General features: G+C 46.8%; 13 protein-coding genes, 1 long non-coding RNA gene and 2 other non-coding genes across 38 annotated transcripts; 9 read left to right on the top strand and 7 right to left on the bottom strand.

The window, feature by feature from the left end:
• Positions 1 to 2,284: 2,284 nt before the first annotated feature.
• PSMB11 (proteasome subunit beta 11) lies at positions 2,285 to 3,144 on the bottom strand. The gene has a single exon (XM_019429251.2). It carries the CDS (start codon positions 3,142 to 3,144, stop codon positions 2,287 to 2,289), a length of 858 nt encoding a protein of 285 aa, XP_019284796.1. The 3' UTR covers positions 2,285 to 2,286.
• Positions 3,145 to 8,848: 5,704 nt separating this feature from the next.
• On the top strand, positions 8,849 to 15,617 carry PSMB5 (proteasome 20S subunit beta 5). The gene is made up of 3 exons (XM_019429439.2): positions 8,849 to 9,073; positions 9,796 to 10,102; positions 15,112 to 15,617. The coding sequence occupies exons 1-3, from the start codon at positions 8,876 to 8,878 to the stop codon at positions 15,396 to 15,398; spliced, it is 792 nt and encodes a 263-aa protein (XP_019284984.1). The 5' UTR covers positions 8,849 to 8,875; the 3' UTR covers positions 15,399 to 15,617.
• Positions 15,618 to 29,477: 13,860 nt separating this feature from the next.
• On the top strand, positions 29,478 to 50,949 carry CUNH14orf93 (chromosome unknown C14orf93 homolog). 3 transcript variants are annotated; one of them, XM_019429448.2, is made up of 8 exons: positions 29,478 to 29,601; positions 41,022 to 41,169; positions 41,308 to 42,068; positions 44,256 to 44,576; positions 47,965 to 48,026; positions 48,252 to 48,355; positions 49,538 to 49,650; positions 49,902 to 50,949. In XM_019429448.2, exons 3-8 carry the CDS (start codon positions 41,469 to 41,471, stop codon positions 50,319 to 50,321), a joined length of 1,620 nt encoding a protein of 539 aa, XP_019284993.1. In that variant the 5' UTR covers positions 29,478 to 29,601; positions 41,022 to 41,169; positions 41,308 to 41,468; the 3' UTR covers positions 50,322 to 50,949. The 3 variants fall into 3 exon arrangements, with proteins under 3 accessions (XP_019284993.1, XP_019284992.1, XP_019284995.1); XM_019429447.2 differs by having other exon boundaries at positions 41,022 to 42,068; XM_019429450.2 differs by lacking the exon at positions 44,256 to 44,576 and having other exon boundaries at positions 41,022 to 42,068.
• A 1,661-nt stretch (positions 50,950 to 52,610) lies between these two features.
• AJUBA (ajuba LIM protein) lies at positions 52,611 to 64,215 on the top strand. Its single transcript, XM_053889263.1, has 8 exons — positions 52,611 to 55,463; positions 58,264 to 58,365; positions 60,054 to 60,121; positions 60,254 to 60,316; positions 61,066 to 61,196; positions 61,280 to 61,331; positions 62,089 to 62,157; positions 62,661 to 64,215. Exons 1-8 carry the CDS (start codon positions 54,428 to 54,430, stop codon positions 62,784 to 62,786), a joined length of 1,647 nt encoding a protein of 548 aa, XP_053745238.1. The 5' UTR covers positions 52,611 to 54,427; the 3' UTR covers positions 62,787 to 64,215.
• A 9,751-nt stretch (positions 64,216 to 73,966) lies between these two features.
• Positions 73,967 to 93,195, top strand: HAUS4 (HAUS augmin like complex subunit 4). 6 transcript variants are annotated; one of them, XM_019429462.2, is made up of 11 exons: positions 73,967 to 74,182; positions 75,655 to 75,785; positions 76,129 to 76,213; positions 78,339 to 78,481; positions 78,571 to 78,702; positions 79,166 to 79,300; positions 80,268 to 80,364; positions 80,981 to 81,126; positions 81,491 to 81,621; positions 81,966 to 82,034; positions 92,633 to 93,195. In XM_019429462.2, the coding sequence occupies exons 3-11, from the start codon at positions 76,159 to 76,161 to the stop codon at positions 92,637 to 92,639; spliced, it is 915 nt and encodes a 304-aa protein (XP_019285007.2). In that variant the 5' UTR covers positions 73,967 to 74,182; positions 75,655 to 75,785; positions 76,129 to 76,158; the 3' UTR covers positions 92,640 to 93,195. The 6 variants fall into 6 exon arrangements, with proteins under 6 accessions (XP_019285007.2, XP_019285005.2, XP_019285004.2 ...); XM_019429457.2 differs by lacking the exon at positions 92,633 to 93,195 and adding an exon at positions 83,252 to 83,725 and having other exon boundaries at positions 73,968 to 74,174; XM_019429456.2 differs by lacking the exon at positions 92,633 to 93,195 and adding an exon at positions 83,252 to 83,725 and having other exon boundaries at positions 73,968 to 74,182.
• Positions 93,196 to 96,785: 3,590 nt separating this feature from the next.
• On the bottom strand, positions 96,786 to 96,858 carry TRNAR-ACG (transfer RNA arginine (anticodon ACG)). Its single transcript has one exon. It is a non-coding gene; the product is annotated as a tRNA-Arg (tRNA).
• Positions 96,859 to 97,181: 323 nt separating this feature from the next.
• On the top strand, positions 97,182 to 106,364 carry PRMT5 (protein arginine methyltransferase 5). 2 transcript variants are annotated; one of them, XM_019429441.2, is made up of 17 exons: positions 97,182 to 97,323; positions 97,993 to 98,111; positions 98,418 to 98,503; positions 98,676 to 98,810; positions 99,388 to 99,500; positions 99,646 to 99,695; positions 101,635 to 101,798; positions 102,283 to 102,444; positions 102,618 to 102,695; positions 102,788 to 102,846; positions 102,930 to 103,052; positions 103,139 to 103,314; positions 103,871 to 103,980; positions 104,220 to 104,313; positions 104,491 to 104,607; positions 104,816 to 104,880; positions 105,810 to 106,364. In XM_019429441.2, exons 1-17 carry the CDS (start codon positions 97,214 to 97,216, stop codon positions 105,960 to 105,962), a joined length of 1,914 nt encoding a protein of 637 aa, XP_019284986.1. In that variant the 5' UTR covers positions 97,182 to 97,213; the 3' UTR covers positions 105,963 to 106,364. The 2 variants fall into 2 exon arrangements, with proteins under 2 accessions (XP_019284986.1, XP_053745235.1); XM_053889260.1 differs by lacking the exon at positions 97,993 to 98,111 and having other exon boundaries at positions 97,209 to 97,323.
• A 1,247-nt stretch (positions 106,365 to 107,611) lies between these two features.
• RBM23 (RNA binding motif protein 23) lies at positions 107,612 to 119,795 on the top strand. Of its 5 annotated transcripts, none has more exons than XM_053889261.1 (14): positions 107,612 to 107,817; positions 112,840 to 112,915; positions 113,496 to 113,611; positions 114,092 to 114,139; positions 114,272 to 114,445; positions 114,699 to 114,752; positions 114,905 to 115,022; positions 115,117 to 115,269; positions 115,355 to 115,492; positions 116,353 to 116,418; positions 117,944 to 118,103; positions 118,231 to 118,350; positions 118,446 to 118,530; positions 118,627 to 119,795. In XM_053889261.1, exons 2-14 carry the CDS (start codon positions 112,850 to 112,852, stop codon positions 118,628 to 118,630), a joined length of 1,302 nt encoding a protein of 433 aa, XP_053745236.1. In that variant the 5' UTR covers positions 107,612 to 107,817; positions 112,840 to 112,849; the 3' UTR covers positions 118,631 to 119,795. The 5 variants fall into 5 exon arrangements, with proteins under 5 accessions (XP_053745236.1, XP_019285000.1, XP_019284999.1 ...); XM_019429452.2 differs by having other exon boundaries at positions 107,615 to 107,817; positions 117,944 to 118,139; XM_019429454.2 differs by lacking the exon at positions 114,092 to 114,139 and having other exon boundaries at positions 107,614 to 107,817; positions 117,944 to 118,139.
• A 9,701-nt stretch (positions 119,796 to 129,496) lies between these two features.
• REM2 (RRAD and GEM like GTPase 2) lies at positions 129,497 to 137,606 on the bottom strand. Its single transcript, XM_019429463.2, has 5 exons — positions 133,743 to 137,606; positions 132,164 to 132,505; positions 131,849 to 131,922; positions 130,915 to 131,122; positions 129,497 to 130,556 (listed from the first exon to the last, which is right to left on the bottom strand). Exons 1-5 carry the CDS (start codon positions 133,843 to 133,845, stop codon positions 130,261 to 130,263), a joined length of 1,023 nt encoding a protein of 340 aa, XP_019285008.1. The 5' UTR covers positions 133,846 to 137,606; the 3' UTR covers positions 129,497 to 130,260.
• A 552-nt stretch (positions 137,607 to 138,158) lies between these two features.
• Positions 138,159 to 143,647, bottom strand: LRP10 (LDL receptor related protein 10). Its single transcript, XM_019429465.2, has 7 exons — positions 143,019 to 143,647; positions 142,579 to 142,623; positions 141,926 to 142,058; positions 141,002 to 141,192; positions 139,868 to 140,885; positions 139,405 to 139,534; positions 138,159 to 139,275 (listed from the first exon to the last, which is right to left on the bottom strand). Exons 1-7 carry the CDS (start codon positions 143,050 to 143,052, stop codon positions 138,688 to 138,690), a joined length of 2,139 nt encoding a protein of 712 aa, XP_019285010.1. The 5' UTR covers positions 143,053 to 143,647; the 3' UTR covers positions 138,159 to 138,687.
• Positions 143,648 to 148,655: 5,008 nt separating this feature from the next.
• LOC128773168 (U6 spliceosomal RNA) lies at positions 148,656 to 148,761 on the top strand. The gene has a single exon (XR_008417449.1). It is a non-coding gene; the product is annotated as a U6 spliceosomal RNA (small nuclear RNA).
• Positions 148,762 to 156,069: 7,308 nt separating this feature from the next.
• On the bottom strand, positions 156,070 to 166,733 carry MMP14 (matrix metallopeptidase 14). Its single transcript, XM_019429466.2, has 10 exons — positions 166,345 to 166,733; positions 162,196 to 162,344; positions 161,694 to 161,816; positions 161,006 to 161,313; positions 160,348 to 160,509; positions 159,720 to 159,880; positions 159,404 to 159,542; positions 159,121 to 159,271; positions 158,529 to 158,644; positions 156,070 to 158,152 (listed from the first exon to the last, which is right to left on the bottom strand). The coding sequence occupies exons 1-10, from the start codon at positions 166,447 to 166,449 to the stop codon at positions 157,818 to 157,820; spliced, it is 1,749 nt and encodes a 582-aa protein (XP_019285011.1). The 5' UTR covers positions 166,450 to 166,733; the 3' UTR covers positions 156,070 to 157,817.
• LOC128772989 (uncharacterized) lies at positions 161,312 to 178,802 on the top strand. The gene is made up of 3 exons (XR_008417141.1): positions 161,312 to 161,601; positions 176,716 to 176,886; positions 178,526 to 178,802. It is a non-coding gene; the product is annotated as an uncharacterized LOC128772989 (long non-coding RNA).
• On the bottom strand, positions 168,231 to 171,685 carry MRPL52 (mitochondrial ribosomal protein L52). 8 transcript variants are annotated; one of them, XM_019429472.2, is made up of 5 exons: positions 171,305 to 171,405; positions 171,140 to 171,200; positions 170,994 to 171,061; positions 169,153 to 169,217; positions 168,231 to 168,786 (listed from the first exon to the last, which is right to left on the bottom strand). In XM_019429472.2, exons 1-5 carry the CDS (start codon positions 171,330 to 171,332, stop codon positions 168,637 to 168,639), a joined length of 372 nt encoding a protein of 123 aa, XP_019285017.1. In that variant the 5' UTR covers positions 171,333 to 171,405; the 3' UTR covers positions 168,231 to 168,636. The 8 variants fall into 8 exon arrangements, with proteins under 8 accessions (XP_019285017.1, XP_019285019.1, XP_019285020.1 ...); XM_019429474.2 differs by having other exon boundaries at positions 171,140 to 171,197; positions 171,305 to 171,364; XM_019429475.2 differs by having other exon boundaries at positions 171,320 to 171,347.
• Positions 178,803 to 179,486: 684 nt separating the features above from the next.
• Positions 179,487 to 212,894, top strand: SLC7A7 (solute carrier family 7 member 7). Of its 4 annotated transcripts, none has more exons than XM_053889257.1 (10): positions 179,487 to 180,246; positions 184,555 to 185,098; positions 206,925 to 207,050; positions 208,254 to 208,398; positions 209,762 to 209,885; positions 210,448 to 210,551; positions 210,859 to 210,955; positions 211,485 to 211,634; positions 211,818 to 212,001; positions 212,362 to 212,894. In XM_053889257.1, exons 2-10 carry the CDS (start codon positions 184,600 to 184,602, stop codon positions 212,466 to 212,468), a joined length of 1,536 nt encoding a protein of 511 aa, XP_053745232.1. In that variant the 5' UTR covers positions 179,487 to 180,246; positions 184,555 to 184,599; the 3' UTR covers positions 212,469 to 212,894. The 4 variants fall into 4 exon arrangements, with proteins under 4 accessions (XP_053745232.1, XP_019285013.2, XP_019285015.2 ...); XM_019429468.2 differs by lacking the exon at positions 179,487 to 180,246 and adding an exon at positions 183,082 to 183,472; XM_019429470.2 differs by lacking the exon at positions 179,487 to 180,246 and adding an exon at positions 183,083 to 183,481.
• Positions 212,895 to 213,262: 368 nt separating this feature from the next.
• OXA1L (OXA1L mitochondrial inner membrane protein) lies at positions 213,263 to 235,267 on the bottom strand. The gene is made up of 10 exons (XM_019429471.1): positions 235,155 to 235,267; positions 234,562 to 234,723; positions 233,634 to 233,847; positions 215,120 to 215,263; positions 214,782 to 214,867; positions 214,442 to 214,606; positions 214,168 to 214,272; positions 213,893 to 214,055; positions 213,727 to 213,807; positions 213,263 to 213,644 (listed from the first exon to the last, which is right to left on the bottom strand). Exons 1-10 carry the CDS (start codon positions 235,215 to 235,217, stop codon positions 213,517 to 213,519), a joined length of 1,311 nt encoding a protein of 436 aa, XP_019285016.1. The 5' UTR covers positions 235,218 to 235,267; the 3' UTR covers positions 213,263 to 213,516.
• Positions 235,268 to 246,127: the final 10,860 nt, after the last annotated feature.

Below are 246,127 nucleotides of genomic sequence, written 5' to 3'. Positions count from 1 at the left end.
ACACTTAGAAGAAAAAACAGGGCACAGGGAAGCAGGCCTGTCAGCAAGACCTCTGGGTGCATCTCTGGTCTCAAATATCTCATCATCTCGAAGGATAGAACTTATCAAAGGGAGTGAAGAGGGGCAGGACCGTGGAAGGAAAGAAGGGAGAGAAGGGGCAAAGTGATGGGAGAAGGAGACACCAGAAGAAGGGGCTCCCCTCCTATTCTACCCTCTCTAGCTGGGTTCAGTCCTTCCCCAGTTTATGCAGAGGGGAGGGGCACAGAGCATCCCAGGGGAGTGAGACTCAGGCAGTTTTTGAGCCTTGGCTGGGCTCGGGCGCCCCCCCCCCCCCGAGCTGCTAGCCACCCACACAGACATATACACTTTTTCTCATTCCTAGGGCTTTAGGATAGGGCTGTGAAGATGCAGAGGTGGTGAACTAGTGGGGTGAGCTCTGCCCCCACTTCCTCTCTGCTTTGGACCATTTTTCCAAAATAAATGGCAAGGCCTGGCTTTCTCTCTGAGGAGGGCCCACTCTCCCTATCCACGTGTCAGTGTTTCTCTTCCAGTCTGTTTCCTGGCTCCGGACACAGGACAGCACATGCATCACCTACCACACGCAGGTGCACACACTTCTACTGGGTCACTCACTCACACCAGGACACATGTCCACATAAATCTCTGTACTTGGAGATGCACCCTCTTAGGCCCGAGTCAATCAAATGCTTGAATCAAAGGTCCCCACCACCTTTTCCTCCCTCTGCCTCCACTGCTTTCCTTCCTGAGACTCTCTGGCCTTTCCTCCCTCCTCCTCCCTACTCATGCCCTGAAGGCCAGAGCCTGGAGGTCTCCTCCCTCTGGGCAGCTCCAGCCGGGAGGAATTCTTAGCAGGAAGTGCAGGGTTGGGGCTTGGGGCTTGGAGCTCAGGGCTGGGCTGGAGGCTGAGAGGAGAGGCATCCAGGGGGACTAAATGGAGGCTGTTAATCTTGAGACTGGACGCTCTGTGGGAGTGGGATGAGAGAGAAAGAGGGTTCAGCAACCTTCCCTCCAGGCAGTCCCATCTCTTGGTTGACTGTGCTTCCCACCCCCCCCCTTCAACTTTGCTTGGGGAGGGGCAGGGCAGGGACAGCATCCTTCCTGGACTGGCAGCCTGCACCCGCCAAGTCAGGGCTTAACAGGGGAGCTGGGGGAGGGGCAGGAAGGGCAGGAGGAGGTGTGCTAACCCAACGTTTCCCACTGGCACAGCCACCTTGCTCTTTTCTTCATTCCCCAGAGAGAGTGACAGGAAGGAGAGGCTGGAAAGAAGGCAGAGGGAAGAAAGAAGAAAGAGGAAAGAGGAGAGAAGTCTGGCAGCAACAGAGACAGGCCAAAAGACCAGAGCAAACGGTGGCCAAGGCTCTAGGCCCCGGTATGTCATGGGGGTGGCTGGCCTCCAGGCCCTCAGGCTCCTCTGGGTTCATTCACCCCAGGCAGGGGCTTGGCCCAGCTGCTCTCTCCCTTTCTCTTAATTCCCGGAGGGCTGCAGGGCCTTGGACAGAGAGAGAAGACAAGAAAGAGGACCTGGGAGGACATGCTGTGCCGAATCGGCTCTGGAGCAGAAGGCCTGGATCCAAGCCTCCTCTCTGCCACTTACTGTGTGACCCCAGCAAGTCACATAACCTTTTGAACCTGTTTCCTCTTCTGTAAGGTGAGGATAATTATTACCTCCGAGTTATCATGAGAAGGGCATTCAATAAGGAGCAGCAACTGTAGTCATTAGAGTCCCGTGCAGCGGGGAGGGGGCAAAGGGGAAGCAGCTGGGAGAAACCCTCCTCACCACCGCAGGCTCCACTTTGCCCTGCCCCACCCCTAGCCTGGGTGCTCTGGGTGACTCTCCCCACCTTATTCCTCTTCCAGCCACCCCCCTCACAAGGTGACAGTGATAAACTCTGAAACCGAGATGAGCACAGGAACGGGAAGAAAAGAGAGCAGGGATCTGGTGGGGAAAAGCAGCAAAGAGGGTGGTGAGAAAGAGGGTTTAGCCCCCAGCCCCATGTCTGGCGTGCAGCAGGCACATGACAGGAGTATTTGCTGAGAGGAGAACTTGGTGGTGGGAAGGACGCCGGACCAATCCATCCGGCATCCATAGGAACATGCTGGACAGAGCCATCAATAGCACTGGGAGGCAGAAAGGGATGGAGACTTGGAACAAATGGAGCTGGCAACCCGTACAGGAGGGAGCCAGATGCTGTGAGGCTGCTCCCCTGGTGGCCCATCCCCCCCCCCACTCCCTGGGCTGAGGCCCCCTCCAAGTCCTGCCGCTTCTCACAGCATCTCAGTCTCTGCGGGCATCCTAGAGTCTCTGTGCGGGCTGGCGGGCTCCGGATGGTCCCGGCTGGCCTCCTCCTCCTTTTCCTTGTCTGGATCCGGAAGCTTCTGCAGTTCCGAGTACAGCACACAGGCATCGTTGCGTGACACATACTCCCATCCACTCTCCCGCACGTGGAAAAGGTCTACAGAACCCCCGGAGTAGGCATCGCGGTGGGTGGCGTGGGCCACGGCACAGCGAGCCAGGGCATAGGCTTCCTGGGGGGTCATGTCATAGCGGTAGCCGCGGTCTAGCACACCATAGGCATAGGGAGATCCAGAACCCACGGAGAAGATGTTCCCTTGCAGGCGAGTGCCGTCACTGTAGACATAGAAGAGTGCAGGGCCAGAGCGGTCCCAGCCACACAGGGCCGTGGCCACACACAGATCCAGGCCCCGGTAGCAGGACATCATGGTCGACAAGAGCTTGGCGGCACCGGCCACGCTGGGCAGCTGACCCTCCCTCAGTGCCCGAAGCCGCAGCTCCCGTCGCAGCACGCGGTACCATACGGCACAGTCGGCCGAGGTGCCGGAGGTGGTGCCCAGGAGGTGCTGGTGCACAGGGATGATCTTGCGTGAGGTTGGACACTCCACATAGTTGCCGCAGGAGGAACGTGTGTCAGCAGCAGCGATGACTCCATGCCGGAAGAGGAAGGCCAAGGTGGTGGTGCCATGGGCCAGCCTGGGGCCGTGGATCTGCAAGAAGGTTTGAGGATCGCAGCCTGGGGGCACAGCCCAGGCACCAGGCTGAGGCAGGTGAGGTGATGGTCCCTGGGTGTTGGGGGCCTGCCACTTGCACACATCCTGCAGGGCCATCCTTGGGGCTGAGTGATGGTTGGAAGGAACAAGGCAGGGATTTGTGGGCTGGAGTCAAGTGGGGAAAGAGACGCTAAAGAGAAGCTGGGCTGTGGCCAGAACTGGCGAGGGAGGCATGTGATCTGTGGCTTCGCTTCTCCCTAACCCCAACTCAGGCTTTGGGACTGGCTGAGAAACAGCCTCCTCCTTCTCAGAGGATTGCTAAGGGGAGACAGGATGAGGCCGGTGAAGTCTCCACTGTTGGGAAGACGCTGCTCGTGACACATCCGAGCGTCACCCAAGGAGTCCCCTGTCCATCATCCTCCAAGCACTTGGAGCAGAGTGGGGTCTGGGGTAACCTCAAAGGAAGGGAGGCAAGAGTGTAAGGAGCACATCCGGGTCCCTCTTATTTTTCCTGTGGGGCGCATATGGCTTGAAGAGACAGATAAATCTCTGTCTCTGTCTGGAAAGAGCTCCCAGCCTAGGAGGAGGTAAAGGCAAGTGGATCTCTGATGGAATCAGAATAGAATGCTGTGAGGGGAACCTGGCTGGCTCCGTTGGTAGAGCATGTGACTCTTGATGTCAGGGTTGTGAGCCCCATGTTTGATATAGAGCTTACTTAAAAAAAAAAAGTATAGAGTGCTGTGGGCCCACCAAGGCAGGAGTCTTTGATGTTGAGTTCTCTCTTTAGGGGTTTGGGCCCAGGGAACTGTAAAGCTCAGCTCACACCTTCACTTTCCAGTCAAGTGGAGAAAAAGAAATGGACCTAGACCAAGAGAAGTTGTTTTTTTTTTAGTTTTTTTTTTATTTATTTTGAGAGAGAGAGAGAGAGAGAGTGCATGCAAGCATGCGAGTGGGGGAGGGGCAGAGGGAAGGAGACAAAATCCCTAGCAGGTTCTGAGCCATCACCACAGAACCCAGCTCAAATTCAGAAACTGTGAGATCATAACCTGAGCTGAGATCAAGAGTTGGCCTCTTAACCCACTGAGTCACCCAGGCACCTCCAGAAAGTCTTATGTGAGGAGGAGGGGAGCTCAAATACCTTCCACAAAGGCAAGGTATGGAGGGGCCAGGGTGAAGGGAACCTAGAATGTGGAGCTCTCGTTCAACTCTGCTTTGGAGATGAATATGAACTTCCATCTGCATAAAGACAGAGAGAAGGTTCCTGACAGTTCTCTGGCAGTCTAGCTTCTCTGATTATGTAAAAGTTCTGAGGATGTAGCTGAAAGCATCTAATGGCCTTCCCTCTCCCCGCCCCCTTCTGCCCAATAGTTAACAATAGCAAGAGAGATATTTGTAGTTCCAAGGCAAGAGAAACAACTGACCTTGTCCCCATAACGCTGAGTCTAAGTCTTAGACCAACCAGGGGTGGTCAAGGGGTGGGGTTAGTAGACCCTGACAGCTGGCCCTTCAGAAAGACAAAGTAGATTGGGACAGAGCGGCAAGCTGCAACTTCTTCCAGCACCATCTGGACTATATTTTACCAAACACTGCAGCTCAAAGGGGTGCTGTGGAAATGGGTTTAGTCAAAGAAACAGACACACACACAAGAGAAAGATCCCAGGCCCTCCAGATACCATGATGACAGGGCCGTGGAGTCGCTATAATGGCAAGTGCAAACATGTCATGGGAAGACCAGAGAAACCAGGATGTCACAGTAAAGTCCAACCAGTCTTTCTCCCTTCTTTCTCCCTCTCTTACTAGACAGATAAGAATGTCTCCTGTTTTGTTTTGTTTTAATTTTTTTAAATGTTTATTTTTGAGACAGAGACAGTGTGAGCTGCGGAGGGGCAGAGAGAGAGGGAGACACAGAATCCGAAGCAGGCTCCAGGTTCCAGGCTCTGAGCTGTCAGCACAGAGCTCAACACGGGGCTCGAACCCACAAACCACGAGATCATGACCTGAGCCAAAACCAAGAGTCAGACGCTTAACTGACTGAGCCACCCAGGTTCCCCAGAATGTCTACTGCTTTTAAAGACTAAGCCTTAGATGTTTCATATATGAATGGATTCTCACCTCCCTAGGTCAAGCCATTCTCAAGTCAGATCTGGACAGTTGAATGGCCTTCTAATTGGCCATCCTCCAGTCTCCCCTCTAATCTTATCCTCCACACTGACATGTTTTCCTAAGGTATCACTCAAATCTTGTGTCTTCGCTACTAAGAAACCTTGAAGGGCTACAAGATCAAACCCAAACCACCTTCTCCTCCCCAGGCTGGCATTTAAGACCCACTATGGTGCAACCCTGATCCATCCACCACAACCTCTTTTCATGCTATTCCTAACACACCTCACACTCCCCCTTTATCTACCTTTTTCGTCTATTTTTTTAATGTTTGTTTATTTATTTTGAGAGAGAGGGGAGGAAGGGAGAGAATGTAAGTGGGAGAGGGGCAGAAAGAGAGGGAGAGAGAGAATCCAAAGCAGGCTCTGTGCTGTCAGCGCAGAGCCCAACGTGGGGCTCGATCTCATGAATTGTGAGATCATGACCTGAGTCGAAATCAAGAGTCGGATGCCTAAGCAACTGAGCCATCCAAGCGCCCCTTTACTATTTACTTTTAAGGAATCTCTACACCCAATGTGGGGTTCAAACTTATAGCCTCGAGATCAAGATTTGAACGCTATATCGAATGAGCCAGTCAGGTGCCCCTCCCCTCTATCTCTATGAATCCTATCCTTAAAAGCCTGGCTTAAGTATCATCTACTCTGAAAATCCTTCTGGTCTGAGAAAGGAGAGGCTGTTGGTTTGAGGAACAATGGGACCCAAGCGGTGTTTAGGGAAACGAATCCACACCTCCTTAGCAAAGCCTTCTTGGTCTCCCAACCTCAACCCAAACTGTATTAATCTCCTCTCTCACCTCTGAACCACAATAGTTATCATTTTTCCCCCAAGTCCACTCTATTGAGATAAAATTGACATATGACATTGTGTAAGTGTAAGGAGTACAGTGTAATGATTTGATACATGTATATATTGCAAAATGTTTACCACAATAAAGTTAGTTAACACATCCTTCACTTCACATAATTAACCATTTTTGTGGTGGCGGGAAGAACATTTAAAATCTACTCTCTTAAGGTTGCCTGGGTGGCTCAGTCAGTTAAGCATCTGACCTCGGCTCAGGTCATGATCTCATGGTTTGTTCCAGCCCCGCGTTGGGCTCTGTGCTGACAGCTCGGAGCCTGGAGCCTGTTTTGGATTCTGTGTCCCCCCTTCTCTCTGCACCTACCCCATTCACACTCTGTCTCTCTCTCTCTCAAAAAAATAATAATAATAAATAAAAATTAAAAAAATCTACTCTCTTAGCAACTTATAAGTATATAATGCAGTGCAGCATCGTTAACTATAGTCACAATGCTGTACATTTGATTCCCAGAACTTAATCTTCTCATAACTGGAAGTGTGTACCCTTTGACCAACATCTCCCCATTTCCCCTACCACACAACCCCCCATAACCACCAATCTATTCTCTGTTTCTATGAGTTTGGCTTTGTTAAATTCATCATATAAGTGAGATCATACAGTGTTTGTCTTTCTTTGTGTGACATATATCTATATATAGATACAGATAGATATAGAGACAGATGATATACATATATCTGTGTCTGTCTATCTATCCATCTATCTATTGAACCAATATAAGGTAAGTTGGAAACAGATTACAGAAGGCCTTGAATGCCATGCTGAGCTGTTGAATTTTACAGAACATATTTAAGCAGGCAAGTGATAAGATTAAGAGAATGAGGCGCCTGGGTGGCTTAGTTGGTTAAGGGTCTGACTCTTGATTTTGGCTCATGATCTCATGGTTTGTGAGTTGGAGCCGCACATGAGGCTCTGCAGTGTGTCAGTGCGGAGCCTGCTTGGAGGTCTGTCTCCCTCTCTCTCTGCCCCTACCCTGTGTGCCCTCTCTCTCAAAATAAATAAATAAACTAAAAAAAAATTAGGAAAAAAAAAGATTAAGAGAACATTTTAGGAAAATCAATCTGGTACTGTGCAAAATGAATTAGAGAGTACAGTTTGGGCCCCGAAAATCAGGTGGGAGACTATTTCAGTAATCAGAGGCGAGGAAATAAGGTGATATCAGTTGCAATGAAAAAGGACATGAGAAGCATCGTAGAGGAAAAATCAACAGGATTTGACAACTTACTGAATGTGGAGGAAAGGAAGAGGAGTTGTCAGAGATGAGCCGGGGCTTCAAGCCTCTGTGACTGGAAGAACATTGTTGTCATGCTCTCATGTATTCATTTGGCAAGCATTACCTAAGCAGACAGTGGGCGCTGAGATGAATAGTGCAGAAATACCTGTCTTTAGAAACTCACAATCAATTAGGAGATAAATGTACACTTAACAGCCAGGTAAAATGCAAAAGTGTCTTCAGAGATGAACAAATGCTATTAGTGGCAGTGTGAAGGAACCACAGGGAAAAGTCAGAAAGAGGACTAGTTGCATTGCAGGGGGGACCGCAAAATAATACCTGATCTATAAACAGAGGCACTCCGCATTTTCAACACCATCCAAGTGTGAGATGCAGATAAAGATCTTCTGCTTCATTACATTCTGATGGTTGGGCTTGGAAAGGGTTGCCAAATTTCAGCATTAAAAATACAACATATGCAGAGTCTACTGGGGAAGAGGAGGGGCTGAGTTGGGCATCAGAGGAAAGTGGAATTTAGATATTTGATGGATGTTGCTGGTGGAATCCAACAAGAAAGGCCAGACACTGACTTCATAGAACCATAAAGCAGGAGGCAACATTTCATACCTTTGCCCACTTCCTTGTTTGTTATGGGTCCCAAAAGGGTTGAAAAATGGAGGTGGGTGGAGAGAAGGAGAGACAATGATAAATACCACATTCCTGTATTAATAAAGAGCTCGTCTTAGCAAGCTTAAGTTAGAGAATCTCTTGGAACATCTTTATAGAGCGTCAACCCTCCTCCAGGCTCTGAAATGGTAAATGACTATTGACTCAGTTATTCGCAGCTGAATTGAGAATCTAGTTTGTGGATTAACTGAGTCCTGTACTTTTCCTTCTTTATTTTTCATCTTTGGCGATACATTACTTATTAGCATTTCCACCACAGGGTGGGAATAAAGAGAATATTAAATCTTAAAAATTGGTTACAGAATGTGGGTAGTGTGGTGATTAATGTTACCAGACAACAAGAGGTATAGCACTTTTATTTTGTTGCGATTTTTACCACAAAGTACTGTGGTTTAACTAACTTCACAAGAAAATGGCCTCAGAGTAGATCATTATTTTACCTAGTATTAGAGGGTGCCCTTAAACAAAATGGCAACGTCAGTCGAATTAATAGGATGCTAAAGCCGCAAAGATGTAAAGTATCGCTCAGACACCCGGCAGGACGGGGACGACTTAGCGTTAAGGGTTCGGAAAGGATTTTCAACTAGTCACGCCCGTCTCAAAGATGGCCGGCCTCACTTCCCTCACGCAACATGGACAATTTCCTATGAATTGTAGGGTAACTCAATCCAGTACTGCTTGCATGACTAAAGTCAAGATGACAACAGTGTCCCTTTAAATTTAGAATAAATTAATCCATTTATTTTTTACCCTTCCGTTAATATAGTCCCTCGTGTCTGGATCTTGTTTTGGGAGGCGTGGTTGCCAGGAGTTAAAATGGTTCCTCCCTGGGATAGCTTTAATAGGAAGTGAAGCTGTGACGGCGAAGCGTTGCCCTACTGCTCTCTGGTAGGCGTTCTCGCCGGGAGTTCCTTGTGCCCTTACTAGACATGGCGCTGGCTAGCGTGTTGGAGAGGCCGCTACCGGTGAACGGGCTCGGGTTTTTCGGACTCGGGGGTCGTGCGGATCTGCTGGATCTGGGTCCAGGGAGTCCCAGCGATGGGCTGAGCCTGGCCGCACCCCACCGGGGTGTCCCAGAGGAGCCGAGAATCGAAATGCTTCATGGAACCACCACCCTGGCCTTCAAGGTGGGGACCCAGCCGCCGCGCCGGGCTTAGTCCCGTGCGCCCGCGCCCTTCCTAGCCTCTCAGCTGGACCGGAGCCCGCGGGGGCCGCGACCACGAAGCCTAGTGGGAGCCTCGGGCCTGTCGTCCCGGTCCCGATGGTTTCGCTGTCTCATTGCCCCGGGAGACCTTGATTCTCGCGCCGCAGAATCGTGTGGCCCGGGTTAAGTGGAAGAAGAAACCAAGGCTGCTTGGGTTGATTCCTAGGCAACCCCAGGTGTCCAGGAAAGGGGAGGCCGCAGCAGCAATGAACACTGACAGGGGGTGGGATATTGTAACCATTAACCAAAGGTTTTGGAAATTGGGTCCCCGCTATGCGAGGGTAACCGAAAAGCTGCGTCTTTTGAGAGGGAAGGTTGGTGGGAGGGAGCACTGTAGTGGGAGCCAGACAATTGGGATTCCTGATCCACCTTTGCAATAACTAGCTCTAGGATCTTGGGCAAGTCATTCGATCTCATTGAACCTGTTTCCTGATCTATAAAATGAAATTGGAAGTTAATACTGGTTATACCTATGTCGAGGGATTGATGGGAAGTTTAGTTGATAGTAATATGTAGAAAGCATATTGTGAAGTGTTAAACGATAGAGAAAAAGATGTTCTGCGTTTCCATTGATGCAAAAAGAAATGTCAAGATGTTTCTGTGGTCTGATGTGGCCTGCTTTGTGTTTTCCTCTGATCTTAACAGTTTCAACATGGAGTCATTGTTGCAGCGGACTCTCGCGCCACAGCGGGTGCCTATATAGCCTCCCAGACAGTAAAGAAGGTGATAGAGATCAATCCCTACCTGCTGGGCACCATGGCTGGGGGCGCAGCGGATTGCAGCTTCTGGGAGCGCCTATTGGCTCGTCAATGTCGAATCTATGAGCTTCGAAACAAGGAACGCATCTCTGTAGCAGCTGCCTCCAAGCTGCTTGCCAACATGGTGTATCAGTATAAAGGCATGGGGCTGTCCATGGGCACCATGATCTGTGGCTGGGATAAGAGAGGCCCTGGTGAGTTAAGCTGCAACCACATGATTCTTGGGCTGACACTACAGAGAGGAGGGGTTGGATGAACAGGGGAATGAAAGGGCTTTGTGTCAGTGCTGAGGATGTGTTTATTAGGTTTTGGCCCTTCTCTATGTTCAAGGAAGGCACTACAGTGTAGGAGAGGGCATGGAGCTTAGACTAGCTGTGTCATTGACTACCTATGTAACCTTACACAGGTCGCTTCTTTTCCCAGTTAGTTTCATCATCTGTTGCGTTGGTTAAATGAAGTAATACACGTAAAGCATGTAGTGTTTGGCACATAATGTTTTTCCTTCTATTCTCTCTCCCGTAAAATAATAAGATGTACAGGGGCACCTGCGTGGCTCAATGGGCTGAGCGTCTGACTCTTGGTTTCGGGTTAGGTCATGATCTCACAGTTCAAGGGATCAAGCCCTGCTTCGGGCCCTGCCCTGATGGCGTGGATCCTGCTTGGGATTCTCTCTCTGCCCCTCCCCTGCTCTCGCACTCTTTCTCTCTCTCTCAAAATAAATAAACTTCAAAATAATAATAATGATAATACCTACGAAGAGTGTATTTGAGAGTGAAATTGGATAATAGACATTAAAAACCAGTCCGTGCTTTCTAATAAAAATATGATGTGAGCCCCATATGTCATTTAAAATTGTCTAGGGGTGCCTAGGTGACTCAGTCAGTTAAGCATCCGACTTCACCTCAGGTCATGATCTCACAGTCCGTGAGTTCGAGCCCCATGTTGGGCTCTGTGTTGACAGCTCAGAGCCTGTAGCCTGCTTCAGATTCTGTGTCTCCCTCTGTCTGAACCTCCCCCGTTCATGCTCTGTCTCTCTCTGTCTCAAAAATAAACATTAAAAAAAATTTTTTTTTTTTTTTTTAATAAAATTGTCTAATGGAGGGGCACCTGGCTGGCTTAGTCAACAGAGAATGCAGTTCCTGTTCTCAGGGTCATGAGTTCAAGCCCTATGTTGGGTTTAGAGCTTACTTAAAAAATAATAATAATAACTTGGTGCCTGGGTGGCTCAGTCGGTTAAGCGTCCGGCTTCGGCTCAGGTCATGATCTCACTATTTGTGAGTTCCAACACTGCATCAGGCTCTGTGCTGACAGCTCGGAGCCTGGACCCTGCTTTAGATTCTATGCCTCCCTCTCTCTCTCTGCCCCTCCCTTGCTCATGCTCTGTCTCTGTCTCTCTCTCTCTCTCTTTCTCTCTCTTTCTCTCTCTCTCAAAAATAAATAAACATTAAAAAATTTTTTTAAATAATAATTAAAATTTTTAAAGATTGTCTAATGGATGTATTTAAAAAGCAAAAAGAGGGGCGCCTGGGTGGCGCAGTCGGTTAAGCGTCCGACTTCAGCCAGGTCACGATCTCACGGTCCGTGAGTTCGAGCCCCGCATCAGGCTCTGGGCTGATGGCTCGGAGCCTGGAGCCTGTTTCCGATTCTGTGTCTCCCTCTCTCTCTGCCCCTCCCCCGTTCATGCTCTGTCTCTCTCTGTCCCAAAAATAAATAAAAAACGTTGAAAAAAAAAAAAAAGCAAAAAGATTGGAAAATTAATTTTAACTATTTAATACAAATACCTAAAATAGTAACATTTTGGCATGTGCGTTAGCCCCCTTTCAAGTGTTCAATAGCCATATGTTGCTGATGACCGCTGTGTTGGACAGTGAAATTCTACTATGCAAGTAGCTACTGTAAACTTAGTTATTTCTCTTCCCTTTTTCCCTTTAGAGAGTCTTTGACCTAGAAGGGGCTTTTGGGACTCACCCTCTCTTGGTTGATATAATACCCTAGGATCCTAGGTCCTGTTCTGTCATCTCTGAAAATAAATTCCTTAGCCTTTTTTCTCTTTCTAGTATATAGAGACCTTGCCAGGAAGTTTAATCTTGTATCTAATGTCTCTTCCTTTTCAATCAGTTGTTTGTTTGTTTGTTTGTTTTTAAGTTTTATGTATTTGAGTAATCTCTGCACCCAACATGGGGTTTAAACCCATGACCTCAAGATCAGGAGTTACATGCTCCTCTGACTGAGCCAGCGAGGAACCCAGTTTTTTAACCAGATTTGAATGTCTGTTTCTTTAGTCAAGCTGGAATACAGCTAGTCACTTTCTGTGTCATTTTCCCCCTCAATGCTTGAACATAGTTTATTCTTTCCTCTTCTTGTTTTTGCTTCATTCGTTTGCCTGCTTACTGAGTGCCTAGTTTTCCTTTATCGAACTGTAGGATACCCAGGACTTTAAGTTTATTTATTTATTGCGGGGGAGGGACAGAGAGGGAGGGGGGGAAGAGAATCCCAAGCAGACTCTGCACTGTCAGCACAGAGCCCAGTGTGGGGCTCGGACTCACGAACCCGTGAGATCATAACCTGAGCCAAAATCAAGAGTCAATTGCTTAACCGACTGAGCCATGCAAGTGCCTCATGCATCCAACTCTTGATCTCAGCTCAGGTCTTGATCTCAGGGTCATGAGTTTAAGCCCTGCATTGGGCTCCACACAAGGCATGGAGCCTACCTTAAAAAAAAAAAAAAGCCTTCCTGACAACCTGTCCCATTCAGGATGAGTCAGGCCCTTTCTCCAAGAAGCAGAGACTGAGAGGGGCACCTGGGTGGCTCAGTCGGTTCAGCATCTGACTCTTGGTTTCAGCTCACGTCATGATCTCAGGGTTTCAAGAGTTTGAGCCCCGCGTCGGGCTCTATGCCGACAGTGCAGAGCCTACTTGGGATTCTCTCTCCTTCTCTTCTGCCCCTCCCCCACTTGCACTATCTCTGTCTCTCTCAAACTTAAAAAAAAATTTTTTTTTTTCAAAAAAGATTGAGAAAGGATCACAGATTACTTAGTACAAGGCTAAATGAGATGAGTACTGTTTTTAAAAGAACCGATATGATGCTGAGGGAATTTTGAGAAGGAGGGGATTACTTCTGATGGGAGGAACTTGGAAAGACTTCATGGATAGGTGGCATGTGTCCAAGATGTACAAATCAGAGAGGGGAAGGCTAGTGAACAAAGGAAGGGAGGAAACAAGCATGCGATTTTGGGGGAGTAACTGAAAGCCCACTTTAATTGCAACTAAGGTTGTATGAAGAGGAGTTAGGGATCCATAAAGCCAGAGAGGTAATCTGGAACCAGCTAGTGAGCCAGCTAGGCAAGGCGGTGGCTGTGGGACCCGGAAGGGGCTAGTTGGGGGTAGACATTGGAATCCTTCGAACCCGAAAGCTGAGATGAGTTGTGGTTCTCTACTGGCTTGCTTTAGAATCACCTGAAGAACTCAAAACACAAGCTCCATACTTACTCCCCACCCCAGACCAATTGAAAAAGAATACCTGGGGTAGGTCCTGGGCATCTTTTTAAAAAGCTTCCTTAGAGGATTCTGATACATAGTGAGAGATGGGAACCACTGAAGTAGGAAAAAGATTAACGATGCCATTGGCAATGCGGGCTGGTGCAGCACATGAGAGATGAGTTTGGTTGGTAATGGAGGGCCACTGAAAGTATTTGAAGATTGGAAGTTTGAATCTGAACTTGATGAGAAGGGCATTCTGTTGGAAAGGTCCAGCAGGCATTTGGGATTGATAAAAATTTTATTAAAATCTTTGTCTAGGGGCGCCTGGATGGCGCAGTCGGTTAAGCGTCCGACTTCAGCCAGGTCACGATCTCGCGGTCCGTGAGTTCGAGCCCCGCGTCAGGCTCTGGGCTGATGGCTCGGAGCCTGGAGCCTGTTTCCGATTCTGTGTCTCCCTCTCTCTCTGCCCCTCCCCCGTTCATGCTCTGTCTCTCTCTGTCCCAAAAATAAATAAAAAAAAAAAAAAACGTTGAAAAAAAAAAAATTAAAAAAAAAAAAAATCTTTGTCTAAATTTTCATATATACTAAAAATCAGCTAACTTCTTCATAAAGGGCCAAATAGTAAATAACTTAGGATTGCAGGCCATCTGGTCTTTGTCTCAACTGCTTAACTCTCCTGTTTTAGCACAAAAGTAGTCATAGACCCTATGTACACAAATGGGTATGGCAGTGTTGCAGTAAACCTTTGTTTACGAAAACAGGCAGCACTGTCCAATAGAAATAAAATGTGAGTAATACATGTGTATTTTTAAATTTTGTAATAGCTACATCCTAAAAATTAAAAATGGAAATTAATTTGGGGCCATTGGGTGGCTCAGTCAGTTAAGTGTCCGACTTTGGCTCAGGTCATGATTTTGTGGTTTGTGAGTTCGAGCCCCGCGTCGAGCCCTGTGCTGACAGCTGGAACCTGCTTCAGATTCTGTGTCTCCCTCTCCCTCTGCCCCTCCCCTGCTCATGCTCTGTCTCTCAATAATGAATAAACATTAAAAAAAATTAATGGAAATTAATTTTAATAATATATTTTATTTCGTGGATCCAGATGGATCCAAAGTGTTATCATGTCAGCATGTGGTACCAGCTTCATTTCAAATGCTCAGTAGTCACATGTCTAGTGGCTCCCATACTGGACAGTGCAGGTCTTTGCAATATGATTCAAAACTCCAGGCTTTCTCCTACTGTATGATGTATGTCTTGTCCTTCAGATAGTCTGAAGTTTGAGGGCTAGAGTCGTGTTAAACATCTCCCACAGTGCCTGAAGTTCTGTGTTTGAAACCTAAGTCATTTGGATTATACTTTTTGCTTATACAGCAAGGACAAGAAAGGAGTTACTGTAATGTGAGGTTAGATGAGATGGTATATTGTAGGATCCTGGAGTCTTTATTTATTTTGAGAGCGAGAATCCTAAACAGGCTCCGTGCTGTCAGTGCTGAGCCTGACGTGAGTTCACACCCATGAACCATGAGATCATGACCTGAGCCAAGAGTCAGATGCTTAACTGACTGAGCCATCAAGGCACCCCAAAGTGCTATTTTCTTACATATATCTGTTGGTCTCCCCTGGGTTTCAAAAGAGCTAAAGAACTGTTCTTGGAAAATGAATTAGATGTCAGAAGGGGGGTCATTTTTTTTTCTTTTTGTCCTGCTAACCTCACCTCTCTTTCCAGGCCTCTACTATGTGGACAGTGAAGGAAACCGGATCTCAGGGGCCACCTTCTCTGTAGGTTCTGGCTCTGTGTATGCTTATGGGGTCATGGATCGGGGTTACTCCTATGACCTAGAGGTGGAACAGGCCTATGACCTGGCCCGTCGAGCCATCTACCAAGCCACCTATAGAGATGCCTACTCAGGAGGTGCAGTCAACCTCTACCATGTCCGAGAGGATGGCTGGATCCGAGTCTCCAGTGACAATGTAGCTGATCTACATGACAAATATAGTGGATCTACCCCCTGAAAGAGGGCAGATGTGGCTGCTTGCATTTCTTGGGGTGACTATTGTTGGTAATGTGGATACAGCTCCCCATCCTATAGTGGAGTGGTCCTCAATTGTATTGATAATTTTTTTAAGCTCTGGTGCCGTTGACCTCTCTATGTTACCAGTTGTTAATGACCTGCTGCTGCAGAGGTGATCGTTTTACTTTCTTGGATGTTAACATTACACTACTTGACCACAGTCTGTGTTGTGTCTTTTGTCCACACTGTCCCTCCTCCAAGCACTTTACAGCCAAATAAGCCAGGACAGTGGGAGGGCACTGACTGTAATTACAGGAAACAGTGGTGTGAAGACATTGTCTAGTGAATACATTAGCATCCCCACTCATGAAGCTAATAACAAAGGAGAAGGAGAGAGAGGCAAGGGAGGAGGGAGAGACTTCCCGATTCTGTTTGCAAAGAGATGAAAAGTTGATGAGGTGGAAAGATGCACAGGGCTGTATGAGCCAGAGCTGCGGAGGAAAAAGCTTTCACTTTGTGGTGGGGGAGGGGAGGCTAGTGCTACATGCAGAGCAGAAAGGTGAAGAGGGTGAATCTTGCATCTTGAACCAATTGGGAAGGGAAGTTTTGGACCCTGGGAAAAGAGGACACAGAGGTGAGTGTGAAAGCGGTAGTGACCCCAAGGTTGGTGATCCTTGTCCTTTTGGCGCTCCAGTGTGTGTAGGTGTGGGGGACAGAGCGGTTGGTGGTGGGCTTAGAGCCTTCTGGACAGGAAGCAGCACAAAATTGTCATTGGGACATGTGGGTGGAGAAGAGGCCCTTCTGAGAGCAGAAAAATGGCTGATTTATCACACCCAGCACTGAGGGGCTTCCCAAGCTATGGTGGCAGCAGATGGCAAGGCCTTCTGTTAAAGAGAAGACATAAGCATAGGGGAGATAGAGGAGGTTGATGGGAAAAACCTTTAAAAGATGGGAGAGGAGGGTATAAAACAATACTGCTTTGTTTTTATAGTTAGCAGGAAGGGGAAAGTGGTTGGTGAGGGTGACAGCCCAGCGTCCCATTTTGAGGCAGAGGGGTTTGAGCAATAGAGGGGGTAAGTCCTCTTCTGCCTGGACTGCAGATACCTTCCCTTCTTGTACCTTCCCTTCCCCCTCAGCCTCATGCAGTCGCATATTGATTGATGAGGGCTGTCGGCCAGGAACTGATCGAGGCTTGTTAATTGCATTTGTCAAATGCAGGGAAATTGGGAATTAGTGAGATTGGAGAAGGGAGTTTGGAAAACAAATGACTGGTGCCTAAGGAGATTCATTTTGCTGAAAAGTGCCTTGGGAGCCCCTGGAGTCAGGGAGCTGCTAGTGGGGACCTGGGCCTACTCAGCATTAGGAGCCATTAGAAGGGGCGGGAGCCATGCTGCAGCTCCCTTCTCTGAGGCCATCAGCCCATGGTCAGCTGAATGAGAGACACAGGTACACTCATCGACCTCTCAGGACACTGGTTTGGAGATCTTTGTTCAAAATTAGAACCTTAGGGGTTCCTGGCTGGCTTAGTGGGTAGAGCATGCAACTCTTGATCTTGGGGTCATGAGTTTGAGCCCCACATTAGGTGTAGAGCTTACTTAAAAAAATAAAAATTAAAACCTAAAAACAAACAAAAACAACCTCTTAGGAGAAATTCTAACACCTGAAAGAAATCAACTCAGGTTGAGATAGAGTTGAGGGGTCCAGAGCCTTAACCACTGAGCTTCCTCCTCCATGGAGCCACTGTCCACAACACCACCTCCCTACCAACACACCCTTATAGACACATACTCCCCGGCACTTCTTGGAACCCCAAGGAACACAATTTGAAAATTGCCGCCCTGGGGAATAACCTTGAGAGGGTGGAAAGAGAGTTGAAGATTGGAATTTTTTTACATGAATGAGCATAGGCCTCCCTAGCCCGTGAAAGAAAATAGTCTGGAGAGAAGAGATGGTCTTGAAGCAATGCTACCCTTTCCCTGTTTCTGTCTCACACCTGGCTTTGGTAGTGGTCTAGCTGTTTAATGTAAGCACCTATTCTACACTGAATCTTTTTTTTTTTTCTAATATTTGTTTATCTTTAAGAGAGTGAAAGCGAGCCGGGAAGGGGCAGGGGGTGGGGTGGAGGATCGGAAGCAGACTCTGCGCTGACAGCAGAGAGCCTGAAGCAGGGCTCAAACCCATGAACCCGTGAGATCATGACCTGAGCCAAAGTTGGACGCTGAACCAGCTGAGTCAGCCAGGCGCCGGGCACTGACTGGATCCTTATGTTCAGGCAAGAAAATGCACAACCATCAGTCCCATGTTCTGTTCTGCAGATGCCCCTTTCGCTGCCTTCCTGGATCTTAGATAAAAGAAAGATTCGATTAATGGAAGAGATCGATTTTTGGTAGGTTTTCTGGAGAGAAAGTAGAGCAGAGGTAGAGGAAAATTGCAAGTGACTAGGCCCAGTCAGGCCCACCCTGTGCAATTGTGACTTCTTGCTGCCAAGTGCTGGTGGGGAGCTGGCTTTGCAGTGATGTTGTATGTCTCCGCTTGTGTGGGGATGATGGATGCCGCACAGCACTGGTGAGATTCTGTTGAGTGGAGTGGACCAGTTCAGGGACTCCCATCAGATTCATTTCCCAGTGCAGTCCTCTTGACAAAGGATGATGGAAAAGAAATTGCCTTAAATAGCTGGAAGATTAATTTCTCTCGGCAGTTCCCAGGCGTCCACGGGACAGGGCTCTTTAAGTGATGTCTGACAATTTCTTCTCCTTCCAGAGATAGCTCAGTGACACCAGAATCTGACTCCTCAGGGTAGGTAATGGGACTAATCTGATTAAATAGGGAGCAAGCACTCCTCGAGGCCCTGTGCTTTCTCTTGGTAGCAGGGAATGCCGTGGGATTGAAGGCAGACGAGCCCCATAGCATCTCCACACCAGGCGAGGGAGGGCTGTGGGGAGAGCAGAATGTTCAGGAGGGAAAGGGAAAAGGTAGGCAAGGACATGGGGGAGGGGGAGGAAGGGCACAATGAAAGGAAATCAGGGACAGGAGCATAATAGTTCTTGAGTGTTCCCTCTTTAGGCAAAACCAGAAGGTCAATGTCTCTTGATATCCTCCTCAGCTAGCAAATGAGAAAACTGTCAAAGCCATTTGGGGAGTGGAAGGTTACATCCTTTGAGGGAAAATAAAACAACGGATTTATTCTGGTCCATGGATTCTGTGTGGTCCGATGTGGGAGAGGAACAAGAGGTGGGAGGAAAAGGGAGTAAGGTAAAAAAGTGTGGAGGAACACTCTGGGGGCAGCATTTCCCTTGTGTCAGAACGAAAGGAAGAGGATGGGGTCAGTGAAGAATTTACATGAGCATATCTAATCCTGTGCGTACAGTTAGGGTTTTTCATGTTGGTATTTTTGTTTGTTTTCCTAGAAGAGCCCCTCCTGTCAGGGCTATAGCAGATGAGGTACTTTGAAACTGACCAGTGGCAGTGACCTCGGGACATGATTAAGTGCTTTCTGATTAAAATATGCATATATTGCAACCAAGCATCTCTGCTGTTTTTTTTGTTTGTTTCTTGTTTGTTTTCAAAATTCTAGTTTCCCTTCAGGAGGCCAGAATCATATTGGGAAAGCTTTAATTATAGCAGGCAAGAGGAGGGAGCACACACAGCATCAGAACTGCCCTGATCAGCAGCTGCTGCCACCTCCTGCCTGACCCTGGCCGCCCCTCCTTCCCCACCCCCTCCCTCCGGTCAACTGACTGTCCACATTCCTGCAGTGCTCCCCAGGCCTGGCCTCTGAGCCAAGTTCTTGCTTCCAGGGGCTATGCCCCACTGAAGCATTTCAATAAAAACCATTTCCAAAATGTCCTGTTCGCAGTTGTTAGTGGGTCAGGCAGAAGAAATTCTACCCACGTCAGCTTCTTGGGTTTATTTAACCCAACTCATTTCTCCCTGAAGCTTTTGCCTCTGAGTTAGGTGCCAAGCCTAACTTAATACTTAACCCTTTATAATCCAGATTCAGCTGTCATCAGCCATGAATATCTGACCTAGTTTATTTGAAGGGAAATTAGACACCATGGATTCCACCTCTTCTGATGCCTTCCTCTCTGGCCCTGACCCCATCCTCTCAGGCTGCCCCATCTCTCTATTCTCCCTCTGCTTGCTTTCATGCTTTCTCTCTGTTCTCTCACTTTGTAAGAATTCTCTTTTCTTTCCTCCACAGAATTAAAATAAAAACCAATCAATCAATAAACCAAGTGCTGCTATGGACTTTAATGTAACAAGAAAAGGTTATCACTAGCTTCGGGGTACCCAAAATGCTGGTACTGCAGAGGGAAACACAGATGGAATGAGAGAATGCGAGCTAGGGAAAACAAGAGACAAATGACAGAAATGGAAAAGCAAAGTCCTGGGCAGCAAGGGAGAGAGTGAGCAAAGTGGAGAGGGAGACGTGGACGTGGCAGGAGACAGTGATGGGCAGAGAGGCGCTGTGGAAGAGGGACAGGTGGGGGGTGGGAAGGAGACTCCGAAGGACAGTGATCAAGAGAGTGGGCAGAGAAACCAGGAGGAAGGAAGCGGCTAGAAGCTAATGCACAATGAAACATGTCCCCCTGGAGACAGATAATTTCTCCAGCCATACATAATGAACACGTGCCTCCCTGTGTGTTGCCCCTGTACTGTCACAGTCACTTACATTCCGCAAGAATCTCTCCATGCCTACCCTGCTTGTGCAAGTTTGGGAAAAAGCTTTGAGTGCTCAGAACCACCTCAGCCAGGCCAAAGACAGGAAAGTAGAAATCTGTCTCATAAGAGGAACAGGGTAAGTGAGGCAGGATCACAGATTCAATACCTTTTGCATTTTTACTTTTAGGTTTGTGAAGAGATCCCTTCTTCCTTTTGCTTCATACCCCCTGGCCACATACCTCACATATGCATAACTCATCCCTGTTTTTCTGTAATGCCCACAGGTCAGGGCCAAGGCTGGGAAGACTCCCAGGAAGGCCACAAACTCCCAGGATGACCAAAATAGCAGGTGGTTCCAGTGGGAAGGAAATAAGTAGCTCCAAGTAGGAATGTGTGCAGATCAGAAGGGACCAAGGTCAAGGGGATATTTTTGCAACTACTGCAGCCTTTTACCCAGCTTAGCCTCAATACATACCATTGTTGGCCCAGGGACATATATTCTAAGTTTCCCCATGCATACAGAGTTTCATAGAATACACAGGCTCTTCTTTCATGGTAGCTCTTCTCCAGGGTTGCTGTGCAATGTCACCTGATCAGAGGGAATCCACCAAGTACCAGGGTTCTGGGGGAGGGGTCATACCCTGTGTCTCTTGAATCTTGGGGCTGTACCCCCAGCTTAATCTCTAGAAAAGAAAGCAGTGGAGCATTTTAAACCAGAGCAACAGATTAAGCACAGTCTCATGGTACCTCCCAAAGAAGCAAAATGTGCAGAAAGGAAGCTCAGCCTTGAGTCAATAGAGCCTGAATGCGGTTCTTGGCTAGGGGTAGCAGTGTTCCCCTGTCTCATTTAAATAGTTTTAGGCAGGGCATCCGGGTGGCTCAGTTAGTTAAGCATCTTTGATTTCGGCTCAGGTCATGATCTCATGGTTCATGAGTTCAAGCCCGGCATTGGGCTCTGCACTGACAGTGCAGAGGCTGCTTGGGATCCCATCTCTTTCTCTCTCTGCCCCTCCTGCACACTCGCTCTCTCAAAATAAGTAAAGTAACTTAAATATTTTAAACCATCCGAGGCATGTGCCACTTTGAAGAACATCTCTGTAGGGTCTCTGGTTATTTTGTGATATGTCTGTCATCCTTTTCAGTCAAACACTTAACTATACTTACTCTTTGTCCCCTTGTGACTAGCATAGTGTAGGCTACTCAGTAGAGATTATATCATACATGTATCTTAATGAATAAATGAATGAATGAAGGACTTCTATGTGCCCTTATGCCAGTGATTCTTTCTTACCCTTCTCAGAACTGTGACTCCCTATAATTGTTGAATTTTAAGATGCTGTTTGCTGCTCTTAAGCATACTTTGAAGCATATGTTAATTTTTTTAATTGAGAAAAAATTACTTGCTTTGAGCATATTTTTAAAGTGTTATGCCATCCCCTACTTATAAATGAAGACAGCTAGGTGTAATAAAAAGGAAGGTTTTTTTTATTTTATTATTTTTTAAGATTTTATTTTATATTATTTTATTTTGTTACGATTTTATTTTATTTTTTAATTTATTTTGAGAGAGATAGAGTGTGACCAGGGGAGGGGCAGAGAGAGAGAAGGAGACAGAGAATCCCAAGCAGGCTCCTGGAGGCCAGCACACAGAGCTTGATGCAGGGCTCAAACCCACGAAACTGCGAGATCACAACCTGAGCTGAAATCAAGAGTCAACGCCCAACCGACTGAGCCACCAGGCGCCCCTAAGATTTTATTTTTAAGCAACCTCTGCACCCAGTGTGGGGCTCGAACCCACAGCCCCAAGATCAAGAGTTGCAAGCACCACCGACTGAGCCAGCCAGGAGCCTCTAAGATTTTATTTTTAAGTAATCCCTACACCCAACCTGGGGCTCAAACTCAAAACCCCAAGATCAAGAGTCGCATGTTCTACAGACTGAGCCAGCCAGATGCCCCATAAAAAGCAGTTTTAAGGAGCAGCCCTGCCATCCCACCTTGCCCAGATTCTGCAGTTCTGTAATCTTTCTCTCCAAATGATAGGATTAGTCTCACACACAATATGGTCAGGCCCTGAAGAATTGAGTTTCAAGGTAGCTCTGTAGAGTGTCTGTCTTATTGTGCTGTTTTGTTTTGTTTTCTGTTAGATCGATGGGTAGGGGCTTAGCCAATACTCAAGACTGGTCCCTGGATGTCAGGTGCGTGAGTGAGTTGCTCTTTACAAGGGAAGGACTAATCGATGGTGAAAATGAGGTTCATGCATCACCAACCCCCACACCTTAAAAACAAAAGCCATTTTTCACTGGGTTGTGGTTTTTTTTTTTTTTTTTTTTCCCCACAATCTAGAATTGTTGCCATTTGTTCTTCTTCTACCTGTTTAAAAACATTCTTTGTGGGGGTCTGGGTGGCCCAGTTGGTTAAGCATCCAGCTCTCGGTTTCAGCTCAGGTCATGATCTCCTGATTTTTGGGACTGAGCCCTGCATCCACCTCTGTGCTGACAGTGAGGGGCCTGCTTGGGATTCTCTCTCTCTCTCTCTCTGCTTCTCCCCTGTGTGCTCTCTCTCTCTCTATCAAAACAAATAAATTTTAATGACTTTTTAAAAAAGTTTATTTATTTATAGTATTTTTAAGTTTATTTATTTTGAGAGAGAGAGTGGGAGAGAGGTAGACAGAGAGGGAGAGAGAGAGAATCTCAAGTAGACTCCTCACTGTCAGCAGGAGCCCGATGCAGGGCTAGAATTCCTGAGCCGTGAGATCATGTCCTAAGCTGAATCTAAGAGTCAGACGTTTAATGGACTGAGCCACCTGGGCACGCCAATTTATTTATTTATTTTGAGAAAGAGACACAGGAGGGGCAGAGAGAGAAAGAGAGAGAGAGAGAGAGAGAGAGAGAGAGAGAATCCCAAGCAGGCTCAGCACCATCAGCGGAGAGCCCCATGCGGGGCTTAATTTCATGAACCATGAGATCATGACCTGAGCAGAAACCAAGTCAAATGCTTAACTGACTGAGCCACTCAGGTGCCCCTCAAAATAAATACATTTTTAAAAATTAAAACAAAAACACATTCTTTGACATTCTAGATTAACACACACTTTGGAATTTTCTGAAGCATTGTAACAGAGTCCTAAAATAAATCAGAGAATTCCAGAGTCCATGGGACTATTTCCTTTTCTCAAGTAAAGGCTGAGGGGCACCTGGGTGGCTCAGTCAGTTAATCAAGTAAAGGCTGAATCTAAATATCTAAAGCAAAAACATTATCTACTTTTTAAAAATTTTTTGAAATGTTTCAAGACCAGAAAAGTTGAAAGAATAGTACAACAAATACCCATATACCCTTCCTATAGGTCCGCTAATTGATATCAGATTTGATAACAAATTTGCCACATTTGTTTTATCTCTATGTATATATCTATTTGTTAGTATGTATTTGACTTAATCATTTGAAAGTAGGTTAAGGGATCATGACATTTTACCCCTAAATATGTCTCCTAAGAACTAAGGTATTCTCCTATAAAACCGTATTACCACACCAAGAAATGTAGCATTGATATAATTATATTATCTGATATCTAGTCCATATTCAAATTCCTCATTTGTCCAAATTATGTCCATAATGTTTTCTCTTTTCTTGATCCAGAAGTCAATCAAGGCTCACACATCACATTAAAAAAAATTTTAATGTTTATTTATTTCTGAGACAGAGAGAGACAGAGCATGAATGGGGGAGGGGCAGAGGGAGACACAGAATCAGAAGCAGGCTCCAGGCTCTGAGCTGTCAGCACAGAGCCTGACATGGGGCTCGAACTCATGGAGTGTGAGATCATGACCTGAGCCGAAGTCGGTCGCTCAACCAACTGAGCCACCCAGGCAGCCCAAGGCTCACATATCACATTTAATTGTCATATCTTTTTAGTTTAATTTTAAAAAGGCTCCCATATTTGTCTATGTGTCTTTTATGACATTTGTACTTTAAAAAAATTTTTTTAACATTTATTAATTTTTGAGAGAGAGAGCATGAGCAGCGGAGGGGCAGAGAGAGGAGACAGAATTGGAAGCAGGCTCCAGGCTCTGAGCTGTCAGCACAGAGCCCAATGCAGGGCTCAAACCCACAAACCATGAGATCATGACCTGAGCCAAAGTTGGACACTTAACCGACTGAGCCACCCAGGCGCCCCATGACATTTGTACTTTAAAGAGTCCAGGCCATCATTTGCCATGAGCAAACTGGATTTGTCTGATTGTTTCCTCCTGATTAGACTCGGGTTAAACATTGGTAGCAAGAATATTACCTAGGTGGTATTGTGTATTTTCCATTGTACTGCATATGGAGACACATGTCAGTTTGTTACGTTATTGGTGATGTGAAGTTTGTCTGCTAGATTTCTCCATTGTAAAGACATGTTTGCCCTTTGTAATTACTTAGTAAACTAATAATAGGTAGAGTGATTATTTGAGATCATGTGAATATCCTGTTCTCCTGCAGTCTTGCACCCAGTGGATTTAGCAACTACTGATTATCCTTCCTGAAATAATTTTTGCTTTGGTGGTTGGCAAACATTATTTTTTCGATTGCTGTCATTTCTTGCAAATACATTAGATAGCATTTATCTTTCTTCTTCTTCTCCTCTTCCTCATCCTCCTCGTTTTTCACATTTATCTGTATTTAATTTTCTTGGCACTTTAACTTTTTTTGGTGTTTATTTTTTTACTGGTCTTTAAGAAAGACTTCCCAGATGTTTACACAATTTCCTTTGCATTTAATAATCTGTCTGATTCAGAAATTTTTATCTTAAAATCTAATCTGCCTTCACTCCTGCTACAACATAAACTCTTTTGCTTACTATTCATTGAGTACTGTTCTCGGCTGCCTGTCTGTCTTCCTTTTTCTTTTCCTTTGCATTACCTTCCACCTTTCTATAACCTCTTTCATGTCTCCAAACTTCAACTCTCTCAGACAACTCACATTTCCCTCTCCAGTGCCTCTAAGGACACCCTCCCAGCTGGCTCTGGGATTTCCTTCCACTACTGTTCTAAAATGTTCTCGGGTATGTTAATGAATGACTGTCAGAATCAGCTCCCCAGCCTCACTCCAGGGCAAGTCAGATTTCACTGTATGTGGAGGCTCCCATGGGATCTCACTGAACAGAAACAGCTTAAAATAAAGAGATCTGCTTGAGTCAAAGCCAAATGAGCAGCTTTTCTTCAATCGACAAGTCATCTGTAAAGTTTAACATTTGAAATCTCAAATGCTTTAGAGTTTAAAATTGTGATTTTTTTAGGTGAAAAAGGTGCATTTTCTTTCTATTCTCATTACCTAATAGCACAAAAATGCTTTACTCAAACTTTCTACCAAAGATTCCTTTATAATCACAGAGGGGAAAAAGAAACTTAAAAAGAAATGGCTTTTCCAACTTAACTCTGACATTTGTAGAAATGGACTCATAATTTAAAATATATCCCAGGAGACATTGGTGGGTGGGTGAGGGGCAGGCATGAACATTCTGTTGATTCTCAGAGGGAAGACAGCTTATTTTTCATAGACTCCAAGTAAGAGACCAAAAGAGGTTAGCACAGCAAGGCTGAGAGCATGTTGTCAATTTAGTCAGAGACTAATGATTGGTCAAGAGCACAGGTTCTGAAGTCTGGAGGCCTGAATTCAAGTTCTGACTCCACCATTTAATGAGCTCAGTGACTTTGAGATTTACCTTCCCTCTCTGAGTCTGTTTTCTCATCAGTAAAAGAAACAGTAGGGGCATTGGGTGGCTCTGTGGGTTAAGTGTCTGACTCTTGATTTTGGCTTAGGTCACGATCTCATAGTTCATGAATTCGAGCCCTGCATCGGGCTCTTCGCTGACAGTGTGGAGGAGCCTGCTTGAGATTCTCTGTCTCCCTCTCTCTGCCACTCCTCCTCCCCTGCTCATGCTCTCTCTCTCAAAAATAAATAAACTTCAGGGGCGCCTGGGTGGCTCAGTCGGTTAGGAGGCCGACTTCGGCTCAGGTCACGATCTCGCGGTCCGTGAGTTCGAGCCCTGCGTCAGGCTCTGGGCTGATGGCTCAGAGCCTGGAGCCTGCTTCCAATTCTGTGTCTCCCTCTCTCTCTGCCCCTCCCCCGTTCATGCTCTGTCTCTCTCTGTCTCAAAAATAAATAAAACGTTAAAAAAAATTAAAAAAAAAATAAACTTCAAAAAAATAAATAAAATTACATTATGAAAAAAATAAAATAAATAAAAGACAGTATAATAGTACTTATGGATTGATTAAATGAAAGAGTACCTGGCCCAAGGAGACCCTCAATGGATGTCAAAATGTCAAATATATATATATATATATATATATATATATGGTTTTTTTTTGTTTTTTTTTTTGTTTTTTTTTTTTTAGAGAGCACAAGTTGGGGAGAGGGGCAGAGGGAGAGAGGGAGAGAATCTGAAGCAGAGCCCAACACAATGCTTGATCCCCCAACCCTAGAATCATGACCTGAGTTGAAATCAAGTCAGACCCTCAACCGACTGGCCACCCAGGCACCCCAATAAATTTCAATTATAATAATCGTTGTTAACAATTCTATTTTTCCTTCATCCTAACATTTTGAAAACGACCACCTGTATGTTTGAGGATATGAGATGTCGTAGTATATTCCTATCCAAAATTCATGTTTTCCTAGTGATTTCCTGGCTTGCTTGTATTATTAAAATTTTTTTAATGGAGGGGCGCCTGGGTGGCTCAGTCAGTTAGGTGTCTGACTTCAGCTCAGATCATGATCTTGCAGTTTGTGAGTTCGAGCCCCACGTCTCTCTCTGTGCTGACAGCTCAGAGCCTGGAGCCTGCTTCAGATTCTGTGTCTCCCTCTCCCTCTGCTCCACCCCTGCTTGCTCTCCATCTCTCAAAACTGAATAAACATTAAAAAAATTAAACAAAAAATGTTTAAAAAAATTTTAATGAAAAATGTGGGAAAATAAATAGAAAATCTATAACCCTCAAGAATATAAACACTGCCATCTCATTTTCAGATGAAAGGCAAAGCTGGGTTGCCACAGAAGCAAGGGTGCTGCCTGGATGAAAACGATGCTGGAGGCAACAGGCCTTTCTGCTGAGAACCAGATTCTACCAAGAACATCCTGGACTTTGAGAACCAACAATTGTATGGAGGAGGTTTGACTGACAGCCAGGAAATCACTGAAACAGGGTTGTACGGGGAGTGCGGGGGTGTAAATAGAACAGTTGGCTTGGGGGTTCAGGTCTGCCACCTGTTACCTATGAGACTTTGTAGTAAGCTCTGATACTTGATTTCTTGTAAAATGGGGATGCCAGTAACCTGCCAGTTTAATACTGACCCATAGTATTTAATTTCATTTATCATATTCAATTTTCCCCAGTTGTTTTCTAGTAATGTCCATTATAACTCATTTTTTTCTGATTCAGATCCAATTAAGGGTCATATTTTGCATTTAGTTGTTATGTCTCTATATTGTCCTTTAATTCAGAGCAGTCCTCCTACCTTTGTGTGTGGCTTCAAGACATTGATATTTTGGAAGCTTTCAGGCCATTTATTTTGTGGAATGTTGTGTATCTAATTTTTTCCAATTAGATAACAATGTTTTTAAAAGCTGCACTGTGGAGCTTGTGAGGCATACGGTTAGGAACTATGACTATGGAGCTAGATTTTCTGGGTTCAAATCCCAGGTCTATCTTTTATTATCTATTTAAACTTAGTCACATTATTATAGATGGTCCCTGACTTAGGATTTTTTTTTTTTTTTTTTTTTTTTTTTTTTTTTTTTTTTTACAATGGAGTGAAAGTGATACACACTTAGTAGAAACCATACTTGGAATTTTGAATTTTGCTCTTTCCGGGGCTAGTGATATGCAGTAGGATACTTTCTCATGATGCTGGGCAGAAGCAGTGAGCCGCAACTCGCAGGCAGCCACACCATCACAAGGATAAACCAATACATTTATAACCATTTGGTTTTTCACTTATGGTACGGCATTCAATAAATTACATGTGATAGTCAACTCCTTATTATAAAATAGGCTTGTGTTAGATGATTTTGCCCAAATGTAGGCTAATGTAAATGTTCTAGGCACTTTTAAAGTAGGCTAGACTAAGCTATGAGGTTCAGTAGGTTAGGTATATAAAATACACTTCCAACTTAACATTTTCAACTTAGGATAGGTTCATCAGGAGGTAACCCCACTGTAAGTTGAGATAGATCTGTGTACCTCTGTACTCGAATCTCTAATATAAAATGGGGATAATCATGGTACCTCTTCATTACTGTGGAGATTAAATACATGTAATATTCGTGAAGTTTTCAGAACAGTCCCTGCACAGTAAGTGCTCATGAACTGTTACTATAGAAGGCACATTCTTGTGGGAGTTTCAAAATTTGTAGAAAAAAAATCCACTCACTTAATTATAAATGATGTTTTTTCCAGTGCTTACTGTTGTCTACAATTATGCCAGCTGCTGAAGTAAGAATTAAAAAAAAAGGGGGGGGGGGGGGTCCTGAATGGAAAAATAAGTTTAAGACATGATCTGTGATCTCAAACAGCTTACTAGTGTGAAATCACTAAAATAGGTGAAACAATCAAGGTAGAGTTAAGTGCTGCTAACCTGAGAAAGCATGAAGTTCATTCTGATAGGAGAAGGAAGTGGTCTGTGTTGACTGAAATAGCTGAAGAAGAATGGATAAAAACTGACTAGTCAGAGAAAAGGAAACAGGCATTATTCCAGGCAGAGGAGAGCACTTGAGCAAAGGAATAATTCGGGTTAAAAAGGTGAGGGCAGTGGGAACTAAGAACAAACGAGCGTGGGACCGGATTATGTGTGGTCTAACCCTGAAGTACAAGCAACTAGGTCCTCATGCAGGAGGTAAAGGGGAGCCATTTTAGGTTGTTGAGAATATTATCTTAGCCGGGTAGAGAAAAACTGGAGACTCAGGCTGAGCAAAAGCATCGCCGAAAGTCCAAGACTATTTGTCTTTCACCTGAGGGATGTCACATACTTGCTTGAAATGTTCGTTCACGTAAAGGTGGGAGTGTCAAGCAACAGCCACGACCCAGAGACATTCTACCTGGAAGTCACGAGCTCAGGCCCACGCACCAAGTCCTTGATGCTTAATCCAAGTCTAGAATTTCACTGAATAGCTAACCAAGTTTAGCAATGTCCGAAGGAGCTCGCTCACTGGACTGTTACTCATATTGATGCCGAGGGCCTCGTTTCGCTGAGAAAGGACGGTGGGAAAGGGTGAGGAGGGTGAGAAAGTGAAAGGAAAGGGACAGAGGCGGGGAAAGGGATAGATACCAGCCAACCGCTAGGGTCCAGATGGCAGGGGGTCTGGGTCGGGGGTCGGGCTGCCCTCAGGGGCCCCCTGGGGACCCGGCCTGGGGCGCGGCGCGTGTGCTCGCGGGCGGGGCGCCCCGCCGCCGGCGGCGACCAATCCGGGAGGGCGTCCGGGGAGGGGCGGAGCTTACCGGCTCGGGCGCCGCGAGTCCTCCTTTTTGCACACACACGAATACAAAGAGCCATACGACCTTCGGGTATCCTTTTTCCATTTTTTTTCCTCCTTAATCTTGTGTGTGTTTTCAAAATTTTTAAAACTAGAGATCTGTGGCAGTGCTGGGGTGAGGAAACTGTTGCTAAGGGGAATTTGCGCTTTCCCCCATTTCTTTTTCTGTCTCTCTTCCTCTTTCTTTTTCCTGGTCAAGGTTTTAAATATACCAAGAAGTTGAGAAGCAGGATGGCCGTGTACAACTGTTAACAGCCAAATTTGTAGAGATTTTTTTTCTTTTTGTTATAAAAGAAAACTGGTAAATTTTTATGGTCGAGGGATTTAAAAAAAATTAGACGCTTGGGAAGTATAGATTTCTTTCTTCTTCTTCGTCTTCTTCTTCTTTTTAGGCGGGCTGAAGGGATAATGTAAATTTCTGCCACGGGCAACGTCAAGGGCAACGTCGAAAGAAGCGGAGATTTGAGACTCCCTCACAAAGCTGTTTGCGTGCGTTTTACACACCCTCCCCCAGAATCAAAACCAAGTGGCTTGAATGTGGCAATTGTCCAAGGCCAATAGGTTAAAAATGTTTGGATATTATAATTGAGACACTCATTTCCCTGGGGAGGTGGGCAAAGCCCTTCTTACAAATGTGTCTTACATTTTCATGAAGACAGTGTGTGTGTGTGTGTGTGTGTGTGTGTGTGTGTGTGTGTGTGTGAGCAAATGATATCATAAAGATTTATCTTGGGGTTTTGTGCTTTGTGTATATGTACAGTATGTGTATATGTGCCATATCAGATTTTGTTTTCAAAAAAAGATTACCTTTGGTTTTATGTGTGCAAAGTAACCCTTAGGATGTGATTTTTTTTCTGTTGTGTTCCCAAAAGTGATTAAAACAGGATTTCGTGTGCAAATTAGAGTTTAGAAGAAATCCTGTTCTTAGCATACTTAGGCACTTTCATTTTATGTGCATTTACTGTATTTTTCTACTACTCTTCTAAAGTATCAGTGAATAATTAAATAATTGCCAGGGAGTATATAGTCCATGTGGCAAACGAGCATAGGCAATTTATTGAATCTGTGGTTCAAAGCCTTCTTTAGTGATTGTTTTGCCTAAGTGGTTTTGCTTTTTATTGTCTCACGTTCATAAATGTACAGCTGTGTATATTTTGGCCTTTATGTGTGGTTTCGTTGGTGTGTTCTGAAGGGAAGGTCTCTCTTGGCTTTTTGACAAAATTGGTCGTTTATAGGTTGGGATTTGTTTGAAAAGCTCCACAGCTGGCAAAGTGTCAGGAAAATAATCCAGTCAAGTCCAATTCTCAAAAACTGTTCATGATGGTTGTGATGGGGGAGGGGCCAGAGGAGGCAAAGGCAAATAATACAAAGGAGGGATAAGAAATGCATTTTGGTTATCATGTTGCATTTTTGGAATGGGAAGCCTTCTCCCCGTGTGGAAGAGTCACAGAGAAAAGGATAAGAATGAGGACAAAACAAGCTGAGCGGGACCTCCTGTTATATGAGCCATATTCTCCCTTCATTCTGTTACAGAACCAGTGTCTTCTATTAGGAGTCATACGGAAAATATATTAAAAACTGCATTCGCAGATTGGAGTGAAAGCATAGGAAGTATATGGGGTGATGAGGGAGAAACTGGAATGTCACCAGTGAAGTAGCAACCAGGATATAAAAGGATCTACTGTAGAGTTCAAATTTCATTACAACAGAGCCTCTGTATGGTGATGATAACACAGTTCTATTCCTCAGCTAACGTCCTACTCAGTGTCAAGTAGCATTTGGGACGCCTCAACAACAGCTTTAAAATTATTTGTACAAGTCTTGAAATTCATAATGAAAGTCGCCCTCTGTGGGCTCTCTAGGTTACTTACCTGTACTGGGTGTATTTTTATTAACTAACAATGCAAGTCAGATCAGTACTTAATAAATACTACCTCAAATACGGATCATTCCACAAGTTGAGACCTGCATGCATATCTCTGAGATCTAGTCAGATTACGGTGATTTTGTGATGGCCGAGGTGCTGGGAATTTTAATGGAACTTTGCTCTTTCTAATTCTTTTTCACATCACTGCAGGGCATCACTTTTTAACTTCTCGTGAGAGAGCTCTTGTAGAGCAGTACACTTGCTAAGCCATTTGATTTTTATTAGGAACCTAGGCTCATGTCCAAGGTCCCTGCGTTGAGTCCCACGAATATATCATTGGCTTGGCCTTCCTACCAAAGCACAGCTGAACTCAGTTGCCTTTGGGGTTCGTAGAGATGAAAACTTTGAAGGGGAACTGCCCCCTTGCTAGTGGGACCTGAAAGGTCTGTAACCAAGGCCGACAGGAATTAAAAGCTTTCCACCACCAAATGTATGAGACCTTTCTGTGGCCACTGCATTTATAATCGTGTACACGCAGCCTTGTAAGCAGCAGAGGACAGAACCAAGTAAACAAAACAAAACAAGCTAAAGATGGCGCCTAACGGCCCTGAAACAGCCTAGCAGTCGTGTCCCGCCCTGAAGAGGCCCCGCCCCTCCCTGGCTCGTTGAGTGATTGTGGAATGCAACCAGTAACGTCCCTGGCCCTGCTCCCCTCGTCGTTCAATCGCCAATCACCGGGAGCCAGAGGACAGGCGGGGCGGTGCCTCGCCGCGTGCGCGCGCTGGCCGGGTACACGGGCCGGCGCCGCGGTCTCTCTCCCGAGCCCGCGAGCTCTTGTAGTTGTAGCTGAGTCAGCTGGCCGCGGTGGCGCGCGGCACACGCGGTGGAACACCCGTGATGGAACACCTGTAGGGCTGCCAGAGCAGGACCGCCGCAGGAACTTCCGGGCTGTTCCCAGACAGAGTCCTCAGAGCTTTTGTAGCCACGTAGTGTACCCACGGTGAGGCGGAGAGATCCCAGCGCCTTGGGCCACTCGGTTATTTGCCGCTACACCCCATTCCCCGGAACCCCTTGGGCATTCTCTGAGGTTGGGCTCAGTGGCGAGTCGCCATGACCCCTGCGGCCTCGAGGGCTGTGCTGGAGCTCTGTTCCTCCTGCGTCGCTGCCGGTCGTCCTGCTTGTAGCTGAACCACGCTCCCTTCGGAAATGGTTCTTCTGTCCCTGGTGCCCACCTTGTCATCTCTGACTAATATTTAATCAACTAACATTTATCGAGGGCTCGCAGGGCACATGATATAGCTTTAGGAGCTGGTGGTTCATTTTTCACTTGATCCAGCAATGCAGGACTTGCCCTTTATGTCAGGCACATTTCTCTGAAAATCTTAAACCAGGATTTTAATCTTACCAAGTTGCATTTTAACAAATGTAAATGAAAAAGACCGATACACTAGGCTAAAAACTCTTGTACCACTATACAAGTGTACATGAAAATTTCAGGCGAATGGAATCCTTTTCTTAGGATCTCATTCTCCCTCTAGGTCTACATCTCTTGTTTTTTTTAATCCCTGAAAATGAGGTTTTAGATAGTCTGCAGATCATGAGATGGGTCAGTCTTTCAAAACATAGGAAAATAATATTTTATGGTATTTGTTTCTCTGCTCTTGTGTGATAAAAGAGCTCTTTTTTGATAGAAATAAGTTCTGAGGGACGCCTAGGTGGCTCAGTCAGTTGTAAGTGTCAGACTTTGGCTCAGGTCATGACCTCATGGTTCCTGTGTTCCAGTCCCCCCCACCCCCCCTCCATCTGGCTGGCTGCTGTCAGCACAGAGCCTGCTTCAGATCCTCTCTCCCCCTCTCTCTATGCCCCTCTCCCACTCTCACTCTCTCTCAAAAATAAGTAAACATTAAAAGAAAAGAAAGAAATAGGTTCTGAGAGTACCTTCCAACAGGTGAGCCATATTGCACCTCCAAGTGGAGGAGCAGGGCTGACCAGCACAGCAGGAGCTTTAAGTGGCCGTTTTCCTTTTTTTATTTCTTAAGATGAAAATTATGGTATGCATTGCTGTGCTTTCCATAATCACATTTAAGGAGTTCCGTTGCTAGCGTGACCCTGAATGAGTCAAGGGCCCATTATAAAGACATATATCATTAGAGTGATACCATATCATAGACATCTATTAAAAGTGAGGAAACTTTTATTTTTCATAGTTTGGAGGCGAACTCAGTCATGCAGAAAATTCAAGCTCAGAATGGGTTGAAAGCAAGCAAGGGAGCTGCCAAGAGTATGATATATTTAGTTCTAACAAAAATACATGTGACTTGGGAGGAAAGGGGTAGTTAAGATTATGGACAGTCTCACCCTGAGACAGCCTCAGACAGTCTCATCTGTCTGAAGAAGATGACTTTTCTTTCTTTTTTATCTAAATATTTATGAAGAAAATATCAGAATTATTGAAAAATGCACTTTCTGGGCTCCTTTCACATGTATTAAAATTAGACAAATACGGAATGAACCTCAAACATATATTTTATGCAAACTTAAGTTTGACAACTGTTGTTACTTTGTGTTGGCAACTTATCAAAAGATTATAGATCTTTTTCTTTCTTTCTTTTTTAACTTTTATCTTTTTAAAGTAAGTTCTGTACCCACTGTGGGGGCCCAGACCTACAACCCCTAAATCAAGAGTTGCGTGCTCTCTGGACTGGGCCAGTCAGGTTCCCTTAAAAATCTTTTTCTCAACACTCAGTTCTAAAAGTTGATAGCATTTTGTAAAAGGTCTGTATGTTTTTCTGTGGTGGTCAACCTTAGTTTATTCCTTTTTTTCCTCTCTTGAACAAAAATATGAATTCTTGGCTTTAAGATAAATTAGCAATCTGAGGTGTGCCTGGGTGGCTCAGTTGGTTAAGGGTCTGACTTTTGATTTCAGCTCAGGTCATGGTCTCATGGTTCCTGAGATCAAACCCCTAGTCCAGCTCCTTGCTGACAGCGAACAGCCTCTTTGGAATTCTCTCTCTGCCCATTCCTGCCATGCACGTGTGCTCTCTTTCACTCAAAATAAATAAACATTGCAAAAATGATAAAGTAAATTAGCAATCTGAAATTGCAAAAGTTGACAGTATTAACATGTTTAATAATGATGGTACAGACACTGCCCAGATAATTTACTACAGTTAACCATTGCTTTGCCAAGCACTTCATGGATTGCTTCATGGGTTATTGAATTAAGCAGTTATACATTTTGAGAAATATAATAAAGATATCAGAATAAATTTTTTGTTCCTTAATAGTGTTGGCAGAGTTAAATGGGCTCTAGAACCATAAGCCAGTGTTGGAAAAAAGCAAGAATAATTAATTATGTTAGTCTGGGAGTGTTAGAAAAGGATTTAACAGGTTGTAACAACAGATAATATAGCACTGTTTATAATAAAGTTCTGTTATCAATTTGAATTATTCATGCCAAGAAAAATTTGCCTCTAAGTAAAAAAGAGAGTCTCAGTAGTGTATCTTTGTCTTCCTCTCTCCACCTCAACGAATCTTTGCTCTGTATCTGTTTTTTCTTCTCTGCAGTCTCAGGCAACAGTTACCCTTCCTTCTTTCTTACATTGGGAAGAGCCTTCCCAAAAGAAAATTTAATTATTTTCTAATAGCTTCATCCTTTACTTTTTTATGGGCTTTTACTTTCTTTTAAGTCTTTTTTTTTTTTTTTTTTTTTTAAGTAGGTTCCACACCCAACCTAGGACTTGAAATCACGACCCCTGAGATCAAGTCACATACTCCATTGACTGAGCCAGCCAGGAACCACAACCACCCTTTTTTAAAATTTTTCTTTCTTTTTCTTTCTTTTATTTTTTAAGTTTGTCTTTATTTTGAGAGAGAGAGAGAAAAGGAGAGAGAAAGAACAAGCTGGGGAGGGGCAGGGAGAGAGAGAGAGAGAGAGAGAGAGAGAGAAGGAAAGAATCCCAAGCAGGCCCCGGGCTGTCAGCACAAACCCCAATGCAGGATTCAAAGACACAAACTGTGAGATCATGACCTGAGCCAAAATCAAGAGTCTTTGTTTTGATGCAGTCCCAATGGTTTATTTTTGCTTTTGTTTCCGCTGCCTCAGGAGACATGTCTAGAAAAATGTTGCTATGGCTAATGTCAGAAAAATCACTGGCCTTTTTCTTTCTGCTTTGTAAATATACCAAAGCTCTAGGGCCCCTTCTGACTTCCTATTTCCTTCCTTCCTTTCATAACTAAATTCTAGAAGACTTGATTTCATGTCTTGCTTCCATTTTCTCTCCATCATTCCTCTTTAATCTATTGCATAGTTTTACTTTCATTACAGGATTTACCTTTCTGGTCATCACCAGTGACCATCACAGACAAATAAAATATATCTCCCTAATTTTCATCTTTTTTAGCCATTCTGCTGCACCTGTCACAGTGGATTAGATCCACTTTCTTGACATTCTTTCTACTTTGGCTTTCATAACACTCTTTTTCTCCCACCTCACTGACCATACTTCTCTTTTAATGAAGCCTCTTCCACAAATTGGCTTGAAGCGCTGTCCTTGGCCTTTGCATTTCACACTTTATCTTTACTTCTTGGAGAGTGCGTTCACTTTCTCAGGTTTAGCTACTTCCCTCCTGCAAAGATTCTAAATCTGCATCCCAGCTCTGACCTTCCTCTTGTTGTTTTGTTTTGTTTTGTTTTGTTTTGTTTTGTTTTGTTTTGTTTTCCAGCCCTAGTCAGTTGCTATCAGGACATACATTTAAAGATGTTGCTGGGGCGCCTGGGTGGCTCAGTCGGTTGAGCGTCCAACTTCAGCTCAGGTCACGATCTCGTGGCTTGTGGGTTTGAGCCCCACATCGGGCTCTGTGCTGGTAGCTCGGAGCCTGGAACCTGCTTCTGATTCTGTCTTCCTATCTCTGCTCCTCCCCTGTCCATGCTCTGTCTCTTCCTCTCTCTCAAAAATAAATAAATATTAAAAAAATAAATAAAGATGTTGCTATCAGTTTGAAATTTAACTTGTTAAGTAAACACTCATCTGGGGTGCCTGGCTGGCTCAGTTGGTAGATTATGTGACTCTTGACTCATGAGTTCCAGCCCCAAGTTGGGTGTAGAGCTCCCTAAAAAACAATCAATCAATCAATCAATAAAAATACACGTCTTCTTTAACATGATGGTGCCTCCTCTCAGCGTCCTCATTTCTATCATCTGTCAATGTACCATCTTCTGACTCTCAGATTGATAATCTTGAAGTTGTCTAGTAAAGAAATATTATCAGATCTTCCTCCAGGATGTTGAACCTTCATATCCACAATCCTCATTCTCACCTTACTTCAGGATTAAACAGTCTCCTAATCTCTAACTCTTCCACTTTAGGTGTCTAAGACAGGGGTCAGCAAACTACAGCCCATACATAGGACATTTCTGGCCTACCATCTGTTTTTGTATGGCCCATGAGCTAAGAATGGCTTTTACATTTTTTAATTAAATATAATATTTTATGACATTTATTGTCCATAAATAAAGTTTTATTGGAACATAGTTGTGCTCATTGTTTATGTATTTCCTGTGGCTGCTTTGCGCTACAGTGGCAGAGTTGAGTAGTTGTGATAGCAACCACATGACTTGCAAAGCCAATATTACTTACTGTCTGGTCCTTTACAGAAAAAGTTTTGCTGACCCCTACTCTAAGAATTCCCTTAACTTGGTTTTCAAAATCCTAGATCAGTGTTCTGTACCTTTCTATATAAGCCTCTTTACTCTGACCTCACACATGTACCCTGTTAATTCCTGTAATGTTTGTTTTTTCTCTCATCTCTCATATCGTCTTACCACCTCCCTGTTCATTCTATACATTGCCCTGTTGGAGGTTTTTCCTCTGTAAGACCCCTTCCTCATGATTTCATTCTGTTCATCTTTCCATTATTTTGAACTAACTAATTAAGAATTTTTGTCTGCACCATATTTTTAGGCACTTGTATGTATTTTGTTTTGTCCTTTGAACATTTCATTCTCACATATGCTGTAATCTCCTTGCATGTAAGGACTTTGTCTTCCCTTCATTTGAGTACTTAGAGGAGGGCAATCCATTTTGGTGACTCATCCTTCAGCATGGCCTTGCATACTGAGAGTTTTTAGAAACAACTTTTTTTTTTTCTAACGTGTTCTTTTTCTCTAATGGGGATATATGTAACTAACGAATTAATGTTTGTTTTGCTTTTAATCCAACTTATCCAACATTTAAGTTGTTATCTGGTTAGTAAATATTATAATGTGAAAGATTCTTTTATTACCTGATGACCCTCATTTCTTTCCTTGTCCTTTTTTTTTAAAAGTTTTATTTATTTATTTTGAGAAAGAGAGAGAGAGAGCACAAGTAGGGGAGGGGCAGGGAGAGAAGGAGGCGCCATCAGCACAGAGCCCAACATGAGCTCGAACTCATGAACCATGAGATCATGACCTGAGCTGAAATCAAGATTTGGATGTTTAACTGACTGAGCCACCCAGATACCCCTCTTTCCTTATCCTTTACATTTCACTGTCTTTGAGCTTAAGTGGCTAGGGGAGCCACGGAAATGAAGTCAGCAGGAATGTCCATAGAAACTAAAAAAGAGGTACAATAAAACCTTGGTTTGTGAGCATAATTCATTCTGGAAACATGCTTATAATCCAAAGCACTTCTATATCAAAGGGAATTTCAAGAACCACTGGCTCAGCTGTGATTATGTGACTTTTAGTGTCACATATTACTCGTATTGCAAGACATCGCTCCTTTATCAAGTTAAAATTTATTAGAAATGTTTGCTCATCTTGAAGAACACTCACAGAACAAGTTACTCACAATACAAGGTTTTACTGTATTTGAATACCCATTGTGCTGCACTGCACTGTACCAGGTTTATATAGACAGGCTAATTTAAAAAAATACCTATTTGTTGCTCTGAATGTGACATTCTAAAGCGGACATAGTTAGGTAATACACAAAGTAGAAAAGCAGAAATAAATTGAGGAACAAAATTATAGAGAGGGTAGAATCATGATTTTTTTATGTCAACACAAATATGAAAATAATATTTATCATTCAAAGCTGGCAGAATTGAATATTACCCTTAGTCTAAAGCCAGCTCATGAGAGTAAGTAAATTGCAAATACTCTGTTTCCTTAATTACCTTTCTAATGTACATAATAGAAGGTTTAGTATGTTTACATGCATCTTTGTAGACTTGAATTTATTGTTTCTTAGAAATTTGTTATTAAATTTAGGGGGGGAAATGTAGGGGAAAAATCATCCAAGTTCCATTCCAAGCCACAGCATTTTTTTTTTTTTTTTTTTTTTTTTTTTTTTTGAGATTGGAAAATCAGGATGGGGGTCCAGGATGGGAACACAAAATATTTCAGGAACAATCATAATATCATTCAGCTGCTATTTGTGGAGCAGTGGCCATATGCCAGCACTCTGTAGGTGCCTTACATACATTATGTATAGTCATCACAAAAACTCTCAAAGTAGGCAGAGATGAGAACACTGGGGCTCAAAAAAGGGAATAATTTGCCCAATTTCACACAGCTGCTAAGTAGTGCAGCAGGATGAGAACCCCATATATATATATTTTTTACTTCCAGTTCTGTGCTGTTTGGGGAAGAAGACCAGTCGAGGTGGAGGGAAGGGCTCAAGGCAGGCACAACAGTGTCAGGGGTAAAGGCCTCTTGCAAGAAAGAGTAAGTGTTCTGGGTAAGAATGTGGTTGTTGTCAATTTGGTACCAGAAGGGGTACCTACCCAGTATCCCAACCTGATGCATCTTAGTTTCTGGTTTCACAAATGCTGAACCCAACTGGCCACTATCTGTATGTTATCCTCTACATAACTGTCTTTTTCTCACAACAGCCACGTTTCACATTAAACTCCTTGCATAATGTTGGTTAAAGACCCTGCGAGAACAGTGAAGTCCCTTATTTAAGAAGAGAAAGAATACATAAATGACACATCCATAAGTTGACATAAGAATTGCTTAGTGCTTTCCTCTAACCTTTAGTTTTAGATTTAGCTGTGCCTTCCAGTGACTCTAATGACAGAGAAGCTGCAAATGGATTTGAGTTCAGTTCTTACAAAAAGTGAATACCTGGCATGGAAACCGTTTTTTCGATATATAAGGTGGAAAGAGCAAATTAAAGACTATTCTTTAATAACCAAATGTAATTAAAATGCATTGTGAGATTTACGTTTTAGTACCTCAGAGGCACTGATATTACCTGTTTCTGAAATGAGATTGCTGATGCAGAAAAAAGCCCCCAAATCTCAATATATAGAAAATTTTCTTAACCACCTCTTTTTTTAATTGTGATGTTATGATATAATTTAAAGGGTAAGATGGAAATGTATCTCTTGTGCAAATTATAAACATACTCAAGACTTTGTCACTTAGGGAGCTTCAGGAAGAAGGATTCTTTTTTCTATAATCAAGTATTTAGAAAAGACAATTTGAAGTTCCTTGGAGTGTTCTCGGTGGTACAATCCAACCCTCCCACACTTTTTCTTCTTTTTCTTCTCGAATGGTTTAGTTGCTTAACTAGGGTGATTCAAAAGTAAGGCAGTTTGGTTTATCATTGGTTTTCTGGTTTCTTTTTCTTTTTTTTTTTTTTTTATCGTTTTATTTATTTTTGAGACAGAGAGAGACAGAGCATGAACAGGGGAGGGGCAGAGAGAGAGGGAGACACAGAATCGGAAGCAGGCTCCAGGCTCTGAGCCGTCAGCCCAGAGCCTGACGCTGGGCTCGAACTCACAGACCACGAGATCATGACCTGAGCTGAAGTCGAATGCCTAACCGACTGAGCCACCCAGGTGCCCCTCTGGTTTCTTCTTTAATGGGGCTGGTCATGTGGGCAAAGTGGCTTAGCTATGTAGACGTGCCTATTGAGCTTTGTGCCTGTTGAGCTTTGCCACTCCCTCAAGGAGCTTGAGAAGTGGAAGTGAGGGGCCCAGGAGGTGATTTCTCTGGGCTACCAGCTGTAGGATTCAGAACAGCTGGACTTCTTTTCAGGGGCTGGAGACCCAGATGCACAAGCGTGAGAGCAAGGGGGCTGTGCAGCCCCAGGTCACCACAGCTTGATTCTCTGATCCAGCTTTTCCCTTCCTTTCCCTGCCCCATCCCCAAAGCATCAGGGATATAATAGTGTGGGTTTGGTGACATGTTGAGGGCTGCAGTGATCGGCATATTCCTTATTTAGGAGTCTTACTCTGAATGCATCTGTAAGAAAATTATAGAGAGGGTAGAATCATGATTCTTTATGTCAACAAAAAGTGGTCTCAGTTAAAAAAAAAATAAATGCTAGATTGAAAGTAGCAATAACTGGATTCTGCTGTCTCCCTATGACCTTGAAAAGATATATCACTTCTCTACATGTCTCTTCTGTGGACCTGGGGTAATATGTGTTTCCTAGAGCTGCTGTGTGAATGAGATAACCTGCAAGGAGTGTTCTGAACTCCTTCAGGAATGATGTCAAGGAGACAAAATGCAATGACTGTTATTAGGGCAAAGATAGTGAGGAGAAGACAGATCTGCATTTTCTTCCTTAATCTTCTAATCTTTCCAGAATCTTGTGGGTCCTTTTGAGTCCCTGCTCTGTTCCTTAGGTCGGAGTGGTGGCGGGTTCCATGCTTGGGTGCAGGAAGAATGCCTTCTACTCCGTGAAACTCTGTTCATCAGGAAGGCCTGTGTAGGCACCACGCTTTTGGACACGGGTGAGTGGGACACCCAGCGAGTTGTGCTAGGAGAGCACAGGATCTGCAGGTAGAAGAAGGCATCTCTCCTCCCCAGGCCGAGAACAGGTAGCCATGGACTGTGTGCTCCCTCACGGCTTGCCTGCTCCTCCTTCACAGAATCCACCGCCTGGTGCCCAGGCTCCTCTGGTCACCCTCCATGACAAAGGAAAGTGAATGCAAAGAGGCCAGAGCTTCCTACCGACTGGAGTCCAGTGACTGGGGACGCCTTTTGGAGCAGTCCAGCAGTGTGACTGAAGTTGTTCCCGCTGCGGTCAACCATGTCCTTCAGTGCCACCATTCTCTTCTCCCCTCCTGGTGGCAGTGAGGCCAGATGTTGCTGCTGTGCCTGTAAGAGCGAGACTAGTGGGGGCAGCACAAGCTCTCAGGGCGGGAACCCTCCTCCCAGCACCCCTATCACAGTGACCGGACATGGCCTGGCGGTTCAGAGTTCAGAGCAGCTCCTTCATATTATCTACCAGCGCGTGGAGAAGGCAGTGGGCCTGGCTGAGGCTGCTCTGGGGCTCGCCAGGGCCAACAACGAATTACTAAAATGTCTCCAGGAGGAGGTGGGTGAGCTGAGGCAGGGGAAAGCCTCTGCCCCTGAGGAAGATGGGGACGGCAGGGCCCAGGGCTCCCCATCTGAGGAGGCTGGACCTCTCAAAGAGAGCCCCGGGGAAGCCTGCAAGGCCGCATCTGCCGCAGAGGAGGAGTGTGACAGCGTGGGCAGCGGCATGCAGGTGGTGATTGAGGAGCTGTGGCAGGTGGGAGCTGCGTCGGCTGTGGGTCCCGGGCCTTTGGGCTTCCCTGCAGGCCAGAGAGACACGCGGCTCCCCGGATGCACCCTGGCTGCCAGCGAGGCGGCCTCGATGCTCAATCCCGTGAGTATGGCCTCAGAGCAGGACGCCAGTGTCGTGTGGTAGCTCCTGACTGCTTCTCCTGGCCTTTCTCTCCTCCTTCCCCCTCCCTCTAGTTTCTTTCCAGCCGTAAGCCTTTCTTTTGGTTTTACTTGTGCTAAAACAGGACAGCACCAAGTCTCCTTAGCCAGCAGGGATAGTCGGCACTCATCTGTGTTCTTCTGAACCTCATCCTCTTCGGCAGGTCATTGCTGGTGTGCGTGGTGATGGCCGTGCCCTTCCCTTCCTCTCAGGAGCTCTGTGTGCCACCTTCTCCTCCACAGCTGGCTCAGCTGCTCCAGGGGCTCTGCCTCTCCTGGCAAGAAGGCCTGCCGTGCACAGACGGCTCATTCATATTTTATCATGGGCCCTCTGCTTGCCAAGAGGAATTCAGTACAGAGAGAGATGGGAATGTGGAGGGGAGAGATGCAGAGGTGGAGAGGAAGGGAGAGCTGGAGAGGAGAGGGACAGAGGGGCACAGAGAGGGAGGAGAGGGAAGGAAGGAGAGACGGAGAGGACAAAGGACACAAGACAGGTGTAGGGAGGGAAGGAGGCAGGTGGAAATGAAGGGTTGAGGAAGGAGAAAAAGTGAACCGAGCGGAGAGGAAAGGTGTATCTAAATGGAAAGAGAATATATGCGTGCCACAGAATGTGAGGAAAGGTGGGAGGGAGGCAGAGGGGAGGGAGTAACAGGAGGACAAAAAGCGGACAGACAGTCGTCGAGAGCTCCTCGGAAGAGAATGGCATGTAGGGAGAACAAGGGGAGCAAGCGCACCTATTTCGTGCGCAGGAAAAGACACAGAAGCACCTTGTGCTATTTCAGTTTCTTTACTGCTCAGGGCCATCTGAGCAGGCAAACCCTGGCTGAGTAGAGTAAAAACTGCGGAGCGTGGCACACGGAAGTATGAAAAGGAGATGGAGCAACTACAGAGATCATAGAGATGGGAAAGTAACAGATGTGTCACCACTTGAGAGACAGTGGGAGGTCTGGCAACCCTCCTCCCCCATGCTCCCGCCCTGCCCTCTCTTTCCTCCTCCAGCACGTGACAAGGCCCTGACACCCAGGAAAGAGAAAAGGATCAGAGCACACAGGGGAGATGGGAGGGAGGGAACTCCCAGCCCATCTGCTGGATCTGAGAAATGAATGTAGAAGCCCCATGTCCCCCTCCAGTGTCACGCTACAGCTGGTCACTGCTCCCTGAAGGCTTAGCCATGCGGGCGGGTGGTGGTCACTGCCTCATGCCTCCCTCTGCCCAGCCAGAACTCAAGGGGGGTTTGGGGCTGCAGGGAGGTGGGAGGAGGCAGGAGGCACCAGGTATCAGGCCAGGCGATGCCCTGAGCTGTGGTTCTGTCAGGCAGGGAAGGCTTCCAAGCCGACAGGACGGAATTAGATTTCACAGCGCAGAAAGCAGCTCACAGGTCTATAAATCTCAGCCTCCTCCCCCGCTTCTTTCTGTGTTTCTCCCCCCCCCCCCCACTTTCACTGTTTTGTTTTCTTGGCTGCAGAAATCCCCCCTCCTTTCTTCCCTCAGTCGTCTTCCTCCCTCCTTCCTTTCCCTGCCCTGTGTGTCCTTGAGTGAGGGCACAGGCAGCAAGTAGATGTCAGGACAGCGACGGTTGGATGCGGCCAGGGCAGGATCAAGTGAGGGCACAGACAGGTGGTGCAAAGGGAATGGGGTGGGAGGTGGGGGACAGTTGGTGCCAGCCTCTCTAGAAATTTCTGACTTTATAGCTCCCGTCTTTGCTCCCATTTTCTATTTCTCCCTTTTGTTGTTACCATTTTATTTTCTTGTTTCTTTTCTTGCTCCGTGTTCCTTTCTTGTCATCACTTCCTCCCCCAGTGCCTTTTAGACAAAATACTTGCCTGGCTACGGTTCTTATACCCAAGAGCAAATCATAGAGGATTCCTCACAAATAGAGTGTCAGAAACAAGCCTTGTCCTTGTAATCAGTCCTATGGTAACGATTCAACATGAGAGGCCCTGGGTACCCCAGAAATATTTGCCAACACCCCCATAGGAGTACCAGAGAAACAAGCTATTGGCCATTAAAGACTGTCCTGGATTCCCCCTGCTTTCCACTCTCTGTTCATTATCCTTGGCCAAAGAATGATGGGTGACCGGGTTCCCCTAAGCCTGGATGGCTAATAGGCTATTCTTTTTTATGTTCTTAGCTGGTGGATGATTATGTGGCCTCTGAGGGTGCAGTACAGCGGGTGCTGGTCCCTGCTTATGCCAAGCAACTCTCACCAGCCACACAACTGGCTATCCAGCGGGCAACCTCAGAGACAGGGCCAGAAAATGGAACCAAGCTGCCACCGCCCCGCCCTGAGGACATGCTCAGTGCTGCAGCTGCGCTGGACGGTGCCTTGGAAGAGTCAGGCCCTGGGGGAACAGGGGAGCTGAGACACTCTCTAGGGTTTACTGCTTCCCCATGCAGGACCAGAGGGAGTGGGCAGAAGAACTCCAGGCGCAAGCGGGATCTGGTACTCTCCGTGAGTGAGCTCAATTCTATAAATTTTTCTTCAGTCTGGAGAGATAAGAATGAAGTGTGGGTTGATTTTAAACTTCCCATATTGATTGAGTGGTGTCCTGTATCATACTGGAGAGGGAGGGGCAAGAAGGAGACAGACTGGTCCATAGCCCTAGGGACAGGCAGTCCCCCTGCTAATCATGGAATTTTTTTAAGGCTTTGCCAAATAGATTGAAATCTTCTGTTTAAAGAGAAGGGAATTATATCACACCTCCTCCCAATGATCTAATAATCCTGGTGGGAAGATCTTTACGGGATTGAGCAGACCAACCACTGAATGGTAGCACTAGAAACAGCCTGCCATTTACCAGTGTTCAGGGTAAGCAGCAAGGGACCCATTGGCAGAAAGGCCAAGGTATCCTGAGGTGGTCCCAAACCCCAAGGATGCAGAGGACCACTAGACACTCAGCTCAGTTATGAAGGTTTGGACAGTCTAGTGATCCAAGGGGATCTTGGCAGGGAAGGTACCGGGTTGAACCAGTTTTGCCTGAAACTTGGAGTGGCTTGGAGCCTTAGGAACATCACTAAGCATCCTACAGTGCACAGGGCAGTCCCCGAAAATTATTCGACCTAAAATGTCCATAGTGCCAAGGTTGAGAAACCCTGTTCTAAGGTAACCATTGTCCTGTGGATCAACTCTGTGCCCCAGAACATCTTTCTGATAACCACGGGGGTGTTCCTTAGCTAGATCGTGTTCATATGGACTATAAGCCATTTCCTTTCTCTGGCTTATGGCTGATAGAGTAACTGGAGAGTTCTGATTAGGAGGGGAGCTCATCATTCACACCCATCCGAAGAAATCTCACAGCATAGCCCCTTTCCTCCTGTCACAGTCTTAGTAAAGGTTGAAGACAGCCGGTTACGCGCACACCTTCTTCATCTGCATTACTTCTTTCTTCTTTTTCCCTTTCCTAAGGGCTCCTGACTCTTACTCTCCCTTTCACTTGATTTGTTTTTACACCGAGGGATTCTTTTCATCCCTGGGAAGGAAGACACCGTTCATAATCCGAATCAACTGGTTTCTAACCTTTGTTTTATTTTATTATCTTTTTTTCCAGACTTCATTTAAAATTTTGGTTATGTTCAGGGATATCTCACTTATCACGAATAGGGTTTAGTTTTTCTGTCATGAATCTCTTGCTTCCAGTGATAGAAATGGAGGCATATATACCTAGAAATGCATTTCAAGCATAGTGTTTAAATCATGAATAAATGTATGATGATTACAATTTGCATAAAATTAGGGTTTCTGACCACTTCCATTCCTCTCCAGCCTACTGCCTCCAGCGAGAGGTCGGTGTGGAGGGCTGGCTCCCACCTGCCCTTTGGAGAGCCTGGTGAAACTGAGGACCTTGGAGGAGGAGAGTACGCTCACTCCCCATGCTCTCTGTTACAGTACTTGAAAAGGCCCTGGAGGACCGGTCAGGGAATTTTGCTGCCCATCACAGAGGAAGGTTTAAAATGTGGTTTAGAGGGAGAGGGCTAGCCGCAGGCCTTCAGTCTTCCAGCCTTTGGCTCTGGGAAGGAATCAAGGAGGCATCTCTCCAATCCACTCAGGCTGCTGTGGGTCACTGCTAGGGATCCAAAAGGACCAAACCGGAACCACTGACTTCTTGGAATGCTGCAAATCCCAGCTACCCATTGGGGAATATATTTATTTTTAGCTCACTCAGGAGGTAGGTGAGCCAGCTGCCTTTACAGTCTTAACACTTATTATTGTCTCAGAGTATTTTCCCTTTCCACTTCAAGCCTGGTTTGATTTTTATCAGCTGATCTCTTCCAAGCCACTTGAATTGGAAGCTGTGCAACTCCCCTTTTTTCCTTTTTTTGCAACACTTTCAAATTTTTTTGAAGCATTTGCCCACCTCTTGTGATTCCTTAAGTTGGGACTTCTAAGAGGTAAAATATGTAAAATATGAGAAGCTAGTTTAATTACAGGCCTTTTTTATAGAGTAGAGACCCTAACCATAAAAAGTTGCCTGCACTTTCCTAAATTGATATGGTCAGTCAGTCATAGAAGCAGAAGGGTAAATGGGGATTTCTTAATTGAAACTGAAGTCTTGAGATCAGTATATGGGTCCATCGGTTTGGGACTGGGAATTTCCACTGACTGAGGGAGCTTGAGATAAAAAATATAATCAGAAACAGCAAAACTAAATTTAATAGGAAGAAATGTAAAATTCTGCATCAAAGTTAAAAAAGCAAAGCAGTTGTAGAATGGCAGAGATAGGAATCCATGTGAAAAGTAGACTTGAGTTGACAGCTCACAGGGAATGAACCCTGTGACATTGGGAATAGGGGTGGGGTTGCTAAGAAAGGTAACACCATCTTGGGTTTCATTCCTAGAAATGTAGAGTTCCATTCAGGGAAGTAATGCTCCCTTTGGCCAGGTCCCAGCTGATGGATTAGATTCAGTTCCCAGTGCCATGTTGTCCAAGGGACACTGGCAAGCCAGAGAGCCTGACGGTTTGGGAACTGTCATGAGGAATGGCTGAAGGACTTCTAAATATGAAGGATATTTAGACTGAATAGGAGAAGATTTGGGGAGTACATGAGACCTGTCTTCAAATATGTTAGGTGCCGTTATAGGCAAAACTGGTCAGATTTTGGAGTCTAAGGCAAAACTTTTTAACAATTAGAGATGTTCAACAGTAAAATAAGCTGGCCCAAAAAACTAGTGAGAACCCATTATTAAAGGTGTGTAAGCAAAGCTGAAAGCCTGTTCGATGATGTGAAAGGGAGGTTGGGTGATAGAGTCTCCAAGGTCCTTTGCGTTTCACATTTCTGTTATTTTAGGTTTGTGTTTTTCAGACCATGGTGTGTATACCCCTGGGACTTGTGGTAATGTGCAAAAGGATATATACACCTAGGGCATTTTCCTGGGTCATCAATTGTACTAAAAGATTGGAAGCCATTTTTAGATTAAAAAAAATACAGATATATTGTAAAGAAAACTTTAAAATTTGCAAGAATAGGGGGCCTCAAGAAATGTCCACTTGCAGTAGTCTTGGTGTATATTTGCTCTCTCCTGGCTATTTGTAAGGAGTATGTTTGTGAAAATGTCTGAGACCTTTTGCTCTACTGATCATATTCCCCAGGAACAGAAAAGTAAGACCAGGGATGATCCTAGAGCCTCCATACAAATTAAATGAAAAGGACCAAAAAAGGGGGGACATTAGAAGTACTGACTTGGATAGGCTCTCTGGCTAAGAAAGAGTATCATCAGAAATGGTGCCCAGACTATGGGAAGGATTCGGGCAGAGAACCCCATAGAGACAATGCCTAGGGAACAGAGGAGGGTTCCATCATATACACTCTCAGCTTGAATCTGTGTTTGTTTTTTCGCCTAGAAATTGGTCCACAATGTGCATAACCACATCACCAACGACAAGAGATTCAATGGGTCTGAAAGGTACGATCCCCTTGAGGGAAAACAATCATAAGGTACTCTGCCAAGGAGAGGGAACTAGAGGGCTGTTCCAGTATAACGATGAGGCTAAGGCTTTGCTCTCACCATTGCCCCTTACATCCTTCCCTTGGCCGTGAGGGCATTTACCACACAGTTGATTCATGCCAGGAATCTCTGTTTTTCTGGCTTTCAAAATGCTGACTGCCTTGTTCATGATCTTTGTGGCAGCATCAAGTCCTCTTGGAATATTTCAGTAGTGAAGTTCCTTCTGGAAAAGCTCAAGCAGGAGCTGGTGACCAGTCCCCACAATTACACTGATAAGGAGCTGAAAGGTGAGAAAAAACTGAATTAACTCCCATCTCATCCTTTTTCTACTCACTGTTCTCGTTCAGAGTAGAGGCATAATGGAGATGATTTGGGTGGTTTTCAGAAGAGTGGACTTAAAATAAAATTTTTGGGCTATTCTCACATCTTCTTCACAGAATTGTTTCTAATTGCTTTTTTATTCCCCTGCCCCGCTTGAACTGAAAATGGGAAAAGGAAAGGGCTGACACCAGCGTGCATGATGTTTCTGCAGGGCCTGAATCTAGGGTGTTATGAAAAGGAAGTCAGGGGGCGCCTGGGTGGCTCAGTCGGTTAGGCAGCCGACTTTGGCTCAGGTCATGATCTCGCGGTCCATGAGTTCGAGCCCCGCGTCGGGCTCTGTGCTGACAGCTCAGAGTCTGGAGCCTGTTTCAGATTCTGTGTCTCCCTCTCTTTGACCCTCCCCCATTCATGCTCTGTCTCTCTCTGTCTCAAAAATAAATAAACGTTAAAAAAAAAAAAATTAAAAAAAAAAAAAAGAAAAGGAAGTCAGAATCCAGGCCTGCCCTTTCTGTTTTTTTAAGTTTATTTATTTAGTTTAAGATGTGCACGTTCACTCAAGTGAGGGAGAGGCAGAGAGAGAGAGGGAGAGAGAGAATCCCAAGCAGGCTCCACACGTCAGTGCAGAGCCCAACAAAGGACTTGAACTCACCGACAGAACCTTGAGATCATGACCTGAGCTGAGATCAAGAGTCTGACGCTCAACCGACTAAGCCACCCAGGCACCCCAGGCCTGCCCTTTTGTCCTTAAATATTATGTCCTGGGTTTTCTACTTTCCTTGCTCTTCTGTTATTTGCTTGTAGCTAACCCTGAAGCATTTAGAAAGCTGCTGTTGAAAAAGCACTTGAATCTACTACCAGCAGAGTAGAATGGGAGTGGGTTTAATTGAGCCAAGGGCCAGGGAGGGAGTTACAGAAGCTTGGACTTGTGTTCCCAGGGGGAGATATGGGTGGAGTCAGTGCTGGACATGGAGGTGAGCAGAGAGAGCTAAACCAAAGAGGAGTAAATAGCTGCTGATGGGTCTGTGAGAAAGCCCACCATCTAGAGGGACCCTCACCTTCCCAGCCAACAGTGTTAGGGCAGAAAAAAGGGCTGAGGACCTGGTCCAGAGGACCTTGCTCTCTGCCCCCTCCCTTCTCCCTCCTCCCAGGAGCCTGTGTAGCCTACTTCCTTACTAAGAGGCGTGAGTACCGCAATTCCCTGAACCCCTTTAAAGGCCTGAAGGAAAAAGAGGAGAAGAAGCTTCGAAGTCGCAGATACCGGGTAGGTTTCTAGGCCTTCCTTTCAAGATGCTAAATGCTAAACCCTACTAAGCTGCAGTGGGAAGGGCCAGAGGACCTGGCATCTGAGAATAGGGTTGAGAGCCAGGAATGTTAGCAGGTAGAGGAGGAGGGAGGGGGGCTAGGTTCTCTCAGGCACAGATTTTACACAGCTTTCCTACCCGAACCCCTCTCCCCAAATCTAATCCTTAGTCTCTCTCTCTTCCTAATCTCTATCCTGGGCTCCTACCTTAGCTTTTTGCCAACCGATCCAGCATCATGAGGCATTTTGGACCTGAGGACCAACGCCTATGGAAGGATGTGACAGAAGAGCTGATGTCAGATGAAGAGGACAGTCTTAATGAGCCAGGTGTCTGGGTGGCCCGGCCTCCCCGTTTCCGGGCCCAGCGCCTCACGGAACTCTGCTACCACCTGGATGCCAACTCTAAGCATGGCACGAAAGCCAACCGTGTGTATGGACCTCCCTCAGACCGATTACCTTCTGCTGAGGCCCAGCTCCTTCCACCAGAACTTTATAATCCTAATTTCCAAGAAGAGGAAGATGAGGGAGGTGATGAGAATGGACCTGTCTCCCCATCTTTTGACCAACCCCACAAAACCTGTTGTCCTGACTTGAACTCCTTCATTGAAATCAAAGTGGAAAAGGATGAATGAAATCTATAACCAAGAATAACTCTGGCTTCTGCCACTCCCCATGTCCCAGAAATGGATGGCCACGGGGCTTCCCAGAATAACAAGATGTCCTCTGCAGCCTGAGAAAGCAAATCTGTCTCTCTTCTTAACACAGTCCCCAATGGAAGTGGAAGCCAGCAGCTGTGCTGGGATAAAGACTTATCTAGAAGGGGGAAAACTGCCCCCACTGTGAATGGCAAGCCAGAAAATGCTTATTTCTAAGCATAAATAGTGCCTCGGGGAGCCTGAGCTGAAAAAAAGGAGAAGGATGGGTCTAAGAAACATGAGGCCTTCTTGACATCTGCCCCAGTCTCTGAGTTGGTTTTTTTTCTGGTTTCACTCAAAGCTCTGGGGAAGCAGCCCTGGTTGTACCTTCTTCCCCATGACTGCTGGTCTGGCTCTGCAGTGGAAGCCGCACAGAACCAGTCCAGGATAATACTGCCACCTGGTGGGCAGTCTCAGCTATGGGCTTGATGCTTCTGAGCAGAACACGGCTGTGTCTCTATTTGGGAATTGGGATACAGATATAATAGCTATTGTTTATTGAATTATGTAAGGCAGATTTTATTATTCCCATCTTACACATGAAGAAATTAAAGCTTAAAGAGTTCCCATGTGTCACTAGCAGCTGCTCACCCACTGTGTGACCAAGCAGTATATGAGGCTTTGTAGCTATTAGTCCTGTCAACCAAACTGTATTTTGAGGAAGGGGTGTGTGTGTGTGTGTGTGTGTGTGTGTGTGCGCATGTGTGTGTGTGTGCGCGCGCACGCGCACACCCACACGTGCACCCACACACACCCACACCCAAACTTTGTGCATTACGAATGGATTGTGAAGTAAAAATGGCTTTCTGTTCAGTCAGTATGTAACAAATACTGATTGCTTACTAGGTGTCAGGTACTGTGTTGGGTGCTGTGGTTACACTGTGGATCAGGTTAGATGCCGATTAGGTTTTATTATCTAATCAGGAAGCCAGGTAGTTAAGTAGACAGTGAAATGAACTGTGATAAGGGTGGTGATGGGGGAGCAGAAGGTGTAGCGGCAGCAGACAGCAGGGTTGGCTCACCTACTCTGGTGGTGGGGAAACGCTTCTCAGAGAGTGGTGTTTAAAGTAATACCTGAAAGATGGGGAGGAGTTGGTGCAGAGGAAAGCTGGAGAGACCCAGAGACCTTGTCAAGTATCTTGAAGAGTATAGACTTTAGTTCAAAGGCCATGAGAAATCCTTCAAAGGTGGTAAGCAGGGAAATGAGATGGTCAGTTCTGTGTTTGATAAGAATCACTTGCCCTGGGGATAAGATGGATTGCAGGGAGAAAGCCTTGCGGGGCGGGGGCAGGGGGGGATGTCCTGCAGTGGTTCAAGAGAGAAGAGATGGTGGCTAGACAGAAAGTGATGGTGAGGGGATTTGAAAGAGATTTAGGAAGCCGAACTGAAAGGACTTGGTGATTGACAGGGCTTGGACTTAAGGCTGAGGGAGGAGGACATAAGGTTGACGTTCAGGTTTCTGGCGTAAGCATCTAAGTGGTTAATGGCGCCATTTACTTGGGATGCTGGAGGGGCCAATTTCAGGAGGCAGAGAAGGTGAAGTCAGTTGAGGGTGTTGTATGCCTTTGAGACAACCACGTGGAGATGATAGTAGTCAGCTGAGTTTTTAAGTCTAAGATAGTCTGGGCTAAGGGGCACCTGGCTGACTTAATCAGTGGAGCATGGGATTCTTGATCTCAGAGTCATGAGTTCGAGCACCATGTTGGGCGTAGAGCTTACCTTAAAAAAAAAATGTCTGGGCTACAGATACGGATTTAGGAGCCATCTGTGTACATAGTTCATAATTAAAGTCTTGAGAAGGGAGAACAGGGCTGGTGGAGCTCCTGGCTCCAAAAGAGTGATTACCCTGAGGTCATGAGCACTACCGGAGTATGCCCTCAGTGCATCCCTCTCCCCCTTCACTTGTCTCTGTTTCCTGTTATCCCCTGAAAATACAGGTGCTTGATCCCAACTGTGCCCACTGCTGCCACCACAAAAGGCTCCTCAACTTTTCATAAGAGATTCAGTCTCCCATCCTCACTATAAACGGGGAAAGCTTCCAAATATGAGAGGCTCTGTGGATATTCTGGTTGTAAGTAATAGGAAGGAAGAATCCAGGTTTTCCTTCTCCATATGGAGACAGGAAAGGAGGAAGAGCCTTATGGTTAATTCTGAAGATGTTGCTCACAGCAGGTTCTGGATGCAACCTGATAGCTCCCCTCTGTTACTAACGCTTTCAGTGTTCCCTGCTTCTGGTCTGATAGTGAACTCTCCTCTGGATCAGAGAAGAGCTGTAGGCCTGATAGGGAAACAGAGAGGCTGATTCTCCCGAGAGATGAGGTCAGGGAGACAATGCAGCTAGGACAAAGAAGCCAAATAGTTTGTGCCAAATTAATTTCCCCAAAGATATTAACCTCCTTTGCTTCACCATTCCCTAAGGCTACACTAAGATTATGAAAGGTGTTCAAAATGTTGAAATGAAAATAATATGCATGATTTGTTTGCATATAATTTTCATACTCATCTACTATCTAAATACAAAAGAATCATTTTCCTTCTCCATTCTACCTCCTCCACCCCTTGCGCCTGATGTGCTAGTCAGGGCAAAATCAGTTGACTGGTATTTAATTAGGTATGTTCAGTTTCAGCCCCCCCTCCCTTTCCTTCTTTCCTTGTTCTTGATCCTTCCAGTGTGGCCCATATTAGAAGCCTCTTTCCCTTTTCCACCCTGATCATTTTCACTTGCTAGCTCGTCTAAAGGACATTTCTCTTCTTCTTCCTAAGTTAATACTTACTCTTTATCACCAATCTCCTGTGGGCCAACCAAGGGGGAGGCATTCGCTAGCCCTAAAACCAGTCCTTCTATCCCCACAGTCACCTGAAATAGTTGCTAAAAATCTCATTTCCCAACACCAGGGGGTGTCTCTATTCCTGTATCTGTCCCACCCTGAAGGTAGAGATTAGTCCCAACCCTTTTCCCCACTCCTTTTACGTAGCCCCTAAAGCTCCTTCTCTCCCTACCGTCGCAGAGCTTTGGGTTCAGAAAGTGGTGTCTTTTTATTGCAGATTATCGTAGGTCTCTCATTCTGTCCGGACATGCATAGATTTTTCTTTTTCTTAGTCTGTTCATCTTTCGGTCTCCGTACCACCCACGATCCCCTTTGCTCCGGTTCGCCCTTTCTTTCGCTACCTGTCTTCCACCTCTCTACATGGGTTTCATCGCCCTTCTGGGTTCTTCACATACGCGTCTCTGAGCCTCTTTGTGTATCCACCTTTCTTTCTCCCTGTCCCCCTCTTTATGGAACTCTCCCTGTCTCACTACTTCTGTGCCAGTCTCTCTCCGTCTCTCCCACAGTCCCCACAGTAGGAACAAAGTCACGATGTTTGCGCAGAACATGCCTCGCGTCGCCCCGTTCGGGACCGTCACATTCCACCGTGCCCCTCCGCGCATTCCAACTGCAAACAAAGAGTTCCCCTCCCCCTCCTCCACTTTTCCCCGTCCCAATTCCTGAGAGATGTAGCGGCGCTGCCCAAACTGCCCCACGGCCGCCTCTCGCCTCCAGTCGGCAGGTCTCCACCTCCGGGCCAGTTACCACCAGCACCACCCTCCCCCCTCCAGCGCACCAGAGATCCCTGCGCAGACACCCCCGTTCCTCCTGCACACAGCGCTCCGCCCCTCCCGGAAAGTAGATCCGGCCAGGCAGACAAAAGTTTGGGAGAGAAGTTCGGTCTGTGCTGAGTGTGAGAGTGAGGGGGGCGGGGGCCGAGGAGAGTGGGGCGGCAGGGCGAGTGGACGCGTGAACAGACAGACCTGCGGACGGGACAGCTGCGGCCGTAGGCCCTTCTAGCCCCGCTTAAGCCCTGATGCGCGGGGGGAAGCAGCCCCTCTCGCTGGGGGATGCTGCGGGATTCCCGGTGCCGGGCATCCGGGCCGCCCGTTAAACCCGTGTGCCTACCCCGTGCCCCCGGGGAACCGGAGTCCGGCCGCTGGGAAAGAGAAGCGGCCGCAGAGACGCTGCAGGGTGCCGGGCGGGGAGGGGGCTGGAGGCCCCAGGCCCGAGGGCATGGAGCGGTTAGGGGAGAAAGCCAGTCGCCTGCTGGAGAAGTTAAGACTCTCGGACTCCGGCAGCGCCAAGTTCGGCCGCAGAAAGGGTGAATCTAGCCGGTCTGGATCTGATGGGACCCCCGGGGCGGGCAAGGGGCGTCTGAGTGGGTTGGGGGGACCTAGGAAATCAGGGCCCCGTGGAGCTACTGGGGGACCTGGGGATGAGCCGTTGGAGCCAGCCCGGGAGCAGGGCCCCCTGGACGCTGAGCGGAACCCGCGCGGCTCCTTTGAGGCGCAGCGCTACGAAGGCTCCTTTCCTGGGGGGCCGCCTCCCACCCGGGCCTTGCCTCTACCTCAGTCATTGCCCCCCGACTTTCGGCTGGAGACCACGGCCCCAGCTCTAAGCCCCCGCTCCAGTTTCGCCAGTAGCTCAGCCAGCGATGCCAGCAAGCCGTCCAGTCCCCGGGGCAGCCTGCTGTTGGACGGGGCGGGGGCCGGTGGAGCCGGAGGTAGCCGACCCTGCAGCAATCGTACCAGCGGCATCAGCATGGGCTACGACCAGCGCCACGGCAGCCCCCTGCCCGCCGGGCCATGCCTGTTTGGCCCACCCCTGGCTGGGGCTCCGGCGGGCTATTCCCCTGGAGGGGTGCCGTCCGCCTACCCGGAGCTCCACGCTGCCCTGGACCGACTGTGCGCTCACCGGCCGTCGGGATTCGGCTGCCAGGAAAGCCGCCACTCGTATCCCCCGGCCCTAGGCAGCCCCGGGGCTCTAGCCGGAGCCGGAGTGGGAGCGGCAGGGCCGTTGGAGAGACGCGGGGCGCAACCCGGACGACACTCGGTGACCGGATACGGGGACTGCGCCGCGGGCGCCCGATACCAGGATGAGCTAACAGCATTGCTGCGCCTGACGGTGGGCACGGGTGGGCGAGAAGCTGGCACCCGCGGGGAACCCTCGGGGATTGAGCCGTCGGGTCTCGAGGAGCCGCCGGGTCCGTTCGTTCCAGAGGCCTCCCGGGCCCGGATGCGGGAACCAGAGGCCAGAGAAGACTACTTCGGTGAGTGAGACAAGTGGTTAGGGATGGGACGGGACCCGTCACAGCATTCGGTTCCCCACTGCCCCGACGGCCCCAGTTGCCGGCGCCGGGAAGTCGGAGGCGGAGACGCGGAGCTAGAAGAGGCAAGAGGGACTTCCCCTTTCCACCAGGTCTCAAATGGACCAGGGGCTCCTTATTCATGCTACATTCACCCCCCTGATTATGATCTCGTGAGTTCCAGTTCTTCAAGCTTTAGAGCCTCGGTTTTTCGCTGTAGGAGGCCTCGTGGGGAGGGGACCAAGTGGGGAGTGAGAGCATCCCCCATCTTGCTCCCCCCTAGGCGGCGGTGCCCCTGCAGGCTTCCGCGCGCCGCGCCCCCACCCCGGCCCAAGCTCCGCCCGCAGGAATTCGGGGAATGCGCGGGTGGGGGGCGGGGCGGGCGGGCCGCGTGCGTGCCGGCTCCTGCCCGGGCGCTCCAGGTGCCCGCGGGCGGGGCCGGCCGCGCGGCACGGCGCGGCGCTGGGCAGAGGGTGGAGTGCGGTGGGGGGCGGGGGTGCTGCTTGCTAACACGCGCGCAGCCGTGGCCGCGGTCGGGCAAATGGAACCCGGAGAGAGTGTGAGGCGTTCCGGGACGGAAAAGCGGGGACCCTGCTACTGGCTCGTCCCAGTCCTGCTGGCTTGCCTGCGTGCGTGGGCATTTAAGCGGAGATCTGGTGGTGTCCGCTTCTATTTTCCCTATCTTCCGGAAGTCAGGGCAAAAGCCATGACCACCCGTACACCAGCATCCCTAGCTGGTTAACGACCCTGTGTTAACTGCCAGAAATAACCTGGCCTTCAGTTTGGGGCACAACCTCCTCAGAATTCAGGCTGGAAGTAGCACGTTCTTTCCTGCTGCTGTTAAGGAAACCTGGTCGCTGTTTCTCTCCCCCACGCGGTCACCTTTAAGAAGCTTTAATTGATTATAAGTCACAGCTACCGGGGGATATTGGGGTCTTAAAGGATCTTTTTAGCTAAGACCCACAACCACCACTTCGCTGCAGGAAGAAATGCTGATATGGTAGGAAGAGCAGAAATGGAGGGCTGTGGGCCTTTTCTCACCTTTCTCACCATCCATGTTCCTGCGCTGGACCCCATGCTCTAGATCTCTAGATCTCTATGGTTAGAAAGAAATGCGGCCGGGGAGAGGAACCCAGCCAAGGAGGGAAGGTTGAGGAGGAGGTTGAGGTAGCAGGGCTGCAGTCTGGAAGGGCCCTGCCTGGTTCAACCCTCAGTGTTCCCATCCTGAGAGAGGAAAGCTGTAGAGTAGACAATGGTTTGGTCAACGGAGACAAAGCGACAGGATCCTTTTAGCAGTTTCCTTTGGGGGCCTGTGAGAAGTGGCTGTTGAGTGGAAAGAAGTCTCTTTGGCTAAGCCATCAGAGTTAAAAGGAAGAAAGGAGCTTGGACAGAGTGCAATAAAATGGCAGGAAGAACCTAAGTGTGGATATACTGGGTTGGAGGAGGTGAGGCGGACATGCCTGAGCAGTTTGTGCCAGTCTTCCCATAATGTTCAAGGCTTCCCAAAGAAATGGTTCTGACGGGCCCCCCTGGCATGGCAATCTTGGAGCAGATGTTCACTCTTATGGGCATTTCGACCCTAGAGGTAGGGGCCTCTTCTTCCTGAGAGTCAGGTTGCCTCCTCTGACAGAATCCCCAGCCTGACTGTACCCTCCTACTCTGGCCCCTAGTTAGGGGCCCTCTTCCTTGGCTACAGCCTTGCCCAGCTGCCAGAGGGTGGGAGCAGGACAGGCCTGGGCCCATCAATCGCTGCAGCTGCTGCACGGGCTCCCAAGCCCCTGGGCAAAGACTGGGATGGGCCCCAACAGGCAAGGAGTATGGCAGTGTGCCGAGAGGGAGAGGTGGGGCGGGGTGAGGCGGGCCCGTTGGGATCTGCTCCCCAAAGACAGGCCCTAGCCCTCACTCATGGGCCTGGAATTGGGGAGTGGAGGGAGGGAAGAACACACCCAAGAAAGGTGGGTGCCAGAGCCAGGTGTATGTGTTTTAGGGGGAGGGGTGTCAGAGAAGAGCAGTTTAGCTCTATTCCTCCCAAGATCGATGTCTGGGAGACATTAGGGATTCTGTCACCCTTCCCCCACCTTCCTATGCAACTTCCAGTCCCTGGAACACACCCTACATTCTTAGCAGCCACCTCCCCACAGGAGTCATGCTCACATGGTCCCCTCTGCACAGGGCCCTCTGCTGAGCCATATCCTTCTTTTCATCCTTGAAAGCCTGGAGGTGTGGAGCAGTAAGAAGTCATTCTGTAGCTGAATAGCAGCTCATTTTACAGATGGGGAAACTGAGGTCCCAGAGAGGCTTTCTGGACCTGGCCTACTTTCTCTAGGAGTCCACTGCTGAGACATTATGGACTGGCATATCTGACTCCTTGTCCCACACAGTGCAACAGGGGTCATATCCTAGCCTATTAGTCTTTTCTTCCTGACAGAACGTAAGCATTTATTTGAAGGCCAAGGACCATATCTTTGACCTTTTCCAATCTTCCACAGTTTTGGACATGATGTTTTTCGTAGGCACAAACTAGATGCTCAGAAAATATCTGTTGATTAATCACGTAAACAAGAATGGGTCTGCTCAGCCAAGACCTTTTTGCATCCCATTTCTCGTTATCCTCTCTTCCCAGGAGGGAGCCCATCAAAGGGAGGCTGAGACCACTGGTCCTCTGGCACAATTAGGAAAGAATAGTGAGGAAAGATCCCGAATCTCTCTGGTTTTGAGCTGAGGGCATAGGGTGTGATGCTAACAACCTCTTCTCTCCCCTCAGGCACCTGTATCAAGTGCAACAAAGGCATCTATGGGCAGAGCAACGCCTGCCAGGCCCTGGACAGCCTCTACCACACCCAGTGCTTTGTCTGCTGCTCCTGTGGTGAGTGTGTCCCCTAGGCCTTCCCGCAGGGGCTGGGGCCTCAAGCACTCCCCACATGCATCCACACTCACAAGTGCCTAGGGAAAGCAGAGCTTTTGCCTCTTCACTTGCTCACACAGCAGCTGTCAGGTGCCCACCATATGTCTGGGTGTCCATTGCTGCCCCGCCTTTCCTTCTCTGTGCTTTACCTGACTCTCTAGTCCCCATATTGGGTCTGCTTTCTGGAGTGAGTCCTCCCTTCCTCCATTCAGCCTCTTTCCTCCCCTGTGTTCCTCCCTCTTTCTTCTGCCTCCTTGCTTGCCCAGCCTGGACTCCAGCCCGGCCTCAGCCTCTCCTTGGTGGGGTTTGGTCCTGGGCAGTCTGAGTTGCCTGGGGCGACAGTGAAAGACTGGAATGTGGGAAGGGTGGGGGTGGGCTGGGGAAGTTGGGAGCCATGGGGGGCGGAGAGAGGGGTTTTCTCTTGGCTGGTCAGAGTTCAGCCACCTCGCTGGAGTGCAGGCCACAGGGCCATGCCAAGCTGATGACATCACGCTCCAGGAATGCCCGCTGCTGCTGCTGCTGTTAGCTCAGGAGGCCCGCCTGGGAGGGGGGGGTGCTCCCAGTGGCCTTAACTCCCCGGCCCTTCCCTCACCTCCCTCATTACCCCTCCCCACTGCTTGCCCACTCTTGATTCCTTTGCTAAACCTTTAATCTCCTATCTCTGCCTGTCTGACTCCAGCACTCAGCTTTTCTCTCCTTCCACCCCAATCCTCACCCCCCCCCACCTCTGCCTGGTTCTCTTAGGTTCATCTATCTGTCTGTCCTGTTTGTAGGGCCTTTCCTGGGTATGTCTCTTTCCTTCTTTCTACCCCTGCTGTGTCTCATGAGTTTCTAAGTCAGCTTTTCTAAACCACTGGACAGAGGTGGAAGTGGAGATTGTGATCAAAAGAGGGCAGAGGAAGTGGCCAACTTGCCCATTCTCCATCCTAGGTCTCACTCCTACCCCCTCTCTGACAAGTTAGACACCCTGGAGCAGTTCCTAAGTATTGATCACATGTTTTGTCTGCTCACAGAAGATCCTGGATTCCCTGGGTTCCTCTAAGCTTGGGGTAGCAGTTCAGTACAGCGGGAAAGGGAACTGACTTTGCTCCCAAGCAAAGCACTTTGTCCCCAGCAGTAACGCCAGTATGTCCTGACCTGCCGAGCCTGTCCCTGGAAAAAGACAGACAGGGCTGGGAGAGCAAGATGGCTGTCCACAAAGAGGCCTCTAGGTTGAAAAGTCTCAGAGGGCGAGGCCTGTGACAGTGTGACCACCTCTGTGGGCATCGTCCAGCACCTTGTTCAGAGTTCCTTTACCTTGTGCCCCAGCCTGTGGTTGGCTTTGCTTTCCCTGGTGGCTCCACGTGCACTGGTGGGGAATGTACTTGTTTAGGGAGGCCAGGAAACTAGAAAACTGTTGAGGAGGCAGGAAGTGGAGAAGCAGTGAGCAGAGGAGAGGGGAAGCTGGCAGGAATGAGACCAAAGCAAATTGGAATTGCATCAGATGGGACTTTTGTGTAGGGAGGGAGGACAAACAGCAGTTAGGAGCATAGGCACTAAAGTCCAGACTTAAACACATAATGTGACATTGGAGAGGAGTGACCCTGGGGCAGGGAAACCCTGTACCTGGACCCCGGGATGGCCTCCAGTCCTTTGTCTTCTGCTTCCAGGGCGAACTTTGCGCTGCAAAGCTTTCTATAGCGTCAATGGCTCCGTGTACTGTGAGGAAGATTATCTGGTGAGTGAGGGGTCCCCTGGGCCTGGACTTGGCTCCCACAGTGGATTCCCTTCTTGGTGGTCCATTGGGGTTCCAACCATCAGGTCATTCTCTACTTGTAACACCCTCCCTTGGTCTTTTCTTTCTCTGTAGTTTTCAGGGTTTCAGGAGGCAGCTGAGAAGTGCTGTGTCTGTGGTCACTTGATTTTGGAGAAGGTAAGCAAAGTGTCTTCATCTGAGACTCTCTATGAGCCTGAGGGGCCGAGGGGTAGAGCCAGGGGATAGGTGGTACTGAGAAAGGTGGAGGGAGGAACCGTATCACCACATGAATCACTTTCATCTCATTCTTCCCCAGAGCAACTGTTTACAGTGGTGTCCCTCTGCCTGTGGGGTCAAGTCTGGACCCCTAATCCTGCCACCCCAGGCTTCTATAACCTAGTCTTTACCTAATTCTGCAGGCACAGCCAGGCCCTCCACCTGAGCAAGGGGTGTGGGATGCTGGGTCTTAATGTCCTTCCTGCTACTGACTGGGATCAGTTAGAACTGAGTTGTTCTTTTTTAATTTAGGAAGGAGGGATAGGATTAGATCAGAGGTCCTCAACTCTAGCAGCCTAGCAGATCACCTGGGAAGAAGTAAAGAAAATACCAGTGCCTGGGTCTTCATCAGAGACTGAGATGGATACTTTTGGGATAGGACCCAGGCATTGATGGGTATTTTAAGCTCCCTGGGTGATCCTAATATGTAGCCCCGGATGAGAACCACTGGCCTGGATGCTAAGAACTTGTTCAAGGTTTCTGCCTCTGTTTTAAGAGTCCTGGCTTCCCTCAGATTACGTAGCATTGTTCTGGGAGGATAGCAGGGGGTTGGATGGGGTTGGGGGGCAGCAGGAAGGGCCATGGGTAGCTGGGTAACGGGAGAGCCAAGATCGGAGGGAGACTGATTTTCCTCCCACTCCATGAGCCAGATCCTACAGGCCATGGGAAAGTCCTATCACCCAGGCTGCTTCAGATGCATCGTTTGCAACAAGTGCCTGGATGGCATCCCCTTCACAGTGGACTTCTCCAACCAGGTGTACTGCGTCACTGACTACCACAAGTGAGTCTACCCCCTTGGGGTATGGTGTGGAACTGGGCTCAGGGATTCTCCAACCTTAATTCATCTCTGTCTCTCTTTTTCAGAAATTATGCTCCTAAGTGTGCGGCCTGCGGCCAACCCATCCTCCCCTCAGAGGTCAGTATGTTTGGGTTCTCCTGCGGGGCAGCCAGTGCCGCTGCCCCTGGGAAGGGGATGGGACATAGGGCCTGGCTTCCCGCGGGAGGCGGTGGCGCTGAGGAATGTACTCTGCGAAGATTCCCGTGTGACTCTGCTCTCAGGGTCACCACCCTGACCCTAACATCCGGGCCTGGACATGTCTGACAGCCTCACTGGGCCCAGGCTTCATCTGGTCTCTCCCAGTCCAGAGGAGGAGACTTTCTTCGAGGTCAGGGTCACCAGATTCCAGAGGTAGGGGCTGGAAAAAAGGTGGGAAGAATCCTTAGGGCTGGTAGGAAGATGTCAGCAATGATTTATGCTGTGTGTGCGAAGCATTTGCCTGGGGAGAGAAGCCAAAAGCCAATGAGATATCAGATCCTGTTGGATCTCCTTGTCCCCAGCTTAGTTTACTTTACTTATGCTGCCTGCCCCCTTTCCCTCCCTCTGCTTCCCTCAAAGCTGGGAGAAGTAGGTAAGGCCAGAGCTGCTGGACAGAGGGAAGACAATGAGAGGACATGCCTCCTGGAGGCAACCCTAAGAAAGGGTGGGGGGAAAGTTCTGGTAGGATCTGCAAAAACCATCTCAAAGCCGCAGATGATTGCAGAGAGCTCTGTCTGGAGGCCTTTGTATGATCTTCCCATTGGTGTGGGAGGGGCCCATAGTAGGGAAGGTAAAGTTGGGGTTGTCATGCTGTGCTCATCCCAAGCTTTTCCCATGGGGGTCTGCATCATTTCAGGGCTGTGAGGACATTGTGAGGGTGATATCCATGGACCGGGATTATCACTTTGAGTGCTACCACTGTGAGGTGAGTGTTGGGAGCCAGGGCTTCTGGAGGAGAATGGGAATGGGGCTGGGGGGTGAGGCATGTCCCTAAACTGCCTGCAGGAGAGGTCTAAGGCATGGAAACCAGGAAGGTGCTCTGGCCTATCTCCAGTGTGTGTGTGTGTGTGTGTGTGTGTGTGTGTGTGTGTGTGTGTCTGTCTCTCTCTGTCTCTCTCTCTCATCCTCCAGCCACCCTCTCTGGTCTTGGTTGTTTAGTCCTTTCTGAATCTGGCTTCCCCAGAGGCAAGACTAAACTAGGGACTCCTGGTAACTGCTGGAAATGGGAGTCTGACTCATTATTTCTGCTGTAGCAGCGACACCTGCTGTCCCGCTGAGGTATTTTCTCAGGTTTCTTCTCTGGGAGTCTATCCCTTCCAACCCCACCTCCTTTCTTCCAGTCATTAGGAGTCTGGTGTGGAGCAAGGCAGACTCCCAAGATGTCTGAGGTGCCTAGGCTGAGGTAAACTAGATGTCCTTCTTCCCTAGGACTGCCGGATGCAGCTGAGTGATGAGGAAGGCTGCTGCTGCTTCCCTCTGGATGGGCACTTGCTCTGCCACGGCTGTCACATGCAGCGGCTTAATGCCCGACAGCCCCCTGCCAACTATATCTGAACTGCAGTCGCTACTGCTGCCTTCGCCACCATTGACAAATTCCTCTGGCCAGAGGGCCCCTCTGAGGCCAGCCGAGGCAAGGAACGCACTCCCAGGCCGGGAAGAAGAGCCCTCTGGGGAAGGCCCCAAGGGCCAGAGACCCAAAGATATGACATTCCAAATGGATTGTGGAGAAGGAACCTTCCAATTGCCATGGTGGGGTGACTGGCTTTCTTTCCATGTGTGTAGCCTGTGCTGTAGCGTGTACTCAGGCACACACTGCAGGCGAGTTCCAGTACTTTCTAAAGGTCTGATTCTGGTCTGTATCTCCAGTCTATGATTATGCATAAGTCAAGTGATGTTCCAGCTTTGGATTATAGGAAGAGAGGACATCATGAGCACTCCTCACTCTTTTGTACCCCTCATGTGGGTCAAGTATGGGGTCAGCAGGTTCTTACCACAGTGTCTTTGTATCTGGATGAAGAGATGGACACTAGACCTTATTAATGAGTTTTTTTCTTGGCCACTTTCTCCCTATAGACTAGGAGCACTGCTCACCCCTCTGCTGGGAAGGGGGACAGCTCTCAGTGGGCCTGTTGCCTGTATTGCCTATTTCTCAGGGACTCACGTGGGCCTGGGAAGGCTAGGTGGGTGCCCATACTTGGTTCCTCTTCTCCTCAGTTGGGGAAGTAATGAGTGGGTCCTTGGGGGTGGAGGTGCCAGGTGAGACATGTAAGAAGTGTCAGGCCAACCGCGCTCCGTGCACATGCCCAGGTATAGGTGCACTGAGACCTCCAGCCCAATGTAGACACACATAGGCACATTCATAGACACACTGTCTCACTCCCTTCTTCTCAGGTCACTCTTATCCAGTTCCCTCATAGTCACTCACCACTCCAGACCTGCCACCTCTCAGAGGAATCTAGGATTATAACCACTACAACTCCCAAACTCTGAGGTTCTGGGGAGCCAGAGGGGCAACACACTTTGATCTGGTTCTAGTCGTTTGGCTGAAATCGGTTTACCTAAGGTAGATTCCCTTAAAGCCAATTCGTGGGAGACTTGTATGCTTAAAGTTTACTTGTTTTGGGGGGGGCGGGGAGGGTGCAAAAAAGGTGGTTTTATTGAAAGCACGGGAATAGGACCCATGGGCAGAAAGAGCTGCCAAAGTTTACTTAATGACCAGTTTGCCAAAAGCTCAGTCCCTTTGGGGTATTTTTATAGCCATTTAGGTGTTTCGTTGTTATGTTTTGGGTGTTTTCAAGATTTACATCTATTCATCCAACAGTACTTCTGAATTATTGTCAACAACAAATTTATCAAATTTGCAGCACTTTGTAATGTTGAGATTGCTTCCTACCTTTATGGACATTTTCCTATGTTATCTACTTTTCAAACACTTTTCTAAAAAGTTTAAAGTTTCTAGCAATAAATATAATTGGTATGGACATTTTGTGTATCATTTTTTTGTGTTTCTTAATTCAATATTCCTTTACAAATTAGATGCCTTGGAAAATGTAATAGAGCTCAATATGATTTTGATGCTTTGGCCTAACTTCTACATTCCTGCTGTTAAAAATGCCAATATATTCTAAACAAATGAGCAGGCATGTGGCATGTTCAGTTGACTAACAATTAAAGGTTATGTGGACAACAACAATAAAAAGTGAAAGGGTAAATCTGCTAAATCCTTTTGAAATGCTGCAGATTTGATAAATATTTATTTTAGACTAATTGTCTGTAGGTGAATTGGTTTTCGGCAAATTAATCTGATAATCTTTAATCCTTAGTCTTCATTCCCTGTCACTTAGAGTTTCATACTAGAAATGGTTACTCCTAAGAACAGAAGTTCCGCGTTTAGGGGTTATTCTAAGGTGACCATGCCAGCCAAGCTGGGGTTGCAGAGGAGAGGCCTGTGCATGAGGGTGTGAGGGGGAGTAAGAGCTCACATTCATACCCCTGACTGCAGAGGGGATGCACTTTTTTTGGAGGGATAAATGTTCTGATAGGTTACTTGATCTACAGCTGGGATTGCTTCTTCTGAATTATTATTATTAAATAAGTGAATACAATGACGCTGACTGGGCAATTTTCTCACCAGGCTGCTCCAGGCCTGGGAAATCCAGACAAGCATGTATACCTTTACACCCATCCCTTCTTTGACTCTTGGAGGTCGTGTCCACTCTGACCTTTGGTTTCTTACTCTGATTTCAGCCTCCATCTTACTGGCTGATTCCTTTCTGGGTCTGTGCTCCTCTGTGCCAGCCCCAAGGCTCCCCAGGACTCTGTTCTTGCCACTGGGGCTACTCCCTTCCTCCATCCTGAGAAAAGACAAGTGCTAACAGCTGATGAGGACAGGCCCAGGGAAGGCAGGCTGTGGCAGAAGATCAGCCCCAGCCACCTCACGTTGTCACTGGCAGGCTCCCAAGTGTTCACTGCATTGCAAGACCCCTTCTTCCTGTTTCCCAGGAGACAGCTCTACCTGACCCATTCTATTTAATATTTACAGCTAATAGATTCGTGGGTGCTGCAAAGGACCCAGGAACAGGTAGACCTTGTTTGGCCAGCTTACTGCCTGGTTTTCATCAATAGCCACTAGGCCTGAGATGGGCAAGGGGGAAATGGGAGAGTCTTGGATCTTTTTGGTGTCTCTAGATGAGAGTCACAGTACGGGGGTCAGGCTTTCACAGCAGACTGGCTGTTTGCTCTGGTAAGCTCCGTTCACTACAGGCCTGAATGTGGTTTGGTTTATGAAGAATATGGCTGGTGGTGGTTCTCCCTCTGCCTCACTCCTTCAAGACCTGTTTCTCCCTTCCCCCTTTCCTAGGCCAGGGAATTGGTAAGATTCCATTTGCAATCAGGCCGGAGACTGTCCTCAGTTGAGGAAGTAGAGAAAGCTATTTCTAGGCACATAAAGCCAGCTGGATAAGGTCCTTGAGATTGTACATATAACAAGAGGGATAATGAGAGAGAAAGGAGACTGATAGGATTGAGACAAAAGGATTGGAAAAACCAGTGAGCAAAAGCATTTTGTTGCTTTAGAAGAATCCAGACCCGAGCCAGGTCATTTGGAGCCCTAATGTTAGAGGGTTCCACAACAAAGACAATCTCCGTCCTCTCCATTCTCCCTCACAGCAAAGGAGAACCTAAGACGGCCTCTGCCTTGCTGCCCGTTACTGGTGTAGAGACCTTGGAATATCCACACTTGGCCCTGGTTGTGAAGGACTGAGGTTTGACCTTGGAAACAAGAGCAAACTGTCACTGGGACATATGGATTAGAGCAGTCTAACGTGTTCGGAGAGTAGTTAGAGGCAGATTCTGTCCACCTATGCTTAGAAAGGCTAGCACTGCCCCTTGTGAAGGGAGCCAAGGAGCAATCCAAGCAGGGAGACACAGGTTACCAGGAACATCTGCTGAAAGGTGTAGGTTAGGCTTGTATCCTAGAGGGAGGGTTAGAGCCAAGCAGGGTGTGATTTTGGAACTCTGTGACCTCGTTTTACCAAATGAAGAAATAGAAATGGAGGGATAACGGCACTTACCTAAGGTCATGCAGCTGGAAAATGAGGTTCCAACTTTTGAAGACTAATAAAGAGTTTATTTCCCCTTTTCCCTCCCACCCGAACCTTCATCCCCATTGCAGGGACTCCCACAGCACAAGTAAACTGTAAATTAGATCAGCCCTTCATTATGATGGATAATTAGGGAAAGTTTTAGTGGGAAAGCCAGGGAATATAAGAGACAATAATGAAAACTTGTGGTTCTTACTAATGTTTTTGTTTTTTGGTTGGTTGGTTGGTTTTTTTGCTAACTTGAACTAGCAGTAGCCAAAGTATCTTTAAAAGCACATTAGAAGAAGCAAAAGAAATACACTGCAGGAGAGTCCCTGCCCTTGAGGAGGTCACAGTCTAGCCAGGGAGACAAATACACACATAAAATGCCTTGAGAAGATTACAAGCAACATGTCACCAAGTGCAAAGTAATTGAGTGTTACAAACAAAAGACCTAATGCTGCAGGGTACAGATGACCGGGGGGAGACTTTGTTGGACTTCGATTGTAGATCAGAATGTGGTGGCCCATAGACAAATCCTGTCCCCAAATGCATTCTTTGGCCACTGGGAGTGGGAGTTATTTTTTATATTATTTTGAACCTTCATTGAGGAGAGGAAAATGCCAGCTAGTAAATGTAGAAAGAATGATAGAATTGGAAAAACAGCATTTTGTGAACCCGAATAAAATAATTGATTCGGGCCAAAATATTAATTAGATTGAAAGCTATAAGTGGGCAACTGGACATTATATATATATATATATATATATATATATATATGATATAGTGCCAAGTAACCAAGCTTATGGTCTTGTCATCACTCATTTCCTGGAAATGGGTCTTAGTATCACCAGCCAGTTGACCGGTTCTGGTGTGAGGCAAATACATAACCCAGCCTAGTGTAGAGTCCAGCTGCTCCCCACCCACCAGAGAAGTAGGACATGTAGCTTGAGGTTTGCAGGGAGTTCTGTGAGAAAGTAAAGGATGCCAGGAGGAAGCAACCCCACAAACCTAGGAGGTGAGGTAATCTGCAGGGCAATGGGTCAGCGCTCTTGAGCAAGTCCACATGATTTTTTTTTTTTTAACTTCAAAACTGCTAGATTAGAGGGACTTAAGCTATCTCATAACAATACAACGCATGGTCCTGGATTCACTATTGGTTTAAGCAAATTGCTATAAAAGATATTTGGAGTCAACTGGGAAATTTTTTATATGGACAGGGGATTAGATGAGGTGAAAATTTACTGAGCCGGAAAGGTCAAAATCATTAACAAAAATGCCAGTCACAAAACCAGTACAGGGTATTCATATTTTGTTTTCAAAGTGTCTATATGTTTAAAAAAAAAAAAGATCTGAAAGGATATGCATGAAGGTGTTGACAGTGGTGATCTCTGAGTGGTGAGAGTATGTTTTTGTGTTGTTGGCCTATGTTTTCTATTTTTATACAGTGCACTTGTACTGCCTCTGTAGTAGTAAAAAGCTGTTATGAATAAAATAACTAGTTGCCAACTTTTATAATTAAGGAGATTTCACATAAAAATCCATAGATTGTATGTGAAGAGAGGGGTTTCTAAGGTTTTTCTGAATAATCAGAAGATCTGTCACCCCTGGCCTTCCAGTCTCACAAGGCAACAATTAGTTGGAACCGAGTGATAGCTGCTCCTTTATAGGGTATATTCTCTCCTTCATTTGTCACAGTTCTTACCACTCTGTGTGCTTCACACTGCTTACTGCCTGGCTCCTGTAGACCCTCTATTTGAGTCAGTAACCCTCTAGCTGGGTGATCCTGATGGGCTCCTCCCCATCCATAGACCCTCCCATTATTAATTGTTGAAGGTATCAACAAATTAGTTTTGAAATGCTGCCCGAGAAAAGCATCTGTTCCAGAATTACCTGTGCCTGGTTTGTTTGTTTGTTTGTGTTTGTTTTTGTTTTTTATAAGGCAACCCAGTCATGTGAAACCCAGATGTAATGATGTAATAATTAATCTACTTAGCTACCATGGTTGCATACTGTAAATTAGTTTAGCAAAATTTCTCTTTGGCAAATGGAATTTGGAAAGTATACTAAATTGCTAACTTCCTCAAGGTTTTGCTTTTTTTTTGCCATTACACCTTAATCTTAGGGGGCATTTCAAAATTTACAATGTATGGTCTTCCCAACCATGAAACTCCAAATGCCCTTTGGTTGGTCTGTTTCTCCCACTGTTCTGATACAGTTTTTAAAGGAGAAAATCTCTTTCGTATGCAACTCAGTGTAAGACAGTGTCATCATCAGTTTAAAATCCAGGGAAATACTTTTATCAGCCTGGCACATGTTTTCTCATTACAACAGCACACTCAATCCTTATAACAAGAACTGCACACGTTGTGCCTCATGTCTAGCTTTTCAAAATGATACTGGTCTTCTTCTGAATCAATTTCCTTTACTGTCTCATATTCCTTTGGTAAAAATTGTTTCAATCTGTCCCATTTTTGAGCCAAATTTCTCAGCTTTTCTTTGAGATCCAAAATGTCCTATCAGGCCTTATTTATATACTAGTTCACAATGGTGTCTCAGTAAGACCAGGCTCATTTCAGTTTGTATAACAAACGTTTCCATGAACAGACAGGCAACCCTTGAAGCCACAAGGGAGCTGGGTTTGAAATCCCCCTTGGAATGGTTAAGCAATTGAAAAATGGCACATTATGAACATTTGTTCCAAAATTGCCATTCGATGTCATAGGTTGATTACGTATTTTCTTTATCCACTTGTTTTCTCCTTAAATCATGTACTCACAATGGGCATGGAATTTCCTAGCTTAATCATCAATAGTTGTGTCTCTGAATACCTTCATTTTCCAGTGAACACCCTTGAAAATAATTTGAAAACCTCTTGACTGCCTGTAAATTTTATTCCTGAAACTGGTTTCTGGGTCCATAATACAAATATATTCTTGCTACTCATATTCAGATACTTTCAAAGTAGTATGGTTCATTTTTTTTTTAATTTTTCTAAACAATTGCTCAGTTAAGTGTAGTTCCACACTCCAATGGCGATTTTAATATCCTAGCTTTGAAATCTGATTATTGAAGCCCAAATTTTCCATGTGAAAACGTATTCTACTCAAAAGTTTCCATTGGTTTGATAAATAGAATGTGTACTAAATACTCTATCTTTGCAGTGCCATTTTGTTTCCTGGCTAGAGTGTGGGAGGCAGAGTTCTTACAATGTTCTCAGCAAATCTCCATTCTTCTCTGTAATTCTAAACAATGCAGCCAAGGAATGTCCAAGTCTGAAAGGTTAAGTAAACTTTTTCTCAGGCTCCCATTTACATTTAACATCAAGTTCAAAACATACACATTAATATTTTTTGAATACTAGATCAAGAGCAATGTCTCCAAGAAAGTAGAGCTAGATTGTGGGCAGGAGTTATGCCTAATTTATCTTTCTACACGCTCCCCCCCCCCCCCTCCCATTCCTTGCAAGAATCTAGCTCAGGAATACTTGAGCATGTTCTTGGCTTTATCATTAAAGAACATTTAAGAAGTGAGTGATTGTATTTTGCATATGGCATAGCAGAATGTGAGATGAACAACACTGATGAAGAGACAGGCCTATAAAGGTCAAGCGTTCCATGGAACAAACAAAACTATATAAGGAATTAACATTGTGGGGTGGTGAAAATTCATTCTTTCAACAAATAATCGCTCCATATGCCAAGCACTGAGATAGGTACCTTAGGATCATGGAGGAAGCACCTCCTTAAATACAAACCCAAACAAATGAAGGTTTTAAAGTGGATTTCATGCCACTTCTCAACAATAGACACAGACTAAAAAAATGGACTATTGATACTAGTACATTTATGAATTGCAAAATTATGCTGAGTGAAAGAAGCCAGACAAAAAGTACATCTTTATTTTATGCCATTTATATAAAATTCTAGAAAGTGCAAACTAATCTATAGTGACAGCAGATCAGTGGTTGGGAGGGGCCAGAAAGAATTACAAAGGGGCACAAGTAAACATTTAGAGGGTGATGCATATGTTCACTCTCTTGATTGATTATGGTGATAGCACATATGTATAGTTAAGGTTGAAACTTAATGAATTGTACATGTTAAATATTGTATGTCAAAATACCTAAATAAAACTTTTTTTAAAGTTTATTTATTTTTGAGAGAGAGAGAGCGCAAGTGGAGGAGGGACAGAGAGAGAGAAGGAGGCAGAGAATCCCAAGCAGGCTCTGCACTGTCATTGTGGAGCCTGACATGGGGCTCGAACCCACAAAACCCTGTGATCATGACCTGAGCTGAAACCAAGACTTGGATGGTTAACTGGCTGAGCCACCCAAGGCCCCATAAATAAAACTGTTTTTGTGTGTATTTTTGTTGTTGTTGTTTTTTATTTTTATTTTTGAGAGAGACAGAGAGAGACAGAGAGAAAAGAGCACACATGAGCAGGGATGAGGAGCAGAGGGAGAATCTCAAGCAGGCTCCACACTCAGGGAGGAGCCCAACGCAGGACTCAATCTCATGACCCTGGGATCATGACCTGAGCAGAAATCAAGAGTTGGATGCTCAATCGACTGAGCCACCTAGGAGCCCCTGTTTTTAGTTCTTATTCATTTATTTATTTATTTAGTAATCTCTGCACTCAACATGGGGCTCAAACTCACTCACAACCCTGAGATCGAGAGTCCCGTGCTCTTCTGACTGAGCCAGCTAGATGCCCCTGTGTGAGTGGTTTTTTGTTTGTTTGTTTTAATTTGGGAGTAAAAAAGGAGGGAGGGAGGGAGAGGGAGAGAGAAAGACAATGAATTCTAGGGACTCTCTTGCAAATCTTACTTGCTCAAGGACATCAGACAGTGTGCAATTGTAATATCTTTTTTCAGTACCTTGCTGCAGTTTTGATTGCCAAGATGGTCTATGGGCTAAATGTAGTCTTATGTAGAACTTGCCTATACAGTCCTTCACTTCAGCTGGGCCAGTGTCCTCTTGAACCCAGAAAGCAGCTTGGACTCCCTGTCTCTTCCTATGCTTGCTGGGATATTCCTCCATTCTAAATGATCTGAATTTTCTCTCCTTTTAGGCCCAGTTAAGATAAGATTGATTTCATAGTCCTTACTATCCATTCCTGCAGAAAGAGTTCTGTACCTTCTTTTAAGTTTCTCTAGTATTTATAACCTTTAAACATTTTTTTAAGTTTATTTATATTGAGAGAGTGTGTACTCACATGAGCAGAGAAGGAGGGAGAGAGAGAATCCCAAGCAGGCTCCATGCTATCAGCACAGAGTCCGACATGGGGCTCGATCTCACAAACTAAGATCATGACCTGAGCCGAAATCAAGAGTTGGACACTGAGCTGACTGAGCCACCCAGGCAACCCTAAGATTTTTTATTTTTAAGTAATCTCTACACCCAACTCAAACTTAGAACCCTGAGATCAAGAGTCACATACTCTACTGACTGAGCCAGCTAGGTGCCCCTCTAGTATTTATAATTTGCTTTTAGTATTTATTTGCTTCTAGTATTTATTATTTGCTTTTCGTGTGCATGTCTTATCTTCTCAACTAGATTATGAATTTCAGGGCAGGGACTGGGTCATATTTATCTATGGGTCTCTCTCAAGACACTTAATATGTGCTCAATAAGTGTCAATTTTAAAATACCTCACTTTGATAGTCTTTCCAAAGCACTTTTCAGCCATTATCTCATTTGATCATTACATCAACACTACGAGATTGGAGGAGCTAGAAATATGTTATTTCCTCCTTGTGACAAATAAGGAACCTGAAGCCCAAGGTCAGAGAGAGAGAGAGAGAGAGAGAGAGAGAGCTGGAACAGATAATTACATATGAAGGTTTGAGCCAATTCAAGGTTTCCCATGGCTCTCCCCCTCGTTCCCCTCTACGCTATCTGAAGACAGGCCTCTTCACCCTTCACCTTTGCATTCCCCAAGTCCTTTAGAGCTGTTTAGCCAAAGCTTTGTAGTACCAGATTATAAAACTTGACAAATACGAGACATGAAATTTCAGTAGATTTCTGATCAGCTCTGAGTCACCAAAGCATGCTTGCTATTTTGTTCCAAGTGTCGTTTGTTAGGGACATTATGCCTGATATTTAATGATGCTGCACCACAGAGCTGAGGAAGCATAAATGATTTTTAAAAGCCGTAGAAAATGACAGCACTTTAATATTAAGCACGAAAGGTGGCAGCTGACAAGATGACCAGGGATATAAAATTTCTGCACTGGATCACACTATTCCTCTATGTATTGCCAGTAGAACTCTCTGGTTGGTACTAAAGGAAAATATGAAACTCTCTACCACCCTGCACACCTAACCAAGATTCCTGCCCCACCATCCCAGACTACCAGCTTCTCTGATGCAAGAGATTTGAGAAACTTGGTGTAATTTACTTAGCATCAAATATTATTTTAGAAATAATTCACTTAATGATTACGTTCCAGTCAACTTTGAAAAGAGGGTGGGAGTGAGTGGTGTTTAAGACAGAGAGAGGTAGGGGAACCCCCTTGACAGAAGTAATGATCTTGGGTTAAAGTCTGTAGGCAGCCTCAGGTCAAGCCCAGTGAGAAAGTCAGTCGTCCCCTCCCTCCCATCCAGCCTCCTGCTGGGACCCCTCATTGGCTGAAAGTAGGGCATATGGAAACCCTGAAGTATTTACAGGCAGTCCTTACTGGTCTATATAGGTGTCAAAAAGCAGAATGTGTATCTGGGGGGCAAATGGAAGATATCTAGCTCATTGGTCTAGAGATGGGCCCGTGACCCAGTCTGGTCAATGAGACATATGGGAAAGTCTGCTGTGTACTTTGGGAAAGATTTTCTTCCCTGACTGTTGCAGGAAGAAGGCTCCTCCCCTTCCTGCCTGCTTGGGTTGCTGTTGAATTGGATGTACTTCTTGGATTTCTGCAGCTACCCTGTAACCATAAGGAAAATGCAAAAAAACATGACCAACAGAGTTACTAAGAAGCCTTGGGATCTCCAGCTCCAGACTTATTATTAAGCAAACTATACAAGTCCCTATAGTTTAAAAAAGAAGGAGAGAAGGTGAAAGGGAGGGGGGGGGGGGGAGAGGGAGAGAGCTAGCCTGAGAGAGCGAGGTGAATGAAGGATGAGAGATAATGAAGTTAGAGGAGACTGGGGGAGGAAATTAGATTGGAAGCTGACCCAGGGGGCAGCGCCAGAGTGAAGAGACTGGCAGGCTTAGTGTGGGCGGCAGGTGTAAGGTTCAGAGGGCCATTGGGTCCGATTTAGACTCTGTGAGCTGCGACCATGAACAAGTCACTTAACTTCTCGGCGCCTTAGTTTTCCCCTCTGTAAAATGGGTATGATAGTGCCTCTCTCGTAGGATGCCCTAAGAACTGACGTAAGAACTAAATGAGGAACCCGCAAGGCAAGTAAAGCCTATTGACATAGTTCTTGACTCATTGTAGGCCCTCGATAAATGTTAGCAATCATTACCATTTTCTCTACATTTGCCCTCAACAAAGGGGACGCCCTCAGAAAAAGGGGCAAAGAGGCCTTCCCATCCCGCACTCCAAAAGCCGAAAAGCCGGGCTCGCAGATGGTTGAGGAGTGAGGGCGCGCGCTCGACGAGGGGCGGGGCCTGCAGTTCCCGCTTCAGGCGGGGCACCGCCCCTCCTCCCTCCCACAGGGCCGCTGTGCACTATCGGCCTTTTCCCCCTCTCCCCCGAAGTTCCTGCTCAGTCCACCCGGGCCTAGCTTCCCCCAACCCCAGTGCAGGCCCGAGTGAGAGGTTCCGGAGCCCGGGTGCGGGCGGGATTCCGGCGTGGACGCTGCGGGCCATCCCGCCCCAGGCTGCTCCGCACTGCCTCGGGAGCTTCAGCTGCCCCATGGTGTGCAGGTTTGCCTCTGAGGGTCCGAGGGCGGCGCGGCGGGGAGGAGGAGTGCTGGGAGGGTCAGTCCGGCCAGCCCCCGGCCTCCGGCTCGGCCGCCCTCGCCCTTGGGAATCCTTGGCTGCCCAGACGGAAGGGAAGTAGGCGCCGGAGAGCCCTCTCCGCATTTTGATTCATCTCGGGCCCTGTAAGGGTCACATCTTGTGAAAATACCTGTAAAATCAATTTAACGTTCAGTGCAGCGTGTAAAGACAGCTCTAAGAATTTAAAAGACGCCTGAGTCAGAACATTTAAATGCTTGGGTCCCTGTAGCAGCGTTTTAACACGTCTGAGTGCAGAGGGTGGAGAATCGAGTCTGATTGTCGCCTTCGTTCACGCCCTGTAACATTTTAAAAGGGTAAAGAAAAGCACCCTAAGAAAATCCCAGTGGGCAGTTCCCCTAGGGAGGGAAGAACAGCTGACTTTTTTGAAATTTGGATTGGTCCTCATTTCCGTCTGCGAAATTTGCCTGCAGAACTTAGATCAACAGAATTGTTAAAACACTGAGTTTAACTAGTGGCTTTTGTTAACGAGTTGTGTTATTAGTTCTTGATGTCTCATCCAAGGCAGGATTTATTATCTCTTTTGCAGGCGAAGAAAGTTTGGCACCAAAAAGCGTTTCCCTTAACTTCACACAGCAGCGACGGCTAAGCTGCAAATGAAGTCCTAGCATCTGGACTCCTCATCTGTGTTCCTCTCTAGACCATGTTACAAAATAAATGAGTAGTAGGGGCGCCTGGGTGGCTCAGTCATTAAGCATCCAACTCTTGATCTTGGCTCAGGTCATGATCTCGTGGGTGGTGGGATGGAGCCACTGCCCCACCAAGGGCTCTGCGGTGACAGCATGGAGCCTGCTTGGGATTCCTTCTCTCCTCTCTCTGCCCTTCCCTGCTCTTGTTCCATCTCTCTCTCTCTCTCTCTCTCAAAATAAATAAGTAAACTTAATAATAAATGAGTAGTTACTTTGATGCTACTCATAAAACAAGGGAGTAAACCAAATGTTCTGTGAACATCAAATGTTAAATCCTAATAACCTTCAATGTCTTCTTTGGGAGGCTCAGCTGCCCTTTGGAGTTTAATACCTTACAGAGAGGACGGGGTGGAGCAAAAAAATGGAAGATAAGGTCAAGGGAAAAATTTTGTCTTGAGTCCAAACTGTGCCCACCTTTACTGCCCCTTTGTGTTGATGTCATCCTTTTCAGTGTACTCCATGTTCTGGCAAAACACCCCACAGCCCACAGCCCAGCCTTAGCTGTATTAACTACACCTTTGCATTGCTCTTTTGGCGCCGACCTCCCTGTCAGTCTTCTTGTCATGCTCTTTCCTCCAGGTGCTCTTTACTAACGCAGCTATGTGAAAACCAATGGTGGTTGTTCAATATGGAATGATTTGTCATTCCTGAAGGATGATTCTAAAGTTAATGATCAAAAATTACCAACAGATCTTAGATGAAAGGACAAGTTAAAGAAGTACAAGGAACTATTGTGGAATTTGAAAGTGGAGTTATTTGACTAGGGAAAAAAAGCAGACATTGACTCCCCACCCTCCCTTCCCCCAACTCACTCATCACTGGCAAGTAGCAACTCCGTTTTAACTTAGACATAATGGTGAGGGGAGGGGAGCATCGTCCTGTTCAGTGAATTGGAAAATTTTCTTTCCAAAGAAGGCTCCTTTTTAGAAGGCTTGGAACAAGTGGAAACATTTATGTGCTTAGAATGCAAATTGTTTTGCCACTTAGAAGTCTGTCTATAAAACTTGCAAGAGCTTGGGACCCATGATGTGCAATATAGTCCCTCCCTGTAAGAGGCATCCCTGAAGTTCCTCCCCAGCTCGTAGACAACAGAAACTTGAACCCATGGTAGTTTTCTCTGGAGCAGCAACCCAGTTTATTCACTTTGTGTTTTCTTTCACTCAGTTCCACAGATAAGAATTTCAAGAAAATCAGATGGCATCCGGGGATTTCTGCTCACCTGGAGAAGGAATGGAAATACTCCAACAAGGTAAGGGCTGCCATTTGAAGGAGGTTTGATGACTTCTCCAGAGAGATCTTATCCAGGTTCTTGCTTTCTATAATAAAAAGGATTTATAAAGTTCACCAGTATGGTTTCTCACATAGAAGCCTAAGTTTCTGGGGGAAACTAGAGAATAAATGAAGATTCTTAAATATTCTCTTATTGGAAAACATATTACACTGGCTCCTATCAAGTGTCTGCTCCTGCAGTGGACTAAAAACTCATGCTGCTCTGATGCTGTGTTAGCAGGCATAACCTGAATGTAAGGCTGGCCAAGAAACTCTGTGAAGGCTTCCTTCCTACCTGCATCTTGAATTTTCTCATATCTTGTACTTTAAAATCTCAGATGCTACCATATCGTCTCGTATCTTGAATTCTTTCCATATCACACCTTTTCTATATCTTGAATCCTTCAAGAACTTGAATCTTCTACATTTTGACCATTTCCATGTTGATCCTTCAGTGCCTGAGGGGAGAAAAAGGAGATTTCTTACTCTTCAAAAGGACTTTCTAAGGGTCCAAAGAATGAAAGTTTGATTGTTTGGTAAGTAGGAGTAAAACAGAAGACCCCAGCAGAAAATGTGTGAGAAAAGAGATAGAAAGGCCAATGGGGTGCCTGGGTGGTTCAGTCGGTTGAGCGTCTGACTTCAGCTCAGGCATGATCTTGTGGTCTGTGAGCCCGAGCCCCGCGTCGAGCTCTGTGCTGACCACTCAGAGCCTGGAGCCTGCTTTGGATTCTGTGTCTCCCTCTCTCTCTGCCCCTCTGCCACTTGTGCTCTGTCTCTTTCAAAAACTAAATAAACATAAATTTTTAATTTTTTTTAACGTTTATTTATTATTGAGAGATGGAGAGACACAGAGCATGGGGAGGGGTAGAGAGAGGGGGAGACACAGAATCTGAAGCAGGCTCTAGGCTCTGAGCTGTCAGCACAGAGCCCGACACGGGGCTCGAACTCACAAACTGCGAGATCATGACCGGAGCCGCAGTTGGTCGCTTAACCAACTGAACCACCCAGGAGCCCCAATAAATGTAAATTTTTAAAGAAAGCCCCTTGAACCTATGGAATAACCAGAGGATCCCAGTTTCCTGCACTTTTTCTCATACATGTGCTGCTCTGAATCCACGTGGGTTACTCAACTCTGTTTACAATAAGAATTCCATTAAGTTTTTCACTTATCCCTAAGAATATACCTTTTCTCAGTCTTGCTTATGTGACTAGAGATCACATCCAAAGGAACTTTACATGTTTTTTTTTCCCCTTCCTCAAGAATTCTAGTTATTCAGTGTGAATGAGGTATTTGGGGTACTGTGGTGATCCCTACTAAGAGGTCCCTTATTCCTGACTCTATTTGTGTAATATTTTCCAACTGTACTTCCATTTTCTAAGCTCTTAGTTTTATTATCTCATTATTATTTTTTTAAGTTTATTTGTTTTGAGAGAGAGAGAGAGAGAATGCACTCAGGGAAGGGGCAGAGAAAGAGGAGGAGAGAGAGAGAGAATCCCAAGCAGACTCCGCATAGTCAGCACAGAGCCCTATGCAGTATTCAAACTCACAAACTGTGAGATCATGACCTGAGCCAAAATCGGTCACTTAACTGACTGAGCCACCCAGGCACCCCAAATCTCTTAGTTTTATTAGAGACTCATTCCCTAATCTTTGATCAATATCTTTGTATATGTTATAAATACTTGTTACTTTGAGTGTTGCCTCTAGTTTATTTGTGGGGTTTTTTTGTTTGTTTTTTTTTTAAACATTTCATTAGGGGCGCCTGGGTTAAGTTAAGTGGCCAGCTTCGGCTCAGGTCATGATCACACGGCCTGTGAGTTCAAGCCCTGTATCGGGCGGGCTCTGCATTGACAGCTGGAGCCTGCTTTGGATTCTGTGTCTCCCTCTCTCTCTGCCCCACCCCTTGCATTCTGTCTCTCTCTCTCTCAAAAATAAATAAACATTAACCTTTTTTAAAATAAATAAAAATAAATAAACATTTCATTAGATTTAGAAAACTCCCCTACCAAAAACCTTTTTGAAAGTGTTAAGCTAAGAGTTATTCTCAATTATATATAATACCATCCTTGCTTTTTTTTTGTCTCTATGGGGACATCCCACGAAGTGTGCAGCAAACAGCTTCCTCCTTGTAACCTGAGTGAAAAGGACCTGTTACAAAACCCACACTTCAGCAAGCTGCTGCTGAGTCTCGCACAACACGTAGACGAGAGTGGCTTAAGCCTCACCCTGGCAAAGGAGCAGGCTCAGGTAAGAGCTCTTGGGGGAGGGATGATAGGAGGAAGGGAAAATCTTCCAAGACAGAGAAGTTCCTACCTGGGATTTTTTTGGTTTTCTAGGCATGGAAGGAAGTTCGACTGCATAAAACAACATGGTTGAGGTCTGAGATTTTACAGAGAGTCATTCAAGAGCTGCTTGTGGACTACTATGTGAAGACACAAGACACAAATTTAACTTCTGAGGACAAAAAGGTGAAGCAGGAGAGACACAGTAGGCATTGGTTACCACCTACAGGAATGACTAGGCCAACTATGGCTTCGCCTGATTGTATGATCTAGGGGAAATAGGAGCTTTGAGTAATGGTTATCAAAAAAGAACTGGACAGGGGACACCTGGCTGGCTTGGGGGGTAGAGCATGCCTCTCTTGATCTCAGGGTTGTGAGTTTGAGACCCATGTTGGGTGTAGAGATTACTTAAAAATAAAACCTTAACAAAAAAAAGGAAAGAAAGAAATGGACCGTAGTTATGGGGGAAGAGGTGGGTGTGTTGTTAGGGTTTTGAAAAGGAAGACTGACAGGAGAAAGCGCTGGCAGCTGAAGGGGATAACGTGTTTGAGGACTTTAAAAATGTGTGAAGAACTGGTATATGAGGATGGAGGAGGTGGAGTGGGAGAAATTTTATAGTAACCTCTTTTTGTTTTTTATTCTCTTTCAGTTTCACGAGACCCTTGAACAGCGGCTACTCGTGACTGAACTGACGGGGCTGTTAGGGCCCAGCCGGGAGAAGGAAATGCCTCCGCTGCTAGGGCTGGAGAAAGCCGACCTTCTGGAGCTCATGCCCCCCTCAGAGGTTGGGAGTGGGCAGATACGGGGACCAAAGAAGTGAAATGGTTTAATTTCTCCCATATACTTAAACGTGGTCTCGTTACACTTTATTGTTTTTTCAAAAATGATACGCGTTAATTTCATGGGGGGGGCCAAACTCTAATAAATAAGAGATAGATATGTTACACAGAAGAGAGTAAAAGCTGAAATACTACATCTAGAAATAAATACAGTGTTTTATATATAACTTGACATAAACGGTATTATAGCCTCCATGCTTGTATAGTGAATATAATCAGTTTTCACTGAATATATTTTGGACTTTTTTTCGAGTCAATAAATAAACGTAAATAAACCGATAGTTCCTAAAGCACTCCAAGCACAGTGCCAGGCACGTAGTTTGTGCTCAGTGTTCTTAGTATATCATCAATTTAAATCACTGGTAGGATTCCATTGTGTGGGGGCACCTGGCAGGCTCAGTTGGTAGAGCACATGACTCTTGATCTCCGGGTGGTGAATTTGAGCCCTAGGATGGGGGGGGTGGAGATTACACTAAAAAACCTAAAAAAAACCAAAAGGATTCCATTGTATGAATGTAGCACAGTTTGCTCAACGTTAGTGATCGATACGGTTGTTTCTACATTTTGCTGTTAGAAACCACACTGATAGGAACATGCTAGTTCATAGGTGTGTTTGCCTTTGTATGATTATTTCCCGGAGTATTAGTACTTGAGGTGGGATCAATGGGTCAAGAGGATATACACATTAAACATTGGTGCATATTGCCAGCTCCCCACTTTTTCATCAGCATGGGCTCTTAACCATCATTTTATCCTTTGCAAATTTGGTAGGCTAAAAGTGAATCTCCTTGATGTCTCTTGAGGCATTTTCTCTGGTTATCACTGAGATACTTATCATCCTGTGCTCATCGGCTGGATCTTCCTAGTTCTAACGGTCTATTTGCATTTCCTTTCTCATTCCTGCGGATGTAGGATTTTGTGTGGATGAGAGCTCGGCTCCTGCTGGAAGTAGAGGAGCAGCTCAAGAAGAAATGTTTCACCCTGCTGTGCTACCATGACCCCAATTCAGGTGAGTGCTGGCACTCTGTTCTGTCCACAGCTGACCTTCCAGTCTCTTGGTCTGCTCTTCCGAGAATAACTTGTTGAATTATAGATTTGCGACAGAAGCTAGGAAGCACTGGAGAGGCTTCTTTCCTTGCTGGTAGAATACAAGCAAGGAATTGTGTGAAAACCAAGTGGGAGTGTCCTCTTGCTACAGGGAAGGATGAATTCATTCTCAGGAGAATCGGAATGGAATAGGGAGGAAAGTTCAAGCTAATAGGTGTTCTCCTTATCTTATTTATTTGACTTAAGAATTAAGGGCCAAATCTGGAATTAAAGGTAAGAGCGAGGGGCACATGGCTGGCTCAGATGGAAGAGCATGTGACACTTGATCTCTAGGTTGTGAGGCCAAGCCCCACGTTGGGTGTAGAGATTACTTAAATAAATAAAATTTTAAAATAAAAAATAAAGGTAAGAGGAAAGAGAACTTAATTATGAGAAGTGGGCCATTTTAACAGGACGTCAGAAGAAAACCTGAAGAGAGAATTTGTAGAGCTAGATAAGGGATAAGGCACTGAAAAATGGCCTCAGAAGGGCAGTAGCAGTTAGGGTTTTCCTGTCTAGTCCTCTGTTTCTTTGCCCAGATTCAGACAGTGAAACCTTGAAGGCGGCAAAGGTGTGGAAACTGGCAGAGATCCTGGTGGGTGAGAAGCAGCAATGCCAGGATGCCAAGAGCCAGCAGCAGGAGCAGATGGTGCTGCTGGAGAAGAAGAGTGCCACCTACTCCCAGGTTTGTCAGGGCAGTGGGATAGCCACTCCCCCTTTTATCCTGGCCCCAGGGGCACTTTGGGGGAAGCCAAGAATTTTTTTTTTCTAATGTTTATTTATTTTTGAGAGAGAGACAAAGCGTGAGCAGGGGCGGGGCAGAGAGAGAAAAAGACAGAATCCAAAGCAGGCTCCAGGCTCCAAGCTGCCAGCACAGAGCCTGATGGTGGGGCTCGAACTCATGAACTGTGAGATCATGACCTGAGCCAACGTTGATGCTTAGCCGACTGAGCCACCCGGGTGCCCTGAGGAAGACAAGGATTTCTGATCTGCCTTCTTTACTACTGACTTTGATTTTGCCCTCTTCTTCCTGCCTCCTGGGGGCTCAGGTGCTTCTCCGCTGCCTAGCCTTGCTGCAGAGGCTTCTTCAAGAGCACCGGCTTAAGACTCAGTCTGAGCTGGACCGCATCAATGCTCAGTACCTAGAGATCAAGTGCAGTGCCATGATCCTTAAGCTGAGGTGAGCTTTGACCCCTGTGGGTCCAAGGAACTCTGTCTCACACACCACCCCCTTCAATCGTCACCCTCATCTGTCTTTCCTCTCCACCATGCCTAGCACCTTGTGGGTATTAGCCTTTGGATTACCCATAAGCATTCACCATTCCTGAGTCTTATTTTTAAAGCCTTCTGAAATAGGTGCTTTCCTGTGAGATGAGATACATTGCTCAGGAACTCAGAGTGACCTTGCTTGTCCTGTCACTGCTTAGCCCACACCTTGACCATAGGCAGGTACTCTCTGTTGTGTTCATAACTTTGCTGTTGTCAGGGATCATCAGGCTGATATTTCTTTCTTCCCTTTGTCAGGATGGAGGAGCTAAAGATCTTGTCTGACACTTACACTACTGAGAAAGTGGAAGTTCATCGTCTCATTAGGTAAGAACTCCCGGGGTTCCTGGGTGGCTCAGTCGGTTAAGCATCCGACTTCCGCTCAGGTCATGATCTCATGGTTCCTGAGTTCGAGCCCCACGTCGGGCTCTGTGCTGACAGCTCAGAGCCTGGAGCCTGCTTCGGATTCTGTCTCCCTCTCTGCCCTTCCCCTGCTGACACTCTGTCTCTCTCTCTCTCTCTCTCTCTCTCTCTCAAAAATAAAATAAACATTAAAAAAATTTTTGAAAAAAAAAAAGGTAAGAACTCGTGAGGACAGGGTGCAGTTACTCAGAGCTAGTCCTGTGTTCTCCACACCTATTCATTTTAACGTGGTCACATTCTTGTCTACTTTCTTTCTTTTTTTAAAAAATTTATTAATTTATATTCAAGTTAGTTAACATACAGTGTAGTATTGGTTTCAGGAGTAGAATCCACTGATTCATGACTTACATACAACACCCAGTGCTCATCCCAGTAAGTGCCCTCCTTAATGCCCATCCCCCATTTAGCCCATCCCCCCACCCACCTCCCCTCCAGCAACCCTCAGTTTGTTCTCTATATTTAAGAGTCTCTTATGGTTTGCCTCCCTTCTGTTTTTCTTATTTTTCCTTCTTTTCCCCTATGTTCATCTGTTTTGTTTCTTAAATTGCACATATGAGTGAAATCATATGACATTTGTCTTTCTCTGACTTATTTTGCTTAGCATAATACACTCTAATTCCATTCACTTTGTTGCAGATGGCAAGATTTCATTCTTTTTGATTGCTGAGTAATATTACACTGTATATAGGGGGCGCCTGGGTGGCTCAGTTGGTTGGGTGACCAACTTGAGCTTAGGTCGTCATCTCCATGGTCCATGGGCTCGAGCCCCATGTCAGGCTCTGTGCTGACAGCTCAGGGCCTGGAGCCTGCTTCAGATTCTGGGTCTCCCTCTCTCTCTTCTCCTACCCCCCTTGTGTTCTATCAAAAATAAATAAACATTAAAAATTTTTTAAAAAATTACACTATATATATATATACACACACCACATCTTCTTTATCCATTCATCTGTCGATGGACATTTGGGCTCTTTCCATACTTTGGCTATTGTTGATAGCGCTGCTGTAAACATTGGGGTGCATGTACCTGTTTCAATCAGCATTTTTTTATCTTTTGGATAATCTTGTCTACTTTCTGAGGAGCCAGATCCTTATATTGTATCTTCTGTTCCCCGGGTGTGTAGGGACCGTTTGGAGGGGGCCATCTGCCTACAAGAGCAGGACATGGAGAAGTCCCGACAGGTCCTGAGCACCTATGAGGTCCTTGGGGAGGAGTTTGACAGGCTGGTAAAAGAGTACACTCAACTCAAGCAGGCAACTGAGAACAAGCGCTGGGCCCTCCAAGAGTTTAACAAGGCCTGCCGCTGAGCGCTGGCTGGTGGGGGTCTGGAGGTGGACTTCTGCTCCGGTGCTGCCTCCCCCTCCTCCTGCCAAAAGGACCACCTCCACCTGAGGCCCACCTTCACTCCGGGAGTGTGGGGACACTTGCTTGAAGCCCTGCAATGGTTTAGGCACCGTCCTGGTTTTTCTTCCTTGTTTACAGTGACTGAGTCTCTTCTGGGAAATGTAACAGATTTATATAATTTTATGTGCAACTATTTGTCAGTGTCAGCCCTATAGGATATTTGATTACCTCCTGAATAAAGTGATGATGCTTCCTTTGGGCAAGGATGAAAAAAGAATATGAAAGGTGGGTAAGGAGGAGAACTGAGTGGATCCAGACAGACCGATGGATAATGCCTCTGCCAGCAGTGGGAGGCAGGAGTGCAGCCTGCCCACCTGGAGCCTTAGAGGCTTCATTCTTGGAGAGCAGACATGGATTACATCTGGCCTTGCTCTTGAAGAACTGTAATATCCAGAGGAGTGCTCGATGCCAAGGCGGGGTGGGGGGGGGAGGGGGAACTATTCCGTCACCAAAGCTCTCAGTGGGGCAGTCCTGATAAAGCAGCAGGGCACCCAGCTCTGTTACTGGAAGGGACACCAGCCCCTTGGATTCCTGGTTCCCTCTGGTGTGGTTTGAGCGTTACCTTTTCCTCTGAAAGCAGAGAGTGGGAAGAGATCACCCTGAGGGACCAAGTTTCACAGTCCACTTATTTTAGAGCAAGGCAGGGCCCTGATTGGCATCACAGTCGGGGACTGAGAACAGAAGCAGAAGACCTCCACCCTTATTTAGAAGAGCCTACCTAGCTTCTCAAACTTCTTTCAAGGGAGGCTGTCTTGAGGCATTCTGCTACAATGAATAACGATGGTCTTGGATTGCTTTATAGGAAAGACTAAGGTCTTTGACATAATTTTATTTTTTTTTAAGTTTATTTATTTTGAGAGAGAGAGTGTGAGTGGGGGAGGGCCAGACAGAGGGAGAGAAAATCCCAGAGAGCCAGAGAGAGAGAATCTACACTGTCAATGTAGAGCTGGGGCTGGAACCCACAAGCCCTGATATCATGACCTGAACCAAAATCAAGAGCTGGATGCTCAACTGACTGAGCCACCCAGGTGCCCTGACATAATTTTAACTTTTTTTTTTTTAGCTTTTTTCTGTAAATGGTACTTATTGCCATTTATCTATAAGGAAAATTAACAAATCACAAACCAATTAATGGAAAAAGTCAGAAATAATCAATATTGCTTAGTTCTATAGTGTTCTTTTCCCCAACATTTTTGGGGTAAAGTTTCAAACTTACAGAAAAATATAAAAGAATAATACAATAAGCACCAGTATAATCTCAACAACCTAGATTCAACAACTGCTGACATTTTGATTTCCTCTGTTTCTTTTCTCTCCTTCCTCCCTCTCTCTCTAAATAGATTGATAAATATTTGGTTATATGGACTTTTTTTTTCTAGAACCATTTTATAGTAAATTACAGATGTGATATTTCATTTCTTAAATACTTAAGCAGGTAACTCCTAAAAATAGGGGCACTCCTCTGTATAACTAATAAAATTATTATACCTAAAAGTTAGTAACTTTGTAATAACTCTTATCCAGGTCATATTAAAATTTCCCTAATATGTTTTCCTGGTCTAGGGTCCAATAAAGGCCCAGGCATTACATTTGGATATTAGGTTTCTTTAATCTCTCTCTCTCTCTCTCTCTCTTTTTTTTTTAATGTTTACTTATTTTTGAGAGCAAGAGACAGAGAGAGAGTGCAAGCAGGGGAGGGGCAGAGAGAGGGAGAAAGAGAATCCCAAGCAGGCTCCACACTTACTGCAGAGCCCGATGTGGGGCTCAACCTCATTAACCAACTGAACCACCCAGGCGCCCCTTTAATCTCTTTTAAAATAAACCATTTCTCCTACCTTTTTTTTTTTTTCTTTTTAAGTAGAAATTAATTTTTTGAAAAATCCTGGCTGGTTACTTTGTAGAATGTCCCGTTGTCTATTTCCTGCAGTAGTTAACTTGCACCTTGCCTGTTCTGTCCAATATAGTAGCCACTAGCCACATACAGGTATTTAAATTCAAATTTAAGTTAATTAGGATGACATAAAATTTCAGTAGGTTGGTGGTTACTGTATTGGACGGTACAAATATACAACATTTCTATCATTCTAGGAAGTTTTAGGGGCACCAGACTTGTTCAGTCAGTGGAACAGTCAGTGGGACTCTTGATCTTGGATTGTGAGTTCAAGACCCACGTTGGAAGGCAGCTATGCTCACCACTATGCTACCAACGCTAGACCCATGTTGGGAGTATAGATTACTTAATAAATGTTTAAATTTTTTTTTAATTTTTTAAATGTGGAGCTCGAACTCAAACTGAGATTGTGACCTGAACTGAAGTTAGACACCCAACTACTGAGCCACCCCAGTCCCAATAAATAAAAGTTTTTAAAAATATAAAGAAGCTATTGGGGTGCCGAGGTGGCTCAGTCGGTTAAGTGTTCGACTCTTGATTTCTGCCCAGGTCATGATCTCATGGTGTGAAATAGAGCCCTGTGTTGGGCTCTGCACTGATTGTGGAGCTGGCTTGGGATTTCCTTTCCCCTCTCTCTGCCCCTCCCCCACTCCCCATTTGTTCTCTCTCTCAAAATAAATAAACATTAACAAAAAATACAAATGCTGTTTAGAAAAAAGTTCTATTGGACAGTGCTATAAGCCTATATTTCCTGTAAACTGGAAGTAGGTCTACAGCCTTTTTTAGATTCAGGGTAAACATTTTTGCAAAGAATACTTAATAGATGACATAATGTACTTCACATTATATCACCCTGGAGCCATATCAGGTTAGAGTGTGTCACTATTAATTATCCTGGGTTGGGGATGCCTGGGTGGCTCAGTCGGTTAAGCATCCGACTTCGGCTCAGGTCATGATCTCACAAGTTCGAGAGTTTGAGCCCTGCCTGGGGCTCTGTGCTGACAGCTCAGAGCCTGGAGCCTGCTTCAGATTCTGTCTCCCTCTCTCTCTGCCCCTCACCCCCTCACATTCTGTCTCTTTCCCTCTCTCTCAAAAATAAACATTAAAAAAATTTTTTTTTTTAAAGATTTAAATTATGCTGAGTTGGATTGCTTGGTTAAGGTGGTAACTGCTGATGTCTCTAAAATATAGAAGTACATTTTCCCTTTGTAATTAGTAGCATCTGGAGATGACATCAAAAGTCTCAAAATAGTTTTTCCTGATATTTATTATGGCATTTAGCATTTCCTTAGTTAGGTACTCATCTTAAACCATACTAGGTTTTGGTATTTGAAATAATGATAAAAAAAAAAGGACTCTGTCTTAGTGTCTACAACTTATAGACAATAGTGGACACATAAAAACTGTCTAAGAATATGGGGCGGCTGGGTAGTTCAGTCAGTTAAGCATCCAACTTCAGCTCAGGTCATGATCTCCCAGTTTGTGGGCTTAAGCCCCGCATCAGGCTCTGTGCTGACAGCTCAGGGCCTGGAGCCTGCTTCAGATTCTGTGTCTCCCTCTCTCTCTGCCCCTCCCCCCCCCCGCTCAAAAATGAATAAACGTTAAAAAATGAATTTAAAAGACAGTCTAAGAATATAAAGTAACAGGAAGTGCAAATGAGTATGGTTGAAAAACCAAGAGAAGTGAATCAGGGATTATAAGGTAGAGCCTTAGTAGGGAAAACAGATTTGGTTCAGGATTTGTAGAGGTGAGTCTGGGATGGCATTGTGCAAAAAGTGACAAAGACAGAGAAAGGGGAAGCGACGGTAAGTGAAAGCACAGGGTGAGAAATGAGTAAATCGCACACCAAGGAAAGCTTTCATCTTAAATGACCAAAATTTGAAAAGAATATCCCCTGGCGTCAGTCAAGTTTCTGGAGAGCTGAGGTTTGAGAAGTGACTACCTGAGAAAACAAAATGGCTTCCAAGGCTGTGGTTCCCAGCCCTGGTTCCCTAAATGACAGGGAGCTGGACAGCTAGTTGTTCCTCGTGTTTCCCAAAACCTAAATAAAACTGAACATTTGCTAGCAACAGTGCTGCCCAACTATATAAAAAACATTGGCTTAAAAGCAAAACAAATGTGCTTCGTAAAAAAATTCAAGCAGAAATATATAAAAGTAAAAGGTTTAACATGTGCACATGCGTGTACATACACACACGGCCCATTATGCCAATTCACTACCCCAGAATAACTAGACTGATTTGGTGAATATAATGCCAGAGCAGAGCTTTTTCTAAACATTTGCAAATGTATGCACAGAAATATTAGCTCATATCGTTGGGAGTATGGCTGTATCATGATTTCACCATTCCCTTTATGATAGATATTCAGATTGTTCCCAGTTTGCCCTATTACACAATGCTTAATTGACTATCATTGCATTTGTTTCTTGCTCAAGTGCCTTTAAAGCATTTTTGGTATAGAAAATCAATATATTAATTCTAGTAATTTCATGAAAAAATAAACTAATTACTGAGCTTATGAATATAGTTTGGTAGAAAAAGTATCTCCAGACTGTTCCATGGAGGTGGGAGAAGGGACATAAAGGGTGTTCGGTGCTGCCCAAAGGGGACACTACAGCAGTTTGTCTTGGTCCTCATTCTTCGCAGTGAGTGGAGATAGCAGGTTCGCAGGATGAGCCGTTGGCTAGTGTGGACTAGGTGGGAAGAGGATTGGAGGAGGGCCAGCAGAGGGGGTGGGTGACAGTGAGAGCTGAAGGTTAACATCTTGGACTTCAGTTGCCCTCGCTGCCCCTCACGCATTTCAGAAAAGATTTACATTTACTGCCTTTCCTTCATTCTTTTGCAGGCATATCTTTCTTCACTTGTCTTTTACTACATCTGATCAAGAACTAAGTCTTGCTGATTCTTCCTCAATAATAAGAAACAAAGTATATCACCTCCAGAGCTCAGGATAGGATTGTTCTTTTTTTTTTCGTTTAATAATTATTTATTTTTGAGAGAGAGAGAGAATGAGAACGCACAAGTCGGGGGTGGGTAGACAGAAAGGGAGACACAGAATCCGAAGCAGGTTTCAGGCTCTCAACTGTCAGCACAGAGCTGAATGCAGGGCTTGAACTCACGGACCACAAGATCATGACCTGATCGGAAGTCGGATGCTTAATCGACTGAGCCACCCAGGCGCCCCTAGGATTGTTCTCCTTAAGGAAACTCTGGGGCTCTTGGACAAACTAAACCTGTTCCCTCAAGGTTCTCTATGAAGGGTGACTATCCAGGTCTCTGGGGCAGCCACCCTGCATTTTCCCTCAGCCACCACAAAGAGGAAATACAGTGCCCCCTTAGAGCCCAGTCTGATGATCCCCAAAGGAGAAAGGAATCCCTGACATCCACCCCCCTCTGTGGGGCCCCTCACCCTGTGAACAGTCCCTCCGCATTACCCATCTTGAAGGACCTGAGCTAGGTTTTGTTAAAGGAACTGGTAGGTCAGGGTGCCTGGGTGGCTCTGTCAGTTGAGCATCCGACTTCAGCTCAGGTTATGATCTCACAAGTTTGAGAGTTTGAGCCCTGCCTGGGGCTCTGTGCTGACAGCTCAGAGCCTGGAGCCTTGGATTCTGTGTCTCCCTGTCTCTGCCTATCTCCCACTTGTGCTCTGTCTCTCTCTCTCTCAAATAAATGTTAAAAAAAAATTATATGTTACTAAAAAAAGGAATTGATAGGTCTTTTCATATCTTAAGACAGTGAAAATGTAAGAGGCAAATGATAATGGACAAGATTAGCAATCTGTAGAAATAATTTACCAAAAAAAGTGGTATGTCGTCGATGGGGTATCTGGGTGACTCAGTTGGTTAAGCCTTAGACTCTTGATTTCGGGTCAGATCATGATCTCACGATTTGCGAGTTTGAACCCCTCATTGGGCTAAGTGCTGACAGCCTGCTTGGGATTCTCCCTCTGTCTGTCTCCCCCCCCCCCAAATAAATAAATAAACTTAAAAAAAAAAAAAAGTAAAAATGGTATGTATTTGAGTGGCTGAGGTCTAGCCTAAGTGGCTTTCCTAGTCTCAGAAAAATACAGTGAAATTTAGAGACACTTAAATGTACCAAGCCTGGCTGAAGAAAGAATGTATAATGAAAAGTAAACAATTAGCCCAGAGTTTAGAAAAGGGTTATCCAAAGAGCAAGGTCAGGGCTCTCCCAAGTAACAGAACCTATGATTATATGATTATATTATATTATTATGTATGTTATATTATTATATTTATTATATTAATTAGATAAAAAGATTTATTTTAAGGAATTGGCTCATGTGATTGTGGGGCTGGCAATTCTGAAATTTATAGTGCAGGCTGTAGGCAGGAGACTCTGGCAGAAGTGATGCTCCTGTCTTGAGGCAGAATTTCTTCTTCAGCGGGAAACCTCAGTTTTTGCTCTAAAGGCCTTAAACTGGGGTGCCTGGTTGGCTCAGTCAGTTGAGCATACAACTCTTGGTTTCAGCTCAGGTCATGATCCCAGGATTGTGGGATTGAGTCCCACATCAGGCTCTGTGCTGCACTTAGAGCCTGCTTGAGATTCTCTCTCTCTCTCTCTCTCTCTCTCTCTCTCTCTCTCTCTCTCTCTGTTAAAATAAATAAAATTTAAAGAAAATTCTTCCAGGAGCACCTGCGTTGCTCAGTTGGTTAAGTGTCCGACTTCAGCTTAGGTCATGATCTCACAGTTCATGAGTTTGAGCCCCACATTGGCCTCTCTGCCGTCATCACAGAGCCCACTTTGGATCTTCTGTCCCCCTTTCTCTCTGCCCTCCTCTACTCATTCTCTCTCAATAAATAAATAAACTTTAAAAATGTCTTCCATATAATATAAACACATTTATTACAGGAAATTTGGAAAATACCATTTTTTTTCCCACATATCAAAGTCATTCTGTGTATACAGTTTGTAATCTGTGTCACAGAATAGCATATCATTGAGTGGTCCTCCATGCTATTAAATTTTCTCTGGCAACATTGATTTTAATGGCTGCTTAAGATTTCATTGCATGGATGATTTATTTAACCATACCCCTATAGGATATCCAAGTTGTTGTTTTACATTCTTTGTAATCATAAAAAAAAATGCTACACTAAGCATTTCTCTTAATTAATCTTTGTCCTAGTTTGGAAAGATTGTCTAGGATAGTAGGATAGCTTTCTAGAAGGAAAATTATAGATGATATATCTTAAGGTTAAGATCGAAGGCTCTAGAGTCTGTTGACCTGAGTTTGTACCCCATCTAAACTCTTTCTTAGAGGGGCAGCTCACTTAATCTTTCTAAGACTGAAAAAATAATATTTCCTACCTCACAGCGTTCTTATAAATGTGGAATGCTTTTCATAGAACCTGACACAAAAGAAGGGCTCAGTAATTGTTAGCTGTTTTTATTATTACCAATAAAATCATTTTTAATCACAAACATGTACACACATACAAGTGGTCTGTTTCTGGACTATTGGTTTAGCTCTTTTATTCTCTCTATTCTTATACCAACTGCACGTTGTGTCTCTTTATTTATTTATATATTGCTTATTTCATAAAGGGGTTTAAGGTAAAGGGCTAAAACTATAGAATAAATTCTTTCTTCACTCTCCTCTTTTTTAAAATTTTCTTTGCTTTTCTTGTCTGATTTTTATACAGATGAACAGTGGAATCATTTTGTCAAGTAACAAAATATTCCATTAGAATTGTGATTGAATGTTGTAAAAGTGAGAAATTAATTTTGTAAGAATTGACATCTTTATGAGATTCATTTTTTGTAAGAACACGGCTGTCTCCTTTTTTTTCTCTTTCATTGTATCAGCAAAACTTTGTAGTTTTCTTCTTTTTTTAATGTTTATTTATTTATTTTGAGAGAGAGAGTGTGTGCAAGCAGGGGAGGGGCAGAGAGAGGAGAGAGAATTCCAAGCAGGCTCCACGCTGTCAGTGCAGAGCCTGACGTGGGGCTTGATCTCATGAACCTGAACTGAAATCAAGAGTTGGATGCTTAACCAACTGAGCCACTCAGGTGCCCCTATTGTTTTCTTTATATAAGTTCCTCACATTTTTCAGTAAGGTTACAACTAAGTATTTTATAGCAGTGTTATTGTTACCACTGTGAATGGGGAAAATACTAATCACGATTTTTTTAAAAATTTTTTTAACATTTATTTATTTTTGAGACAGAGAGAGAGCATGAACAGGGGAGGGTCAGAGAAAGAGGGAGACACAGAATCCAAAACAGGCTCCAGGCTCTGGGCTGTCAGCACAGAGCCCAACGTGGGGCTCAAACCCACGGACCACGAGATCATGACCTGAGCCAAAGTCGGACGCTTAACCGACTGAGCCACCCAGGTGCCCCCAATCACGATATTGAAGGCTTACTATGTGCAGGAAAGTGTGTTGCTATTTTAATTAATTTAAACTGAACGAATCATCAGGGTGCCTGGGTGGCTCAGTCAGTTGAGCACTGACTCTTGATTTCGGCTCAGGTCATGATCTCATGGTTCTTGAGTTGGAGCCCTGAGTCATTGGGCTTTGTCAGCACAGAGCCTTGCTTAGGATTTCTCTCTCCCTCTCTCTCTCTCTCTGCCCCTCCCCTGCTTGCTCTGTCTCAGAATAAATAAACATTTAAACTTAACTAATTCTCAATAGATAAAAATTGTTATTTACATTCCCATCTTATGGATGAGGAAACTGAGGCCAGAGATGTTTATGCTCACGTGGCTAGTAAATGGAAGAACAGAACTTTAATCTCTTTCCATCTGGCTCCATAGTCCTGTCTTTTTTTATATATATAAAGATTTTATTATTTTTTTTTAATTTTAATGCTTATTTAGTTTTGAGAGAGAGAGAGAGAAGAAACACAAGTGGGGGGGTGGGGTGCAGAGAGGGAAACACAGAATCAAAAGCAGGCTCCAGGCTCTCAGCTGTCAGCATAGAGCCTGACGCAGGGCTTCAACCCATGAACTGTGAGATCATGACCGCTAAAGTCAGATGCTTCACTAACTGAGCCACCTAGGTACTCCCAAAATTTTATTTTTAAGTAATCTCTGTAACCACGGTGGGTCTTGAACCCACAATCCCACAAAAGTCATATGCTCCACTGACTGAGCCAGCCAGGCACCTCTTCACAGTCCATAATCTTAACTATCATGTTTTTGGGATATTTTTATTAATTGTGTCTTCTAACTGGTTATTCTCAGCATTTAAAAGGCTACAGGAGGGAGGGAGACACGGAATCCAAAGCAGGCTCCAGTCTCTGAGCTGTCAGCACAAAGCCAGACGCCGGACTTGAACTCACAGACCGCAACCGCAAGATCATGACCTGAGCTGAAGTCAGACACTTAACCAACTGAGCCACCCAGGTGCCCCCTCCCCTTTTTTTCCAGTTCTCATCATTTTAAAATAGATTCTTATGGATTTTCTATGTATACAATTATATCATCTGCAAACAGTGATAAATTTGCTTCTCTCTTTCCAAAAGCTATAACCCCTTTTTCAAATTTCCAGCCTATTTTATTTGATTTTTCAGAATAATATTAAATAACACAGTGATGAAAGTAGACATTCTTTTTTTTACATAAACTGTTGACTTCATATATATAAATACATGTGTTTATATATGAAGAATATTAACACTATTAGGAGTGTTTACAGAAAATGGAATTTATTTGCCACGTTCTCTTTGGTGACTATTAAAAATGATCAAATTTTTTTTGTTTGGTTTATTTTGACCTTTTATATAAATAAATTTCCTAATGCCTAATCTTGTCTTAAATCCTGAGATTAAGCTCTAACTGGTTGTGGTATATAATTATTATATTAATATACTGTTGACCTTTATGTATTAATCTTAAATATTTTTTATTTTTACATTTATGTGCAGCATAAGTGAGATTTGTCTATAGGGTTTTTTTGAGGGGGTGCTATTTCTGACAGGTTTTGATATTAGGTATATTCTGGCTTCGTAAACAAATTGGGTAGTTTTCCATCTTTTTCTATGTTCCAGAACAGTTTCTACTTTCTATTCATTTTGACAGATAAACACTGTATAATAGAGATGACAAGGAAGAGAATGCAAATCGGCACAGATTATTTTGCCTCAGTAACTCCGCCACTTTTGTAGCTGCAGGACAGCCTTGATTGTACAGGCACAATTTGGAGCAGTAGGAGGGTCAAACGGTCCATTATTTTGGTGTTGAAGAGTGTAGCTGGCTGGGCAGGCACAGAGGTGAGTGAAGGGGTCCTGGGGAGGGAGGCAAGTGCTGAGGGAGGAGCTGAGCACCAGAGATGAAAGGAGCATTTACAATGGGCTGGAGGTGTTTAAACAAGGTCACAAAAACAGGATCAAGTAGAAGAACTGGGCCTGAAGGTGAGGAATGCCAGGCAGGGTTAGGGATGGTGTGGAAGGGGGGGCGGGGGGGGGGTGGGAGGTAAGGAGAGAATTATCTGGGAGAGGATACTGTTTCCTTTCCAGAGGAGTTTCCAGTGCTTTGCCTGTTGGTCACTGGCTCCTGTTGGGAGAAAATAATATTGTATCTGCCCCACTGTCCTACCATCTCCCTACCCTCATCTCAGCAAAGGCTTGGATCTGGAGGCCTTCTATCAGTGACTTACATGTTTCTGAGCACAAGAGTTCAGCATGGAGGGCAGGGCAGAGGGAGTCAGAACAGAAGACAGACTTTGCCAGCTCTGACTTTATGCTTAGGGCCAAGTCCTTGACAAAGTTCTCTGTTTCTTTTTCACTCCTTGCCTTCTGCTTCTCTCTGGTTCATATAGATAGACCCATAGTATTTGCTGTATTTTTTTTTTAAGTCACAGGTAAGTGCTGTAGGAAAGACTGGGAACAACATGGTATGGAATTATTGTGAGCTGTTCAGCATCATGCTTGCCTTAGAGCTGAGGCCATCTTGAATGAAAAACCAAAGACATTACAGAGAAATGAAATGCAGCCCATGTGAATTTATTTTAAGGCCAAACAAATTCCAAGCCCTTTTTACACATATTCTTTGGAAAATTATTTTAATGATGGCAAAACTGACATTACTGTTTTATAGATTTTCCTCTCTCTCTCTCTCTCTTACTCATGGATGGGTTAGTTAACAACCAACAGCCAAGAGCAGCCACCAGCTTGACATCAGGAGGAAGATGCCAGGAGCACAGATGGTCCACAACCCAGATAATTAGCTTCCAAAGAAGAAACCATATCTCATAAGTCTTCTCTGAATGTAGAGTTTGGTTGGGCACAGCTGGGGCAGAGAACAAGCAGGCATCCTGAAAACTCTTCTTTACTTCTTAAAATGTTGGTAGAGCACTCACCCACTTCCTGTGGACAACCACCTACTCATAAGACCTGCAGGGAAGAATTCCAAATAAATATTGTTGACACTCCACCCTAAAGGAGGGTCAGCGGAACTCTCTACTCCTTAAGTGTGGGATGCACATGGTAACTTCCTCCCAAAGAGCACAGGATGGGAGGGGGTGGGGAGAGTGTAATTTTACAGTGGAGGAACCTGATAAATACTACTCTTGCCAGGTGATAAAGGTCAACATCAACAGTCATAAATTATGTTGATAGTATGTACTATTGATATATTATGAAAATGATACTTCACCTCTGTGATCTTCCTCCCCAAACCCATAATCCCAGTCTAATCATGAGAAAACAATCAGACAAACTAAATTCCAACAGAGGGGCATCCTATAGTATGCCTGACCAGTACTTCTCAAAACTATCAAGGCCATCAAAAACAAGGAACAACTGAGAAACTTGTCACAGCCCAGAGGAGCCTAAGGAGACATGACAACTATATGTAACACAGTATTCTGGATTGGATCTTGTAACAGAAAGAGGACATTAGGTAAACACTAAGGAAATCTGATTAAACTATGGACTTTGATAATAATAATTTATCAATATTGGTCCCTGAATTATAATAAATATACCATACATGTGAAGATCTTAATAACAAAGAGAGCTCTGGGGAGGCACATGGGAACTCACTGTACTATCTGCTCAATCATTCTGTAAATCTAAAACTGTTTTAGCAAATAAAGTGCTAGGGGTGCCTGGGTGGCTCAGTCGGTTAAGGGTCCGAATCTTGATCTCTACCCAGGTCATGATCTCATGATTGGTGAGTCAGAGCCCCAAATGGGGCTCTGTATTGATGGTGTGGAGCCTGCTTGGGATTCTCTCTCCGCTCCCCCCCCCCCCCCCGCCCCTTCCCTGCTTGTGCTCTCTTTCTCAAAATAGATAAATAAACTTAAGCAAAGAAATAAAGTCTACTAGTAGTAGTTTGTAGTAGGTGTACTAGTAATGATGGGACAAAAGCACTTCCAACCACTTGAGGCTTTTTGTATGCCTTTTCTTAGTTGTTTGGCTTTTTGACTTTCGTCCTTCTGGAGCATTTATCATTGCACCCAGAGCTCTTTAGAGCTTATCCTATCCACACCCTTTCCATGTTTCCAAGGACTTTGTCCGCAACGGTCCAGAATGATCTCATTCAGTCTCGTGGCTTTCATCACTACCTCTCTTCTGGCATTTCCAAATCTTCTCTGGTTCAGATCAGATCACTCACTGTTCATCCAACTCTCTATTACACAGCGCCCCCTAGGCGCCCAATCAACTCAGCACTTCCAAACCCGAACTTTGATTCTCCCTAAACCCGCTTCTCTCCTTTCTTGTTTCACTCACAGAGGCCAGAACCCAGACTCCTCTTTCCTGGCGCCCTGCGAAGCAGTCCTTAAGTTCTGTCAACGCCTCCTTCTTCGGGCTTTTTGCACTGTGTTCTCTTTTCCATCCCTGCTCCCAGGCCCTCAACACCTCTGGGCTCCCCGCCTTCAGGTATTCCCTTTCTCCTCCCCGTGTCTTCCCTTGCTTCATTCCTCTGCTTCTTTCCATCCCTCTAACAAGAGTGTATATATTTTCCCAGGCCTCCTCCAGGCACTTCATGACTCCTCTTCGCTGTAATCCCTCACCACGAATGTGTGAGTGTGTGTGTTTACCTTTTGTGTTGAGATATAAAATCACAAGGAATTAGTGGCTGAGTTTCCACAATCTATTTGTAAATATACGAAGGCCCATACAAAGCCCATTTTAAGAGCACCAGCCATTAACTCAATTCTCTTGCTTAGATGGACCTAAGCAAGTAGTGACACAAGAGTCATTTCTGAATTAGGTAACGGAAAAAGCTGACATAAGATGGCTGCAGAACTCAGTCAAATTAAGACCTATAAAACGAAGGTGCTAAAAGATAAAAGAGGAAACTTTTAAGAGTGTAAGGAAAGGAAGAGAGATTTAAAATATTTTGCTTGAGGCCGTGTCGCATGCGATGCAATAAAGAGTCTCAGTCCCGCCGAGCCAGCCAGGAGTCGAACCTGGAATCTTCTGATCCGTAGTCAGACGCGTTATCCATTGCGCCACTGGCCCTGAGACAATTACACTCGCCTCAATGATGACACTTCAAGCTTATATTGCAGGGTTTCATGGGACGTGTAGTCCCTTGACGGAGTTCTATGAATGCACGAAGCATTCTGGGAGATAGAAATTCGTCGAGAACCAGACCCTGAGATTGGTGGATCTTCCGGAGCCACGCCGTAAACCACTGTGCAGCCCGCGGATTGGCGGGAGGAGCCACTCCCCACCCCTCCGCCTCTCGCTCTGAAGCCGTGGAAGACGCTCTGGTTGTTAGGGCGACTCATCCCGCCTTCCGGGGGCTTTTTTCTGGCTTTTTGATTGGCTGCTAATATCAAGGAATCCCGGCGTGGACAGCGCGAGGGAAAAGATGGCGGCGATGGCGGTCGGAGGTGCCGGTGGGAGCCGCGTGTCCAGCGGCAGGGACCTGAATTGCGTCCCCGAAATAGCTGACACTTTGGGGGCTGTGGCCAAGCAGGGGTGAGGGCCCAGACCTCTGCAAGCGGAATGCGGGCTCCGAACTCGGGGACGAAGGGGGGACAGACTAGTCATCCCCGAGAAGCAGGGGTGAGGGGGTCGGAGTAAGATTAGGGCGGGAGAAACCATTACTCCTTGCGGGTGGGTGGAGAGCCTTAGGCTCTGGGGCGTAAGGAAAAAAAAAAAAAAAAAACTTATTGGAGGTGTGTGGTCACTGAGCCCCAAAGTCGGGGGAGTTGTCAGGTAAACTCGAAAAGGGGACATACAGATCTCCAAGGCCCTGGAGAGCGGGATTACAGTCTGAGAGTAGGAGGGAGAGTTAGGGGGCTAGAGAGAGAAGAGGTAAATCTTAAGGGGGAAGGCATGGGCGATACTGGGGCAAATCTGGATGTGACGATCCTGGAAAACCGGTGACAGCAGAGTAGAAATCCACTTGGGGTGGATTTTTATCTTCTCTCCTTGTCTTTTCCATGCCTGTGTTTTGGGGAGAAATTGAGGCACAGTGCAGCGGAAGTGATCTGCCCCAAGGTGGGCTGAACTCAGCTGTCCCGTCGGGTGACTGATGGCAGCTGAGAGGGTTGTGCAGAATTGAGATAGCCTAATCCAGTTGCTTGGATTTCTGGGCACTGCTGCTCTCTTTACATGACGATTCTGGGTCTGTCGCGGTTGTAGGTTTGATTTCCTCTGCATGCCTGTCTTCCACCCGCGTTTCAAGAGGGAGTTCACTCAGGAACCTGCTAAGAATCGGCCGGGCCCCCAGACACGATCAGACCTACTGCTGTCAGGAAGGGGTAGGGACCATCCCATATGCCCCTTAATTATTAGAGGCAGTAACAACTTCTGCTTTAACAGTGCCCTCATTCTCCTCCTTTCCTGACTTGGATATATTGGTTAGTCCTGGGACACAGATAACTCTTGTTTTCTTGCTTACCTGCTAAAAGCTGTAGTCTATTCTGCATCAGGCTATCCCATATCTGTGATAGAAAGTCTTTTATCTCTCATCTCTACTCTTTATTCCCTGTTAAGAACTAGAAATTGAACAAGTAAAGTGCTGACCCTCATTTAGTCTTTGTCTTTCTTGGATGGGGGGAGTGCAGACTGGAATACGCTAATTGTGGGAAAGCTTTCTCCATGGATTCGTCCAGACTCAAAAGTGGAGAAGATCCGCAGGAACTCCGAGGCGGTAAGACTGTTTCACCAATCCAATGGATTTGTCTAGAGGTCAGGTTCATAACCACGCTGGGTGCAAAGAGCAGTTTTTTTTTTTCTCCCATAACTTAGTAAATCTAATACAATTCAATTAAAGCTAATTGGATTCCTAGCTCTTAACCTTTTCCTCTTGATCTCCATTCCAGGCCATGTTACAGGAGCTGAATTTTGGGGCATATTTGGGTCTTCCAGCTTTCCTGCTGCCCCTAAATCAGGAAGATAACACAAACTTGGCCAGGGTTTTGACCAACCACATCCACACTGGCCACCACTCCTCCATGGTATGGCTAAGGGCCTCCCTTTCTGCTGCATGTTATGATAGTCTGCTAGGTATTTTCTTGTTCCTAGCCATTGAGTAAAGAGTGCATTTGGGAGAACTGACATGTCAGTACTGCCTACCAGCATCTAAAAGTGGTAAGCAGACTGTTATAAAATATATAGAATGTATAGTTATTTCTAGAAACTTACAGTTGCAATAAAGGACAAGGCAGGTATTTACATAAGGATATACACAAGGTAAGTGTACATGTGCATATAACCACAAGTTGGGAAAAACATAAAAGGATTAACTTGTGAGCTGGATCAAGATTTTTCTTTTTTTGAAGTTTATTTTGAGAGAGCAAGCATGAGTGGGGAAGGGGCAGAGAGAGAGGGAGAGAGAATCTGAAGCAGGCTCTGTACTGTCAACACAGAGCCTGACACGGAGCTCAATCTCACAACTGTGAGCCGAAATCAAGAGTGGGATGCTTAACTGAGCCACCCAGGTGCCCTGTGGATCAAGATATTTTTAATTGAAGGAAGCTTTCTGGACCTAGTGAGTTCCAAAGAGTTCTAAATAGAGTACTTGTTCATGTGCAGTTCTGGATGCGGGTACCCTTGGTGGCCCCAGAGGACCTGAGAGATGATATAATTGAGAATGCACCAAGTACACACACAGAGGAGTACAGTGGAGAGGAGAAGACATGGATGTGGTATGTCTCCTTTTGCTGCTGTGCCAGGGCAAAGGGGAGGATAAGGGGAGGTACAGGGTGGAGCCTGTAGGGAGGTCTCCTCGAGCTGTGGTAATTGGTGAGCTATATATATTTGACTGTATTTTTCTGTATTTGACCCCGACAGGTGGCACAACTTCCGGACCTTGTGTGACTATAGCAAGAGGATTGCGGTGGGTAAGTCCACAAGGGTACTGGGATAGGTATCCCTTCTCTGACCTCCTGCAAGTAAGAATTAGGAGTTTTGGGGGCACCTGGGTGGCTCAGTTGGTTAAGCATCCGACTTCGGCTCAGGTCATGATCTCATAGTTTGTGAGACTGGGCTCTGCTGTCAGCACAGAGCTCACTTCAGATCCTCTGTCTCCCTCTGTCTCTGCTTTTCCCCTGCACACACTCTCCCTCTCTCTTATATATATCTCTCTCAAAACTAAATAAATATTAAAAAAAAAAAGAATTAGGAGTTTTTGGAGATGCCAAGTGAAATGTGTGCATTTTTGATAACTATGTACTTCTGGTGACTTTACAGCTTGAAATACTTTTTTATCAAGTTTTGTTAAAATGAAGATTTTTTTACTTTTTTTAATGTTTATTTATTTATTTGAGAGAGAGAGAGAGAGAGCAAGCAGGGGAGGGGCAGAGGGAGAGAGAGAATCCTAAGCAGGCTCCTCGCTGTTAGTACAGAGCCCAATGCAGGGCTCAGTCTCATGAACCATGAGATCATGACCTGATCTGAAATTAAGAGACGCTTAACTGACTGAGCCACACAGGCATCCCTGGTTTACTTTTTTTTTTTTTTTTTTCTTTTAAGCTATGTTGTTAGTACACAGAACACTTCATTGTTATTTAGGGGGAAGACAAATGTCACTAATTGAATATCTCTGAAGCTAGATTGATAAGGGGGAGAAAATACCTTTCCCTTCTAGTTCTGAGAAACTTCCTCTTTGGTTCCCAGGAGGAGATTCCTTGATGATGATACACATTAGCCACCTTGGCACAGACACCTTATGGTGTGGAAAAACTAAAATTCATTTTTTATGTCCTCTTCTCCTTCTCTGCCTTCAACATAGATTTGACTTCCTTAAACCCAGAGACCTGTTGGAACCTGACCCGAGTGTCAAAATGGTTCCCAGTATGTCAGGCAATCTGGACTTCGCAGGGTCACCATGGAGATGGCATCCCTCAAAAGAGTTCCTCTTTTAGCTTGTGGAGCATCAGATTGATAATTCTGCCATTTTCATTTCAAAGTCAGGGTTGGCTTGTGAAAAGTTGTTTAACAACATGCTAAATGTGAAATGTCAACCCTTACTCTAAACTTTTCCTTGTTCAGGCACTTGGGTGGCTCAGTCGGTTAAGCGTCTGGCTTCAACTTAGGTCATGACCTCACGGTTCATGGGTTTGGGACCTACTTTGGGCTCTGTGCTGACAGCTCAGAGCCTGGAGACCCCTTCGAGTTCTGTGTCTCCCTCTCTCTCTGCCCCTCCCCCCACTTGTGCTGTCTCTGTCTCTCAAAAATAAATATTAAAATTTCTTTAAACTTTTCCCTGTTCAGAGCATCAAATGAAGACTTCATTGGGTTTTATGAAATGGCTTTCTGACTTTGGTAGTCCATTAAAGAAAGGAGTTTGAAAGTTGCTGTATACTGTTAACATTGTCTGCCCATGTTCTGCCTGAAATACCATGATTGTTTATGAAAAGTATCTTTAATAAAGCTGGATACAGTTAAAAAAAAAAAAAAGAATCAGGAGTTTCAGGGGCGCCTGGGTGGCTCAGTCGGTTAAGCAGCCGACTTCGGCTCAGGTCATGATCTCGCAGTCTGTGAGTTCGAGCCCCGCGTCGGGCTCTGTGCTGACAGCTCAGAGCCTGGAGCCTGTTTCAGATTCTGTGTCTCCCTCTCTCTGACCCTCCCCTGTTCATGCTCTGTCTTTCCCTGTCTCAAATAAAAAAAAAAAAAAAATTAAAAAAAAAAAAAGGAGTTTCATGTATACTTGGCTGCTGGGCAGTTTTGCTACTTTACGTCTCAGTAGGCCTTGCTCTTAAGGAGTAAACAGATGTTGCACAAAAAATCAAGGAAAGCCTTCTTATATAGTAGTAGTTAACTTTCTTTTCCCTCGTGTAGCTCTTGAAATTGGGGCCGACCTCCCATCTAACCATGTCATTGATCGTTGGCTTGGGGAGCCCATCAAAGCAGCCATTCTCCCCACCAGCATTTTCCTGACCAATAAGAAGGGATTTCCTGTTCTTTCTAAGATGCATCAGAGGCTGATCTTCCGGCTCCTCAAGGTGGGTGGTAGAAGGTTTCCAAAGATACTCCAGCTAATCCTCTTGCCTTATTCACATGTGTGGTGCTTTTTTTTTTTTTTTTTTTTTTTTTCTGTGAGGCTGATTCTTTTCCTTTCTGGTTTCTGGGGAGCGATTTCATCAAAATTGGAGCTCTTGAGAACAAAGAGGCAAATGGGATTAGGAGCCCCAGAACATTTCAAAAGGAACCAAATCTCATGAGAACTTTGCAGAAGGTTTCATTTAAGATGTTACAGTGAGGATCGATGGGGCTGTTTGAGTCAGGATGATGCTTATATGGCATTAGAGGGCTTTATAAGTTTATTGAAGCTTCATGCTGTTGTGTTGATACTTGGAGATATCTGCTGAACTGGAAGACTGATCGTTTGGGCCTTATTTTACGCCAGGGTTCTTTGGCCATAAGCCATAACAATATCCTGGAATCTTGGTTCGAGGACTGTACCTGATGGTCTGACTTCTCTCACAGCTGGAAGTGCAGTTCATCATCACAGGCACCAACCACCACTCAGAGAAGGAGTTCTGTTCTTACCTCCAGTACCTGGAATACTTGAGCCAGAACCGTCCTCCACCCAATGCTTACGAACTCTTTGCCAAGGGCTATGAAGACTATCTGCAGTCCCCACTCCAGGTGGGTCTGGAGTATTCTGAGAGGAGGGAGGTGTGGGAGAAGAGTCTCTGACCATAGGTGCCCTAAAATCCTACCAGAGCTCAGGAAGCAGTGGGAAATTTTTTGGTATTCTGGTGTGTTGCCCTTGCCAGAAACTGGCTAACTTATTTTCCCTTTTTCCTCTCATTCGTCAGCCACTGATGGACAATCTGGAATCTCAGACATATGAAGTGTTTGAAAAGGACCCCATCAAATACTCTCAATATCAGCAGGTATAGTGTGGGTCTGGGTCAAGTACAGGGCCGGGATGTCCTGGGTGAAGATGGGATCATAGCCATGAGGTCTTTTCTCCTTCCTCCACCAGGCCATCTATAAATGTCTGTTAGATCGAGTGCCTGACGAAGAGAAGGATACCAATGTCCAGTGAGTGCTCTTGCCCACAATCCCAGAGATTTGCATACCTCTTCTCTATCTGCTAAGTCAGCTTGACCCTTCCTCTTTCTTAGGGTGCTAATGGTGTTGGGAGCAGGCCGGGGTCCCCTGGTAAATGCTTCTCTGAGGGCAGCCAAGCAGGCTGACCGGAGGATAAAGCTGTATGCTGTGGAGAAGAACCCAAATGCCGTGGTGACGTGAGTAGCAACCTCCTTGCTGGGAAGTTTGTCTCCAGTGCCAGTTTTTCTTACCAGTGTCCTCACTTGCAGTATCTTTATTTTAGGCTAGAGAACTGGCAATTTGAAGAATGGGGAAGCCAGGTGACCGTAGTCTCATCGGACATGCGGGAATGGGTGGCTCCAGAGAAAGCAGACATCATCGTCAGTGAGCTTTTGGGCTCCTTTGCTGACAATGAACTGTCACCTGAGTGCCTGGATGGAGCCCAACACTTCTTAAAAGGTGCCTCTAGGCTGGGGTGTGCTGAGTAAGGGGAATGGATTCTCAGCTTGGAAGGCTGTGGCAGTTTGGGGGGCGGGGGCGGGTTGAGTGAGGCAGCAGCAGCCTAGGAGGAGGTGACAAGGTTTAAAGGAACGTGGGTTGGACTTGGGTCAGTGCCCTAGCAAATGAAGTAACTTCTCTGAACCTCACTGTTCACATCTGTAAAATGAGAGCAGTGGACTAGAGCAGATCCTTCTTAAGTCTGAGGTCTGTGGATTCCCTGAGCTGATGTAATATGTACCTTGGGCTTAGCTTTCATCCAGATATCAAGGTTCTTTATGACCCTACAGAAGTTAAGAACCACTAGATTAGAATATCTTAGCTTCTTTCCAGTTTTAACCTGTGTCTCTGTAAGTTAACCTCAAAGTAGAATTTCTCATGAAAGGACCTAGACAAAACAGACCTAGACCGCTCCATGTTGTCACATGTGGTATGTTTTGATGTAGGAGGTTTAAACCTTCAGTTAGACGCACCATTTTCATCCCTTGGGAACTAATATGACCCTCCTACTCTCCAGATGATGGTGTGAGCATCCCTGGGGAGTATACCTCCTTTCTGGCTCCCATCTCCTCCTCCAAGCTGTATAATGAGGTCCGCGCCTGTCGGGAAAAGGACCGTGACCCTGAGGTAAAGAGCCACTGTCTTCTGGAGAGCTCTTTTCTCTTTAGTCATCTTCTTTTTCTACGTTAGCATCAACTGTTTTCTTGCACTAGAGAAGATGAAGCGATGGAGAAGCTGGGGATGTGGGAAAGCGAAAGTTGAAAATGTTACCCTTTTCTGTGTCCCTGAGGCTCAGGCTTCTTTTCCCGGGGAAGTAGGTGTGTCTTGCCTGTCTGCTCCAGCTCTTGCTTGGTCTCTCGGGACAGGCCCAGTTTGAGATGCCTTACGTGGTACGGCTGCACAACTTCCACCAGCTGTCGGCGCCCCAGCCCTGTTTTACCTTCAGCCATCCCAACAGAGGTGGGTTCCCGTATGACTCTCCTCTGACTGGATGGGTGAGAGCTTACCTTTCTGGTTTCTTCTCTTGCTATCCTAGGTCTGCTCTGTCTAGGCTTCCCATCCTGTTTTTTGCTCTTGCTTTACCAAGTTGTCTAGAGCTTTTGGCCCCTTGTCATCCACATAACTCTTCCCTGACAGATCCTATGATTGACAACAACCGCTATTGTACCTTGGAGTTTCCTGTGGAGGTGAACACAGTGCTACATGGCTTTGCAGGCTACTTTGAAACTGTGCTTTATCAGGACATCACCCTGAGTGAGTGTCTGGGGCAGTGGATGGCAGGGCATGAGTACGTTACCTGGGCAGTTTTGTTAATGTTTCATTTAGATGCACAGGGAGCCCAAGAATCAATGAATGGGGATCTTTGATTACTTGTTTCTCTGTTCACAGAAGACACGCCCCTCAACCCAGGCAAAAAGCAGAGTCACAGAGACCTCAATGTTTTCACTATTTTTTCAAACAGGTATCCGTCCAGAAACTCACTCTCCTGGGATGTTCTCATGGTTTCCCATCCTCTTCCCTATTAAGGTAGGAATCACCTTTAATACTCCATGGGTTAAGGAGTAACTTTTGCCATTGGTGTTCTGCCCTTTCCCTGCTCTCAGGAGGATGCTTGAGTATGACCCATGTTCTGCTGCTCCCACATGTTCTTGGATCCCTGTCGTAGATGTTGAGATGTCTGCGGTGCCCGTCTCCTTAGCTTCCCCACATCTCCTCAGGCTCCTCTTCTGTCTAGTCTCTACCTTGAGCAAGAGTCATCTTTTAAAAGCCCAGATCTTGTCATATCTCTGTCCTGCTTAATACCGTTCATTGACCTCCCACTGCCATCAGGGGAAAGGTTTAACCTTGTAAGACGTGGTGTGATCTAGTTTTAGCTTGTCTTTTCAGCTACTGTTCCCTTAGTTACATTGCATCAGCCCTATGGACCACCTTTTTTTTTTTTTTTTTTTAATTGAAGTATAATTAACAAAGCAGTGTTATATTAGTTTCAGGTGTGCAACATAATCAACAATTCTGTACATTACTCAATGCTCATCATGATTCTGTGGACCTTCTTTTGGTTTCTCTAATATCCTGTCTTCTTTCCTGCCTCAGGCTTTCACACCTCCTTTGCCTGGAAAGTTCTTTGTTCATCTCTTCACTCAGCTGACTTATATTCCAGGTCCCCTTAAACATTCCACTTGTCAGATAACTTTACTGCCTGAACTAGGTTCGCCTTGCCTCCTAGGTGCTCTTGTAGCCCAATGTTCTCTGCATGTTCATAGCACTCATCACACTTCTGATGATTTGTTTAGTGTCTGATTGTTCAGATAATTCATTCTGAAAGACTTCAAATAAACTTCATGAGGGTTGGAATGTCATGTTTTATCCTTTTCTCAGCACACTTAGCTCAGTAGTACATTGCCACATACAATTCATTAGCTCCACCCTGAACCTCCCTGTCTTTCTTCTTACAGCAGCCCATTACGGTACGCGAAGGCCAGACCATCTGTGTCCGTTTCTGGCGGTGCAGCAATTCCAAGAAGGTGTGGTATGAGTGGGCTGTGACAGCACCAGTCTGTTCTGCTATTCATAACCCCACAGGCCGCTCATACACCATCGGCCTCTAGCCCTGCCTACAAGTGTTGAGACCTTGGAAGCAGCTTCAAGTTCTGCTCCTGTAGCACAGAAAGTGCAGTACATCTGTGGGCTGTGATTCCCCTTGCCCATCAGAGTGGAGCATTTCAGTCTGCTTTCCTGCCTTACATCAAGGTGGGCAAAGGATGAGAATTAATTGCAGGGCTCGAGCCACCAATCTGTGAAGACTTCAGGCCAGGGTGGGAGGAATTAGTGCTGGATCTGAAGCTACTCCAACAGGCATTCGGCCTCAAGCGCTCCCTGGAATAGCCCTGAGAACATGTGGATTGAACAAATTTTCAGCCCTTTTCCCTGCCCATCTCTGTTCCTGTTTTGATGGTTTTGTGTGGGAGGAAATACAAATAAAGTGAAGTTATAGCCTTTTCCTGCTCCAACCCTGTTGCCCCCTGCCTCTGCTTTCCCACACTTTACTTAAACCTAGGCATATTCAGATCTGTGCCCTTATGCAAGATTCAAAGCGCCCTAAAACTTTGTTCCCTATTCAGGAAGCTTAATGGTCACTCTTGGACTCCTGGCCGTAGGCCTTTTCGGCCAGCTGCAAAGAGGTCTTGTACATTAGGTCCTGTGATTAGGCTTTTCTCTGGGGATGAAATTTTGCCACTATGGAGAAAGATGTAGTAGTGAGTGAAGCCAGCTTCCCTTCCACTTTTCTGAGCTGCTGCACCACCAGCTCCTTTGCTACCTCTTGGAAGGGAAGCTGGAAGCCATCCAGGCATCTCCAGCAGGAAGGCACCTATTTTGTTTGAATAAAATCACAAGGTGAGAGTTTGAAGTCCTGAGTCCAATTCTCCATTTTACAGAGGAGGAATCAAACTGATAGATACGAAGTTAGTATTCAAGACTGGAACACAGATCCTCTGACTCTGGCTCTCTTGATGTTATAACCAGCTATGTTTTTGGCAGCACGTATGGGGCAAGGGAAGTGTGGGGATTATGGAAGCCCTTGGAATGTGAGAATGGACCTTAGTTCCTTCTCTTTCTGGTTAGAGAGGGCTGAGTATTGCACCCACGGAGTCCCAGGAGAATCTTCCAAGTTTACTCTTGCAGTGGGAGGCGTGTGAGCTGTGGGACCAGGTAATGACGATATGGCAGAATGTGAAAGAAGACAAATCTGTTACAAGACTTGTGTTTCCCGGGGCCAAAGCACTAAGGGCAAGAGGAGATGGTTGGGAGGGTTGTGTAGACAGCCAGCTCAGAATGGGGATGTGGAGTTCGGCATCCCTCCTGACGTGTGCCGCAGTGTCCCCAAAGCTGTCACAGGTAAGTCCGACGCAACCCTCGGCAAATCAGAGTAGGGAGGGACTAGCAAAGAGGTCAATTGTACCTCTTTGCCAGCTCTGCCTGCCGGCGTTGGCCTGGAGCTCGGGAGCTGGGTAGGAAGTCATTCCCGCTGGTTGTTTGCCCACATTCTCCGCCTTCTTCAAGTCGCCTAACCAATGAGAGAGCTACGGGCGGGCCGCCGTAGGACGCTTCCACTTTCCCGTGTCTGGGAGAGGTTAGCCAATCAATGGGAACTTGATGGTTGCTAAGAAACATTTGAGTTTGGCTCCACCCATGCTTAGGGTTTTGGCCAATGAAAATTTAGACTTTGGACTGTTGCCGCGAAACCAGTGAGATTAGTTCCACCGCCTAAATGTTTCGGCGCCTGCGCAGATTGGGGAAAGTTCTGGAAGACAGCGGAGGTGCCGCCATTTTGCGGGAAGAGGAGAAGCTCCGACTGCAGTGCTGCTTTTACTGCTGAGACTCTGGAAAATAGCCCTGCTTCGCGCCCCCAACACACCCAAAGGAACGGAGGAAACCGGGGCCCCCTGCGGGGACCCGGAACTGGTGAGAAACCCCGAAACCTGGTCTCTCCGCGACGTCACCTATGCGTGACGTCGGCGCACGGCGCCTCCCCCTGACGTCACAGGCAGAAAATGGCGTCAAGCGCAGAGTCAGGCAAACTTTTAAAAACAAACAAAGAAAAATTGTTTACTTTGATTTGGAAGTGTTCGCTACCTAAATGTAGCCCGCTGGCATGGGTTTAGGGATCGGCACCCTCGTGGGTATATCTCTTAATGGTGAAGGTGCTGTCTTAAGGATCCCAGTGACTGATATCTTTCCAGGTCCCCCTCTGCCCTGACGTTTAGGGTCGTCCATACCGGGGCGGTCTGACAGAGCTCGCAGGTTCGGGTTTCAGCTCTTAGTGCTACCACTCCGAGAGAGGCTAGGGAACTGAGATTTCTTCCTCAGTCTTCAGTCTCTGGAAGACTCGTGTTCACTCTGTCGCCTCGGGGCTTTCCCTCTTTTTTTAACCACACATTCCGTGGCTGTTCCGGAGGATAGTGAGGCTTCATAAGAGGTTTTTAGCATGGGACACTGGCCCTCGCAGAGACCATGCCAGTCGGTTGCTTATAGTAAGGACCATTTTTTGAAGTGTAGCCTTGGCTTGTTACGCAGCATGTGGAATGTTTTTTATCTTACTGCTCCTGTTCTTAATTAAGCTGTCTTCAGTTTGGAGGTGTTTGTGTCCAGCTCTGTGACTGTGGACCCAGGAGGTGATCACCCTTTGGGACTCAGCATGTGGTGAATTTTGCCTGAACTGAGCTGACAGTGGTTTTTCACTCTCTTTTGTCCCTTAAGCAGTGGGGCCTAAGTTAAGTGCTTGTTTGGGTCTTGACTGTGCGTTGATAGAGCCCCGAGACTTGCATGATTGTGGGCCCGCCCTTAATGCAGTTTTTGGAGCTGGGATGGACTAAGGCTCTTACAGTGTCTTAATGGATGGGATTGAATGGACTTTGACCCATGATTTGGGACATGGGAAGAGTTTGAAAACTCCCAGTGTGAAAATGCATGGTGTTTGGGACTTTACTGCTTCTAGGATATCTGAAAAGATGCACCAAACCTAGTGAGATTTCATTTCAAAATGTGCTGGTGTTGTGTGTATCTTTGTTTAAAGGGATTCATTCATTTCTGAGTACCTGAGTGAAAACTTTACTTGATAGGTGGTGGTTCGTTTGTGGACTTAAGTGAAAGTTTTTGTGCGTTTAAGTAATTCCTACTCTGTACTAGCAGTCAACAGAGAGCAATCACTGAAATCCGAAGCATTTCATTTGGGGAGGAAAAAGATTGTAAAAATATAAAGAGGAGCTGTATGACACCTAGAGAACTTGTATAGACCTGGCAGCGAAAATGACTGGAAGAAACAGAACATCAAAACCTTTAAAGAACCATTTTTCCACAATAGGCCAAATAGTATGTATTAAAATTAGCCAGGTTCCTAATATTTTGAAGTATATGCTACCTCATACCTAGAAGACACATAATAAGGTGTGACTGAGGGGAGTAATTCTTTTGATAAACCTGTCAGAACAATCATTATTCAGATGAGTATGTATTTAAAACTAGACATCTTGGGGTGCCTGGCTGGCTCAGTCTGTAGAGTGTGACTCTTGAACTCAGGGTTGTAAGTTTGAGCACCATGTTAGACATAGGGATTACTTAAAAATGAAATCTTAGGGATATCTAGGTGGCTCAGTCAGTTAAGCATCTGACTTCGACTCAAGTCATGATCTCACAGCTTGTGAGTTGGAGCCCCACATCAGACTCTGTGCTAACAGCTCAGAGCCTGGAGCCTGCTTTAGATTCTGTGTCTCCTCTCTCTCTGCCCCTCCCTGGCTCATACTGTCTCTTTCTCTCTCTCAGAAATAAATATTAAAAAATTTTTAAAAACCCCCAAAATCATAAATAAATGAATAAATAAGTAAATAAAACTAGACATATCAGTATGCTGTGTACTCTTCTTTTTAAAATCTTTAAAGTTCTGGAAAACAGCATGGAGGTTCCTCAAAAAACTAAAAATAGAACTACCCAATGACCCAGCAATTGCACTACTAGGCATTTATCCACGGGATACAGGTGTGATCTTTTGAAGGGACACATGCACCCCCATGTTTATAGCACACTATCAACAGTAGCCAAAGTATGGAAAGAGCCCAAATGTCCATCGATGGATGAATGGGTAAAGAAAATGTGGTGTATATATATATATACAATGGAGTATTACTTGGCAATCAAAAAGAATGAAATCTTGCCATTTGCAACTACGTGGCTGGAACTGGAGGGTATTGTGCAGTGAAATTAGAGAAAGACAAAAATCATATGACTTCACTCATATGAGGACTTTAAGAGACAAAACAGATTAACATAAAGGAAGGGAAACAAAAATAATATAAAAACAGGTAGGGGGACAAAACAGAAGAGACTCAGAAGTATGGAGAACAAACTGAGGGTTACTGGAGGGGTTGTGGGAGGGGGGATGGGCTAAATGGGTAAGGGGCACTAAGGAATCTACTCCTGAAATCATTGTTGCACTAAATGCTCATTTGGATATAAATTTTAAAAAATAAAAAATAAAATTAGAAAAATCTTTAAAGTTAAGTTGTAAAGTACAGGAGAGAGAGGTAATTTGATCGACTTGATGAGACATTAGACTTAGAGTCAGGGGACCTTAATCAAGAGTCAGCTCTTCCATTTGAGCTTTGTGGCTCTGGGCAGTTCATAAAACCTCAGTTTTTTTCATTGTGCATTGGGTCTGACAGCTGCCTGTGACATACATTACCTTTGGTTGTTAAACAAACGTATGATGTTACTTATAATAAGCAGTTGAGTTCACCGGTTTTTAGACACAGCTATTTAATCTTGATTTGAATTCCATTTTAAGTCTTAAATTTGTCTCCAAGTAATTTTTTTCTTTTCTTAACTTTTTTTTAAGTTTATTTAAAAAATTTTTTTTAATGTTTATTTATTATTGAGAGACAGAGAGAAACAGGGCATAAGAAGGGAAGGGGCAGAGAGGGAGACACAGAATCCAAAACACGCTCCAGGCTCCGAGCTGTCAGCACAGAGCTAGTCGCAGGGCTCGAATTCATGAATCATGAGATTATGACCTAGGTTGAAGTCAGATGCTCACCCGACTGAGCCACCCAGGTGCCCCAAAGTTTATTTATTTTTGAGAGAGAGGGAGAGAGAGAGAATCCCAAGCAGACTCTGCACTCTTGGCACAGAGCCTGATGTGGGTCTTGAACTCACAAACCTCGAGATCATGACCTGAGTTGAAACCAAGAGTCATATGCTTAACAGACTGAGCCACCCAGGTGCCCATGGCTCCAAGTAATTTTTATTTTATTGTTTTGCTCTTTCCAAGAATCTTGTTTCTGAAACAAGCTTAGTTCAGTGCCTAGCAATATCAGGTGCTGTAAATGACAAATGGAACGATTAATTTTATTTTTGCATCACTTAGTTTATATTAGTATGTTTATACTCATTGTTAACTCATCAAAATAGGCTGTGGGCTTTGAGGGCAACAAGGACAGCATCATTGGATAATGCATTAGCTCCCTTAAAGAGGGCAAAGCTCTTGGGGATATGGAAAGTCTGGTTATGATTAGCTTCCTTGTACAGAAATTCTTCAGATTAGTTGGAGGGTTGTGTTTTTTTTTTTTTTTTTGTCAGATTTACTGAGATATAATCGATCTAAAATAAAACTGTACACATTAAAATGTACAATTTGATGTTTAAACACCCATGAAACCAACACCCCCAAAAGTTTCCTCTGCCCTTTTATAATTCTTTCTTCCTTTCCCCTGCCCACCTCGTCCATCCCTAGGCAACCACTCATCTGCTTTCTGCCAGTACAAGTTAGTTTGCATTTCCTAGAATTTTATATAAATGGAAGCATATGGTATATACTTTATCTGGTCTTATTTCTTTCACTCAGCATAATTATTTTGAAATTCATCCATGTTCTATATATTGATAATTCCAGACCAGTATTTTTTTTTTTTTTAATAATTTAGCCTACTGGGGCGCCTGGGTGGCGCAGTCGGTTAAGCGTCCGACTTCAGCCAGGTCACGATCTCGCGGTCCGTGAGTTCGAGCCCCGCGTCAGGCTCTGGACTGATGGCTCGGAGCCTGGAGCCTGTTTCCGATTCTGTGTCTCCCTCTCTCTCTGCCCCTCCCCCCTTCATGCTCTGTCTCTCTCTGTCCCAAAAATAAATTTAAAAAAACGTTGAAAAAAAAAAATTAAAAAAAAAAAAAATAATAATTTAGCCTACTGATTTTATTTGATATCTTCTGGTTTTTGTTTGTTTGTTTTTTAATTTGACAGGCCTGTGGTGGACAGTCTTGGGAAGGATGATTGCTAGGTGTGAAAGCTCGGGGGAGGCAGGAAGTCTTACCCTGCCTACCTAGACAGGCTTCAAAGTGGAATTGGTTAAGCCTGTCTTAATCATAATCTTTCTGAGTTACCTGAATTCTAGTTGCTGTTGTACGCAAGATGCTTACTGATGAGTTGCCTAATTATTGATATTTGAGTAGGGTATGTGGTGGAAAGAGCTTAAGGCAGATCTGCATTCTGGTGTTGTTTTGTCTTGTTCCTGATTTGTACTCTTTCACTTTTACCTTTTTATTGGAAACGTGTGTCTGTTTCTGTGATTGACGTGTAAACCAGTTATATATACAGAATTTTGGAACTGTAGAATGGAGGCCTAGCGTCTACTGTAAAATGAATAGTAATTTTGAATACTAACGCTTTGTTTTCACAGGACAGGGTCCGTATTGTAGTTTCTTCCTACCTATTCAGTTTCCTTCTCAACCCTTGAGCTTTTCTGAGCCACAGAGCTGAACTAGTTAAGGTTTATAATGTACAAAAATAAACCTAGAGTAAGCAACAGCCAGGAAGATCCCTTTGGAATTCAAGAAACAGAACTGTATATTCTGAAGTCTGTTTCTTGGAGAAGGAAGGGAATGTGGGGTGCCAGAAGGGGAGGAAAAATATGAGTTTCTCACATATCCATGTCTTCTCCTCAGATCTGCTACGATGGCGTCCGATGACTTTGATATAGTGATTGAAGCCATGCTGGAGGCTCCCTATAAAAAAGAAGAGGTAATACTCCCCACTTCACTCCTAGAATTGGGTTAGTAAGAAGCAGCAGTTCTAGGTCATCAGTTTCAGCATTTTGTGAATCCTTTTTTCCTGCTTGTTTATTATGTGTTGTGGCTATTCGTAAAAGTCATAGTCTTTTAGCGCACCCCGCTCTCCAGCTCTCATATTCAAAGACATGCTGGCAGAGAGGCTCCCAAAGCTGGGGGTGTGGGGGAGAGGTTTGGGCAGGGCATAATGTGCTAGGAATTAGTACTTTGCTCAAAGCTCTCAGTGACACACTAGAAAGTCAATGTATCTCAAACCTAAATAATTTCTCACTCTCCTGGGAAATAGATGTCAGTGGAACCAATGTTGGGTAGCTAAAGTTTTGACAAAATCTGTCACTCTGATCTCTTTTTGATTTTCTCTCTTCCTATTTTATTCCTTTTGTTAGGAGATCGGGTGCCCAGAAACTGACTAGATAATTGTGAGCTTTGATTTCATAATCAAATCTCTGTCCACTTTTGTTCTTTTGTTGCCCAGTGGAATGTGTGTGTTGCCACCTTGTGCCTTGTGACGTTTTTCCTGGCTAACCCTTTAGGATGATCAGCAAAGGAAAGAAGTTCAAAAAGATGGCCCCAGCAACACCAACGCCAGCAGCAACGGCAACAGTGGCAGTGGTACCAGTGGGAGCAGTGCCAGTGCGGAGGCAAGCAAGTGAGTGTGGTGTGGAGAAATGGGCTGGCAGCTGGGGGAAAGGAAGCAACCATGTCCATGAGAGAAACAGCCAGAACAGGGAGATGGTTGCTTAGAAGACTGCTGACTTTTAGTGATGGCTCCACTGGGTCCTGGGAATAACGGTGACTTGGTTTGATGTTCTTCTAGTCTTCACATTCCTGCCTAGATTTGTGGATTTGTTCTAGCATCAGTATATTTTAATTAAATAAAACAGCAAGAGGACCCCTGATTTGGAGACAGCAGCTTTGGCCTGGCTTTGGGGGGGAAACGGCCACTCCAGATGCCTGACAACATCCAGGGCTGTGTGCAAGCTCGTGTTGCGTGGTTACTGTGAACTCCTGCCACGTCATCTTGGGCACTTTGGTCTTTTACTGCCGTTCCACCCTGGCCTTTCTTTTGTTTCTTTTCCTTGGGGGGAGAGAATAAAACATTCTCAATAAGTTATCCCCTCTTTCCCAGGAAAAAGAGGAGTCGGAGCCCTAGTAAAAGCAGGGATAGAAAGCGCAGGTAAGTAATTGTGGGGACTTTTGGATTTTGAGGATTGCTATAAGTGGAAAGATACCAGGGAAAGCTCTCCATCAAAGGCCAGAAGAGGTTGGTTTGTCCTTCAACAAACTCAGTAGTGCCTTCCACCTATAGTCGCAGTCGAGATCGGGACCGGCACAGGCGGAGAAGCACTCGGAGCCGAAGTCGAGAGCGGCAGCGTCGCCACCGCAGCCGGAGCTGGGACCGTCGGCACAGTAGTGAGTCACGCAGTCGGGACCGGCGGCGTGAGGATCGTGTGCGTTACAGGAGCCCGCCACTTGCCACTGGGTAACGCCTCTCACCAATCTAATGGCCTTTGTGTTGTAGTCTGGGTAAAACCAGTGTGCTGTGCTTCCTGCCTGGGGATGCTTACAACCTGATGTGATGGGCAGGAGACCTTGTTATTGGAGGGGTGGTGTTGAGAATTCCCGTGAGGTGAAGTGCTGGAATCTGGTTTTCTCGTGTTAGAAGACTGAGCATTGGACTAGCGCGAATGACATTGAATGACACGATTTTCCGTTTGTTGTTCTCTGTTCCATAGGCGTAGGTATGCGCACAGTAAGAGTCCTCATTTCAGAGAGAAGAGTCCAGTCAGGTGAGTGGATAATGAGCTTTCCCAGGGATTGTGAGGTGTGAATAAAAAGCCGTTTGAGCTGGAATACAGGAACTTGTAGTGCTTGAGTGTAGCTAGAAAACAAGGACTGTGTATCGGAGCGGGTGTCTCAATAAATTGTACTTGTTCTTTAGGGAACCAATTGATAATCTGAGTCCCGAGGAGCGTGATGCCCGCACGGTTTTCTGTATGCAGTTAGCAGCCCGCATTCGGCCTCGAGACCTGGAGGACTTTTTCTCTGCTGTCGGCAAGGTAACCTTCCCTCCCTTAGTTTTCGTCCATGTGGCCTATTTTCTGTCCATCCTCCCTTATGCCCAACTCAGGATTTCCTTCTTGCCCCGGATAGGTTCGTGATGTCCGGATCATCTCAGATCGGAATTCCCGTCGTTCTAAGGGCATCGCCTACGTAGAATTCTGTGAGATCCAGTCTGTGCCACTGGCCATTGGGCTGACTGGGCAGCGGCTGCTTGGAGTGCCCATCATTGTCCAGGCCTCACAGGTGAGCAGGCTGAAAACCTGACACAAGAAGATGGGGTTGAAGGTGGGAGGTATGGGATGTGACCCGTCATTTCCTCCTTGACTAGGCTGAGAAAAACCGACTGGCAGCCATGGCCAACAACCTGCAGAAGGGCAGTGGTGGACCAATGCGCCTCTATGTGGGCTCCCTGCACTTCAATATCACTGAAGACATGCTCCGGGGCATCTTTGAGCCCTTTGGCAAAGTGAGTAGAAAGTGATGGAAACCTCTGAAGGGAATTGGAAAAAGTGGGGAGGGTGAGTGTACCTCTTTATTCTGACCACGATTAAGGCACTGCATCCATCGAATGGGCATGTAGGTCCACACTGGGAAAGTTAGGCTCCATCTTTGTCTTCATAGTGCTCAGTAAACAGGTCAGTCAGGCACCGTGAAATCAAATAATGGGGTGCAGATTAAGTAAGGTTGGTCAGGAGAGGTGGTTTGGAAAGAGATGGCATTTGTCTCTTCTTTAAAAATTTGGGGGCCCCTGTGTGGCTCAGTCGGTTAAGAGTCTGACTCTTGATCTCTGCTCAGATCATGAACTCACAGTTCATGAGATTGAGCCCTGTGTCGTTGGGCTCTGTGCTATCAGTGAGCCTGCTTGGGATTCTCTCCCCCTCTTTGTCTACCTTTTCCCCGCTTGAGTGTATGCATGCACTCTCTCTCAAAATAAATAAGCTTCAAAAAAAGAAAAGATTTAGGGGCGCCTGGGTGGCACAGTCGGTTGAGCGTCCGACTTCACCCAGGTCACGATCTCGCGGTCCGTGAGTTCGAGCCCCGCGTCGGGCTCTGGGCTGATGGCTCGGAGCCTGGAGCCTGTTTCCGATTCTGTGTCTCCCTCTCTCTCTGCCCCTCCCCCGTTCATGCTCTGTCTCTCTCTGTCCCAAAAATAAAAATAAAATAAAAATAAAAAAAAAAAAAAAACGTTGAAAAAAAAAAAGAAAAGATTTGGGAGAGTTGAAATTGATTGGCTGGAAGGTTAGAGGTAGTGTGAACAGTCAGGTAGGAAAGCTCAAAGGTGGGGGTTAGCCCAAAGATTGTTAATAATTTCCGCCTCTTCTACAGATTGATAATATTGTCCTGATGAAGGATTCAGATACAGGCCGTTCTAAGGGTTATGGTTTCATTACGGTAAGTTTCTGGTCTTGAAGTTTTGAATTTCAGCGTGGGTTTGTCCACTTGTCTGATTCTGCAGCTCAGCCTCCTCCTCCTCCTTTAGGAACTGTCTAAATGACTCATAAGCCCTGGTGCCTGAAGCTTGGACTAGCCTTCCTCCCCTTGAGATGAGTGCATTGCTTGAGATCTTGGCTTTGCTCCCACACTCTGTCAGTGGCCCTGGCATGGGGGTGTCCAGGAGTTCAACCAGCTTCCCTGGTGCTGCAACTTGCTTTTTGGGTAATAGTAATGATTTCAGGCAGCAGCTAAAAGGTTGGGGGCATGAGGGAGGTTAGATGTGGGCTTTTGTAGACATGCTTCATGGAATTGGTGTTTTCATGATAGTGGGAATAGAGATTTATATTTTTTTCTGGCACTATCCCATTTGAAGGAGTTTCTCCACTGAGAAATATCTTTATGTTTAAAGACAGCTATAGTGAGAATAGTGGGGCTGTGTCTTACCTTTTCCTGACATCTGTCACAAAATTACTTCCAGTTCCCATAACTGGTTCTTCCAGCCCTGTGTGACTCCAGGCTGAAGACTGGCTGCCAGCCACAGAGTCTCACAGAAGCTGATATTTCCTGGGTTTAGTCCAGGAAGCATACACCCCCCACAGTTGCCTGCAGGGCAGAGGAGAGTTAGGTTGTGTTCTGCACAGGTGAGGTATTGCTCACCTCAGAAGTATCCAGTAAAGGCAAGCCACCTACACCACCTGCCTAGGAATTGTCAGTACCAACGTGCCAGGCCCTAGGGCAGGTGCCACCAGAATAAACAAAGCCAGCTCTGGTATTCATGGTGGCAAGTACCTCTTCTAACACCTTGTGTGACTCAGTTGCAGAAAAATGTTGGTGAGGCCTTTTTGCCCTTGCGCTGCTGCCTTTTTGATCAACACCCATGACACTTAAATAGCAGACTGGAATCTTTTCTACACTAGGCAGCTCTGGTGACGCTGATGAAAGGGACTGGGGAGTGGAGCCCTCTGATCGACAGCACTGGTGTAGGCGTAGGGGTGGGGTGCAGTCTTGTTCTCCACGCCAGGGTGCGCTCCCCCCTGCGACTGAACTCTGGAGTTCCAGATTCCTTTTTCTTGAGTGAGAACTGAAACTGACTAGTCCAAAGGGCTGAGATAAAATAAAAGTCCAGGAGTTTGGGCCCCTTAGCCTGTCTTACTTCCATTTTATCTGGTCATTTGTGAAACAGTCTGTCAGGGTAGGCACTCTATGGGTAAAGATTTTTTTTTTTTTTTTTTTTTTTTTTGTATTGTTAGGTTTTTAGTGTAGCTGGAAGATTGAAGTGATTGCCATTTAGTCAGTTGGAAAAGGTCCTTTTTACCCCATTTTGGGAGGATGGGGACTTTAGGTCACATTCCCTGTGACAGAAAAGTTTGTGCCATGGTGAGCATGCAGTTTTCCTGGGATGGCGAGACTAGGGAATAGTAGTGGGGTTTTGAGAGCATGTCTGTGTCCGGGAAGTGACTGATACGGCCTGGGTTTCTTGTAGTTCTCAGACTCCGAGTGTGCTCGGCGAGCCCTGGAACAGCTGAATGGCTTTGAGCTTGCTGGTCGACCTATGAGAGTTGGTCATGTGACTGAGCGACTGGATGGTGGCACAGACATCACTTTTCCGGATGGGGACCAGGAGCTGGATCTGGGATCAGCAGGTGGACGTTTGCAGCTCATGGCCAAATTGGCAGAAGGTGGAGAGAGTTTCTCTGCAGAGTGAAGAACATGGGGTTGAATTTTAGATCGGAGGTTGGGACTTAACCCCACCTTTTCTTTCCCTTTTAGGCTCTGGAATGCAGCTGCCTACTACCACAGCTGCTGCTGCTGCTGCCGCCCAGGCTGCTGCTGCCTTGCAACTGAATGGGACAGTTCCCTTGGGGGCCCTGAACCCTGCGGCTCTGACTGGTAGACTTAAACTTGGGAAAGGGAGGAATTGGGTTGGGGCCTGGAAAGAAGGAATACTATGTGCTCACCAACTCATTGTGCCTCTCTTTTTGCAGCTCTGAGTCCAGCCCTGAACCTCGCCTCCCAAGCAATCGCCTCCCAGTGCTTCCAGCTTTCCAGCCTCTTTACCCCTCAGACCATGTGAGTCTCAGGGTCTGGTATTCATGGTGGCAAGTGCCATGTCTTTGGTTATTTTCTTTCCTTTGGTTTCCCATTTACCTCTTCTCCTTGCCATAGGTAAATCAGTGGCTCAGTACACTGCCTCCCTGTGCCTCTGGGTGCCACTCCCTTTTCCACGTCTACCCTTCCATGGCCCCTTCTCTCCATTTTGTGGACCAAGCTATCCTGAGGGCGTGGATGTTGACTCTGTGGGAATTGGGGCCACCTTTAGACTCCCAAGAAGAGCTCCTGCCCAGGGCCCCATCGGGAATGGACTCTGCTGAGCAAAGCCAGTAGTTGAAGAGGACAGAATCTGCACCTATATTGAACACCTGTTTTTCCGTGTGTGTCATCTCCTGGGATGACCTTCATTGCTCTCTCCGACCAACTCTTAGTGATTCCTCGATTCCTCCCCCGTTGGGAAGGCCGTAGGGCATTAACTGAGGGAACTAACCTCTCTCCTTTTCCTGTACTTTTACCCTACAATCTGTTGAGGAAAACCCTTGAAGACCTCTAGTCCAAGAGGACTTTGCAGTTTGGAAGGTGAACCTTGAAAGTGCTGGCTTGCTGCTGCACAGGCCCTGGAAGATGGCATGGACATGAACATTGTGAAGCCTTCCTTGGGTCTCAGCTTGAGGCCAGAACTGCTACTGTGGGCTCAGCCTCTTACTGAGAAGTATGGGAGTAATCTGTCCTGCCAGGCATTTTGGATGTCTTAGGGCATCCAGGAGTTGAGTGAAAGGTGGGGTACTTCTCTAGTAGGTTCCATCTTCCTCTGTATAGTTTTCCTTCCTCCCGGGTCTTTCCTGTGGCCCAGGGTGGGAGGATGGAGAGGAGGCTGCTATTCTCTACCACTTCCCATGTGCCTCTACCATGGGCTCAACCCCAGCTGTTAAAGCTGCTCCTGTCCCCTACCTGGGCACATGTGAGCCCTTCTCACTGGATTTTATATCCTTGTGTCGGTGTACATAAAATTGTGTGTGTGTCTGTGTGTGTGTATGTGTACACGTATACACATACACATACGTATAAACTTTGTATAAAAGGCAAGCTCCACTGTTGTGGCGGCTGCTGCCCATGTGTGTGTGGTCTCAGTCAGTTGGTGTATCTGTCTGATGTTAATAACTTTTCATGAGCCAAAACCGTGAATGGTTCTAGGATATAAAACATTTGTAATGCCTTTCTGTTTTTTCCCTTTGATTTTGTTTTATCTAACGTTCTTTAGAAATTAAAATGGACGAAAGGCACACACCTGGATGGAGTTCCCAGTCTGTATCTGCATTACACCTTTAGCCCCATTGTCTCCTCCGTTTGTCTTCATCTTAACTATTTCCAAACCTACCTTGCCCACTGGACACACTTCCCAAGGCTGTCTCTGCGTCTAAGGGACAGATCTTGTCTTTCCACCAGATGGCAGTGTGACAGTAGCACATTCTGCTCCTCAAGTGGCTAGAGGTGTTCGAGATCTTGAGCAGCTTAAGTACCAGGGAAGCCTAAGCTCACCAGTTTTACCATTAGCCTCTGTGCCCGCTTTTGGCCCTCTTTGTAATGGAAATCCCAGTCTGGTATCCAAAGGGGCTTGGGGGTCTTATATCAGGGCTCCCCAGGCCTTAAATCTGCTATTCCTTGGTCAGTCCCCTCAAGTCTTGTTTTCCATATATGGCTCTGCTTGAGATAACACAGGCTAGGACCAGTGAATTCCAGAAAGCTGAGTATCCCAGGAATCGCCCTGAGGAAGGGGATGCACATCTCTTTTCTCTGCCGGCTTTGTAAGATCTGTGACAAGGGGCCTGCCAGAACCTGGCTCACCAGTTAGGGACCAGCCTAGAGAAGAAGGTCTGAGGTTCAGGGGCAGAGCTCTGTGGGACTCCCCCATTCTCTTCTGGTCCCTATGGCAACAGAATGTTAAGACTGTATTGTCATGCTAAAAATATGGATAATTGCTGTTAGGTTTTAATTTGTCAGCTCTTAGACTTCTAACCAGAGTGAACAGTTTTTGGTGATATTAGCTTCTGGGGTTGCTTTTCACACAGAAGTATTAAGTACTTGGTGCCTGCTTGTGGTATAAAAGGCCACTGGGACCCAGGACTAGGTCTTGATTCCTCCTATCCCAAGTACTGACCAGGCCCGACCCTGCTTACCTGCTGAGATCAGCCAAGATGGGGTGTGTTCACGGTGGTATGGCTGTATAGGCTGGTGCAGCCTCATTTGCTGCTACGGTTGCCTTTGCCACCACCTCCACCCTTTCCTGTTCTAATTTGCTCTCTTGGCCCGGGGGATAGGACAGAGGATACATTGTTTTTAGGTAGCAGCTGGCTGTGGCCCAGTCCCCCTGTAGTTATTGATTTGGCTGCTAATGCATCCTGAAAAGTACAGTGTGGACCATTTTTGTTAGTCATCCTGAGGCAATGGACTGGGCCGTCTCATGGCAGTTTTGAACTCTTCCAAACCATAAATACCCACAGGCTTTGCCTCCCTGCCCTCCTCAGATGGGTGTCTATCTTTGCTTGGTTTCCTTATATTCCCATCCTTGCCTCCTTTGGTCTTCCTGCACTTCGGTTCCTGTCACCCTTCTTAGTTCCTCATACAGCCTCTTGTTGGGAGAGAGAGCGTGGTGGAAGTGAGGAAACATCTAAGACAGTTACTCTAGTCTTAATCCATATAAGGTGACAGCATCTAGTGGGTGACAGCTGGAGTCACTGCATGTGACTCAGTGCCTTCTTGTTACTCATGCCTGCATTGGAGGTGGTTGGAGTAGAGAGGAGGGGGCAGCAAACAGCCTCTGTGCCCAGCCTAAGGTAAAAGAAACCTTCAACCTCTCTTGTCTGGGCATGGCACCTGGGGCGAAGGTAGAGGAGAGACTGACCCGGATCCTCTACTAGCATAGAATTTCCCAACTGTCCTCAGTTCTAAACAGATGTTCACCTGATATTTGGCTTCTAGCCCATGCTTCTGCCTTTTCTAAGGCAGTGGTGTTTTCCTCCCTGTTCTCTAAACTTCTTTGTTCTTAAAATTGAGTTTCTGCCTACTTCCTTCTTAGGTTCCAACAACCCCTGATGTGAGCTACCAGAGGAAGCAGGTGTTTACCCTTTGAACCTTTAGTCCTGGTGCTTATGCAGAAGGAAAATAAGTTTACACCTTGAAGGGAGATGGTCAGCCGCAGCCTCTCCTTTCTCTGTTAAGGAAGGGGTCTGGTGAGAATCCGGAAGTAATATTTAGACAGGGAGAAAAGGCTGTCCTGGCTTCGGAAAGTAGGAGGGGGTATAATGATGACTGTTAACATCGGTGCAGGGTGGTCCCGTCGTTGTGGGTTAGGCATTGTTCTAATCACTTCGTATGTATAGAGTTGCTTCAACCTCACAGTGACCTCTGAGGCAGACTCTTATCATCTTTGTGAACAAGGAAGAGGCTACCCAAAGTGTAAGTAACCTGCCCTGCGATTACACAAGTGAGTTTGGGATTCCAATCCAGGCAGTCTAGCTTCACATTCCTGGATCCTAATCTCAGCCTGCCTCTTGTGGAAGCCAAGGCCTTGGAGTCACTTTTCCTGTCTCTGTACCCAGAGTTCTCAGTATGTCCTGAACTTTTCCTCTTCCACGTCTGCTCATCTTGTTCTCTTTTTGCTCCTCTCCTGCTGGTTAAAATCCTGTCCATTAAGACTCTGAAGCTTTGCTAGTTGGTTTCCCTTTTCAGTATTCTTTGTCCCATTAGAAGTCTCATTCTGTCTTTATTTACAGTTCTCGACTACAGTTCTCTACAGTAACCTCTACTAGTAGATGGTGATAGCCCAGTGAGACAAGGCATCAACATGTCTTTTTCACTATTGCTTTCCTTCACACATATTAGATGTCTTGAATTAATTTCCCCTCTGTTCAAGTCAGAGCTAAGCTTTCCAATGTCCATCCTGGCCTCCTCCTCCATTCATTCCTCACCCTCCAAGAGAGAAAGCAGCTTTACTCTTTTTGGTGTTACCATGGTAGCCTGTGATGCTTTGTCAAAAATGCTGCTTCCCATCCAACAGAGACGGATGTTTCCATGGCAACCAGGTGAAGTCAATAGTCATGAGCTGGATCCAGGAAAGAAATTCTGGTCTCAGAACTGTGTCTGAACCTTCTGGCTTCAAACATTCCTTCTCTTCTCTCCCAACTCTTACATTTATATCCAGAACTGATGTGCTCAGTGTGCTCTTGGTTGAGAGAGCTCTGAGAGGTGAAGCAGACCAACCAGTTTAGATCATACAGGAAGGTGGAGGCAAGGAAAGAGCTGATCATAGCTCACTTTTAAAAGTTGGATGAGTTCTGTTAGCTTTCCCAGATGATCTCCTCTCAAGAGCCCTTAAGGAGTTGGCTGCAGTTACTGGAGAGCCATTAAGCAGTTATTTTTTAGGGCAATGGTAGATGGATGAGGGCCCTGAAGACTGGAAAGGAGCCAGTCAATGCTAGATTGCAGAAAGGAGAAGCAATGACCTTGGAAATCAGAGACTTGTCAAACTCTAGCCAATGTCCCAGAAAGGAAGGGAGCTTCAGTCAGCTTTCAGGCATCATGAAGCCTACTTGTTTAGAATGGGTGGTGCTGAAAATTAGCCTTTTCTGAACTGGGTTGGGCCCAACCAAGTCAGGAGACCTCCACCCTGTAGCAGAATGGTCACCCTCTGGGGCAATACCACATGGTTCAGATAGCTCTTCTGTCACAAACCAGCTGAATAAACTTGGATGTTCATCACTTCTCTAACCTCGACTCTCCTTCTGTAAAAGGGAAATGATGACAATAGTACCTGTCTCAGGGACATTGTGAGGATGCAATGAAATGATTGTGCTGAGGGCTTAGAACTTGATAGCTTGTCATTACTACTTGTCATAGCTACTGCCATCACTATCCCCATTCCTCTGGATGCCTACACACTTGACTCTCTACCTGACCTCATCTTCCAACCTCAAAGAATGCTTAATATATGCAGGGAGAGAAGTGAAGGTGAGGCAATGGTGAAAGTAAGTCTCAATTGTTCCTGGACTAAAGTCCCAAGCTCCCTAGGTCCTGGGTCACAAGCAGCTTAGTTTTCAGAAAAACCAGTCCCACTGGCTCAATCTCTTTTTATGCCTGAAACTATAAATCAGAGCGAGATGGCTTTGAAAAATCAATGTGATTCTCTCCCTCCCCACCCCCTCAGGTACCTTCAGGGTACCTAGTGCCCTTTGCTTTGTCTGGCCGGGGAAAATCCTAGTGGTGTCTGCTACAGCCCTTTGCTTAACCTCCCTCCTGACCTTCCGCAGGTGCTCCTGTAAGCACCTGCCATCACTGGTCTCCAGAACTCTGACAATTTCCTTTCAGATAAATGTTTTTGTTTTTTTTTTTTTAATTTTTTTTTTCAACGTTTTTTTTTTTTTAATTTATTTTTGGGACAGAGAGAGACAGAGCATGAACGGGGGAGGGGCAGAGAGAGAGGGAGACACAGAATCGGAAACAGGCTCCAGGCTCCGAGCCATCAGCCCAGAGCCTGACGCGGGGCTCGAACTCACGGACCGTGAGATCGTGACCTGGCTGAAGTCAGACACTTAACCGACTGCGCCACCCAGGCACCCCTCAGATAAATGTTTTAAATCAGCACAGGTACTCTGCCTAAAGACATTATAACCTGAACAAACAATGGAACACTAGGCAGTATAATACCATCACTGAGGCTTTGGTTGCCAATCACCCCCCTCCTTCCCCATCCTCTTCAAAACAACACAACTCACAGGGGATTACCTGTGAGTCCTATGGGAGGCAAGTTGGACTTTGTGGACTGCAACTTAAATACTTTTTTATTTATCTTTTTAAGCAATCTCTACACCCAGGGTGGGACTCAAACCCACAACCTCAAGATCAAGAGTCGCACGTTCCACTGACCAAGCCAGCCAGGCACACCTTAAATTTGTATCTCCAGGGTGCTGCTCTGCTTGAGAGGTTAGCAAGCTGTCTGGATGCCTGAATAAGGGACCTGGACACAGGTTGTAAAAAGCATTACTTCCACAGCTCATTTGTATAATGTTTGACAAATTACAAAGATACTTGGATTTGTATTTAGTCCTTATGACTATCCTACAAGGTAGGTAATGTTATCTTCATTTTACAGTTGGGAGAGCTGAGGTTCAGAAAGGCAAAGACGTTGAGAGTGGTGTCCTCCATCCAGAAAATCGTGGGACTAAGTGCTAATTAAAATGTTTGCAAGGCCCACATTGAGTCTGTATTTGCATCTTGAGTCTACAAGGCGACCGAGCCATGGAGCATGGCATCAAGCTACATACAGATGAGGGGCACCTGGCTGGCCCAAAGATGGGTTGGGCTGGTGGAGTGTGCGACCCTTAATCTCGGGGTTATGAGTTCTAGCCCCACATTAGAGGTAGAGATTACCTAAAAAAAAAAAAAAAAAAGATAAAGTACTAAGCAGCAAGATGCTGCTTATTGGTTTTGGGGTCCCTTGACAACTTGGCTGTACCATCCACCCAAATTTGGCTGCCTTCTTACAGGAAGGGTATTTACCTCACATGGCGGGCTGCCCACCATGTCTGTCTCCTGTGCATTTGCTCATGTAGTTTCACCACAGGGAGTTTTTTCTTCTTTCCCCCATCTATCCACAGCTTACATATATCTGTTAAGGCCCAGCTCCTAAAATCTGTCTTTAAATTCTGTTTTCTTCCATTCAGAATTCTTAGAGCTCAGGACATAGCCCTCAGATAGTCAAAATGTGGTACAGTTTGCTGTTGTTGGCCCTGGTAGTGCTATTACCACCTTGTCCCATCTCTCCAGCTCATTTGTAAGCTCCCTGAGGGCAGGGATAGTGTTACCTGTATTTGTTTTTCCCATAAGGCCCAGCACAGTGACTGGCCTATGGCAGTACTTGAGGGGAACAACAAGTATTTGTGGATGAAAGTCTAGGAAAAATTGACTTAGACTGATGTGGATAGAATTATGCTACATTAATAAAAAGATGTATATGTATGGGTGGACTTTCTGGGAATGAGGGTTTAACCCAGAAGACTTGTGAAATGCTCTTCCACAACTGGCAGCCTTTTAGAAGACGAAAGGGGCGCCTGGGTGGCTTGGTCAGTTAAGCGTCTGACTTCGGCTCAGGTCATGATCTCGTGGTTCGTGGGTTCGACCCCATGTCAGGCTCTGTGTTCACAGCTTGGAGTCTAGAGCCTGCTTCAGATTCTGTGTCTCCTTCTCTCTCTGCCCCTCCCTGCTCATGCTATGTCTCTGTCTCAAAAATAAATAAAACATTAAAAAACAGTTTAGGAGAGGAGAGACCCTGCCCAGTCTCTCTAGAGAGGGTTAGATGCAGCAGGGCACAAAGGCCCAGCTCTGAGCAGAGGCCCAGAGCAGAGAGATGCTTTCCAAGATGCATGGCAGGCCTCATCTCTGGCCCCTCAGAGCAGAGCACACACAGCTCATGCTCTCAGCCAGTGAGGAGGCCTTGTGGGCCAGAAATCATGGGGGGTCACAGGGGCCAGCTGGTAAAGGAGCAGAGACAAGATTGCAGTGGTTAAGAGGAGAATGAGGGCAGAGAAGACCTTACCTGGCACAAGCAGCTCAAGCCCCAGGGTCCTTTGCTGGTTTCTCACAGCGGCCCAGACCAGCAGCCTGGCACTATGCCTTGATCAGAGGGAGGTAGAAGAATGGCCTGGCTCTCGCAGAAGACCCCACTTTCCAAGTCTGACGGGAGCGTGGCTTCAGCTTCCGTCTGTTCTGAGCTCGTCCCTGTAGGCGTCTGGAGGGAACACACAGATGGGTTGGGCTGATGGGACTGGCTGAGTTAGGGGGAGGGAAGCCTGTGGTGCGTGCAGTCCCCCTCCTGGGGGAGGCCCTGCCGCCACCACCATCATCTTCAGTATGCATATTTTCAGCTTCAGCCACGTGAAAGGCACTGGACCTTTTTCCCCATCCGCCCCTTTGGCCACATTTGACCACTGGTGGTAGTCTTCCACTTTAAAAGCCCTCCTCCTAGGGCACCTGGGTGGTTCAGTGGGTTAAGTGTCTGACTTTGACTTGGGTCATGATCTATCAGTCTCGTGAGTGAGTTTGAGCCCTGCTCAGGCTCTGCTGACAGCTTAGAGCCTGGAGCCTGCTTCAGATTCTGTGTACCCGCCCTCCTCTGCCTCTTCCCTGTTCACACTCTGTCTTGCTCTGTCTTGCTCTGTCTCTCAAAAATAAAGAAATGTTTAAAAAAAAACAAAAATCTCCTCTTGGGGTGCCTGGCTGGCTCAGTTGGTAAAGTATGCTACTGTTGCTCTCAGGGTTGTGAGTCTGACCCCCGGCGCTAGGCATAGAGTTTACTTTAAAAAAAAAAAAAAGGCCTCCTTCCTTGGCACTGGCCACTATCTGCACAATTCTAGTCCTTCCACGGCCTGCCTCTGTGGTGGTTACATCTCCACCTTCTTCTTTCTCTAGAACATCAAGGCTGTGTTTTGTTTTACATTATTTTATTTAGTTTTTGAACAGGTGATATACGCCATAGTTAAACACTCAAAAGGAACAAAAAGGGCACACGATGAAAAGTACACTTCCTACACCTGTCTTGCCCCCACCCAACTGCCCTCCCCGGCAGCAATCAGTAACATCCTGGTTTGTCATTTGTTGGGTCACAGACCCCTTTGGCAATCTATGAAATCTATGCACACTATTCTCAAGTGCATGACTGCATGGGCACATGAATTGTCCCACTTCACAAGAATCACAGCCCCTAAAGCCCATGTGTGATTTGAGGCAAGGATCCCAGCCAGTATTGTATCCTCTCCCTTTGTACCTCCCTTAGCATGATTTGTGGGGCCTGGGGCAAAATTAAAATGCAGGGCTCCTCGCTCAAAGATTTTCAAGGCCGCAATAGCAACACATTCTACTGAGCACGGGGTGCCGTGTGACTGCTGCTCATCCTTTCCTCTGGCTCCTCTGCTGCCATCTTTTTTTTAATAAAACGTTTTTAAAAATTTTTAAATAATGTATTTATGTTATTTATTTTTGAGAGAGAGAGAGCATGAGCAGGGGAAGGGCAGAGAGACAGAGGAAGACACAGAATCTGAAGCAGGTTCCAGGCTCTGAGCTGTCAGCACAGAGCCCGACGCGGGGCTGGAAGCAGTGAACCACAAGATCATGACCTGAGTGGAAGGAAGTGGGACACTTAACCAACCGAGCCACCCAGGCGCCCCTCTACTACCATCTTTATGGGAATTATTCTCATTTTTGTATCTTTTGCCCTAACTTGTTCTGAATTTCAGACCCAGATCTTTGGAGAGCTGCCGAAACCCCATATGGATATTCTTCTAGCATCGCAAACTCAAGAGTCTCCAAAATGGATCCATTTACCCATGTCCTCCTCTGCCCTCTAACTCCCAGTTCCTCACCCACCACCTAAGACTCCCGCCTATACCCAGTCATCGCAGTCCTGACTCATACCTGTAGTGCCTCTCCTTTCCCACTGCCTTCTCCCTATGGTCGGCACTTCATTACCTTCCAATATGTAAAGTTGATTGCCCGCTAAACTCAGCTTCTCAGGCCTTATCTTTGCTGCCCCAGTCCATGCACCTCTCCCAGCCTCCTCTGCCCAAGGACCATCCTGCTCATGTCACTTCCATACCCAAAGACCTGTGGTGACTCACTGCCTGCAGGCTTGGGCACAAACTCCTTTGCCTGCTATTTAAGGTACTTAAAAGTAGGGTTCCAAACCTTCTACTCTGTGCTCATCTCTTACCCCCTCCCCTTAATGTCCCTAAGGTTTCAACCCAGCCATCTGTCTTTTAATGGGCCCAGTGTGTTTTTATGCATTTTACATTTTGAAGTGGCTCTGTTCACGGTCCCTAGAGTTTCCTGGCCTATTCCCCCATAGCCGTGTAACTTCTCTGGCCTTTTCACCACAGCCACTGCCCATGGCCCCGGCCATCATGTTGCTTACATTTCTTCTAGTGACCTTCTTCTTCTTCCCCTCATCCTTACTGGAGCGGGAACCTCCGATACAAAGCTGGATAAAATTAAGTATCAAGCAGACATGAGTGGGATCCCTGCTCTGTTGCTTACTAACCTCAGGCAAGTTACTTAAACTGTTTCTTCTACAGTATAAGAAGTAGTAATACCTTATATGGTCCTTAAAGAATTAACAGAGAAAAATTAATAAAGTCCTTAGGATAATGTCATTATTCATATTACCATCTCATAACCACTGATGCTGAACTGGTCCCCTTGGCTCCTTCCCACCAGCTACAAGGACTCGGGAGACATCTCATCCCTCCTCCATCAAGCTCTGGGAACCTGAGTGGGATGGAGTGGAGGCCTGGCCCTCAGGTACTCAGGGAGCTATACTGCATGTCTGGGGTGAGGGGAGCTGCTGCCTCTGCTCTCTTTGTTCAAACTCGTGGCTCAGGCAGCAGAAGACGTGGGCGTCCCCAGGGGGAGACACTGACAGCTTCAGTTCTCACACGGGCTCTGCAGGTGACAGTTGGGAGGGTGGAGGCCTGCCAGGGGAGGTGCAGGCCGTCCCCATCATGCCCCAGCTGATGGGCCTCTCTGGTGGATGTGGGCCCCACCTTAAACCAGCCCAGGACAAAGCTCTGTATAGCTCTAGGTGCTAAATGTAGCCTCCAGCTTACTCTGCAGAATAAGGTGGTGTAAGGAGATGAGGTCTAGAGTCTATGGACCTGGTCCCATTGTTTCATTAAGTCACTAAATTACTTCTAGTATTTCCTTGCTCCTCTCCAGGGTTGTCTGCTCATTTACAAAGCGACAAGTTGGACCCAGCGATCTCTAAGGGCCTGTGGCTCCTTGTTACAGACTACAACCAAGACTGAGTCAGTTCTGAAGCCTCTGTAGAGGTAGGTTTAGGTTCTTTGCTCCTCTGGGCCTAAGTTTTGTCTCTAACAGTTTCCATCTACATCTATCCCTTCTGCAGGGCTTTTGAGAACAGAGTCAAAATGAGCAAATGTAGTAGAAAAGTTCTTTATTGAAAAGGGAAGGGTGGCTCTTTTGCTGGGGCCTCCTGGGCCCAGGGTGCTGCCTGCTCAGCTCTTAACAATGGCATCTGAAGGCAAGAGTCTGTCCAAACCTTACCTTAAAAGGGAAGTGCCATGATGTAGTGGTAAATCACAGAATCGATTCTGAAAAATGGCACTTCCAGGCCTTTGCCTTTAAGAACTTCTTAAAGGCAAAGTGGACAAGTGCAGCAGATAAGAGCCAGCACGTTTTGGGAAAAGTCTCAACGAAGCGTCTCCAGTGTTTTTACCTTTAAGGATGTCTTAAAGATGAGGCGTGTTCGCGCAGAGAACTGTAAAGGGGTCTACCAAGCACTTTTCCAGTTCTCACTTTTAGGGTCTCTTTACAGGAGAGGTGGTCAAGCGCGACTTAATAAAAGTCAAAGTAGCTCACGGAACTATATCCCCTCCTGCCCGCCAGAAGCCGCCTCGCTCGCCGACCGCAGCGTGCCCGCCCGCAGGTCTGCGTCCTCGCCTTCTAGGCGCTCTTGGGCGGGGAGGTAGCCAGGGCACGCGCGTGGTGGCAGGGCTGGGGGCGACGCCAACCAGGGGCTGGGGGCAGGGGGCCCGCCCCCCGCGGCCACACCCGCGCGCCCTCGGACTTTTTGGTTTCCTAGACGGTCTTCACAAAGGAAGCCGGACGGGGGCGGGGCGGGGTGAAGGGGTGAGCTGAGGGCGCGGTGACCATGACGACCGCGGTGGCCATGACGACCGCGGCTCAGAGCACGGAGAGGTCGTGACACGACCTGGAGCGCTGCTTGAAGAACTTGGCGTTGCGCGGCACCAGGTTGGCAAGGAAGCGCTTGGCCTTCTTGGTGAGGCTCTCGCGGCGCGCGGGCGGCGCGGGGCCGTCGGGGCTGCCCCACTCGGGCCGCGGGCCCCCGGCACGGCTCCGGCCCCGCCGCAGCCGGATCTGGCGCACCGCGCCCTCGAAGAGCTCCCGCGTGTTGTGGTGCAGCGCCGCCGACGTCTCGATGTGCTTGCAGCTCAGTGTCCCTGCCAGGTGGCGGCCCTCTGCAGGAAGGGACAGGTTGAAGAGCCCGCGGGCTACACTGGGCCCGGGGCGGGGCCAGGCAAGGGTGGGCCTGGGGAGATGCCCGCTGTGCAGTACAAAGGGGTCCTAGCAGGTGAATCTCTTGCAACTGAGAACAGGCAGGGATCAGGTGGAGGGTCTTGGTGGTGCCGAGGGAAGGAGATAAAGGGGCCTTGGCGAAGAGGTGAGGAGTGAAGAGAAGGGGTTCTCCGGCGCTAGACATGGGTATTGGGAGTCTGCCCTTAGCCTGTCCTGGAAGGGTAGAAGGGCCTTGTGGAGAAGAGGTCACTTGGAATCTCCCCTGAGATTGCAAGTGTTAATTAGGTCCAGGATACTCACCCTCCAGTGAGACCTCCCGCGAGCGGGCTAGGTCGCTCTTGTTTCCAACGAGGATGACAGGGAGGTCGTGGTGGGGCCTCTCAGCCCGGAGCCGAAGTAGGGTCTCTGGAACTTTGGAGAAGCTTCGTCGGTCGGTGACTGAGAAGACGATGAGAAAGGCATCCCCGGTCTGAAGGCAGTGGTCCCGCAGCCACCCCCCTGCGTCCCCCTGCATGTGGGCAGAGAGTGGTGGGATGTCAGGGCTGGAGGCATGGGAGAACCTGTTCCCCACCTACATCTCAAGGATGAGGAATCTGGATGTGAGGGAGAAGCCACCTGCTTAGGACAGCAGAGTTAGTTAATGGCATAATCTCCATCCCTAGAGTGTGTTGTGGAGGAGAAAGTAATTTGTAATGTGAGCCCCGCATGGGAGAATTGGGGAGATAGGGTCGTAGGCTAGGGTAGCCCATCCTACTTTCATATGCTTAAGCTCTTAACTTAAAAATGAATGCTCTTCAGCTGTATGTAATCTGGCCTCTCATTTCTATGTGGTAACCATTTTTGTCCAAATATTCATAAATCCTCACTTATTTCCCTTCCCTGATATTCCAGAGCCCTGAGCTCTTGTCCTGTCAGGTAAGACTCTTCCAGGCTGAAACACATATGGATGGGGTCAATTTCAGGGTGTGTAGCCTGGCTTGCAGCTTCAGGGTTTGTCAAATTCAGATCCTAACTTTCCTCAGGGTCAGAAGATCCTGGAAAGACAGCGGCTCTCAGTGCCATGGTATGCACATTGATGTGGGCCTTTGCTCTCTGGATGACACATATGAAAGGTCATACGTCCAGTACATATTAAAACCAGGGCCTACAGAGCCACCCGCCTTCAGCCAGACTTTGCCCCTCCCCAGCTCTCCTAGGTTTCATTGCCTGCTTACAGCCGTGTCTTAGTTCTTACCTGTTCCCAGATGTCATAAACAATTAGAGTCACTTCCTCCTTATCCACCATGATGCGTCTTTCATAGGTATCCTCTGCTGGGAAATAAGGACAGGGAATAGAGCCCATCAGGAGGCTCCCCAGCACTCATGAGACCTGGTAACCAGGGAAGCCTCAGATCCCAGCACCAGGGACCCCCTCCAGGGAGGTTGCCACAGAAAGCATTGAAGTAACTTCTCTTAGGTTTTGGCCTCTGGGGGCTGCTCATGCCTCTTGCATCCCTGACTAGGGGTCCGCAGGTGCCTTTGACCCTTTCAGGGTTTCCCCTCCAAATACCTGGGTTCTCTGGCTCATGAGCACTATCTCCCTGGAGACCGCCGAAAGTGCCTGCTAGGGTGCTCTTGCCCACGCCGCTCTCCCCTACCAGCATGACCTTGAAGATGCCATCTTGTTCGGTGGGGGCTGCCTCCCCCGAGCCCAAGGAGTCAGAGGAGCCAGAGGATGAGGCTTGAGGTGGCCAGTCAAGTTCATCTATAGCTTGGGCACGCCGCAGCTGGTGCTTGTAGGGAACAGGCATACTGCCTCTTCGTCTGGGTGCCCCTGGGGCCGGTGGTGGCCCACCCCGGTCCAACCCTGCCAACAGCTTCTCTGGCTTCTTCAGCAGTGTGGCATCTGTTTCTGAGGCGGGGGGTAGGCAAAGAGAAGGAAGCTATGAGTGAAGGTATGCCTGGCCATCTGCAGAGGGCTCAATCCTGGCTGCTCTGGCTTCAGAGGCCCAGCTGATGACCATGCCCCAGAAGGAGCTGAGAATCTTTGGTCTGACTTCTTACACTGAATTCCCTCAGAAGCCTGAACTGGTGGGGCTCTGAGGAGCTAAGCTGAAGGCTTAGCCAGTGTGGTTCCAGCCACAACCTGTTTAAAACATGCCCCATGCAGGGGAGGCACCTGTGCGCAGGCTTGCACACCCACTCCCTCTTCACACTGACACACAGGCACACCCCCAGACTAGGCCTCTGGCCCTGAGGGCTGCCCCTGTTTCCACCAAGAGGCCCTGCCTTCCACTGCTTCCGCACTGGTTGTCCCCACACTGGGGAGGGGCACAGGGGATGAGAAGCTGAAGCTGCTGCCCAGGTTCTGGGGGGTGGGTACTGGTAGAGTCAAAAACTTTGTGGGGAGCCTATGCCGAGGGAAGGGCCTTTGCTCATTACGATGTGTGCATTGGGTCCCCCTCCACGGTGTGTGAGAATTGCCGCCTCTTTGCTTCTTCAAATGGCCCTCTAAGTGAGCACTCCTGGTGCATGGCTGTGTGTGAGAACCCTTCTGCATCTCTGACCTTCCCGTGAGTTCCAGAGAATCTTGTGTTCATGGTGAGGTAGAGGGAGGGAGGGAGAGAGGGAGAGAGCGGGAGCATGAGCGAGAGGGAGAGTGACAATGCATGGGTCAGGGTAACTGGAGGAAGAACGACAGACACAACAAAGGGGGATGGAGAGAGGCTGGAAATAGCCCAGGATCAATACTTGGCTGGCAGCCAGGGCCTCCTCGAGCCAGTGAAACCCTTACAACAGGTCCCCAGGGTAGCCCCCAGCCTGTGATTCCCAGGCTTGTGGGCTGCCCCTTTCCTTTCCCCCATCCCTCCTGCCCATCCCAGCCTCATGGGAATGAGGCTGACCTAGGGGCTAAGCACCAGTTTCCCCAGCGAAGCCCCGGAGTGATGGGGGGTGGGGGTGTTTAGGCAGCACTCCGCAGCCCCCAGCCCAGCCCAGCCTCAGTCCTGGTGTGAGCGGGAGGCTTCTCCACTTCCCGAGTTGCTGTTTGGGTTCAAGCTCCGTCGGCCGCCAGTTCTGACCTCCCCACCAGAGCTTCAGCTCCCACCCCCCGTGGTTTCTGCTGGAAACCTGCCCAGCTCAGCCCTCACCTGGTATGGGCGTCCCGGGGGGGGAGGCCTGGTGGCTGCCGGAGGGGCAGAGTGCTGTGGTTTCTGTGTCTGTGTCCATGTCCGTGTCGAGGTCCGTGTGCATCCGCGTGCGTGTGCAGCCCAGCCGCTTGCAGTCCCCGCTCCCTCACTCAGCAGCACTGTCAGCTTTTCCCTTAAATACCACCCCCATTCCCCCCCCAACACCTGGGGAAGTTGTCCCGCCCCCTGATGAGGTCACACATGCTAATGAGCAGTGATGTCAGCGGGATTCCCTCCTTTCTGCCGCCCGCCCCCCCCCCCTTCCTTTGTGTGGCTTCCCTCTGGGAGCACACACACTGCGGAGTCTGGCTAAGACCTGAACAGACTGGAGTCAGAGGAGCAAAAGAGACAGGCATTCAGAGAAGTGGGCTGAGGGGTCAGTGGGTAAGGGAGTGGAGGATGGCCGGAGGCAAGGACCCAGGGACTGGGAGTCCAGGAACCAGGACTGTGCGTCATTTGTGTACTCTCAGCCTCCCAGCCCAGTGTCCAGGTCAGAGTGGCTGCTCAGTGGCTAAATGGAGGGTCTGGAGGCAGAAACCAAGAGACACCGGTCACCCTGGCACCAAGCTTCCCCATCACCCTCTCCTTTCCCATACCACCCTTCTGGGTTAAGACACACCAGAGTAGCCACTTCCCAGCTGGGCCCCTAGGCAGATGGGGGCGCTAAGGAAGGGGAGATGGCTGCCTTGTTTGGGCAGCTTCATTCTGTCACTACGTTTAGGTGGATGCGAACCATGTGGGCTCCCCTTCTCTCCCTCCCTGCCAGGCCCACCAACCTGGTGTTAGTACACAGAGCTTAGCCCTCTAGAAGTTCCCAGTCCCAAGTGTCAGCCCCCTCTCCACACTCTCCAGGGCACCACCAGGCCTCCTGGACTACACGATGATGTCTGCGTCTTTGTGGGAAGCCAGCATGGCACCTCTCCTTTACTGCTCCTTTTCTGCCAGCTTCCTTTTCCCTGAGTGCCAGATCCTTTTTCGTGTGGAAAGGCCCTTTCCCTTCAGATCAGTTCTTATCTTTCTTCCCGACGCTGCAAGCACCCAAACATACCTTCTGATTTTCTGGCTCCTCCTCACCCCATGTTTGCCAGGTGCTGTGTGAAGCAGCTTCCTGCATTATCTCCTGTCATTCTCATGACCTGAAGGCTTAGAGTGGTAGGGGGGTAGCCTGTCCCCAAATCAATCATCAGCTGGAAAATGGGGACACCAGGATTCCCACCCTGGTTCTTCCAATGCCAAAGACTGTTTTTCATCTGCCTTGCTGCCTTCTTTGTCTTAAATATTCCAACTGTCTTCTATTATTTGGAACAGTCTGTATTGTAATCTTCAGGGGACTCCTCCAATGGAAGAGACAAATAGTAATCATGGACTAATGTGCAGTAACACTTCACTGACCGGAGATCTACTACGGGGCAACGTTTGGGGTCTAGGGGGATCAGAAGGGACCCCTGAGCAACTACAGTACTTACATACTTTACTCATTGGATAGACTCTCCAGGCTTCAATCACAGCTTCCCTTGTCCTTATTTACAATTTCAGTATGTGTCTATGTGTTCCTATACTCATTACAGGAAATTACAGAACATTAGAGTAGCAAGTGACCCCTGATCACCCAGTAGCAAGGGCAACAACACCACAAAACACTTTAAAGGTGTCATAAGCATTTAAAAAGTCGTCTAAGAGCATTTTGGCAAAAAGGCGAACAGCTTCCCTGACACTGTTACAGCTTCTGAAAACATTGTTATAGAGAAGCCATTGGTTTCTATGAATGATCCTCAGCCATCTGGAAAAATGTGTGTTCTATTGCAGATGTGCTGAAGACGGTTTAGAATGATTTCCTTACAAAATGAGTTTTAAAAGTTTTATATTGTAAAGGGGTGAGGTGAGCTTCATATATCTGGAAAACCCACTTAGGTGGTTGGATTAATTTCTATGATACCATATGAGTGAGACGGGGGCTGCAGACCCCAGGAAGGATTATTGACCATTACCATTGACTGTGCTTTGGGTCACAGGAGCCAGCTGGGTTTCACCTTGAACCACTATCTCTCTTGTCCCACTAGTAAGAAGTGGAGGAGGGAATAACCTGAGAAATGTTGGCTCTCCTCCACGGGAGAGTCTGTGGAATAGTGGGGCAAGGGTGAAATTTGGAACTGAACCAATCCAGGTTTAAATCTGCCTCTGTGTAGAGACTGGGCTAGTCTCCTAATTCCTATGAAACTGCTTCCAAACCTGTGAATTGGGATTATGATGCCCATGGCACAGCCTTGTTTTGAGGGCTCACTACACATGAAAAAGGATCTGGCACTCAGCAGGTTGCCCAACTATCTGGTGCTCCCACAACCTCAGGCAGTGTGGCTAGGGGTCCCTCTCCCCTTCCAGCAGGGTCTGGAGCTTGGTTCAGTCCCAGATTCTTAAGGACTCAATGCTAGTATGTGCTGTTATTTCAGATTCCCAGCCTGATCTCCATCTCATGCTGAGACACCTCCCTCCTCTGCACTGAGAGCTTTGACAGGAGTCCCACGCCCCAGTACTGGGCACTTTGGATAGTGTTGTCTCTGTCCTGATAGGATGTGAGGTGGCTTTGTTTCTTTTTCCATAGGGCTTGGTGCAAATAAACTTGAGTGACTGCTCCCCAGTTCCCCACCCTCTCCCCACCTCTCCTGGGTGGGACCTTCTGAGTTTCCCATGTTGCCTGTACAAGGCTAAGTCCCCTCTTCCCACCAACCTGGGGCTTCTCTGTGGCTGACAAAAGTAGCATTACCCTTTGCACCTTCTAGAGCATACACCCAGCACCTAGAGAAACTTATTTCAGGCTCAGGACACACAGCCCTTCCCAGTGAACTCTACCCTCAGGTCTTCCCTCTGGCTTCCTGAAGCATTCCACCCTGAGGAGCATTCTTTTACCATGTCTTTGTCCACAAATTACAAATAACACCAGGAGGTCAAAGGTCTGGAGCAGGACAAGTGATGAGGCTGTCAGCTGAAGGAGAGGAGCAAGGGAGAGGGTGCAGACCAGGAGATGGAGAGGTGTGGAAGGAAAATCAGCATTCCCTGCTTCCCTGGGCCTTTCACTAGGGGAACCCAGGGACTGTTAGCACTAGGGAAGGAAGACCCAAAGGGAGAAGGGTATGCAAGGATGGGGATCTCTGAAGTCCCTTCCCCAATCTCTGGAGAGGGTCTGGAGTCAAAGGAATCTGGGTCTTTCCCAAGATCCCTCAATCCAGGACTATACCATATTCACTCTCTGCCACTTCCCTAGGCTCTTGCTCACTGAGAGGAGGAAACATGCGGTTGGTGCTGGGTGTGCGGATGTGGGCACAGACACAGACAGGCTGTAATTACCAGGGCCCTTCCGCCAGAGGCTGGGGCTAGACCAGGCTGGCCAGGAAGGGTGAGGGCGAGCCTGAGGAGAGTCTGCTTCTGTTCGGGAATGCCTCAGCTCCATGCCACCCCCATAGACGCCTTCTGTATCCCTTGTCCCAGTTTTCGTTTCAAACTCTGGGACGGCTTCTGTCACCTCACTTACCAGAGGCTGGGCTCCAACATTTCTCCAGGTTATTCCCTCCTCCATCACCCACTCTAGCTCTTCAGCTCTGGCCACTGCTTACACTCCTGCCTCTTTTCTTAGGAGGTCTGGGGTTCAGCCTGCAGCCCTAGCCCTCACATCTGCTTAGTTTTATCCTGTGGATTCTCACTGTTCCTAGAATCCATAACTCTATTCCACCTATGGACCACATTCTTTAGAGTCTAGTTTGGGCCCTCTTCTAGGCAGACCTTTTTGGATTTGGTCAAAGTGATGCCAGCATCTTCACACCCCAGATGTTTATGATTTTTTTCTTTCAACTTATTTTTGCCTGCTTTGAGGCATCCTGGCCAAGAGTTCACCTATCTTGCACAGGACAGACTGTAACTGCTTGGTGGGGGTGGAGGGTAGAGGCCAGGAGTTAAGAGGCCAGGAGGGTAGAGGTAGAGGTAGAGGTAGAGGCCAGGAGTTAAGGCTCCTGCGTTCCCCTAGGGACATTCTGCTTCTATGATCTGTGCTCTGGGAGTACTCCATGAATGGGAACATTCCCACTACAGCGCCCAGCTGGCTCACTAGACTTCTGGACTGGTGGTGAGTAAAGAGGCTTGGTGCTGACCCCTGGTGTCAGTCACCGTAGGGCTGAGCCCCAGATAGTAGGTGCAAGTGGTGGAGAGGGTCAGTCCTTAGGGTTCCTAGAGTGGTGTAAAAACCAAGCGTATGTGGTTAGAACAAGTAGGAAGAGGGCAGGGTTCCGAGGGCAGAGCAGAGACCTTCACAGGGAGGGGCAAGGCGAGGGAAGCGTAAGCTGAGATGGGTAGAGACAGGGCTCAGGTTATAGCTCATTTACAAAAATCTTAAATTTCTGGTTCTTTTATTTTCAACCTTGACTTGCTGGGCAATGACCTAGCTATGGGACAAAAGCAGTTTTTGTGCTCTTTTTATGAGCCAGGCCCTGCAGGAAGGATCACAGTCGGCAAAACCTCAGGCCCTGCCCAAATCCTTCCCTTGGGTGCTGGAGATCTCCAGCCAATTGACATTCTGGTGCTGAAAGGCCACTTTGGGGTAGGGGTTTGGTAAGGATGGAGTGTCCGGGCCTGTGACCCTTTAAGAAATTTACTTTTTAAAAACAGCCACCTGAGTGGTGGTGTGGGAAGACAGTGGTGGTAGAGAAACGGTGGTCTCTGGGCATGTGCGGAGGGAGCTGTGTGTGAGTCCTCTCCCTTCCTGAGGGATACCTAATTTTACAGCAGCTACACAGGGTCACAGGAGGCCTGCCAAGACCCCTCAGACAGAGGGTCAGGGAGGGAAGTAGCGAAAGGGAAGCTGAGTTGCCCTCTAAAGGGTTGTCACTGTGACCAAAGCCCCCAAGGGAGCTAGGTCACCTCAGGCAAGCAGTGGCTCATCCTCTGCTTCGACTACCCAGACCCCTGGCTCAGCCAGTGGCACCAGAAGCACATCGTCCTCATCCTCTGGGGACAGGACTGTCGTGTGGGGTTCAGGTGGGGTCCGGGTTGGTCCTGGGGGCCGAAGGCTGGGCAGAAGGCGGCCTCGCAGGGCCTGCACCACTCCCGACAGCAGTGATGACTCTGGGGACATGGAGGGCGGTGGCCCTGGGGCCTCAGAGATGGTAGGGAGGGCTGGAGATGTGCTGGTAGATGGGAGGGGAGCCTTGACGGGCAGTGGGGGTGCCTGTTCCCCATCCTGCCCACCTTCCGCCCCGCCCTCACGGGCCGGACCTGTGTTGCCATCTAGGGACTCAAGGGGAGCAGCAGAGGGTGTGACCTGGGATCTGGTCTCTGGGTTCCGGGCTGGGGGGTTGGTTCGAGGAAGCAGGCCCCAGCGGCGTAGACGGCGCACCAGGCGGCGCATAGAGCGGCCCCTCTGGCGGCGGCGGGCACCTGAGGCACCCCCTGGAGTCATATCCTGGCGCAAGATCTGTAGCAGAGAACGCAGGTTGCCCAGCACTGAGTTCTGCAAGGAGAGGAGGTAGACATCAGAGTCAGGGAGGTGGGGAGGGCCAGGAGCCTCAAAGAAGAATGGTACAGGCACAGGGCCACGGAGGCTGGGAAGCGGGAAGTACTGGGCCGGGAGGTCACTTACATCATTAGGGTTCTCCGTAGGGAAGTCCTCTACTGGTGGGATGGCACCCTGGGCAATGAGCTGCCCATAGGAGGGTGGGGCCTGCTGCTGCACAATCTCAGCCTCCATCCGGGACAGGGGCGCGAAGATGCTGGAAGGAATGAGGGCAGCTCAGTCACAGGTGGTGCCGGCCAGAGCAGCCTGTCCTAGCCTGGACACGTCTTTTCCCTCCACACCCAGGCCAAGACCACTGAGCTATGTATGCCCTGGCTTTCCCAAGAGCCATGCGAGGTTCCCCTCCTTCTTGGAGATTGCCTTCAGGATCTAGACCTGTCCTTTCCTCAGAGGAGCACCCCCATCCCCAAGCTGGACAACTCCAGGAGCCAACCCAGAAGCAGGTCACCAGAGCCTGTCCCCAGTGTGGGCACCCTCAGGGTCTTCCCCTCAGCCCCCCGCCCCTGCAGCTGGCTGCACCCTCACTGACCTGTACTCCTGGGTGCGAATGGCATAGAGTTTGCAGGTGCAGCCCAGGGCAATGACCAGTAGCAAGCCGCACACCAGGCTGCCAATGACCGCAGCTGTAATGACCTTGCGTGGCAGGGCATAGGAACAGTCCCACTCATCGCTGCCGTCGGCACAGTCTGGCTGCCCATCGCACACCCATGTCTCATACACGCACTTCTCATCCCGGCAGCGGAAGTTGCCAGGCTGGCAGTGCCGGCAGCGTCTCTCGTCTGCTCCATCAGCACAGAAAGTCTGGTAGTTGCAGCGGTCAGCGGGCAGGTAGCAGGCTGTGGTGCTGGTTGTGCCGGCAGGCCCACAGGGGAAGTGTCCAGGTGGGCAGCCGGGGCAGTTTTCCTCGTCCGTGCCGTCGGCACAGTCCCATGAGCCATCACAGCGCTGGGCCTCACTGTAGCAGCGCTCACCGAGGCCCTCACTAGCCCCCAGGCCAGTGCCTAAGCCACAGGGCCGATCCCAAGGCAAGCAGTAGCCTCGCACATGGTAGGTGGCGTTGAAGCCCCGACCATGGCTCCAAGCAACTGTGTGGTAGGCCACGATGGCCTGGCCAGACAGCGTCTCCACGGTGACAGACTTGCCATTGCTGAAGTGGGTGAGGCTGCGCAGTAGCCGAGGGGTCTTGGGAGGCCCAGGGCCATCATACACATGTACTGCATCTCCATAGCCCAGGTCCAGGGCCGTGAAGCGCACCGCCAGGCGCCGGCCATCATGGGGGTCCAACAGCCAGAGGCAGGACTGGGGGTGGGAGCCTGAGGCCAGGTGTGAGTATCCAGGGGAAGAGAAGACCCCGTAAAAGTCTTCCAAGGTATGATTGCAGGGTGGGGTGGGGACAGGGGCTGGGGTCAGGTCAGGGAAAGGGTCTGAGCTGCAACCTGCCTCATCAGAGCCATCGCCACAGGCATCGATCCTGTCGCAGCGCTGGGCCAAGGGCACACAGCGGTGGTTCAGGCACTGGAACTCCTCCTCCAGGCACATCAGCCAATCTGCAGAGACATCATGGAGAAGACACCATGAAGCACCAGAGTTGGTAGGATCCTCCCCTCCTCCCTGGGGCTTCTATTATCTGTTCTTCTAGTCCCATGGACAGCATACAGCATACCTTGGCTGTAGGAGAGCAGGAAGCCCTGGCCCACGGGTGCTCTGGCCCCAGCATAGCTGTAGGTGATGGTGACATTGCCCCCAGGCAGCTGCAGAGGGCTGGCTGGTGCCTCACACAGGGAGATCTGTGGCTGGAGAGGGGAGCGCAGGATTAAGCGCTCTGAGCCACAGGCCAGGCGCAGTTTTTGGAACCTAGATGGGTAGAAGAAGGCAGGATGTGAGATATTCGTGACCACCACTGGTTTCTTCCTCTCCCAGTGCCGTCAGGCCCCCTGTACCCCAAGAAGCACAAACCCCTGCTCATCCACAATCCAAACAGCCAAATGAACTCAGCCAAATTCCTTTGTAGTCAATGGCAGTAGTCCTAACAGAGGCTCGTGGCAGCATGGCATTCTGATCCCTCAGGCTCTCCCCAGACTGCCCTCTCCCTTCACCTACTCCTTTCAGGAGAAATTCATGGAGAGTGAACTCTGTGAAGCAAGTAGCCAGGTACTTAACATGGGTCCCAATCTTATGGCTCAAGGTCAGAGGAGACTGAGGAGAGACCTGTACCGTTTAAAACATCTCGGGAGGCTGAGGAAGGTTCTAAGTTAATTAGGAATAGCTTTTGAAGCCCAGGCAAGGATGTGCAATGGACTGAAAGACTCCTCAGGGCAGCCATATTGGAGCCCAAGGACTGTTTCTAGAGTGACTGCTGTCCTTCAGAGATGACTAGAATCCAAGCTAGATGTCTGCCCCAGCTCACCTCCAATTTACTGTGGCCCAGAATAAGCCAGGTTTTTAGGGAAGACCAGGCCAAATCAAATCCTACTCTTTCCTCTGTTGACAGGAATGGAAATTCCATGAAGAAGTTATTCCTGAAGGCTTTCCCATGGTGGAGAGGGTTAGGGGAGGGAGGGTAATAGGGTCTTGTCCCGTTTCTCACCTGACTGTCACAGTCTGCTCCTTGCTGCCCAGGATGAGCCACGTGCAGTTGGCAGGTGAGCTGCGGCTGTCCCGCAGGGGCCTCTGTAAGGTACCCTGCACTTCCAAGAGCACTGCCGGGGGGTCCTCACAGGCTGGAGAGTGAGGAAGGTAGGGACACTGGTTGAGAGCCCATTACTGTCACAGCCCCTGCCCCCAGGCTTGAGGCTTCTAAGGGTCTGAGCTCTTCAAGAAGGAGCAGAGAAACTGCCCTTCTCCAACCACACATACACACACTTTAAAATCAGTCTTCAGCTGGCCCCCTTCCTTCCCACACTCGTTATAGCTTCACCTTAAGTATCAACACCAGAAACAATCTGAGGTTGGCTTTGTGCCAGCCACTGGACCAAGAGGAGCAGGAAATACTGTCTCTACTATCAGGGAGACTACATTGCAGCTAGGGAGACCAAGCATGGATATTTGGAAAAACAAAATAGTACGTAACTACCAGGTGAGAGCTCACACTGGATGTTTCCCCGTTTGTAAAATAAGGGTGGATGATCTCCACTCTAAAACTACCGTAGGTGCCAGAGGAATTTAGGGAAGAGAGAATCCTTCTCAAGGGTCTTCTCTCACTACCAAACCCTTGGGGCCCCAGGGGCATCCTTTACGCACCAGGATTTGGGAAAATGATCCGGTCTGGATAGGCCACAGCGCCTCCTAGAGGAAGAGCAGGAAAGGACAGGAGAGTTAATCGCCCTTAGTTTTCTTCACCTGAGTAACTCAAGGAGGAAAGGAGCCATCTGGGATTTCCGGGTAGTTTATGGGAAAGGGGCAGTGGAGCAGGGGAGGATGCGGTGTGTGACCTCGAAGGAAGCCACAGCAGCACGGCCGATGGGGTAGGCACGCCGATCTAGGGAAGCCTGAAGGAGGATGAGGGCTGAGGGGAGTGGCTCGAAGCTTCCCGGAGGTTGGGGAGGGAGCTTCGGATGCGGCGGCAGGCGCTGGGGGGCACCGCCAGGCAGGGGAGGTGGGGGACGGCAAAAGAGAGCGCGCGGACTCTGACAGCCCCAGGGGCGGGGTGCCGGGTTAGTAGTCTTGTTTCGGTTTCTCACCTAGGAGGAGGAGGAGGAGAGTGGTGGGCAGCATCCTGAGTCGTCCGGGGGTGCAGGAAGAGTCCCGGAGCTTCAGTCGTCTATCCAGTGGGAAGGCGGCGCCGCTCCGAGCGTCCAGGCTCCCCACTGCCGCTTCCCCGAGGGGGCTGCATGGCCCGGGCTCCCCCACGGGTGCTCTGGATGCCAGGGCTGGGGGCGGGGAGGCGGCGGCCGTCCGGGAGCAGGGGCGGTGCCTCTCGCCAACTTCGGAGTTGTTTTCCTCCCCGCCGCCGCCGCCGCGCTCTCTGCCGCGGTCTATCCCGAGGCCGGCTTCGAAGCCCCGGGAATCGGTTCGAGGCCCGGCGCTGGAGCGCGCCCTCGCCTAGAGCCCGTCCGCAGGCCGCGAGAGCCCCTGTCCAGGCCCGGCCGCCACCTGCCGGGGCTTGAAGCCACTTCCTCTTCGAGCCAAACTTTGCCGACGGTCAGCCCCCAGGGCCGGCCCGGGCGCGGCTCAACTTCTCCTGCGCGTCCAGCCGGCGGGACGCGGCGGGGGAGCGGGGGAGGGGGATAGGAGGCTCGGCCCAGCTCCCCGGCCCTCGCCCGGGCGGTACCCCGGCCAGCCCAGGGGTTGGAAGAGCCGGGCGGAGGGAGAGGGCGGGTGACGAGCCTGGCCCCACCCCTGCCAATCAGCGCTCTCGCCCCGCCCACCCTCTCTCCTTAACCCCTTTCCGGCCCTGCCGGGACCCGTCAGACCCGCCCTCGGCTAGGCTGTCCGCCTCCACTTTGAACTCGGCTTTGTTCGGTCTCTTCCGTGACACGTTTGTTAACAGGACTCGTTGGCCAGAGGACAACTGCTTATTCCGTAACTGTCTTGTCTTTCCTTTGGACCCTTAAACTCTCAGTACTTTTCTTGTCTTTCCTTTGGACCCTTAAACTCTCAGTACTTTTCTTGTCCCAGTGTCTGAGATCAGGCAGCACTTTTTGTCGTGAGCCTCTATTATAGCAATTACCACACGGTGTTATAACTATTTGTTTACTCCTCTTTCCCGCCCCCGCCCCGCCCCTTCTCTAGAAACTGAAACTTCCTGTAGGTTGGGGCCTAGAATGTTTACCTTTGCACCCACGGGGTTTCTCTCCTACTAAGACACAGTAAGAACCCAATATATGGTAAATAAACGAATAAATGTGCCTTCGCCACTTGCTGGCTCTGTGACCTTGAGAAAATCACTTAACCTCTCTGCTTCTCATTTGTGAAGCAGAGTTAATAGTGCAACTCCCTTTTAAGGTTGTCATGAACATTTAGGGCGTTAATGCACGATGAGCATCTAGGAAGTGCTCTGTAGTTCAGAACAATTATGATTAGTCACAGAAGATATTTCTTATTTATGTGGGCTGTTATTCCTGTGGCACTGATAGGTAATATTAATAAACAACAACAATAGCAAATACTTTTTGAGCTTTTTTCACACTTCAGGCACAGATCTAAGCACTTTTCATGTATTTGCTCTTTTAATCCTCACAATCTTGGGAAGTAGAAACTATGATTACTCCCATTTTACAGATAAGGAAACTCAAGCACAGGTTAAGTATTTTGCCTGAGATCACGGATCTAGTAAATGATGAAACAAGGCCTTGAGCCTAGGCAATTTGGCTCTGGAGAGAGTGTACATTTGGATCCTTACTACTCTCTGCTCTCTACAAATGGTACGAAACAGTTTTCTGTCCATGACATTTGTTGTTGGCATCAGTTTTGATATTTTCAAAACTGGAGCCACAGCAGGGTTGGCCATAAAAAGGCCCTTCTTCCACTTGGACCTTGGTCCCTTGGTCTCTCTGCTGTGCCCTCTGCTGTACTCCCTCTGTGTGCAGCCTTTGGGATTAATGAGGAGTGAAATAGAAGCCTGAGTGTGAAAAAAGGATGTTGAGCAAAGGAAAGGAAGGCAAAGAGGTGGGAAAAATTAAAAATATTTAAGTTCTAAAAGTGATCTTGGAGGTTTTAGTTAATTGCTGGCTTTGTTTTCTATGCTTGGTAGATGCCTTGAACTTCAAGGAGCATACTGCCTACTTGGAAAGAGAGGTCAGATACACAAATGAAAGAATCCAGACAGCCATGGGGAGTATCCATGTATGTGTACACACACACACACACACACACACACACACACACACACACACACACAGTGGAGTATTACTTGGCAATCAAAAAGAATGAAATCTTGCCATTTGCAACTACGTGGATGGAATTAGAGGGTATTATGCTAAGTGAAATTAGAGAAAGACAAATATCATATGACTTCACTCATATGAGCACTTTAAGATACAAAACAGATGAATATAAGGGAAAGGAAGCAAAAATAATATAAAAACAGGGAGGGAGGCAAAACATAAGAGACTCTTAAATGTGGAGAACAAAAAGAGGGTTACTGGATTGGTAAGGGGCATTAGGGAATCTACTCCTGAAATCATTGTTGCACTACATGCTAACTTGGATGTAAATTAAAAAAAAAAAAAAAATTAAAAAAATGAGTTTATACTCCAATTAGTCCAGTGAATTTAAGTGTCCAGGTCCATATAAGTCACATCCTAGGGGCACCTGGGTGGCTCAGTCAGTTGAGCATCTGACTTTGGCTCAGGTCATGATCTCGTGGTTTATGAGCTCGAGCCTCGCGTTGGGCTCTGTGCTGACAGCTCGGAGCCTGGAGCCTGCTTCCAATTCTGTCTCCCTCTCTCTCTCTGCCCCTTCCCTGCTCATGCTCTGTCTCTCTCTCTCTCTCTCAAAAATAAATAAACATTAATTTAAAAAATTTAATTTAAATCACATCCTAGAGCATTAAGTACATTTAGGAATGGGCCTATGATGTTCTTGGAAATCTTTGAGGAATTATGAAAGGTAGTGGAAGTAGTGCAGAACAGGCAGATGTTTGGTTTTCAAAATGGTAATATCCAACTTTTATAGAGTACTCACCTCTAGGAGGCACTGCTCTAAGCATTTCACATGTATTATCTCATTTAATCCTCACCACACCTCTAGGAAGTAGGTGTTATTTTTGTCCTCCTTTTGTAATTGAGGAAACTGGGTCATAGGTAGGTTAGATAACTTGCTCAAGATGAAACTGCTAGCACATGCAGGAGCCAAGTTGCTATGGTATGAATGTTTGTGTCCCCTGTCCCCTAAATTCATATGTTGATTTCATAACCCCCAAAGATGATAATATTAAAAGGTGGGCCTTTGGGCGATGTTAAGCCCATGCGATGGCGCCCTCAATGGGACTAGTGCCTTATAAAAGAGGCCCCAGAGAGATCCCTCCCTGTCTACTATGAGAGGACACAGTAAGAAAATGTGGTGGTGAACAAAAAAGAGGGCCCTCACCAGAAGGTGACCATGCTGGTACCTTGATCTTGGGCTTCTCAGCTGCTAGAACTATGAGCAGTAAATCTGCCCAGTTGGTGGTATTTCCTTGTAGCAGATGGGCTAAGACAGAGAGTTGACACCGAGAAGTTGGGGTGCTGCTAAAACAAATACCTAAAAATGTAGAAGTGGCTTTAGAACTGGGGCAGAGGCCAGAGATGCATGCTAGAAAAAGCAACATTGTTGCGAACAGACTGTTAAGATGGTTCTTGGGAAGGCTCAGCAGGAGAGAGCTGTATAGATCTCAATCTCTTTAAATTACCTAAGTGGTAAGGAACAGAATATGGATAGAAATATGGAGGGTAAAAGTCACCCTGACTAGGTCCCAGACAGAGATGAGGGACATGTTAATTGGAAACTGGAGGAAAAAAGAGATCCTTGATATAAAGTGACACAGAGCTTGGCTGAATTGTGTTTGTATCCTGGTGGTTGGTGGAAAGTAAAACTTGAGAGTGATATTTGGGGCTCAAATGTGGGGCTCAGGCTCACAACCCCAAGATCAAGAGTCGCATGCTCTGCGGACTGAGCCAGCCAGGTGACCCAGCTGGCTGAAGAAATTTCTATGCAAAGTGTTGAGGAAGCAGCCTGGTTTCCCTTGAATACTTATAGTAAAATGCAAGCAGAGAGAAATTATTTAAAGGTGGAATTGGTTTGTTTTGTTTTGTTTTTAATTTTAAACATTTATTTTTGAGAGACAGAGAGACACAAAGCATGAGTGGGGGAGGGGCAGAGAGAGAGGGAGACAGACTCTGAAGCAGGCTCCAGGCTCTGAACTGTCAGCACAGAGCCTGATGCTGGGCTCAAACCCACGAATTGTGAGATCATGACCTGAGCTGAAGTCGGACTCTTAATCAGCTGAGCCACCCAAGCACCCCTAAAGGTGGTATTGTTAATCAAAAAGGATGCAGAACCAAAAATTTGGAAAATTCTTATCACGATCTAATATTCTATATATCTTACTCATTTATCATGTTTATTGCCTGTTCCTCCCACAAGAATGTAAGTGCCATGGGCAGGGATCTATTTGTCTCCTGGTGTATCCCCAGTGCCAAAAATAATATCTGGCACAAAGTAGGTATTCAATAAATGTTTACTGAATGAATAAATCGATGATTGCCAGTCATAGGCATCACATAGTTGATGTCTTTTAATTCGCTCAACTACCCTTACAGTTATTAGCCCCATTTTACCTTATTTTTATTATTTTTACTTTTTAGCCACATTAAAAAAATTTTTAATGTTTTTATTTATTTTTGAGAGAGAGAGAGAGGGAGTGTGCACAAACGGAGTGGGGGCAGAGAGAGGGAAGCACCGAATCAGAAGCAGGGTCCAGGCTATGAGCTGTCAGCACACAGCTCAATGTGGGGCTCGAACCCTTGAACTGCGAGATTATGACCTGAACCGAAGTTGGCTTTTAACCCACTGAGCCACCCAGGTGCCCCTTTTTTAGCCCCATTTTAACGATGAGGAAATTGAAGCTCAAGAACATTACATCACTTGGGGCCACCCAACTAGTAAGTTGTGAAGACTGGATTCAAACTTGGGTTGTGTAACTCCAGAGCCCTTGTTACTGCCTCTCTATGTGCTGGAAGCTGTTTTAAAAGACTAATACAATGGGGGTGGCTGGCTGGCTCAGTAGGTGGAGGACGCAGCTCTTGACCTCCAGGTTGTGAGTTCAAGCCCCACGTTGAGTGTGGACATTACCTTAAAATAAAATCTTAAAAAAAAAAAAGAGAAAGATTGATATAATGAATCAATCTATAGGAGGGTGTTAGGAATGATGAGGAGTCTCTAAGCCATGTCATATGATAAGCTGTTTAAGGAACTAGAAAGGCTTTTTGCCTAAAGGAAAGCTTAACTTGAGTGAGGGTTTGAATATATGAGAACTAGATCCAAATATGTGAAGAGCTATAGCATGGAACAAGAATTTGTTTGTTCTGAACAGTCGGAAGGGCAGAGGCAGGAATTAACAGAGCAAATAAAGTCAGTGTATTCCCTGCTTTTGAGGTACAGAAGCTGATGGTACAGGTAGGGTTGGTGCTGAGGGACAGATGTCCTGGGACTTCAGGGTTCCTTGGCAATGCTGTGATTCATGAATTTCAGGATGGCATAACTTCCCAGAAAACGAGGCCAAAGAAGCTTCTAGAAACAAATTATGTTCGATGCTAACATGAAGCCAAGACAGTGAAAACACAGAAAAGGCCTGGGCTGTGAAGAAAGAGGTCAGGAGGGCCCTTTAAGAAGTTTCAGCACTCAGTTTAGCAGCACATATGCTACAACTGGAACCATACAGAGAATATTACATGGCTCCTGTATAAAGATGACACACGGATTCATGCAGCATTCTGTATTTTTATTGTACACATAAAACTAATAGAACAATGTATGCTCATTAAACTTCAATTTTTTTTTAATGCTCATTTTGTTTTTTAAAGTTTGTTTTATTTTGAGAGTAAGAGAGAGAGAGTGTGAGCAAGCAGGGGAGGGGCAGAGAGAGGGAGAGAGAGAATCCAAAGCAGGCTCTGCACTGTCCACACAGGGCTCAAATTCATGAACTGAACCATGAGATCATGACCTGAGCTGAAGTCAGGTGCTTAACCGACTAAGCTACCCAGGCGCCCCTAAACTTCAATTTTTTTTTTTTTCTTTTAAAGGAGAAGTTGCACTAAATGCCTGGGTTAGGCCACCTTCCCAGTTGGGTTAAAAAGAAATGACAGGTGAGCCTGACTGGCTCAGTCAGAAGAACATGCCACTCTTGATCTTGGAGGTCATGAGATCGAACCCCATGTTGGGTAGAGATTACTTAAATGAATCATAAAAAAAAAAAAAAAAAACTTTAAAAAGGGGTGCCTAGGTGGCTCAGTCGGTTAAGCGTCCAACTCTCTATTTTGGCTCAGGTCATGATCTCAAGGTTCATGAGTTTGAGCCCCAAGTCCACACTGACACTTCAGAGCCTGCTTGGGATTTGGGATTCTCTCTCTCTGCCCCTCCCCCATGCTCACTCTCTCAAAATAAATATATAAACTTTAAAAAAAAAAACTAAAAAAAAAAAAAAAGACTGGTGAAGGAATGCAGACAGCTGTTGAAAAACCTTGGCTTGACAGAAAAGGGGGATATGAAGGAAATCATTCAAGACTGCAGCAGTATCCAGGAGAGAGCTTTTCAAGATGTGGAAACTTCTGTGTCTGAAGGGAGTGGGGATTAAAGATCCTGCCATATGGTTATAGGAGCAAGTTTCCTTGTGCTTTGGAAAGAATGAGATGCTAGTTTGGAGACACATCTCAGAGGTTTGAGAGGAACCTCAATCATGTCCATTTTGGGGATGTCTGGTATATTACAAAATTAAATACTAAGATAAATGGTTTTAAAAAAAAGATAGATGGTTTTAGGAGTACCTGGGTAGCTCAGTCGGTTGAGCATCTGACTTCAGCTCAGGTCATAATCTCGCGGGTGAATTTGAGCCCCACATCAGGCTCACTGCTGTCAACCTGTCAGCACAGAGCCTGCTTTGGATCCCCTGTCCCCCTCTCTCTGCCTCTCCCTCACTTGCACTCTCTTAAAAATAAATGTTAAAAAAAGACAGATGGTTTTGAAAATACTTAGTATGTTTTATTTATTTATTTATTAAGATTTTATTTTTTAAGTAATCTCTACACTCAACATGGGGCTTGAACTTACAACCCTCAGATCAAGAGTCCAGTCTCTAGTGACTGAGCTAGGCAGCTGCCCCAATATTTAATGTATTTTAAATATTTCTATTTAACAATTTTTTATTTATTTATTTTTTTAGTTTATTTACTTTGAGAGAGAGTAAGAGACACAAAGCACAAACTGGGCACAGAGAGAGGAAAAGAGAGAGAATCCCAAGCAGGCCCAGTACTGCCAGCTTGGAGCCTAACTGAGTCATGTCAGACGCCTAACCGACTGAGCCACCCAGGTGCCCCAACAAATGAAAACTCTTAGCACAAACAAAGCAATAATACAGTGATAGTCACCAAATGCCTACAGGCATTCATATATTTATATTTTATTTTATTTAAGGCATTAAAAAATGTTATTTGGTTATTCAGAGAGAGAGAAAGCAAGAATCCCAAGCAGGCTCTGCTCTGTCAGTGCAGAGCCCATCTGGGGGGGGCGGGGGTGGGGGAGGCATCTCATCAACCCTGGGATCATGGCCTCAGCAGAAATCAAGAGTCGAAGCTTAACCCACTGAACCACCCACGTGTCCCCAAGACATATTTTTTACGTTCAAAATTGAAGAGCCTTATAAATGTGAGACTGGGATTAAAGGCTCCTCCTGACCTTGGGATGAGGTTAGGAGAATGGGTGCAGGTTACAGGCACCCCAAGAGGCGTGTGGGCATGATTACCAAAGGGCCCAGAGAAGTGACACAGAAATGCCCACTCTTGGATAAAGGAATCACAGAGGCCGGCTTGCCTTGGCCCAAAGGAGTTGGGTCAAAGTATTCTGAGGTTTGAGCCTGGGAGACAGGCATCGGTGTTTGAGGCATCCACGGAGGGCAGCGTGCCAACTCGGAGTAGCTCCTAGAGGGCACCGAAGTGCCCCCTTACTTCCTCCTGCACCCCTTTCACTCCACCCCCTCTTCCTTCCCGGAGTTATTTGAGGGCTGCCCCCCCCCGCCCCCCCCCCCCCCCCCCCCCCCCCCCCCCGCCTCGCACAGGGACAGCTGAGGGAAACTCTGACTTCTTCCTCTCTGCAGCTGCAAGACTAAGGCCTGTCATCCTGTTGCACCCATAGTCCCACCCCTTTAAGTACAGGTGGCCTGGGTGGAAACGTGGAAAGGGGGAAGGAACGGGCTGGCAGTATCCTTGGCCCTTGTCGGGGGTGTGGGGCTGGGGGATGGTAGCTAGGCCCCCGCGGGTCTCAGGCGTGGTTTGCAGTGCCAACACCCAGCACAAGGGGGCGCTATCGCCCCACAAACCCTACCTGGCAGGTCTCTGCAGTGGAGGGGGTGTGGCCAACCGGAGAATGGGATGGGTGTTTTTCTGGGCCCCTTGTCCAGCTTTCCTCCACTCAGAATTTATAAGCAGTTTTGTGCAGGCAAGTAGTAGTGGGCTCTGGAGCACAGGCCGGTAGAGACTTTGGGGCACAATTGGCATGGATAATAGAGAGCGGTAGGGAAGAGAGACTTTGTGTGGACCCTTCAGGTCAGGGTCCCGATGCAGCCGGACTGAGGATACAGTCCCAGGAATTGGTGTTTCCAGGGGCTCCTGGTGGCTCAGTCGGAAAAGCGTGCAACTCTGGATCTTAGGGTCTTGAATTCAAGCCTCATGTTGGGTGTAGGGATTACTTAAATAAATAGAATTAAAAGAAAAAAAAATAATTCTATTTCCAGAAGAGCTGGGTTAACCCAGCCCAATACTGACCACCCCCAGATTGAAGTCAGGCTGTGAGGGACTCATGAGGAATCCGTAGAGACAAAGTAATTGTTTTGGAGTTGTGAATCCATTACCTTGATGTATTTTTCTTTCTTTTTTTTTTTTTTTTTTTTTTAACTTTCCAAAGAATGAGGAGAAATATATGGTAAAGTTCATAAAATGTAGTAAACTTAAACCTACAAAACAAACAAACAAACCTACAGCTCAATGACTTTGTAAGTTGTGTAACATAATACTTGTATAGATGTGTCTAGAGTGCTTACAGATTCACAGCTAGAGCCATTTACTTGTGTATAGGCACAACTTTCGTTGGCAATTTAAGCCAACAAACTTTTATTAGGGGGTGCTGGTGCCTAGCACCCTCCTACTCCTTTGTAAGGAAGTGAGGACCGAACATGTTTGTCAGGTGGCTGTGATGGGGTTGGTATTATTATGAATCATAGTCATTCCCTGACCGAACTATCCCATCAGTGTCTTGGAGGGCGACGGCAGGCTGTGTGATCTACCTGGAGTGGCCATATTTTTGGAATCCAAAGTGGGATGAACTGTCTGCCATGTCTGAATATACTAACTCACAGAACTTTGGGAAGATATTATTGGATCCAGGATATACGGTCAGGGCGGCCACACTCCTAGCACAGAGCCAGACACTGAGTGGCCAAGGAGAGCATTTTTGGGAATTGGTTTTGCTCTCTGGCCTGGTGCTACATGTCTCTGGAAGCTGAGCAAAGGGTGACGTCTTTGACCACAGGCTGGATCAAAATGAGCTGGAGCTTGTCGCGTGTGTGTGAATCCGCTAGGCCTTCGGAGGCATCAGTCTTTTCCCCTCCTTTGTGGTCATCCTGGCCTTGCCCCACCCAGAGCCTATCCTGCCCTAAATCGGGAAGTGGCCCTATCGGGAAGTGAAGTGTGTGAGCAGGATGTGACCCAATGGTGAGGCAGCTCCCAGACCTGGTCTGGTCCCTGAGTCAATGAGCTACTTCAGGCACTCAAAGGAAGTCCTTCCGCCAATTCACTGCAGTGTAGACACCTCTTCTGTACCCTCTACTGCCCCTCCCCATCCAGGTGTGGGTCTTTGGGGGGCAGGAAGCTGGCCTCCTCCTCCTCTAAGCCACAAAGGGCACATTGGAGAAATAAGGCACTCTGGGGAAAGGGGGGAGCTGCTTCGGCATAGAGGCAGTGGAAGTTGCTCCCTTTGGGATGTGGTGACAGCTCTACCCTCAGGTGCCCGATCCTGCTGTAGAGCCCCTGGGTCCACAACTGGTGAGGGACAGAGGAAGACAGAGGGGGCTGGGTCTGGCTGGGGAAGGCTGGCCTGGAAGGCACTCAGCCTTCGGCCGTGGGCCAGGGTGGAAAGTATGTGTGTGAGCTCATTTGGAAGGTGGCTTCTGGCCAGTCAGGCCTGCCTCCTTTCCAGGCCCCCATTGCCCAGCCCCCTTGAAGGCTGCCTCTGGGTCTTTCTGGTCTCCCAAAACTATCTGAGGGAGTGAAGCAGAAACCCCCAGTTTAGGTGTACAGGAATTGGTCTCCTAAAGGAGGTGAATTCAGATTTGGGGGGTGGGTAAGAAAGGGGTACAGGGACTGCAGGACGATGGAGCAGCCTTGACTGGGGTTTCCCTGGGGACTCGGGGAATGGGAACTGTCCTCCCGGAGCCCTTGCCACGGCCGCTCACCACCACCATCCCTCCCCTAGCTGCTGCCATGCATCCCGCTCAGTCCCTCTGGCTTCTGAGTCCTTCCTGCTTCTTCCTTCCTTCCCTCAGAGTACCTGTTTCTGTCCCCCAAGAGGGAGGTGGTTACAGGCAAAGTGGATTCCTGAGGAAGAGCCCTATTCCCCATGCCAATGCTGCCATCCAGAAGAATAGGCATGCACACACATGCTGTCAGATCTCTAGAACACACACTACCACACAGACACCCAGCCACATGGGGTCCACCCTGGAAGGGACACCCAGAGAATGGTCAGAATCTACCTGTACAGAAAAAAAAAAAAAAAAAAAGAATCAGAAAGACCTGGGTTTTAACTTTGGACTAATGAGCTGTGACCTTGAGGAAGTCTTCTCCGGGCCTCAGTTTCCAAACCCATAAAATGGGGGCAACATTAGTGCCTGTGTCATTGGGTGTTACGAGGACCTCAGCAATATTGGTGTTTTACCACCTCCCTTTAGCTGGAAAGGGAAGTAGGAGTCCAGAGGGGAAAGAGGACGGGGAAGTCTGTCAGAAGGGGGAGAAGGGGCCCCAGGGGAGGGACAGTGAAGGTCCAGCAGAGCTGACCCAGGGTTGTGTGTGGGGCATCACTCTACTCAGTCCTCTCTCCCCTAGAAGGCCCAGCTCCTCTTCGGTCTTCCCCCTTCTCATGTCAGTGACCCCAGTGCCTGGCTGGCAGCCTTGGAGGTGTGGGCCCAGCTGGTGGTGGGAGCCCTGGAGAAGGGAGTCTGTGGCTCCCCCCTCAAACGTGTGGGGGTGCAGTGGTGGGCAGAGCGCTGTCTCTCCTCAGCGCTTGCCCCCGGTCCAGTCTCCTCTGAGGCCGCTTCCCTGGGTTCTGCCCAAACCTCCTCACAGATTCCCCTTGGCTCTCGCCTGGCTGCTCTAGCTCACATGTGCTGCTTTCGAATAAAGGAACTTGGAACCTTAGAAACTGGGTCAGGCCCAACGGACAAAGCGGGGTAGGGCCAGTGAAAGCAGTGTTGTCAGGTCTCTCAGGAGCCACAGGGCCCTCTGCTCTCCCTTCACCCTGCCTGACCCTGTGTGATCAGCAAGGCCCCTCCCGGGGTCTCTGGGTGGCCTCATGGGCTGGATCCCTCAGGCCCGGGGCACGTCAGAAGCACGGGACCTTGCCGGCCTCCACCCCACAATTCTCCCTGCTTATGAAGCCTCTTCCACCTCTTCCCCCTTTGTCTCTGGTCCTCCGTTCCCATCTCTCCCCCTTGGCTTCAGAGAGCATCTTGTGATTCCAGAATCAGGGCCAAACAATTTCCTCGTGATGGGGAAACCGCACTCCAGCCGTGGCAGCCCTAGGCTCCCCCTCCTCTTCCCTCTGGCAGTCCCCCTCCCCAGGCTCCTCTACTGGCTCCAGCTGTGTTTTGCAGAACTCCCACTGGATAACATCTGTAATTGCCTCCAGATGCGGGCCACAAAAACACAAAGGGGCCATGAGCTCATCTTTGAGCTCCTTGCGACATGCACAGGCCCCCCACCCCCCAGAGAACCCCTGACTTTCTCGTGCCAGCTTCTCAGGGTCCCCATCCCCTCCTGTGAGGGTGGCAGGGTGGTGGTGTCCAAATCCGCTGAGACACACAGGCCGTGCCAAACAGCTGTTGGCAGGAGAGGTGTAGGAGGCCAGTCATAGGGTCAGGGTTCCTGGCTGGCAGAGAGGTGGGGTACCCCTTCTGCCAAAGCAATCACACCAACCAGCCCTGAAGAGCAGCTGGATGGAACCGCTGGTCTAGGTGGGGCCAGTGCTCTTGGAGGAAGGCTGTGGAGGGGGCCTGGGCTGGAGCCCGGGGAGGGCCGGGCTAAGGCAGGAAAGGAAGGGGAGGAAGAAAGAGGGCTGCTCCCCTTCAGCTGAGCTGACTCAGCAACTGAGCTATTCCTCCCTCCAGGCTGGTTTCGGAGGAAGGGAAGGGTGGGTGGACAGCCTGGGAACCCAGTCTGGGGCAGCAGTTTCGAAGAAACAAAGCCTTGTTATTCTTCCCTTCCAACCTGACCATCCTGCCTCTCCTGGTCAAGTGGGGTGAAACTCCTGTTTTGCCAGAGATAGGCTGCTCCTAGTAGGCCATGGGTTGCCTCTCTGTTCCTTCTGCTCCTGAGGCAGAGCCCCAGGCCTAGAAGAGGCTTAGATGCTGAGGGCTGGGGTAAAGGGCCTGCCTGAGGCCGAATGTCAAAGATCCTGGGAGTCCCTAGCAGCAAAAAGACAGGTCTGGGGAAATGGAGGGTCTGCGGCCAGATCACGTGACAGGGTAATGCAATTTAGGAAGATTTTCCGAGTGGCCTCAGCTTGACCACTTCCTCTTGCCCTTTGCAGCTCTGGGCCTCTAAAGTAACCTCTTGGCTAGGTTGGGAGAGAGCAGCTGGGCTCTGTGGACCACTTCTCTGCCCCGGTGGAGTATGTCCCACTTCCCAGCTACAGCCCTGAGTCCGTGTTGTCCACCAAGAATAAACATAGTCCTTTATGAAAAATTTTAAAACCCCACCTCACAGAAAACACCAGTTACGAGTGCCTTTTCCATTCATTTCTCTTTCTGAGAGAACGCAGCCACACAAAGAATGTGAAACACCATTTATTCTTTGTGGAAAGGTTGAACAAGGTCAAAAATGTCCTTAGAGGGCACTGACCCAGCCCCGCCCTGCAGGTTCCTGGGGTCGGATGCCTCTGCCCCCCCCACCCCCACCCTTCCCATGCCCCTTGTTAACAAAAAGGAACGATTTGAAGGGAATTCATATATAATAATTATAATAAAAATATACATTAAACAAAACAAAAAACCCAAACAAGACAAATTTAGCCGAACTGCCAGCACCGTTCATCCCATGCTCCCCCCACCCCCCATAACCTCCCACCCCTGACGTCCCTCTCCTCTCACTGCCCCCACAGGGTCTCACTCTCCCAAGTCCCCGGTACCATGACCACCTGTAGTGGCCAAAGGAGACTTCAAATGTGTGGAATGGGTGGGGCAGAGGAGGCAGGACACCGGCAGGATGGGCTGAGGGGCAGGGGCATCAAGAAGTGAGGGGCTAACCTGACTGAGACTCACCCAGGCACCTGCCGTCTGACTGAGGCCAGCTGAGGCTGCTGGCTGAGCGTTGCCAGCCCCTGGTCAGTCACCTCCCTAACTAGGTGGCCGCCATCATTAAGGTCCCAAGTCGCCAGTCCCTGGTTGTGTGTTGTCTCTGCTGCTTTCTCTGGGCTCCCCACCCTTCCCATACGTGTACTCTGGTTGGAGGAAGGGCACCAAAGTGGAGGAGGTGTGAGTAGGTGTGCCTCTCTCGGGCCCTTCCTGAGAGCTCCAATAAAACATGCCCTTCCCTGGGTACCACAGTCCACCTTGCCGTGTCCCTGCTGGCCTGGCCTGCCCGGCCCCTGGCCATCCACTCCCACTGCACCTCCCTGTTAGCCTTTTGGTCCTGTCTTGTCCCCTCTGACTGCTCTGTTCCTTGGTCCCTACTCCAGCTGCCTGCATTTGAGCAAGATTCTTTTTCTGTGGCCTTCAGGCTGACCCCCAGGGCTCCAGACAGTCTCTGTCCTTGGCCCCACACCACCCCGGTAGCTGCACCCCCTGGTCTCAGCTCCTCTAACCTTGACATCCCCGGCTGAAGCTAACATTTGTGGAGGTAGGGCCGTCAAGGGTTTCCACAGCCCCTTAATGGCTCAGGCTCCTTCTGGGGAAGTTCTTGGGGCCAGGCGCAGCAGAGGCAGATCTTTGCAGAGAGGACTGACTCTGAGCTTTCCTCCCAAGGTCTTAGGGTAGCTGTGCAGCCCCCACCCACTCCTACTCTCTCAGGGTCTCCCCCCACAGCAAAATTATATTCCTTTTAGCCAGAAAGAGTGGTAGGAAGCTGCCAACGGGCTGCGCCTGGGGGCTCGTGGGGCTGGAATGCCCAGAGCCTCATGAGGTCAGAGTTCAGAGGCTGAAGGTACATCAGGGGATGGAAAAGGAGCAGATGACCCCATTTGACCTTTGCCAGCGAGGTCCGAGGGTTCTGCCTTCAAGTGCAGAGCCAAGACATTCAGATGGGGCTGGACACACACCAAGCTACAGAGGCCCCCTGGGGGGGGGCCAGGGGCTGGAAGGGGCGGCCCCTGATCAGCCCCCAGGGGACCCATCTAGGGAAGAAGCAACGCCAGGGTTGAGGTTGAGAGAGGCAGTCGTGGGACAGAAAAGAAGGGAAGTGGGGGGCAGGGTAGGGAGGGGGGCTCGGGACAGGTGGGAGCAGCCCACCCACCACCACCTGCTGCCACTGGCCTTCAGGGGCAAAGTCCTCGTGGTAGGAGTGGGCGGGCGGCAGTGGGGGTCAGACCTTGTCCAGCAGGGAACGCTGGCAATAGAGCAGTCGTTTAGGGGTCCCATGGCGTCTGAAGAAGAAGACGGCGAGGCCCACAGCCAGCACCAAGAGCAGCAGCAGCACGGGCAGCACCACGGCGGCCGCGCTCACTGCCCCGCCACCCTCTTCGTCCACCTCGATGATGATCACCTCTGTCTCCTCCTCAGTTCCTTCATCTGGCCGGCCCCCCGATGAGGGGCAGCCCATCCAGTCCCGCAGGGCTGACTTGGGGTAGCCTGGCTCTACCTTCAGCTTCTGGTTGTTGAATTTCCAGTATTTGTTCCCCTTGTAGAAGTAAGTGAAGACTGCAGGGGTCAGCAAGAAGGTGGCAAGGAGAACAAGGGATGGGGGCAGCATCCAGAAGACCCACAGAGAGAAGAACAGAAGGAAAATCTGTGAGTGGAGTGACCCGGTTGAGCTAATCCCCAACGCTTTCTGAACATCGGGTTCCTCAGCTGTAAAAGGGGGTAATTCTAGTGGCAGGCTGGCAGCATGGTGGTGATTAGGTATCCGATGTGCACAAAGCACTTTGCTCAGAGCCTGGCACACAGCAAGGGTTCTGCTGTTCTCATCATCACTGCTTTCTACGTGATACTGTCCATCTTTCCTCCTGTTCTTCCTTAACCCCCTGTCTTCATACCGCCCCCCCCCCCCAGACACCCTCCCCCGCTTGCCGCTCACCTTCATCGCTGCCCATGAATGACCCTCTGGGAGACTCAGGGATTCCTTCCCAGACCTTGATGTTTTTGGGGTACTCGCTGTCCACTGCCCTGAGCTCTTCGTTGAAACGGTAGTACCTGGAGGAGAGGAGAGGAGGGGAAGCGGTCGGGCCCTGGGCATGTCCTTGGAGGGTAGCAGGGCCCAGGACTGAATTCACCAGCGAGCAAAGGGTGGCTATGGACAGGGTGCAGGACAGGGGTTTTGAGTAATGAGGGCCTGTGGCCGAAAGTGGCGGAAGGTGGGGGTGGATGGGAGGTCCCAGGCTGCAAGGAGCCACCAGTAGCCTTTAATGATAGTGCCTGGCAGCTGGGGTGGAGGCACGGCGCTGGGGGCAGGAGGCGCCAAATGACCAGGTCTGAAATGGTGACCCGGTCACTTCCCACTCACTCAGCACCTAATGGAGGCTGTCTGTTGCTAGGCAATAGCAGAGGCTCAGCCAGCAACGTCTCCAGGGAAACATCCCAGGGGTAAAGTGGGTCCTCCTGTAGGACTGAGAGAATCTGGTGGTGGTATCTGAGGAGAGAGGCCTTGGGTCAAGAGGATGGGGTCTCACTTGTTTCCCCGGAAGAAGTAGGTCTTTCCATTGGGCATCCAGAAGAGAGCAGCGTCAATTTTGTCAGTAGGCAGTCCTCGGCCCAGCTCCTTGATGTGCTTGGGGTAGCCAGGTTCCAGGGAAGCTTCGTCAAACACCCAGTGCTTATCTCCTGGGGAGGAGAGAGAAGAGCACGATCAGGGTTCCACTTGGGCTCTTGCGGCTGTGGAGAAGTCGAGTGGAATCCACTCTTTCAGGGAGACTCTCCCCACACCCAGAGCACTAAGGTAGAATGCCTGGTTACCTTTGAAGAAGACAAACTTGCCATCCTTCCTCTCGTAGGCAGTGTTAATGGATGCAGGCAGGCCCCGCCAGAACTGGCCAATGGGCATGGGGTATCCATCCATCACCTGATTATTCCTCACCCTCCAGAACCAGCGCTCCTGGAAGGCGTCAAGGTGGGGACAGGGCGTTATGCCTTGTAGCTAGTCCTCTGGCTCAGTCCCCAAAGCTTCCCACTGCCTCAGCTCTAGTTCTTAGCCTTCCTGCTGCTGTTTCCACCCAGCCTGCTGGGCAAAGAGCCCCCTTGCCTCCCAAACCAGCCCACTTCTTCCTCTCACCTTGAAGACAAACATCTCCCCTCGGAGCACGGCCACGGTGTCAAAGTTCCCGTCACAAATGTTGGGCCCATAGGTGGGGTTTTTAGGCTTGTCAGGGACAGAGGGCCTGGAGGTAGTCCTGGGTTGAGGGGGCATCTTGGTGGGAAACCCTGACTCACTTCCTGGTGTAGAGAACATGAAAGGCACTTTAGACTTTGTGACAGGGGAGAGGAAAGAACAGATATATGGGCAGACGATACCATTGCAAAGGTGTGGGTGGACCTTTAGAGGAGGCTGAAGCAATCAGCTGGGGCAGGACAGAAAAGGTGGGATCAAAGGTGAGAGAGGAATAAAATATATAGAAGAAATAGGGGTGCCTGGGTGGCTCAGTAGGTTAAGCAGCTGACTTCGCTCAGGTCATGATCTCGTGGTTTGTGAGTTCGAGCCCCGTGTCGGGCTCTGTGCTGACAGCTTGGAGCCTGGAGCCTGCTTCAGATTCTGTGTCTCCCTCTTTCTCTGTCCCTCCCCTGCTCATGCTCTGTCTGTCTTTCTCAAAACTAAATAGACACTGAAAACAATTTAAACAGGAGACACTGAAAACAATTTAAACAGGAGGGAGAAGGAGCACATGTAGGCATACATTACTCACCATACAGTTGCTGGATGCCCCGGCGGTCGTCATCAGGCAGCACGAAGTTCTCTGTGTCCATCCACTGGTAAAAGGGTGCCATGATGGCCGAGGGATCGTTGGAATGTTCAAGGCCCAGGGCGTGGCCCAGTTCGTGCACAGCCACCAGAAAGATGTCATTCCCTGGAGGGATGGGGATGATTATGAGGGCAGCCTGGGCCCCTTCCCTCAGACTCTCTGCTTTCCCACCAGAGGCTTCATTTTGATACCCGAGGCTGGGCCTGTTATGTTTTCCACCCAAAAAGCCACCAAGCCAGTCAGCGATCTGTTCTGGTTGGAGGTGAGAGAGTGCTCTGGGGCCAGATACCAATACCAGGAAGATGTGTATTAAGGGGAGCTGAGGTCCTATCTGGGCCCCAGTTTCTCCCAGGAGTTGGAGGTGCCATTTGCCTAGAAAAGTGGGAAGTCTTTGACTGGGAAGTCAATGATTGGGTGAGAGAAGGGACCAGATGTAAATAGCTCAAAATAAGATCCCTGCTTTCACTGGAAGTCAGACTAGGAGATGTTTGTAGCCCAGAGACTGTGGGGTTTGAGGTTTTGGGAGGAGGCGGGAGACCCCCCATGAAAACAATCACTGACTCTCCCCAGAATAAATGAGTCCCAGGGCTACCTCGCTCACCATTCAGATCCTCATTCCTGACAGTCCAGGGCTCGGCAGAGTCAAAGTGGGTGTCCCCTCCAATGTTGGGGCCTGGGAAATAAGCATGTGCCAGGAAGCCACCTTCGCCATCGAAAGGTGTGCTGTCACCATGGAAGCCCTCAGCGAAGAAGATCATGATGTCGGCCTGCTTCTCATGGCCCTCTCGGATATAGGCATAGGGTACCTCTCGAAAACGGAGTGGTGTGGCACTCTCCCACACGCGGAATGCCTTGCGAATGGCCTCGAATGTGGCATGCTCTCCCACCTTGGGGGTGTAATTCTGGATGCTGAGGTCCAGCCGCACGGGGAGAGGATGGGAGTGTGTTAGGATAACAAAGGATAAAATTCTCCCTCCTTGCACTTTCCCAGGTTTGCCTGAACCGCCCAGCCACCTCTGCTGACCTGGCTCTTCCTGCTGCCTCACGATGCTTCAGCCCCAAGAACTGAGGGCTCAAGGGACCCACAGGCTTTGGTTTTCTGGCCCTGGGATGTACCCCCGCCCCCCAGGCTGCACCTTTCTCCAGGATTAAAGCCCCTTTCCTCCCCACTCCCGAGGACGCTTCACAGGAACAGAGGTGAGTAGGACAGGAGTCCTCACAGTCTGTAAGTACAGTTGACAGGAAGGGCAACTCTGAAGGGAGAAAGGCAACTTGCCTGTTGGACTCACCAAAAAGTGATCTCATTATGCTGCCATTTGAGGCCCTGGATGGCATAGCGTTTCCTTCGAACATTGGCCTTGATCTCCGCTCCAAACTTATCGGGAACACCACAGCGGGGGCGCCTCATGGCCCTGGGGTGTGAGATTGCAGTCAGGATAGTGTATGAAAGAGAAAGGTCTTCAGAGTGGGGGAGTGTCTGGCCTCAGGGTCAGTGTGGGAAAGGGCCAAGGTTATGAGGTCAGGGTGGATAAGAGAGGGTCTAAAAAAAAAAAAAAAGTGGGAGTATAGGGTGGGCGGAGGCAGGGTCGGGTGGGGATGGTAGGGAGACTGTAGGGCATGGGAGAGGAGAAGGGATGCAAGGGCCAGAGACCAGGGGAGAGAAGGAGCACATGTAGGCATATGTTACTCAGGGTCAGCGTGCGGGGTTGAGGTAGGGGGCAGGAGTCAGGTAGCAACCTCTCTGTGCTCTGTGGGTGCTGGGGAGAATTCCTGCCGGGGCCTAGCACTTACTTCATGGTGTCTGCATCAGCCTTGCCCGTCACTTGCAGACCGTAGAACCTCTGCATGGCAGCAATAGCAGCTGAGAGGGACTGGGGTGAGCGCTGTGTGTGTGTTCGCAGATCCCCCGGGGGCAGGTAGCCATACTGCTGCAGCCAGGCCTGTAGGGAAAGAAACGTGGCTTAGAGCATCCCCACTTGGCCCAAGGGGAGACTCTACCCCCTCACGGTGTCTGGCATGCACCCTTGGCTTAGGAGGAAAGGGCAACGAGCTCCCAGCCTGGCTCTGGCAGTGGGGCTGGAGGAATTCCCAGGCTGGACCTGAACTCTGGCCCAGGCCCCAGTAGGACTTGCCTTCTTGGGGCTGTGGGCTCAAACAGGGTAGGGAGCCACAGCTCTGGACTTTGGCTGTGAACTCTCTTGAGAATGGGAACCCAGATGGCTCGTCTTCTCAGAGCTGAGATTCCTCCAGCACTTTCCTCCTCCGTGTCAGTGTTCTTGTAAATATAGCATGTCCTACCTGATGGGTTGTGCCCCTGATGGGTGGAGGTGGGGAGGCTGAGGGGGCTCTATTTTGGTCCTGGCATGAGACCCTCTTGGGACAGGGATGCCATGCTTCCAGGACCCTCACAGCTGAGATCTTTTTGGAAAGGTGAGCAGAAAAGGAGCTAGGGCTGAGGCTGGCTGCTGAGAGGGGGAAGCCGGGACGTTTGGAGGTGTTGGGGGTGTGATCCAGCCACTGAGCCAGGATCCTGCCACTGTTCCCATCCGAGCATCTGACCTAGGGCATGGGACCTAAAGGTCCTTATTTAAGGTTCTCAGTACGGGCAGTGGGAGATGGGGGAGGTGGTAGAGACTCGGTGACTGTATTTTACTTAAGGTATGTTGTGAATTGTTCATAATATAAAGGCTGGCATGCTGCCTTAAAATAAAGTTAGGTTTTTGGTGTTTGACTGAAAGGTATGCAAACTACAAAGCCCTGCTGACGGGGGTGGGGGTGGGGGTGGGGGTGGGGGGGGGTGGAAAGTCAGCCTTTATTGTAAGAACAATGGAGTATTTTCCTAAAGCCTGAAAAGTAAAATAAGCCAAGGTGTATATGGAATATGAAAATGCTGGGATTCTCTAGGGGAGATACTACTCTGGTCCCAGTTCCAGCTTTGCCTTCTTAAGGAGTCCAGAGGGGGCCTGCACATTGCCTGGGATGGAATCTGGGAGTGCAGAGGGGTGGAGGCTGCTGTTGGGCACCACATCCCTTATCCCAGGTTGTCAGGATGGATCTTCATGTGGCCCTTCACCTCTGGGCCCAGCCCGGGAAGTGGAACAGTGCTCCTGCATTGGGGCTGGGGGTGATTCAGGAGCAGCTGACTGGAGACATGTGCCCGCAGGGGCAAGAATTGCAACAGGGTTCTGGGAAGTGATCCCCCAAGGCTGATGGGAGTTAGGGCCCAAGATGTAAACAACCCAGCCTTTCCCCAGCCAACAGGCCTGGCCTGAATAACCTTAGCACCACCCGGCTCTGAGAGCCCCTCCTCAGGGGTAGAGGAGGGAGCAAAGTTTAACCTCTGCTCTACCACAGGGGAGCAGAGCAGGGTGCTCCAGAACCCGGCTACTCTCCCCACAAGCTGTAGGCTTGCTTGCCCTGACCTGCGCTGGCTGATGCCACAGCTAGTGCCCGTGGGAGGTTGCAATGGCCTGTGCCCAAGTATGCAGGAAACTCCCTTTGCCCTTGGCCTCACCTGTAGGGTACACACACCCCAGGCTTATGACCCCGGGTGGGGGAGCCACTACTTCAGCTTTGGAGAAGCTTGGGAGTGGCCTACTCCTGGAGCTGGCAGTCAGGAGGACTGAAGTCAGGCCCCCTCAACCCTCAGGGAGCAAAGCTGAGGGGAATTCTGCTAGGGCAGAATGACAGAATAGAGGGTGGCAGAGAGGTGGAGAGAATCCACATCTAGGAGCGGTGGGATCAATCCCTCTCCCCTGTGAGTCTTTCAAGAAAGTAGGCAGGTCTAAATATTCACACCCACAAAGTCCCCCCCCCCCCCCACCATGCGCAAGAGAGAAAAATGGAGACTTAGGCAAGAAAGGGACTTCCCTGGAGTCAAAGAGAGCTGCAAAGCCTGGAAAGGAAGTGCCCCCATCCCTCTCCTCCCAGGCCTAGGCTCTGAGCAAAGCAAGAACCACAGAGAAGACTAGGAGGTGAGGTTGGAACCACAGAAGAGAGGACTCTTGTGTCTGCGGCTGGGTGGGGGAAGGGCCAAGTGCCAGACAGGCCACAAGGAGGAGAGGGCTGTCCTGGAGCTGGTGCAGGACTCTGGAGGCCTGGTGGGAGGGACCCAGCTGGCTGAGGCCTCGCCACCCGAGCTCGCCCTCTAGATTGGCCTGGAGAGGGAGCAACTACGTTAGGTCAAAAAACTCAGTTGGCTGGCTTTGTCTCGAAAACTGAGTGGTCTGAGTATTCCCCTAGGGGAAAACTCAACAGAACCCCTCCCACCTCTGGCCTAGGAGTCCTGCAGAAGGTGGGTAGGTGGGTGGGTGGATGAGGGGAACTCTGGCTCTCAGGAAGGCCCTGGATCAGAGCCTCTGGGCCTGTTCCTCCCTCCGTGGCCCAGAAGCAAATGGTGGTTCTGGCACTGGGACTGCCCATGACCCACTTAAAACAGAGCCAGGGCTGCTGCCCCTCCCCTAGGGGGGCCTAGTGGGGCAGGGGAGGGAAGGCAGGACAGGCAAAGTTGGCAGGGGACAGCCCCTAGATGTCCAGACTCCTTTTGTTAGGGGCTCTCCTTGCAGACCTCCGATGAAGACTCCAGGCCTGGAGAGAGGATGCCTCCTCCAGCAGGACCCTGTCAGGCTGGGCCCCACAGCAGATTCGCACTCTCCTTGGCCACCCCCTCCCCAGGGCCACGCTTTTCTTTTTAGCCTCGGATCCCTTCGGGACAGAGAGAGTGTGTTCTTTCTGGATATGTTTCCTCCGGGGGTGGGTCCAGGGCCAGGACCAGGAGGGAGGAAGCCAAGTCCAGATCCCCTCCCCCTTCTGGGGCCCTTCCCGGCCCCTCCCGACCGCACCCAGGCCCTGCCGGGCTGAGTGGGTTGGGATGGCCCAAAATAAGAAGCTGATCAAATTCGTCTCCCACCTTCACCCCAAAATGAGAGAGAGAGAGAAAGAAAGAGGAAAAACCTCCCCAGACAACTCCCACGCGGCTTCCTCCCGGGCCGGTGGGCCAGAGTCTGGGAAAGAGTTGGGGGGGGGGGGCGTCGCCGGAGGCGGTAGAGACCCTGCGGGGTGCCCTGGGCCTGGCCCTCTCACCCTACTCCCCGGTGCGTTGCCCTCAGTCTCCCTGCAATTAACACAGAAAAGCAATTAACAAAAGCAACAAAAAGAGCCTAAAGGCCTCGCTGGAGGCGGGTGGTGTGAGTGGGGGTAGAGGCAGGAGGCGGCTGCTCGGCCGGCCGAGCCCCTGGCTCACAAGGAGAGCTTTGTGTGTACGGAAACGCGGCCAGGGCGCCAGCTCCGCGACCCTCGACGCCAGGGCTCCGGGCCGGGGACACAGAGGGGTCCGCTCAGGGAGGCGGGGTGGGTCGGGGGCCGGGGCCGCCAGGCCGTCCAGCCCTGACCCCAACTGGCGGCGCCTGCATCCACGGAGGGCCGGGACCGCCCGGGAGGCGCTCAGCGTGGGGGGCCCGGAGCCGCGGCGCCGTCCACTCGAGCCTCCCTGGCAGCCCCAGCGCCGGCGGGCGCGGGCGGGAGAGCGCTGGAGGGTTGGAAAGTTGAAGAAACAACGATCTCGCGCACATGACAAGGAACCAGGGCAGCGCTGGGTCTGAGCCGAGTTCAAGTATTTACCAGGCTCCCTCCTGGTTCCGGAGCTGAACTCACAGCCCGGCAGAACCGGGAGGGTTGGGGTGGGCCCCGCTGTAAAGCTCTTCCCAGGAAAGGGCTGGGGAAGAAAGTTGGCGGCGGGTCGGGGGTTGGTTGGGGGGAAGCAGAAGTTGGATCGACTTGGAAGTTTGGAGATGAGCAGGGAAAGGAAGGGAGGGGGTTCCTGCGGGTCGGAGGGCCAGAGACCTCAGGCGCCCTGCTCTCCGAGCGGGGGAGACCTGGGAGACCCCCGGCTCGCCTCCCCGGCGGGCGCGACTCCCGGCAGGACTGGAGGAGCTCACTTACTTCGGGGCTGAAGCTGCTTTGGGCCGAGCTGAGGGAGGCGAGCGCGGTGGCGAGCGTGAGCAGGGGGAGTAGCAGACCGCCGGCGGGCCGTGGGGCAGGAGACATGGTCCGCGACTGTCCCGGCCGCCAGCCGTGCGGGCTCCGCGGTGGGGCCCAAGCCCTGGGGTCGTGCCGCCACTCCCTTAGGGCGCCTTTGTCTTCGGTGGGCGCTGAGTTTGGATTCCTAGGCCGTTGTCCGCTTGGAGATGAGGGGATTGCTCTTGAAAGCGCCTGTTTGCTCGTCCCCTCTTTTCTGTTTTTTGATCTTTCTTCTGCTTAGTCTGCGAACTGGATCCGCGAGCCCTCTCTCACTCTCTCCTCTGGTCCCTCCCTTCTCCCACAGCCTCTCCGCCCCCGCCCCAATGCCCTCCTTTCCCGGTGCGGACGTGGTTGTTTCAGCCTGAATCCAATTACAGCCAAGAGCCGGGTAAAAAAAACCCCTAAGTTGCCTTTCTGTGGTGGAGGCTGCCATCTGCAGGGGTTGAGGCCACAGCTAAGGACGGGGGTCGGGGGGGGGGGGGGGGGGAACCCAGCGGACGGGATGTGGGAGACTTTCTCCCCCTAAGCATATTTTGGGTGGCTTGAGTCCTCTGGTATTCAGCATTTGTCTCACCTCAGAGTGGGAAGTACTGGGAAGCCCAGTGGTTGGCGCAAACGAGTTCAGAGTCTAGGATGACGGTGGTGAAGGTCTTCCATGTCCACCACACCTGGGTTGGGGGTTTGTCCGCTGAGACCTGTGGCTCAACCAAATTGAAACTTTTGCCCCTGGATCTTGACAACCACCTCCATCCCTCTCCTGCTGCAAACATGCAACGGTAATACAATCCACCCACCCACCAACAAATTGCACAACCACATTGGGTCTGGGGGTTCTTATGGAAAGACAAATGCACTCCCTTAATTATCATCATTTGCAATCTGGCTGCTCCTTAAATTAGAGCAGGCTGGGGAGGAAAGAGGTACAAGGCCATGGAATGTGGGGAAAGGCAAATCAAACTTAGGGAAACTGTTAGACCAGAGAGATTGGGAATTAGGACTTTGGGGTTTAGCTCCCCCTCTACACTGGAAAAAGGCAGTTCCCTGAAGACCTCTTCAGGGACTGACTAAACTGATAACAAAATGTGGAGGGATGCGGGAGAAGGGGAGGGCACGCTGAAGCGGATAGTGGGGGAGAGAGACAGATAAGAGGTTGAGTTAGATCTGGAAAAGCAGCACAACAGAAGCAGGAAAAGTGTGGGAGACAGAAAACTCGACCATCAGCGAAATCTAAGATCCCAGAATTGCATTGGTCAGCGAGAGAGGAAGGAGGTTGTGGGGGGAAGAAGGGAGGGAAAGAAAGCAAGGAATAAAGGAGGCTGGACAGAAATTAGGTCAGGTAGGAAGCTCCAGAAATTCTAGAGATCCAGGAACAAGTTTGTGGCAGGATAACGGAAGAAAAGCCCAGTGCTCTGTATTGTAACTGGAGCAAAGGTCCTTTTCCCCCAGAATCCGTGATCAATTAAATGAAAGCTTTCCCTGGGTCCCAGACAGCTAACAGGTTTGTGGGAGATATATGATGGGTATTAGATACCTATGCCATGGTGACTGTTTGGGGGCTGAGCACCTACCTCCAGGGCTCCCCTACACAAAGTGCGGTTGGGAGGTACAGGCCTCTCTCTAACCAACCTCTGGAACTTCGCCAGAACCAAAGAAACCTCAGAATCCAACTCTTTAGCAGAACATGCGACACCCAAGTCTGGTTCTTCCCATGTCAGTGTTCCCAGTGGGGGTATCCTCTTGGGCCATGTATCTGAAGCTTAGGAAAACTGACACCAGTTGCTTGCCAAGAAATGGACCTCAGCCGGAAAGCCTTTTTCATCAAAACATTTATTAAATGAGTAACTGCACACAGCCTGAGCTGTGTATGGGCTGTCAAAGGCTTGAGTGCCTAGCTAACACCAGGAAAACTGCTGCCCCTTTTTCATAGCAGTTCGCAGAGCAGCTACTGTTCATAGTTGGGCAAGTCCTATGGCTCGTGAAGGAGGGAAGCATCCCAGAGCAAGGTTCCACTGAACTGGAACGGAGCCAGTGATGAGGGCACTAAGCCAACTCTTCCAGGCAGTGATCTTACAGGCTGTTCTTTCTGGTGTCCAAGCTCTTGTGCCGGGAAGACAGATGGGGAACGTGAAGGCTCTCTTCTGACCGGGATGAGGCATGCAGGTGATAGAGAAGAAAGCCAGAGAGAGGCTGGGAAAGGGAGACAAGTATTGCTTTTTATTGACTTGGTAGTGGGTTCTGCAGTAGAGCCCCTTTGGGTTTAAGAGCGTTTTTCTGTTTCCTTTCTTCTTCCTGCAACTTCTGCTGCCTGAGCTGCCATGCCTGTAAGCCAGCATCCATTTCCTGTGACAGCAGTACAACTCGTCTCTGAAACAGACAGGAAAACAGGGTGGATAACATCTGGGGCTTGGGCTCTGCACATATATCCTTTCACTCACAGATCAAAGGCAAAAGTTTCAGCTGGAAAATGACACTGTTGAGTGGGGAGGGGGACCAGGTCCTGGGTTGGGAAGTAGGAAGGAGAATGTGTAGCAGAATGTCTACCACTGGTTCCCACCCTCGGAGTGCTCACTCCATTCCCCCCTCCTCAAAGCACTGTAAAAACCTTGAGCTGTTAAAACCTCGGTATAGGGGGTACGAGTTAGCTTATGTGTCAGTACAGCTCAAAACAAATTAAAATGTAAAGTTTTTTCCCTCCCAGTAGTTGCCCTGGCTTGGGCTCTAGCCACTCACTGCAAACTTCTCCCTTTGGGCTTTTCTTCGAAGCTGGCCTTTCATTGGAGGCGCAGGGCGGCCATCTGCAGAAAAAAAGACAAGTATTAGAGATGGCTGACAGCACCTTGTGAAGGCACTGTGACAGGGACAAGGGAAGAACCAGTCTCTAGTTCCTCTCTTCCACTTTCACACCTGTGATGGCTTAGTTCTCCAAAACCCATCCCTCAGTGTCAAGGGTAAGATATGCCAAGAATAAGCTCTGAGGCACACTCCTACTCGATTTCACTTACCCCTCATTGTCCTGGAATTCAAGGTCCTTTGAAGTGCTGAATCTCATTTTAGCTTTAGAAACCCCCCACTCAAGCAATCTGATCACCGTTCCACTCTCCATGAATCTTTGCTGAATCCCATCTCACTCCATAATGAAATACCTTCTTTTCCTTTCCTTTCAGCCCAGTTCTCATCCTTAGCGCCCCGCCCCCCCAAGCCCTATCTGTCCCAGAAACCATTCTTTAACCTTTTCAACTCTGTCAAATCTCTTTATGAAAGAAGTGCATATTGGTTATTTATTATTCATCTATTTGCCTTGGGACATTTATTGTACTATTGCTTTTTTTGTTTGTTTGTTGTTGTTGTGTTTTGTTTTGGCCTTATGTGGCACTTCAGATCCTCTTGGAAAGGGGTAGAGCACTGAACTATTATTAATTTTTAAAGATGTCATGCCGTTTTCCCAGCCAGACTTTCATGGATTGCATCCCTAGATTTCACTGTAGTGCAGGGTAGGCACACAACCACATAATCAAAATTCTATAAATATCTGCTGACTTGGTGAAAAGATGCAATATCTGACCTGAAGTAGTTAATAATGGAGCTGAAGAAAAAGGACACTTACTTTCTACAGAGTAAGAAGCAAACAGTGAAAAGTCTGCCCAAAAGTTTTGTGGAAACTGAGAGATACAATTAAGTAACATGTCCAAGACTACAAGTTAGCAAGTAAAGAACCTGAATTAAGACTCAATTCCAGAGTCTTTCCAATATTCCATACTACTTCTGGGAGGTGCTAGGCTTCCTACAGTAAATAACGAGCAGAAAAACCTTCACCATCCTCTTCAGGATCATACTCCTATAGAATCCAATAGGGTATCAGTATTCAGGTCTCTGTGCTGTTGAACCGTGCCTGGCTCCTGCTCAGTTCTAGTCCTAGCTTTGCTATTACCTAGCTGTTTGATCACGGGAACTCTGAGGCCTCAGTTTTCCCACCTGTAAACTGAAGTCCCATATAGGGAATGGGGAATGGCTTCAACTTTTCTAACATCCCTCCCTTCTAGGTTTAATATCTATTTTTTCCTTCTTTCTTTCCTTTTCCTTCCTTCCTTCCTTCCTTTTTTTTCAAGGGAAGAAATTTTTCTGAAGGGAGCCCGCCATCCTCAGTCTTCACCCTTCTACCCCTCTCTTCTGAGATGTTCATTTAGGCAGCCTTTCAAAGAGTTCTCCCTGCATCTGGTAGCAAATTCTCAACAATGTACTCACCACGTAGAATGGTGGGTCTTTCTACCTTTTTAAAAATCGTCGCCCCTGAGAAACGTAAAGATCTTGTCACTCCCTCCCCCGGGGCGCCCCAAGTTAGAATTATCTTCTCACCCCACAAGATCCTGTCTAGCTGCACTTTCTATAGGCATAATTTAAAATACAAAGTACTCAGGCTGCTTTTCCCCAACTCCAAATATAAAGTTCAATACTATGTTCACTCACACACATCCCCGCCTTAACCTACCCTTGTCCCTCCCACCCTCAGTCCAGGGACGTTCCATCTCGGCGAAACTCTCTTAGGGACAGTTAACTGTCAGATCAGCGCTCACCCGCGTAAGACCAGTCTGGGAGCTCCGTAAGGGGCCCGTAGCCAGAGGGGTTAGCAGCCAGGCCCTGCCTGGGTGGAGAAAAACATTCCGGTGAGGATTCAGCCCACCTTCTGGCACCCCAGGACCCCCTTAAACCAGTAACTCACTGGAGTCGCCACTGACTGCCCGCCCGAGCCGCCACGCTACTGTGCAGCTTCCGGACACCTGCTGGGAAAACAGGGCAGAGTTGGGAGAGACGCCGTGCACTCGACTCAGGGGTCCTAGCCCTGCCCCCGCGGGCCCCTGAGCCCACCGACTCCACACCCACTTACTCAAAAGCAGGGTACCTAAAGCAGCCATGCTGAAGTCGCGGAGCCGGAAGTGGGCGTGACCCCGGTGTCACGCGCTATGCCGCATGGGAAGTCGGAAGCCGCCATCTTGAATCTGGTTCTCAATCACGGGCCCCGCCATCTTGGGCCATTGTACGGAAGAGCGGGAGAAAACTGCAGCCCTGGTATTTAGGCGACAGTGGTTGGTCTGCGTATGAATCGTCAGTACTGGTTACATCCTCAGTGGAAGTCGTGTCCTAGACTGAATCGTTCTGAGCAGCTCCAGCGATCTCTGCGCAGCGGTGTCTAGTCCTTTGAAATTTATGTCATTATCTTAGAGGAGTTCCCTTATTCTGTCTTCTGCATCACTGTAACATGTTTTTCCTCAGCCTAGGTGTCAAATCTAGAATGAATCGGAAAATTTGGGTCTCCGTCCTTATTTATTCAACACAATTGAAGAGCTTATGTGGCAAGCACTGTACTAAGTGCTGGGGATTCTGCAAAACAGACGTCATCACTATTCTGATAGCGTGCCCAGTCTAGCGAGAGAAGACAATGATGATCACCCACATTACTATAACAGTACCGTTGAGATGGTAGCAGGTGCACAGGGATGCAAGAGCACCTGGTTCTGGGGATCCCAAACAGATCAGGTTCTGGCCACTTGCCACTGACAAAAATCCAAAGGCAAACAGTGGTGAAACCAGAAAGGGATTTAGTTCAGTGAGGCCAACACCAGGAAGACAGAGGTCAAGTGTCTGAAAGCGCTGAAAATACTTCCAGGTTTATACAAGGAAAGTTGAGGGGCAAAGGTGGGCGAGTACCTGCAGGGGGGCAGTGAAGGTCAAATCTATCAGTGTTTTGCTTAGAGTCAATCATGGGTGGTGTTTTGTGTCTCGGGACAGTGCTTATTGCTTGACTGGGTTGTTTCATTCTCCTCAGAGGTTGCTATGCCCTCAGGGTCTTCCACCTGAGCCAAGAGACTGGCTGGAAAGAACCCAACCAAAGGGGCGCCTGGGTGGCTCAGTCGGTTAAGCATCTGCCTTCAGTTTAGGTCATGATCTCCCAGCTCGTGGATTTGAGGTCTACGTTGGGCTCTGTGCTGACAGCTCAGAGCCTGGAGCCTGCTTTGAATTCTGTGTTTCCTTCTCTGCTCCTTTCCTGCTCCTGCTCTGTCTCTCTCCCTCTCAAAAACGAATAAACATTAAAAAATGAAAAAAAAAAAAAAAGTTTGAGGTCAAAATGGAGGCAGCAGAAGTCAGAAGTTCTCCAAGATGAGTGTTGGCAAGTACCCATTTGTAGCTATGATGGGAAGCTGATCTGGAGAAAGCTGAAGGCTTTCTTGGGGAATAGGTCTTGGAGCTAAGATCCGATTTCAGTTTTACAAGGGCTACCACCACATATTGTCTAATATAATCCTTGCAGCAACAAAGCAGAAGTACCCCCTTAACCATGGTTTCACTTTCTGCAGTTTCAGTTATCCACATTCAGTTGCCCTATGGAAGCAGATACTCCTGACAAATTGTGAGGTCAATAGTAGCCTAACGCTAAGTTACAGTGCCCATATTTCACCTCACTTTATCTTATCATCTACAAAAGAAAGATGAATATGGTACAATAAGACATTTTGAGAGAGATCACATTCACATAACTTTTATTACAATATACTGTTATGATTTTTATTGTTATTAATCTCTTACTGTGCCTGATTTTAAATTAAACTTTATCATACGTATGTCTATATGGGAAAAAAAACCCATAATATATACAGGGTTTGGTACTACCACGGTTATAAGTATCCACTGGGGTTCTTGGAACGTATCCCCTGTGGATCAGGTGGGACTACTGTATCGGTACATAGAAAACACAGATCTGTGGCTCCTTCCCTCTTTTGAATAATTTATTTGTCTTGGGGAATTCATTTATCTTTAATTTTTTCATAAAAAGCTTAGGGGCACCTGGGTGGCTCAGTTGGTTGAGCGTGTGACTCTTGGTTTTGGCTCAGGTCATGATCTCATGGTTCCTGAGTATGAGCCCTGAGTTGGACTCCATGCTGATGGCGTAGAGCCTGCTTGGGATTCCCTCTCTCCCTCCCCCTCTCCCCTCCCAAAATTAAATAACCTTAAAAAAAAAACAACTTAAGTGTCCAACTTGACTCAAATCATGATCTCATGGTTCATGAGTTCGAGCCCCACGTCGGCTCTGGGCTGACAGCTCAGAGCCTGGAGCCTGCTTTGGATTCTGTGTCTCCCTCTCTCTCTCTCTGCCCCTCCCCTGCTCTTACTCCTTCTCTCAATCTCTCTCTCTCTCTCTCTCTCTCTCAAAAATAAATAAACACTAAAAAAAAAAAAAAAAAAAACCCTTAATGTATCACATCTTAAAACACTGAAGTAAGTACAGATGCTTTATAAATGGTGAAGCTCCTACAAAAGTGCCCATTACCGTGTGCTAGGCTAGACACTTAATGCGTGCTGACTGGGGGAAACTGAGGGAGTGGTGCAATGGCCTATCTGGAAGTTTATCATTTCCTTCTGCAAGACTGGGAAGTTTTTCCACAGGAGGTGGCTCTGAGCTGTGCTTTGAAAGAGGGGAAGGGTGGATCCTGGTTTAAGAAGTAAAAGCAGCTGTTTCAATAACAATAAGAGTGGTATAGCTAGGGCTGAACCAAAAAAAGGATGGGAACAAAAGACCCTTGACTATAAGCCAACAAATGGATCCCAAAATACTAGGCAAGGGCAATAAGACAGTAAGGAACTATTACCATCTTGCATTCATACACTTCATTTTCACCTATCAAAACACTTCTATATAAATGATTTCACATGATTTTCATAATACATCTGTAAAGTAGATAAGACAGTCCAGGAAGCAATCGTACAGATTGCTTGTAGTTTTCAGAGATCAGGAAATGGAATCAAAATATGGCTGTGGATTTATAGTTTGACAGTTGCAATAGTGACTGAATGCCACTTTCCAAAGCCTGGCTCTGTATATCTTTGGCTGTTTCTGAGATAGACAGCTGAGGTAGACAGCACTGGAATCCCATTACATAGTTCCCAGTTGGCAAATCAAATAGTAGAAGCCAGGGGCTGGAAAAACAACCTTCGTGTCAACAGTCAAGATTGACAGGAAAGATGACAAGCTGACTACCACCATCACTATATAAAATAGTTGAACCAGCAATATTCCTCTCTTTCAGTAGCTCACACACTTGGGGGACACCATCGGTTTGCAAAATTATTATTATTATTATTATTATTTTAAAGATTTTATTTATTTATTTATTTATTTACAAATGTTTATTTATGTTTGAGAAAGAGGTAGAACACGTATTGAGTGGGGTGTGGGCAGAGAAACAGGGGAACAGAGGATCCAAAGCAGGCTCTGCACTGACCTCAGTGAGCAGCTGATTGCGGGGCTTAAAGTCAAGAACCTAGAAATAAAACAAAAACAAAGAAACCCCCAACAAAACAACAACAACCCCCCCCCCCAGAAAAAAACCCTCGAGATCATGACCTGAGCTGAAGTCAGATGCTTAGCCGACTGAGCCACCCAGGCGCCCTTAAAGATTTTATTTTAAAGTAATCTCTACCCCAACGTGGGGCTCAAATTCACAACCCTGACTTCAAGAGTCACACACTCTACTGACTGAATCAGCCAGGTGCTCTGAATTTGCAAAATTATAAAAAAGGGCACACACATGAAGGTGAACAAATAATGTGAACAATATAAATTCTGTGTGCAAAAATGAACACGTGCAATACTTGAATATCTATGGGAGTCAAGGAGCCAGAGCTGGAGAACTTTGGGGGACAGGATGGGAAGTTTAATTGGGAAAACTGAGAAATGTGGGAGGGGAAATGTCTTTGGAAGGAAGACGAGTTCAGCTTTTGACGTGGTTAGTATGCTGTGGACAATCCGTGGGTTGTAAATAGCAGGAAATATGGTTTAGGATTTTGAGAGAGAGAGAGAAAGAACACTAGTGCTGACAGCTAACATCAGCAGCCTTCTCAGGGACCTCATAGAACACTGTGGCAGGGGAAGGGGTCTGGCAATTGGACAGCTCTCCTTAATGACTTCATTAGACTCATGAACCACAGGAAAATGGCTTTGTCATTCCAAACTAGATGTTCTTCAACCTCTGGACTTCATCTGGCAAAGGCTGGAATTAAGAGCAATGGGAAGCGTCAGGAATCTGAGCTTCATGTCTTTCCTCTCTTAAACGCCTTGCTTCTCAAGGAATACAGACTGTATTTTGGTTTTAATATTTTGCCACCCACTCATGTTTTTGTCCAGTATGTTTATTCAAATATCCTTCTGTGTGTTCCGTACACAGTAGCTTTTGTACAAATGCACTGTTCTAAGAAATTAGGTGCTTTTTATTTTATTTATTAAAAAAATTTTTTTTAATGTTTATTTACTTTTGAGAGAGAGAGAGAGAGAGAGAGAGAGAGAGAGAGAGACGCACACACAATGCAAGTGGGGGAGGGACAGAGAGAGAAAGAGATGCAGAATCCGAAGCAGGCTCCAGGCTCTGAACCGTCAGCACAGAGCCCGACGTGAGGCTAGAACCCAGGAACTGCAAGATCATGACCTGAAGAAGTCGGATGCTTAACCAACTGAGCCACCCAGGCGCCTCACATGCTTTTTATTTTTTATTTTTATTAAACTAAAAAATTTTTTTTTGGTTATTTATTTATTTTGAGAGAGTTCGTGACCTTGAGCAAGGGAAGGGTAGAGAGAGAAGGAGAGAAAGAATCCCAAGCAGGCTCTGAGTTGTCAGCACGGAGTCCTATGTGGGGCTCGAACCCATGAACCCCACGAGATTATGACCTGAGCCAAAGTCGGACATTTAACTGACTGAGACACCCAGACACCCCCAATTTTTTTTTTGAATTAAGTAATCTCTATGCCCAACATGGGACTCAAACTCAGGACCCTGAGATCAAGAGTCACTGACTAAGCCAGCCAGGTGCCCCTGGGAAGCTAGGTGCTTCTTAAATCATTGAGATGAATAATGATGATGTTGGAGAAAATATCAGTGAAACTGACTCAGGGTGACCAATTCCATTTCATTTAGTAACTCGTTCTCCTTTTTACACGCTTATGACCAAACTGAAGTTTGAAGAGCAAACTATTTGGGAAGTATCTTATTTTACCTTCCTTCATTATCTTCCTCCTTAGGACCACTCAACAATGATCACTGTCAACCCATGCAAGAAATGTGGCAACTAAAGGCCACCCTTACACAATATATTGCTTTGCATATTATTTCCTTAACACACAATTTATTGTAACACATTCCTTTTCTTTCCCCATGGCTGCTAAATCAATTCGGGCTAAATTCTGTGTTAAATCATCCAGGTTCAAGATGGGTAAATTATGACCTTGGGCTACACTCTTTTTTCTTGCAGCTGGGAAATCTCTCAGCTGTGTGTCATTTCACCAGAGTGGTCTTTTAAAAAGAAGTCACAGAGCCTGATGCAGGGCTCGAAGTCACAAACTGTGAGGCCATGACCGTAGCCGAAGTCTGACGCTTAACTGATTGAACCACCCAGGCGCCCCACACCAGACTGGTCTTGAAGGTGGGTAGCTCTTGGTGAATTTCTGCAGAGTGGCAATGCTGGCTTTAAAAATGCCACAGTTGGACTGTCCAAAAGGTGTACAAACAATCGTATTATTTACAAGTCATCTTTTAGGCGTTTCCAGATCCCTTTCCTTGAATCAGCTCAGCAACACCCTTTGTTGTTGGGTCCACCCCACAACAAATGGGTGGGGCCATTAAGACTTCAGATGAAAGATGCTTTGGGCACTCCAGCCTCTCCGACACCCGAGAACGGGATATTTTTGGTTAAGTGCTGCCTCCTGGCGGCAGCTCTACTGCCCGACACCTTCCCCTTCTGGTGGAGACCACTTTCTTTAACTGGGGATCTCGAAGCTGATGCAACAGCTTCCCCGAGGGGGCGGGGAGTTGAGACGCCCATCCGAGAGACCCCTCCCCTGGCTCCCGGCGGGCGCCGCTCCCTTCCTCCTCCCCCACGGGATTTTGCAGTCCAGAGTCCCTCCGGAGTTTCAGCTTTGCATCTCGGGGCTGGAGGCGGGGTTGCCAGGGTTTGGGGCTCTGGCCCGACCCCCGTCGGGCAGCCAGGGCGAGCGGGATTGGGAGGGAGGGAAGAGGAAGCTGAGCGTCCCTGGGGCGGAGGACGCGCCTAAGGGTATCCGCAGACACTTCCCTGTCCCGGGGTAGCGCAGCTGTGCCTGAGCGAAGAGAGGGCAGGGGAGCGGGTTGCAGGCTACCTCGGCTCTCGCACCCTGGCGCCCTTCCCTCCACCCACCACGCTCCCCTCCTCCAGCGCTTCCTGAAGCCCGGGGAGGGGCGGGGGCTGCTTGGCCAGGGGGAAGGAAGGGAAGGGGACGCCGGGTGGGGTGGGTTGCTGGTCCCTCAAGGCAGACCCCGGTTTGGCATCCGTATCCAGACCTGGACATCGGGGGCGACCAAGCGTTTAAGAGGAGCATTGAGGGTGGGCGGCGGCTGGGTCGGGGTTTGGGAAGGCGAGGTCTCGGGGCTGCGGATACGGAACACCCAGGGGCCAAGGGAAAGAGGGTACTAAAGGGAGCCGGCAGGGGAAGGCGAGGCGGGGCTGGGGGTTGGGGAGTGTGGGAGAAAGGGGCAAAGGTGAGGTCGGCCTGCTGGCTGGGCGGGGGCGGAGGAGTGTGGGGCCAGGGTCATGGGGGAGGGGAGAACTGCGGGAGGGCGTCCCCTACGGGGTTTGCGGTTCCACTCTTGAACTCGCCTGCGTTCTCCTGAACCTGAGCCTCGCCTCCCTCTGCCTAGTCGTCGCTGAGCGGCCGTCGCATCTTGCTCTCGCAGCGCGCAGACCGGTCACCTGAGCCTGGACGTGGGACCAAGCGGCCGAGAGCTTCTCGGATCCGGGGAAGCGCGTTAGATGCGGGGCCTTTTGTTTTCCCATTAATGAAACAAGTTCAATCCGAACCATTCTAGGCCTCCCAGTAAAACAAAATGATACCCTCCCACTCCTTCAACCCATTACTGTCAAAAGGAATAAATACTTCCAGATACGACTTGCTTGGTTTAGGAGCCAGAGCAACAGACGCATATAAGTGGGTCAGAAGGGCAAGTTCAAGGACGTTCCCAGAGCCGAGGCTGCTGGGAAATCAGTCTAGGAGGAACAGCATTGTTTATTCATTCCTGTATTCTTCCAGCAATTATTCTCGACATGTGCTCTGCCCTGGGGATACAGGGTGAAGAACGCCCCGGTGGTGCTTTCTTTTAGTGAGGGAGACGCCCACAAACAGACGAACTCTGGGGGTGGTCGTGCCCTTGAAGAAAGTCCAGCATGGTGAAGGGGTGAAGACCGACAGAGGGAGGAAGTTGCTCCATCACAGACTCCTCAGGGAAGGCCTCTGGTAGTATGGTGTTTAAGCATAGACCTGAATGGAGTGAGCGAAGGGATGACGGATATCACGGGGTGGGGGTGGGGGGGGGGGGGAGGGCTGAATGTTGCAGGCAGAGGGAACAGCAATTGCGAAAGCTCGAAAGCTCGGAGAAGGGAGCATGTCTGTTGTGTGGCAACAGCAAGGAGGCCGCTGTGGCTTGAGTGGAGTGACAGTGCACGGGCCAGTGCCAACAGGGGCAGCGCTAGGGCTGTCTTCCTAGGACTTCCCTCATTTGCAACTTGGGCCTGACCCCAGACTGGGATTAAGGGGCAGGCCAGCTGGGCAGCGGCCTGGGTAGAAAAGGGCACTAAATTATCCTTGGGGTAATTCCGACATTTGGTGCCAATGAACTCTGATTTCTGTCTGGGTCTCTTGGTGAACCGTAAATTGGCTCCCATACACTGACAGAATCCTTGACGACTGCTTACCTGGACTGTTTGTCTCCAGAATAATTTTGCAACGTGCAGGTACAGGCAGAAGTTGCAGGGTGTGGCCCCCGAGACCTGCCAGCCAGCGTGGTCTAAAGGCAGCAGTCACAGCTGGAATTCTGCAAATGCGCCCTCCAGTGTGAAGTGCCCTTCCCTGAGAGAGCGTTATGCTATTGTCTACAGTTTAAATGGTTTAATATGCCCACCGAGAAATTGCTTCAGAGAGTTGCATGTGATGAATTCATATAATAAGCTCTAATTCTGAATGGAAAGAATGAGACTTACCATTTTTATCCCAACAAAATTGGTATTCCTCCACCCCTGCTAAGTAAAACATTCAACAGATATTTAAATGAGCCGGGTCTGAAGGGGTGCCAACTCACTGGCTTGCTCAGGGTGCCAGGGCTGGCTCTTGCCCGGCAACACGTGCACCCCTTGAACCAACTGGGGACCTGAACTGTGAGTGGGTGCGTTTGCGGTCGGGCATTTGGCCGTACCCCCACAAGTAGTCTTGCTTGGCGTGTCTTGCCTTACATAGGGGCTGAGTTCTGGTGTCCTAATGACGGTTCCTATGCCCTCTGCAGGACTAAGGATAGATCATATATGAGCGGGAGATGACTAGGACATGGAATCAGGAACAGGGGAATGGTTAAGGGCACCAGGAGGGGACTGCCAGTCACTGGGAGAACTTAAGTGCTCAGTAAACATAGGGCAACGAGGAAGTTCAGGGGCTGAGGTGGGGAAGAGGAGGAGCTGAGATTGAGTAGAGAAGGTGCCTAGAGGCCAGCAGGCGTCGAAGTCCTCTGGATCTGACCGGGCAGTCCCAGCTCCAGCCCGTCCCCTGGCCCCTCCCCGCTGCCGGCCAGAGTCACACATGTGTTTTCCTGTTTTCCATTTCGGTCCCCGTCACCCTCTGCCTTTTCAGCTCCTCGGAGTCAGCAGCTGCTGCAGCTCCAGCCTTAGCTGGCTTCCCTTCCTAGCACCTTCCCCTCCCCCGCCCCTACCCCCTGCTTGCGGGTAGCCCCTCCTCCTCGCACCTGCCCAAAGGTCACGGGACAGGTAAGAGGTGGGAGAGGAGGGACTATGGGCCAGAGGGGAAGTGCCGGAGGAGGATGGAGTGAGCGTCCTGCAAATTGGCCAACCGGAGACCCAAGAGTCCGTTGTCTCCCGGCCCTGGCCCTGGCCCTGGCCCTCTCTAGGCAGAGCCCTCTTTCTGCCCAGAGACTTCAGCCCTACGCTAATGGGAGCCCTGGGCGCAGGAGTAAACAATTTCTTTCTTGTTTCACTTTTTTTTTTTTTTTTTTTTTTTTAAAGGGACTATGGTAGCCTCACTGGAATATAGAAAAACAAATGGAGCACTGGGGAGGGAGGAGCTGAGCTTCCAGCTTGGGGTGATGGGGGAATCTGGCTGCACCACAGTGTATGTGTTTTCTCTTTCTGTTGTTAGAGGGGAAAGCACAGACCAGTTGGAACTAGGAAGGCAGGACATGGGGTCTCTAGGGGAGAAAGTGTCTTCTTCATTTAGCTCTTGAGCTTGACAGAGCAGCCAAGACCCTGAACTGTGTTCTCGTTCCTGGAAGAAGTATGCTTTGGCTTTGTCATTCACAGGTAGGGTTTGGGTCCAGGACTCCACTGGCTGCTGTGCTAGGCATGGCATGCTGTGGGCCCTGTGCCCACTTTCTCTGAAACCCTGAATCTGAATCTTCACCCATAGGCTATGAGTGTTGTCCTGTAACCTCCACTGGGTACTCAGGGATGAATGCACCTCAGGCAGGAAAAAGACAGGGTGCTGTGTATCAGGAAGGCAGGTATTTCCTGGGGTGCCAGACTCTAAAGTTTCTCCTGTAAAGCCTGGCGTGGGAGAGCCCTTTGGGAGAGGTCCTGCTGGTCCCAGGCTGCCTGAACGGTGGAAGCATTACCCGAGAGCCAGGCTCTCAGGGAGGAATGTGAGCTGCCAAAGATGGTGCCTTCCTGCCCACGGCTGCGATGCTAAGCAGTGGTTAAGAGGGGGCATCTTTTCTCTGAAGGGCATTCTCCCCTGTCCAGTTTGCACAGACTAAGGAGTAAGATAGGGAAGATTCCACTGGCGGCACTTCCTAGTGAGACCGCTAGGGTGTGCTGTCCTGCTGGAGTGTGGGTTTCACCCCCCTCCTCTGGGTATCTGTCTCAAGATTCCAAGATAAAGGACTTCGCTTTTCACATACCCCCAGCCCGGGACTAAACCCTGCACACTGCTTCGCTACTTTCCGCCACAGTTTCCCCTTCCTTTGTCCCACCTTCCTCATCTCTCCTTCATCCCTTTCCTTTATGTTCCATTAGGACATATGCCCACCCCTTGGTGCCAGGAAATTTGGTCTTAAAAGGGCAGGCGGCATGATGTGTTTTTATTTGCCAGGCAGTGGCCATCCTAGCAATAGCATCGCCGCCAAGAAGACTTGTAGTCGCCCCTCATCCCTGCAAAGGGGTGAGAAAGGGGAGGAGCAGGCTGGGAAGGAGGTAGCCTAGGCATCAGGCTGAAGGATGGCAGAGGCTTTCCGTTTAATCTAATCACACCCTCCCCCAGGTAATTCATTAGGGAGCCATCGGAAGCGTTTTCCTGTCTGAGGGGAAGGCCGGTTGGAACTGGTGGGAGGTAGGGGAGATAGCACAGAGCATGGGCTCTGCTGGCGAGCCCACCTGCCTCCTTCACCAGTTTGGCACCCCGACATGTGACTTAGTGCCTCTTGGGGCTGCAGGCAAGCTTGGATGAGATCAAGCATTAGGGTGCTTAGCAGTATGTCTGGCACCTGATAAGTGTTCCATAGATGATAGCTATCATTAACATGAGTGTTGAGGGGGCTGCTGGAAGAAAAGGACTCTCTCCTCTGGAGGGATTTTAGGTATTTGTGAGGATGGCTTAGGAGAAGCTTGATATCTGGGAAGGGTGAGCTCACCAGAATGCAAAGATGTAGGGTAGAGATAAGCCACCCTCCCCCACACCCTGGGGATTTTTAGATCTTCCTTCTTAGGTTAACCAAAGAGGGTTAGAAAGGGTGTGGGAAGGGACCGGCAGATTTCAGGATGGATAGGATGTATTTCTGTTGGTAAAAGAGAACCAGAATACCAGACCGAAGTAGATGGACTATGAAGCTAGAATATGTGATTTCCCAAAACAATGCTCAACTTCTTTGCTCTGGGCCTGTCTATTCAAGATAGCTCAATGAAATCTCAGTTCCCCATATTTTTAGGAAATTGGACTAAACTTGTATGTGGGGAAGGTGTTTATAGGAATTATTATTATTTTTTTAAGGATGAATGGGGAGGGGATGCAGCCAGAGGTTTGAGTCTCATTTTCTTTTTAATTTTTTTAAAGTTTACTTATTTGGAGAGAGAGAGAGACACAGAGAGAGAGAGAGAGAGAGAGAGAGAGAGAGAGAGAGAGAATGAGCAAGCAGGGGAGCGGCAGAAAGAGAGAATCCAAAGCAGGCTCTGCACTGCTGTCAGCATAGAGCCAGATGCAGGGCTCGAACCCACCAACATGAGATCATGACCTGAGCTGAAATCAAGAGTCAGACGCTTAACCGAATGCACCCCAGAGCCTCATTTCTTGACCTTGTTGCCTTGGAAGTAGATTGAGGCTCAGCTTTGGGGTTGTGGCTCAAATTTGGGGGCAGCCATCCTTTGCTCTGAGGGGAAGTGTGCAGAGTTCTTCTCTTAGGAGGCCCGTCACGAGGCATGGGGACTGTACTTACACTTCCTCTAATGTCAGCACGGGCAACAAGCCTTTGTGGCACCCTGTGCAATCTCCCCGCCTTGCCTTTCTTGTTTGGGGCGAGGGGGGAGTGGGGCTAGGGTGGGGCCTGGAGGACAGAGGCTTGTGCATTCCTTCTCAGGCCACCGCCCCGTCCTCAGCTAATTTCCTCAGGGCCAACTTCCCTGGGGCTAAAGAAACTGCACCCAGTGGACTGTCATTTCTTATGGGCCCTCAGTCCTGGAGCAGCGCTGACAAAGGAGATTCCTGAGAGAGCGCCTTCTTATCACAGAAAGTGCTGAGCCAAGAGCTCCAGGCTGCCCCTTTTGCAGATGTGAAAGGCCAGTGAACCTTAGACCCAGACAGTTGCTTAACACTCCTCTCCCCCTCCCTCACTCCCTCCTCCCGTCTTGACCTCTCCATTTGATTTAAATCCATAAGCATTTGCCTGGCCTTTCCTCTGACTGCTGGCTGAAAAGGAGGAGTGGTCAGGCCATAGTGCCTGGAGGCTGTGGCTCCCCAGGACTGCCACAGCGGGAATCTGCTGGAATCCAGGTTCAGGGAGTGAGTGTGCTTCCCGCCCTCCCCTCAGCAACCCCCTCCCCTCGCCCACCCCCTGTGCTGCTTTGCACTGTCCGATCACTTCCTCTCCCCAGTGCCCCAGGCCCTAGCACCTCTCCACTTGGTCCGCCAGCCTCTCCTCTCTTCCTCTCCGCCGTCTCCCACTCTGCAGTGCTCTCGGGCACCTGCTGCCGCTTTAGCTACTTGCCTCAGCTTTGGGTCTTTGGGTCTCAGCTCTCCAGCTGCAATTCCTCGGCGGGGGAGCCATCATCAGCTGCCTCCCATCATCCCTAGGTTGGATCACCCTTTTCCCATTCATACCTTTTTGGGTGATGCACCTATGCTGACGTGGGGGATTGGACAGCAGGAGGCTGGAACACTAGGGGCTGCGAGAGAGAGATGTCCGGGAAGGAAAAGAGGAGAATAATCTGCCTTCTTTCAGAGAGGAGTGGGGCTGCTTGGGCTCTGCTAGGGCTGCAGACCTCACCTCAGGGTGGTTAAGAGATGCTCCCTGAGCAAGGGGATGGTTGTAGGTTTCCGGCAAGAGGTCCATGAAGCCCTTAGGTTTGCCAGAGTCCGTGTCCTTGGGGAGGAGAGAAGTTTGTGAGGGGAACCCACAGAGAGGCTGCTTGCAAGGTTGGTTCCTAATGTTGCAGCTCAGCACAGGTAACAGTGAGACTGGAATTGGAAGGGAGACAGGCTTTTTTGGGGCAAGGCTGAAAAAAACACAGGCTCAAATCAGGATGGTTATACCTGGGGACTGCCAAATTGCCTTGTATCCCAGCAGAGTCCGATAGAACCAGGATTTAATTTTCTATTTTGGAAATCTGGGGGGCAGCACCCTCCTAATGAGGAGAAATGCTGCTTTCTCTCTAGAGAATGAGTGCCTTCTCTTAAAAATTCCACCTGGGGTTGTTTCAAGGAGCCAGCTGGAGAAGAAGAGGTTAATGGGAGATGGGAGGCCAGAGTGAGCTCTCTGAGATGGTGGGCCGGATGTTGTCCCTGTTGACCACCATAGGCAAGAGTTTTAGGTAATTGCCAGCCACCTGAGTTATATCTTCATCTTTCTTCCTTAGAGGGCGATGCCAAGAAGCTGGTGACGGCTTTCTTCTCCTTCCACCATGGCTGACGGCATTAAATATGAAGTGGCCTCCCAGCAAGAGGGGGACGCCTCCCCTTTGGGCGATGAAGCCAGCTCAGGGTCTGAGCAGGTAAAGCTGAAGAAGGAGATCTCGCTGCTTAATGGCGTGTGCCTGATTGTGGGGAACATGATCGGCTCGGGCATCTTTGTTTCCCCCAAGGGCGTGCTCATGTACAGTGCCTCTTTTGGCCTCTCCCTGGTCATCTGGGCTGTTGGGGGCCTCTTCTCCGTCTTTGGAGCCCTTTGTTATGCGGAATTGGGCACCACCATTAAGAAATCTGGAGCCAGCTATGCCTACATCCTCGAGGCCTTCGGGGGATTCCTTGCCTTCATCCGACTGTGGACCTCACTCCTCATCATCGAGCCCACCAGCCAGGCCATTATTGCCATCACCTTTGCCAACTACATGGTGCAGCCCATCTTCCCGAGCTGCTTTGCCCCCTATGCGGCTGGGCGCCTGCTGGCTGCTGCCTGTATCTGTAAGTGGGGCCAGGGCAGGAGGTGTGGGCTGGAGCGCCAGGGCAGAGGCTGGGATGTGAGTCCAGTAAGCCAGTGAGAAAGGAGCTGGAAGCGAATGCCTCCGACAAACACTCTTGTTTTCATTTTATTATTAAAAAAAAAAAAAAAAGATTCTATTTTTAAGTAATCTCTACACCCAACGTGGGGCTTGAATTTACAACTCCTAGATCAAGAGTTGTATGCTTTGGGGCAAGTGGGTGACTCAGTCAGTTAAGTGCTTGGGCTCAGGTCAGGATCTCGGGGCCTGGGGGTTCGAGCCCCGTCCGGCTCTGTGGTGACAGCTCGGAGCCTGGAGCCTGCTTCGGATTCTGTGTCTCCCTCTCTCTCTGCCCCTCCCCCGCCATGCTCTGTCTCTCTCCATCTCTCAAAAATGAGTAAACGTTAGAAAAAAAAAAAGAGTTGTATGCTCTGCCGACTGAGCCAGCCAGTCGCCCCCTCTTGTTGTCTTTAAATTAGTGTGGGCTTCGTGTGAAAATTCAAATGGTAGCAACGTGTAAAAACAAGCAACAATAAAGAGAACGCTTCACCTCTTCCCCACTTTCCCACGGTAGCCCCACTAGCAGTTCGTATGCCCTTCCTGACTTTTTCTTGTTCCTTTAAGAAGTGTCGTTAAAAAAATGTAGTTTTCTTCTGTTTTTATTTTTTGTAAAGTTTATTTATTTTGGGAGAGGTAGTTGTTTTGTTTTTAAAATATGGGATCATGGTACACATATAATTCCGGTTTGTGCTTTATTCCCAGAATTTACCAGTGACATTTTCTACTTAGAGATCTATTTAAAAAAAAAATTATTTATGTTATTCCATGTTAATGTGAAGGATGTATTGTTTATTTAACAAATCAGTCCTCTTAGTGGCCATTTAAGCGGGTTCTAATTTGTTAGGCACACAGGTAATGCGCCAATGAATATTTTATTGTTTATACGAGTTTTTCTGTGGGCCAGATTCTTAAAACCGTCATTTCAATCTACCCTGACTTTTGCTCTGTCTCATAAGTAATGTATTTAAACCTATACATTCAGCAAAGCCACTTTGGAGGTCCTGAGAAGCTGATCGTCTATAGCCCCATCCCCCAGGGGCCTCTGTTCTGGAAAAATGGCCCCCTTGCCTGAAACCTTGGAGACCCTTCCCACACCCCAAATGTGGAGAAGCTTGGAAATTCTGTCATTTTAAGGGGCACCTCCCCCAGCAGCGGTGGCTGCGGAGTGTGGGCATTTTGCACCAGGTGTAGTTGCTCCCTGGATCAATCCTCTCCAGTCGGCTTTGTGTCCTCTTTTCTCGAGGTTTCTCCACTGCCCCATCTTATTCCTCAGCTTCCTCTCCAGCCTGCCCCCTTTGACTGTTGTGCGGAGTCCTGGGTGTCTCCATGGGGTCCCCCTGTGCTTTGTGCGTCCGTGCTTGTGGCTTGGACTCCTCTTCGTGTATGGGGATGTTTGTCAGGCATGGCAACAATCAGGGAGGGGAGGAGGGCACTGTCTCTTGTTACAAGAAGGAGGCTTTCCCTTGAGGTCTCAGATGTGATCTGTAATGTCTCTTGCGTCATTTACAGTTGACTTACTGGGGAAACTAATTTTAGGATCTGTCAGTCTTGAGGCGCTCTCCAGTGTGGGCATACTGTTATGTATCTTGTGTGGTGTAGGGATTATTCCAAGCAAAATTTCCAAGATGGCTGCATCGTTTGAAGTACTAGAATCCAATAATTTTAACCATCTCTGTTGAAATCTCTTTAAAACCAGTGATATGTCTGCCTGCCTTCATAACTTGACATTTCTTTTGGTGACTCAGAGTCACCATTACACATCTCTATTCTTACATGACTATGAGGCCTCAGGCCGCTGGGGCGGGGATGAGTGTTGACTTCTTCAGGAGCTTCCAGGGTGCTGGCCTGACTTCAGTTCAGCAGTTTCATTCTTTATGAGTTCCATCTGTGTCATGTCTGACAGCTGTTGTTCCTTGACTCTGGCATTGTGCCTACCTCCATCAGCCACCCCTTTTTAAAAAATGTTTATTTATTTTTGAGACAGAGAGCGTGAGTGAGGGAAGGGCAGAGAGAGAGGGAGACACAGATTCTGAAACAGGCTGCAGGCTCTGAGCTGTCAGCACAGAACCTGACGTGGGGCCCGAACCCATGAACCTTGAGATCATGACCCGAGCTGAAGTTGGACGCTCAACTGACTGAGCCACCCAGGCGTCAGTCACCCCTTTTTAATTTGCTGTGTCTAATTGGGGACAGAGATGTCCTCAGACCCTACAGTTGGGTGCACATACACATGCAGGTACACCCTTGTAAGGATATGGGCAGAGTAGCCACAGTTATGATTTGTCCGCAGAGCTCCCCAGTTAATAAAAAGATACAGTTTTGTGCATGGCTTTATGGCATATATATAACATAATTCTGATGGAGTGACAGATACACCAGATCTGTGTTTGAGCCTGCGTGACCCTAGGCAGGGTGCAGTAACTGTTTTACTTCTGGGCTACTGTGTGGACGAAGTGAGATTTGGTGGAAACCATAAATCATGACTCAGGTGTAATGTATTGGTGATTATTATGTTTGAAATTATTCTCTTTTGGCTGCTTCCAGGACTTTGTTCTGTCTTTAATTACTTCAGAGGGACCTAGAGATCTGGAAGAAGGTTCAAAAGGGCAACCAAGATTGTAATTAAGAATTTAGGGACATATGATTCATGAGTTTCTTCCTTCAACCATTGTCTAACGAGCACCCAATACATGAACATTCTGTCCATATACTACCTATGCAGTAATATCTTGTTTATCTAGCCATAGCCGTTCAGGAGAAAGGTAGAGCAAAAGGCCTAGAAGCAGCCAAGAAAGAAATTTTAAACACAATAATCATTAATATGTTACAGTTGAGTCATGATTTATGGTTTTCACAGCCTCACTTCATCCGCAGAGTGGCCTGGAAGTAAACCATCCCTGCACTTGCCCAATGTCCTGCCACTACTGAGCCCTCCCTCAGGCACAGGTCTGGTGCCCTTGTCACTCCCCCAGAGTTGTCAAATATATGCCAACAATGTATGCTCAACGTGAGGACTGAGGCTGAATCTTTGAACTTAGCGAGAATAGGGATTTAATACAGAACTTTCATTCATTCACGGAACATTTAGAGCATTCTCTGCGCTAGATATTCCAATGAATGCTGGGAAGCAAAGAAGAATAAAGTCTGGACTTTGCCATCCAAGAACTCCTAGTCAAGGAGAGAGATAGATAGGTTAACCAATAATTGTCATGCAATGTAGGAAATGTGGTGATAGAGACACTGTAGGAGAAAGCAGGACAATTTTCTTCATTTGGGGAAGAGGGCTTATAGGAGGATGTCACAGAGACCATGATGTCTGAACTGAATTTTGGAAAGATACGGAGCTGTCTCCTAGGACACTTTCACTGAGGGAACTGCAGTGTGACAAGGTGTGGAGGTGCAGACAGGCATGGAATGTTCAGAGAATTCCAGGTGGTTGGTATGGCTGGAATGCAGGGTGGGAGAGGGTGAGAAGGCAGAGACTGGAAACGTAGCCCAAGGCCAGCTCCAAGACTGGTTTATACATTGTCTACACAGGGTAGACTTTATCTGGAAAGTGGGAAGTTGTTGATTGTAAGTGGGGAAGTGAAATTAGATTTGCCTGGAAGAAGAACACTGGTGGCCAGGTGGAGTGTTTTTGGTAAGTGTGAGAATCAGAAGGTAGGCACATCGGTTTAGGGAGTGGACACCTGAGTCCACTTGAAGGCTGGTGAGCAAGGCCTTTGGACCAGAGATGAGGGGGTGGATAGAAAAGTAGTAATAAGGCATGGTTTCTAGGACTTCTGGATGAGTGTGTGTGGTGGTGGGGGGCAGTTCTCAGAGGTGATGCTAAGAATTCAAGCTTGGACAGGGGGCCGGTGATGGGGCTTCCATCTGAAATAGGGAAGGTGAGCTGAGGGATGAGTAGAGGGGCATCTGGAGCTTCTGCTAGGCTGCTTATGTGGCCTTTCCATGAGCAGCGCCCTCCTTGGGTCATCATGACCCAGAGTCGGTCACTGTCCCATCAACTGACTCATACTTAAAACAGAGACTGATGTGTAAATGATGATGGCAGCCTAGGAATGTACAATGATGGACATACATCATTAGCATAATTTCTAATGACCAGAAGGTGTGTGTTCACTGTCAAGGCTTCCTAATGCCATAGTCCCTAGGAAACCCATCGAGGAATCAGGGATTGCTCTCAGGGCATGGAATCAGAGCCAAGGGAGAAAGTTTTGACTACTGGAGACAAATTTACTGAACGTGATGGGTTTTATAAAATACGGAGCTGAAAGGTAGAGCAGGAAACTCACGGTGTGGTGGAGGAGACAGGAAGTAGTCAATTACACACTTCATATGGGTAAGTGCTGGGAGCGGGTGGGGTGGGCCCTACTCAGGAGATGTCTGTACTCAACGCTGAAGGATGAAATGGTGTCAAGGGGTGGCTGAAGCGCCCACTGGCCGTGACCTACAAGGCGTGCTCCATCTGACTTCTCTCAGACCTCTCTCCCCCTCACTCTCTCTGTGGAGCTACACCGGCTTTCTTGCTTTTCTTCCAGTTTGCCTGGCCTGTTCCTGCTTCGGGAGTTTTGTACTTTATCGTTCCTTCTGCTGAGAAGGCTCTTTCCTCAGATGTCCTCAGAGCTCATCCCCTCAGTCCACTCGGGTCTTTGTACAGACGTTACTTCACCAGAGACTTCTCCTGTCTCTAATGGTCACTCTCAGTTTCCCATCCTGTTTTGTTTTTCTTGATAGCACCTGTCACCACCTGACATTAATCGTTTACTTGTCTGTTGTCTATCTTTCCCTCTAGAGTGTAAACACCATGAAAGTAAGCACTTTGTTTTGCTCACGGCTGAATATCCAGCGCCTAGAACAGTGCCTGGCATCTGCTAGGTACTCAATAAATATGTTGAATGAAGAAGGGGCAAGGATATTTTAGGCACAGGGAAAGGCAATGTAAAGCACAAAGGTGAGAAAAAGAATGGAGTGTGGGTGCGCGGGGGGCGATTGTGGGATGTGAGGGGACAAAAGGAGGCACGCGGCTAGAACACGACGCTCATGTTCTAGGGAGTTAAGATTTTATTCCACAAGTTAGGAAGCTCTTGTGGCAATCCAGGCAGGAAATGACAAAAGCCCAAATGAGGGCAGTGGCAGCGGGGCTGTGGCTTACTTAGGAGATGATGTCTCCAGGAAAGGATAGATAGGAGAGCAATTTAGAAGGTATAATCAGTATAACCAGTAATACTTATTGGGATGTCTGGTGTAAGAGAGAGAGGTAGGTGATGAGGAAAACACCCACCAGCTTGTAAATGTTGTATCCCAGGGGCTAAGCCTGTCTTAGGATCCACTGTATCCCCAGCAAAGAAACCAAGAGAGGAGCTTGATAACTATTCCTTGAATGAAAAGCTGAGGTTTCTGGTTTGGGCAGTTGGTAGGTGGTGGCATCGTTTACAGGGATGGGGAGGATGGAATCATGTTGAATTTGAAATTTGTAGGATAGGAGGTGGATGTGCCCATTTGGAGCTCAGTAAAGAGATGGGGCTGGAGATAGGCAAGTGCTTCGTAAATACTTGCTGAATGTTTATTTTCCCAGCACTGATCATTGTCTTCCTGGAGCTCTCACTGCATGTGTGTGCACGCATACGTGTGCGTGAGCATGCTGGGGGCTGTCAGGGTGGGCACTCCAACGCAAGGTTACAATGGATTATAATGAGTGTTGTGATTTCTTAGGCACAGGGAGCCATGGGAGCAGACCTAGGCTAGCCTAGGAGAGTAGAAACTCTGTAAGGAAGTTTAAGCTGACACCTGAATGAGGAATTAACCAAAAGAGGGCGGAGTTGCATCTCAGGCAGCAAGAACAAGAGGTATGAAAACTCCGAAGACAAGAAAGAAGGACGTTTTAGAGACTCCTTCTAGTAAAGGACGTCAGGGTGGGCTGCAATACTGAGGTTAAGGTAGGAAATGTTGACAGCTGGCCTGCAGAGGTGGGTGGAAATGGTAAGATAGTTTGTTCAGGGCTTTATTAGTTGTAGTTATTATTGTTCTATAATAAATCATCTAGTGACATAGAATAATAGTCATTTTATTTATTTATTTATGTTTATTTATGCTTGTTTGTTTATTTATTTAGGTTTATTTATTTATTTTGAGAGAGAAACAGCTGGGGAAGGTCAGAGAGAGAGGGAGAGAGAATCCCAAGCAGGCTCTGTGCTGTCAGCATGGAGCCCGATGCAGGGCTCAAACCCACAAACTGTGAGATCATGACCTGAGCTGAAACCAAGAGTCTGACGCTTAACTGACTGAACCACCCAGGTGCCCCTATTTATTTATTTTAAAGTAATCTCTACACCCAATGTGGGGCTTGAACTCATGACCCCGAGATTAAGAGTTGCATGTTCTGACTGAGCCAGCCAGGTGCCCCACAGCTGTTTTATTCTTTTATGGTTTCTTAGCTCAGGAATTTTGGAAGGGGTAACTGGGGCAGTGCTGGCTCAGGGTCTCGTGTGGTGGTAGTCAGATGGTGGCAGGAGCTAGAACGAGGGGATGCTGAAGAAGATGGGGGCTAGCTGGGCATCTTTTTCTTTTCGTGTTGTGTTAGATGTGTCTTTCAAGTGGTCCCTCCATATGGACTATGTTGAGTCTCCTTACATAATGGTGGCCCCAGAGCGATCAAACTCTCTACCTGGCAGCTGAAGGCTTCCAGAACGGAGTATGTCATCAACCAGAGTGGAAGCTGTGCGTTTTATGACCTAGCCTCTGAGGTCACAGGGTGTCTTTCCTGCTGAACTCTGTAGGTAGAAACATTCACAGAAGAGTATCTCTTCTTCTTTTTTTTTTTTTTTTTAAATGTTTATTTATTTCTGAGACAAAGAGAGACAGAGCATGAGTCGGGGAGGGGCAGAGAGAGAGGGAGACACAGAATCCGAAGCAGGTTCCAGGCTCCGAGCTGTCAGCACAGAGCCAGACGCGGGGCTCGAACTCACAAACCGTGAGATCATGACCTGAGCTGAAGTCGGTCGCTCAACCGACTGAGCCACCCAGGTGCCCCAAGAATATCTCTTCATAAGAGAAGAGGCACAGACCCTATCTCTTGATGGGCAGAGTGTTACAGTCACATTGTATGAAAAGCATGTGTGTTGGGAAATGTTGTTGAGACATCTTTGGAAAATACAATCTGTTGCACAAACCACATTAAGGAGTTTGGTGGGCTTTCTCCTATGGTAATAAAAAAAAACCTCTTTGAGAGTAAAGCAGAGAGTGACTTGTGTTGTGATTAAATTGTAGAGTTTGTGATTTTTAGAAAGATTACTCTGACTTCAGTTTGCAGAACTAAAAACAGGGAGACCACTTAGGAAGCTGTTGCCATGATCCCAGTGAGGGAAGATAGTGGCTTGGATTAGAGTCATGGGATGAGAGATGAGGAGACTGGTTAAGACTTAGACACTGATTAGATGGATATGGGTGGAGGTTGAGGATGATAAGATGGCCACGTTTCTGTCTCGGGCAACTGGGTGGATGGTGATGCCAGTTACTTACAGGGAGTCAGACTGAAGGAGCAGTAGGTTAAGAGAAATTGATAGGTCAGTTTTGGATAGGTTGAATTTGTGTTTGCTGACGTCCAGTAGGTGGTTGTATATTCATATGTATATGAAATTACGGTGGTTGGGCTGGTGATATACTTTTGTGAATCCTTGGTGTAGAGGTGGTCATTGAAATCACAGTAGCAGATGAGATGATCTTGACCGGATGTAGCAAGAGAGGAGGAAAGGGGCGAGGTTAGCATCTCAGGAATGCCAACATTGAAGGATAAATAGTCCACAACAAGGAGAAGAAGCGCCCAGAGAGATAAGAGGGAAATGGGAGATGGTGAGTAAAAGAGAGCAATTTGAGAAGGAGTTGGTGGCCAACGGTGTCCAATCTGCTAAGAGGCCAAGCTAGATAAGGAGGGCGGTTGCTTGGATATATCAACAGGAAGTCACCGTGACTCTGGAGAGGGAAATTTCAGGGCAGTGAGGGTAGAGTCAGATTTCAGAGAGATTGTTTATTCATCCAGTGAAACCTGAGTATCTACTATATGCCTACTTCTGGGCGAGGCCTAGGGATCCAGAAGTGACTGTTACTCAGTCTGTCCTCATTTGGCTCCGACTTGATGATAGAGACACATCAATAAACTATTCTATTGCAGTGTGGATAGTGTGGGGAAAAGCAAAGGCAGCACACTCAAGGGGGATGGGTTTACACTCAAAAGTAGCCTTTGTTGAGGAACTGTTAAGTAAGATAAGGAATGGAATGCCATTTGGAATTGACAAATAACAGGTCAGGAAAACTGTCCCTCTTCAGTGGAGTGGTAGAGTGGATATTAGTCAAGGGAAAGGAAGGGAATGTAGATATACTTTCCAGAAGACTGATTCTGTAGACAAGAAGTGTGGTTCTTAGAGGGAGGGACCGAGGTTGAGGGAGGGGTTTATGGGGAAGACTTCAGTCCTCCTTAGGCTGGTTTGGGGGTATATTTCTGGAAAATTTGGATGAAGAATCCATACCCGACAGTCACGTCTTCTCCATGGTTGGGTAGAGTGCTTGGGTGCCCCGAGTCAGCATCTCTCTCCCTTGAACTCATCCCTTTGGGAGGCAGGAATGTGTGGTGGTTAAGAGCATGGAATCAGGTCAAATTATTAGTCTCAGGTTCCTCATCTGTATAATGGAGTCTATCTCCTAGAGGCTTGATCTATATTTTTACCATACTTTAATCCTGTTCAAACAGTGACCATTTCAGGAGAGCAAATAATTTCTGCTCCCGTCATGGTGGCTTACTGTCCCTCTACAGATAATAGTTTTCCTTTAGAACTGCTGATGAACTACAATGCTAGATAGGCTACTATTGCGAATAGACCTTGAAATCATTTACTGATTATTGCTTAAGTAAGTTTTTTCTACGCGTGGGTGACTTCACTCATTGCTGATTTCATTGTCTGGGTAATCACGTGCTTTCCTCTCTGCCAGGAGTTTGTCCTCCCATCCCCCAACCCCAGCATGAGCCTCCCTGTGCTCAGTCCAGGTAACGGTGGTCCTGGTGCCCACCTGCACCCCCTTTGCTGCCCCAGACTGGATGGGTTGCCTCACAGTGACTTTCACAGCACCCAGTTTTTATTCTTTTTTAAACTGTCTTTTCTTTAAAAAAAAGTTTTTTAAAAATGTTCATTCAGTTTTGAGGGACAGAGAGCGAGCAGGGGAGGGGCAGAGAGAGAGGGAGACACAGAATCCGAAGCAGGCTCCAGGCTGTGAGCTGTCAGCACAGAGCCCGACGTGGGGCTTGAACTCACAGACCGTGAGATCATGACCTGAGCTGAAGTCAGTCGTTTAACCAACTGAGCCACCCAGGCTCAGGGTTTTTCTGTTTTTTGTTTAAGTTTATTTACTTTTAGGGAGAGAGAACTCACACAAAAGTGTGTGAGCAAGGGGTGGGGCAGAGAAGAGAGAGGGAGAGAGAGATTCCCAAGCTGGCTCCATGCTCAGTGTGGAGCCAATGTGGGGCTCAATCTCATGAACTGTGAGATCATGACCTGAGCCGAAATCGAGTCGGACACTTAACCTACTGAGCCACCCAGGCACCCCATCACCCAGTTCTTATAATTGTCCATGTTCACTTTTCTGTGAAGGCTGAGGACTGGGTCTGTACAAGGCCTGGAGCACAGTCAGTGCTCAGTACATACTTGCTCTCTGGCTGGCTGAATGAATGAATGAATGAATGAATAAAGGAATAAATGAATTAGGAGTTCTGAAAAAACCTTGCTGTCCCGCCAGGGTACTATAAATGGTTACTTTTCCTAACCAGAGAAGTGTGCAGATGGCCCCTCCTAGAGCTGATTATTCTGGCTTCTCAGAGTTCTTAGGGGACTGCCCCAGTTTTCTGCAGCCAGAAGCCCCATCACCCCAGGGGGAGATCATCCCGCTCACAGTCCCACATCCTTGCATACAATAGGGACAGCATGGTGTGCTGCGGTGTATACAAGTTTTGGAGCTGGACACTGCCTGAGTGGCCTCAGTTTTCTCAATTATGAGATAAAGACTGGGGTGCCTGGCTGGTTCAATCAGAAGAGCATGTGACTCTTGATCTTGGGGTCGTGGGTTCGACTCCCATCTGCGGTGTAGAGATTCCTTAAATAAATAAAACTTAAAAAAAGATAAAGATAATACACCTACTCTGTCACATTAAGTTAGATGATATCTATGAGAACGCAAGGGACCTAACACTTAATTGTTAGCCAAAAATGGTGTGTCCTACTGCAAATTCTATTCAGTCATTTGCATCTTATTAATTTCTAAAAACTTTACTTTCCATTCCACCTTTGGATGACTTAAAAGCGGTTTTAGTGTTCCAGGGATCAGAAAGGAGAGCTGAGGGGCACCTGGGTGGCTCAGTCGGTTGAGCATCTGACTTTGGCTCAGGTCATGATCTTGCGGTTCGTGAGTTCGAGCCCCGCATCAGGCTCTGTGCTGACAGCTCGGAGCCTGGATCCTGCTTCCGATTCTGTGTCTCCCTCTCTCTCTGCCCTTCCCCTGCTCACGCTGTGTGTGTGTGTCTCTCTCTCTCAAAAATAAAATAAACATTGAAAAAGTTTATTTTTAAAGAAAGGAGAGCTGAGACCCTTCTTCCTCTTTGCCAGACAGGGGAACTTTTCCCTTGGCAGAGTCAGAGCGAGGTGTCCCCAAGTGCAGCCCCACCTGACCGTTCTTTCTTGAAAGCCAGCCTGCCTCGGCCACTGTTAGCCGTTTCGGACGCTTCTGCTCCTGCCTTGTCCTGTCTGTGCTTGCCTGCCCTGTGATCTAGGATCTTTGGTCTAGTTTTTTTTGTTTTTGTTTTTGTTTTGTTTTTGCCTTTCATGAACAGGAGCTCTTACTTCCTGTGTCTTCACAGGAGGTCTGCCCACACTGTGCCAGTCAGCCAGCAGCACATACTCAGGCCCCTCTGGGAACAGACCGCTGGTCTTTGGGGATCAGGTGTGTCCCCGATGCTTGACCCTAGTGACTTGCACATAGTAGGTGCTTCAATAAATGGCAGCTGGATGCACGAACAGGAGATGTGGCTCTAGATTTGGCTTGGCGGAGAAGGGCATTGTGTGCCTTTGGCTCTCAGGGTTGGATGAGGGCTGGGCCCACTGTGGGCTAGGCACGAGGGAGGGCAGAGAGCTCACCCCGGGTCTCCTGGAGCCGCTTGTGGGCTGTAGGGGACTTTGGATCTCTGCGTGTTTGTCTGAGAGCTTGGGCCGTGTGTCCTTGTGCAGCTTCTTCTGATACTCGACCACTGACTTCACGTACTTGTGGCTAATGAAGCGGAATAGGCAGATGCTGGGCCCGCAACTGATTTCTGCCCTTCATACTTTCTACTTGGCAGCTAGGTACTTTCTCAGAGGAGTTTTCTCAAGAGCCACTTTAGGTTGGAGGTGAGGAAGCTTCCACTTCACGTCCCACATTCACACACTGCATAGGCTGGAGTCAGAGCCTTGGGTTCTTTCTGGGGTGGGGCCGACATGAACTTCAGCACAACCTTCCTCCGCAGGCAGAGGGTAGAGCTCTGTATTGGTTGGATCCTCAAGGCTCTTCAGGGGTTCACCCTTGGTCTTCTTTTTCTTGTGTTCTTTCTCTCTGACTCAGGAGAGGCTGAGGGGACAGGCTAAAGTAGGCTTGGGAAGAAGCTGGGGAGAGTGGGCCCCCACCCTGGCTGTACATTGGAATCACCTAGGGCTTTAGAAAAATGCTAATGGCCCCTTCCTCTCCCACTTCGTTTCCCCAACCAAATAAATCTGAGCCACTGGTTAGAAGAATGGGAATTGGCTTGGAGAAGGAGAACTGGGGAAGTAGAAAAGTTGCTGCTGAGGAGAACTGATGGAGGCCTTGGACGGAAAGGTTCTCAGTTGTCACTGTCCCTTAGAATTGCCTGGGAAGCCTCAAAAACACGCTGGTGCCTGGGCTCCACCCCAGCGTTTCTGACTTCATTGGCCTAGGTGGGGCCTGAGCGCTGACTTTGTTAAAGCTTGTAAAGCGATGCCAATGTGCAGCCAGGATAAAGGAGCACCGAGTTAAGGGAAGGGTTTGGGCTTGTTCTGATCAAGGCTGTTCTGTAGGTGATTATTTCGTCTAGTGATTACCTAAGGCAGCACACCCAAAGCAGGCAGATCATGACTCCTCTGGGAAACCCCGTCTTAGACTTCCTGCATCCAGAACTTCTGGGTTGGAGCTCTGAAACCCTAGGTAACATGCCTCAGGTGATTCTGATGCTCGCTTAACCTTGGGGTCCCGTTTCTGAGGACCCAAACTGTACCTAGCTGAACAAACCAGTAAGGATCGGACCGATAAGGACTAGCTGGCTTTGAGAAGAGAGCAGGTAGTGTGGTTTAATATGAGGGCCTCCTGGTACAGACCGCCTGCTTGCTCCCTCAGAGTGGTGCAGAGCCGCGGTGACCAAAACGCTGCCTGAGTTCCAGGGGGCATAGTAGGAAGACTCTGATCCAGTGATCCGTAGGGTTTATGCTCTGTGTGTTGTCTTGCCTGCTGTTCTTACCCATGATGTCTGAGTAAGCAAAATGGTCCTGTAGCCTGAAAGGTAAAAGAACCTGAGGACCATCTGCTGTCTGAGACCTATTACAGCACCTAGGAAGGGTGGAAGAAACAATACGTCAAGGAAGCCAGGAAGAAAATTTACTTATTTAAGCTTATTTGTTTGGACAGAGAAAGAGAGAGAGTGTGCATATTGAGAGGCAGAGAGAGAGGTGGGGAGGGAGAATCCCAAGCAGACTCGGGGCTTGAGCTCACGAACCGTGAGATCATGACTTGAGCCAAAATCAAGAGTTGGACGCTTAACACACTGAGCCACCCAGGTGCCCTGAAAACATGATATTTAAGGTATAGAGAGTATCCCTGACAACACAAACAGAAATACAGCAGGTAAAAAGAGGAGAGACTTGAACTTTCTGGGTTTAGGTAACACAACTGAGGTTTTTTCAGAAACCTTACATCTGGTCCTTGTGAGGAAAGGGCAGTGGTAGAGTATTCTGGAAACATCTGGGTATTAGCAGGCCTGAGCAAACCAGTGAAGAGTCTCGGCTGCTCCCCAGGGGGTGTGACTCTGGCTGCAGGTAGACCAGCCTAATGCAGAGACATGCGGTTTTTCTGGAGCAACCTACCACAAAGAGCTTGCTTGAATCACTTGAACCCACAGATGGCTATCCTTTTGCTATCCCGTGGGATGAATGATGTTATCAGTCAGAGGATACCTGAGGTGTGTCACTGGTGACTCCGAACGTCAAGATAGTGAACTGAGTGGCAGGTGGCATTTTCATCTCTGTTAATTGAAGGCTGTGCATGTGCAAGAGCAAAGAGAACCTAGAGCAGAGTACCTGACTGTAAATGCTAAGATACCAGGAGGATAAACTCTGGTAAGGGATAGAGCAGATTTCATAGAGATTGGGAGAGATGTGTTTAGTGTGGCTTTAACCTGAAATTGTAAAGGAAAGGAGAAAAATGCACAGATGAAGGTACAAATCTGGGTATTTAAAAAAATGTTTATTTTGAGAGCGAGAGTGCATGTGTGCAAGTTGGTGGGGGCGGGGCAGAGAGAGAGGAAGAGAGAATCCCAAGTAGGCTCCACGCTCAGTGTGGAGCCCAACTCGGGGTTCAATCTCATGAACCATGAGGTCATGACCGGAGCCAAAATCAAGAGTCGGACACTTAACCTACTGAGCCGCCCAGGTACCCCTAAATCTGGGTATTTTAGAGGCTGCGAGGAATCATGTAGAAGGATAAAAGTGGAAAGTTGCTGAGTAGTGCATTTGGAGAAATAGGATAGAAGGTTGGGAATGATGCTTTTGGACTCATAAATGTTAAATAAGGCTAATAAACATTTGCTTTTCGCTAAAATCCGTTTTATTCCATTAGAAGCCGTACCTCTATAAATTTTTTTTTTTTAAAGGTTTATCATAAAACATGTCAAACATCCAAAACTAGAGCAAATAATATGATGAACTCCCAGGGTTCAAGCAGCAGCATGAATGATTAATCACCATTGTTTTATCTATACTCCAACCACCCTCTTCACCCCACTAGATTATTTCAAGCCAATCGAAGACATCATACCATTTAACTTGTAAAGGTGTCATTGTGAATCTCCATAAGGATGTTGTTGTTGTTGTTTTATCATTATTATTAATTTAACATAACCAGGGCAAATGTGGAGTCCTAGTGTGAAAGTGACTATACCTACTCAGAGTTTGTACCTCTCAGAAAAAGAAATGGTGCATTTCCTCAGAAAAACTCTAAAGTTTGGCAAAGAGATGATGGAAAAGTTCAGGGAAAAGAATTTATACTCTAATAGATAGGGATTGAAAAAAAAAAAGACCAGAAGCTTCTCCAAAATGAAATTTTCACCTATTTTATCAGAATTATCTTATTTAGGGCACGCCTGGGTGGTTCAGTCAGTTGAGTATCCAACTCTTGATTTCGGCTCAGGTCATGATCCCACCATGGTGGGATCGAGCCCTGCATTAGGCTCCATGCTGAGTTTGGAGCCTGCTTCAGATTCTCCCTCTCCCTCTCTCTCTGCCTCTCCTCCCTGCTTGAGCTCTCTCTCTTTCTAAAATAAAATTAAAAAAATTCTCTTATTTAGGAAGAGGAGAATCATGTGAACAAACCAATGTGATTAAACATATTGCTTTTTGATAAGCTGAGATTTTTAGAAACAAGATACATAAGAGATGGGGAGAGGTGGCATAACAAAGATTAAATGCAGGAGTGGCCCAGAGCTGTAAGAAAAGTGTCCGAAGGTTGGTGCCCAGCATCAACTAAGATCTGAAGAAGAGACTGCGGATGATAAAAAGCTCTAGAAGCAACATATAGAGTGAAAACAGCAAGGGCACTTAGTTCTGCAATAACAGATGGTAGAGAGAAAGGAGAAGGCCCAGTCCTGTTTTCCTTCTAACTGTATGTAGCAGAAGGATTGGTAACCTAGAAAAGGTTCAGTAAAAAACAGATCTAGGCTAACAAAAAAGCAAGACCAAGAGAATTGAGGAGATAGTAATAAAGCATACTGTTGCTTTATTTTAATTTTATTTTTATGTTTTTAAAGTTCATTTATTTTTGATGGGGGTGGGGGAGAAGGGCAGAGAGAGAGAGGGAGAGAGAGAATCCCAAGCAGGCTCCACGCTGTCAGCACACGGCTCGTCGCAGGGCTTGAACTCATGAATTGTGAGATCGTGACCTGAGCTGAAACCAAGAGTCAGCTGCTAACTGATTGAGCCCCCCAGGTGCCCCAGTTCAACTTTAATTTAAAAAAATTTTTTTAACGTTTTATTTATTTTTGAGACAGGGAGAGACAGAGCATGAACAGGGGAGGGTCAGAGAGAGGGAAACGCAGAATCTGAAACAGGCTCCAGGCTCTGAGCTGTCAGCACAGAGCCCGACGCGGGGCTGGAACTCATGGACCGCGAGATCATGACCCGAGCTGAAGTTGGCCGCCCAACCGACTGAGCCACCCAGGTGCCCCTCAACTTTAATTTTTTTATTCAAGTGTAATATAAAAGGAACAGTGCATATGTTGTAAGCGTACAGCTTGATGACTTTTCACACATTTTCACATATGTAACCACCATCCACATCAAAAAACCAGTCCTCTGAACTCCTCTTGTGTTCTTCTCAGTCACTCCCCTTGTCCCCCATGCACACATGAAGGGAAATTACTATTATTCTTAGTAGCATAGATTCATTTTGGCCATTTAATATAAGTGGATATAAAGGATATGCACTCTTTTTTTTTTTTTAGTGTTTATTTTTGAAAGAGAGGGGTGGGGAGGTGGAGAAGCAGAGAGAGAGTGATACAGAGAATCTGAAGCAGGCTCCATGCCGTCAGCACGGAGCCTGATGAGGGGGCTCAAACTCACGAACTGTGAGATCACGACCAGAGCCGAAGTCAAGTTGGATGGACGCTTAACCAACTGAGCCACCCAGCCACCCCAGGATATGTGTTCTTTTTGTGTCTTTGTTCACTTAATATGTTTGTGAAGTTTATATTTTATAGTTGCAGATGGATCATATTATTGTTTAATATTCTACATATTCTAAGTATTTACTTAGTCACTCTACTGTTGATTGGCATTTGGATTGTTTATAATTATTATTTTTTACAATTATTATTATTATTGTTTTTAAGTAAACCTTATGCCCAACATGGGGCTTCAACTCACAACCTTGAGATCAAGAGTCACATGCTCAGGGGCACCTGGTTGACTAAGCTGGTAGGGCATGCGACTGTCTTCTTTATTTTTTTTAATGCTTGTTTATGTTGAGACAGAGAGAGCGAGCGAGAGAGAGAGAGAGAGAGAGAGAGAAACAGCGTGAGCAATGGAGGGGCAGAGAGAGAGAGAGAGAGAGAGAGAGAGAGAGAGAGAGAAAATCCCAAGCAGGCTCCGTAATCCATGGAGAGCCCCGTTCGGGGGTTGATTCCATGACCGTGAGATCATGACTTGAACTGAAATCAAGAGTTGGATGCTTAACTGACTGAGCCACCCAGGCACCCCTGAGCATGTGAGTCTTGATCTTGGGGTTGTGAGTTTGAGCCCCACATTGGGTGTAGAAATAATATTAAAAAAAAAAAAAAAAGGCAAAGAGGACCTGGGTGTCTCAGTGGGTTAAGCATCCAACTCTTGATTTTGGCTCAAGTCATGATCACACAGTTTGTGAGATTGAGCCCCACATCAGGCTCTGGGCTGACAGCATGGATCCTGCTCGGGATTCTCTCTCTCCCTCTCTCTGCCCCACCCTCACTTGCTTGAATGCACATGCGTGCTCTCTCTCAAAATAAATAAAAAACATTAAAAACAATCTTACCAAAAAAAAAAAAAAAAAGAAAGAAAGAAAAAAAAGAGTTGCATACTCTACTGACTGAGCCAGCCAGGAGCCCCAGGTTATTTCTAATTTTTGACTATTACGTGGTATAGCTATGAAAATTCTATAAATGTGTGCTAATTTCATTGAATCATTTGATTGTGTCATTAGATTGCAAGGGCAGAGACACGTTTATACAGATTTCAGAGAAGTTCTTGGCAAATTCTCACAATATTCTTGTTGACAAGGTAGAAAAAGGTGGACTAGATAAAAGAATACTTTGGTGGATTCTTGGTTGATGTTGTAGAATAATGACAGCATACAGGAAGGTCTCTAATGATAGACTACAGGGCTCTGCCTGTCTAGTCAACATTTTCATCAAGACTTCAGGGAGGACCCAGAAGGTATGCTAATCAAATTTGCAGATTTCACAAATTGAAGGCATTTGAACTACTTAATAAAATTAGGAGGGAAAATCCATTTCTAGTAGATGAGAATGATACCTAAAAATTTACAGAGGAAAGTTCCTGGGAATAAATGTTAAGGTCTCCTATTTAGGATTAAAAAAAAAAAAAAAAAAAAAAAAAAAAAAATCCCTTTTTTAGGCCCTGAAAGGGGGATAGGGAAAAGCTCATTAGTTTGAGGTGGAGTTGGAGTTGACAGTGAATTCAAACTGAAACCCCCTAGTCTGCAAAAATGTCTGGAGTGTTCTTTGTGGTCTCATGTTTCCAGGGACATACTGACAAAGTGAAGTAAATGGAGAGGAGGGAATGCGATGGTGAGTGAGTGAGTATCTGGAAGTGACATTTGTCACACAAGAGGTTGAAGAAACTGCGTTTTTAGCTTCAATGGGGGAAGTATCAAAAGGGACAGGGTGTTAATGTTTGATAAGAAGGGCCATTATGTAAATGAGGCCATTTATCTGGATTCTGTGTAGTTCCAGAGGAGAGGTCTAGGACTACTGGGTAGAAGTTAGGAGGAAGAAGTTTTTGACTTAGTGGAGGGAAGAGTTATTGATCTCTTTAAAAATGGAATGAGTTGTCTAATAAATAAAGTATTGAGGTTTTATAGTCTCTGGGAATTTGAAGCAGAAAATACACTGAATAGTGGCCAGAGTTTCATGTGTTACATTCTATGTGTTTAAAACTAACGGTGCTGGGAGAATTGTGGGTTTAATGTTCTTTTTTCAGGGACTGTTTAGTGTGGGCATCTAAAGTAAATCTGGGCATCTGATCTGAGTGGGCCTACAAGCTTTGTTGTTCTGTATCAATCTATGTGGGTGCTTTCCTGGCTTTTAGTTCTACAGCTGACGCTGGGCCTTAGTGCTAGAACTAGCCTTCTGCTCCAGGAGAGTCCATGCAGTTGGGTTTGATGACCGACCGACCGTTCAGGGGCATCTCTTTAGATGATTATAGGAGTGGCTTCTCCTTCCTCCAGAGCAGGTCAGAGCAGGAAAGGAGCTGCACCTGAGTCACGGGTCCAAGGTGATTTCCAGCCATCTTCTTGTGGACTTGGCCCAGTGTTGGGTGGAGATGGAATTACACCTAGAGGTTGGAGGGTAGGGCATTTCTGTCCTTGAGGTTGGCTTGCAGTTGCCGCCATATTACTATAAGCCTGTGGTCCCCTCCTTTTCCTGCCTCTGAAGCAGGAGGTTGGGCTCCACTTTAAGAACAGTGCACTAGGCTGGGCTTTGGGGTCTCCGGTCAGCTGTATCCGCTGTGGGCGAGGACAAACAGCCCAGTCAGCAGTGCTGCCTGCCATACCCATTTCCTGCTCCCATGGCCAAGAGGCCCTGGAGGAAGCTGGGCTCTGGGGAAGGTGAGGGCCAGCTCTCCTCAGGCAGTGCCCTGCTCCGTTTCCTTCCATAGGATTCCCTTCTTCATTCAAACCTCGTCCCGGTGCTCAGGACGCAGTAGATCAGGGCAAGATGGTGGGTTGGTGGCTGAGAAAGAAGGCTCAGGTGTGGGGGGAGGGAGAAAAACTGTGGGTAAAAGGAGGGATGCAAATAGATGGATATGGAATTCAAGTAGAGAAGCAGTAGGGATTAAAATGCAAACAATCCATGTATTTTCATTTCAGAATTTGTTGTGGTAAAGGATGATGAGTTGTCTTTTCCCTGCCCACATGCCTGGACAGAGCTGAGAACAGATGCTGTGGCACAAGGCTGCAGACAGACTCTGAACCTGAATTAATCCCTGAAGCTAGGCCGGTTTGGTGGTGTGACTGTAGTTACCCTGAGGGCTATCAGTTTCTGTGATCCCATTCCCTTGTGAATATTGTAGCATCTGTTGTCCCTGGCCTTTCTTTTTATATTTTATTTTGTTTTATTTTTACTTTTTTTTTAATTAAAAAAATTTTTTTTAATGTTTATTTATTTTTGAGACAGACAGAGACAGAGTGTGAGTGGGGGAGGGTCAGAGAGAGAGACACAGAATCTGAAGCAGGCTCCAGGCTCTGAGCTGTCAGCACAGTGCCCGACGTGGGGCTCGAACTCACGGACCGTGAGATCATGACCTGAGCCAAAGTCAGACACTTAACCGACTGAGCCACCCAGGCGTCCCTTATTTTTACTTTTTAAAGTAAACTCTGCACCCACCTTGGGACTCGAACTCATGACCCCAAGATCTAGAGTCATATGCTCTACCAACTGGTAGCCGGCCAGGTGCTCCCCTTCCCCCACTTCTGCCCTTTTTTGGTCTCGGGCCGGGCGTTTCTACTCAGAAATCTGGCTGCTGTGTTATTTGTGAAGCAGCAGCAGAGCCTGAGGGTAAGGTGTAGGGGTCACAGGGTGAACAGAAGGGGCGTGAGGGCTGTTGAATGGCTGGAAACTGAAGCCCAGTGGGGAGTGAAGGATGGGTAATTGACTGGGGAGGATCAACAGAGCTGAGAGATTTGTGGAGGGTGAGATAAAGGCACTTTGGTCATTTTGTAGGGTGCTTGGGAGCCAGTATGCATGTCTTTAATTATTAACCGAGCACTGAGGAGTTACCGGTGTATTTTTGCCCAGCCCTGTGATAAGCTTTGGTTGTTTATTGTCTTGTTTATTAGGCAGAAAGGCAAGTGTTTGTATAGGACTAGAATGCCCCTTCTACTGAAGAGCAGAAAAGAACTTGGGCAGCGAGAATAGGGGTATAAAGAAGGGGGGGATGGGGGAGAGAGAGACAGAAGATGAGCTGTTCTTTGAGGTTGGTCTTTCCTGCTTCTCAGGATGAAGATGCTTCTGGGGCAGTGTGGTGAGGCCAGGACACAAGAAAACAGGGGGGATTAGGGACATTGAGGGACATGCCACCACCAGAGCTGAGACAGGGAGTATTTCTTCCGTAGCCTGAAGCAGGCAAGCCCAGCACCGGACCTCACTTTCTGCAGTTTAAGGCAGGCTGATTCTGATCTTACCCTGGGATCTCTTGGAAGGAACTGTTAAGCCCCTCCTGGTGCTCCAGTTGCTGATCTGGGAAGGCAGAAGCAGCAAGGTGATTCTCTGCCAGAGTGGGGAAGGCGTGCTGCAAGTGCCTGCCTGCCTGCTTAAGAGGCTGGTGGGGGATTGAGAACATTCAGCTGAGTTTCAGAATCATTTCTTTTGACTTTCTTCCCTGTCACATCCTGGGGCTATCGGTCAACTTCACAGCATGTGTGGGCTTCCCTTCTTGAATGTCATCTTCTGAAGTAGTAAACTGAAACTTTTTTGGGGGTAACAGATTTCTCTGAAATTCGGACATAAAGCTTAGGACGCTTTTCTTAGAAAAAATGCATATATTTTTGGTGTACATACATAACCATTTACAAGGAATTTCAAGCATTGTGGAAGCTGTAGGTTAAGAACTCTCTAGGGGTGATCCATGGACTTTGCCAAAGCTCATCCAGGTAAAGGGATTGCCTCTACCCCCGAGGTAGAAGGACTTGAGGAATGTTTGTGGGTTGTTTTTTTTTTTTTTTGAATGTTTATTTACATTTTGAGAGTGCATGTGAAGGAGAGGAGCAGAGGGAGAAAGAGAGAGGGAATCTTAAGTAGCAGGCTCCACGCACAGTACAGAGTCTGAAATGGGGCTTGATCCCATGACCTTGGGATCAGATAACCTAAGCTGAAATCAAGAGTCAGATGCTCACCCAACAGATTCACCCAGGTGCCCCTGTTTATTTTTGAGAGAGAGAGAAAGAGAGAGAGAGAGAGAGAGAATCCCAAGCAGGTTTCTGTGCTGTCAGAGTAGAGCCTGATATGGGGTTTGATCCCATGAACTGTGAGATCGTGACCTGTGTGGCTCACTCTTTTGCAATGTCCAGTCAGGAAAAATGCTGTCCCCACTCTATAGGAACCTCAGCTCCAAGAATCTTTCCAAGTACAAAAACAAGTGGCTGAGCTGGCAGGCAGCAGCAGGAAGTCTGGCCCCCATTCTAATCCCTGGCCACATGTTCTGACCTGCTGGGCCAGGCATTGGATAAGTCACAACAGGATCTACCAAGGTTAACAATACCAGAGCGCCGAGTCCTGGAGCCCGTATCAGGAGGTAAAGGGGTGGAAAGCTGGACAGACCATGACTTTTCGGAGCCAGTAGCGGAAAAACATCACTAATCCTGTACAGCTACCAGTTGCCTCCCACTGCTGTGAACACTTTTGTATGTAAGCAAATCCAGTTACTTTGTTTTTCCTCTCTTAGTGTAAGTGCTAAGGGTGTGTGTGGTGCTGCCTACACAGATGCTTAGCAGGTGCCTTTGAATGCTAATGGTGAGGACATTCTGGGCAGAGGTGTCAAATACACAGCAGGTCAGAACCCAAACACTTCTTTGGCCAAGGGCTCTGTTTTGATGACTGCTACTGGAAATATTGCTTGAAAGTCTAAGGCTCTCTGGGTGGTAGGGACAGTCCCCAATCAATATTGTTATTATTATTTTTTCAGGTCTCTTAACCTTCATTAACTGTGCCTATGTCAAGTGGGGAACACTGGTACAAGATATCTTCACCTATGCTAAAGTCTTGGCATTGATCGCCGTCATCATTGCAGGCATTGTTAGACTCGGCCAGGGTAAGACATAATAGTGACTAAGTTTTGTGCAGTTCTTTGAGCCACACTTCTTTAAGTGCCTTTTGTGCATTCTCATTTGCTAGGTACTACTAGTTCCATTTTATTTATTTTTTATTTATTTAATTTTAATTTTTATTTTTTTTAACATTTATTTATTTTTGAGACAGAGAGAGACAGAGCATGAATGGGGGAGGGTCAGAGAGAGAGGGAGACACAGAATCTGAAACAGGCTCCAGGCTCTGAGCTGTCAGCACAGAGCCCGACGCGGGGCTCGAACTCACGGACCGTAAGATCGTGACCTGAGCTGAAGCCGGCGCTCAACCGACTGAGCCACCCAGGCGCCCCTATTTATTTTATTTTTAATGTTTTTATTTACTTTTGAGACAGAGAGAGAGCATGAGCAGAGGCAGAGAAAGAGAGGGAGACACAGAATCTGAAGCAGGCTCCAGGCTCTGAGCTGTCAGCACAGAGCCTGACGCGGGGCTCGAACTCATGGAGTGTGAGATCATGACCTGAGCTGAAGTCGGACGCTCAACCGACTGAGCCACCCAGGCGCCCCTACTAGTTCCATTTTATAGATGGGGGAAACTGAGGCTGCAGAATTAAGTATCTTGCCCGAGTCCCTAGCTAGTAAGTTCAGATTTGTACTCAGATGACCCCAAAGCTGGTCTTGCCAGCTGTTGCAGACTGTTATGTCCAATGCTGTGGCTGTGATTGTTCTGCTCGTGGAAGTGGGTAAGGGCAGAAATGAAACCCTTGTACCCACTCCTCTCCAGTTTCCAGGTAGGAACACATAGTCTACTACTCTATTGACCTGGGCCTTCTAAGCCCTATCCTTCCTCCATTCTGTACCAGCTGTCTGTGGGGTTAGAAAAGGGGTGGGATCGGGTAGCTTACAGGATAGGACAGAACCACATTACTTAGGTTCTCTAGCCCTTCAGTTCTGTCATGGTTTCTTACCCTAGAAAACCACCATGGTCCTTCCCGTCAAGATCCTCATGCTGTTTGTTCCCTGCATTCCAGCCCATCATTGTAGAGGTCTCTCTTCTGTCCCTGTTCTTTTACCACTGCCCTTGCTGCCAACCGTGTTCTAAGCCACTCACTAGCTGTTACTGTCCTATTCTTTTACTCCTTTATTCGATCACCTTAAAGTTGAGGGCGAACCACTAATCCTTTTGTCTTTCCATGTTCTCTGGATTCCAGGAGCCTCCACTCACTTTGAGAATTCTTTTGAGGGTTCATCATTTGCAGTGGGGGACATTGCCCTGGCATTGTATTCGGCTCTGTTCTCCTACTCAGGCTGGGACACCCTCAACTATGTTACTGAAGAGATCAAGAATCCCGAGAGGTAGGTATCTCACCATCAATTTTCCACAGCAGTAAGGATATGCTATCATTTATTGAGTTGTGCCCGACAGCATACCACAACCACTGAGACTGATTTTATTGGTTCCACTTTAATAGATGGGAGGTCTAAAGCCCAAATACCTAGTCTGTAACGGCAGGCCTTTTCACATCTGCTCACTCATTCCTACATTAATTAAAGCAGGTTCTACCGTGTGTTCATCCATGCTTTCATATGGCTTTTCCTGGATACTCCTCCACCTTTATCCTCACATAGATAACTTTAGGTCCCAAATGCCCCCAAACGGTCCTATTTCCTTTTTGATCCTTTGCTTTCTCAAATTTATACTGACATAGTGGTATCATGTCAGCATCGAATGCTATTGCTTCATCATTTTTATTCTAAAATACTCTGTAGTCATGCAGTGACAAGAGCACTGGACAGGGAGTCAAAGAGCCTGGAGCCTGTCTTTCCACTCATTTGTTGATGACCTTGAGGGAGTCCCCTGCCAACTCTGCCTGCTTCCTTATGTATAAATTGAGGGGGTTGAATTATATGATCTCCAGAGCCCTTCCTGGATCAAAAATTCAATTATTCTTGGAACTGAGAGTATGAGGGAATGGAGTTTCTGTAAATTTTTAAATCAAAATAATAAACTTTTCTTGGCACACATCCAGTGTTGCAATTCCAGGAGCAGATAACAGAAGCAGGACTGAGCCTGTGTGGTGCTTCCACCTACTGGACAGAAGCTGAATGACTTGAGAATATCCCCCCTCCCCCTCACTGTGAAGAATGCTTATAAAGGTCATTGCTTTATTGGTCCAGAGGACCTTGTCCTTGTGTCTTGGCCACTGGTTAGGATGGCACATAAGCTTCTCAAGTTGAGTAAGGGCATGGACATAGTTCCCAGCTTGCTTATGTAGATACATAGTGTTCTTCCCAACAAGAGTCTTATTCTCTGGAGATGTTAGATTTCACAATTTGCCTCCATAATTTCCTCTTAGATTTCTCCACTTTAATACAAATTTCCCAACGTTGACAATCTTGAGAGGGAATCCTGACGTCAAGAGGCTTTGGATGTGAAAACCAAAAAGCCCCTGTTTCCTGTGCTATTATTCTGTGACATAGTTCTGTTAATCCTTTTTCTGCTCAGCCTTTTCTCTAAATGTGATATTCTTTTCCCTTGATGCCCTTTAAGCTCTGAACTCTGAAGAATGAAGTCACGATTGTAGGTAACTTCAAAGGCAAAAGCAGTGGGGCAATGCACCCGAGGCACCACCCCTGGATTGGTGTGGGAGTGTAAGGAATAAAGGAGATGGGGATGTGACCGTGGGACTAATGCATGCATTATTCTATTTGGTCATAGGAACCTACCTCTCTCCATTGGCATTTCCATGCCCATTGTCACCATCATCTACATCTTGACCAATGTGGCTTATTACACTGTGCTAGACATGAGGGACATCCTCGCCAGTGATGCTGTTGCTGTGGTAAAGGATTTTCACAAGCAGAAGGCTGAGGGTGTGCTTGTGGGAAAGTGGGTGGTCCTTGAAAGGAACATGCTTAGGGGCGCCTGGCTCAGTCAACGGAGTGTGTGACTCATGATCTCAGGGTTATGGGTTATGAGCCCCATAGGAGGTATAGGGATTACTTAAAATTAAATCTTAATTTTTTTTTTTTTTTTTTTTTGAGATAGAGTACGAGTGGAGGAGGGCCAGAGAGAGGGAGACACAGAGTCTGAAGCAGGCTCCAGGCTCCGAGCTGTCAGCAAAGAGCCCAATGCAGGGCTCAAACTCACAAACTGTGAGATCATGACATGTGCCGAAGTCGGATGTTTAACCGACTGAGCCACCCAGGCGCCCCTACCTACTTAAAATTAAATCTTAAAAAAAAAAAAAAAAAGTATGCTTACCATACTGGGCTTACAAAGTCCTGTCATCCTGGTTGTGAATGAAGAGTTAAACAAGGTAGGGGCTATCTGGGGCACGCTTGTCCATGCCTTTCATCCTGTTTAGGTCCTGCTAAAAACACTTTTCTGTTCCTTTCCCTTAGACTTTTGCAGACCAGATTTTTGGAATTTTCAATTGGACAATTCCATTGGCGGTTGCATTATCCTGCTTTGGTGGCCTCAATGCCTCCATTGTGGCTGCTTCTAGGTAAGAGTGGTGTCTTTTACAGGGTGTGTGGGGGGGGGTATCGTAAAGAGCTATGGCAGGGAAGAGTAGGACTTATAGGACCCGGAGTGTAGTCACTGCTCCCCCAAGTGATAATGATATTAACCCCTTTGTTCTTGTTTCCATCAGCAGCCTCCAGTTCTCACTAATTTCTATAACTGAACTCCATTCCATATTATTCAAACTCTTTTCAAGGAGGGGATGGCAGAGGAAGGGCTATGTGGTACATGAACCAGCCATACCCAGTGTCCCACAAGTTTCTCAGCCTCTTTCATCTTACCCCAAATAGGCTTTTCTTTGTGGGCTCAAGAGAAGGCCATCTCCCAGATGCCATCTGCATGATTCATGTTGAGCGGTTCACACCGGTACCTGCTCTGCTCTTCAATGTAAGTGATCTCAAATGGGGCTGAGAGCCAGACTATGGGGGAAATGTTAACAGTACACACAACTGTTCTGGCTTCCTCAAAGCTCTAGAGTCGAACAGAAAAACTACCTTCCATAAAAAATTGGTAACCTCCTCTGGTCTAGGATAAGGCATAAAGTATGCTGAATATATTGAGATGAAATGACTGCCAAGATTAGTAAGTGCTGTAGTGTTTAAGGGAAGAAGTGATCTACCATGGGGGCAGAAGGTGCACGAGGAAAGACTTCTTGGACAAAGTGCATCTGAAGTGGATTTTTATGTTAGGTAGCAAAAGGTGGAGATGGGCTTTAGGTTAAGAGAAACTGTATAGGCGGGGGGCGGGGGGGGGGCATGTGGCTGGCACAGGTAGTGAAGCATGCAACTCTTGATCTCGGGGTTGTGAGTTCAAGTACCACACTGGGCGTAGGGATTAAAAAAAAGGGCATTAAAAAAACCCCTTGAGTGACTGACAAATGCTGTGAGGGGGAGCTGACTTCTGCTTGTGCCTGCAGGGTATCATGGCACTGATCTACTTGTGTGTGGAGGACATCTTTCAGCTCATTAACTACTACAGCTTCAGCTACTGGTTCTTCGTGGGGCTCTCTATCGTCGGTCAGCTTTATCTGCGCTGGAAGGAGCCTAATCGGCCTCGTCCCCTCAAGGTAATTCACCTCCATCTTACCTTTGCTCCAGGGGATTCTTTCAAGACAGAACCCTCTGCCTAGGATTTGGTGGTGGTAGTGGGTGGAGATGAAGGGGATGGAAGGGCTCAGTGCTGTGATCTTCACAGGAGAAACTGCTACTGTAGCTGTCTAACGTCCATTGTTTTGTCTTGTGCCCTTCAGCTCAGTCTTTTCTTTCCCATTGTCTTCTGCCTCTGCACCATCTTCCTGGTGGCCGTACCGCTTTACAGTGATACCATCAACTCCCTCATCGGCATTGGCATTGCCCTCTCGGGCTTGCCCTTTTACTTCCTCATCATCAGAGTGCCAGAACACAAGCGACCTCACTGCCTCCGAAGGATTGTGGGTAAGCCTTTGGGTCTTTTTTTAAAGTAGGCTCTACACCCAGTGTGGAGTCCAACGTGGGGGTTTGAACTCCCAACTCTGAAATCAAGACCGGAGCCTAAATCATGAAATTGGATGCTTAACCAACTGGGCCATCCAGCCACCCCTCCCCACAGCCCCAAGCCTCTGGATCTTCGAGTTGGCTTAGCTATTGTGTACAGCCTTTCCACAAATCTCGTCCCCCTAAGTCACCTTTGCCGTTGGCCCTTCCTGTTAACACTTAGGCTTAAATGAATCGTCCTCCAGGCCAGCCCTGTTCAGTGCCACTTGAATTGAGCTCAGTTGACCTCTTCTCAGTTTTGACTCGCACTTCTCTTTGTAGCATCCACTACATGGTACCTCCAGGTCCTATGTATGTCAGTTGCTGCAGAGATGGATTTGGAAGATGGAAGAGAGATACCCAAGCAACGAGATCCCAAGTCTAACTAAACACCATCTAGAATTCTAAGATGCGGAAAGCGGGGGCCTCTTGTCTCTTGCTGGCTGGAGCCAAAGAAGAGAAAAGGAAAGTACACTTCTTTGTTGAAGCTGCTCAGACCAGGCTTCTGGACAGGTGCCTCCAATTTTTGAACTTGCTTTTTGAGAGATGAAAAGTAATTTATTTGTTTTGCTACACACTGTTCCAGATTTTTTTAAAAAAGACAATATAGCAGACTGTGGTGGGGAGCATGTCAGGTGTGGGCTTGGTTGTACTAGTAGCATATTCCCGTGTGTCAAGACGTTCACTCACTTCTGGGTGTGCCTACCCACTCCTTTCCTTTAAAAGGGCCAATAATGCTCCAAACCTCCTGTCTCCTTTAGAGAGAGAGACATGAAACTGTCACAGGTGCTAGACAATAAACGTTATGTTCTAAACTTTGAGTGGCTTCATTTTAGATGGGTGTCTGCTTTTAGTGTTCCTCCTAGCCTAATGAGAACTGTCCCAGTCTTCTGCTTGTCTCTCAAGTCAGCTGTTGGAGGCTGATGAAACCAGTCTCTATGCAAGAGAGCACACCTAAGTTGCTCTAGCAAAATTTTAGGTTGTTAGATATCAACTCTTGTCCTTTGTACTGGTCACTAAGAAATTGAGCACATCTACTTGAATATTTTATAGGATCCAGGATAAATAAATGGATGGAAAAATCCATGAATGAGGTAGGAATTTAAGATCATAATGCCAGTTGACAACACTGAGGCACTTCCTAAGAGCATGGGCAGGGGCAATTACCAATCAATCTATCCTTCAGTTCATTTCCCTGTTTAATAAGTGTCAGAAAGCAGCATGGAGTACAGAGGTTTACTAATTCTGTGGATGGCAAGATCACTCGGCTCTTTTACACTTAGGGGTAAGAGTCTGTAGTGGAATCCACTTTTACAATGAAGATCTGTACAACACCTCAGAGTTTCTAAGGCCTGGGGCAATGACTCAGCGTCAAATCTTATTCTGAGGCCGAGTCTTTGAAGAGAGAGTTCCTACCAGTGTAAGCAGAGATGGAATTCAGCTGAGTGTGTCACGCCAGGGCTGCTTTGACTTTGGGTTGGCGCTGCTGCTACTCGGGGTGCTGGGAGGCTGGTTCTTTCCAGGCTGTAGCAGAGGGTTGTGGGTAAAGGTCTGTCGTAAGGGACCTAGGGCAAAAGAAAACAAATCTCAATGAACAAAGGAAAGGAAGAAACAAATCACCGAAATTAGCCTGAAAGGGTTATTTACCCCTGGCTGCTAGCTCTAAGTGATTCTGCATGCGTCGTTCGCGCTCTTGTAGCTGATGAGCCAGTTCAGCGTTCTTCCACCCTGTGTAAAGAGGAAGGCAGTTGGGCCTCTACCCATTTTTTGACTACTTTCCCCCAATCCTGTTATACTGAGGGCACACCCTTACCTTTTTTGAAGCTTTTTAAGAAGCCTTCCTGTGGAAGTAATTTGTCAGAGTCATGCACCACACGCTGGGGGATTTTAAGTATAGTCCGTACGGCTGGAATCCGGAGGCAAGACACCTGGCCCAGGGAAAACACATTGGAGGAGAGCCAATACATGAACACAGCCTGGATGAAAAGAAAGAGACAATACTCAGAAACTGTCATCTGTTACTAGCTCGATGGGAGATGGCAAGGCTAGGTGGAAGGGCTTGGAGCCAGTTCCTAAGCCATTACCTACCGTGGGGAAATGGATAGTTATGGGCAAGACTGCTAGGGGCATCACTCTGATTATATTTCTCATCCACTGAAGATCAGAACTTTGTACACCAGTCTCAGCGCCTAACTGCCAAAAAAATAAAAAAGGAGCAAATGCACATCAATTTTAAAGAATCTGGCACAGATTTCAACCCATCAATTCTACTTCTCCAAGGGGCAAAGAATGACCATTCTGCATAACTACTTTACCCCTACTCCCCACTTTGCAGACTGGCACTTGGCCAGCCTGGGCTTACCTCAAGGACACCCCACATTGTAGCAGTTACTACCAGTGGTAATATGTAGGTGGGGTCAGACAGTGTGAGATCCTGGAACCATAGGAGGCCGCCTGTCTGCAGGCTGGGCACAGGAAGGTTGGCCATTTCTCTCAAGGCAATGAAGAAGGAGATGAAGATTGGGGCCTAGTACAAAGGATAAACAGTGTCAGGACCCTTTAGCAAAGGAGACATTCTCATTACTCCATTACTGAAAACTGTATCACCACCACTGCTTTTTCGGGGTCTAAGGCATGGGAAACACAGAGGAGGCTATCTGACTGGTATGGGATAAAATCAGAAGGAAAATGTTTTTGCTTACCTGAGTCAGAGGTAGAATAAGAGGTCTAAAGAGTTTAATATCATGCTTTTTCTGGTAAAATGTCATTTCCGAGGAGGCCTTGTAAACTGTGAATAAGGGGAAATTAATGGTTGGGCTAACAGTTGCATCAGTGGAGGTCACCATCCTTACTATCTGGCCCATGAAATTTCTACCTGACCCTTGCTAGTCACTGCAAACATTAGGCCCAAGGATCAGGTACATCTTTACAACTTGCCCACCTCTAGTAACTCCCAGTTTTGGTCATTCCCTTCCCTCAGCAGAATGTCAGCAAAGTGCAAATGTGGTCCGCTCCTACGTGTATTCTGCAGTTGACTCACACTCAGCATGGTCTCCTGCCAACTTGGCCTCTCTGATTCGAGTGGAAAACTTCTGGATCTCTGGCAAGTGGTTGTGGATCTTGGCTGCTTCTCGTTGGCCCTTCACGATGAGAGGAAACACCAGGCATCGGGCAAGGACTGTACCTGGAAAACATACACTAGGACTGAAGTGAAATTAAAGCAGTTCTGCAGCTAGAAGGCTGAAGGTCTTTAGGTCCTCACTGAAAGACTCTTTCTTATTCCAGTCTTTTCAACACTGCGACTCTTGCTGGAGGAGCCCAAAACAAAGGGCAGGGGTGACTTAGTTCCTTCAAGGCTTAGTCTTCTGCTTTGATATCACAATGTCTAGCATTAACTTCTGTAAGCAAATGGCCAGGAATACTGTTTATTTCCTTGAACAAAAGGAAGGTGACAGAAGATACTTCTCTAGATCAGTGGTTTCCAAACTCTTCTATTATCAATGGAACCCCCCCACCCCCAACTCTTAGGTGTAGCCCCAATACAAGTAACAGATAAAATTGAGCTGCTCTGGATGAGGGGGTAGTCTGGCTACAGAACCGTTCAAGCTCTGGCTTTTGCTTTCCTCAGAGGCACCATTATAGAACTCTGGGGCTCCCAAGAATAAAGTTTGAAAACCACTAGCTTAGAAATCCCTAAGGTAGGAAGTAATTTGGTGGCCTACTGCTTTAGCTCCTATTTCTTTTCTTGTATTTCCTATTTCTTGATAATTCCAACAAATACTTTATCTGTAGACAAGCAAGAAGGTCTGGGCTGAAAAAAGAGGGTAGTGGTAGTTGGGGGGATATGGGCTTAGGCTTTATCAACAGTATGATGGCTGATGTGGAGTGGAAAGAGAAGGGAAGCTAAGGATGAAACCGAGAATACTAGCCCTGAAGGAGGAGACCGAGAACCGGGCAAGGGCAATGGAAATGGAAAGACGTGGTCAGAAAGACTGGAAGAAAATCAGGAAAGATGATCACAAAAGCCATGGGATAGATTTCAAGGTCTAAAGTGTCTAATACAGGACCTTGGTCCCAAGAGGTCAAAATGGAGGAGGAAAGATCGTGAGCTTACATTCTCTCAAGGATATACCAAAATCTGTAACTATATATAACTGTCTCTGAGAAAGAACTTCAGAGTAGAACAGATCTTATACAACTAAGGATATAAAGAAAAAGCCATTTTGAGCTGGATAGGAGGCAGAGACATGGTCTAGTCCGGAACCATGAGTGGGAGGGACTTCATAACCATAAAGGCTCTCCCTGTGAAACGAGGGGTCCAAGCTCCATATTAGGTTCCCAGGACTGGGGGACCTGCACTGGAAAGACAAGCCCCGTACAACATCTGGTTTTGATAACCAGCAAGGCTTATGTCTGGGAGAGCTGGAGTGCAATAGGAAACAGACTCTGCTTTTATTTTTTATTTAACAAAAATTTTTTTCCTTAATGTTTATTTATTTTTGAGACAGAGATGAGCGTGAGCAGGGGAGGGGCAGAGAGAGAGGGAGACACAGAATCCGAAGCAGACTCCAGGCTCTGAGCTGTCAGCACAGAGCCTGACGCGGGGCTCGAACCCACGGACTGTGAGATCATGACCTGAGCTGAAGTTGGTCGCTTAACTGACTCAGCCACCCAGGCGCCCCCAGACTCTGCTTTTAAAGGGTACAGCACAATCTCACTTGCTGAAGGTTCAGTGCAGAGGCAGCAGTTAGAAAAATGGGCTACACATGGAAGAGATCCACAGACTAATTTTAGGGCATGTGCTGGCAGGGCAGGGATCTGTTGGAACATTCTCTGGGGATGGAAGAGCTGGTGGGCACCATTTCTGACATTCTCCATCTACTGTGCTAGCACCAGCTTGCTCAGCCCAACTCATGCACTGGCCAGGAGCCCCTCTTAAGTGGCTCCCTGCCCTCCCCCTCCCACCCAGCAGGTGGCCTCAGTCTGCACCAGAGCCACCCCCACCAAGAGGCCCCTGCCCTGCCTACTAGAGCACCTGCAACAGCTGGGCTTGGTAGCCATCTATGTTGGGGCCAAACCCTCACACCAGCCCACCCAACAGTAGTAGTAGCTGGGCCTCTCAGACAGGATGGGGGGCAGCTCTACTTACCAGCACACCTGAAGAAGCTGTGGCTGAGCCTTGTAGACAGCTGTGTCAGGGGACAGCTCTGCAAACCATTGAGTCTACACCAACAGAGACCCAGCCACAGGAGGAGGGTACACACCACTCACACAAGGAACCTCTAGGGCACCTGGCTCAGGTGACCGGGGAGTTTGCACTACTGGACCTCATAGGACACCTTCTGCAAAAACTCATTCCTTCACAACCAGGAGACAGAAGTGATCTAACTAATATAAACACAGAGAGTTTAGGCAAAACGAAAAGCCAGAAAAGTATGTTCTAAACAAAAGAACAAGACAAAACCTCAGAAAAAGAACTAAACAAAGAAGAGATAAGCAATCTACCAGATACATAGGTCTAAGTCATAAACATACTCACTGAACTCCAAAGAAGAATTGATGAACAGAATTTCAACAGAAACTATAAAATAGGGGCCAATGAGAGCTGAATACAATAACTAAAATAAAAAGTACATTAGAGGGAATCAATAGCAGATTAGGTGATGCAGAAGAATGAATCGGGTATCTAGAAGATAGTGGAGATCACCCAATGGGAACAGCAAAAAGAAAAAAGAAAAATACTGAGGATGATTGAAGGAACCTCAGGGATATCAACTGTACTAACATTGGCATCATAGGGATCTCAGAAGAAAGAGAGAAAGGGACAGAAAACCTATTTGAAGAGATAATGGGTGAAAAATTCCCTAACCTGTTAAAGGAAACAGACATCGAACTCCAGAAAGCAGAGATAATCCCAAAAAAAGATGAACCCAAAAAGATGCACACTAAGACTAATTAATAAAAATTCCAACAGTTAAAGAATCTTAAAAGCAACAAGAGGAAAACAACTACATATAAAAGAGCCCCCATAAGACTATTAGTTGATTTTTCAGCAAAAACTTTACAAGCCAGAAGGAGCACAATATATTCATAGTGCCAAAAGGAAAAACTTACAACCGAGAATAGCCTACCCAGCAAATTTATCATTCAGATTGAGGGAGAGATAAGGAGTTTCCCAGAGAAGCAAAAGCTAAAGAATTCATCAACACCAACCAGCCTTATAAGAAATATTAAACAGAATTCTCAAAACAGAAAAGGCTATAATTAGAAATAAGAAAATTATGAAAAAAAATCTCACTGGCAAAGGTAAACATATAATAAAGGGAGCAGATAACTGACTACATACTTTAGTATGAAGGTTAAAAGACAAAAGTAATAAAATCACCTAGACCTACAATAATTAGTCAAGAGATACACAAAATATTAAATTCTAAGATATGTCAAAAACAATGTAGGAATTTTCAAGTCATTTTTTGTACCACCTACCCATTCAAAGTATCATATAATTATTTCATAGGCTTTCTGAATAAAAGCTCTTAAAGCTTCAAAACAAAACAGACAACAAAATAAACTCCAAAAAACCCAAACACAAAAACCAAAACCTACAAAATGTGAGAAGGGGGACTAAAAATGTAGTGCTTTTAGAATGCACTTGAACTTAAAGCAATCATCAACTTAAAATAGACTGTTATATACATACAATGTTACATATGAACCTCATGGTAACCACACAGCAAATACCTATAATATACACACAAAAATAAAGAGAAAGGTATACAAACATGACACTAAGGAAAGTCACCAAATTACAAGGGAAGAGAAAGACAGGAACAGAGAAGAACTATAAAAACAAGCAGAAATCAAAAAAATGGTAAGAAGTAAGGGCACCTGGCAGGCTCAGCTGGTAGAGCACGTGACTCCTGATTTTTAGGGGGCTGTGAATTTGAGCCCCACATTGGGTGTAGAGATTACTTAAAAAAATGATAAAAAGTGTATCTTTCAGTAATTACCTTGAGGGTAAATGAACTACATGTTCCAATCAAGACACAGGTGGCTGAATGGATTAAAAAAAACAAGACTCGTCTATATGCTGCCTGTTAAGAGACTCACATGTGATTCCTAAGAAGATAGACTGAAAGTGATGGAAAAAGATATTCCATGGAAATGAAAAGAAAATTGGGGTAGCAATACTTGTATCAGACAAAACCAAGTGACAAAAAAGGGCATTACATAATGATAAAAGGATCAATCCAAAGAGAATATAACACTTGTAAATATTTATGCACCCAACACAGGGGCAGCTAAATATGTAACGGAAATGTTAACAGACAAAAAGGAAGAAATTGACACTTATACAATAAAGGTAGGAGACTTTAACATCCCTTTTACATCAATGGATAGACTGTCCAGACAGAAAATCCATAAGGAAACAGTTGCTTTTTTTAAAAAAAAATTTTTTTTTTTTAACGTTTATTTATTTTTGAGACAGAGAGAGACAGAGCATGAATGGGGGAGGGTCAGAGAGAGGGAGACACAGAATCCGAAACAGGCTCCAGGCTCTGAGCTGTCAGCACAGAGCCCGACGTGGGGCTCGAACTCACGGACCGTGAGATCATGACCTGAGCTGAAGTCGGCCGCTTAACCCACTGAGCCACCCACAGGCCCCGGAAACAGTTGCTTTAAACAACACATAAGACCAGAGACTTAATAGATATATACAAAGCATTCCATTCCCAAACAGCAGAATACAGGGGTACCTGGCTGGCTCAATCAGAAAAGCATGTGAGTCCTTGGGAATGCAAGCTGGTGCAGCCACTCTGGAAAACAGTATGGAGGTTCCACAAAAAATTAAAAATAGAACTACCCTACGACCCAGCAATTGCACTACTAGGTATTTATCCAAGGGATACAGGTGTGTTGTTTGGAAGGGGCACATGCATCCCAATGTTTATAGCAGCATTATCAACAATAGCCAAGGTATGGAAAGGGCGCAAATGTCCATTGATGGAGGAATGGATAAAGATGTGGTTGTGTGTGTGTGTGTGTGCGTGTGTGCGCGTGCACACACACACACACACATATACACACACAATGGAGTATTACTTGGCAATCAAAAAGAGTGAAATCTTGCCATTTGCAACTACGTGGATGGAACGAGAGGGTATTATGCTAAGCGAAATTAGAGAAAGACAAATATATGACTTCACTCATGAGGACTTTAAGATACAAAACAGATGAACATAAGGGAAAGGAAACAAAAATAATATAAAAATGGGGGGGGGACAAAAACATGAGACTCTTAAACATGGAGAACAGGGGCGCCTGGGTGGCGCAGTCGGTTAAGCGTCCGACTTCAGCCAGGTCACGATCTCGCGGTCTGTGAGTTCGAGCCCCGCGTCAGGCTCTGGGCTGATGGCTCGGAGCCTGGAGCCTGTTTCCGATTCTGTGTCTCCCTCTCTCTCTGCCCCTCCCCCGTTCATGCTCTGTCTCTCTCTGTCCCAAAAATAAATAAAAAACGTTGAAAAAAAAAAATAAAAAAAAAAACAAACAAAAAAAAAACCATGGAGAACAGACAGGGTTACTGGAGGGGTTATGGGAGGGCGGATGGGCTAAATGGGTAAGGGGCATTATGGAATCTACTCCTGAAATCACTGTTGCACTATATGCTAACTAACTTGGGTGTAAATTAAAAAAATAAATAAAAATTAAGAAAAAAAAAAAAAGAAAGAATCGTAAAAAAAAAAGAGCATTAACTCTTGATCTTGAGTTTGAACCTCATGTTGGGTGTAGAGATTACTAAAAATAAATAATAAACCTTAAAAAAATATTAAAACAACAAAACAGCCCCCAGACAGCAGAACACACATTCTTTTCAACTGCACATGGGACATCCTCCAGGATATATGTTAGGCCACAAACCAAGTCTTAATGAACTGAAAACTAAAATCATATCAAGCATCTTTTCTAACAACAATTGTATGATACTAAAAATCAATTACAAGAGGAAAAATGGAAAAGCCAAACATGTGGAGGCTAAACTACATGCTACTAAACAACCAGTGGGTCAAGGAGGACCTTGAGATAAATGAAGATGGAAACACAATAGTCCAAAATCTAGGGGCGCCTGGGTGGCTCAGTTGGTTAAGCCTCCGACTTCAGCTCAGGTCACGATCTCACGGTCCGTGAGTTCGAGCCCCGTGTCGGGCTCTGGGCTGATGGCTCAGAGCCTGGAGCCTGCTTCCGATTCTGTGTCTCCCTCTCTCTCTGCCCCTCCCCCGTTCATGCTCTGTCTCTCTCTGTCTCAAAAATAAATAAACGTTAAAAAAAAAAAAATTAAAAAAAAAAAAAAAAAATAGTCCAAAATCTATAAGATGCAGCAAAAGCAGTTGAAAAAGGGCAGCTTAGATGGTAAAGACTTACCTTAGGAAACAAGAAAAATCTAAAACAATCTAACCTTACAGCTAAATGAACTAGAAAAACAACAAAGCTCATGGGCGCCTGCGTAGCTCAATTGGTTAAGTGTCTGACTTCAGCTCAGGTCATGGTCTTGCGGTTTGTGAGTTCAAGCCCCGTGTCGGGCTCTGTGCTGACAGCTCAGAGCCTGGAGCCTGTTTTAGATTCTGTGTTTCCCATCTCTCTCTGTCCCTCTCCTGCTCATGCTCTGTGTCTTTATCTCTCAAAAATAAATAAACATTAAAAAAAAAAAAAAAAAGAACAAAGCCCAGAATTAGTAGAGGGAAGGAAATAATAAAGATTACAGCAGAAACAAATGAAATAGATTAAAAAAGCAATACAGAAGATCAACAAATCTAAGGGATGGTCTTTTTTTTTTTTTTTTTAATATCTTATTTTTATTTTTGAGAGACAAAGCATGAGCGGGGGAGGGCAGAGAGAGAGGGGGACACAGGATCCAAAGCAGGCTCCAGGCTCTGAGCTATCAGCACAGAGCCCGATGCAGGGCTAGAACTCACAAACCGCGCATCATGACCTGAGCTGACGTCAGATGTTCAACCGATTGAGCCACCCAGGTGCCCCAAGAGGTGGTCTTTTAAAAAGAGAAACAAAATTGGGGCGCCTGGGTGGCTCAGTTGGTTAAACGCCCAACTTTGGCTCAGGTCATGATCTCGTGATTTGTGAGTTCGAGCCCCACTCCAGTCTCTGTGCTGACAGCTGAGCCTGGAGCCTGATTCAGATTTTGTGTCTCCCTCTCTGCCCCTCCCTCGCTTGCACTCACTCTCACTCTCTCTTAAAAATAAATACATATTAAAAAAAGAAAAAAAAAGATAAAACAAAATTGATAAACTTTAGCCAGACTCATCAAGGAAAAAAAAAGAGAGGGCCCAAATAAAACCAGAAATGAAACAGAACAACCCATACACAGAAACACAAAGGATTATAAGACGCTACTATAAAAAATATATGCCAACAAATGGGACAACCCAGAAGAAACATACAATCTTCTGAGACTAAATCAAGAAGAAATAGAAACTCTGGACAGACTGATTACTAGTCATGAAATTGAATTGTGAATCAAATTACCAACAAACAAAAGTCCCCAGATCAGACAGCTTCACAGGTGAATTCTACCAAACATTAAAGAAGAGTTTATACCGATCTTTCTCAAACTATTCCAAAAAACTGAAGCGGAAGAAAAGCTTTCAAACTCATTCTATAAGGCCAGTATTACGCTGATACCAAAGATATCACAAAAAAAAAAAAACCTGCAGGTCAATATCCCCGATGAACATACATGTAAAAATCCTCAACAAAATATTAGCAAACCAAATGCAACAATACATTAAAAGGATCACACACTATGATCAAGTGAGATTTATTCCAGGAATGCAAGGATGGTTAAATATATGCAAACCCATCAATGTTGACACACATTAACAAAAAGAATAAAAATCATCTCAAAAGATACAGAATAGGCATTTGATGATAATTTCAAAATCCATTTATGATTAAAAACTCTTGGGGCACCTGGGTTGCTCAGTTGGTTAAGCATCCGACTTTGTTTGGCTCAGGTCATGATCTCATGGCTCATGAGTTTGAGCCTTACGTCAGGCTCTGTGCTAACAGCTCAGAGCCTGGAGCCTGCTTCAGATTCTGTCTCCCTCTCTCTCTTTCTACCCCTCTTCCACTCATGCTGTCTCAAAAACAAATAAACATTAAAAAAAATTTTTTTTAATGTTTTAAAAAAGTCTCAAAAAAGTAGGTATAGAGGGAATATACCTCAACATGATAAAGGTCATCTATGACAAATCCTCAGCTAACATACTGAATAGTGAAAAGGTGAAAGCTTTTCCTCTAAGATCAGGAACAAGACAAGGATGCCCATTCTCATTGTTTTTAACAATATGAGGTACACCTTGGAGATGTTGCAGTTTTGGTTCTAGACTACCAGTAAAGTGGTTATCACAATAGTCAAATGCATTTACTCGTTTCTCAGTGCATATAAAAGTTATGTTTATACTATGCTGTAGTTTATTAAGTGCAATAGTATTATGTCTAAAAAAATAATATACATACCTTAAAATTACTTTATTGGGGCACCTGAGTGGCTTAGTTGGTTAAGCATCCAACTTCAGTTCAGGTCATGAGCTCATGGTTTGTGAGTTTGAGCCCCATGTCGGGCTCACTGCTGTCAGTGCAGAGCCCACTTTGGATCCTCTTTCCCCCACTTCTCTCTGCCCCTCTCCCACTTGCACTCTCTTGCTCTTAAAAATACATAAACATTTAAAAAAAAAAAAGGTACTTTATTGCTAAAAAATGCTATCATCTGAGCTTTCAGCAAGTTATCTTTTGGCTCCTGGAGGGTCTTGCCTTGATACTGATGGATGGCTGCTGACCAGGTGGTTGCTGAAAGCTGGAGGTGGCTGTGGCAATTTCTTAAAAAAGATGGCAGTGAGGTCTGCTGCACCAATTGACTCTTCCTTTTATGAATTTCTCTGTAGAATGCAATGCTGTTTGATAGCATTTTATCCACATTAGAACTTTCAAAATTGGAGTCAATCCCTGCTACTGCTTTATCACCTGTCTGTGTAATATTCCAAATCCTTTATCATTTAACAGTCTTCATAGTATCTGCACCAGGAATAAATCCACCTCAAAAAACCACTTTCTTTGCTCTTCATAAGAAGCAACTCCTTATCTATTCAAGTTTTATCATGCGACTGCAGCAATTCAGTCACATCTTGAGGCTCCCTTTTAGTTTTCTTGCTATTTCTATCTTATCTGCAGTTACTTCCTCCATTGAAGTCTTGACCCCCTCAAAGTCATCCATGAGGACTGGAATTGGAACTTATATCATACTCTTATTAATGTTGGTATTTTGACCTTTTCTCATGAATCGTGAATGTTTTTTATGGCATCTAGGATGGTGAATCCTTTCTAAAAGGTTATCAATTTACTTTGCCCAGATCTATCAGAGGAACCACAATCTATGGCAGCTCTAGCTTTACAAAATGTATTTCTTAAAAATTATGACTTAAAATTACGCCTTAATCCATGGGCTGCAGAATGGACGTTGCATTAGCAGGCATGATAACATCAGTCTTGTATACCTCCATCAGAGCTCTTAGGTGACCAAGTCCATTGTCAATGAGCAATATTTTGAAACGAATCTTTTTTTCCTAAGGACTAGGTCTCAATGGTAGGCTTAAAATATTCAGTCCATGTTGTAAACTGATGTGCTGTCACCCAGGCTTTGTTGTTCTATTTATAGAGCACAGGCAGGGTAGATTTAGCATAATTCTTCAGGGCCTTGCAATTTTCAAAATGGGAAATGAGCACTGGCTTCAACTTAAAAAGATTAAAACAATTTTTTAAATGTTTATTTTTGAAAAAGAGAGAGGGGCGCCTGGGTGGCTCAGTCGGTTAAGCATCCAACTTGGGCTCAGGTCATGATCTCATGGTCTGTGAGTTCCAGCCATGCGTCAGGCTCTGTGCCGACAGCTCAGAGCTTGGAGCCTGCTTCGGATTCTGTGTCTCTGTCTCTGCTCCTCCCCAGCTTGGACTCTCTCTCTCTCAAAAATAGATAAAAGATTAAAAAATATACATAATGAAAAAAAAGAGAAAAGAGTGTGAGTTGGGGAGGGGCAGAGAGAGAGGGAGGACACAGAATCTGAAGCAGGCTCCAACCTCCAAGCTGTCGGCACAGAGCTGACGCAGGGCTCAAACAATGAGATCATCACCTGAGCCCAAGTCGGAAGCCTAACCGACTGAGCTACCCAGCCACCAAAGGGCATCTTGCCTCCCGGTTGGGAAATCGAACCAGGTCTCCTACATGACAGGTGGGGATACTCACCACTATACTAACAAGGACAACTCAACTTAAGCCATCAGTTGTATTAGCTCCTAACAAGAGTCTGCCTGTCCTTTGAAGATAGACATTGACTTCCCTCTAGCTGTGAAAGTCCTAGATGACATCTTTTTCCAATATAAAGCTTCTCATCCATGTTGAGAATCTGTTGGTTAGTGTGATGACTTTTGCCTTCCTCACTAAATTTAATCATTTCTAGCTTTTATGGTGAGACATGTGACTATTCCTTTCACTTGAACAATGAGAGGTCACGGTAGGGTTATTAACCCTAATTTCAGGCCTAATTTCAATATTGTTGTGTCCTGGGAAGGCCTGAAGAAAGGGAGAGAGATGGGGGAATGGCTGGTTGGTAGAATAGTCAGAACACACACATTTATTGATTACATTCTCTGTCATATATGGGTACAGTTTGTGACACTCCAAAACAATTACAATGGTAGGGCGCCTGCGTGGCTCAGTCGGTTAAGCGTCCGACTTCAGCTCAGGTCACGATCTCGCGATCCGTGAGTTTGAGCCCTGTGTCGGGCTCTGGGCTGATGGCTCAGAGCCTGGAGCCTGCTTCCGATTCTGTGTCTCCCTCTCTCTCTGCCCCTCCCCCGTTCATGCTCTCTGTCTGTCTCAAAAATAAATAAAAGTTAAAAAAAAAAACAATAAAAAAAAAACCAATTACAATGGTAACATCACAAAACACTGTAACAAATATAATAAAAAAGTTTTAAGTATTGTGAGAATTACCAAAATGTGACACAGAGACAGGAAATGAGCAAATGCTGTTGTAAAAATGGCAGTGATAAGACTTGCAAGATGCAGGGTTGCCACAAACCTTCAATATGTAAAAAATGCATTATCCACAAAGTGCAATAAAGTAAGTTATACCTGTACTGGAAGTCCTACCACAGCAATAGATGAGAAAAAGAAATAAAAGCCATCCAAACTGGAAAAGAAGTAAAACCATTAGTATTTGCAGATGACACATTACTATATACAGAAAACCCTAAAGACTTTATCCAAAAATGATCGGAATAAATGAATTCAGTAAATCTGCAGGATACAAAATTAATACTGAGGAACAAATTTAACCAAGGAGGTGAAACACTTGTACTCTGAAAACTATAAGACACTGATTATAGAAACTGAAGGCAATACAAATAATGGAAAGCTATACTGTGTTTATGGACTGAATTAATACTGTTAAAATGTCCATACTACCGGGCTTCCTAAGGTGGCAATGCACTGGGCTTCCTGTCTAAGGCGGTCACCTCCTACATGGACACACCGAAACTACACCTATTTACAAAGCAATTCCTCCTGAAGAACTGAGGGCTGACTGAACACCTTCTGCACAATGGAAGATAGATCACATAGAGAAAGTCAAGAGAGATAGACACACACTAATGAAGGGAACCTCCACGCCCCAGCACTGTGAACCGCAGTGGGAGGGACTGCATTGAGGGATCATGAGCAGTTTCTTCTACCCTGGGCACACAAAAAAAGCAGCAGTATGAAAGAGCAACTGGCTGGCTCAGTCAGTAGAGCATGAGACTCTTGATCTCAGGGTGGTGAGTTTGAGCCCTACACGGGGGGTAAATTACAATGGATTCATCAATCAGCAACTAAATTACAAAGCAACTGGCTTTAGAACCCTGCCAAACAGTGGAGAGCTGCTGGAACTCTCTCTAGCACTGAGGGGCTGGAGAATGTCAGAGTTTACATTGTCCTTCCACCTTGATAGCACTGATGGGAGGCAGGGTCTAGGTGCCATAGCTGGCCTGCTGCCGCACGAGCCCCAGGACACTAACCCATACCAACCCTGGATAAACTAGGTTACAGGAAAAATAAAAGCTGCGGTTTAAAAAGGTTCCAGTTGTAGAACTCCGCCAAATGACAGGGCAGCTGCTGGAACTCTCTTCGGGTTAGTGGGGCTTGCGAGTGCCACAATTTATGTTCCCCTTCCACCTTGATCGCATGGACAGGAGCCAGGTCTGAGTACCCTAGCCAGCCTACCTCTTCAGTGAGCCCCAGGATCTTAGCCCATAACAGTCCAAGCCATCCCACCAAAGCAGCCCTTGTGTGGCACATGCTAGTTAGTGCTTACTATACTTCCAGTTGTCTGGCCAAGGTGCCATAGGCACAAAGTAGCCTGAAACATCCCAGACCTGCAACACTTCAGCTCCAGAGGACTTCCTAGGGCATCCCTGGTGCAGAGTGCTCTGGGACCTCCCAGCACATGCTTGCTTTGCCTCCACCCATCCTGCCAGGGTGCTCCCTGTGTGGAACTCCCCAAGACACCCTCCCTCCTCCAGCCTAAATCCACTTTAGCTTCAGCTGTCCTGCTGGGACACCCTCTGTGTGAAGAACTTTAAGAATATTGAGATCATCTTTTCTGACCACAAGAGTATGAAACTAAACCCCAAAACCCCCACAAACACGTGGGGGCTAAAACATGCTACTGAACAACCAATGAAATCAAAGAGGATATGAAAAATACCTTGAGATTAGTGAAAATGAAAACATAATGGTTCAAAATCTTTGGAACAAATATCTTTAGAAGCAAAAGTAGTTCTAAGAGGGAAACTTACAGCGATACAAGAAAAAAGAAAAATTTCATATGATCTAACCTTACACCTAAGTGAACCAGAAAAAAAGAGACCAAAATTAGTAGAAGGAAGGAAATAATAAAGATCAGAGCAGAAATAAATGAAATGGAGACTGAATAAAAATGATAGAAAAGATCAGTGAGGGGCGCCTGGGTGGCTCAGTCGGTTAAGCGTCTGACTTCGGCTCAGGTCATGATCTCGTGGTTCAGGAGTTCAAGCCCCACACCGGGCTCTGTGCTGACAGCTCAGAGCCTGAAGCCTGCTTCAGATTCTGTCTCCATCTCTCTCTCTGCCCCTTCCCCACTCACGCTGTTTCTTTCTCAAATATAAATAAAACATTAAAAAAAAAAAATTAAAAAAAAAAAAGATCAGTGAAATCAAGAATTGGTTCCTTGAAAAGATAAACCAAATTAATAAACCTTTAGCCGGACTCATGACAAAGAGGATCTAAATAAATAAAATCAGAAATGAAAGAGAATAATACTATACACACACACACACACACACATACAAACACACAATGGAGTATTACTTGGCAATGAAAAAGAATGAAATCTTGCCATTTGCAACTACGTGGATGGAACTAGAGGGTATCATGCTAAGTGAAATTAGAGAAAGACAAATATATGACTCCATTCATATGAGGACTTTAAGAGACAAAACAGATGAATATAAGGGAAGGGAAGCAAAAATAATATATAAAAACAGGGAGGGGGACAAAACATAAAAGACTCTTTAATATGAAGAACAAACAGGGGGCTACTGAAGGGGTTGAGGTAGGGGAATGGGCTAAATGGGTAAGGGGCATTAAGGAATCTACTCCTGAAATCATTGTTGCACTATATACTAATTTGGATGTAAATTAAAAAAATTTAAAAAAAAAAAAAAAAAAGAAAGAGAATAATACCACAGAAACACAAAGGATTGTAAGACATTACTATAAATAATTACATGCCAACATTATATGGGACAACCTGGAAGAAATAAATTCCTAGAAACATACAATCTTCCAATACTGAATCAGGAAGAAATAGAAAATGTGAACAGACTGATTACTAGTAATGAAATTGGCAATCAAGCTCCCAAAAAACAAAAGTCCAAGACCAGAGAGCTTCATAGGTGAATTTTACCAAACATTTAAAGAAGAGCCAATCTTATCCTTCTTAACCTATCCTTCTTAAACTATTCAAAAAACTGAAGACGAAGGGAAGCGTTCCAAACTCATTCTATAAGGCCAGTATTATTACCCTGATACCAAAACCAAAGACACTACAAAAAAAGAAAACTACCTGGCCGATATCTGTGATGAACACAGATGCAAAAAAACGTCAACAAAATATTACCGAATCGCATTCAAGAATACATTAAAAAAAAAAAAGTTTATTTACTCATTTATGAAAGACAGCCAGTGAGTAGGGGAGGGGCAGGAGAGGGAGACAGAGCATCCCAAGCAGGCTCTGTGCTGTCAACGCAGGGCTCAAACTCACAAGATGTGAGATTATGACCTGAGCCGAAATCAAGAGTCAGATATTTCCCCAACTGAGCCACCCAGGCACCCCAAGAACTTTTGCTTTAAGATCAGGAACATGCCAAGTATGTACCCTCTTGCCACTTGTATTCAACACAGCACTGGACGTTCTAGCCACAGCAATCAGATAAGAAAAAGAAATAAAAGGCATCTAAATCAGTAAGGAAGAAGTAAAACTGTCACTATTTTCAAATGACATACATAGAAAAACCTTAGAACTCCACTAAAAAAAGTGATTACAAGTAATATATGAAAATAAATAATAAATGAAAATAAAGCTGCAAGATACAAAATTAACATACAAAAATGTCTTGCATTTCTACAGACTAATTATGAAGTAGAAAGAGAAATTAAGAAACAACTCCATTTACAACTGCACCAAAAAGAATAAAATATCTAGGGATAAATTTAACTAAGCAAGTGAAAGACCTGTGTGAAAACTGTAGAAGACTGATGAAAGAAACTGAAGACAACACAAATAACTGAAAAGATACACCATGCTCATGGATTGGAAGAAAACTGCTAAAATGTCCATACACCCAAAGCAATCTACAGATTCAATGCAATCCCTATCAAATAAAATACCAATTACATTTTTCACAGAACTAGAAGAATTCTAAAATTTGTATGGAACCACATAAGACCTTAAATACCCAAAACAATCATAAGAACAAAAATGAAAGTATCACAATCCCAGATTTCAAGATCTATTACAAAGTTATAAAACAGTAGGCATTGGCACAAAAATAGACACATAAACTAATGGGAACACAATAGAATCAAGAAATAAACCTACATTTACACGGTCAATTAATCTTTGACAAAGGTGGCAAAAATATACAATGGAGAAGAGAGAGCCTCTTTAATAAACGGTGTTGTTAAAATTGGACAGCCACATGCAAAAGAATGAAACTGGAATCACTTTCCTACACCATATACAAAAATAAACGGAACTAGATTAAAGACTTCAATGTGAGACCAGAAGCCATAAAATTCCTAGAAGAAAATATAGGCAGTAAATTTTTGGATATCAGCTTTAGCAATAGTTTTGTGGGTATGTCTTCCCAGGCAAGAGAAATAAAAGCAAAATAAACTATTGAAGCTACACCAAAACAAAAAGTTTTTGCACAGTGAATTAAACCATCAACAAACCAAAAAGGTAAACTACTGAATGGGAGAAGATATTCGCAAATGATATAATCAATAAGGGGTTAATATCCAAAATAAAGAACTTCTACAACTCAATATCCAAAAAACAGTACAATTAAAAAATGGGTAGAGGCCCTGAATAGGCATTTCTACAAACACATGCAGATGGCCAACAGACAAATGAAAACGTGCTAGGGGTGTCTGAGTGGCTCAGTGGGTTAGGCATCTGACTCTTGATTTCGGCTCAGGTCATGAAATCAAGATTCGTGAGTTTGAGCCCCTTGTCGGGCTCTACCCTGACAGTGCAGAGCCCGCTTGGGATTCCGTCTCCCTCTCTCTCTCTGCCCTTCCCCTGCTTGCTCTTTTTCTCTCTCCCTCTCAAAAATAAATAAGTATTAAAAAAACAACAACAAAAAAGAGACAGAGGGGTGCTTAGGTGTCTCAGTTGATTAAGTGGCTGACTTGGTTTCAGCTCAGGTCATGATCTCATGGGTTTATAAGTTTGAGCCCTGTATTGGGCTCTGTGCTGATAGTGCAGAGCCTGCTTGGGAGTCTCTCTCTGTCCCTCCCCCCTCTCAAAAATAAAATATACAAACATAAAAAAAAAAGAAAACATGCTAAACATCACTAATCATCAGGGAAATGCAAATCAGAGCCAAAATGAGTTATCACCTCAACATCTGTCAGAATGGCTAGAATAAAAAAGAAGTGTTGATAAGGATGTGGAGAAAAGAGACTCATCGTGCACTGCTGGTGAGAATGTAAAATAGTACAGCCACTGTGGAAAACAGCATGGCAGTTCCTTAAAAAACTAATAATAGAAATACCATATGATCTAATCATCCCACTGCTGGGGATTTACCCAAAGAAAATGAAAACAGTACTTCAAAAATATATATACACCCCTAAGTTCATTGCAGCATTATTTACAACAGCCAAGATATGGAAGCAACTGTCCATTCATAGGTGAATGGCTAAAAAAGGTGTAGTGTATACACACACAGCAGAAAATTATGCAGCCATAAAAAAGAATGAGATCTTGCCATTTGTGACATGGATGGACCTACAGGGTATTATGCTATGTATAGTCAGAAGGAGAAAGACAAATACAGTATAATTTCACTTATATGTGGAATCTAGAAAACCAAACAGACCCATATATATAGAGAACAATCTGGATGTCAAAAGGGAGGGGGTTGGCAGAGATGGGTAGAATAGGAGATGAAAAGGCACAAACTTGGGGCACCTGGGTGGCTCAGTCGGTTAAGTGTCCAACTCTTTTTTTTTTTTTTTTTAAAGTTTATTTATTTTGAGAGACAGCACAAGTTGGGGACAAGCAAAAGAGAGGGGGACAGAGGATCCAAAGTGGGCTCCTCACTGATAGCAGAAAGCCTGATGCAGGGTTCAAACCCACGAACCAGCAGATCATGACCTGAACTGAAATCAGACACTTAACCGACTGAGACACCCAGGTGCCCCTAAGCATCTTGCGTTTGCCTCAGGTCATGATCTCATGGCTTCTGAGTTTGAGCCCCACAATAGGCTCTGCACTGACAGCAAGGAGCTTGCTTGTGTTCCCCCCCACCGCCCCCCACTTGCTCTCAAAATAAGTAAATTAATTAATTAAATGGTACAAATTTCCAGGGATGCTAGGTTGGCTCAGCTGGTAGAGCATGCAACTCTTGATCTTGGGGTTGTTGAGTTTGAGCTCTGAGATCAAGAGCTGCATGCTATACCGACTGAGCCAGGTATTGCTTAAATAAATAAAAAACAAAGGTACAAACTTCCAGTTACAAATAAAGAAGACATAGGTATGCAATGTACAGCACAGGGAAAATAGTTAATAACACTGTTAACAACTTTATATGGTGACATCGTGGTTACTTCATAAGGTATAAATGTTGAATCACTATGTTGTACACCTGAAACTAACATAATATTGTGTACCAACTACACTCCAATAGAATAAACTGGGGGAGAAAGTCTAACACAGAAAGGCTGAATATGAAAAGAAATATGGGCTTAGCTGATGTCACAGACAGTTAAAATGAGGTGTTATTAATAAGTCAGATTGTTGAGTGTCAAAGAGTGGAAAGAAGTCCACTGCATGCAGGATAGTCTTTTAAAATAACAGCTATGAAAGGAGAAAGAACAAAGGATGAAGGGACTTTTTCCTCAAGAAATACATGGTATGTTTGAACATGTTTATATTTTCAGAATAGGGCACTAAAAAGACACAAGAGACAGGATGATCTCTGGCGTACGGTGTAGGAAGAAACAGAATTTATAGTCTTCGCCTACAGGAGGAACAATGTGGGCATCTTCCACTTTGGGGGGTTTTAAGTACCTGGCCTGACCTTCTATTCACCTAAACCAGGGCAGCTTCATCACTGTTAACAAGGTCTCCTTAATCTAACCCCATGCTCACATTCAAGTATCTACATTTCTTGAATCTCAGATGATCTAGTGATTTTATAATACCTGTTAGGAAAGATAAGTAGAGTGTATCTAAGTATCAAGAATCTCTCTCACCTGAATCACCTCCTTTTCTGACCCCTAAACTTCTGCAACTACAGTTGACCTTTGAACAACAGGGGTTTGAACTGCATGGGCCCCCTCATACAGGGATTTTTTTTTTTATAGCACTGTAAATGTATTTTCTCTACCTTACTTTATTGTAAGAATATAATATAGAATACATATAACACACAAAATATGTATTAGTTGTTTATGTTATCAGTAAGGCTTCTAACAGTTGGCTTTTAGCAGTTAAGTTTTGAGAAGTCAAAAGTTATACATGGATTTTCAACTGTTGAGTGGGGCTGGCACCCCTAACCCCCAGGTTATTCAAGAGTCAGCTGTAATCCCTCCCATCCACGTATAGAACTGCTATCTTTAAAGTTCTACTTCTAAGTTCCCATTTCCTCTACCCTTGATCAGGATGTATTCCCCTTACATGCAGCAATGGCCCCCCACCAAGGTAGGCCCAGGTTAACATGCATAAATTCCAGTAAGTTCTGAATTAGTCCCACTGGGGTGTATGACCCCAGCCCCAGTTCAGCGAAGCTCTGTTCTGCAGCAGTTTGGATTACATCTGCAGTCTCTCCAGAAGCCACCTCCATTATGGCTGTGGGTGAGGGAGTTGCAGGAATGACAGGAGGGGCCTGAACCTGTGCAAAAGGAAGCCATGTGTAATACTCAGTAGGGGGGACATACAGAAATCACAGGTCCCCTAAAATAATAACTAATATCAAATCAGGTTGTTCTATTGACTTTCTATTTCTCATTCTCCCAGGTTAGTCTACAGTGTACATGGAATTCAAAGCTTAAAAAGGACATTTTACTTTCTCCTCCAGGCAGGAAGTTACTTAGAGTAAGATTTCATGACTTCTCTTCCTATTATTAGGAAGTTATTTCTTCTATCAGTGTTTTCCAAACTTCAGTCATTTGAGCATCACTGGCATGATTTTGCAGATACTGAAACTATCAAAATTTTTAATTAAAACAATTTAGTTTTTAAGACCAAAATATTTACTTGGTCTCACCGTCAGAAATATTAATAGCCATGAAGTCCTTGATTTGCAAGTTATAACTTTTCTAATACACACGCACACCTGGAATCACATCTAAACCATCAGTGGCTTGCCACCATTATGGCAAACAATGCCTTGTATAGCACTTAAATCTCTCCTGCTGTACTGTCAGTCATTTCCCCACTGACTTGAAAATCTACCCCAGGCAGAGATACTACCATTTTGGGGAGCTGTGTGGAGTGTGGCCAAGAACTCTTTGCCACATTCCCTCTCCATGTAGTTAAAACAAAATAGAAACAAATCAACCAACAAACCCCACTCCTAACGTCGCAGGGACTAATCGCCTCTTACCTGGGCTTCTGAGAACAAGATCACAGAGGTACTGAGGCCCCGTGGGCCAGGGGCCGCGAGGAGGACATAGTGCGGGCGCTCGCAGCACCGGCCGGCTGGGAAGAGGTGCCCCGCGGTCAGCGGTTTCTGGGGCCAATGTGAGGGCCCTGCGACGCTGTGGAACTGAGAGGGTAAAAGGAGGATGGGGCCCTCTTATCGGAGCAGATGTCGTTCATCATGCTCATTTGCCACGAAGCAGGCAGCCCGCCACCACAGGTGAGGGCACTGCTACTCTCCGCGCGCAGATGGCTGCCCCGAAGGCATGCAACTTGTTGAGTCCTGGCTCTCAGTTACCACAGACCCACCCGGGAGCACAGAGGTCGAGGCTAAGGTTTCCGTGGCAGGGGTGACAACGGGACCCGTGAATAGTTAACTATACGCGGCCGCTGAGGCCGCACGGCCGGGGCCGTAACCCTCCCGCGTCCTCAGGAGAGCCGAGGTCAAGAGAGACAGGTCCTGGTGGGCAGGTCATGCTGTCCCTGGCACAAGCTGTCTCGGGCTCGGGCCACAGGGACAGGGTAGCATTAGGGCGCTCTGCCCTGGGGCATCCTTACCTGACGCTGTGGCCGTAACAGGCGAAGAAGCTCCCGGCGTCCGCACATCAATCCCATCGCCATTTTGCCGGGAAGAAGCCTTGCGCTCGCGCCTGCGCACTCAGAACTTTAGCCTCGCGGGAAGAGGCCCTTTTGGAAATGGGCTTGAAGCCAGAGCTATTGCCACGATCAGGTGGTAAAGGGGACTGAAACCTGGCGGCCATATTTGAAGTGGGTACGAAGACGCTAAGGGTCCTATTAACAAGATTGTGCAGTGTTTTCAGGACTTTGAAAGATTTAAATTAAGAGCCCCGGGAGAGGCGGTCTGGTAGTGACTGCAAACCTTGGGGTTTGGGCTGTTTTCCTCCGTCTCGTAAATCCGCGATTCCCCTCTGATTTGTAGAGTTAAAAAATAGCTTCGAGACAGTCTTGGCTGTGCTTGGCGCAGATTTTTCCTGCCCAGTGATGTTCGACTTTTATTGCTAGATAATATTGTAATTGCAGATTAAGTGAAATGTGAGGATAGCCTGGCGTCTGACAAAAATGGAGGGAAGGCAACTTATAGGAAGGAAATATTTTCCTCCCAGATAAAAAGGCAAAGCTTCAAGAGGGGACTCTACCTTTCACCTTTCCCTTCCTTAAGTGGGGTTGCGTGTGGATCATCTGATGACCATGAGGGGACAAATCTAAAGATGAGAAACTAACGTGTTGAAGATGATGGTATGGAAAGAGAGAAAAACCCTGAATACTTGGTGATGTCATTCAGGTATCAAGCTTGATACCACCTGTATCTAGACTTCTGTATAAGATAATTAAAGGTCTTTATTGTCCAGACTCTAAATCTCTGTTGCTTGGGTGTTTGCTTCTTAAAGCTGAAAGCATTCCTAAAGTTATATGAGGTGAAATTCTCTCCCTAAGGAAAAAAAGTTCTGCTCAGAAAGGTGGAAGTTGGTTAGAGTTGAATGCTTACAACTTCTTTCAAATTACAGAGTGCTTTTTGAATAACATAGTTTGGAAAGATACAGTAGCCAGATATTATTTCAGTCACTGTTATTTGGGGATGATTATGAATGCACCATACAGAAATGGTAAAAATAGGCAAAAAGAAAAAAATACAATCCAGATTTAGTAATAAGTAGGGGTTATGCCCTATCAATCACATATATTGGGTACTATTGTAAATAAGATTTTAAAGGTTACTTTAAAAAATACAGTTAGAGGTGATGACAAATCTACAACTACAGGACACTTGGGGAAATAAAAACCCAAACTGATACTTTGGTGGCCCCAAATGAACCATCTGTCACAGTATTTGCATCCTTGTATAGTCTTGTACAACCACTATGAAAAATAGTATGGAAGTTCCTCAAAAAATTAAGAACTACCATAGAATCCAGCATTTCCATGTTTGGGAATATATCTGAAGGAAACAAAAACACTACATCAAAGACATATCTGCACCTTCGTGTTCATAGTAGCATTAGGTATAATAGCCAAGATATGGAAACAACCCAGATATCTGTGGAAGGATACATGGATAAAGAAATAGTGGTGTAGGGGCACCTGGGTGGCTCAGACTGTTGAGTGTCCAACTTTGGCTCAGGTCATGATCTTGGGGTCCGTAGGTTTGGTCCCCATGTCAGGCTCTGTGTGGACAGCTGGGAGCCTGGAGCCTGTTTCAGATTCTGTGTCTCCCTCTCTTTCTCTGCTCCTCCCCTGCTCATGCTCTGTCTCTCTCTTAATAATAAATAAACAAAAAATTAAAAAAAATTATGGTATAAATATACAACGGAAACTTATTCACCACAAAAAAGAAGGAAATCCTGCCATGTGTGACAACATGGGTGGATCTTGAGGGCATTATGCTAAGTGAAATAAGTCAGACAGAGAAAGACAAATACTGTATGATCTCATTTTTATGTGGAATTAAAAAAACACATCAAAACCCCCAAAAAACAAACTTATAGAAAAAGAGATCAGATTTGTGGTCACCAGAGGCAGGGGTGGGGAGGTAGGGGAATTGGATGAAGATGGTCAAAAGGTACAACTTCCAGTTACAAGATAAATAAGTACTGGGGTTGTAATATACAGCATGATGACTATAGTTAACACTGATGTATGGTGTATTTGGAAGTTGTTAAAAGAGTAGATCTTAGGAGTTCTCACAAGATAAAAACCATTTTCTTTCTTTTTTTTTGTATGAGATGATGGATGTTAACTAAACTTATTGTGGTAATTGTTTTGCAATGTAAACGTATATTAAATTATGACATTGTAAACTTACACAATATTATATATCAATTATATGTCAATAAAGCTGGGAAAAAAGAAGGTTCTAAGGAATATATAAAAAAAATTTCCTGGAACTGATAGGTAAATTAGGCAAGGTTGCTGCATACAAGGTCAATGTACAAAAATCAATTGCATTTTTATACATTAATAATGAACAACTAGAAATAAAAAATACCATTTATAAGACCATCAAAACCAAGAAACATTTATGAGTACATTTAACAAAATATGTGTGTGACTTATATAGTGACAGCTACAGAACATTACTGAGAGAAAATTTAAAGGGCCTAATCAAATGGAGAGATATACCATGTTGATGGATTGTAAGACTCAATATTGTTTAGATGTTGATTCTTCTTAAAGTGATTTACAGCAATCTCAGTCAAAATCCTAGAATTTTGTAGAAATTGACAAATAATTAATACATTTATATGAAAAATATAAAAGACCTGGAATAGACAAAATACTTTTTGAAAAAGAAGAACAAAGTTGGAGGACTTACAGTACAAGATTTCAAGCCTTACTATAAAGCAAGAGTAATCAAGACAGTGTGGTACTGACATAAAAATAGACATTTTGATTAAAAGAACAGAATAGTTTCCAGAAATAAGTTCACACATACATGATCAATTTATTTCAATAAAACTTCCAAGGGAATTCAAAAGGAAAAGGAAATTCTTTTCAACAAATGGAATAGCTGGATATTCCTATAGAAAAAATTCTCTACTCTTAGCTTCTACTGTATATAAAAATTAAAATGGGTCAGAGTCCTAAGATTCAAAGCTAAAACTATAATTTTTCTAGAAGAAAGCACAAAAGAAAACCTTGGAGTAGCCAGAGATTTCCTAGACAGGACACAAAAACACTAGTCATAAAAGAAAAATTTGATAAATAGGACTTCATCAAAGTTTAAAATGCTTGCCCTTTGGAAGGCACTATTAGAAAAATTAAAAGGCAAACATAGACTTGAAAAATAATCACAATATATATCTGACAAAAGATTTGTATCTAGGATATGTAAACGACTCTTTTTATGACTTAATTAAAATCAAAACAACCCAATAAAAACAGGCAAATGTTTTGAACAGACATTTCACAAAAGAAGATACCAGAAAGAATAGCCAAAAATCACACAAAGAGACACTCAAAATCATTAGTCATCAAGAAAATGCAAAATAAAACCACAATGACATACCACTACATACCTACTAGAATCGCTGAAATTAATTGATGGACGATACCAGGTGTTGATTGGATATATAAACCAAGTAGAACTTCCATAAATTGCTGGTAGGAATGCAGAATAATACAATCACTTGGCAGATTCCTATAAAATTAAATGTACATTTACTATATGACCAAGCAATTCCACTCCTAGCTATTTTTTCAAGAGAAATGAGAATATATGTTCACAAAAAAGACTTGTACGTGAGTATTCACAGCAGTTTTATTCACAATAACACCAAACTGGAAGCAAGTCAAATATTCATCAGTGTGTGAATAGACAAATTCCATTATATTCATACAATGGAATGCTACTCAACAATAAAAAGGAATGGACTACTGACACACGCAACAACATGGGTGAATTTCAAAGACACCATGCTGACTGAAAGAAGCCAGACACAAAAGCATACATAATTCAGTTTCATTATCTGAAGTTCCAGAACTGTAAAATGAATCTAATGTGACAGAGAGCAGATCAGTGTTTGCCTGGAACTCTGGGTGGGTGAGGGTGGAATTGACTGCAGAGAGGCAAGAGGGAAAATTTTGCGATGATAGAAATACTGCACATCTTGATTATGTTGGTGGTTATATAGGTGAATAACATTTATTAAAAACTCAACAAATGGGGCGCCTGGATGGTTCAGTTGGTTAAGTGTCAGACTCTTGATTTCGGCTAACATCATGGTCTCATATCATGGGTTTGAGACCCACAATGGGGTCTGTGCTAGCAATGTGGAACTTGCTTGGGATTCTCTCTCTCCCTCTCTCTCTGCCCCTCCCTGCTTGCTCTCGTGCTCTCTCTCTCAAAAAATAAATAACTACAACAACAACAACAACAACCCTCAACAAATGATTCACTTAGGGGGCATGTGGCTGGCTCAGACGGTAGAGTGTGTACTCTTGAAATCGAGGTTGTAAGTTTGAGCCACACATTGGGTGTAGAGATTTTTAAAAATAAAAATCTTGGGGCACCTGGATGCCTCAGTCGTTAAGCATCTGACTTCAGCTCTGGTCATGATCTCACGGTTCACGAGTTTGAGCCCTGCGTTGGGCTCGGTGCTGACAGCTCAGATCCTGGAGCCTGCTTTGGATTCTGTGTCTTCCTCTCTTTCTCTGCCCTTCCCCTGCTCATGCTGTGTGTGTGTCTCTCTCTCTCTCAAAAATAAATAAACATTAAAATTTTTTTTAAATCTTAAAAAAACAATTCACTTAAATGGGCACATTTTACATGTTATACATCAATACATTTGAGTAATAAGTGAAAAAAATTATAGAAAAAGTCATTGCTCTGTCAAAATAATATATTTGCCTCAGTTATCCATAAATTTCAAGTAAAAACATAAAAAACTTAATTCCCTGGATAATTATTTTACTTTTTCACCCAGCATGGATGCTCATTCTTTGGTGTCTTTGAGATATTTGGTGCTTTTGAGAGATTCACAAGTTGCTTTGACAGTTCTGAGGAAAGAGAGATTCTTTCTTTCTTTTATTTTTTTAAATTTTTTTTAACGTTTATTTAATTTTGAGAGACAGAGAGAAACAAAGCATGAGGAAGGGAGGGGCAGAGAGAGAGGGAGACACAGGATCTGAAGCAGGCTCCAGGCTCTGAGCTGTCAGCACAGAGCCCAATGCGGGGCTTGAACCCACAAACCATGAGATCATGACCCGGGCCGAAGTCAGACACTTAACTGACTGAGCCACCCAGGCGCCCCGAGAGAGATTATTTCTAACTAAGAGGGCACCAGGAATGGCTTCATGGAGGAAACCATTTTTAATCTTGGCTTTAGTTAATAGAAACAGAGAAAGAGAAATGAAGAAAATGATATGACATTCCAGGCAGAATGGACTATAACGCCAAGACATCTTGTCTTTTGCAAAAATACACTGTTTGGAGAGACTTCAAGTCTGCATTTCACTGTTTGCTATATCAGGGCTTTATATCAAACACACCTGTATGTAAATTTTCTGTCACCTTTAATTATACATGGATGATTTCTCCCTATGCAGAATGCTGTTATGCTTAATCAGAAAATCTTTTAAAAGAGAAATCTCTAGGAATTCATTAACTTAAAAATTGGCACTAGTGGGGTGCCTGGGTAACTCAGTCAGTTAAGCATCTGACTTTGGCTCGGGTCATGATCCCACTGCTTGTGAGTTTGAGCCCTGGAGCCCACATCAGGCTCTCTGCTGTCAGCACAGAGCCTGCTTTAGATCTTCTGTCCCCCTCTCTCTTCCTCTCCCTCACTGGTTCTTTCTCTCAAAATAAATAAATAAACTTAAAAAACAACAGCCCATAATTCTTATAAGGACACTGGTCATATGAAATTAGGGCCCACCTTAAATACCTTATTTTAATTTCTTTTTAATAAATTTCTTTTTTTTTTCCTTGTAGAGAGAGAGAGCACAAGTGGGATAGAGAAGCAGAGAGAGAGAGAGAGAGAGAGAGAGAGAGAGTTGGAATCTTAAGCAGGCTGCACGCTTAGTGCAGAGCCTGACACAGGCTCCATCCCATGACCTTGGGATCATGACCTGAGCCAAAATCAAGAGTCAGTTGCTCAACTGACTGAGCAACTCAGGCACCCCCTAAATACCTTATTTTTACTTAATCACCTCTTTAAAGACCTTATCTTCAAATATAGTTACAGTCTGAGGCACTGGGGGGTTAGAATTTCACCATACAAATTTTTTTTCGGGGGGGGGGGAGACACAATTCAGCTTCTAGTATTATTTAAAAAATAGTTATTATATTATTGGTGGGATCAGAAACAAAAAATGGGGCAAGTATGAGTAGAAAGATATATGGTAGATAACTGTGGAAGAGTAGGTTAAGCAAAACAATGACAGCCAGATAATTGTTATGTACTAGGCATAGTGCTACATTATATTCCCTATCTCACCAAGTCATTGATTTAAACGGCACCAGTTTAATATGGTACCAGTTTTGGGAGAATGTTGAATCACGACAAGCTGTGGGCTTTGGGTTTTATTATGTAGACATGAAAAATAATTTGAAGGTGGGAAAACGACACAGAGAAGAGCAGTTTAGGAAGATTAGTAACAGAATGGAGCAGACTCTATTCCATTCCAAGGGTCAACAAACAATCTATAAAAGGCTGGAGCGTAAATATTTTAGTGTTTGTGGGCCATATGTTCTCTGTCACAAGTACTGAAGTCTGTCCTTGTTGTGTGAAAGCAGTAAACAAATGAGATTTATTCCAATAAAACTATGTACAAAAATAGACACAGTCTGGGGCTCCTGGGTGACTCCCTCGGTTAAATGTCTAACTCTAGATTTTGTCCAGGTCATGATCTCACTGTTTTCAAGTTCGAGCCCTGCCTCAGGCTCCATGCTGCCAGTGTGGAGCCTGCTTGGGATTCTCTCCCTCTCCCTCTCTCTCTGCCCCTCCCCAACTCGCACTGTCTCTCTCTCTTTCTCAAAAATAAATAAATAAATAAATAAATAAATAAATAAAAAGAAAAATACACTGTTTGGAGAGACTTCAAGTCTGCATTTCACTGTTTGCTATATCAGGGCTTTATATCAAACACACCTGTATGTAAATTTTCTGTCACCTTTAATTATACATGGATGATTTCTCCCTATGCAGAATGCTGTTATGCTTAATCAGAAACAACAACAACAACAAAATATGGCCCATTGATCAATGTTTGTTGACCCCTGGAATAGACATAGACAATACTGGAAAGAAACAGGAGGTTCAAGACCGCTTAGGAGAAGATTATTGCAATAATCCATATCTGCAGTGAGGAAGGCTTGAATTAAATTAGGCCAATGTGATGGAAAGGGATAGATATTGGAGACATTTCAAGGGAAAAACACAGTGTATCAGGTTGGGTCAAACACCAACTGGATGTGGGACTTAAATACTGGGAATTCTGAGAAGAAAAGTCAGGAAAACGGTAGTGCCACTGACATAATTGAATAAATTAGAGTGCTGGTCATTTGCCTGGTTGCTTTCAGATCCTTCTCTGTTCTTTTTTTTTTTTTTTTTTTTTTAATGTTTACTTATTTTTGAGAGAGAGAGAGAGACAGAGACACAGAGAGCAAGCAGAGGAGGGCAGAGAGCGCAGGAAACACAGAATTTGAAGCTGGCTTCGAGCTGTCAGCACAGAGCCTGACGCAGGGCTCCAACTCATGAACCGTGAGATTATGACCTGAAGTCAAATGCTTAATCGACTGAGCCACCCAGGCGCCCCTGATCCTTCTCTGTTCTTAACCTCTTTGTCTTGTGGTACACAGAACTGCATGTCTTTGCCCTCTGGCTTCTGGATAGGTCTGCAATGGAAGTCATGGCTGAAAAGAGTGTAGAAAGAAAGGAGAGAGAATGTAGGGTATTTCCCCATCCTTTCTCTGCTTCCTGCATTATTTCTCAAAGCTGCATCTCCTTCTTGGCCAGACAGCCTTTCTCTCCATAATCCTGGCTCCCTCCATGAAGACCTTGCCATGATTCTAGTGCCCTCTGGATGCCCTTAGATTCTGGGCTGCAGCAACACTACCAACTCTCATTGTCCCTCCAGCCTAGGGCAGGATAGCAGCTGCCTGCTGTTGTCAATTTCTGGATTGCTTTGCTGTTGTTCCCTGTTTGATTTCATAGCCCTTCTATTACCCATGTACCAATCAATTCCTTGCGGTAAAATTCCTCTGACACACTTCCAGTGGTTTCTGTTTCCCGGCTGGACCCTAACTAATAGAGCTCAGAAGCTGTGTCACTTATTAAGTAATTGTCTCTTAGCTCCAAACCTGGCTGCTTTGCGATTCTGGGACAGGCAATCTACAAACTGCATTTCTGCTTCACCAGCTGGCTCCCTGTTCAATGCTGCCAATAAAGGGCACCAGGGGGAGACTGGAAGGCTGGAAGAAGGAAAAATGACTTGCTCCTTCTAGTTTGTTCCATGTGGGCTTCCTCTCTAATTGCATTTCCTGTGATCAGGGTCCCAGTAGTGCTTCTTCGGCTCAGAAATTCTGGCAGAAGCAGAATCCAGCTTTCAGTTTTTCCCAACACTTGCAGAACCAATCTTATCTGCCCCCCTCTCCCTCCATCCTGCTCCCCTGACCCACCTTCCCCCACCAGTACCAGTTGTCTGATGCTCCCTCCTCAGACATCTACATTTCAGTTCTGAGGGGGCCTTCACCCTTCCAAGTTCTTGTTCCCTTTGTTCCCTCAGTGTGGAGCGGCATCTGCTTCTGCAGTTGCTACTTCTGTGATTCTTTAGCGTTCTCTTTGTACCCTTTGGGTTACATAGTTAACAACTTTATTATTTTTTTAAAAAAATATTTATTTTTGAGAGACAGGGACAGAGCAAGCGTGAGTTGGGGAGGAACAGGGTGGGGGGGGGGTACATAGAATCGGAAGCAGGCTCCAGGCTCTGAGCTGTCAGCACAGAACCCAACATGGGGCTCGAACCCATGAACTACGAGATCATGCTCTGATGTGAAATCGGCTGCTTAACCGACTGAGCCACCCAGATGCCCCTTGTAGTTAACAATTTTAGACCTACTTAACCATTTTTTATGTTCCTCTCCAGATAACTGATGTGGTTTCTGACTCTTGACCGGATCCTGACTTTTTACGGAGGTGGAGTTGGACTTTTGGCGAGGTGTCAGGCTTTTTTTTTTTTTTGAATATTTATTTATTTTTGAGAGAGAGAGAGACAGAGCATGAGCGGGGGAGGAGCAGAGAGGGAGACACAGGATCTGAAGCAGGCTCCAGGCTCTGAGCTGTCAGCACAGAGCCCGACACGGGGCTCGAATTCACGAGCAGTGAGATCATGACCTGAGCTGAAGTTGGACGCTTAACCGACTGAGCCACCCAGGTGTCCCGAGGTGTCAGGTTTGGTTTGGGATATACTGATTTTGCAGGGACAGCGGGCTGCCAAGTTGAGGTAATGGAAATATGGCACTGGAGTTCCTAGGAGAGATGGGAGCTGAAAATATGTTATCATCGTCAGCAGTGATGTGATAATGGAAATTGTAAGACCTCTTGAATTCTCTGGTTGAGTGGTGTGGGGAGCCAAGAGTAGATGGTGGATAGTATATACTCACGCACAAAGAAAAAGCAACACAAAAAAAAAAATCACAGCTTGAAGATCTAATGATTATTTCATGCCTTACCATGCTTTAGCATGAAATAAATAAATGAAGCCATACCAAGATATTTTTGGGGGGAAGGGTACTGTTTACTTCTTACCCAGCCTGTGTTTCCAAGTCTATCCCAATACTGGGGCTATACTTATAAATACAGGCCTTGGTACCCTGGAGCTCTTCCTTTTCCTCTAGGACCTTTGGGGAAAGCCCCCAGGTCACACTAAAGGCAGTGACTTATCCTGCCCTCTCTCTTTTGGTTCTGTAGAAGGTTACAAAAATTATGGAAATTTTTATTATCTAATGAACTGTGGCACTTCCTGTGATTTGACAGTTACTTTTTTTCATGTCTTACCCATCTGTTAAAACATCCAATGAGTGCCTACTTCATGTTAGATGTCTGTTCTGTGTTAGTTTAGGGTCCACGGTTATTCCAAGCCTTTTTTCTCCTCTGGCTCATCTGGGTGCCCCTCTGCACCTGTGCCTTCTTCTCCTTTGAAAGGGGCTCTTACCTCCTACTTTCCTGACAAAATAAAGACCATGTGAGAGCAGCCTTTTAATCCATTCCCAAAGAACTCTGTGTCTGTTTCTTTCTTTTACCTGTCTCAAATGAACTAAACTTCCTTTTTTCAAGTTAAAATTATTCTTGTGCTCTCAATTCTCTGTTTCCCCTCGTTCTCCCTTGTGGGTGCTAGAACATCTAGACTCAAAGATTCTCTTCCTTAATTATCTCCATTTTATCTAGCTTAACACCTTTAATTTCTTTTTCTCTCCTCTACCTGTAGACATAATCTTTCTTCCCTATGCTGAGAAAACAAAAAGAAAAAATAAGACCCAAACCGTAAAAACCTTCACTTGACCTTGATGCACCTCTTAGCCCATTTTTCTCATCCGTCTGTTGTCTCATGTTCAAGGGTGGAACTCCAATTTCCCAATGCTCAGTCACTCCCAGTTCTGCTCTCTTGACCCTGCTGTTCCCGTGGCCCCTGTCCCTGTCATTCTAACTGTTCGCTGAAAGGCAATCCTGTCTTCCTAATCACCAGGCACTGTGGATTCTTCTCAGCCCACATTCTCTTAGACTTCTATATGGTGTTTGACACTGTTGATTACCCTTCTTTCTAAAACTCTCCTCTTCTGACTTTCATGGTACAACATATGATTTTCTTCTCATCTTTTTGCTCTAACCTTTTCAAAAACAGTTGGGATGACTAAACACACTGAGTTTAATTTCCAACATGTCTATTACAGTTTGAAGAGGGCACGAAGAAACAGTGGGGGTCGCCAAAAGCTGATTGCTGCTCAGACAGACTCTGTAGAATATTGTCCAATGATGTTAAAAGCTTGCTTAGCTTGGAAGTCTAGCTGTTTGATT

Source organism: Panthera pardus, unplaced genomic scaffold, assembly GCF_024362965.1.
Source record: "Panthera pardus isolate Hobbes unplaced genomic scaffold, ASM2436296v1 HiC_scaffold_24, whole genome shotgun sequence".
NCBI classification, from domain to species: Eukaryota; Metazoa; Chordata; class Mammalia; order Carnivora; family Felidae; genus Panthera; species Panthera pardus.
This window is presented reverse-complemented; position numbering and strand designations above follow the sequence as displayed.

Bases quoted from the DNA above. Each gene is read 5' to 3' on its own strand.
- REM2 (XM_019429463.2), bottom strand. From the start codon at position 133,845: ATGCACACGGACCTCGACACGGACATGGACACAGACACAGAAACCACA. The intron at 131,123-131,848 runs GTAAGAACTAAG...GCCCACATGCAG, and splicing joins TTTATGACATCTGGGAACAG to GGGGACGCAGGGGGGTGGCT. The intron at 130,557-130,914 runs GTGAGTATCCTG...CCCTTCCTGCAG, and splicing joins GCGGGAGGTCTCACTGGAGG to AGGGCCGCCACCTGGCAGGG.
- PSMB5 (XM_019429439.2), top strand. From the start codon at position 8,876: ATGGCGCTGGCTAGCGTGTTGGAGAGGCCGCTACCGGTGAACGGGCTC. The intron at 9,074-9,795 runs GTGGGGACCCAG...TGATCTTAACAG, and splicing joins CCACCACCCTGGCCTTCAAG to TTTCAACATGGAGTCATTGT. The intron at 10,103-15,111 runs GTGAGTTAAGCT...CTCTCTTTCCAG, and splicing joins CTGGGATAAGAGAGGCCCTG to GCCTCTACTATGTGGACAGT.
- MMP14 (XM_019429466.2), bottom strand. From the start codon at position 166,449: ATGTCTCCTGCCCCACGGCCCGCCGGCGGTCTGCTACTCCCCCTGCTC. The intron at 162,345-166,344 runs GTAAGTGAGCTC...CTTTCCCTACAG, and splicing joins AAAGCAGCTTCAGCCCCGAA to GCCTGGCTGCAGCAGTATGG. The intron at 161,817-162,195 runs GTAAGTGCTAGG...CTCACACCCCAG, and splicing joins GCTGATGCAGACACCATGAA to GGCCATGAGGCGCCCCCGCT.
- RBM23 (XM_019429452.2), top strand. From the start codon at position 112,850: ATGGCGTCCGATGACTTTGATATAGTGATTGAAGCCATGCTGGAGGCT. The intron at 112,916-113,495 runs GTAATACTCCCC...CTAACCCTTTAG, and splicing joins CTCCCTATAAAAAAGAAGAG to GATGATCAGCAAAGGAAAGA. The intron at 114,140-114,271 runs GTAAGTAATTGT...TTCCACCTATAG, and splicing joins AGCAGGGATAGAAAGCGCAG to TCGCAGTCGAGATCGGGACC.
- PSMB11 (XM_019429251.2), bottom strand. From the start codon at position 3,144: ATGGCCCTGCAGGATGTGTGCAAGTGGCAGGCCCCCAACACCCAGGGA.
- HAUS4 (XM_019429460.2), top strand. From the start codon at position 76,159: ATGGCATCCGGGGATTTCTGCTCACCTGGAGAAGGAATGGAAATACTC. The intron at 80,365-80,980 runs GTGAGTGCTGGC...TTCTTTGCCCAG, and splicing joins CTACCATGACCCCAATTCAG to ATTCAGACAGTGAAACCTTG. The intron at 81,127-81,490 runs GTTTGTCAGGGC...CTGGGGGCTCAG, and splicing joins AGAGTGCCACCTACTCCCAG to GTGCTTCTCCGCTGCCTAGC.
- CUNH14orf93 (XM_019429448.2), top strand. From the start codon at position 41,469: ATGTCCTTCAGTGCCACCATTCTCTTCTCCCCTCCTGGTGGCAGTGAG. The intron at 48,356-49,537 runs GTGAGAAAAAAC...CCCTCCTCCCAG, and splicing joins CACTGATAAGGAGCTGAAAG to GAGCCTGTGTAGCCTACTTC. The intron at 49,651-49,901 runs GTAGGTTTCTAG...CTCCTACCTTAG, and splicing joins TTCGAAGTCGCAGATACCGG to CTTTTTGCCAACCGATCCAG.
- LRP10 (XM_019429465.2), bottom strand. From the start codon at position 143,052: ATGCTGCCCACCACTCTCCTCCTCCTCCTCCTAG. The intron at 140,886-141,001 runs GTATGCTGTATG...ATGTCTCTGCAG, and splicing joins CCTGCTCTCCTACAGCCAAG to ATTGGCTGATGTGCCTGGAG. The intron at 139,276-139,404 runs GTAAGTGACCTC...CTCTCCTTGCAG, and splicing joins CTACGGAGAACCCTAATGAT to AACTCAGTGCTGGGCAACCT.
- AJUBA (XM_053889263.1), top strand. From the start codon at position 54,428: ATGGAGCGGTTAGGGGAGAAAGCCAGTCGCCTGCTGGAGAAGTTAAGA. The intron at 60,317-61,065 runs GTAAGCAAAGTG...TCCATGAGCCAG, and splicing joins GTCACTTGATTTTGGAGAAG to ATCCTACAGGCCATGGGAAA. The intron at 61,197-61,279 runs GTGAGTCTACCC...TCTCTTTTTCAG, and splicing joins TGCGTCACTGACTACCACAA to AAATTATGCTCCTAAGTGTG.
- MRPL52 (XM_019429472.2), bottom strand. From the start codon at position 171,332: ATGGCTGCTTTAGGTACCCTGCTTTTGA. The intron at 169,218-170,993 runs GTGAGCGCTGAT...TTTTTTCTGCAG, and splicing joins CCCAGACTGGTCTTACGCGG to ATGGCCGCCCTGCGCCTCCA. The intron at 168,787-169,152 runs GTGAGTGGCTAG...TGTCTGTTTCAG, and splicing joins CCCAAAGGGAGAAGTTTGCA to AGACGAGTTGTACTGCTGTC.
- OXA1L (XM_019429471.1), bottom strand. From the start codon at position 235,217: ATGGCGATGGGATTGATGTGCGGACGCCGGGAGCTTCTTCGCCTGTTA. The intron at 214,056-214,167 runs GTAGGTAATGGC...CTTTTCATCCAG, and splicing joins TAACTATCCATTTCCCCACG to GCTGTGTTCATGTATTGGCT. The intron at 213,645-213,726 runs GTAAATAACCCT...CTTTTGCCCTAG, and splicing joins CTTAGAGCTAGCAGCCAGGG to GTCCCTTACGACAGACCTTT.
- SLC7A7 (XM_053889257.1), top strand. From the start codon at position 184,600: ATGGCTGACGGCATTAAATATGAAGTGGCCTCCCAGCAAGAGGGGGAC. The intron at 207,051-208,253 runs GTAAGACATAAT...TCTGGATTCCAG, and splicing joins CATTGTTAGACTCGGCCAGG to GAGCCTCCACTCACTTTGAG. The intron at 210,552-210,858 runs GTAAGAGTGGTG...TACCCCAAATAG, and splicing joins TCCATTGTGGCTGCTTCTAG to GCTTTTCTTTGTGGGCTCAA.
- PRMT5 (XM_019429441.2), top strand. From the start codon at position 97,214: ATGGCGGCGATGGCGGTCGGAGGTGCCGGTGGGAGCCGCGTGTCCAGC. The intron at 98,112-98,417 runs GTAGGGACCATC...GGGGGAGTGCAG, and splicing joins CCTACTGCTGTCAGGAAGGG to ACTGGAATACGCTAATTGTG. The intron at 98,811-99,387 runs GTATGGCTAAGG...GTTCATGTGCAG, and splicing joins CTGGCCACCACTCCTCCATG to TTCTGGATGCGGGTACCCTT.